Raw genomic sequence first — 288,358 nt, forward strand, 5'->3', positions numbered from 1 at the left:
AGGTCTCTGTAGACTGTGATCAAGTTGCCCCTTAACTTCTTTTTGATAAGTGAAGTAGACTGATCTCTTCAAGTCTCTTATTGTAAGGTGGTGCTCCAGATCTTGAATCATGCGTGTAGCTCTTCTCTGAACCCTTTCCAATTTTTCAGTACAGAAAACTATAGGAACATAGGCTTTATACAAGTTTATTGTGGAAAAAAGATCTGTTAGGTCACCTAGGCCAGGGCCCCTGCCAAAGAAGGATTGTTGCCTACAGTATAGTCTCATGTGTTATGTCCATTCTAGTTTTAAATGTTTCAAATAATGGGGCTTCTGTCATTTCCTTGAGAAATTATTTTGCAGACTAATAGATACCATCTTTGGCAAAATATTCCTGATATTCATCTTAAATTATATCTTAATTTCATCCTGTTACCCCTTGGTTTTAAATTCTTGAACCACCTTAAACATTCTTCATTTTCTTCATGTTGACTGTGATCATATATCCCCATTTACTCATTGCTTAGCCATACCATACACATATAGGGTCCAACCTTTTGCTGGTATAAGAGGGCCTACATCTTTTATCTTTAATGGAGCTCAGATTCTGGCCCTTAATTCTTTTAATCTGTTCTCATAAATCAATCCCCCTAGCCCATCATTTTAGTTACTGTCTTCTAAAAGGTAATATGGTATCTAATAGTTTACACATTTAAAATGTTTTATCTAACCCAGTCCTCTTTGTTTCACTTATAGGAATAAATTAAAAAATAGAAAAGAATAGTCATAGCTTCTGAAGATCATAAATTATGTTAGTACAGTGGCTTACATAATGGAGCCCTGAACTTGATTCAGTATTCCAGGTGTTATCACAAGCATAACAATAAGTAAAAATAAGAATGAATGTATCTTTGTAAACTTGAATTCAGATAGCAAGGAAAGAGTCAAACCTCATGAAGGTTTTGTTGGATATGATATAACGTATCCATTCCTTTGATATCTTAATAATACATTGCTCAAACCATGCAAAAAATCCATGGTGGAGGATCACATTGAAAATTGTCAGGTAGGACTTCCTGTTGGCTTACTGGCAATGTCAATACTGCCATCTGAGAAATCCAGGTTTGATTTGGGTACTGGCTTGTCATGCAACTGGCCAGTAAAGGCTGTGGGTGTTACAAAAATTACAGAAATCTGATTCAGGCAGTGTGTTGATTTGCTCTAATAGAAAATGGCTATTCAGTCTTCCTTGGGCACAATTAGGGTGGGTGTATTGAAATGGGGAGAAATGTGAGACTCTTATGGCATTGCAAGAGATGTGGAAGACCCCAAAGGAGAAGACCCCACTGGCCAAAATGCTAACAAAGGGGAAATTGTACATTTTATACTATAACCAGATATGCTATATAAAGATAATAATACACTAGATTATTAAGCAGAGGCAAAGTTTTGCCTTAATAGATACTAGCTCTAAGTATTATTATTTACTAGTATCACCAAAGATAAAGGGGCTACGAAGTATAGTAAGGCTACAATGGGGCCTTTTGTAAGGCAAAATCATTGTATACTGTAATTTCCCTAATATCTGTTATTTAGTGAGCCTGCTAACTCTGCCACATCTTACTTCGAACTTCTGTTTCATGCTAATGGAGCATTTGTATGACAGGACAGCACTTACCAATCTAAGTTTTAATAGGAGTTCAGCTGCAAAGGCAGTTTTTTGAATCAGTATGGGAATATTATTAACTCCTCATAGGGTTGTGACAAAAGCTAAACAGAGATTTATTCAGTTTAAGATCATGCATTGGGTTTAATGGACACCTGACCAATACAAGTGATTTAGTAGCAAATGAGATCTTCTGCTATTATGAAGCAGAGAATGGGGATTTACTACATTTGTTGTGGACAAATCAGAAAGTCGGCTTTCAGTAATCAGGAATGTACCGTATAGAAAGAGCTTACAGGTTTAGAGAAAATACAACTTTCCTCCGTGTGTAGCTGCTTCTTACACAATAGATAATATTTTTGAAAAATGCTCATACGTGCAAAGTACACAGCTTCATGCTCCTTAAAGTCAGTGGGAGAGTCCACACATGTTGACCAGATTGTGAATACTTTACTCTCCCTGAATGGCTGATCAGTAGTGAGAGTAAGGGGTTCAAAATCTCTCTCTGAGGGTCAGAGGAATATTGGAGTCAAAATCCACCTATGGATTTATGTGGAGAATTTTGTCTGCAGAGGCAAGCACCATTGCGTTGTGGTCCATACCAGGGTATGATGGAAGATTTGGTCCGTCTTCTTTGGTCTACTTACATATGTCAATCTAGCAGCAAAACAAGATGTCACTGACTTCATTGCAGTTGCCTCTGTGACAAAATATTTGCAGTGTTAGATTCACAGACTTTAAGGTCAAAAGGGACCATCATAACCATCTAGTCTGACGTCCTGCACATTGCAGGCCACCCACCCACTCCTGTAATAGAACCCTCAACTCTGGTTGAGTTACTGAAGTCCTAAAATCATGATTTAAAGACCTCAAGTTACAGAGAATTCACCATTTACACTATTTTATTATTATATTATTACAATTTTTATAGTGGGGGTGCTGAGAGCCATTGAACCAAACTGTAAACCCTGTACATAATGAAAATCACTTCAAGTTAGGGGGTGCTGCAGCACCCCCGGCACCCCTAGTTCCAGCACCTATGGTTTAAACCTGAAAGTGACCCATGCCCCATGCAGCAGAGGAAGGCAGAAAACCCTCCGGGGCTCTGCCAATCTGACTCAGGGGAAAATTCCTTCCCTGACCCCAAATATGGTGATCAGTTAGACCTTGAGCATGTGGGCAAGACCCACTAGGCAGACACCTGGGAAAGAATTCTCTGTAGTACCTAGTGCTCCATCTTTGGCCATTGGGGACATTTGCTACTAGCAGTTGCAGATGGGCCACATGCCATTGTAGGCAATTTCATCATACCATCCCCTCCATAAACTTATCATGCTTAGTCTTGAAGCCAGTTAGGTTTTTTACCCCCACTGCTCCACTTCGAAGGCTGTTCCAGAACTTCACTCTTCTGATGGTTAGAAACCTTTGCCTAATTTCAAGCCTAAACTTGTTGATAGCCCGTTTATAGCCATTCATTCTTGTGTCCACATTGGCGCTTAACTTAAATAACTCCTCTCCCTTTCTGAAGTTTATCCCATCTGATGCATTTAGAGAGAGCAATCATATCACCTCTCAGCCTTCTGTTGGTTAGGCTAAACAAGCCAAGTTCTTATCTCATAAGGTGGGTTTTCAATTCCTTGGATCATCCTAATAGCCCTTCTCTGTACCTGTTCCAGTTTGAATTCATCTTTCTTAAACACGGGAGACCAGAATTGCACACAGTATGAGATCCAGATGAGATCTCACCAGCACCTTGTATAATGAAACTAACACTTCCCTGCCTCTACTAGAAATACCTTGCCTGATGCATCCTAGGACTTAGCCTTTTTTCACATTGGTAACGCATAGTCATCCTGTGATCAACCAATACGTACAGGTCTTTCTCCTCCTCAGTCATTTCCAACTGATACGTCCCCATCTTATAGTACACATTTTTGTTGTTAGTCCCTAAATGCATGACCTGGCACTTTGCACTATTAAATGTATCCCTGTGTATATTACTCCAGCTTACAAGGTCATCCAGATCTTCTTGTATGATATTATAAGAACATTCCCACTTTTTGTGCCAAGGTCAGTAACAAAAATGTTAAATAAGGTTGGTACCAAGACCGATCTCTCAGGTACTCCACTAGTAACCTGCTTCTAGCCTGACAGTTCACCTTTCAGTATGACCCATTGTAGTCGCCCCTTTAACCAGTTCCTTGTCCACCTTTCAATTCTCATATTAATCCCATCTTCTCCAATTTAACTAATAATTTCTTATGTGGAACTGTATCAGATGTCTTACTGAAATCCAGGTAGATTAAACCTATTATGTTTCCTTTGTCTAAAAAAACAATTATCTTCTCAAAGGAGATCAGCTTGGTCTGGCATGATCTACTTTTTTAAACCAGTTTCTATTTTATCCCAATTACCATTAACCTCTATGTCCTTAACTACTTTTTCTTTCAAAATTTGTTCCAAGACCTTATATACAAACTAACAGGCCTGTTGTTTCCTGGATCACTTTTTTCTCTTTTCTTAAAAATAGGAACTATATTAGCAATTCTCCAGCCATAGGGTATGACCCCCAAGTTTACAGAGTCATTAAAAATCCTAATGCTAATGGGCTAGATTTTGACCTGAGTTACACTGGTGTATATTCACAGTTACTCCTCTTTAAGTAAATGAAGTTATTCTAAACTTATATCAGCATAACTGAGATCAGAATTTGGTCATGTATTGAAACAAGGTTAGGTTTTCTTGGATCTGGGCTGGAAAAACCTACATATCTTCCACAGCTAAGTCTACAGAAATCTGGCATTTTGCTTGACACGTTCCAAAATCGTTGTCTTGTTTGCCATCAGGCACACAGATACTACAATGATGGACTGAATAGAACTCACTGTATGAATTCTTCCTCTCCACTTGTATGAGAAGGTAGGTATGTCTGCCTTTTGCTTCAGTAGATTTGGTATTATAATCTCTCCTTGATTTGGATTTATGTTCAGGTTAAATGCTTTTGATGTTTGTTGTCTCTTGCTTTTATAATTTAAATGAAGAATGCTAAAAGCATAATCTTTTCAAGTCTAGTTTGCCATTGTATTTATTTTATTTAGTGTTTTAATGTAGCAATATCTATGCCATTAATATTTAACAAATAGCTCAGTGGCATACTTACATATTATATAATCAAAAGATTTTCTATAAAATATGGCGGTTCAAGGTACTGATCTACTTTCCACATTACTCAAGATTTGGCTGTGTAACAAACACCTTCAGCAACTTGGTGACCTTTAAAACAGTGGAAATAATCGTTATAGCATAAAACAAAATTATTTCCTAATATTTATTTGCAAATGTCTAACTTAGGAAAGGTAGGTGACAAGACCCCTGAAAATTAGGGGCAGAGAGTTCCTGGGAATCTTAAGATCTATAGTAGTTAGAAGCTTTGGAAAAGCTACAAAATAATTTCAAAAAATGTTTTTAAGCTTTGGGGTCAATTTCAAAACACTGGAATTCCTTCTCCGCTCATAATTATGGACTTTATACTTTCCTAATCAAAATATTAATTTGTATCTTGTGCTATTAAAAAAGGAAACAAAAACTGGCACAAATCTCAGATTTGGGGTTCCTTATGCATAGAGGTTTCATTTTATTATTTGTTAATAAAATGCTGTAAAATTTAGAAAAAGACTTGTGCTCAGAATCTAGTATAAACAAAGAACTATACAGCTTCCTTAATAGACAGATTCGTTAAATGTCTAATCATCCTATAAATTGTAAAGTAATGAGCTATTAACCCCACAAACCTTTAGCCTCACATTGATTTATTTCCCAGCTGATGTGTTTCATACAATCAGAGGAGGCAAATTAAATTGATTTATGTGTATTATTTTATTAATGATTTAGATGTATTGCAGAGATTACCAGTAGCTGTAAAAATGCAGTCTCCTGGAAGACCATATCAGTAATCTGCAACACAGAGTAAGAGACTTCTGTAGTGTAGATGCACCTTCTTCATGGCACCAATAAACTGGATAAAAGCAAGTAGTGTTAAATGTTTCTACTGAAGGCAAAGATCCTATTTCTATTTAGCTCAATGTCAATTGACTGGATCAGTGTTCCGCAACCTGGGGATGGGCTATTTGGGGGGATTTCAGACTAGTTCATGGGGGGTCATGATGAAGCAGAGGAGGGGGTATCAGTATAGGTAGGGAAAGCTGTGTGGGACACATAGTGAAAAATAAGCTGCCATGTCTGGAGCTAATGGGCCGGGGGCTCGCTTCAAAGCTGCCTGTATTCCTTGCCTGCTCCTGTTGAGGCCCCTAATGTCACTGGTTGTGAGAGCAGCCCACTTATATTAGAGTGCCGGGGAGCAGACTTAGGCAGTGGCCCTGCTTTGCTGCTGCACTCAGCTCAGCCTTGGATGGCACCAGTGGATGCCCAACAGCAGCATTTAGCCTTCTAGTGAGCAAAACAATAGGCCATAGGAGCAATAGGAATAATAGGGAGGAGAGCAGAAAAATAATGTAAAGGAATAAAAATAACAGAAAGAAAAAAGATGAAGAAAAAAACTACACAAAAAAGATGAAAGGCGACCAAAATGGGAAAAAGAAGAGAAGGAGAAAGAGAAGTGAGAGGAAATGGACAGGAAAAAAAGAGGTGCCAGATGTTTCAGGACATGGCACAAGGAAATGTGGGTGCCCCCATCCACCAATCCATCTCTAGGTGGTAAATCAAGCAAAAAAGGATGGGAGCCGAGAGGTGAGATAATGGAGATGGCAATGGTGGTTCTCTTAAAGCTAAAGTGATCATGCAGTTCCTAAATTCTAATGGATTTTTCGGCTTGCAATAGTAAAAGTGGCAGCTCTGAAATGTAGTGTGTTAGGATATAGATATTCAGGCCTGTCTGCAAAGGCCTGTACTTTAAGAATTTAGGTGTATTCTTATCACTTGGTTAGTTCTAGAGGTATAAAAGAAAGAATCAAAATCACTGTCTGCTGGTGTAAGGTCCTTCTCTTACTGTGACAGTCTGAGGCCCTCTGCTTAGGCTAAGGCCTTTGGCTAAGCAGCAGAGGCAGCCATAAGCTAGGAAGCGACCGGTCACATCCTCACATTCCAAACTAGCCACATTGAAAGAAGGTGCTATTGGGCTATTAGGAATACAATCCTGTCCTGATAATGCCTATCACCTCCAGAGAAAGGGAAGTGCCTAGAAAATGTAAAAGGAAACAGCATCCTGTCTGGCAAGAACTCACTTATTAATACTGGGATGTGAAATCCTCACTTCTGTATTGTTTTGTCATTATAGTTCCCACTTTGCTATTGTTTGTCTGTATAATCTCTGTCTGGTTCTGTGATTGTTTCTGTCTGCTGTATAATTAATTTTGTTGGGTGTAAACTAATTAAGGTGGTGGGATATAATTGGGTACATAATCATGTTACAATATGTTCGGATTGGTTAGTTAAATTTCAGGAACATGACTGGTTAAGAAATAGCAAAGCAGAAGTCAAGTTTTACTATATAGTCTGCAGTCAATCAGGAAGTGAGTGGGTGGGCGTGGGGGTGGGCATGGGTGTGGGGAAAATGGGAACAGGGAATGTGGGTAAGGAAATTGGAATCATGTTTTGCTAAAGGGGAAGATGGGAACAGGGAATGGGGGTGCAGAAATTGGAATCATGTTTTGCTAAAGGGGGAAATGGGACCAGGGAATGGGGGTAAGGAAATTGGAATAATGTTTGGCTAAGGGCAGGAATGGGAACAGGGACACAGGTGTAAGGCTCTGTGGTGTCAGAGCTGGGAAGGAGGATACTAAGGAAGGAAACTGGAATCATGCTTGCTGGAAGTTCACCCCAATAAACATCGAATTGTTTGCACCTTTGGACTTCGGGTATTGTTGCTCTCTGTTCATGCGAGAAGGACCAGGGAAGTAAGTGGGTGAAGGAATAAGCCCCCTAACATAGTGGTTCTCTGCCCAGTGTTGTGAAGGTAATAAGCTGTGAGAAACTGAGGGTTGAGAAAGACTTTGAAACACCTTTTTTACAGGCCAAGAGACCTGCTGGGTCATTTACCTTGAGGGGGAAATAAGTGGTTTCTAAAACAGCTTTTCCCCAGTCATCTCGACAAGACACATGGAGTACGGTAGCACTAAGAAAGGTTTTTATGAGGTATTGTATTCTGTCCACCTGGAGGACACGGTGATATTCAGCAGTTAGAACAGAGGGAAATGGAAGTCTGGATGAGGTAAAAAAAGAGCAGGGAGCACTGAGGCATGTATTTTGCACATACTTAGAAGTCTAGGAATTCATACATCATTTAAAAGAGGGGGGTGGGGAAAGAGGAAGCCAGATCAAGCTTTTACTGTTGGGATCTTTGGTATGTTTTTGGCCAATTTCTTTACAGTTTTGTAAATCAGTTTTATTACCATTTAATTAAATTACACAAATCTAAGTGGTAAGTTCCAACATACCATCTTAAAAGGTCTGCTTGACATAGTGCTATATGCTCTTTGAAGGCTAGAAATCAGAAAGTAGCCAGAGTAGAATCTACTTGCCTATCCAGCCTGGGGAGAAGCTATGCTACATTACTTCTTGTAAGCCATGCAGTGTACAGAGATACATTATAATGTTCAGTATAAATGAGTGATTTGGACACAAAAATAAGTTCTTTGAATTGCAATTTGCAAGCATAACAGTTGGTGGCAGCTTTGAAACAATTTTTGCCTTCAAATGTAACTTTGTTGTCTGCAAATCTGTAGACAATTACATTAAAGTATTAAATCACTATTCTATATTGATTTAAATGAATGTAATGATACAAAAACAATCAGTTTTCTTGTGTGTTGTTCAGACACCTCTGTTAAACAGAATTTTATGATCCACATTTATAAAACTGTCAAAAGTACTCAAGAAGAGAAACGAGGAAACCAGTGTCGGAGCAAAATGTCCAGAAAGGAAAATAGTGACAATGACAACCAAGTGAGTCAGTATGAGCTACTTGTGTATACACCATGACAGTATGCTCTAAGCACTAGAGGAGCCAGGCCTGCAGCAGTGGCATGTTTCTGAGGGTAGTCTGCCACAATTTAGTTCATGTTTAAAGGGCTCTTTAAAGTGTAGAAGTTCAAAGTATCTGATATGTTTATAGATTTTTAAAAAATCATCCCAATAGATACATAGATTTTACCAAAGACTTTAATCCCAACACTCCTGTGATGAAGAACAGCAGTGAGATACAGTGATTGTCATTACAATTGCCTTGAGGTATATGGATGAAGCAAATGTTGTGCTTTCCAGGGTGCAGGGACTATGATTGTGACAGGCTCTTTCCAGCCACTCCCTACCACACACCCTCAAAATCCTTCCCAGAGTTCTCCTTAGCATAGGCACCGACTCCGTGGGTGATCTGGGGATAAAGCACCAACGAAAAGTATAGTGGGTGCTCAGCACCCACCGGCGCAGCCCTGCTGATCAGCTCCTCCCCTACCCCATCCAGCACCTCCCACCTGCCAGTGATCAGCTGTTCATCAGTGTGCAGGAGTTGGTGGAGGGAAGAGGCAGGAGCGGGGGCAGGAAAAGGCACGATAGGGGTGGGAAGAAGCGGGGTGAGGGTGGGGCCTTGGGGGAAGGGGTGGAGTGGGGGCGGGGTCTGGGTCAGAGAAGGGGTTGAGCACCCCTAGGGAAATAAGAAAGTCAGTGCCTCTGCTCCTTGGGGTAAGAGATGCCATTCAACTCTTACTTAATGCTGTGTGATAAAGGAACAAGTGTAGCCTTGAATCTTCCTAGTGCCAAGGATAATGTATCCAGCACAAAATGCTCTCAGGTTTCTGTGGCTTTGACATTGTCAGAGATTGACAGACACCAAACATACTTTCACTCATCCATATTCAGGACAAGTTCCAAGAACGTCAGAGAACATTGACAAGGTATTCAAATTCTTGAAAGAGTTTTGCTTATTCTGAGTCACTTGCAAAAAGGTCTAGTGATAAATTTGTTAATTTTGCCTGTGTAAAAATCACTCTTAGGATATGATTTTTGGATTGCAGGGCACAAAGTTTCCAGAACTGGTGATTCCTGTGCAAAAGGATATTGCCTGATTATGTTTTAGTGTATGGGATCAGGCTGTAATTTTCTTAGTGTCATGTGGATTGTTTTCAAGTTTTGGACAAATGTAAAGTCTTCTATTTGGAGGTATCATATTTTATTTAATTTAGGTTGGAGTATGAGTTTCATGGTTCCAGAAGGGGTATGCAATATTTTCTTTCAGTCCTTTGATTCCCACTTCAGGATAACATCCGCTCCTTACTTGCTCAAAGTCAAGCGTCACTTTTCTCGTTTTATATAACTGTGTCCCAGCTTATCCATTTGTAAAACTGCCATATGAGCAATATGAATCCACAGGAATACCAACTGCCATTGTTTTCCTTGTGTGACTGGGAAATTGCTCCCCACTGTAACTCACATAGGAACTTGAAATATCCGTATATGACACTTTCTCTTCTTTATTAACCAGTAGTTTTATCCCTGAAAACATAATGCAATACCAAACAAAGACAGACGCACAGCAGCCTTTCTAACTTAGATTCCGAGTTGACTATCAGCTACCCCATTTGATTTGCTATGTCTACAATAGCTATACGTTTGAAGAAGCCTCAGTCCTGATGGAGACCTTTGGGCACTACTCAAATATAAATAATTATAACAACAATAGTCTCTATAATGTTCAGGGTTCCTAATCACGCTTCCTCTTGAAGTTTTGAGCAAAGGACTTGAAGAACCAGCCGCAGCTGGCTCCTGGTGATCTTTCCAATTTGGCTAAACTACCTACAACACATTGTGTTCAGTCTCTAGTTCCTGTCTGTTAGAAGTGACAGTGTCCATGTCTGCATGGGATAAGCTGTATGAACCCCGCATCAATGATGAAGGGGTTAAAAAGCTGCTATGCGGAAGGCTGGCCCCACCCCTCTAGCCCTGCCAATCATTATCGGGGTGAAATAAGGGCTTAAAAGCAAGAAGTTCCAGACAATTGGTGAGCAGCTCTGTGGGGAGAGCAGATAGTGGTTCTATAGCTCCCAAGACAGACTCCTGGAAGCCTTCAGGGGAACAGCCCTCAGGAAGGCCATTCACTGATCCCCATGCGCCTATAAGGAGACAACAGACTCCAATATACCAGCCAGGTAGGATAGGTTTGGCAATCCCCAATGAGAGCTTTAGGTGGTTGGTACTGCTACCCTCTAACCCTTTTGGTGTTAGAGAATCTGGGACTGTACTAAAGGGACTAGGGGAGTGGGAGCAAGGAGCCCCACCTCCTTCAAAGACAGACTATTTCACCCAATTTTGTATCACAGAGACTCCTGCTTAGGCAATCAGGGGGTGCCCTACAGATTTCTCAGTGCCTAGACAGTAGGAGGTGCCTGTCAGCAGCCCGAGAAGTGTGACATTATAGAGAACACTAAATCTCAAATGGAGACCTGCTGAATTTCTTCTCTTCTTTCTGGGATGAGTTGCAAATATCTCTTGTTCCTCCTGAATGTGCTGTGCTACTCTTGACGGTACTGGACATAGGAGGCTGGTATTCAGCTTCCACAGTGGCAGGTTTTGCAACAGTTAATGGCTCTTTATGTTGGTTTCATGACAAAACTCTCAACTGACTGTAGTTGCTAGAATGTTTTTCACAGCCTCTGGTTACCAAATAGACACATTGGCTTGTACATTTAGAGACATGGCCTTGCATAAGGATAGTTTGCTGTATTTATGAGGAGATGAGTATTCTATTTTCATACAGTAACTTTCTACTTGATACTCGAGGGCTACTTTTATCTAGAAAAAATGTTTGGAGAATTCCAATATAATTAAGCCACCTACTTAAAATGCTGTCTGGCATTCCAGATTTTTAATATTGTGCCTTCTGATTTGGTGTAAATGAGATTTGAATGTTGGTTTTAAGTTTTCTGGTTTACATGAGCTTCAGTTTCCTTAGGCTTTTGCAATTTTCTTGCAACAGCAACTTTAAAAAGGTGTCTTGACAGTGCATTAGCACCTACCAAGCTCCTTGACAGGCTACAATGTCTTTCAAAATGTTTCAGACTTTTTGCATACCCATACTGCATTAAAGCACTCCTCTTCAATTTGAATGTTTTGTTTGTTACTAAAACACCAATGTCCAGAGATGGATTGTAGATGCCTTCAGATTACCATTGTGACTTGGCAGTGTTCCTTTAATCAAATAACTGGCACCTATACTTACAGCAACTGGTTTACTGGCATTGAAGACAAGCACAGGAGTAGTCTGTTGGATGCCTGTTCTTGTTATGTGATCCAACGCCACATACTTTCTTTATTTTTTAAGATATTCAGGCAAAGGATGTAATACGTCTGACAGTTTAAGCATATAGCTGTCTAGATAGCAAATCACTTCATAATACAAAGATACTTTTCACTTCTGGAATGGATACAAGAGAATGAATTTCTTGCATGGCTTTTACCTACTCTGGATTCAGGCTTATGAACTGCTCTTTTATATGGTGCTTCAGTAAATCTAGTAGTTTTTGGCACAGCGAGCACTTGACTCTTTATTCAGCTTTATTGTTTCCACCATGCTAGACAAATTTATTTTGACCATATTCTCTTTCCATATAGTGCCATCATTCACACCAAAGACTTCCCCGTCCCCCACATCGTGCAGCAGACAGGTCCTCCAGCAATACTATAGGATGTCTGTGGAAGTAGAATCATCTAAACAAAGTTATTGAAAGTAGGAAACTTGGCATCATCTTGGGTGAAAAGGAATCTGCCAATAAGCACTTGCAGCATCTAAAAGGGAACATACTTGGTGTGCCTACTGGTACTCATTTTGGAAGAAAGTCATCCATTTTAGGTAGGGTGTCTTCCTCTGTCTGGACTACTGTCTTCGTCTGGTTTTGGTTCAGCACATATATGAATTGTTCCATTGTTCTCAGACACTGTAATCATATGTGCAAGATACTCAATGGACTCTGCAATTTCTTTTATAAACCCACTTAACCATCTGCTTAAATTCCTTTTTTACATTACAGAGCATTGTAATTAAAATCCCCCTTTTTTGAGGGGTGTTAGCATTTTAAATCTCAGAACTACACAGGGATTGGAAAGTAGTGCTGAACCACTAATGGCTAAAGGGTGGTTCCAGGTCAAGTAAAGTGTTTGCATAAGTCTTATGCAGGCAGACTCTCACAGAATCATAGACATGTAGGGCTGGAAGGGACCTGGTGAGGTCATCTAGTCCAGGCCCTTGTGCTGAGGTGGGACCAGGTTAACCTAGACCATCCCTGACAGGTTGTGGCCAACCTGTCCTTAAAAACCTCCAATGATGGGGATTCCATAACCTCCCATGGAAGCCTATTCCAGTGCTTAACTACCTGTACATTTAGAAAGCTTTTCCTAATATCTAACCTAAGTTTTCCTTGCTGCAGATTAAGTCCATTACTTCTTGTCCTATATTCAGTCCACATGGAGAATACTTGATCACTGTCCATTTTAACACAGCTCATAACATATTTGAAGACCCTTATCAGGTCCTGCCTCAATCTTCTTTTCTCAAGACTAAACATGCCCGGGTTTCTTTTTTAACCTTTCCTCATAGGTCAGCTTTTCTAAACCTTTTATAATTTTTATTGCTCTTCTCTGGACACTCTCCAATTAATCACATCTTTCCTAAAATGTGGCACCCAGAACTGGACACAATACTCCAGCTGAGGCCTCCCCAGTGCCATTTACAGAGGGACAGTTGTCTTCTGTGTCTGACATAAGACACTTCTGTTAAACCGAGAAAAGGCAATAGCCTTCTTCACAACTGCATCATATTGTTGACTCATATTCAGGTTGTGATCCACTATAACCCCCAGATCTTTTCAGTAGTACTACCACCTACCGAATTATTTGTCATTTTGTAGTTGTGCATTTGATTTGTCCTTCCAAAGTGTAGTCCCTTTGCACTTGGCTTTATTGAATTTCATTTTGTCGATTTCTGACCAATTCACTAATTTGTCAAAGTTGCTTTGAATTCTAATCCTGTCTTCCAAAGTAGCTTGGTGGCATCTGCACATTTTATAAGAATACTGTCCACTGTATTATCCAAGTCATTACAGAAATTACTAGAAATAGCCTGCTTTTCTGTCAGAACTTTCAGAATCACACTATCATCAGGTGAGTGCTTATTGTCACATTTGATCAGTCCAACAAGGAAAGGATATTGCTTTCATTTCTATGCCCTCGGTGCAAGCATATTTTCCTGACAGTGAGCTGCATGGTGACTAGATATGTTAATTGATTGTGGAGAATGTTTTAGAGATGAGTGGAATATTTTCAGAGATGGGTGGAAACCTGCTATTACCCCACTGCAAGATGAGGTGCTGATGCTGTGTTTTAAGTGCAAGTTGATTATGCAAGGGTGCAAAGGAAGGTTGGGCTACGGGTCATTATTTAGCAGCTAGCTCAGTTCTAGTATAGTGTTCTGCCATTTGGGAGATTTAGGTTTGGAAATTACTTCAGGAATTTAGCTCTATGTGCTCATGAGGAGGGGGCAAAAAAGTGAAAATGAGCTCTCAGTGGGTAGTGAAATGTTTATATCGGTCTTTTTCTGAGTCGTGACATGTTCAAGGAGTGGCACTGAAGAAACTGTCTTTCCCTTCCTTCTGGGTGGACTGATACAGTATATTAGTTTGCTGAAAGGGTTATTTCAAAAGAGATAAAGGAGTTAGGAAAGAAGATTAAGGAATAAAGCCTTAGGGCTCTACTGTACCTGGAAGAGAGGCATTGCAGAGTTTTCTTAAGATTTCTGGTAGGTGATTATTTTTTGGTTCAGGGTTGAGTATGTATGGATGTCAAACATCCAGGGATCCACCACCAAAAACTGAAAAGAATTAAAGGCATATGTTTTGTCCCTGTGATGTGGTGAACCCCTCAACCTATGCATTGGCACAGGACAGGAAAAGTTTAGTTATCTGTCCTGGAGGCAGGAGCTGAAATTAGCCCTTCCTAAGAACACCATGAGCAATGTCAACCCTGGAAGAAATAAAAAGGGCTTCCAAGCTGGGTGACCCTGACAAGAGGATCTTGGATCTAAGGCAGAGAAGATGGAGCAGGTGGGCTGAGCGCCCCTGAGGCAAGAGCCATAGGAGCTATCAGAGCTGAGTAGAAGACCTGGCCTGAACTTTGTTCTGTCCCATTGTTCGTTTCTTTATCAAAAAAGGTTAAACTGGAGGAAGCTGGTGAGTTTGGAGCATATGCAGGACATGTGAACTGAAGCAAAAGTCACCTGCTCACAGGCCTTCATTCACTTTAATGGTGACCAAGACACTTCAAGCAATAACTTACATTTTCTAATATTTGAGAGTAGTGACACAGCTAGCCATCAGAAAGATGTGAAGAAAGCCAGTTTGATTGCTAACGGATTTTATACCACAGCTCCATAGTTAAGGTTAAAATTAGCTTCCCCGTGTAAGACAAGTTTTCAATCCACACATCCCTGAGGTATCCAAGAAGAAACTAACCTTCTGGAGCTTTCTTATGCCACATATCATCCAGGGTAATGTTTTTCTGGGAAATTTTGGTAAAAATCAGAAGAGGAATTTTAAAAGTTTTCCATATTTACCTGAAATTCACTAATTTGTGAAGGTTTGGGGGCTCATACTACCTCCAAAATGCCTTGGCCAAAAAACTCATTTGTTTTGTTGTGTTGGCCTTGTTGAGGAGAATTGCTTTGTATGGTTTGTATGGTTTTCTGGTGGTGGTAGGGAGATCTGGAAAGGTCACAAAGATATAATAATAAAAACAGCTTTTAGTAATCTGACCTAAGGTAGGTAAGGAAAGATTTAACTGGATGTTTTCTTAATAATAATGATGAATGCTCCGTGTCTGTCGCAGAGGTCACAGAAGTCACAGATTCCATGACTTTCTGTGACTTCTACAGCGGCTGGTGTGGCTGGCTCTGGGGACCAGTAGCACCGGCTGCTGCTGGGGCAGTTTGGGTGTGGGAGAGGGCTCAGGGCTGGGGGTTGGGGTCTGGGGCGGCGCTTACCTCAGGGGGGGCTCCCCAAAAGCAGCTGGCATATCCCTCTAGCTCCTAGGTGGAGGGGCCAGGGGGCTCTGCGCGCTGCCCCTGCCTGAAGGCACTGCTCCTGCAGCTCCCATTGGCTGTGGTTCCCGGCCCATGAGAGCTGTGCAGCCAATGGGAGCTGCACAGCTGGAGCTCGTGGCGGGGGCGCAGGTCCCCCTGCCCTTCTCTCCCCCAGGAGCTGCAGGGACACATGGAGCCAGATAGGGAGCCTGCTAGCCCTGCCAACCCTCTCCCCCAAGCAGGGGTCCCGGGCCATCCCCTCTCCCCCCACAGCACCTGCAGTGCTCCCGGACCACCCCCCTAGAGCAACCCTGGCCCAAGTTTTAGTCAGAAGTATAGTACAAGTCATGGACAGGTCACGGGCTGTGAAATTTTGTTTACTGCCTGTGACCTGTCCATGACTTTTACTAAAAATACCTATGACTGAAACGTAGTCTTAATAATAATAATATGTAACTCTGTGTAAGAGCTTTTCATCTTTAGATTTCAAAGTGCTTTACAAAGGAGGTCGGTATCATTAGCCCCATTTTACAGATTGGGAAACTGAGGCACTGTGAGGCGCAGTGACTGGCCCAAATTTCAATCAGCAAACCAGTGGCAGAGATGTAAATTGGACACAGAACTTCTGAGGCCTAGTTCATTGCCATGTCCACTAGGCCAAACTGCCTCCACTACAGTGTGGTTATAAATGTGTTAATTATATAAACACATTTTCTATGTAAGGGATCAATTTTTAATAATCTTCTAATCATTTCCTATTTTCATCTTTGTGTATATTTGCGAATTTTATGGGGAAATATTAGGTTTGGGTGGACACAGTAAATTGCGATGGATTATATGGTAATGGTTTGATTTGTTTATTTCCAGGAATGGTAATGTTTTTGTTCATTCGTTTATTTGTTTTGGGGGTTTTTTTGGTTTAAAATGTTTTTAAAACAGTACAATACTTAGCTGGTCGGTATTAGCTGAACTCCAGTGAAACATGTTTCAACCAGTTAAAGTGTTTTCTTTGCTAATTCTTACCAAGTAATTAAGGATAATCAAGTGCAAGGAAAGTTTAACTGGGGGAGGGGGGAAGGGAACTATTGACTGAAAGCAAAGATGGAAATAGCTTACTACGTATATTGCATAAAATTGTTTGCAGCCTAAATTAAGGTCAGCGACAGCTACAGTAACAATGGGAGGCAAAACATTTATTCAGAAAGGGGCTAGTTGTTTTATGAAGATGGACAGTAAAATTGTTGGCCTTATTAGATAAAGAAGTTTACAGAATGCTGAAATGTGTAAATTAAACCTAAAAAAAATAATTGAAATGTCATATCTTTGCAACTTGTTAATGAACAAATATTCGTTATACATCATGACTTTCTGTGCCAGTGTCGCTAATCCTAGGGAGCAAAGGGAAAATAGAAATATCTCTTTTTGGGTACTTAGTATCCTTGGGACATTGAAAAGTAGATTATCCCATAAAGAAGGGTTCTCACATTCTGTGAACTCCTTCAGGGAACGTTGGGAACTCTTTTGCTACAGTACTACCCAGTGTTTTGTAGTCATTCAGAGGATTATTGACTGAGATTGCTAGTAAGACTGAATAATAGAGGAATAACTAACAACTTAGAATTAAATAAAATAGTTTAAATTAAACTATATAAAGGTTTTTAGCAGAATATGTTACAGATGCAAGTCTGACAGTATAGCAAACTGATTTACAAGGTGACATATTTTTTTATATATTGTGGGAGGCAACATTGTTCAAGTTAACAGAAAGAGCCAATTATGCAAATAATTAATCGCTGTAGTGTGCTACCCATATACAAAAATGAGAAAGATTTGTTTGGAAACATAAAAGTAAATGTAAGATGTTCAAATGATCAGATATTCAAACTGACCTAAACATAGCCTCAGTAAATGTATTCATAGATTTGATTCCATAAACTCTGAACTGCATACTTGCCCTACACAGGCAACTAGTGTTCCTGAAGTTGGAGGCTACTTGCATGAGATCCTTATCTGTAGAATTAGTTGCATAGTCAGATTTCTATTACCTGATTTTCATGAAAAAAATGCAATTTGCATGCTATACGCATCTTTAAAAAAAATGGACAAAACATTTTACAGGCAGCTGTTAAAATTCAGGTCAAAATGTTAGCGAAAAGAAAATTAGCATCTACAGTTTTTGAATATGCACAGTTTTGTGCAGCTTCTGTATTCCAAGTGTCTCCATAGGGTAGGTAGTCATTCAAAAATGGGATCGATGATTTTCATCAATAAATACCCTGCGCAAAATTCTAAGAGGTGAAATCTCCTTGTCTACTAGCTTTCAATTAATTTGCAAACGGTACTGAGCAGCGCCCAGAGCCTCCAGTCAGGACTGAAAGACTCTTGTGCTTTACAAACATAAAACAGAGCCCTAAGGAACTGACCGTCTAAATAGAGACAATACATGATTGGTGGGCATAGAATACGTCATGGGGGAGAAGGATAGGTGACAGTAATAGTAAGGTGCTGTTCTGGAATTATGTTTGAGTTACTGTTATCTAATCATGAGGAATGACCCCGAAGGGCCAGCTGATCAGAAGAGCTCAACTCCCAGTTAGGCATCTAAATAACTGGCCAAATTTTCAGAAGAGCTCATGTTGGGTGCTGAGATCTTTTTGAAAATATGGCCATAAGTGTCACGGGGGGAGCCGTTGGGTACACAGGACTCCTGAAAATCTGGCTCTTATTTAGGTGCCTAAATGGGAGTTAAGGTCTCTGGAAGAGCTAGCTTAAATGTGTCATTAGCAATAATATTGCGAGGCAGTGGAACATTCAATCGCCACATCTGTATACCTAGATGATACCAGGCATATTGTGTTCCAGATGAGGCAATTACTTACATTATCAAAGACAAGGCGGGTGAGGTAATATCTTTTACTGGGCCAACTTCTGTTGGTGAAACTGGAAGGTACAAGCTTTTGAGTTGCACAGAGCTCTTCTTCTGGTCTGGGAAAGGAAGCACAGTATCTGAGCTAAATACAAATTGGAACAGATTGTTAAGCAGAAGGGGTAATGCAGATTGGAGGTGGTCACTTGAAATGAATTGGGCAAGTGAGGGTTAGATTGTCGTCCACAAAGTGAAGTGAGCAATTAAGAGTAGCAGGCAATGTGGTATGTTACAAATTGTTGTAATGAGCCATAAAACCAATATTCTGATTAAGGTGACAGATCTGAGGAACTGTCGCAGATTGAGGTGTCATTAGAGGAGGTTTTGGAACAAAGTGATAAACTAAACAGTAATAAGTCACCAGGACCAGATGGTATTCACCCAAGAGTTCTGAAGGAACTCCAATATGAAATTGTAGAACGACTAAGTATGGTATGTAATCTATCACTTAAATCAGCCTCTGTACCAGACACCACAATAGAGGCTCAATTTAAATGTATACCCCAAATTAAAAAACGTAGTAAGAGAACCAAAAATGTGCCATTGTGGCTAAATAACAAAGTAAAAGAAGCAGTGAGAGACAAAAAGGCATCCTTTAAAAAGTGGAAGTTAAATCCTAGTGTGGAACATAGAAAGGAGCATAAACCCTGGCAAATGAAGTGTAAAAATATAATTAGGAAGGCCAAAAAAGAATTTGAAGAACAGTTCGCCAAAGACTCAAAAAGTAACAGGATTTTTTTTTAAGTACATCAGAAGCAGAAAGCTTGCTAAACAACCAGTGGGGCCACTGGACGGTCGAGATGCTAAAGAAGCACTAAAGGACAATAAGGCCATTGTAGAGAGACTAAATGAATTATTTGCATTGGTCTTCACAGCTGAGTATGGGAGGGAGATTCCCAAATCTGAGCCATTCTTTTTAGGTGACAAATCTGAGGAACTGTTGCAGATTGAGGTGTCATTAGAGGAGGTTTTGGAACAAAGTGATAAACTAAAGAGTAATAAATCTCCAGGACCAGATGGTATTCACTCAAGTGTTCTGAATGAACTCAAATGTGAAATTGCAGAACTACTAACTGTGGCATGTCATTTAAATCGGCTTCTGTACCAGATGATTGGAGAATAGCTAATATGAAGCCAATTTTTAAAAAGGGCTCCAGAGGTGATCCAGGCAGTTGCAGGCCAGTAAGCCCAACTTCAGTACCAGACAAATTGGTTGAAACTATAGCAAAGAAGAGAATTATCAGACACATAGATGAACACGATTTGTTGGGGAAAAGTCAACACAGCTTTTGTCAAGGGAAGTCACGCCTCACCAATCTATTAGAATTCTTCAAGCTGGTCAACAAACATGTAGTTAAAAGACAGGAAACAACAGGTAGGCAGAAATGGCCAGTTTTCAGAATAGAGAAAGGTAAATAGTGGTGTCTCGCAGGAATCTGTACTGGGACCAGTGCTGTTCAACATATTCATAAATGATCTGGGAAAAGGGGTAAATAGTGAGGTGGTGAAATTTGCAGACAATACAAAATTACTCAAGATAGTTGAGTCAAAAGCAGACTGTGAAGAGCTACAAAAGGATCTCACAAAACTGGGCAACAAAGTAGCAGATGAAATTCAATGTTGATAAATGCAAATTAATGCACATTGGAAAACAGAATCCCAACTATACATACAGAATGATGGGGTCCCAATTAGTTATTACCACTCAAGAAAGAGATCTTGGAGTAATCCTGGATAGCTGTTCTAAAACATCCGCTCAATGTGCAGTAGCAATCAAAAAAATAGCTAGCAGAATGTTAGGAACAATTAGGAAAGGGATAGATAATAAGACAGGAAATATCATAATGTCACTATATAAATCCATGGTGTACCCACACCTTAAATACTGTGTCCATTTCTGCTCACCCCATCTCAGAAAATATATATTAGAATTGGAAAAGGCAATAAAAATGATAAGGGATATGAAACTGCTTCCATATGAGGAGAGATTACAAAAACTGGGACTTATCAGCTTGGAAAAGAGGCGAGTAAGGGGAGATCTGAAAGAAATCCATAAAATGGTGAATGGTACAGAGAAAGTGAATAAGGAAGTGTTATTTACTCCTTCTCATACCACAAGAACGAGGGATCACGCAATGAAATTAATAGGAAGCAAGTTTAAAACAAACGTAAGAAAGTACTTCTTCACACAACACACAGACAACCTGTGGAATTCATTGCCAGGGGATGTTGTGAAGCAAAAAGTGTCACTGGGTTCAAAATAATTAGGTAAGTTCATGGAGGATAGGTCAATCAGTGGCTGTGAGCCAATATGATCAGAGCTGCAACCCCATGCCCTGGGTATCCATAGTTTCTGACTGCCAGGAGATGGGAGTGGATGACAGGGGATGGATTATTCCATGATTGCCTGTTCTGTTCATGCCTGCTGAAGCACCTGGCATTGCCCACTGTCGGAAGACAGGATATGGGGCTAGATGGATTATTGATCTGATCTACTATGACTAGAGCCCTACGAAATTCACAGACGTGAAAAACGCATCATGGACCATGAAATCTGGTCTCCCCCATGAAATCTGGTCTTTTGCGTACTTTCACCATATACTATACAGATTTCACCAGAGTTTCTCAAACTGACCCAAAAGAGGATTATGGGGGGTTTTAAGGGTGGCAACAGCAAACCATTCCACACTTACTTCTGCACTGCCGCCTACAGATCTGGGCAGCCAGAGAGTGGTGTCTGCTTGCTGAGGACCCAGCTCTGAAGGCAGCAGTGCAGAAATAAGGGTGGCAATACCATACTAGGCTATCCTTACTTCTGCGCTGCTGCTGGCGGTGGTGCTGCCTTCAGAGCTGTGCTCCGGCCAGCGGCCACCACACTTTGGTCACCCAGCTCTGAAGGCAGTGCCGCCACCAGCAGTAGAGCTGGCGTAAGGGTGGCAATACTATGACCCCCCCCCAATAACCTTGTGACCCCCCCACAGGACCCCTGTAGTTACAACACCATGAAATTTCAGATTTAAATATCTGAAATCATGAAATTTACAATTTTTTAAATCCTATGACTGTGGAATGGACTGGACTATGAATTTGGTAAAAAGAAAAGGAGTACTTGTGGCACCTTAGAGACTTAAGCTTATGCTCAAATAAATTGGTTAGTCTCTAAGGTGCCACAAGTACTCCTTTTCTTTTTGTCTTTTATCATTTTTCTATGTGAGTTCATTCAAGAGCATAATAATTGTGTGGTTTCACCCACATAATTATTATTGGGGCATTTGACGCACTGGATGAGGTACACCATATGTTGTGTTAAGCATGTGTAGGACCCATGAATCTTGAAAGATGTGTTGTGTAGACCATTTATCATCACAGCAGTGAAGAACTGTCTGCCAGTTTTGCATCTGTTGTTCTGGCAGGCTCTGGTGCCATTTTGAATTGGTGTGTGCTGGTCTGTGTGCAGAGGTGATGTGTGTGTGGGGGGGGGCAGGCAGTGTCACGTGCTCCGCCCCCCCCCAGATTTCTGCCAGGGTTTGCTGGCCCCTCTTGGTCACATGTTGTGACCGTACCCTCTCCCTGCACAGCAGCTGCCAGAGCCGGTGAGCTGTGAGCTGCGCCCTGAGGGGAGAGGAAAGAGCAACAGCTGGGAGCTACAGGGAGGAGCCACTGCTTTCCGAGAGGAGAGACTGAGGGTAAGGGCGGGACCTGTATGGAGGGCACCATGACTCAAGCTGTTCCAGGGGAAGAGAAATCTTTAAATTATGCCCTTCTAATATCAGTCTGTCTGTGGGGAGCTTGCTTCTGACGACAAGCCTGGCAATCTTGGGGTGTTATTTTTAGCTCAGGTACTGTGCTTCTTTCCCCAGACCAGAAGAAGAGCTCTGTGAAGCTCAACAACATGTCCCTTCCACCAAGAGAAGTTGGTCCAATAAAATATATCACCTCACACACCTTGTCTTTCTCACATCCTGGGACCAAAACAGCTACAACAATGCTGCAAACATATATTGTCAAAAGTAAATATCTGAGCTCGTCAGTTTATTTATAGATCTCCCATGACCTCCTGTTTGCTGACGTTCCTGAGGTTGGCCAGCTTTTTATTTTGGTAATGCCAAGGGTGCTGATTTGTTTTATAGTGCTACCTCAGGATCCTAATCACTGAAGCACTTTACAAACATGAAGTAAAAGATGGCCCTGCCCTGAAGAGTTAAAGTATTGTGTTAAACTTGACCTGAACAAGTGGGTTTGCATGGGATGCAATCAAATTCTGGATATATGTTCCTGGAAACTCTGATATCAGATTGCAAGGTGCACCACCAAACTGATTACCATCATACAAACCTGTTCTTGGGAAGAAAAAAATTATTTTCTTTTAAAAATTAAAAGAGGATCATAATGGGGAATGGATTTCAGGAGGAGGGAAGTCAGAGCCCAAAAGCAAACATCAAGTCTTAAATATTTTTTTAATAATTAAAACTCTTTAAATACATCATAAGTGGGCTGGTGACAACAGTGATATCTGTTGTAGTCCTTTAATTTCTGATTTAATTTCTCATGTCTCTATAAGCAAACACTGCTGTCAGTGAGACCAACATGAGAATAACATCAGGAGGAATCTAAAATAATACAGTCCCTTTCATCGACTGCAATGAAATGTTTATTATATGTCTCAACCAATGTGTGTAACTGCTTCCATCCGTCTGTCACTGGGGAAATGGATTCACAATTAGACAGTTCGGTGAAAATACTACTTCAACGTCTAGGTGACAGTGTTTCTCAGTAAATTATTCTTCTCTAAATTTGGAAAACTTGTGCACATAGTGTGACAGTAACCTGGATTCAGATATAGGATTAACAGATTTATATTATAAGTTTATGAAACTGTCTGATATTAAAATATATCTGGTATATCTTATCCATGCCCAGCTCCCTAGCAAGCACGCAAAAACTTTAATGGTTTCTTTCCATGTTAAACTACCATAGTCTTTTCTGGCCACAAAAGGCTGTGGTATATAATGGATCAGTGGGTGGATTTTTTTTTATTTATTTTTTTTGGCCCATTTTTAGTTTCAGTCCTGGATCCAAAAAAGTTGAAATCATTGGCTTAGGGTCCACAATGTAACCCAAGTTAAGTGATATCTTTGAAATGCCCGTAGGTGGTCTTGCAGATAAATATCTCTGTTTGCAGGTATTGTAGTTATGCAAGGGTCAGTCTTGTAAGGACTGACCCTTGCATAACAAATCCATCAGACCCCTACAGTAACAAATCCATCAGAACCTCACTGCAGTTTCAAGTCATAACAATATCCCAGATGAAATTATGGGCTGAACTGTAGTTTGTTAAAATGAATCAAATAGTTTAAAGTTAAAAATAATAAAAGTATGAGGTGGAAAAGAGAGAACAATTTGGAAACATAATAAAGTGTCAGTTCTTGTGCAACTTTTTCAATGAGTTGGTAAGTATAGTAATGCCCAGTTAAGGTCACCCAAATAACCTTAACTCTGCTCATGTTGTACTGCAGTGAGAACAATGAGAAACTTTGAGATGAGTTAATCCATTTATGGCGTACAAGTTCCATATCAGCAGCAACTCCAAGAAAAAATAATCTTGTCTACACAGAACTAGATAGTGATACCCTTACTCACACTGCTATACCTTGATTCTTGAATACACCCACTAAAATCAGTGAGACTATATGAGGAGAAAGGTATTACTCAGTGTAGTATCATAGTCTGGCCCATTGTGGTTGTGAAGACACCAACCTTCTTGATGTTCATACATTCCACAGAAGATGACATACTTTGCTAGTTCATTACTCGAAAAAAATCACAACTAAAAAATCATTCCTCATTTTTCACGTGCTGCCACTGACAAAGATAATTATTAGACATGAAGGTGGTAAGTTCAGAGATACAAACCTCCTAAGCTAAAATCATAGGATTTTGCAATTGACATAGAAGGAGAAATGTAGTAGTGAGTGTAGTGACTAAGTATCATATTTGTTATATGAGACGTGCATTTAAACTAGGTTTAAATCTAATGCCATGTGGTTCATATTTTGGATACTGCACCTTCAAAGTCTAGGAGTCCAAGGTTTTCTCTAACATGTAAGTTGCTTACAGCATTATACTTCATGAAGACCTTAGAAAAGGCCCTTGATCTCAAAATAAATGTAAGAAAATTGGCCCAGATCCATTCTTTAGTATGAACTCAGATAACTGGCTGGGGATGCGTGCTCCCACAGACTGCATAACAGTGTAGGAGCTAATCTGCAGCTTTGACTGCAAGCATTAGGCTGGGATAGTCCTGAAGCCCTAATGCATCCCCTCCATGAAAGGAGAAAGAGGAAAATCTGTATATTCTGACCCCACCTTGTCGTGATAGCTCCAGGCCACCTCCACCCTGCCCAAATATATTTTTGTCTGGCATAGGACCACCAATAAGAATTTTGAAGTGGACTGATGTTTTTACAGACAGAGAGATGGGGTAGGAGTAAAAATCAGGCTTAGAACCAAAAGCAAAGTATGAACTTGAGGAAACTGCTGTGTTTTAGTAATGGCAAAAGACAATATTGGCATGGAGATTGGTGACTTGTGTGGGTATAGGGGTTCAAACCAATCTGTCAGATCTTACTTATCTTTTATAAACTTTACATCTCACCTCCGTGTTAATAACAGATCTGAAATGCCTTCAACATGCCCACAGGGCATTTTGAAACTGCTGTTTTGGCAATATTCAACTTCCAAAAGGTGACCTGTGCCTGCAAGATACAAAAAGGCTGCTGCAGTTCCATAATCCATTAAAAATGCAGAATGTCACCTGTTCAATAATGCAGAACAGATCGTTTATTAAACATTTAAATCTGTAATTATTAATAAAATACGTGGCAGTCTTTTTTAACCAATAGGGGAAGTAGTGCACCTTACCTAAACAGTCTCAGCAGTTCATTGGAATTTACTTCTGAAGTTTCACACAGTTCATGTGTTACAAAGCAAAACAGAAGTGATAAAAGATAGTTTGAGGATGTTTTTGTGGTTCTTTGTTGGTAACACTAGGGGGGTAAATGGGGTCCTCTGGGAAGGGTCCTCTGGGAAGGACACATTCCTGATTGGGATCTAACAAGGTAATATGGCTGGAGTCGACCTTGGCTCACTAAATGGAAATGGCCTCAATACTCCAGTTAAGACACAACAGGTTAGATTGTCTACTGTAGTCCAGCCTGTTTGTACCATTTGGGCAGCATAAAGGGTCCAGAAAGGACATAGATCTCATTATCTGAATATTCTCCCAATGGTGGGTAGTTTGTTCTGGTTTATGGCTAACACACCACAACCACTGCCTAGGGGGAGGCTGTGTGTGTCTGGAGCATTACTGCATTCCAGCTACTCTTGGCTAATATAATGACCTCTGGAGGGGGTAGGGCCCTGAGGGCGTTCTAAACTATGGCCAGGGCCAGTGTAGTACAAAGCCCCAAAATCAGAGAGCCACAACTAGCTTCTCAGTAGCCATTCCCTTTAGCTGAGTTAGTAGATTCTGGGTGTAGCTAGTATCTAACCCAAGATTTTTAGATTAGCTCAAAAAGAGAAGAAAAGGGATAGCCTGTTTTCAAGAAACCCTCAGAACAGTGGAGGAACTTTACAAACTTTTGAAAGATTGGAGCAAAATGAAAGCATTTGTGATCTTAATTCATAAAAATACATCCTGATTCTCTTCCTGAGTTCCCTAGTCTAAGAGAGCCATCAGTGAACCTCTTAGGTAGTGTGAAAATGTGGAATATGTCCGTCCTGTGATTTGGGCACCACAGAGTTTCCAGGGAGGGTGCCTGGTTGGAGAGAGAGTAGCTGCTGCCTGTAGTATCCTTCACTGTAATAGCGGTGGTTAGCCTACCTACAAGCAGGGCTCGGGTTGGCAGGCTTGGGTGGGCAAGAACAGTAGAACTCTTAAAGGAGCTATGATATCAGTGAGGATCGGAGCCAACTCCTCATTCGTCTCCCCCCACCTCTAGTCCCTCCTCTTAAGAGATGCTTATAAGGAAAACACTGTGAGATGAACCTCATCGATGATTCCTGGCCACTTGTCTGCCTCACTCAGAAGGGTATGATTTGGCTCTTAGACTAATTGTAAGCAGTGTTTTGAAAGATAAAGATGGCTGGGGCAGTGCATTCTGCTACAGAACTGTACAATAGGAACTGGAAGCTATCCATTCTGCATAGTGTGATATAGCATGGCCAGAAGGCAGCAGGAGAGTGATCCTATTGGGATCCGGGAAGTGCTGCTAAAGGATCCCCCCACAGCCTAAGAGGGGGATCCACAGGACCTGGACACCAAATAAATCCAGGGGACAACTAATGAAATAACAGGGACACGAGTGTGGTCAAAGGGTCAAACGAAGGGAACTGGACTGCAGGAGAGTGATATAGGAGAGATATGCAAGTCCCAAGGAGAGGAGAAGCCTTATTCCCCGTAGAGGGAAGAAAGGTTTCTGTAGATTAATTAAAAGCACCTGAAGCTAGTCACCTGATAAAAAAACCCTGCTTCAATCAGCCAGGGAAAGGAGTTGGAGCAGAGTGGTTTGGAGTTGGAGCAGAGAGCAGTTTGGAGGAGTTGAAGTACAAGAGAGTTTGGAGAAGTGCCGTGGCTGGCTAGAAGACCAAGACTTAGGTAAAGAGACACTGGCTTGTGCAGAGAGGGGGGGGGGCGCGGGAAGTCCCACAAGCTGAAGAGCAGGAGAGGGAAGTAGCCCAGATGAAGGAAGCACTCGTTCAAGTGGTTTACCACTATCCCTAGGGCCCCTGGGCTGGGACCCGGAGTAGAGGGTGGGCCTGGGTCCCTCCCTCTCCACTACCCTTCTCTGGGTTACTAGTGGGACAGTAAATACCCTAGTTCTGGGGCAGGAAACTGTGCTCTGAACCCCCCTGCCCCAAGAAGAGGATGCGTGGGACCCATCATAATCGTACTGGCAATTTGCCACAGTAGATAATACTGCATGTGCCCCAGATGAGCAACCCTCCACTTTCAATAGCTGGGCATTTTGTTTTATTGTTGGTGACTTTAGCCATACCCTCTTACCAAAGATATATCCAGCAGCATCTTGCAAGCTGGAAGGCTGTGCCCTGAGGGCCATTAAAAAGGTATGAAAAATTCAAGCTTGTGCATTTGGCAGAAATACAGTGGAAACAGCAGGGAATCCATTTTTCCTCCCCCAGGCATAATTCATATTCACATATTGATTGTCTTCTAATACAGAGCTCTGCACTGGAGAATGTACTCCTATTCTAATTATAGTGCTCTGTATACAGTACACCCATTAAAGGCAGTGCAAACAATGTAATGTGAATAGAGTGTGTTCCTTTCCCCTTGTCCCATAGCAATACAAACAGACTAATCTCCTTTTCCAACCCCTTTCAGTCTTCGCCCCTGGGTGGTATAGAGAGGTTAGTTTCCAAACAACTACCTCTCTATCTGATCTGCCAGATAATATAAGAAAGATCCTCATTAATAATGGATCTTGCAGAGTTTTCACTCTGTGAGAAGTCCCCACCCCCGCCAAAAACAATCTGACACTATCTTATTTATTTTCTTAAAAAACATGAGGGACTTAATTCTGATTCTACACCAATGTAAATCAAAAGTAACTTCCTCAAAATCAATGGAGTTATATCAGTTTAAATTGTGTGAGATGAGATTCAAGTCATGTGCTGGTTTGGAACAAGAAGCATCTAATAGCCACAATTTGATCTGGCAGACTAATTTATATAGATGGCGTTTACTTGGCTGAGCCAGCTAATGAAAAGCGGGGAGGTAGCCTAGTTCTAAAATTCTTCAGTTTGTTCAGGTTTCTAAAATCATGTCAGGTACAATTCTGTGGAAACTAGTGGAAGGTCCCAGCTTTTTAATAGGGTGTCTACTCTAGAACAGTTAAACGTGAACTACATATACAAGACCAAGGTACATTGGTGTACATGTGCATAACAGAAGAGGGTTAGCCACCATTTCCAAATTGTATGCTATGCTGGAGATTCAGAGCACAAGTGACAGCAAATGCCAACGTATTTTCCCCAGAAGTTGTGCAACACCTCAGGGATGACCGTATTTATCCCACCTTGCCTTTGCCATACCAGCTTACTGTGCTCTGCAACATTAAAGTAGAATGTAGTATAGTATTTGGTTTAACTTATAGATGTCTGGAGAAGGTCAGGATGTTGAAGTAGCTAACAATTCTGAAGTACAATAGTGCAGAGAAGGCTAGGAAGTCTGAAGTTTGAGAGGAAAAGATCAGTAAAATTTCTAATTTTGATATGTTCATTTTTATTAATCAGCGTTCATGCACTGCATTCTTTCTTCAAAGCACATTTTATATTATGAAAGAACAGAAGCTAAAGCTACAGGAAAGTCATTTCTTTTGAATTTGCACCAATCTCTGGATTTCCTCCCACTAAATTCTTTCAATATTTTTCAGTTCTGTTCTCCATTTCCTTAATTGTATTTCACTCACTCAGTTCTACTTGGTTTCATATAATCTTGTATAACTGCATATAATTAACTGCAGTCTGATTTTTCACTTCTTCATCACTCCTTTGATTTCTGTTTTTTTTTTTTTAAATGTCTAATTTTTAATCGCTAGGCTTCTTGTTCTTTGATCCACTAACTGGATCCTTTCTGCTTTCCCAGTTTACAAGCTAACCTTTTTATAAGCACTTAACTCTGAAAGTGCTTATGCTTGTTGCCTTGTTCCCTGCTTTTTTTCCATTGCTTTCTGTATTGGCTATGCATTTATTCTCTTTCATATAATCTCTTTTTTTTTACCAATCATGTTTGTCATATGTCTACTTTTAGATAATAAGCATTAGTAAATTAAACCCTCATTAAGCACTGTACCCTAGCGAAATAAGCTTGGGACAGGGAGTCAGGACCTGACTCTGTGGGTAGCTATAGGCAAGCCACTTAACCTCTCTGTGCCTCAGATTTTATCATCTATAATACAAAGAGAGTAATATTTAATATCCCTATATCACAGAGACAGTGGGTGAAATAGTTGATGAGTCAAATTCCCTGTTGCCAAAAGCCAGTGGAATTATGCCAACAGAGAATTTTGGCCAGTGTTGGTACAACACTTCAAGGATGTGAATCACTGTCATTATAACTTACTATTAATTATTTTCCAAGAGTGATGTACACATAGCAATGCAATTCCAGGCTGTAATTCTAACAAGGGTTCTTAGGGAATTTAAATACAGAAAGCAGATTTTGCTTGGCTTGTCACTAGAACCTTCAGATTTAAACAGTTTTCCTCTCTGGCCCTGCCCACATTACACTTAGGAGAAAAACTGAATTCAAGACTATTCAGTTACTAACTTACCCTTTCAAGCAATAATGTCAAGTGAAAAGCAGGCAGGGCTAAACTTTTCTGAAACCTGCTGCCATCAGAAGAATGCAGGTGGATTGGGATAGGTTGAAGAAATGGACAGGTAGGTAAAAGATGACGTCTCTGTTTAGAACATCATAGTAATGAATCAGTGGAGATCCAACTAGAAAGCAAAAACCTCATTAAATAGATTGGAATAGAGCTAGATGGGGATTTAAAGCGCAGAGTGATTGGCATCCTGCTATGCCAATCCACTCCTTTTGTGTACTCTCTCATATTTTAGGTTTCAGAGTAGCAGCCGTGTTAGGAATGCATCCGATGAAGTGAGCTGTAGCTCACGAAAGCTTATGCTCAAATAAATTTGTTAGTCTCTAAGGTGCCACTAGTACTCCTTTTCTTTTTGTCATATTTTAGTTTACCAAATTTTTTTTCTATTTTTCTTTCCCCCTGTCAGTTCCACAAGACAGAACAGCTAAGAGAAAGGGAGCTGGATTCTGGTGCTTCTTGTTTATCATTAGCAAAATACTCCTGGGGAAATTCTGTGCCACTGCATGTGTGCAGAATTCATGTCCCCCCACACATTTCTTTGCTTCCCTGCAAAAAAACCCACTTTCTGACAGGGAAGCAAAGGGAAGCCGCAAGAAGCAGTCTGACAGGGAAGCAAAGGGAAGCAGTCGCGCTCCCCTCCCCAGCAGTGTGGGCACATTTTTTGGGCATCTGGAGCAACCAGTGGAGAGATAAATTACTGCGGCAGTGTGAGGCTGGGGACACCCCACCTGTGCCAGGCTCAGCTGCAAGTCCTGGCTGGGCTGGGGCACGGGAGGAAGAGACTTCTTCCCCTGCAAGGAGCAGCTGGGGCTGGGACCAAGGCTGAAGCCGGGTCAGACCCACTGCCCAGAAATCTCCCCTAGCTGCAGGAAGCTCCACACACATCCCTCACTTCCTGCTGCCATTGCTCCTCAGCTGGAGGGGGAGGGTTCACTGTACGGGGAGTTGCTCCCCTGTCTGCCCAACCCCTGTTCATGCAGATCCACCCATACCCCTGCCAAACCTCACCCCTTACATCCGGAGACTCCCTGCACCTAGACCACCCTAAAGAGCCCCCTTCAGCTCTATCCCACTGAGCCTCAACCAGCTGCACCCAGACCCCCACCCCTCCAAGGCCCATTCCCCCAGCATCTGTACCCCCATGCTGAGCTGCATCCCCCCACACCCAGACCCCCCTGCTGAGCCCCAACCACCTTCACCTAGACCCCCTTGCAGAGTCCCTTTGGTCCTACACCTGGAACCCCCGCAATGAGTGCCTGTGCATCCAGATCCTTCATGCACCCACACCCCCCACCGAACCACCAACACGCAGATTGCCCCACACAGAACCTTCTCACCCCACACCTGGATTCCCCCACACTTGGATCCTGCTGGACTGAGCCTGCTGTGGGGGAAAGTATTGTTGACCTGACTGTATCCCACTTTGTGACAAGACCTATGCACTGTATGCAGCATAGGCAAGAGCAGTAACGCAAGAGACCTACAGGCCTGCATCCTGTAAGACTTAGCTTAAGCTAAGAACATATGCTGGGTCGTGGTATTTTGACCCAAATAATGACCTAGGCCAACCTTTCACCAGCTCAAGTCCCTAGCTGTCTATTATGTACAACCCCCCCAGAAACCTGCAAAAGCCCCTAGACAAAACGCTGCCACAAGCAAACCGCAGATCTTGATAATAACAAAGTGTGTCTGCACAATGCTAATTATAAAACTGTTCACCTTGGCTCCTTATAAGGCTTTATTAACAATGCGTGAGCGATTAAAAAAAAATTAAGGAAATGTATCCTTTACTGAAATGTAAAAAACGATATAAGACTGGTATTATAGGGGCAGGACAGAGGGAGACCAGCGTGGCACCTGTGTGTGACCATCTCTCTCTCCTTCTCCCTGCATGCTTGTATTCAAAATAAAAGGACCTCAGACTGTTTGGACCAAACAGCTGGTGTGACTCGTTTTCCACAACACTGCCTGTGCATACCTGGTATGCTTGCTGCCAAGGGCCCTCGGGGTGTTTCTGGGGCAGGCTTTGTCCTTGAGCTGTGTCAGGCTTGGGTGCAACATCACTGCCACATCCTTGTCCTGGAAGGGGGAGGAGCTGCAGGGTGATCTTCCCACCTCCATGCAGCCAGCGGACTGTGCTCCTCACTGCCATGCTGGAGTCTCCACATTTATATATTGACAAATAAAATTTGCAGAATTTTAAAATATTGTGTGCAGAATTTTTAATTTTTTGGCACAGAATTCCTTCTGGAGTAAGTTGATGCAGAGACTGCAAACCAGTATTTGTGTTGCCTCCTAAAATAGAGCCAAGTAGTCATCTGAAAGAAACGTTGTTCCTTCTAATACATCTTTTACTTACTGCAAAGGAGTGATGCACAAATAAATTCATGAACATTTGTAAAGAGCTTTCACTTCAGATGGAAATGCAAAGCTATGCTAATGCTATGGAAATGCAAAGCTTTCTTATTAGAGCTTTGCATTCACTTTTTGTACTCTTCTAGGTTACCCTTTATTTCAGATTGCTGCTGCTTCCTTTCACTTTTCAACATCAGATGTAATTAAGGGATCCACAACAGGTGCTTTGTGACATTCTCCTCACTCTCTGCTCTACACATTTTAACCAGCTTTGTACAGCACAGAGTTAGATCAAGGTCACTTTCAACAGTGAGATCTCTTTGGCAGCTGTCCTAGGGTTTTTCAACATATTATAATAAACAGGTATGTTCCAAGTTTGAAAAGTCACTCAAATTACTATTTTAAACATGTAGTCAGCATCACAAACATGGACACAGTAATGTTTTCTAGATTTGCCTGTGGTAGCAATCTTAGTATGTTTTTCCAGTGCTTCTCCATACTGAATGAAACAAAAAGATGAGGTAGTCATCCAGGATGCTGAAATAATAATAATACAAATCCCTTAGCCTTACATTGTAGCACTCTGGGGGGGGGGGGGGTGGAAATCTAGTAAAAGGATGTCTGCAGAAAGGCTGAAGGGAGCTGTAATTATAGTCTTCACATTTCACCCAGCAGTGCAAAACACAGGTGAAGTTCTTCTGTTCGTCAAGCTCCTGGTGATACTCAAGCAGAAGCAGTGACTCTCCTTTCCTTTCCTCCACTTCCTCCTCACTTCCTGAAGAGTAAGTGTAACCCATGTGCCCAATTGGGAGATATCTCGGAGATCTATTGGGGGGTGGGTAGGAAGGAGTTGTGTCTGGATCACTGTTGCTAGGCAGATGCACAATGAACTCTCCACACTCAGAAGTTTCTGGATTTAGGTGTGGTAGTTTGGGGTAAGCTCAATAGATTCCCTGTTGCTGGATTCATTCCAAGAGGGCAAGGGCTCAGGGCAGCTGCTTTACAAAAGGAAAGGCCATGTGCCCTGGGTGGGTTGGGAGAAGCTGAGCCCAGGAGCAGAAAACAGGCTGTTTTCCCTAACTCTGAAGCATTTTGTAGCAGATTAGTGATATTGTTTCCCTTCAACAGGGAAGCCCTGGCAGTGTTAATTGTAGAAAGGAGAAATTGGGAGGGGGAACAATTTTATTTTAATTGTATAATTTCAATGTTGTGTAATTTTAGCGAAACTGTTTTAGTTGTCTCAACTAATATGATTCACCAACTTTTCTCTTATTTAAATGTGATGATGGGCGGGGGGAGGGGAAGTCATGAGTGTGGGTGTCTGACACTAGAGGGGCAAAGTTTTCCCCCAGGATGTGCCCGGCTAGCATATGTGATACACTCAGACTGAGGAGCCCAACAAAAGCAAAACAGAGAAACAGGAACTGGGTTGTCATAGAGGTTTCTTTAACTCTTTACTCCTGGGGGAATCTTTTAGTTGTCTGTATTCTTACAGACATGCTTGCTGACAGGTATTTTGAAATAAATTACCAAAATATTTTAAACTGGTGTGATTATATTGTGGTGTTCTGATAAATAAATATGCAGAATTTTAAAATATTGTGTGCAGATTTTTAACTTTTTGGTGCAGAATTCCCCCAGGAGTAACAGAAGAGTTCACTAAATACCAGTCAGTTACAGCTGTGGTTTTGTGCAAAAGAGTTGAATACAATGAGTTACACATGTCAGTAAGGCATAGACAAAAGATAACAGGATTGCGGAGATGGAAGTTACAATAGAATGTGGCCTACAGGGCATTTATTATTGGTGCTAATACACAAGAAGGAAAGAACCCAGTTTGACTTTTTTGGCTCACACTGTCTTTGCAACATTGCCAAGATGACATTTTTGCAACATCACTGTAAGCTTGTGAGCAGAAATAGACAACTAAAAGCAATGCCCTAAACAGCCCAATGCTAGTACAAGTTTTCTAGGTCTGAGTGGCTGATTAAGATTGTGTGCTGTGCCTGGAACAAACATTATTGTTGTTTTTTTCCCAAGCAGCGAGGTTGCAAGTGAAAGTCAACACCAGAGATGGAAGCTGCATTTTCTACTTTGTACTATGCTTTTCTTTTCCCTTTTTGTGTGTTTGTCTTTTGTTTTTAAAGTCTAAAAACAAGTATCAATAACAGCGCCAGCCCTTCATTGATAGCTTTGTCTCCTTTCCCCAGAAAGAACAGTTATTACCATCTTTAATACCATCTAAAAGACTGTTAAACAAAGATATTTCTAAAAACATATTTCCAACTAAATGGAAAAGGGATATTGCTGAAATGAAAGCCTATTTAATAGCTTACATTTCAAACCCTTTAACTGTTTTTCCCTCTTTTCCTCTGTCTTTAAGGGTATGTTTGCCATAGAACCCTAGAAAGGTGGTGCTGGACAAGACATCAAAGTTAAGTCCAGTCCCCTGCACTGTGCAGGAGGACCAAGTAAACCTAGGTCATCCCTCACATGTGTGTGTCCAATTTGTTTTTAAAAGCTTCCAACGATGGGGACTCCATGCCGCCCTTGGAAGTCTATTTTAGAGCTTAACTACCCTAATATTTAGAAAGTTTTTCCTAATATGTAATCTAAATCTCCCTTGCTGCAGATTAAGCCCATTACTTTTTCTCCTACCTTTAGTGGACAAGGAGGACAATGATCACTGTCCTCTTTATCACAGCCCTTTTGTCAAGGTTCCTTCCCCGCTCTGAACTCTAGGGTACAGATGTGGGGACCTGCATGAAAACCTCCTAAGCTTACTTTTACCATCTTAGGTTAAAACTTCCCCAAGGTACAAACTGTTTTACCCTTTGCCCTTGGACTTCCACTGCCACCACCAAACTTTATCTGGGTTTCCTTTTATTAGGAAAGCGTTGTTTGGAAATGTCTTCCCCCCCCCCAAATCCTCCCAACCCTTGCACCCCACTTCCTGGGGAAGGTTTGGTAAAAATCCTCACCAAATTTGCATAGGTGACCACAGACCCAAACCCTTGGATCTTAAGAATAATGAAAAAGCATTCAGTTTCTGAAAAGAAGGATTTTAATAGAAGTAAAAAAGAATCACCTCTGTAAAATCAGGATGATAAAATACCTTATAGGGTAATTAGATTCAAAACATAGAGAATCCCTCTAGGCAAAACCTTAATTTACAAAAAGACACACAGACAGGAATATCCATTCTATTCAGCACAGCTTAATTTCTCAGCTATTTAAAGAAATCATAATCTATCGCATATCTAGCTAGATTACTTACTAAGTTCTAAGACTCCATTCCTGTTCTGTCCCCAGCAAAAGCATCACACAGACCCTTTGTTTTTTCTCCCTCCTCCCAGCTTTTGAAAGTATCTTGTCTCCTCATTGGTCATTTTGGTTAGGTGCCAGCAAGGTTATCCTAGCTTCTTAACCCTTTACAGGTGAAAGGATTTTTCCTCTGGCCAGGAGGGATTTTAAAGGTGTTTACCCTTCCCTTTATATTTATGACACCTTTACATATCTGAAGACTGTTATCAGGTTGCTTCTCAGTCATCTTTTCTCAAGACTAACCATGCCCTTTCCCCGCCCCAACCTTTCCTCATAGGTCAGGTTTTCTAAACCTTTTATCATTTTTGTTGCTCTCCTCTGGACTCTTTCCAATTTGTCCAATCCTTCCTAAATTGTGGACACAGTACTCTAGCTGGAGCCTGAATTACCTCTTGCGTCCTACATACAACAGTCCTGTTAACACACCCTGCAATCATATTAGACTTTTAGACAACTGCATCACATTGACAACTCACATTCAGTTCCTTTTCAGCAGTACTACCCCCTCGAGAGTTATTCCCCAGCTTGTAGTTGTGCATTTGATGTTTTCCTTCCTAAATGAAGTACTTTGCACTTGTCTTTATTGAATTTCATCTTGTTGAATTCAGACCAATTCTCCAATTTGTCAAGGACATTTTGGATTTTAAACCTGTCATCCAAAGTGCTTACAACCCCTCCAACTGTAGTGTCATCTGCAGATTTTATAAGCATACTCTCTATTCCATTATCCAAGTCCACTAATGAAAATATTGAAGAGTACCAAACCTAGGACTAACCCCTGCAGGACCCCACTAGATACATCCTCTGAATTTGTCAGAATACCATTGATAACTACTTTTTGGGCTTTCAATCAGTTGTGTACCCACCTTTATAGTAAATTCTTCTATACCATTTTTCCCTAGTTTGCTTATGAAAATGGCATGCAGAACTGTGTCAAACGCCTTACTAAAAATCAAGGTATATCAAATCTACTGCTTCCCCGCCATCCGTTAGCTCAGTAATCCCATCAAAGAAGGAAATTAAGTTGTGTGACAAAGTTCCTCCTCTACCTTGGTGGGTCTTGCACTTATTGGCAGATTTGCTCGCTTCGGAGATTCACGGCAGCCCTCAGTTTGGCCGGTTTCATGAACCCACAGTCCAGGTTGACTCCTCCTGTGTCTGACCAGGAGCTGGGAGGTTTGGGGGGGAAACCGGGCCTGCCCTCTACTCCAGGTTCCAGCCCAGGGCCCTGTGGAATGCAACTGTCTAGAGTGCCTCCTGGAACAGCTGTGCGACAGCTACAACTCCCTGGGCTACTTCCCCATGGCCTCCTCCCAACACCTTCTTTATCCTCACCATAGGACCTTCCTCCTGGTGTCTGATAATGCTTGTACTCCTCAGTTCTCCAGCAGTACGCCTTCTCACTCTCAGCTCCTAGTGCCTCTTGCTCCCAGCTCCTCACACGTGCACCACAAACTGAAGTGAGCTCCTTTTAAACCCAGGTGCCCTGATTAGCCTGCCTTTGCATTTCCATAGCATTAGCATAGCTTTGCATTTCCTCCTCTGACCGGGCCAGATGCTTTTTCTTCGTTTTGTGTTTTTTTTTTTTTTGCTGTTTTTCTTTGCTGCCGTTCGAGTGCTGGTCAGCTGCCAGCTTGCCTGCCAGCCCCCCCCACGCCTGCCCTCGGACGCTGCTATTGCTTCAACTGAAACCCCCGGAGGAGGGGGGGAGGACTGCCGACCCGCTCCCCGGAGGAGGGAAGTGGAAGACCCCAGACCCAGCCGTTTGCTGTTCGTTTGTGGACCTGTAATTAATCGACAAGTTATTTTTTTTCTTCTTATCTACTTGGCATTTTTGGAATGCTCCACAAAGCCCGGGAGAGAAGACAGCCGACAAAGACATCGCCCAGGGAAGCTACAAATCATCATGGAGGGGGCCGTAAGACTGAGTAACTTTTGAACTGTACTCTCGTGTGGGGGGAGTTTGACTGTGTCTTAACTGCGTTTGTAGGGGCACAGGGGGTGTGGCACGGAGCTGCCCCCCGATCCATTGGTGCCCCCCCAACACTACTACAGCCGTCACGGCCCCCCCTGTGGCAACTTGCCATCTGCCTTTGGATTCAGCTGCTTGCTCTGAATTCCACTGTCCGGACCGGAAACGACAGCCGACCAAACGAGACTCTTTGGACAAACGCGCATGGGTCCACGTTTCCACCCCCCACAGACTGCCCACCCCACAGTTTGCCCCTACTACATGACCCCAACTCCTGTCTCCTCCCCCTGTCCAGTCCGACCCGCCTGCAGCCCAACAGGGAGAAGTGGTTAATCTGCTTCTCACTCCCCCCTCCTCCTTCTGGTGTCTCCCCGTCTCTCTCCCTGCTCACGATGGCGGGAAATGAGAGGGGTGAGGCCCCTCTAACAACCTCAGCTGCCCCTCCCCCACCTACCCCCCTCCCCAACCCCCAAGCTTCCCCCCCACCACTGCTGCCAAAACACCTGCCACCGCCCCTGCTGGGACATTGGCAGCAGGAGGCACCGGGGCGACTAGTGCCACTGCTATGCCTACCGCCCCCCCAAATTCTAGGAGAGCCCCCCCAAGTTAGCAGGAAAGACCAGGGTGCGAAGAAGGGAAAGGGCCCCGCTACAACCACCAGGCCCTCCATGGCAGGGGCTACCCCCACTGCTGTGGCCTCATCATCGACCATGGCGTCTCTCCCCGCTGTTGCCTCCACCAGCTCTGCGAGCATCCCTCCTCCAGCCCCCAGGGCGTATGCCCGGGTGGTAGCAGCCCCCCCACTGCCTCATCATCTCGCCCGCCTCCACTACCATCAACAGCGGCCAGGGCCCCTTCCCCACCATGACCAGGAAGCACGGTGTCCGTTGCCTCCTGGTGCCTGCCTCACCCCACGTGGAGACATACGTGCAGGCGTTAGCGAGGGTGGTAGGACCCACGGCTATTGTGGCGGCCTCCAAAATGTATGGGAAGGTCGTCTTTTTTCTTAGCATCGGAGGCTACCGCCCAGGAGGCGGTGGAGAAGGGCCTGGAGGTGGGGGGGGTGTTCGTTTCCCTGGAACCGCTAGAGGACCTGGGCGTCCGCCTAGTCCTGACCTCCGTCCCTCCTTTTTTACCCAATGCCGCCCTGTTACCCGCTCTCTCCACCCTGGGGAAACCCGTTTCTGTCATCAGCCCTCTCCCATTGGGCTGCAAGGACCCCACCCTCCGTCACGTCCTTTCGTTCCGCTGGCAAGTACAGCTTCTACCACCGGCGGGGGCGCGTGACGGAGAGGCGCTCGAGGGGTCCTTCCTAGTCCCCTACCAGGGAGCCTGCTATTGGGTCTTTTACTCCACGGGAGAGGCCCGGTGCTACCTCTGCCGATCAGTGGGGCGTGTCCGTAGAGACTGCCCCTTGGCCCGGCGGGGAGGGGCACCCGAGATCCCCGAGACCCGGCAGGACATCGGCTCCATCGTTGCTGACGCCCCTGGCTGCCCGGCACCTGAAACCACCTCTCCTCCTGCTCAATCCACCGCTGCTCCCATCCGAGCCCAAGAGACGCCTCCCCTACAACACCCAGACGAGCGAGGGAGTCCCACCCTTGCTGTTAACAATCCGGCAGAGCCTATGGAGGAGGGTGCAGCAAAGATATTACTGGGCATAGAAGAGGGTCCGCCCCAAGGAGAACCCCCCCCCCATGCTGCCTCACTGTTACCCCCCCGAACCTCTGAACCATCGCCTCTGCCCCCCGACACGACCCCTGCTAACCAACCCCCAGACGATGCTATGGAGGGCTGGACCCTAGTCCAGGGGAAGCGAGGCAAGCGGAAGGCTCGAGCTCCACTGCACCCATCCGATGCGGAGGCCCCCAGGAAGACCAGGAAGGGAGGCACTGATACTGAGCCTTCCGCTAGGCCCACGAGTGAGATCCATCTGCCGGTGTTGGGAGGGGAAGACAAAATAGCATTGGAAGGTAGGATCTCCCCTCCACGGGAGACCCTCCCCTCCGAGACCCCTGAGGAAGCCCTTTCTGCCCGAATATCACCCGAACCCCCCACGAATCCCGAAGCGACTGTCGAGGCGGGTGCCAGAGGAGAGACCCCCGGGGTGGCGGAAGGCGACCTCTCCTCCATGTATGAGGAGATCGAGGCCCTAGGTTTGACCCCGGTCACCCAGGGGGAGGATGACCTACTGCCGGCTGGCCTCAATCTGGGCAACCTCACCACAGTTCCCCTTTCCCCATGCTCCCTCCCCTTAACCACCTTCCCGGGCGGGCACCCTACAGAAGGTTGTCCACCACCTGATGCTATGGCTGCCAAATCAACCACAGAGCCTGCGCCTAGCATCACTGGGAGCCCCCTCCACCCCCCTTAACCCTCGAATCTGCTCAGGAGGCGCCACCTTTCAGCTACTTGTCTCCCGAAGCCCAGAGCCTCACCTCTGCCCCCACCCCTGTCCCTGCCCAATCCACCTCTTCCTGCAATGCTATTGCCGCCCCTGGGGTTATTTCTTTCCCGTTTTTTGCAGATTTCCCCCCAAGGAGCAGCCTTTGCATTTTCCTGCCGCGAACCATTAGGAGCTGCAATTTTTCCTCTGCCATCCCCTTCTACCCCAAGGCTTGAGACGGACCTAATAACTTTAGCCTGTCAGACGCCCCGTCGGTGGTCTGCACCCTGCCTGGCCGCCTCAGCGGACCACGAGGCTGCACCAAGAGCCCCAGTAGGGAATAACCAGGAAATCGCAACCCCCCCCCCCCCCATGAGCTGCGAAAAGCATTGCGGGAGTTTTTAGAAGACATCTGTGGCTCCCGCAACAGGGTACAGCTGGCTCTCCAGCTATGGAGGGACTTTGATCAACTCCTCCAGGCCACAAGGGCCCTTATAAAGGAGGGTAGAGGGAAAGGAAGGCACGGTGCTGCGGCCTACGGGCGGGCCCGCAGCTTCCGTGATGATTTACTCACTTACGGGATGGGTCACGGATTGTTGCGTGACCCGCCAGGGGCCGCGAACACCCCCGCCAACAAGGAACTCCCCCCCCCAGCCCTCCGCATGACACCTCTCATTATTGCAACTTTGAACACCAGGGGCTGTAGGATGGCTCTCCGCAGGTCCCAGGTGCTCTCTTACCTTCGGGAAGGGTTCTGTGGTTTTCCTGCAGGAGACCCATACGGATCCGACCGCCGAGGACAGCTGGCGGCTGGAGTGGGGGGACGAGGTCTACTTTAGCCGCTTCGCTATTCGACAAGCTGGAGTGGCTACCCTGTTCTCCCCCAACCTACAGCCCGAGGTGCTAGGGGTCATGGAGGCCGTGCCGGGCCACCTGCTGCATCTCCGAGTCCGTATGGAGGGGCTCGTGGTCAACCTCGTTAACATCTATGCCCCGACAACGAGCCCGAAGCGGCTGCAATTCTATCAGCGGGTGTCCGACTTCCTCGGCACCCTAGATTCTCACGAGTGCCTAGTCCTGGGAGGGGACTTTAACACCACCCTCAAGGAGCAGGACCAAGCTGAGCCCGGCTGCCGCGAACATTCTCCGAGAAATAGTCGAACATCACTCCCTAGTGGACGTCTGGTGTGACCACCACCCAGATGACACTTCCACGTTCACCTTTGTCCAGGTGGAGGCCCATTGGTCACACCACTCTCGGTTGGACCGTATTTATCCCGTTTCCATCTTTCACAAGCCCAATCCTCCAACATTCGGCTGGCCCCATTTTCCAACCATCATCTAGCCACCATAACAGCCTCCCTCCGTGCAGAGAGGCCGGGGCCGGCCTATTGGCATTTTAACAACAGCCTGTTGGAGGATGAGGGCTTCGTGACGTCCTTCCGGGAGTTTTGGCTGGCCTGGCGAGAGCAGCGGCGAGCCTTTCCCTCGGCGCAGCGATGGTGGGATCTAGGGAAGGTGCGCGCCAAGCTCTTCTGCCGTGACTACACCCGGGGCACCAGCCGACGGAGAAATGCAGCGATAGAGCAGTTGGAACGGGAGGTCTTAGAGATGGAGAGGCGTCTGGTCGCCAGCCCCGAGGACCCGTTCCTCTGCGGAGCGTGCCGGGAGAAGCGGGAGGAGCTCTGGGCCCTCGAGGACCATTGGGCCCGAGGTGTCTTTTTTCGATCCCTCATCCACCTCCTTCGGGAGATGGATCGCGGCTCCTGTTTCTTCTACGCTCTGGAGAAAACGAGGGGGGCCAAGAAACATGTCACCTGCCTTCTAGCAGAAGACGGCACCCCCCCTCACTGATCCAGTGGAGATGTGTGGGAGGGCCCGTGACTTCTACACAAGCCTTTTCTCCCCGGATCCAACCGATCCTGGCGCTTGCAGGGTGCTTTGGGAGGAACTCCTCACAGTCAGCGTGGGCGACCGAGACCGACTAGAGCTGCCTCTCACCCTGGCCGAGTTCTCGGAAGCCCTCCGTCACATGCCCACCAATAAATCTCCGGGCATGGACGGGCTGACCGTGGAGTTCTACCGCGCGTTCTGGGACATCCTTGGCTCAGACCTAGCCACTGTCTGGGCCGAGTCTTTGCAGGGCGGGGTCCTCCCTCTTTCGTGCAGGCGAGCGGTGCTTGCCTTGTTGCCGAAGAAGGGGGACCTCCGCGATTTACGAAACTGGCTTCCCGTCTCGCTCCTTAGACGGACTACAAAATCGTAGCGAAAGCAATCTCGCTGCGGCTAGGGTCCATGATGGCGGACGTGATCCATCCAGACCAGACCTACACTGTCCCGGGCCGCAGCATTTTTGACAACCTATTTCTAGTTTGAGACCTTTTGGAACTCGGGCGTAGAGACGGTCTGTCATTTGCCCTCCTGTCTCTTGATCAGGAGAAGGCGTTCAATAGAGTGGACCATGGGTACCTCCTGAGCACTCTGCAGGCGTTTGGATTCGGACCTCAGTTTGTGAGTTTTCTCCAGGTGCCGTACGCTTCCGCGGAGTGTCTGGTTAGGCTCAACTGGACCCTGACCGAACCGGTCAGCTTCGGGCGAGGAGTACGGCAGGGGTACCCCCTCTCGGGCCAGCTGTATGCTCTGGCGATAGAGCCCTTCCTCTGTCTCCTCCGCAGGAGGTTGACAGGGTTGGTGCTGCGGGAGCTGGAGCTGCGGCTGGTCCTGTCAGCGTACGCCAATGACGTGCTCCTCGTGGTCCAGGACCCGGGCGACTTGGCACAGGTGGAGGCTTGCCAGGACATCTATTCGGCAGCCTCCTCTGCCCGAGTCAACTGGGTCAAGAGCTCTGGCTTGGCGGTGGGGGACTGGCGGCAGGTGAGCTCCCTCTCACCCGCGCTTCAGACCATCCGGTGGAGCGCGGGTCCACTGCTCTACCTAGGCGTTTACCTTTCTGCCACGCACCCTTCTCCACTGGAGAACTGGCAAAATTTAGAAGATGGGGTGATAGAGCGGCTTCGGAAATGGACGAGGCTACTCTGATGTCTCTCCCTCTGAGGGAGAACGCTGGTGCTTAACCAACTAGTCCTGTCCACGCTCTGGTACCGGCTCAACACCCTGGTCCCGGTCCCAGGTTTCCTGACCAACCTCCGGACATCGATTCTAGAGTTCTTTTGGTCAGGAATGCACTGGGCCCCTGTTGAGGTTCTTCATCTACCCCTGAAGGAAGGAGGGCAGGGCCTGAAGTGTCTGCACACTCAGGTCCGTGTCTTCCACCTCCAGGCCCTGCAGAGGCTCCTTTATAGTGCAGGTAGTTCGACGTGGAGCATACTGGTGCACACCTTCCTGCGCCGTTTCCAAGGATTCCGATACGACCGGCAGCTCTTTTATCTTTGTCCAAGAGGTTTTCCGCGAGACCTCTCCGGGCTGCCGGTCTTCTACCAGGAACCTCCTCCAGACCTGGAAACTGTTTTCAATGACCAGGTCTGTGGCGGCCACCGAGGGGGCAAATCTCCTCGTGGAGCCCCTGCTACACAACCCCCAGCTCCGTGTGCAGGTGGCGGAGTCCTGCTCAGTGCACCAGAATTTGGTCCTGGCAGAAGTCACGAGAGTTGGAGACCTCCTGGACTACGACCGGGGAGACTTGCTGGATCTCCTGATGCTCGCTCAGCGCATGGGGCTCTCCAGACCTCGTACCCCCCCCGGTGCGTACTTCAGGAGGTGAAGGCCGCCTTGACGCCCGCTGCTCGGGCTTATCTCAACCGAGCCCTGCGCGAGGGCACACCCCGCCCACCCTCTACCCCAGGCCCGCCGGACCTTTCAATTGGGCCCCTACCCCGTAGATCCCAACAAACTCCTCACCCTTTCACTGCGAGCCGGCTGCACGAACTGCAGCCGGTCAGCTTCCAAACCGCGCCAAGGAAACATCTATATACACTCACCCTTCACGCCCACACCCTGGTGTCCCGCCCCGATACAAAGTGGTGGGACCTCCTGCCACCTTTGGAGGGTGAGCAGCGCCGGTGGCCAGCCTGTATTCCACCTTGGTCCCGTCGGGGACATTAGTTGGCGGCTCCTTCACGGAGCTGTGAGCACGGGTGTGTTTTTGACACAGTTCACCCCCATCCCGGATACTTGCCCTTTTTGCAACATGAGGGAAACCCTGGCACATGTATATTTAGAGTGTGCCAGGCTGCAGCCCCTTTTCCGGCTCCTCACGAATATTTTATTACGCTTTTGGCTACACTTTTCCCCTCACCTTTTTATTTACACAGTCCCCATCCGTGGCCCCCCAAAGTCACGGGATCTCCTGGTTAACCTCCTCCTAGCCCTAGCTAAAACAGCCATTTATAAAACCAGAGAGGGGAGGCTGGCCAATGAAGCGTCCTGCGACTGTAGGGCCGTTTTCCGATCCTCAGTGCATTCACGTATCCGGGCGGAGTTCCTCTGGGCGGCGTCCACCGACTCCCTGGACACCTTCGAGGAGCGGTGGGCTCTGTCTGGTGTTCTCTGCTCGGTGACCCCGTCCGGTTCCCTCCGTCTGACCCTTTGATTGAGGGGAAGAGCGAGAGACCCCAGCCCCAGCCGTTGCCGCTGTGGATACCATCATCACTGTCACCTAGGAGGGGTCCTATCACACGTGGGTGTACGTCCCCCCCACCCCGAAACCGCCCACCCCGCAGCCGTGCCCATCTTGTCGGGCACTCTCAGGAGAGGAATAATCGGTGACACTGGGCGTGGCACTAGGTAACTCGAGGGGGTAGAAGACCATGGGTGTCGAGGAAGCCCCCCCGCACTAGACCACCAGGTAACTCAGGAGGGTGGAAGACCACGAGTGTGGAGGAAGCCGCCCCGCTCTGGGCCCAGGCTAGCCTGAACACTTCTCCCTCCTGAAGGCTGCTGTGTTATACCTGCGTTTGCTTTTGTTTTCTTGCATAGTTTTGCTTGATCCTTTTTGGTGATTTCTTTGTAAGTGTTACACAAATAAAATTCTTTTCTGCTTCAAAAAAAAAAACACTCTCCTGTAGCCATCTGGCCCGACGCTGTCACAGTTGGTACTAAGTAGGTTAAGGTCTCTGTAAACTAAACCCCAACCTTGTTTAAAATTGTTTAATGCAGGACCGTGATTGCATTATGTTAAGACCTTTGGCCCATATATTCCATCTAAATGAATTCAGCACTAGCTAGTTGGATTACTAAATAATATGTCAACAGGCCAATAACTTCAATTTTATAAAGTCACATCAATACTATGACATTTTTGGTTGACTAGATCTTGGTATAAACTTGGGAGGTAAAGGAATTGATACCTATTAGCTGATGTACTTTCTAAGTGGGATTGTACTGTACCCCTATTGTAGTACCATTGCTTAGAATGTTCAAGCCTCGTACCTTTATGGATCTCTGAATACCAGCATGGGGATGTGTGAGCATTTGTGTCCGCACGTGTGCGCGCGCACACACTGCTGTCTCTTAAATCTCTCTCAAATATTTAAGCAATAGTTGTATGATGCGACTGGATTCCATTTTTAATCAGAAATACACGAATGCTCCCATTATAAAAATCCTTCCAATTAAGATATTTAAAAATTCAGATTTCACTGCACAATATTAAATTATAGCTATATAGTTTGTGATAAATTTTTAGAACTGAGTGAGATCTTCACAAGGCATCATTTGACCATAAAGGGAACTAGCTGCATAGCCAGTACCACAAACTGTCCTGAAAATGTATGTTCTAAGGTAACAAACTTGGGTTTGATATGGAAGATTATTTTAATGGGATATGGGAGGGTAACTTTACTTGCTACAATATTAGCAAAGTCCATATTGTCTGTTTATTTTTTACTACTAAAATACATGGTCTGCAATCTGTTAAATATTGGTATGATCTGACATCATTTGTTACAATATTGACATTGTTCTTGACTTTCATTGTCTTACAGTGGACAGTCTGGATAATTATAATTAGAAAGTCTCTTGCCTCTTGACTGATTGATGTGATTATATGACTCATGTTCAGTTACAAACATATCTAAAATTAAGTCCTTGAGCTTGACTAATCTCAATTCGGCATTGCTGACAATTCACCTCTTTCCCAGTTGTATCTTGGCAGTTTATTCCTATCCATCAATTAAAATAGTTGGAATGCACTTTACTCAGATTGCTAGAAAAGTATTATCACTAAAGTAAAACTCATTTAGAACACATCACATTGCTTTAGGTTTCATGTGTCTGTAACCCCTTGGGGTTTAGAGAGCATGGCCCCTTTAAATATTTTTCCTATTGGGGTGGGGGAGCAGTGAGAGAAAGAAGGGAAACTTGGGGGTGTGGCTCTGGAGCCCCTGGGAGAGAAGGGCTGCAGCTGGGAGGCCCTGGACAAAGGGAAGGAGAGAGAACCTGCCTGAAGCCTGGGAAGGACAGGGCGGCCGATCGGGGACACCCCAGGACGGGAGCCAGGAGGAGCACGGTGCCAGGGAGGAATTGCCCGAGAAGGACAGGCCGGAGCTGGACCCAGTATCACTGCTGCCCAGGGCTGCATGGGGCTGCGAGTACTGGGGCTTGGGACTCTGCCCTGGGAATAAGGAGGGAGGCTGCTAGTTAGTTAAGTGGGGAGTTTGTTGCTCTGTGTGGCTTTGCAGAGAGCGGCAGAAGAGGGCACCAGAGGGGTGGTTGGGGGGGAAAGTTCACTGCCGCCAAAGCCAACCAGGAGCACCCAAGACTCAGCACTGGACTGGAACTTTGCTCAGGCCTCCTGAACTCTGTGTGCAGACACATTGCTCAGTGTCTGCCCTTTCAGACTGTGCTACCACTGGGCCCGTGGGGCCTTGGTTTGGATGCAACCCTGTTCTACTGCTCCCCCTACATTTCCCCGTGTTGTTTTTCTCCTCTCATCCCTCTGTAAATAAATATCTCCCTTTGTTATATCCATTGTACTTTTCCTGTGGATGTGCGTGTTCACTCTGCGGAGGGGCGGGGGGCGGTTTGGAACAGGTGCCCCTGGGGTGGAGGGAATTTTTCCTGCTGCGTTCCTGCGTGCGCTGTCTCTTGGCCAGAGCTGCCTGCAGAGCAGACTCCATCTTGGCTGTGAGGGCGCTAAAGTTACATGTCTATAACTTGGATAATTTATTATTTCAAAAATCTAGGGCATAGGTGCACAGGTGAAGCCCCTGGAGATCAATGGAAAGTTTACCATTGACTTCGGGGGCTTTGAATCAGGCCCATTGGAACACCGTTAATGTTATTTAAACAACAATCGGGATTGATTACTGAAATCAGTGTCTGGACATTTATTTTTTAGGAAATAGGATTCCTTAGCTTTGAGTCCCTTGTATTGATAAAAAGAGTAATTTTGATTTAAAATATTTAGATTGCTTTTCTTTATCTGTACAAGCTCATCTGTTTTGGTTAGCCACTTCTTCTTCTTTCCAAGGATATAATACAGAAGCAACATTTTATCGTCTTTCCATCTCTCAAAATAAAAATTACTTTTTTTCCATCAGGCCCATCTAATCTTCACCCCAGTTTTGCATCACAGTCGCCTGCAAAACTCCACTTCTCAGAATGCCTCATGCTGCTATTTCCACAAGTAGCTGGCAGAAGTCTCATTCCTGACTGTTTCATGGTTGGAAGTTTCTTTTAACAGGTTATGCCACTCTGGAAACAATTGGAATATTTTCCTTAAAAGTGGTTTTGAACGCTCAGTTTCTCTTTGCTGTTTTCCCAGACTTTCTTCAAAGGTTTCGTGCCTTTCTCATTAAATGTGCCTGTTCTGGAGGTCAAACGTACTGGCAAGCACAGCTACAGAGTAGTTCCTCGTTCCTTTCTTCTGCACTCTTTATTCTCCCTTTTGTCATTCTCCTGATTATGTTTACCTGCTCCTCAAATGCCATTGCCAGTTGCTTAGCACTCTCCAGCCGAGGTTTGCCATTGTGTTTTATTTCAGTCCATTTTTCCCAACTATTCCCTTAGATAGGAAATGGTCCCACAGTTTGTTCATCTTATTTTCTTAAACAAACATTACAATTTCCTTGTTTATTCTTCAAACAAACTCCTCTCATCACAACACAAGTAATCTCATTTGATTTCAGTAGGGTTTATGAGGAAGGCTACGATTTTTGTCATGGATTTTTTTTTTTTTTTTAAAGTCACAGACAGGTCAGGGGCAATAAAGAAAACTTCATGGAAGCCGTGACTTGTCCCTGACTTTTACTAAAAATATCTGTGACAAAATGGGGATCTGTGGGTGCCCACACCGCCTGCAGTGGGGCAGCTGCGCAGTGGCTAGGAGCTGCGGGGGGCCCCCACCATGGGTTGGGTTTTGGAACTCCTCCCCTCGGCACCCACAGCTCCAGGAGTGCCTGCCGCAGCCAGAAGCTCAGGGGCTGCCGCACCACTTTTGGGGGCTGGGAGCATGGGGCCAGGGGTGAATGTAAGTTAGAGGACTTACCGGTATGCTGGAGTCCTGAGCAGGGGGCGTGGCCTCAACCGGAAGAGGCAGGGCCTTAAATCCCCGGGCCCTTTAAATCTTGATTTAAAGGGCCAGGGCTCCAGCTGCGGTAGTGGCAGCTGGGAGCCTGGGGCCCTTTAAATCACCCCCGAGCTACCAGCTGCAGAGGTGGCTGGGAGCCCCAGGGCTCGGGGGCGATTTAAAGAGCCCAGGGCTCCAGGTGCCGCTACCACAGCGGAGCCCCAGGCCCTTTAAATCACTGAGGAGCCCTGGGGGCTCCCGGCTGCCATCGCTACCCTGGGGCTCTGGGCTCCGGCAGAGCTTTAAAGGGCCTGGGGCTCCACTGTGGTAGCAGCTGCCGGAGCTCCGAGCCCTTTAAATCCCCGCCTGAGCCCTGCTGCCCGAGCCCTGAGGTAGTGGTGGCCGGGCTCAATCGGGGATTTAAAGGGCGCCGGGGCTCCAGCCGCCACTACCGCCCTGGCCCTTTAAATGCCCGCCGGAGCCCCACCGCCGCTACCCCAGGGCTTTGGCAGCAGGGCTCCAGCGGAGATTTAAAGGGCCAGGGCAGTAGGGGTGGCTGGAACTCCGGGGCTCTTTAAATCCCCGCCAGAGGCCCCCCCCACCCCTACCCCAGGGCTCGGGCAGCAGGGCTCAGGTGGGGATTTAAAGGGCTTGGGGCTCCACCCGCTGCTACTGCCCTGGGGCCCTTTAAATCCCCTCCGGAGCCCCACCGCCGCTACCCCAGGGCTCAGGCAGCAGGGCTCAGGCCGGGATTTAAAGGGCCCCGGGGGAGGGGTAGCAGCAGCTGGAGCTCCGGGGCCCTTTAAATCCCCACCGCAGCCCCGCCGTCGCTACCCCAGGGCTTTAAATTGCCCTCTCTGAAAGTCAGTCCTGGTACCAGCTCTTACCGGTACGCCGTACCAGGGCGCACCGGCTTACTTTCACCTCTGCATGGGGTGGTCCCCTGTGGGGGCCAGGTTCTGCGGGGTTCCCCCACCGCCTGCAGTGGCTTGGAGCTCGGGGGGCCGCCAGAGGCAGCAGGGATACACTGCAGCTCCCTGCTCCCACAGGTGCGGGGGGGACCCTGCAGCTCCCCACCACTGTAGGCTGAAGTCACGGAGGTCATGGAAGTCACGGAGTCAGTGACTTCCATGACTAAATTGTAGCGTATTTATGAGTAAGGAAAGCAGGGTGTGGCATGAGGTGTCATCTTCAAAGCCTGTTTGGGAGCATTTAAATACTAATGTGTATCTATCTCCCCTTGCCCTCAAGGTTTCCTTTTTTTAAAAAAATGGCAGGGTAGATGCTGGGCATTAAAAGCCAAAATATATATTCATGTGATGTTAAGGTTACATATTTAGACACAAGATAGAGAAAGTAAATGTTAACATTTTCATAGTGGCTTTAACACCCGTATCTCATATAGGTATGTATACATTTGATTACTAGCTATGCTATTAAATGTTCAATATATCTAAATATTTAAACACAGTGTGGATGAGTGAATGACTGTCAGAACCTTTAAATTTACACCTACTGTATTTTTGTTTAAGTAACATTGTTGTAATACCATAGGTTCTTGTATTTACATTTAGAAACATTCCTGAACTGGCTGTGTGTTCTGTTTTTCTTCCCTTGTTTTCATTGAAGGGACATTTGAATGATGATCAATTTCATTTGCTCCTGCTTATTCCCTACCTGTTTGGTTTTCCTTCTATGTGTGATATTAAAATCATCTCCCCAGCAACCAGTTTTGATGTCTGAGTGCCATGACTTCAGCTACATCTACCCTTGCTTGCTGGGTGCTTGTGTAACCCACGTGTCTCCTGGGTGTGGTGCTCGTCCCCCGCTAGAGGCACCGAGACCACTTAGCGAACGCTGTAGCAGACTCATTAACCTCTAAGAGGCATGTGGCTTTTAGCTCATGCAGTAGAGGCTCTCATGCATTTAACTCCGAAGGTCCCAGGTTCGATCCTGCCCGCGGACGACCGGTGTCTGTCGGTGTTACACTTGTCCCTGTACTGCTAGTTCACATACCCCACTGAGTGTCCATGTTAGAGAGCTTATTCCTTCACTCTCCCACTTCCCTGGTCCTTCTCGCATGAACAGAGAGCAACAATACCCGAAGTCCGAAGGTGCAAACAATTCGATGTTTATTGGGGTGAACTTCCAGCAAGCTTAAATACAAGTTCCTTTTTCCTTATTTTCGAATCCCCACTTACTTCCTGTTTGCCCCTAATTTATATAGTAATATTCTTAGCTATACCTTAACCAATCATTCTACTGAAATTTAACTAACCAATCCTAACATATTGTAACATGATTAGCTAACCAATTATATCCCACCACCTTAATTAGATTACACCCAGCAAAATTAATTATACAGCAGACAGAAACAATCACAGAACCAGACGGAGATTATACAGACAAATAATAGCAAAGTGGGAACTATAATGACAAAACAATACAGAAGTGAGGATTTCACATCCCAGCTATTGATAAGTGAGTTCTTGCCAGACAGGATGCTATCAAACTAAGATTCCTTTTACATTTTCTAGGCACTTCCCTTTCTCTGGAGGTGATAGGCATTATCAGGACAGGATTGTATTCAGGACAGGATTGTATTCCTAACAGCCCAATAGCACCTTCTTTCAATGTGACTAGTTTGGAATGTGAGGATGTGACTGTTCACTTCCTGGCTTATGGCTGCCTCTGCTGCTTAGCCAAAGGCCTTAGCCTAAGAACAGGGCCTCAAACAGTCACAGTAAGAGAGGGCCCTTACACCAGCAGACAGTGATTTTGATTCTTTCTTTTATACCTCTAGAACTAGCCAAGTGATAAGAATACCCCTAAATTCTTAAAGTACAGGCTTTTGCAGACAGGCCTGAATATCTATATCCTAACACTCCACCCCTTTTTTTTCTTTTTCTTTTGGGATCCTCCTGCCCAGGTATCCCTGGAAAAGCATAGGACATATGGCGACACATTTCCTGATAGGGCCAGGCATCAAGGTGGAAGGTGTCGATGCTCCATCTGTCCCACTGCCCCTTGTGTAGTACCATGCCCTGCACCTTCTCTCGTACGGGCATACTACACCTATTCCAATTAGTGTTCCAGACTTCCCAGTATAGTGGGCCCGAGAAGGTTGGGTCCGGGTTGTCTAGTACACTTGGGGGGGCTTACTACATTACTTATAGGTTATAATTAGTGGCTGTTCTCTAGGGGGTTGTGCCCCCCTTGATCGTTTCCATATGCAATGTAACACACATATAGTTAACAATACACCAGCTGCTATGATAATCCACAGCAACACCGAGAGTCCTGACCACTGCAGTATGGTCCAACATCCTGGCCACCACCAAAAACACTGCTTCTCCTCCTTTGATAAGGTTAAAATTTTGTCATCGCCATCCTGTAGTGTGGATTGTAAGTGTGTCCAACTGTTGGCGCTTGCAGCAAGTTGCTCTTGTAATCTTTGTGTACTTTTGTCCATATTGTGTGTCCATTGAATATCCACAGTGAAATTTGGTATTGTCCAAACCAATTCAACTACTTGGTACGGTATGGGGTAGTAGGTGCTGGTTCGATTGTTTACAACAATTAAGTCCACTGATCCATTGGTGCACCATAGTCCAGGTGGCAGTGTATAGAAGCTCATAATTTTGTCATACACTGGAAGGATTTTGCCTCCTAGTGTTATATTGCAGGATTGGATACATTCCCAACAGAATACACCGTACCCCATATACATTACCCCTAAATGCCCCCCCTTTGCAATAGGCCATTGATCCTGCTCCTCCATAGTCATAGGAGAGGGGCACATCCATATTCCTCCTCTGGATATACAACTGCTTAATGTGATGACAGTCCAGTTTACCCCATTCCATCCCCCCCACCTATTCCCTAGTGGCTCCCAACGTGCTCCCCCTTCCCTACTTACTCCCATAGGGTTCAAGGGAACCACCTTATTTGCATTTCCTTCCCATGGTATCATAGTAACAATTACACAAGAACTGTCCCCACAGGTCGGGGATGTTATTTTCCAGGTAGATGGGTATGTTTTTGCAATTGTGGATAGATATGGGCTAGCCTCCCGATTTAATACTGAAGGCCATTGTTCTGACCAAGCATCTCTCATAATATCCATTAACATTATTAACTGAGCATTTTGAATACCTACGCACGCTTCTCCCCATGTTAGTCTTCTGAAGCCATCCTCTACCCATGTCACCAGGTCCCCTGCCCAATGAGTTAACTGCAAGTTTACCTCTACTGCTGTCCTCCACCCTGTGGCAACTGCTGATAGATGCTGTGCCATTAATTCATTAATTTGTTGTTGAAATTTCACATTTTGGCTTACTAATTGTTTGGTTACCCACTCGTCCCCCAGATTCCATGTACCCAGCATAGTGTTCCCAGCTGCCCACAATCCCCTTTTCCGATGACGATTCCAGGTGTGTCCCCTCACCCATGCATTGAATTGTTGTTTCAATCCTCTTATGTACATACTACAATTAGGATGGATTTGGTCCACCCACCATTCCTTGGGGCGTACCACCCATGTAATAGAGTGAAAGGACACGTTAAAAAGTGCTGGCTGCACCTGCTCCCACAATGGCTCCCATACATTTGCTCTTCGGGGAATATTCTTGGCTCCAGGCTGTGGCCACTTTAAATTTGGATTCTTCCAACTTGGCATCCATATCACCTGTAGGGTTACATTCTGTAAAATGGTTAACTCATCGTACACCCAGCGTCCCAAAGGGGATTTTATGCCTAATGTAATATGTACATAACAATCACACCCTCGGGGATTATCTTCCATGGAAGTACCATTGTGGTTACATATGGTAACATCACACCTTAAATGTGGGGCCCTATTTTCCCAAGAGGGTTCATTTGCTCCAGGGGACCAGAGGGTTATATTCTTTGGACCCTCTGTAACAAACCACATAGCTGGGTAACTGTGTTTTCCACTATCGTTAATCATGGCAGCACCCAGGGAGTACCATGCGATATTTCCTGATAAATTTGATATTCTCCACTTGGTTGGGATTCCCCCATCTAATCCATAAACCATATACCGACACTGCCAAATTCCTGTTGGAGTATTAGTGGTACAGCTTTCTATGGGGAGATTCTCATAGTCTTCATTAGCTTTATTACCACAGGTTGCATGTGTAGCCGTCCATGTGTTTCCTCCTTTTGACACTTCACATCGTGGGATCTGAATAGAATTTGTAAATGTGACAATTGTGATTAGCACTAGTAATTGTTCCATCCAGGGCCAGGGAATTTTCATCCTTTTCTCCTTTTTGAATTAACCTGTAATACACACATAACAAAATTTACACGTCCCCTTTCCCAATCCCCTGTTTGTACCTTTTTATTTGCGTGCAGTGAACCCACTCCCGTCCTCCATTCTCTGTACCCAGTAATAGCAGACTGGGCCCTAATTGGTCAAGGACAAGATAGGGGCCCTTCCATTTAGGAGCTGGGAATGGATGGTGTTGACCTGGAATCTTGTACATCACTAGATCTCCCACCATGGGTAGATAACGCTCCCCAGGCAGGTCATACCATGCTTTGACTCTTGCTGCTCCTTGCTCATCTCGCCAGGCCACCGCCTGCTGTACCTGTTTTACATGTTCGATTAAAGTTAAAATCCATTCTTGTGTTAAGCCGTGTGTAGTGACTTCCCCAGGTACTGGGGTAAGTAGATTTTCCCACCGTTCCATAGGCCTTCCCATGAGAGCTTCATATGGAGAAAATCCTGTGCCCTTTGATTCTCGGGCCCTTATTCTCATTAAGACAAAGGGCAGTAACTGTGACCAGTTTTTTCCTCCGATTTCCACTCCCTTTCTTAGCTCACTTTTAATGGTGCGGTTCATGCGTTCCACCTGCCCCGCAGCCTGGGGGTGATAAGCAATATGGAACAACTGTGTGATTCCAGTGAGGGCTGATAGCTCCCCTAACAGATCTGACCGAAAAGCAGCTCCTTGGTCTGAGTCAATCACCTTTGGGACCCCCCAGCGAGTGAATACCTCATTTACCAGTATTGCAGCAGTTACCCGGGCAGTTTGATACTTTGTGGGGAAAGCTTCCACCCACCGGCTGAAAGCATACACTACCACCAACATGAATCGGTTTTTCCTGTGATCTGGTGGTAAGGGTCCTGTGTAATCAATCTGTATTTTTTCCCATGGTCCCCTTGGGGTTTGTCTCATTAATTCTCCCCTTAGCACCTTGTGAGGTGGGCTGTGCCTGGCACAGTCCAAACAACGTTCCAGATGTGATTTTAAATCAGCTGCCATTCCTGGCCACCAGCACAACCTTTTTAAAGTTCCCAGTGCCTCCTCAAACCCGGGGTGTCCCCCTGCCAAGCTTCCATGCACCCAGCTTAAGAAAGCCGTCCGACTTCCCTGAGGGCACAACATTACCGGTCCCTCAATTGTTAAGACACACCAAATCCCTTCCATTAGTTCCACCTTTGGCACATGCCTGTCCCCAAGTTTCATGATGCCTTCCAGTCCTGGGTCAGATTCCTGCAACTCTCGAATTCGCCCTCCCCGATCTGTATCCACCCCGCTTCTTGTTATCACTGCTACAGGCACTCTCTCTTCTGGCTCCCAGGGCCATGGGGGTGCCTCTGTTGCAGCCCGCCTGGCCTCTACATCAGCCAGATTATTTCCTTTGCTTAGGGGTCCTGTTTTCTTGTGTGCCTTTACCTTTACCACATTGATCCGTGTAAAACAGTGACTCAGCTCCTCCACTCGCTTCCACCAGGTAGCATGCTTGATTGTGGAGCCGTCTGTTGCCCTGAAATGATTATCTGCCCACCATCTCAGCATTAATGTGGCACCACGAAATACATAATCTGAATCTACCACCACCCAACATTCTGGCTCAAATTTGGGATCCACTTCATTTAAAGCTGTTAGCAAGGCTGCCAGTTCTGCCTCCTGAGCTGACCTTGCTTCTAGTGAGAAACCAATGGTGCTGACTGTCTCATTTCCTCTGATTCCCACAACAGCTAAGCCTGCAGTTTTCCGTCCCCCTTGATACCTACAACTTCCATCCAAAAACCATACCAGTGTCCCCTCTTTTACCTGATTGGGCTTAGCTGCCCGAAACACCTGACGTTGGGTTTTACCTGGGCTGGCTTCACATTGGTGTGGGGTGCCAGCCAGATGTAATCCAGCTACCCAGACTGTGGGTTCCTTTAACACCTCTGCTTTAATGTTTTCTGCCTGTAGAGCCAGCAACCATTTAGCAATACGCTGCCCACTCACTTGTCCCTGTAAGATAGTGTGCATGTTTAACAGCCGCAGGGGGTCATGATGAGATCGGATTATTACTTTCTGCATTCCCGTAAGGTATTTAAATTTCCCTACCCCCCAGTAGGTGCACAAAAGCACCTTTTCACACCATCCATACTTCAATTCCACAGCACTCAAAAGTCGAGAGGCAAAGGCCACAGGTCGGTCCTTTGCTCCATACTCCTGTGTTAATGCACAACCAATGGTAGTGTCCGATACCAAAGGATACAGATAAAAGAATTTCTCCCCATCCGGGGAGGCCAGCACTGGAGCACTGGCCAGGTTTTCCTTTAGCACTCTCACTGCCTCAGTACACTCTTCTGACCATTCCCAAGTTGAGGCTCGGGTTAGGTCAAATAGAGGCTGGGCTATTTCTGCATAATTGGCCACAAAATCCCTGCAAAATCCAGTTAGACCCAGAAAACTTTGCAAGCTTTTAACATCCGTAGGCAGTGGCAGGGACTGGATCAGTTGCACCCGTCCCTTATCGATTTCCCTTCCCATCTGAGACACTTCCACTCCTAAGTAGGTCACTCTTGTCTGTCCCATCTGAGCCTTTTTCCCATTGACCTTCAATCCTGCTCTTGCCAAAGCTTGCAGGACCTGCTCAGTTACTTCCCTGTCTTCTTCCTCTGTCCCTGACATTAGCAACAGGTCGTCTACATATTGTATGCACCTTGCTAAATCCACCCCCTCCAGAGCCTGTCTCATGTATCTGTGAAAAATTGCAGGGGAGTCCCTATATCCCTGGGGTAGGACTGTCCAGCAGAATTGTCTGCCCTCCCATGTGAATGCAGTTTTATACTGACACGAGGTAGCTAGTGGCAGAGACCAAAACCCATTAGCTATGTCCAAAACAGTGAAAATTCGGAATTGGGGTCCAATACGGGCCAACATTTCAGGGTATGCTGCCACCACTGAGGCTGGCGAATTGGCCAGAGCATTTAGTGCCCTGTAATCCACAGTGAGGCGCCAGGTACCATTTGGCTTCCTCACGGGCCACACAGCAGCATTACAAGGGGATGCAACTGCCCGAATCAGTCCCCTCTGTTCCAACTCCCCAATAGTTGCCCCCACCTCTGCCAATGCCTCCCGAGGAATAGGGTACTGTTTCTGTGGGGGAGGGTCCCCTCCCTCCATCAGTACCTCCATGCTGCCCCTACCACAATCCAGGTTATCCTTCGCCCACACAGGGATGTGTTCCCACCCAGCCGGGGGTGGTGGGAGGGCATGTGCCGCTTTAATGGTCATAGTGGCTATCCCCATGGGAATGGTATAGCCCTGACCGTCCTGCGTTTGCCCCAGTAAACACACCCAATTGGCTAAATCCAGTACAAGTCCCAGTTTGTGTAAATCTCCTGCCCCCAACAGATTAAGCATCTCATTACAACCCCACATAATCTCCCCTTCCCCCCAGATTCCTTTGATTTGTCCCCGCCTCAGGGTTAACTGTGTCTCCCCTCCTGTTGCCCCTACAATTGTCACAGTCCCTTCTGAGGGTCTCCCCTGCCCCCATGTGGTTAAACTGATGGCTGCTCCAGTGTCTATCAAAAAATCCCTCATGGGACTCCCTTCGATTGCCCCCTGGAGCGTGGGGCGACCAGATGCATCCCGTCCTAAACTGAGAACATGGACAGGACGCCTCCCAGGGCACCCCTAAGTTGCAGCACCCACCTCTGTCCCTCCCACTGGTTCATGGGGGGACCGGGGGTCCTGGCACCAAACACATTCCTGTCTCCATGCAAAATTGTGTGTCTGGCATTTCAGGCAGTCCCAGTCCCTTGGCCTCCGGGACCACTTTCCCCCTGATCTGGTAAGATCGTGGGTAGTCAGTTTAGCCTGCAGTCTCTGGATCTGTTGCTCTATAGCTGCCCGCTCGTCCCTGACTACCCTCCCAAAGCCACGAACTCTCCCTCTACCTCCTCCTCTCCAGGCTGACCCACTCCTTTCCACCTTGTATTGATCCCCCGCAGTAATAGCATGGACTGGATCTTCCCCCTGATGCATCTGCCTCCACACGTCTGCCTGTTCCAGAAACTGGGGTAGCTGATTGGGAGCAAGTTCAGGGTGCTGCAACCTTAAATGCCCCACGAACTGCGGATTGCTCAGCTCCAACCATTTCTCCAGCAATTCCACACCCCTACCCTGCTCCACACCCCCACCAGGTCCTGGTGCCCCTGCCTGTGGCAACACCCATGGACCATCCAGGGGATTCACCCAGCACCGTGCCCATGCCTGTATGCGATTAAGTGTATCCCGCCCTGTTTCCCCAGGGATTCGCTTCATCCTATTCATCCCCGCAGTACGAGAGTACACCCCAAACAAGTGTTTTGCCACCTGTCCGGGGATTAGAAATGGGTGTGCCACTCCTGCCACATCGACTCCCAAGGTACCTCGTCCCAAAACACTACGCCATAAGATCACCTGGTCCTCACGAGTTAGAGCCTCCATCTCCCTGCCCACCTCCACTAGCCACAGCACAAACTGATCCCAATCATCGCGGGGTACCTTTCCCAAACGGCCCAGTACTGCCTCCCGGTCCTTCAGGGACAAGGGGCGAATTTCTGCCTGTTCTACTACTTGTGGGGCCTGGTCCCCCCACCCCGCAACCGGGGCCACTATTCCTGCCTCCTGCAGTTCCTCCCGGGTAGCCTCTCTCGCAGGGGCTGTAACTGTGGATCGCCGGCTTACAACGTCCACTGGCAGTGGTGGGTACAGTGTTTTTTCAGGGTAGGGTGGTGGAGGTGTCTCCTTCAGTTCCATTAGTGGGGCGGATGGTTTGGGGTCCCCAAGTCCATTGCCCCCATGTTTACAATGATACAATTCCTCCTCTAAGTCTCCTACTCTCCCCAGCAGTTCGTCCCTCTCTCTCCGGATTGCCTCACAAGACTCCTCTGTCCGTGCAGCATCCCGTGCCTTCAAATCTGCTACCTCTACTGCTAACACAGATTTTTCTGTTAAAATGCGTTGCTGATCCACAATCCCCTCCAAATCCTTAATGTGTTGGAGGAGATCAGCTTCCCTTTTTACCCAGTATGCCATCCCAGCACACAAACCTTGTAATACCATTCCCTTTTTCCTACACTCCTTTCCCTTGGGGTCTCCCAAAACCTCTCCCATCTCCTTCTCAATCTCATCCCAGGTGAACCCCTGCACCTGGTATGGGCCCTGATTCTTCCTTATCCATTTGTTCAAAAAATCCGTTACCCCAGCTTGCCAGAACCCGCAACTACCATCACGAGAGTTCGCCATACCCCCTCCAAGCAGCTGCGCGGACTGTTGGGGAGGGGGACTTACAGGCTGCCACTCACCTATCCAATGCGATGTATCCAAGTCCCGGCACCGAGATGTTAGAGAGCTTATTCCTTCACTCTCCCACTTCCCTGGTCCTTCTCGCACGAACAGAGAGCAACAATACCCGAAGTCCAAAGGTGCAAACAATTCGATGTTTATTGGGGTGAACTTCCAGCAAGCTTAAATACAAGTTCCTTTTTCCTTATTTTCGAATCCCCACTTACTTCCTGTTTGCCCCTAATTTATATAGTAATATTCTTAGCTATACCTTAACCAATCATTCTACTGAAATTTAACTAACCAATCCTAACATATTGTAACATGATTAGCTAACCAATTATATCCCACCACCTTAATTAGATTACACCCAGCAAAATTAATTATACAGCAGACAGAAACAATCACAGAACCAGACGGAGATTATACAGACAAATAATAGCAAAGTGGGAACTATAATGACAAAACAATACAGAAGTGAGGATTTCACATCCCAGCTATTGATAAGTGAGTTCTTGCCAGACAGGATGCTATCAAACTAAGAATCCTTTTACATTTTCTAGGCACTTCCCTTTCTCTGGAGGTGATAGGAATTATCAGGACAGGATTGTATTCAGGACAGGATTGTATTCCTAACAGCCCAATAGCACCTTCTTTCAATGTGACTAGTTTGGAATGTGAGGATGTGACTGTTCACTTCCTGGCTTATGGCTGCCTCTGCTGCTTAGCCAAAGGCCTTAGCCTAAGAACAGGGCCTCAAACAGTCACAGTAAGAGAGGGCCCTTACACCAGCAGACAGTGATTTTGATTCTTTCTTTTATACCTCTAGAACTAGCCAAGCGATAAGAATACCCCTAAATTCTTAAAGTACAGGCTTTTGCAGACAGGCCTGAATATCTATATCCTAACAGTCCACATATGCTGTGTTGGGCATGGGTATTCACTGTGCACAGGCATGTACCTATGTCCACATTGCCCCTCTTCAGTATGCAACAGTAGCACAACCATTTCTGGGACAGATCCTGGAGTCCTTTCCATCACAGGAAACATGCTAGGAAACGCCTTGCTGTATATTGCTGGTACTGCACACTTCCATCACACACTTGGCGACGGCAGCTCGCTGCCATCTCTCTTCTGCCAAACTGCACTGAAGATATGGAGCAAGTCCATGGTGATGGGGGTCTGTTCCTGCTACTGCTCACAGGACAAATGTCTGTGCAGTCCAGTACTGCATACTGGACGGAATGGGTTCACAATAACTTGAGACACCTAAGAAGGCTGACTCAGACTGCAAATGAAAATCCATTGGGTCCCATGGAATAAATGTGTTGAATACCGGGATTACAATTATATGCCTATGGGTGGATCACTGCTTCCGGTCCCGGAGAACCAATATGGTACGGTGGGACCATATCATTTTAGAAACCTGAGATGACGACTAGTGGCTGGAGAACTTCTGAATGAGGCAGCAGACCTTCAAGGAGTTGTGTGAGCAGCTTGCGCCAACCTTCCATTGCTAGACCACTTGTTTTTGGAAACCCATTGCAGTGCAGAAGTGGGTGGCTATTGCCCTTTGGAATTTGGCAACACCTGACATTTACTGGTCAGTTGCAAATCAGTCCAGGGTTGGGAAGTCAACTGCCAGGGTGGTGGTTGTACAGATTTGCCAGTATTGTAATATACCCAAAGGTGGCTGCCATTACACAACTCCGTGATGTCACGGTGTCTGGAGTGGCTCATGAGCAAGAATACCAACCCCAGGGCAGACTGTTAAGAAGCAGGGCACAAACCCCAGACTGGCTGTGAGTTCTATACTTAGATTTCACCAACCAAGGAACAAGTATAAACTCTTCAGCACTATACAGTCTTACCTTGGAGTCACAGACAGTCCCTTTGGGCATTCTGATCTGTCTACGCAGGCAAGCTTGACTCTGTGATTGGTGTAAAGTGACCATCTAAGACGGCAAAATATTCAGGTTACTCCAGTCCCAAAGGACCACTCATTTACCCCAGGTAGGTTTGCACCTTAGATCTCACACCAAAGACAACACTTGTAGTCAATCCTGAAACAAACTAACAAATGTTTTATTAACTGGGGGAAAATGAGTTATTTACAAGGTTAAAGCAGGTAAGCATACATGCACAATTGAGATACAATCTTAAATTCAAAAGGTGATAGAAGCTTCTACAATAACTAAGCTTTTATGTCCTTTGTGGCTAACGCAAGCCAAGCAGCTTGAGATCTCTTGTTTATGTTTAGGAATCTTTGCCACTCAGAGTCCAGACAGTATGGAGAGGCCCAATTCCTTCTGGTCAGGGATTTTTATCCCCACCTCCCTAGAGTCCAAGCTGATGGGATAAGTGCTTCAGCATGTAACCTCTTTTTTTGGCTGGATGGAGAGAGCAATCAAGAAAGTCTTTGTTCCACAATGACCCATTTGGATTTAACAGTCCTGTCTGATGGGCAGGAGATAACAACTCCTTTTGTAGGAATCCAGCACTGTGCATTAGGTGAAGCTTTATTTTTCCTTTTTGAGTTACATAGCTTCAGAACAAGCATTTTACAGTTATAGATCAAAAAAGTAAGTATTACTGTATCGCATGGGATGCAAATATTATAAGTAGAATTAACATATGCAGCATCCTATAAGCATTCCATAAAGTCTAAACACCAAACATATTCTTATTACACTAGTAACTATTTAACTATACTAACTCACAGGTAAGCCAGACTGGTCTCCATCCATGCATTTGTCAGTGTCAGTGTTCTGTGAAGACCTGGGCCTTGGCATGAGTTGGCACCTGGTCGGCCAGCCTCACACCTGAAATTATTGTGGGAATTCAGAGGTGCGGTTTCTGAGCTGTGCAGGGGCCATCGACAGAACACACATCCCCAAATTTTTCCCACTGAGGGGGTCAGTGAATATGTGAACTGAAAAGGGACTGGGTAGCTGCAGAATGGTGGTGTAGTGCACCTTTGGGTGTCTGAAAGATCATTGGTGATGCCTGCAGACCTGTCCAGACACCAGCTTAGCTAACACGGTTCACATTATCATGGCATTGTACTTTGCACAACATATGGGAAGTTTAAAGGGGAATACTTGCAGAGCAAGCAGGTAGATGACAGAGCTGGTTTTCAAAGCCTGTACAGGTAGCCACATCCCACCCCTGTGCACACTGTTCCTAGTTCCTGAGGGGCAAAGGAAATTTGTGATGCTATTTGTTAATCAGTATGGAGCCAGAAGTGACTTGGGACTGTGCCGAGGGACACTATTGTGACACTATGGTACAGCTGGAAAAGCGCAATAGAGCATTGACACATATTTGTGTTGTGACATAGCTGGGTGGGTTTCAATCCCCTGCAGCCAACATTAATGTACTAACTGAAAGCAGCCAATTGGGTGTCAAGAACCCACCACCTTTGGCTGTGGTTTTGTGCTTGGATACTTTTAAGCCACTTTAATGGCTTTTTAAAATATATACGTTAACACTCTGCTTCAGGGTGCTTTATGGGGAGCATTTAAGCACTGTTAAAGTAATTTTTTTAATGGTCCTGTAAAGTTTTAGGAAGGGATTAACACATTCTTCTTCACAGTGTTTTCTGACACCATTGCTCACCTCACTTATTTGGCTCTATGCATGAGTATTGCCATGGTTGCAAGTGGGTGACTGATTGGTGGCGGTGGATGAGGAGGGTTTGTAAAAGCACCGCTCAGTGTCAAATATCTTCACTGTTAATTTATTTTTATTTCCTTCATCTGTATTCGAGAGACAAGGTGGGTGAGGTAATTTCGTTTATTGGATCAACTTCTGTTGGTGAGAGAGACAAGCTTTCGAGCTACACAGAGCTCTTCTTCAGGTCTGGGGAAGGTACTAAGAATGTCGCAGCTAAACACAAGATCAAGCAGATAGAATAACTACGTATGCTGAACTAAGGGACCATTCAAAGTGAAGTGGCTCATTAATACCCCTCCTAGCCATAGGACAAAAAGGGGGCTTAGTGGGTTACAGATTGTTGTAATAAGCCATAAATCCAGTGTCCATATTAAGACCATGATTTTTAATGTCTAGCAAAGTTATGAATTTAAGCTCCCAGGCTCATCGTTTGAAAGTGTTAGTTTTCTTTGGAGGATGACTAGTAGCTCAGACATAGAGTGATCACTTTGTGAGAAGTGTTCACCCACGGGCATAGATAGAATCATAGAAAATTAGGGTTGGAAGAGACCTCAGGAGGTCATCTAATCCAACCCCCTGCTCACAGCAGGACCAACACCAACTAAATCATCCCAGCCAGGGATTTGTCAAGCTGGGCCTTTAAAACCGCGAAGGATGGAGATTCCACTACATCCCTAGCTAACCAGTTCCAGTGCTTCACCACCCTCCTAGTGAAATAGCTTTTCCTAATATCCATCCTAGACCTACCTCACTGCAACTTGATACCATTGCTTCTTGTTCTATCATCTGCCATCACTGAGAACAGCTTAGTTCCATCCTCTTTGGAATCCCTCTTCAGGTAGTTGAAGGCTGCTATCAAATCCCCCCTCCCTCTTCTCCTCTGCAGACTAAATAACCCCAGTTCCCTCAGCCTCTCCTCGTAAGGCATGTGCCCCAGCCCCCTAATAATTTTCGTTGCCCTCTGCTGGACTCTTTCCAATTTGTCCACATCCTTTCTGTAGTGGGGGGGCCCAAAACTGGATGCAGTACTCCAGATGTGGCCTCACCAGTGCTGAATAGAGGGGAACAATCACTTCCCTTGATCTGCTGGCAATGCTCCTACAGCCCAATATGCCATTAGCCTTCTTGGCTACAAGGGCACACTGTTCACTCATATCCAGCTTCTCATCAACTGTGACCCCTAGGTCCTTTTCTGAAGAACTGCTGATTAGCCAGTCTGTCCCTAGCCTGTAGCAATGCATGGGATTCTTCTCTCCTAAGTGCAGGACTCTGTACTTGTCCTTCTTGAACCTCATCAGATTTCTTTTGGCCCAATCCTCCAATTAGTCTAGGTCACTCTGGACCCTATCCCTACCCTCCAGCATATCTACCTCTCCCCCCAGCTTAGTGTCATCCATGAACTTGCTGAGGTTGCAATCCATCCCATCATCCAGATCTTCAATGAAGATATTGAACAAAATGGGCCCCAGGACCGACCCCTGGGGCACTCCACTTGATACCAGCTCCTAACTAGACATGGTGCCATTGATCACTACCTGTTGAGCCCGATGATTTAGCCGGCTTTCTATCCACCTTATAGTCCATTCATCCAATCTATACTTTAACTTGCGGACAAAAATACTGTGGGAGCCCATTTCAAAAGCTTTGCTAAAGTCAAGATATATCATGTCCACTGCATTCCCCATATCCACAGAGCCAGTTATCTCATCAGAGAAGGCAGGCATGACTAGGTCAGGCATGACTTGCCCTTGGTGAATCCATGTTGACTGTTCCTGATCACCTTCATCTCCTCCAGATGCTTCAAAATGGAATCCTTGAGGACCTGTTCCATGATTTTTCCAGGGACTGAGGTGAGGCTGACCAGTCTGTAGTTCCCCGGATACTCCTTCTTCCCTTTTCTAAAGATGGGCACTATATTTGCCTTTGTCCAATCATCCAGGATCTGCCCCAATCGCCACGAGTTTTCGAAGATAATGGCCAATGGCTCTGCAAACGTATCAGCCTACTCCCTCAGCACCCTCGGCTGCATTGCATCTGGCCCCATGGACTTGTGCATGTCCAGCTTTTCTAAATAGTCCTTAACCTGTTCTTTCACCAGTGAGGGCTGCTCACCTCCTCCCCATACTGTGCTGCCCAGTGCAGCAGTCTGGGAGCTGACCTCGTCTGTGAAGACTGAGGCAAAAAAAGCATTGAGTACTTCAGCTTTTTCCAAATCATCTGTCACTAGGTTGCCTCCCCCACACTTTTCCTGACCCTTTTCTTGTTGCTAACATACCTGTAGAAATCCTTCTTGTTACCCTTCACATACCTTGCTAACTGCAACTCCAGTTGTGCATTATACCCTGATTATACCCCTGATTATACCTGATTATACCCCTGCATGCTCCTCCCTAGTCATCTGTCCATATTTCCACTTCTTGCAAGCTTCCTTTTTGTGTTTAAGCTACCGAAGATTTCTCCGTTAAGCCAAGCTGGTTGCCTGCCATATTTGCTGTTCTTTCTGCACATCAGGATGATTTGTTCCTGCGCCCTCAATAATATTTCTTTAAAATACAGCCAGCTCTCCTAGACTCCTTTCCCCCCTCATATTAGCCTCGCAGGGGATCCTGCCCATCAGTTTCCTGAAGGAGTCAAAGTCTGCTTCTCTGAAGTTCAGGTCCAGGGTCTGCTGGCAGTGGGGGGCACAACCCCGGAACAGCTTCAGTCACTCCGCCCTACTCTTCCAGAAAACAGCCCCCCCTTCTGGGAAAGCAGCAGCCCTCCTGTGCAGCTCCCAGATGTTCGTCGGCTCCTGCCTCTGCCTCTCCCTGAATAATTTCTGAATTCTCCCAGAATAATTTCTCTGGAGTTCTCAGCTCACTGTGACTGCTGGCAACAGGGAGTCAGGGACCTTTATACCTTTTGTGTAAGGGTCAGGTAGCAAAGGGATATATGTATTGTTGGAATGACCCTGGAGGATTATCAATATCTGTGACCTGATACACACCCTTTGCCCTCTTCCACACTGCACTGTAGAATAGGTATGGGGCCATTTGACAGTAGAGGCATGTACATTCCCATACCCCTCATGCCTGTTGGGTTTTGCACTGTGCACTCTTCTTCAGGAACACGCTTCAGGGCTTTGAATGTGGACAATACTGGGGTTATGGCTCAACAACAAACATGTAAAGCATGTACAATCACAAGTGTAGACATAGCCTTTGGGAAAAGGAATAAGTAGTAGGAGTTGAACACTTCAAAAATGATCATTATGTTTTATACAAATATCCCTGTGAATAAAAAAGGGAATAAAAATAATGGAAATTCTAGTTAGGCAGAATTTTCTCTCATCTAAACAGAGTGAGTTCACATTTTTCTATTAGACGATAGCTCTGTTTCAGTGCTGAATAAATTAGTGATTACAACAAAGCATTGCAATAGGAAGAGGATACTATTATTGTCTCAATTGTTTATTAGAAATGATATTTTAATTAAATATTTTAATTAATTACAGAGTACAGTAAGTTTTAAATTATGTATTTTTGCTAAAAACATTGTGGTTTTACACTGGAATATTTGTATCTCCACCACTTTTTAAAAACAGAATTGTTCATTAAAAGCCCGGAAAACAGCATTTCTTGCAAATAGGCTCCAAATGGCTTTCCAGAGACACTATCGAACCATAACAGCATCTTAACAGGATTCAGAATTTAAATAGTTCTGTGCCTGCGGAACTCCCTCGAAATCACAAAGAGGAAAAGTAGTTCACATGGGTGGTATGTAGGAGAGCCTGAGATGATGTGTATAGCAGAAATAAGGGGGAAAAGAAAGTTCTGGATAGCTGATCCTATTCTTGCATGCATAGCATTACTGCTAATGTAGGCCATAACACTTTAGAAATATGGACCAAATTCAGCCCTATAAGCAGGTGTGATACAGGTGAAGTCAGTTAAGCGGCATCTGTGTACAGCAAGGCTGAAATTATGTTACATCATATACATTAAGATAAACTAACACTGTGTATTAATGTTTGTCTAATATTTCCTCAGATAAATGTTTTGCTTTTGAAGCTGTTAACTGATATTTTGTCACTCCATTAAATTGAATGTTTGTAGTTAGGTTTAGATTACATCTTTGTTACAACCATAAGGAACTTGTAGGCCTAAATCTTCTACTTCCCACAAACAGAAGATGAGCAAGAAAGTTCCATGATCTTTTTTCGTCATTATTTTGACACACCATAATCTCAGGAAGGCAAGATTGGCAACAATGCCAATTAGGTATTAGGACTGTTGCTTGTAAATACATTCAAGGCAGAGCATTAAAAAGACCAAATCCATGGCTCTCAGAATAGCCTGAATCAAGACTCTCACACAACTGCACAATTTTCTGACAGTGAAAAGGAGAGTATGCTGTCTCCCGCTTAGGGGGACTTCATAGACAAGCATCCCAGAACTCCCTCTTGAACCTCAAAATTCTCCACAAAATGGAATTCCCACTCTCCATCCAGCTCTACCTATGGCTTTTCATTACTCTTCTTAACATGCAGCTTGCGCTGAGGTCAGTAGGAGGGCTGGATAAAAACAGAATTTAGAATACACCTCTGTGATAATATCTGATTGCTGTTCTCTATGATTGTAATCATGTCTGTATCATTCTTCACATTTAGAGAGACAGGATGGGTGAGCTAATATATTTTATTGGACCAGCTTCTGTTGGTGAGAGAGAGAAAAGCTTTTGAGCTACACAGAACTCTTCCTCATGTCCGGCAAAGGTGTCACAGCTAAATACAAAGTCGTAGGGATAGTTTAGCAGCATAAATAGATAGCACATATTCTAAGGGAGCATTCAAGGTGATGTGGACCTTTAACACTCCTGTAGTCTTAAGACACCACACCTACCTTCCTAGACCCAGTAACTACCCCAAACACACCAAGAAATCTGTTATCTACAGCCAGGCATTCGGATACCACGGAATATGCACTGAGGATAAAGTCCAGGATGTACACCTTAACGCACCAAAAACAGCCTTCACCAAACAAGGACACTCCACCAGAGAAATGGATCACGTCGAGGAACAGGCCACCCAACTACCCTGAGAGAACCTTCTTCAATACATATCAACCCACACTGGAAAGTATATGGATATCATCAAACAACTACAACTCACACTCAATGGGAAATCTATCCTGAAATAAATTTTTCCTGAACCCCCCTTCTGGTCTTCAAACTACCCCCCAACCTCTCCAAGCTCATCATCAGAAGCAAGCTCTCCACAGACCAGGATGCACCAACTCAAAGAAACACCAGACTCTGCCAGAACAATAGATGCAAAACCTGCAGACATATCTCTACTACTACAGTGATCAACACGCCCCACAACACACCTTTCAAGATCCATGGATCCTACACCAGCCTATCACAACATGTGGCGTACCTCATCCAGTGCACTAAATGCCCCTATAACAACCAAGTGGGTGAAACCAGATAAACGCTACACTGTTGAATGAACTCACACAGGAAAATGATGAAAGACAAAAACACCACATTACCTGTGGGTGAACACTTTTCACAAACAATTGCTCTATCATCCCCATCCTCCAAGGAAACCTACACAACACTTTCAAAAGTTGAGTTTGGGAGCTTAAATTCATAACTTTGCTAGCTCCCACAAATCATGGTCTTAATAAAGACAGTGGATTTATGGCTTATTACAACAATCTGTAACGCACTAACTCCCTCTTTTTGTGCTATGGCTGCAGGGCGGTTAACAGGCCACTTCACCTTGAATGGTCCCTTAGAATATGTGCCAACTACTTATGCTAAACTATCTGTTCAAACTTGTATTTAGCTATAACAATCTGAGTACCTTTCCCAGACCTAAAGATGGGACAAATGACCAGGGATGAGTATAAAAATATTGCTCGAGCATGCAGGAGTGAAATCAGGAAGGCCAAATCACACCTGGAGTTGCAGCTAGCAAGAGATGTTAAGAGTAACTAGAAGGGTTTCTTCAGGTATGTTAGCAACAAGAAGAAAGTCAAGGATAGTGTGGGCCCCTTACTGAATGAGGGAGGCAACCTAGTGACAGAAGATGTGGAAAAAGCTAATGTACTCAATGCTTTTTTTGCCTCTGTCTTCACGAACAAGGTCAACTCCCAGACTACTGCACTGGGCAGCACAGCATGGGGAGGAGGTGACCAGCCCTCTGTGGAGAAAGAAGTGGTTCGGGACTATTTAGAAAAGCTGGACGAGCACAAGTCCATGGGGCCGGATGCATTGCATTGCTAAAGGAGTTGGCGGATGTGATTGCAGAGCCATTGGCCATTATCTTTGAAAACTCATGGCGATTGGGGGAAGTCCCTGATGACTGGAAAAAGGCTAATGTAGTGCCCATCTTTCAAAAAGGGAAGAAGGAGGATCCTGGGAACTACAGACCAGTCAGCCTCACCTCAGTCCCTGGAAAAATCATGGAGCAGGTCCTCAAGGAATCAATTCTGAAGCACTTAGAGGAGAGGAAAGTGATCAGGAACAGTTAGCATGGATTCACCAAGGGCAAGTCATGCCTGACTAATCTAATTGCCTTCTATGACGAGATAACTGGTTCTGTGGATGAAGGGAAAGCAGTGGACGTGTTGTTCCTTGACTTTAGCAAAGCTTTTGACACAGTCTCCCACAGTATTCTTGCCAGCAAGTTAAAGAAGTATGGGCTGGATGGACTACAAGGTGGATAGAAAGCTGGCTAGATTGTCGGGCTCAACGGGTAGTGATCAAAGGCTCCATGTCTAGTTGGCAGCCGGTATCAAGTGGAGTGCCCCAAGGGTCGGTCCTCGGGCCGGTTTTGTTCAATATCTTCATAAATGATCTGGAGGATGGTGTGGATTGCACCCTCAGCAAGTTTGCAGGTGACACTAAACTGGGAGGAGAAGCAGATACGCTGGAGGGTAGGTATAGGACACAGAGGGACCAAGACAAATTGAAGGATTGGGCCAAAAGAAATCTGATGAGGTTCAAGAAGGACAAGTGCAGAGTCCTGCACTTAGGATGGAAGAATCCAATGCTCCGCTACAGACTAGGGACCGAATGGCTCGGCAGCAGTTCTGCAGAAAAGGATCTAGGGGTTACAGTGGACAAGAAGCTGGATATGAGTCAACAGTGTGCCCTTGTTGCCAAGAAGACCAATGGCATTTTGGGATTTATAAGTAGGGGCATTGCCAGGAGATGGAGGGACGTGATCATTCCCCTCTATTCGACACTGGTGAGGCCTCATCTGGAGTACTGTGTCCAGTTTTGGGCCGCACACTACAAGAAGGATGTGGAAAAATTGGAAAGAGTCCAGCGGAGGGCAACAAAAATGATTAGGGGACTGGAACACATGACTTATGAGGAGAGGCTGAGGGAACTGGGGATGTTTAGTCTACGAAAGAGAAGAATGAGGGGGGATTTGATAGCTGCTTTCAACTACCTGAAAGGGGGTTCCAAAGAGGATGGCTCTAGACTGTTCTCAGTGGTAGCAGATGACAGAACAAGGAGTAATGGTCTCAAGTTGCAGTGGGGGAGATTTAGGTTGGATATTAGGAAAAACTTTTTCACTAGGAGGGTGGTGAAACACTGGAATGCGTTACCTAAGGAGGTGGTGGAATCTCCTTCCTTAAAAGTTTTTAAGGTCAGGCTTGACAAAGCCCTGGCTGGGATGATTTAGTTGGGGATTGGTCCTGCTGTGAGCAGGGGGTTGGACTGGATGACCTCCTGAGGTCCCTTCCACCCCTGATATTCTATGATTCTATGATAAAGAAGAGCTTGGTGTAGTTTGAAAGCTTGTCTCTCTCACCAAGAATGATTGGCTCAATAAAAGATATTACCTCACCTACCTTTTCTCTCTAATATCCTGGGACTGACATGGCTACAACAACACGTTCTTCAAATTTAACACTTCTATACTTTTAAGTTATTGGAGGGACATAACAAAAGCTAAAAGACTTAATCAAAAATGAATAGAAAAACCATAGTACTGCAGGTACTAACAGAATAATACTTTCAACGTTATGGCCATACTGTGTCACCATCCACACTGCTTCGTTTGTTGTTCTGTAGTTGAGAGAAAAGACTCTTACTTGGAACTATTTTAAAAATTCCAAAGATGCAAACAGCTCACCTGTTCTTGGCAAACATAGGTACAAAGTTTGATTGCAGTTTAGATTACTACTGAATAATTTAGACACACAATATTTGCTGATGGAGAGTTCAGGTAAGGGCCAAATTCTGCCCTGTGTAGTACTGTTGAAGTCAGTTGGGTTCCAGGGGTGCAAATTAGGGGATATTTTTATCTCCTTTAGGAGGAAGGTGTGCTTTTGATAAATGCAAAGGTTATGATACTTGTGTAGATGAGTGATATGTGAATTCCAAATCCCAGGATTCACCCCTTTCCCAGCTCTTTCTGCAGACTTGTTCTCCTGAATCTAAACTTTAATTTTTAAAAAGTTGTTTCTAGCCTTCATGTTTGTGAAGAGAGACACCTTAAGAACATGAACCAAGTGAAAACCAATCCAGCATTGTCTTCCTGAGTCTAGAGAGTCTTAAATGATAGTTCGAAGTCATGCAGACTCTTCCTTTCATCAGTTGGGGTGTTGACTCTGAACCTTTAGGATGATATTGTAAATATTCACTCTTAACTATTGTAATGCTGATCATTTTAGCAGAAACATTCAGCAAATGTGCTTCCCTCACAATTGCCACCTTAGGTACCAAAAGTCCCAGCTGTCCCATATCCAGCTGCCTACTCATCAAGTTTCTTCCCTGGCAGCTTCTACGAGGAAGTAGTGGTCAGGAGGGCCAAATCGCACCTGGAGCTGCAGCTAGCAAGAGATGTCAAGAGTAACAAGAAGGGTTTCTTCAGGTATGTTGGCAACAAGAAGAAAGCCAAGGAAAGTGTGGGCCCCTTACTGAATGAGGGAGGCAACCTAGTGACAGAGGATGTGGAAAAAGCTAATGTACTCAATGCTTTTTTTGCCTCTGTTTTCACTAACAAGGTCAGCTCCCAGACTGCTGCGCTGGGCATCACAGAATGGGGAAGAGATGGCCAGCCCTCTGTGGAGATAGAGGTGGTTAGGGACTATTTAGAAAAGCTGGACGTGCACAAGTCCATGGGGCCGGACGAGTTACATCCGAGAGTGCTGAAGGAATTGGCGGCTGTGATTGCAGAGCCCTTGGCCATTATCTTTGAAAACTCGTGGCGAACGGGGGAAGTCCCGGATGACTGGAAAAAGGCTAATGTAGTGCCAATCTTTAAAAAAGGGAAGAAGGAGGATCCTGGGAACTACAGGCCAGTCAGCCTCACCTCAGTCCCTGGAAAAATCATGGAGCAGGTCCTCAAAGAATCAATCCTGAAGCACTTACATGAGAGGAAAGTGATCAGGAACAGTCAGCATGGATTCACCAAGGGAAGGTCATGCCTGACTAATCTAATCGCCTTTTATGATGAGATTACTGGTTCTGTGGATGAAGGGAAAGCAGTGGATGTATTGTTTCTTGACTTTAGCAAAGCTTTTGACACGGTCTCCCACAGTATTCTTGTCAGCAAGTTAAGGAAGTATGGGCTGGATGAATGCACTATAAGGTGGGTAGAAAGCTGGCTAGATTGTCGGGCTCAACGGGTAGTGATCAATGGCTCCATGTCTAGTTGGCAGCCGGTGTCAAGTGGAGTGCCCCAGGGGTCGGTCCTGGGGCCGGTTTTGTTCAATATCTTCATAAATGATCTGGAGGATGGTGTGGATTGCACTCTCAGCAAATTTGCAGATGATACTAAACTGGGAGGAGTGGTAGATACGCTGGAGGGGAGGGATAGGATACAGAAGGACCTAGACAAATTGGAGGATTGGGCCAAAAGAAATCTGATGAGGTTCAATAAGGATAAGTGCAGGGTCCTGCACTTAGGATGGAAGAATCCAATGCACCGCTACAGACTAGGGACCGAATGGCTAGGCAGCAGTTCTGCGGAAAAGGACCTGGGGTGACAGTGGACGAGAAGCTGGATATGAGTCAACAGTGTGCCCTTGTTGCCAAGAAGGCCAATGGCATTTTGGGATGTATAAGTAGGGGCATAGTGAGCAGATCGAGGGACGTGATCGTTCCCCTCTATTCGACACTGGTGAGGCCTCATCTGGAGTACTGTGTCCAGTTTTGGGCCCCACACTACAAGAAGGATGTGGATAAATTGGAGAGAGTCCAGCGAAGGGCAACAAAAATGATTAGGGGTCTAGAGCACATGACTTATGAAGAGAGGCTGAGGGAGCTGGGATTGTTTAGCCTGCAGAAGAGAAGAATGAGGGGGGATTTGATAGCTGCTTTCAACTACCTGAAAGGGGGTTCCAAAGAGGATGGCTCTAGACTGTTCTCAATGGTAGCAGATGACAGAACGAGGAGTAATGGTCTCAAGTTGCAATGGGGGAGGTTTAGATTGGATATTAGGAAAAACTTTTTCACTAAGAGGGTGGTGAAACACTGGAATGCGTTACCTAGGGAGGTGGTAGAATCTCCTTCCTTAGAGGTTTTTAAGGTCAGGCTTGACAAAGCCCTGGCTGGGATGATTTAACTGGGAATTGGTCCTGCTTCAAGCAGGGGGTTGGACTAGATGACCTTCTGGGGTCCCTTCCAACCCTGATATTCTATGATTCTATGATTCTATGATCAATACAAAAATTCCGTGGTATACTGGAATCTGAAAATGTGGACACAGCATGAAATAAATTAAATTTAAAAAGAAAAATAAGTAACACTGGGATTGCGATTGTTCTTTTTATATTGAGGTAGTGCTCAGTGAGTCCCCATCACTAGGTGCTATTCAAACACAGAGGAAGACTTTTTTTCTTTCAGTCTAATTTGAGCGAAGACATAGTAAAGAAGTATGCCAAACACAAGAGAGAAAGGGTAGATGGGTGGGACAGATATTAAGGGGAACACCCATAAGATCATGTGCCTACATAAGCAAGCTAAGTATGTGACATGTTGGTTCTGAATCTTTTTTTTTTATTTAAATGTATATTGGGGGTAGCGGTGGGTGAGGTTGAATGGCAGAATGGAGGAGTTAAAAGCAGGAGGAGGAAGGAACAGGGGAATGATGGAGGGAGAGAAGGGGACATGAGCAGAGGAAGGTGGGAAGGATTAAGATTGGTAGGAGGAGGAAGGCTAGCAGCAGAGGCACAGTGGAGGAGGAGTGCAGACCAAACAACCAGTCAGCAGTTAGAAGAGAGTTCAAGTAGAGTTCAGTTTACACAATGTATTCCACCGACATCATTGGTCCGTTGGTGCTGAAGGTGACTCTCCCTGCCCTGCTCATACTGAAGCTGCTCCGGGATGTTTGTTGCTGGGGAGCAGCTGTGTCTGTCATGGACGAGATGGTTGGCATACCAGGGACATTATGAGGCTTTATAACCCAAGGAGAGGCTGTTCTGTCCAAATCTGTGGTGGGCACACAGAGTGATTTGTATTATTCATTTTCATATTTCATTAAAAAACCTTTAAGTTCATTTAAAATGAAGCTGATGCAGAATTTCCAGACTGCCACACTAGTGTACCGCAAAAAATAGGGACTTCACCATAGAATGTAGGTCCAGTGTGCTGCAGAATATACAGGACCTGGTGGATGGTAATACTGCTCTGCTCATATGTGATCTTTTGTTTTGAGTGCAGTGTGAATGGCAGTTTCTCAGCTTGTGTCAGTTTTATGGCTACCCCTGAATCAATCAGCAACTCCATGCTTGTAGCTGCTAATTGCACAGTTGTTTGGGGGCTATCAGTGCTGCCAGCTTGATGGATTGTGTACACAAAAGTTTCTTCCTCCACCTTATGTGATGCATCTTGATCAGACTCAGTCACTATCTACACAGTCACCTTTTAGAAATGGTGGTTACTGTTTGATTTTTGTCTTGTATGAAGTTCCGAAGTCTGTTGATTTGTAATGATATGGGACGAGACCTATGTGAATTACTGATTTTTAAATTTTTTTTAATGCACTGGCTGGACAGAAAAATTAAAACAAACAGCGTTTCGGTCAACCCAAAACATTTTTTTTCAAATTTTTCATGAACTAAAAAAATTCTACACAAATTCATGAAATGTTTTTGTCAACCTGTATCTGCATTTTCAGTGGAAAAAAAGTTTAACCCAAACAAATTTGCCCTGCTCTGGGTGGACTGTCACTTGACTGACTTCATCCTCATGATCTTTTTTTTTTCTCACAAAAGCCACAAGTATTTTTCCTTTTCATAGAGAGCCCCCTTACTTTTAAAGCTATGGTTAGCCACCCATATAGTCAGGATTTTGTCTTTCTAGTAATATTCTCTTTGTTACACATTTGGAGCTTGTTCAGTTCACCCTTTATTTCTAGGGGCTGGTCTACAGTGCACCAAAGTGCGGACTATGGAAGTGTTGCACTGTAACTGCCTCGTGTGGATGCACAAACTAAAAGGTACCTAGTTCATGTCAACATAGTTGTGTTTGAAAGTGGACTATGTTAGCACAAACTAGGTACATTTTAGTTCAAGCCAGCTCTTCATGGGACAGTTACAGGACAACACTTTGATACGCTCTGCAATTCAAACCTCCATAGTCCACACTGAGGCTCAGAGTAGACGTACCCTAGGTGATATAGCTCCATATTCAGTCCTCTGCCAGGTTACAAGAGTTCCATATGAGTGATATCCATCCCTAGATATTGTCTTCATAATTTCATGGATTTTCAGAAAGCTAATCCTCTTTCATTTCATCATCTTGCTCATAAAATTTCAATATTTTGGCTGTGTCCTCCTATAATGTACATACTCATTCACTGATTAGCATTGTGTGGTTTTGTAGATATAAAGGTTTATCTGGTTTATGATAAAACTCCAGGCATGTTAATCTATACCTGATCATTTTGATTCTGTGCAACTAGCCCAGTATCACCTGTGACTGTTTATAGCAGGGCCACTGACATTAAGTTTGTTCTAAAACAATAGCGCAAACTGTTGTTGGGGAAGTTGTTTTGTTTTTTGATCTGTCCAGAGTGATTCAGTCATATATCACATTTCTTTGAATATACATTTCAAAAACACTGACACAGAGACACTTCACTCATTGCCTTTATTGTGGCATTACCATTTGTTCATTTCTATGCCTTACTTATATGATGTTAACTAGCAGCTCTATCATAAAAGAAATTGTTGCTCCTTTCTTCTGACTCATTGAGTAGAACCCTTTGAATATGACTATGTGTGGATTAAGGTACTACTCATCAGGAGTAAAGGTGGGAGAATTAGATCCTAATTGGGCCAGCTATTACTGGCCAAATTTACCAAACTATGATATCCCAGTTCTCGAACCTGGGGAGTTCCCAAACAGCCACCGCATCCACCACCCAGTGTCTACTGAAACCTGGTGGGCCGAGAAGTTACTAGGACTAGAGCCGCAGCCAAGGCACCACTCACGGAAGCCCTGATTGGAGGATTGCCCAGTCTCCACCGATTGGTCCAACCACGTTATTTAAGACTGAAGGAGGCACAGGAAGTTGTCTGAGCAACAAGGTGATTTTCTGTTTTGAATGCTTTGGACCCTGCTTGTGCCCGCTCTGCTTCTGACTCCTGCCTTCTGCCTTACCCCTGCCTTTGCTCCTGTTCCCACTGTGTTCTTGCTCCGTGCTTGATCCTTGCCTCTCCCCCAGTTCTTGCCCTTACCTCACTTCCACCATCAGTTATCAGTCTTGGCTCTGACCCCGACTTGCCCGTTGGCTCTGGCATTTGGTTCTCATCGTAGCTCCGGCCTTCATCTTCGATTCCTGACACTGACTTGACCTTGGCTCTGGTAATTGACAGTTGACTCTGGTACCATCCCTTGGCTTTGTTCCCCAGCCTGGCTGCCTGGTCCACCCACTAGACCTGACTCCTGCTCTGACTACTAGGCCAGTCTATAACACAAACGTGGGTACCTTAATCCATATTTAGGCACTTAATTACTGTAAAAGTGCCCTATTTTTCACAGGCACTGCACATCACTACCATTCTCTTCTTAGTAAATTGCAGATGTTCAGCATCCCTGAAAATTGGGATCCCATAGTATTAGATGCCTGAATATGGATTTAGGTACTGAAATTTAGGCACTCACGTTTGAAAATATTGGCTCTTACTTATACTTGCACTTTAGTCTCATAGGAACAGGTTTGGTCTTATTTCACCTAATATCTTGGCCCCAAAACAGGCACTGCAGGTTACATGGCAGCTCCAGAACCAGAGGAACTCTCAATGGTGATAGTGTAATTCCTTGTGTTTTTCATAAACATGATACCACCCTCAACCCAGTAGCTTAGTGCTCCTGTAGTGAAGTCTGTATGAGAGACATTCTTCTGTTGGGTGCTAGCTCTGGGTGTCAACCTGTGTTTCCCACAGCAGAGTGGTTTGATGTGGACACAAGTAAAATGAGGACAGACACATACATGGAATGAAGCAGCAGGCCACAATTTTTATTAAACTTAAACACAGGGGAGGGGCACTACCTGCCCATCATCCACACTTTCCTATATCAGGCATTTAATCAGTTCCAGTGCAGGGGTTACAGGGCTCCTTACCATATAACCCATAACATGGGGTAGGCTCTCTTCAGCCTCCCCCCCCCAGCCTACTCCCTAGCCTCTCTCTGAGTCCTAGCACCCTCTCCTCCATGAGAAGGATAGAGGGTGCAGCAGGGTGGAGATCTCAGCCAGTGAGGGCCACAAGGTGTGACCTCCACCCATGAGGGCTACAAGGTCTCACCCTATCACATGTGCCCAAGGCCCATGACCAAAATTCCAGGTCTTTTATCTCCTGGAATCATTCATTCTGTTCTCTGAACCTCAATAGAAACCAGCCGCAACTTGCAACGAATGAACAATTCCACTCCAGTACCTCAGTTAGCTCCTAAGTGCATTACTTAACCTACTGTGGCTTGAAGGTGCTGCAAGAAGGGCAAAAAACTCCCTGGTCCTCTGCAGTTGGCTCACGGGGGGAAAAAAATCCTTCCTAACTCCCTAAACAGGAAATCGTTTAGATCTGTGCCATCTGTCAGCTCGGGTTCCAATTCCTAGTCGGGGAGGGTGAGGTGGGCTGCTGAAACAGCTAAAAGAGACTCCACATGGCTCCCGGATGGATTAAATCCTGGGAGTTGGGAAATGCTGGCCAATCAGTTTCCCTCTGGCCAATGGGGGCCAAAGAGTTTCAGTGGGGGAGAAGCTACCTATTGGCCCTTGTCAAGTGTCTTCCTCTCTTGCTGCTGGGGTTCTCCCCCCTTGCACCACCAGCCCCAACAAGTTCCCCAACCTGTTGATGCGGGTAGTGGCATCTATCAAAGCTTTCACCTTCTCCTTTGAATTATTTCCACTTGCATTTAAATTTTCAAAGTCACTCCTTCAGTCCTTCACCGCACTGACAGAGTGCAGGAGCTTGTCTCACATTGTATCCTGTTTGTTAGCAGGATTCTCTTTAAAGTCCTGGCGTAAACAGGAAGGATAGTGATTGATGACTAATTATACCAGCCCTTGATTTTTCTGGTGCATTAAAATTAATCTTCCTATTATTTGCAAGTGTGAACCCAGACTGTGATACCACAACTATTGACCTGTGCTGAAGAGCAGCATGATGAATCATAAAGTACCTGATAATGGACTGTCTCCAGGTAAGTTTCTTTTTCTCTTAAGGAAATAAGGCAATATTCATTATAGGGGAAAGAATAAACTATAATTCCAACCATGTAAAAATATTCAGAGCATTCAACTCGAAAGGATGGCCCATTTTCTGTGTGAACATTTTTTTTCTTTCTTTCTTTCGATTGGTACACTCATTCAATAAATGATTACTGGATTCATTCTTAATGCTCCTTAACTTCATTCAGAAGCTATTTAGTCACTAAGTAATTTTCCAGATTTGTCTAACAGACTTTTATATGTCAGGTGTGCAGTGTAAACACTGGCTCTTTGAGGAAGGAAAAAGAAAAACAGGAAAATCTCTGTCACAGACTTCACTCCTATCCCTTGTCTAGTCAGCACTTTAACTGTTGCCCAATGTTACACCACAGTGGTGCAACATTTCTCAGATTATCTTGAGAAAGTCTTGGGTACTAGGGATAGATTTCAAAGACTGTCCTGTTTGTGCTGGCTAATGAGAAGTTAAAGATCTGCCCATACTAAGGGTATTTTGGTAACTTTCCTTCAAGAGGCCTACTCCATGTTTGTGTGAGATTTTAAGACAATGGATCACGCATGGTCTGGTATTGTTTTCTGCCTCCTTTTGTCTCTTTTACTTTCCCTCTAATTAGGGAGGTACAGTAGAGTCAGATGGCTGCTCTCTTCCAGACTTTCCCGATTAGTAGACTTTCCTGGCTGAAAACTGGAATTTCCGCTAGAAAATTTTGATTTATTATTTTTTTGGTAATTAGAATAAAAAGCCAAAATTTCCTGTAGAATACAAATCCTTAAATATTTAAATTTGGAACGATCAAAATTTTTTGTTTAAATTTTGAAAAGGTAAAAACATTATGTTTTAATAATGTTGATTGATTGTAGCTTTTATATTATATTAACATATAGTATGTGTTTTATATCTTAAATATTATATAAATATAATAGTGTAATTTTACTGTATTATAGAAGTTGTGACGGGGCAAGGCCAGATGGCTATAGAAAAGTAGTGGGAGATAGATATATTAGCTCCAGGCTAAACAAATCCCTGGTACCAGGTTAAGTGAAATGGAAGCTGCTCCAGGTCAATTAAGACACCTGGGGCCAATTAAGAACTTTCCAGAAGGTAGGGAGAATGCTAGGTTGATTGGGACACCTGAAGCCAATCAGGGGCTGGGTGAAACTAGTTAAAAGCCTCCAAATTAGTCAGGTGGGTGTGCATGTCAGGAGCTGTGGGAGGAAGTTGTGCTGTTGGAGAGACTGAGTAGTACACACCATATCAGGCACAAGGAAGGAGGCCCTGAGGTAAGGGTGAAGTGGAGCTTGAGGAAGTGAGGGCTGCTGTGGGGGAAGTAGCCCAGGGAACTGTACATGTCATGTTTCTAAAAGGTCAGCTACCATAGCTGATACTATTAGGGTCCCTGGGCTGGAGCCTGGAGTAGAGGGTGGGCCCGGGCTCCCCCCACACCTTTGCCCCCTGATTAATCACTTAGACTGGGAGACAGCCGAGACTGTGGAAGGAAGGATAACTTCTCCTCACCTCCCTCGCTGGCTTATGATGAAAATGGCTTAGTAGACTGTGACCCTTGTCTCTAGAGAAAGAAGGGTTACGTGGAGGGAGGCTAGCGAAATCCGCCAGGAAACGCAGGACCCATGGAGACAAGGACAGAGCTTTGTCACAAAGTCTAAACAAAATTAATCAAAGTGATAAAGTCAAAGTAAAGCCTTTATCTTGCTGAAATGAAACATTTAGTCATTATTAAAATCAAACAAGAAAGTTGGGGGAAAAAATCAACTTTCTCCCATCAAAAATGTAATCAAATTCACATGTTCCCATGATACATTTTGATTTTGACTAAACTTCATTTTTTGACAGAAAACTGTTTTGTCAAAAAAAATTTCAACCAGTTTTACTGATTAGTTAGTTTAACATCTGCCCTATTTTCACCAAATACAATAGGAAAATTGTCATTTAATTGCAATTTGGGGCTTTTCATTCCCTCTGGGAGCTAAGTTTCCCCTCTATTTGTGGACTATAAACCTAATCTTTCCATATTAAATTTGTGTTTTGAGATAATGAGAGGTCCTGTCATCCCTTCATTTAAGTTTACGTGGCTCATCCCAAATCTTTACTCAGCCCAGACCACTTAGGAACAAAAAGAAAGCTTCCAATTTCACATGGAGTTTCCAATCTCTTAGATCCAGATTCTGACCCCCTGGCACATTTGAGTAGTATCATAGAGGTCTCCTTAAGTAGTCCAATTGTCATTAAAACGAGATATACCAGACAAACAAAATTGCAGTTAAAATAGCAGGAAAAAAACAGAAAATTCAGAACTTTCGCAATCACATTATTTATGCAACATCTGGGTATTTTAATAAATTACTGTCTTTGATTTTTCTTCATTTTCAATTCCTGCTGATGAAAAAAATTCTTAATAAAGTTATTTACACTCTGCCTCTTTAATCTTTCTTGGATCCAAAGTGCTATTTAAGAAGAAGAATAAAAAACCCCTTTCCTCCTGCAGCTTTGCTCAATCAGCTTTTACCTTTTTAATTGATGAAACTTTTCATGTTGTGCAGTTCAGATTTCAACCTAGCAAGGGTCTCTATTTTCTTAATCCTCTTTGCTTCTTTCTCAGCATCCTTAGAGTGGAAAAAAAGTCTTAATATCACTTTCTAGTTAAAATAGATAGGAGAATTTCCTCTCCACTTCTAGCTGCAGGAAGAAAGGTCTTCCCCTGGGTATTCTGACTCTCTTAATTATGCTCCAAAATTTGAGTCGGGTTTTTGCTGCTCAAACTAATTTTGCTTTCCAATAATTAGAGATAGCATGGTATCCAAGAAAGTGTTTGAAAATTGTTCTTGTGGTGTGTAGTCAGGAATGCATAACTGCTGCTGCCTAGTGAGGAAAAATGACAAATGCTCAGAATAGAAGATGAGAGAAGCTTAGCAGCAGCAAGATAAAGAGAGGTAACTGCTTTTGCACTCTAGGACTGACTGATCTGCTTCATTTGCAAATATCATGGAACTGCCAGTCATGCCTACTGGCTATGTGCAGTAAGTGTAGATGTAGTATGTGGCATTTAGTGAAGATGAATTTGCAATAGCAGAGGTTCTCAGTCAAAATTCAGAGTTATTGAAAGATTTTTTTCTCTCTAATCTGACATTTATGATCAGTAAAAGATGTTGATAATGTAATGGTGGATCTTCAGAGCTCCCTTCTTCGAAGTCCACCCTCCTTTTCTCAGCTCATCATCCATGTGAGAGGGTGCACGCATCTGTCAGTGTTCTCTGAGGTCTTCTGCAGCCCATCTCAATGATCTCACCTGAAGGGGCCCAGTGGAGCCAGCCAATGACCAATGAGTTTCCTGTCAGGGTCGAGAGGTAGTACAGGGAGTCACTACTAGCTGAAACCCATTAGGTGTAGGTGAGCCCATTTAGGCTCAGCACCCTGAAGAAAGGAATGCTGTTCTGAACGTGTGCGCTGCCCAGGAAAAGGAGATGTGGGAAAACGTACCCGCTCTCCAGGGTGGTTTGTACTCTTTGAATGTATTGCTTATAAAATTGCATGGAAGCTGGAGACTTTTGTCAAATTATAGTCAATTTTGGTTAACCAGAACTCCTGCCACAAAACCCTACCTGGACAGGGTGAGTTGTGTTCCAGGTCAGTCTTATGAGTCAGAGATCACATGTGTGAGGTGTTCCATGCTCTGAAAGAGACTTGTCTGGATGGAAGCAAGGAATGGCTAAGCCCTATTCTGTACTTGAGAACACTGGCTCTGGGGAGACTGCATGTAGTAGCTGCTGCTTGTGAGCACATTTGTTTAGCACCACTTGCATCTGCCTGATTTACCATTCTATAGGCAGAATCTTTCCAGCAACAGCTGTCCAGATAGTGTGTCTTGATGACCCCCTCCAAGCACTTCCCCAATGTAACAGTGGTTTTAGATCACTTTAATTTTAATAACTATCAGGCCCTCCCAACTCCATCCTCCTTAGGCACAATCCAGCTATTCAGATCTGATTTAGAAAAAAAAATTTAATACAGTAAACCATATTCTGCCCTCAGTTATCCAATTAATTCCATTAAATCTATTTTGATCTTATTTCTGTCAACAGTTCTAACATATTCTGTACCAGGTCAAACCAGCAAGCTAAACTGCAAAACTCAGATCCCTGACCGATAAAATATGCATTGGCTGATCAGCACAGGTCAAAGGTTACAACAGAACTCAGCAGTAGGGAACGATGCAAACAAGGCATGAAGCATTAGAAAGTTACTTTCATTACTAACTAGAGTAAATGTAATTTATGCAATTTGTAACACTTTTATTCCAGTTGACAGTTCTCTAATCTGGGTCTGAAGACTGAGATGGGGATGGGAAGTGCTAAGCCAGAAGCCAGTGCAAAGAAACTTTATTTTAAAATATTTGGGAACTTTAAAATAGAAATGTGAGGAGTGGGGAGAGGTTGGATACTGAGTTGGAATAAGGTAAAAATGTTAAGAATTTGTTTCACTTGACTCTCTTAGAATGATAAACTGAATGAATAATGACTTGAATTTGAATAGCACCTTTAAATTAGAAGGAACACAACGCTCTTCACAAATGTATCTAAGTCTGTTTTCAGGGAAAACACCATTGACTACTAAAATGCCATCTCTTCTGTAATATTATGCAACTGTTTAGGTCAGGAGATTGAAGGACTAACACCCTGAACCTGATTCGTTTATTGGTTGTGACAAGATTATCATCCACAAATCTGGACTCCCTAAACTCATGCAGACTTCCATTGACTTCAGTGGAACTCTGCACAGGCTCAGAGGTCTGCACTAGGGAGACTGTGGATGCAAGATCAAAGCCTAATACTGTATCCACCTGAAACAGCACAGGAAATTTAGGACCAATTCTACACTATCTGTCTGGTCGGGCTGCTGTCCCTGTATGGAGCCCCGTTGATTTCATGAAGTTCAATGAGGGTGCAGCAGTCCACCTAAGCACCTCATGTTGCAAGAATGGGGCTTTAGATCAGCAGAATATAATTTCCCAGATTCACCTTTTGATGAGGAAATTGGGGTGAACACCCCTACTTTTGTAAAAAAGTACCATGGAAACTTCAGCTACCACAGATGTTCCTGAACTTGGTTTCTCCTATCTTACAGATGACGTGTCCAGTAGCACCGAAGGGCATTGGTTCTGTAGAACACCAGAAAGAAGACTGAGAACTTTCTAACTAATCATTGCCACTTCTACTGCACCTAGCTTCTCCAATATGCACTACCATCCAACTACTGACCAGGTCTGAACCTGATTTGTTTATTGGTTGTGATAAGATTACAGCCTAAGGTAACATAGCTAAAATAAATATTTAAAAGTGTTTATATCAAAACAATATCATTCCTGCAGTGCATATATGAATTAATTATTTTTCTTATTTGAAATCTGAGCTACTTAGTACTTTAGAGAACTGTAGTTTTCCAAAGCCACAGTTTAAGATGGTGTTATTTGCCTTTGAGTAGATAATGATTTGGCTGTTTCAGCAGATGGCCCTTCTTTATTTTTAGACAGTTCTCTTTGTAGTTCTGTTTGGGAGGGGAGGGGGATAATTTTCCCCCTAGAAGTGTGTCATTTCAAATTATTGCTCCTTTTACAAATTGCGAGAAGAAACTTGAAAGGACTTAGGAAGATCCACTGAAAACATTTTTTTCCTTCTTCTGGCCTTCTTCAGTGTCTAGACAACACTGAAATTATTGTTTTAAACACATTTTTTTCTCCTTGCTCCAGTCATGAAGGGGGGAAACACATTTATTCCTAAAATGAAATTGCTTTTAGGTAGCTAATCGCTCTCCCACAACCAATCTTCAGCTGAGAGAGACAGACAGTTTTGGAGATCTCTCTAAGGTAAACAGTCCCAATCTCTTCTCTCTTAGAAGATTAGTTTGTCCATGCTCTTAATCTTTCTCATTGCCCATGTTTGAACCCCTTCTAATTCTACTATATCTTTTTTGAGATAGGATGAAGTGAATATGGTATTCCAGGCAAGGAGGACTGATTTTATAAATATGGCATCATATTTTCCATAGTATTCCCCCATCCCATTACTTGTGCATCCTAACATTGTGTGTGTTTGTCACAGCTGCTGCACATTGGGCAGAGGTCTTCATTGAGCAATCCACTATGGTGCCAAGATCTTTTTTTCTGACTTGATACACTTAATTTAGAATCTTGTGTTGCAAAGGTTCAAATTATTCCCTCCACAGTCAACCTGTGGAACTCTTTGCCAGAGGATGTAGTGAAGGCCAAGACTATAACAGGGTTCAGAAAAGAGCTATAAGTTCATTGAGGATAGGTCCATCAATGGCTATTAGGCAGGATGCAAAACCATGCTCTGAAGTGTCCCTACCCTCTGTTTGCCAGAAGCTGGGAATGTGTGATAGAACACTTGATTACCTGTTCTGTTCATTCCCTCTGAAGCACCTGGCATTGGACACTGTCAGAAGACAGGATACTGGGCTAGATGGACCATTGGTCTGACCCAGTATGGCCATTTTTATGTCCAATGTGAAAATTTTTTTAAATTGGAAGCACTGAATTTCATCTGCCTTCATTTTGCCCATTCAGCTAGTTTGGTAAAGTCCCTGTGTAATTCCTCATAGAGTTCCTCACACTTTGAGCTGGAGCTGTAAGTTCCAGCTCAAAGAGACATACCTTTGCTAGCTCTGATTGAACTAGTGCACTAAAAATAGAGTATAGCTGCAGCAGCGGGAAGAGCTAGCTGCCCCAAGTATGTAGGCATCCAAGGTACTAGGCTACATTCTATTTTTAGCACTCTAGCTTGATCAGATATAACACAGGTATGTCCCCTCAATCTGGAATTTACACCTTCAGGGACAGACATACCCATAGCCTTCTCTAGTCTTGGCTGTCCTCAATAATTGTGGTGATCTGTAAATTTTGCCATCTCACTGCTTTTCCCAATAATTGATTAAACAATACTCTTCCCTGTCCAGATCTTTGTGTCACTTCGATCTTCACCTTTTGCCATGATTTAAATTGACCATTTATTCCTATTCTTTGTTTTCTGTCTTTCAGCCAGTTTCTATTCCATCACAGTAAACTGCCTCTTACCCCATGACTACTTAGTTTCTTTAGTAGTCTCTTTTGGGAAACTTTGTCAAAGATGATTTGAAAGTCTAAATAAATTATATCAACGAGTTCTCCTTTCCCTGAGATACGTTTTATTTGTTTTGTTGACAGTTTTAAAGAATTCTGATAGGTTGGTGACACACTATCTTCCTTTGCAAAAGTCTTGCTTGTTAAACTCTATAATATCATGATCTTCTAGACACTGTATAATTTTGTTTTTAATTATCACTTTCACCAATTCACCAGTTCTGATTCTAGAGATAAGAATTATTCTAAAGAAAAGAATGATATTCAGAGGGTATTAAAATGTGTTTGGAAAGGAATAAAGTTTTTGTTTTTTTTTTAAAACAAGTCAATCTTCTGGTTTTGGGGGCAACAAATAATTTTCATATATTGCAGAAGTTTATTGCATTTATATGGTGAACTTCTTCTCTGAGAATAACTCAAGCAACCAAAGTAACTGGAGTCTGGTGGCCTCCATCTCAGAGAATTACAAGGCAGTTATGTGGAGTTCAGTGTCACTAGCACTATTAACTACATGTGTAGAATTCTCCTGACATCCCATCTGGCGGAAAGGTAATAGTGAAGTGACCCCTGATGCTGAGCTGTAGGTCTTTATTTTTATTGCACTCTCTGCATATAATGTATTTCTTTTAAAGTTTGTTAAAGGATTCTAGAAAACCAAGGGTGTCGGAGCCTTTCCAAAAGTGGGGGGAGGGGCCCAGAGGCTCCTGCCCCTGAGGCCCCACCCCAGCCTCCAAGGCCCTGACCCATATTTTTCCCCCAAGGCCCTGCCCCTGGCCAAGCCAGAAGCCAGAGCTGGGGCAGGGAGTCCGCCCCCCCCCCCCGACCTGTGGGGGGCCCTAATAGCAGCCCCCTGCCTGTGTCCCTGACCCCGGGCCCTCCATCCAGGGCAGGTGGAGGGACCTGCTCCCCATAGCTGCCTACACAGCTCTCCCCGACCAGGCTCCAGCAATGGTGGGGGAGCTTGGAGCTGCAGCCTGGCCATAATAAGATGCACGTAAGGCTGGGCAGCTGTGGGGAGCCAAGGCAGATCCTCCATCTGCTGCAGTGCAGGGGGCTCAAGGAGAGCAGCCCCCGGCCTGTGTCCCCACCCCGCGCCCCGGGTAGAAAGAGGGGTCTGCGGTTCCTCATAGCTTACCATGGCCAGGTTGCAGCTCTGAGGGCCGCTCCCCCACTCACCCCAGCCACAGCTGGGTCAGGGAGAGCTGCATGGGCAGCTGTGGGGAGCCAGTGCAGAGTTAAGGACTCTCCACCTCCATCTGCGCTGGGGGATGGGACCTTGGGGGAAAGAGGAGGGAAAGGGGGTGGGGTCCTCCCGGGCAAAAAGTGGACGGGCCTTGGCCCCTCCAGTTCTGGCGCCACTGTAGAAAACAGTTATAAAACCATGCATTATTGTGCTGGTGCTAAAAGACTTTCATATATTTATTTCTTTAGACAAACTATTTCATCAATCAACATAACTGTTGGTTTACTGAGCCTTGAAGGCCAATTTGATTGAAATGTCAAATGACTAATGGAATGGTGTATCTGATGAAATAAATATATGCAAGACTTTTAAAATAACAAACAAAAATTCACTAGATCCCATATTTCACTCCATCTCCTATTCCATAATGTTTGCCATTAAAATCTTTACCATTTTCTCTTTGTAAGTAGATAGTAACTGTGATATTCACAGTATTCCCTAAGTTAATTGGGCTAAACCCTTAGTCCTGCTATGTATTTTTCCAGAGGTTCTCTGCTCCCCTTTTCTCCACCTAACACTCCTCTTCCTGTTTGCAAATATCACAACCTCCACATATTACTAAGAACTCTGCCATTGACTCATTCCCTGGGTTTGTCCAAGAAATAATTCTCCATACCTCTTTTTCCCTTTCTCTTGAATGGGACTGGTAATACTTGCGCAAGATCTGTAAAGCTCTTTGATATCCTTAAATGGACCATAAGAACAACCATACCCGATCAGACCAATGGTCCACCGAGCCCAGTATCCGGTCTTCTGACAGTGCCCAGTGCCAGATGCTTCAAAGGGAATGAACAAAACAAGGCAATTTCAAGTGATCCATCCAGTCCCAGCTTCTGGCATTTGTAGGTTCAGAGACAGCCAGAGCATGACGTTGTATCCCTGACCATCTTGACTAATTCCCATTGATGGATCTATCCTCCAAAAACATATCATATCTTTTTTTGAACCCAGTTATACTTTTGGCCTTCACAACATCCTCTGGCAATGAGTTCCAAAGGTGGACTGTACATTGTGTGATTAAGTATTTCCTTTGGTTTGTTTTATACCTACTACCTATTAATTTCATTGGGTGGCCATTAGTTCTTGAGTTATTTCCTATTCTTGTGAATTTCCCACTCACTTTCTCCACACCATTCATAATTTTATAGACTGCCGTCATATCCCCCTGTAGTTGTCTCTTTTCTAAAATGAACAGCCCCAGTCTTTTTATCTCTCCTCATATGGAAGCTATTCTGAACAATGCTGTTCATTGTGAGTAGTCATTGTCATCATCATTATGATCATCCTCGCATTATGGACAGAGAGAAGCAAAGATGCTTGTCTTACAGCTGCTTTATCCTAAACTTACCTTTTACCATTGCAGCTAGGTTACATAACACTCTTACCAGACTTTCTAAGGATCCACAGTGAGGCATTATGCATTTATTCCCTGTGTAATTTCTGTGTAATTTCACAGCTGTACCTTGAAACAAAATATGCATTTATTTTATCCAATCTGAATTCAATCAAGCTGCTGCACATTGGGACATACTGCCTGTTATCTTTACTGAACACTGCATTATTTGTCTTTTATTTGTACAGAAAAATGGGAATTAATTGTTGAGTACCGGCCTGATAGAGAGAAGATACTGGTTCAGAGAGAGCAATCCCCACACAAATTATTCTGGTGTTGCCTACAAGTAGGCTGGATACTGAAAGAGGCAAAGATGAATAGGGCAAGGATAGGTTAACATTTGACAGAAAACATAGACAACTATAAAGGGTTAAAAGCTATACTTACCTCTTTGAATGGCAAAGGCCCTGATCCTTCATACACTTATGCATATGTTTAAATTTACTCAAGTGAGGAGTCCCATAGACTTCAGTGGAACAACTCACATGAATAAAGTTAACATGTGTTTAGTGTATTGGTATAAATAACAACGCTTTATGATCCTCTTGATAGTCAAAGGATACCAACAACCTATGATCTAGGCAGCGCAAAGTCTGAGTTAAAAATCACAAAAGGGTTAAACCCCTAAAAGCTGTAGACAAAACGCGCATCTAGATATAAGATATAGCTCCCAAGTCCATACTCAGAAACTAATGGGATCCAGATGCATTTTGCTTTTGGCATTATCCAGAAATAGCCACCGATTAATCTTTTGGCTACATACTATGCTGCAGCTTAGTGTATATGATGAGTATTTTAAAATTCAATAGCATGTAGTTCCACCATGCATCGCTTTTAAGCTATTTTTGATAAAAGCAGAAACACAGTTCCGATGTGAATTTAAGGTAGAAAGCGTACAGTATATTTCCCACTTAACTTTGAACTTTCATTAATCTAAAGATTTTTTCATTGATGTTACTGATGGCCTCTTTGCATCAATTTTCGTGTATTCCCCTTTCTTCCTCATAAAAATAATGTTATGGGCATATAAATTTGAACACAAATATTGTTTACATTTAATGTAATCATAAAATCATTTTTCAAGACTGTTTTAATGTAATTACTATATGTATTTGCTACAAAACTTTCAGCAAGTACAAGGATTTAATCTAAAATCAAACAAACTGATGCCTCAAAATAATTCTTCTCAGTAACAGCTTTCATTCGTGCTTGATAGCATTATGGCAAACCTTTCTGATTTAAACAATACAAACCATGAGCTAAAATTCTAAGTTTTTTTATGCATTCTGTCCATATTAATGAATTTAATATGCAGGTTCTGTTTCAAGAAAACACAGTCTGAATAATCTGATTCTATATATCTTTTTTTAAAGAACATATTTTTGTGGGTAAAGATTTAATGTCAGACTCTTGAAGGAAGCCAAATTGCCATGGCAGCAGACCACAGGAGGAAAATCAATTAAAAGAATTACATTACTTTTAGCAACTTACTGCTACCACTCATAATGAAAATGGTAAATTATATTTTCAACATGGGTCACACAAATCCAGTGACATCTTTAAATGCAGCAAGAGCTGCATCTACTGTAATCTGCCCCCAAGTCAGCTACAGTTTTACCCCAAAGAAGAAAACTCAACTGCATGAGTTGCTTTCTGTATTTTCCTTGTTTTTTTTTAAAGTATCAGTTGAGCTGTGTACTGAGCTGATATCAGAGTGTGTCTTTTGACTTTTGATTCAGTATTCATGTGAATATAAATAAATATGACTAATGCTTCTGAAAAGCTGAATATATTACAAGCTGTGCTTTCAGTTTGTTTTCTTCTACATTTCTTCCTTGTCTGTTTTATTTGTTATGTGTAGTGCTGCATCTATGTTTTATAGGAACAAGGTGCATGAGGTAATCTCTTATTGGATCAACTTCTGTTAGTGAGAAAGACGAGCTTTCAAGAAATTGGTCCAATCAAAGATATAACCTCACCCACTTTATATCTCTAATATCCTGGGACCACAGCTACAATAACTTTACTTTTTATGTCCTTTTTCAGGTTTATTTTCCTAGCCACACAACCCTTCCTTTGTAGGACTTTCCACAAAATGGTGAAATGACCATTTCTTTAACGTCTTTTCATTTATATACTGTAAGCCTATTGATTAAAAAAGCCCTCTAGTAATGATACCACAGCCAACAAATATGGCCTCTGTTGATATCCAAGTATGTCTGTCCCCTCTTCCCCCCCCCCCCCCAGAAGCTGGCAGAAGATTTGTCTGTTTATAGGGCAAGATTTTAATGAAGTGAAGACTGAATATATTACACACCTATTTTTATATATGCAAATATCATAATCATATGTGCAAATCTGCATGCAAAAAGGAGCCTAAATGCAGAATTCCTTATGTAATTGTGAGCCTTTTTGTTCATTGAAATACCATAATTTTCCATTCAAATGGAAATTTGTGTGCACAAAAACTCCATTTTATCAAGCAATTATGATCACTATACAGCTAAATATATGCCCAGTTTGGGCCTCTGTCCTGCCGTCACTAATGCACGTGCATAAATGTATACGTATGAGTAGTCCCATTGAAGTAAGGTGTGACTACTACTTTGTGTAAAATTAAGCATGAGCCTAAGTGTTGGCAAGATCAGGTACATTTTCCATATTCTACTTTTAAAGAAATTACCCAAATAGCCTGACCACTCATAGTACAATGCATCCAGATTATTATTTGACTTGTGGATTACCACACCAAATAATGTTTCCTAATAACTTTCTTCTTCACTTTTTCCCTGCAATGTACTTTGTTAGTTCGTTCTACCCTTTTTGTTCTAGTTAATCTGGTTTTACATACTCTGGCGCTCTTCACTCTATTGCCATAGACTAGGCATATCTTGCCTAGTTTTTGGCATTTTCTGTCTTGTGATGTGCCACATCTTACATACTCCCCTGTTCTTTCTGAATGGCATCTCTACAAGTTTTGTTGCAGCACTGATTGCTTTCATGGCCTTTATATTCCTTCAGGAGAATATTTTTGTGTTTGTTTCCCTTTCATTCTTCTAACACTATTTACTTTTTTGTCTGCTCTGTCTTAAACTTCCATGTCTTGGGAAATTTCTTAAACTTGGAGCTATGGGAAAAATTCATCATATAAATTTAGCCTCTTTGTGCTCACAGAATATCCACAAACACAAATGTCTTTGATTTTGTCCTGTATTCATTTGACAAATTGTTCTGTAAATGTTTTTAACTCACAGGATTAATTGCAAATATCCTATTTGAGTTGTGTTGCTTACTTGAGAGATTGGTCAGACAAGCCACATGGTTTTGTTTCTGTTCCCCAGTTAGATGACCAACACTCATGCATGTGCATGTAAGCTTCAGTACCTATGAATATTCATGGTCTAGTGTTGACATTTTGTTTCTGTGAACATTTGTGCCGCTATGCACTAATATTTCATGAAAAGTGAATGCAAGTGCCATGAACATGAGTGAAGGAAATTCAATTAAAATTAAATTGAATTTTCACATAATATTGTTTGTTTTATCCACTGAGTTTTGCATATTTCTTTGCAGCCTTTAAAGCTGAGTCCAGCTCTGAAATACATTTGTGGGGATTTTCATCATTTTTGAATTTTGTGGCCTGACATTAGGAGTCTCTCTTTTATCATGTTCTAAGAACTGTCAAACGAGCCAATTGACACTAGCAACCTTACCAGTGTGACTCACTCATCTACAGTTTATCTTCTCCTGGCACCTTCACAGAAGCTTTTCCTGCACACACCTGAAAAACAACATGACAAAACAAAACATTTCCAAATGCTCGATTATTTTTTTTAGGGTCTGGTTTGTCTGCTTCAGACCTCTCCTCATGTGAGTATCCACAGTTTGACTCAGCCTTCAACTTTTGACCAGCACAACTCAAACAGTGCTTTTGCCCTGCACCTTACCATTTGGAGCCTGCTGAGCCTGTTAATATTAGCTCCTTCCATCAAGCTCAGCTTTCTGCTACATCCCCTGATTCTAAATCCTTATCACTTTGTCAGTCTTCTTTCTTTTAGATGTCCTGCAGAGCAAGCATCCTGTGAGTAATCCTCTGTCACTGCTCTAGTGCTGCATCCCTCATCCGATTCCTTGTCACTCTGGAAGGCTTCCAATTATATAGTATATATTGTTCTTCTACACTGTGAACGTGATGATGCCCTGGTACCAACACTATACAAAAGTTACCTAGTAGCTCTCCTGATTTTTAAATTCAGCTATCTTTATTTTATCTGTCTGTAGCTTTTAAAGACGGAAACCCAATCTCCTTGTTCAACCACTGGAACCATCTTTTAGGACTTGATCCTGTAAGCCTTTATGCAGTATACAACAGGTTGCCTGCATGCAAGTGGAGGTTAGTCCTGGGCACCAAAAAGGTTAGGCACTTGGTGTAATCTTCTGCATTTAAAGAGCTGTAACCCTGGAAGCCTTCGTGCTCGAGGCCAAGTAAGCAGAGCCTACTCAAGGCTGCATATGAGGTTAAGCATTAGCCATATTATTCTGCACTTAAAAAAGATAAAAAGAAAAAAGAAAAGGAGTACTTGAATACAGAGAAGAAAAGGTGATAGAGCTTAATTAGGATCCTCATTATTCCCATAAGATGCTTAGCTATGTATTGTTATGCTGGGGATTGGGTGAAACCCTTTTGAAGATAGTGGGCATAACTGCTGCCCTTCCTTTAGAATAAATGTAAAAAGCAATTAGGCTTCTTTATGGAATAGGAAGTTGAAACAATAGGCCATATGCAAGACTAGAGTGCGAGTTGAGCCTTGAGATTTTAATCCAAATTGAGGCGGGCTGGGTATTGTTTAATGGAGCTCTGTGTTCGTGAGGGAGGGAGAAGTGGCAGAAATACCACAGAAGAAGACAGGGAAGGCAGATAGGAAGCCCCAGAGAAGCGTTTGTAGCATGACCCTGAGAAAACGCTAAGAGAGGGAACTTTTTGGACAGAGTGCTGACTGAAAGGGGTTTGGAGGTGTTAGCAAAGAAACCATTTCCCATTTCATTCCTCCTGTATTCAGGGAAACAGCACTTTGTACGCTATTTGTAAATAAACAGGATTGCATCAGAGATACCTGACTCGATCATCACTTTTTCCCCCTAAAACCAAAACAACCCGCAGGCCCTGAATTTTGGTAACTGCTTGGGTCAAAGGGGATAACATGATTATTACAGCACTGGAATATAGTAGCTGTGCAATTCTTAATACTTTATACGGCTCCATCTTGTCTTGTGGAAATTGGGAATTTGTTGATCTGCGGGGCATGTGGCATGGCTCGTCTATTTTCCTGGTTGTTTAGGCAAGGTTGAGAAACAAGATAATTTCGTCAGGAGAGTTCTTCTTGTATTTGATTGCCTGGTTAGTGGATCAGGTAGTTATGTGGATTGGGGTTGTGATAATCTTAATTTGTATGGTTTATTTGTAAAGTGCGTTGAAGCACCTAGAGGTCTAGAATAGATTCTTTTGGTATCAAAAGCAATAAAATAGTTTATATGAACATCATTTAGCCACTACTGACACCATTTCCTTTGATTTTCATTGATATTTCCTTTGATTTTTCCCTTATTAAGAAAGGGCCAGTTCTGCCTGGATGTAAATGAGCACAACACCATTGAAGTCAATGGAATTGTGTGAAGCTTGAATTTGGCCCAGAAAGCCTGATCTCTTGAGTTCGTTGTCTCAGAACTAAGTATTATGACAAATCATTGTTATGGAAATGGTCGCATTTCCCTTTCATCTACACCAATGCAATCCCACTGAAGTCAGCTGAGAGGAGAATTTAGCCTCTTATTGCCAAGGCAGCAATTTTTTCACTAAGCAATCTCAGTAAGTGTCTTATGACTGAATCCTATTGGAGTACAATTACATGAATAAACTTTCTCTTTTAACATCTTTCTTTACAAAAAATTATTTTGGCTGGAGATTTGCAAAACAAACAAGTCTAGAACTGGCTTTAACTTACATCTGTACTTCTCCTAAAAGTGCAATTTCCTATCTTTGACTGAAAAATAACACACTGGAACTGGCATAATTTAAGGTGCAAAACATTTCAGTGAGTGTGAAGTGCCCTCTAGGCATTCTGTGTTTGATAGAGGCAGTGGTTCTCAAACTGATTTGATCGCACCTCCCTTCTTTGCATCTGTCGCATTCCCCCACGCCCCCAAGAATATATACGTATTGCCACCCTTACTTCTCTGCTGCTTCTGGCCACAGTGCTGAGTTCAGAGATGGCTGCCTGGCCAGCAGCCGCTGCTTTTGCTCTCCACTCTGCCTTCAGAACTTAATGGCCAGACGCCTACTGATCTGTCAGGAGGAATCAGCTTTGCTAGTTATTCGTTGCTGTGAATAAAATGTGTGCAGTATGTTTTTCCCCCTAACGCTTCTCACACACACCCAGAATATATTCCACACCCCCTAGTTTGAGAGCCTCTGGGTTAAGGTATTGTGCTGTTGTTGTATTCCAAGCCTTAAGACGGTAAGATCTTTGAAACAGATGTTTAGAAAATCTCATCTATAATATTACAGCAGGATACACAGTGACAGCACTATTTAAATGATAATAATTGTAGATGCTTACAGCGAGTTTCATCCAAATGCAATATTGTATAAAAAAGAATTTAAGCCTTAAAAATGGGAGTTTAAAACCCTTTAAAACAGCACTGCTATTGTTGCTGCTCTATTGTAATTAATAGGGTATCAGCATTGTCAGTTTTCCAACTTTTAGATTTTTATGGGTTATAGGAATATGTATATGTCAGAATCTATAGCAGCTTTAAAAAGTTTTTATTGAAGATCATTTTAGGCAGGTCGTGTAATGAACTCACTAATGTGCACAGCTGCCTGCTGTTGGAAGAGGTCAGAACTGCTCAATTGTGTACTGCCAGTAGAGTTACTGCTAAACTAGTAGAGTTTCTTCTTTACCCCAAATGGTAAGATTGTGTGCTTTTGGAGGAAGAAAATCTGAGTTCAAAACCTGTTGCCACGAAGTTCCAAGTGTTCATGGTGTGAAGTTTAGTGACAACAATGAAATCTCAGAAAACAACAGATTCGTTATAGTAGATTGGAGATCTGGGCATTTGAGGTTACAAGGATATAACTGAGAGCAGAATTTGGCCTTTTATTTAGGAAATTCTCACTAAAAGAAATACTCTGTGCAGTTAAGATTCTTTTTTTTGGGGCGGGGGGGGAGGGGCAATCATATTACAAAAACATGAAGTTCCTTTTAAGAAGTAATAAATAGAGCTGACTAGAAAAACTGCAACAAACCATTTTCCATTGGAAGATTCAGTTCTGTCAAAATTTTGCAAAAGCATGAATTTTTCAGAAGATTCATGTTGGAGAAAATGAAAAAAGTCTGAATCAAAACATCTCATTCTGACACTTTCAGAACTAAACATTTTGATTTTTCCCTTTGAAGTAACTTTTTGGTTTGTTTGAATTTAGTATTTTATTATATATCATCAAGTAAAAAGGTAAAAAGTAAAACAGAATGATTCACCTTTGTCAGAACAAAACAATCTGAAATTATTTCTTTTCTGACATTTTCATTCACAGAGAATTTCAGAATCTGTGGGTTCTGTTCTAAATCGAAATAAAACAAATTTTGAAATCTCAAATTCCTCCACAAAATGGATTTTTCATTTTCCACACAACTCTAGTCCCAATACGGGACACTGTAATAAAGGACTACCCATATATACTGGGAATGTTCATATCTGCTTTCCTGATTAAAGCCACCAACTGAAATCATGAATATTTCATCAACATCTATAAAATGGAGGCCAATCTAACATTATTGCTAGGTGACATCATTACTGGGTGAGAAAAATACTGTGTCAGGACCTCTGGATATAGAACCCAGGTTTGCAGAGCTTGGGACCCCTGACATTGCCACCAGAAGGGCAGGTAGAACCACATCCAGGGAATACTGTGGAGATTGGGTACTACAGGAAGCACCACCCAAAGGGTTCAAAGTGACAGTACCCTCTGATTGGTCAAGTACATTATTTAACCCTGGAGGGTGCCCCAGGAAGTTGTCTGGGCGATCACACAGACTTCTGGCTTGCTATGACTCCTCACAGTGTCTTGTCTTCTGATTGCCAGTCTCCACCCATGACCTGATTTTGACCCTGACTTTTGCTTATTGAACCAGGCTCTAGCAATTCCTCTGACATCTGCTCACAGACTACCATCGTGTGGCTGTCCTTGATGTGTGGACACAAGCCCAGCAGTGAGCACTAGGCCAGATGACCTACACCCCAGTCCCATACATATTAGTTCAATGTTTCATTTTATTTCTCTTACGTGCACCATGCAACATGTAATTTTATACTATGAGGTTTATATGCACGTATTTTATGAGCTTTATATGTTGTGCTCCTATAATTATTATTTTGCACAAAATTTAGAAAAAGGCACTTAAAAAAGAAAAAAAAGGAAAATTTGGGAAATAGACTATTCCCTAGTATAGATAAAAAAATAAATGACAGGGACTGTAGGAATTGTTAACATGTTCCTGGTGACTTTTTTCCATTACCTTATTGCATTAGAAGAGAATATTTTCTCATTTTATGCTTGTTTTGTTTTTCTTTCAGTAGACACGGTCCTACCCATTAAAATACCGTGGAAGCTCAAAGCTGGAACAGATTTGCCTTCATCTCATTCAGTGAAAATGCTTTTGATGTATTTCGGTCTTTATTTGCCTTTAAAATGTCAAGCAAAGCTGTCAACATCTTTTGCTGCTGTCACTGTGCTTGTCCTGCGCCTCTTTGTTGACCAGCCTGTTCTAACATCCCTCTCTTGTACCTGATGTACATTTTGACCTATATTATCAAAACATAGTATGTGAGCTACATGCATAAAATGTTTCAGATGCTTCATTGTTGCTCATTGAAATTGGAAGCATGTGAAGGACCAATGTCTAAAAAGCGGGTATAACAGATCTGTAAGTTATACTCCAACATATGAAATATGTGCCCGGTAACTCAGAAGGAGGAAATGGGATCTTGTGTTACACCTATTATAGCAATGACTAAAATGCGTAGGTATGGCTCTGCTATTATTATTTGTTTACCATAGCACCTAAAAGGCCTAGTCATGGGCTAGGATCCAGTTGTGCTCAGTGCTGTACAAAACAGAGGACAAAAAAGAGTCCCTGTCCAAAGTGCTTACAAACAAAGTATAAGTCAAGCGACAGCACGTGGACACAGACAGATGGGGAGTGAAGGGAAACAATGAGACTATATTGGTTAGCAGTAATCTTAGCACCCAAGCAGCTAACCCTTGATCAGTTTTTTTTTTTATAGGCATCATGGCAAAGAAAGTTTTGAGGAGGATTTTGAAGGAAGAAAGAGATTTGGAAGAAAATATATTAAACTGGCAATGAAAATGAAGAAAAACTGAGAAGTGAAAAAAAAGCCCTAAAGCTGTAATAGTTAAAGTTTGTTTATTTAATTTCAGATATTTTTGTTAACATATTTTATGTGTTTTTTTTTTAAATATCAGTGTTTGGTGTTGTATGCAGGGTAGTTGTACCTGTGTTGGTCCCAGGATATTAGAGAAACAAGGTGATGAGGTAATGTCTTTTACTGGACCAAAAGCTTATCTCTCCACCAACCTTGTCTCTCTAATGTTTGCCGGACACATCACTGGGGTCAGGACTCATTTGAATTTCACGTATGCGACAATTTAGGGAATTTTGGTTTAAAATTCACCTTGTCTCTCTAGTGTTTGCCGGACAGCCCCACAGCGCAGGAGCGGGAGAGACTGAGGGGAGCTCGCCCCAGCACACCCAAGGCAGCCCCCGGCCCTGGCACCAGCTGGCCTGCCTAGCTCCTGGGGCAGAGGAGGCTGCTGCTGCCAAGGGCCTGGCTCCCCGGCCCTATGTGGTGCCCAATCACATGGTGCCTGATCTCCCTGCCCAGCACAGCCGGTCGCGCTTCTTGGGCCGAGCAGGAAGCAGCATGGAGCTCGGCCGTGGCTGCTGAGTGAGGCAGCATCGGATCGGCCTCTGTGCGCGGGGCCCTGGAGCGGCTGCCCGGATGGCTGTGCAGCGCAGGTACCAGCCGCAGCACGGCCCCTGCCCCGACACAGGATACGGGGCCCCGCAGTCCTTCCATAGCCCCGTGCCCCCCCAGTGGCGCTGCTCCGTGCACCCCCCTCCATGCACCCCCCGAGCCCCTTCTCCAACCAGCGCTGGCTCTAGGATTTTTGCCGCCCCCAAGCAAAAAAAAATTTTGACCGCTCCCGCTTCTTTTCATGCCGGCCCCTTGCTCCATCCCTTCCCAACCCATTCCCCAAATCCCCGGCCCCGCCTCCTCCCCCGGGCGTGCCGCATTCCCCCCCTCCCCATTGCTTCCTAAGGCTTCCCCCCGCAACCTCCTGCCCTAGCTCACCTCCACTCCGCCTGCTCCCCTGAACACTCCACCGCTCCGCTTTTCCCCCTCCTTCTCAGCGAGGGAGAGGTAGCATGTTCAGGGGAGCAGGCTGAGTGGAGGTGAGCGGGGGGGGGAGCGCAGGAAGCAACAGGGGGAGGGTAGAGGAACCACTCCCTGTCCCAGCTCACCTCCGCTCCACTGCCTCCCCCGAGCGCACCGCCGCTTGGCTTCTCCTCCTTCCCTCCCAGGCTTGCCATGCCAAACAGCTGTTTGGCGCACGGCAAGCCTGGGAGGGAGGGGGGTGAAGCGGAGTGGCGGCGGCATACTCAGGGCAGCAGGTGGAGGTGGAGCAGAGGCGAGCTGGGGCACATTTCTAGGGGCGGCATGGCCGGCGCTGGAATGCCGACCCTAGAAACGTGCCGCCTCAAGCACCTGCTTGTTTTGCTGGTGCCTAGACCCGGCCCTGTCTCCAACAGCCCCCTTCTATAACACTGAGCCCTACAGCATGCACCCTCCCTAGCGCCGCGAGTCGGGTCCCCCTTGGCCTGGGGCTGCCCCAGCCGAGCCACAGCCTAGCTGGGACTTTCTGGGGCGGCAACTGCCTACCCAACCCCCCCGTTCCCCGTCCCCTGACCGCCCCCCCAGAACCTCCGCCTCCTCCAACTGCTCCCTGCTCCTTATCTGATCCCTCCTCCCAGCCCCAGCCCGGCCCCCTTACTATGCTGCTCAGGGCAGCATGTATGGATGCCACGCAGCCTGCTGGAGCTCACAGCCCCACCCCCTTACCATGCTGCTCAAAGCGGCAGGCGCTGCAGAGCTGCCCAGGAGTGGTCCAGAGCGCTGGCGCCGGTGGTGCGGCATGCTGAGGCTCTGCGAGATGGGGAGAAGGCCGGGGAGGGGCCGGGGGAGCCTCCCCGGCTGAGAGCTCAGGGAGCCCTAACAACCGGTTCTAAAACTGCTTCTAAATTTAACAACCAGTTCGCGTGAACCGGTACGAACTGGCTCCAGCTCATCACTGGGGTCAGGACTCATTTGAATTTCACGTATGCGACAATTTAGGGAATTTTGGTTTAAAATTCAGTTGAGGTTTGAGTTTGCGGAAAGTAAAATGCTGTTATCTCTGATGGGAGATGACAGGACAAGAGATGGTACACCAAATGTACCTGAAGTCATCCTGGCTGAGACTGCAGTCCAGCACAGCTGGGCAAAGGAGCCTGGACCGGCTAAAAGGAGAGAGGGGAGAAGGGGGAAAAAAAAAGAAAGCTCCTGTCTTCTGCTGGGAGTGTCTCTCTGGTGATAAAAACAACAAGGAGTCCGGTGGCACCTTAAAGACTAACAGATTTATTTGGGCATAAGCTTTTGTGGGTAAAAAACCACTTCTTCAGATGCATGGAGTGAAAATTACAGATGCAGGCATTATATAATGACACATGAAGAGAAGGGAGTTACCTCACAAGTGGAGAACCCAGGGTTGACACGGCCAATTTGATCAGGGTGGATGTAGTCCACTCCCAATAATTGATGAGGAGGTGTCAATGCCAGGAGAGGCAAAGTTGCTTTTGTAGTGAGCCAGCCACTCCCAGTCCCTATTCAAGGTTCAGTTGTAACCCAGCCTGAGATGCTGCAGAAGAGGAGGAGCTGCAAGGCAGGGGAGCTGTAAGGCATTTGTGGCTGGACAAGGACAGAATTCCAGGCAAATCAGCAAATCAGGTGGCTAGTTTACAGGAGCAGAGGAGGTTGGTGATTGCCCATCATGATGATTGCACATCCAATACCTGAGCTATTCAGGGAAGGGATGGTACACCTCTCCAGCTGGGGAGTAGATATGATTCTTGCTGCTATTAGGGAAGGAATGGTTAAAAATCTGGGAATCTAGTGAGGAAGATGAGTCAGCCACACATATTACTGGTGCCTCTTGGTGGCAGGTGCCCAGTGCAGGTAATCATTTAGTAGGGTGTCCGGTCACCTGATAAATTGGAATTCGAAGTGGATTGGGAGAAATCATCTCCTAAAGAAGCTGGGAAACAGCATTGGGGCTCTTAATATCTGGTAGGAGATGAATCCCTCTTGCCCACCCCCTTAACCTCAAATGAAGGGAGGGCAGTGGGATTTCAGCAATGGTGCTGGAACCTGGTTAACAGGCTCGAAAGGGGAGAGTGGATGATGGCAGCCCTTCACCAGATGGAACAGATTACAATAGGAAGGATGGCATGCACCGGATGAGTTATTGACAGATAGTTCCCAGAACTATCTTACTATGTTATTTAATAAAGCTGCAGCCTAGCTAAACCACATTCCTGATGTCTTTTCTTGCCTTCCAGCGGTGTCTGGGACAATGCTTCTTGGACTTAACAGTGCCTCAGTTAACATTACTCTACTTTGAAAATATTATTCTGTAATGCACATGTCAGTTTCCAAGAGTGAGTTCCATTAGCTCTCAGGATGTGTATATCCCTCTACGAATGTCATCCGATACAAACCTGACTGTGAGTTTCTGTTGTCTTTATTTTATTTTCTTCTTCCCAATATTATGATGAAGTTTGAATAAATAGACGTCCGTGTCAAACATTTCCATATTCTGTGCCTTTTCATGTGGTTACTCAGTACTGTTTCCAGAGATGATGATAAAATCTGTACAACTACGGATGCTGAGAGATCATCACTGCAGGGGAAAAAATGATCATCTGACAAAGATTTCACTGTATATGGTCTCATTTTGGATTGCAGCCAACTCTTTGTTGGCAACGTCTACTCATTAAAAGATCGATCCTGCAAAATGTTTAGTGCTCTGGCCCTGATCCAGACAAGCACTTAAGCACGTGCTTGATTTTAAGCAGATGAGTTGGCACATGGAAATCAATCTGTTTAAATACTTTTCAGGTGTTATATTGAGTTTGTTTAAATCATTAATCAACAAGACATCAAGTGGTCAAGCTCAATTGGTTTATTAATTAAAGATTAGACATCTAAAATTAATCAGCACGATACAGAAAGAAAATACACTCACCAATCTGGGGTCCAGCACCTGAAGCCCACGATGATCTGAATTGCTTCACAGTTTTATGGGTATTATAGACCACTTATTTACTTGTTTCTACACTTTGTCATGAATTATGTAACTAACATTGTCCAATCAACAGCAAAATGTGGTTGCTGGGTCTAGTGTGTGGGTGCTGTGGCTGGCCTGTGATATACAGCGGGTCAGACTAGATGATCTGGTGGTCCCTCCTGGCCTTAAATTCTATGACTTTATGACTCCCCTTTCCCCCTCCCCTCGCCCCTGGTTGAATTGATCTGGATGTGCAATACAATCATCAGAAGCTTATGATCTGTAGATGGCAAAAGTGGATTTGTTTTATCAAATCAGCTAGCTGGTAACTAACTGGCATCACCAATGGAGGTCATTATGTCTTCTCACTGGAAGACTGTTTGCTTCATAGAGCTCACCTGAGCACAAGTTTCCTTAGCAAAACCATAAAAAGCTTCCATGTGACTTTTAATAAGTGAGATTTTATGTTATCTCATTCTATTTTCTTCTGTTAATTAATACAAATGGAATTTTATTTTCTCAAGTACAGTGAGCTAAGAAAATTCAACAACAAATACTTTAAAACAGTCTCAATATTGGCATAAAACCAGGATGTGACAGAATAACCACAAATGACAAGAATTGTTAATCAAATAATTTAATATAAGACTAACTAGTTTGTTATAATGCCTTGGGGAAAATGCAAGAAAATGTTTTAAGATTCATACTACACTAGTAGTTGCTGTACAAGTCCGGTGGTTTATAGCTTTGCTTTTTTTATGCCTCTTTGTTTTGTGGTAATTGGCTTATTGTTATTTACTGATGGCAGTTATAGGTTTTATAAATTTCCATTTTCCTATCTTCCTTAATTTACAGAGACTAACAAGACTTGTGTTCACTGAAGATAACACAAATACAAACAAATTAATATTATCCTATTTTAGGGTGGATAAAAATCAATGATTTTTTTTTAAAAAAGGCAAAAAAATCGGTTTTTATTGAAATTAGATTTTTTGATAAAATGCTTTTTGAGGGGAAAAAACCTATCTAAAGATAATTTTAAGATACAATGTAAGATAAGATAAATTATAAGATAGATAGTTATAAAATACATTATATCTCAAAGATACCTCATCATGGAATAGGGATTATAAATTCTAATTCTATAGTATGAGACAATATATTCATGTAATGTTTAAGAAAAGTTTTGTAAATGAGTTCCAATAGTTCATTGATTAGGGACCCAATCTTATGGGGTTCTAGGGGCTTCTGTAGAGATTATTTAGGTTAATCTTTCTATCTATCCAATGGGACTCAGTGCTCAGTCTAGAAGATACCATCAGAGATGCTTACTTTTGCAGTTCTCAAACTGTGGATTTGTGTCTCCAGAGATAACCTGTTTGTTAAAAGCAAAAATGTTTTAACATAAATAATATAGAGAGGTGAGAAATAACAGACGTCAACCCTATTGTCCCTCTGCAAATTTGTGTACATAGAGTCAATCCCTTACCTCTCTCTAAAAGTGCAAAGCTTCAAAAAGTTCAATGAATAGAAGATTGTTGGGGACAGAATAGATCTGGACAAGGAGAAAAAGTCTGGAGATAAATGTGGGAAGGGAGGGACAGGCAGTAGAAACAAAAGTGAAACTGTTTGAGCAGCATATTCCAGAAGTCTTGAGGTCTTTCTGAGTGTAGCCTTCATTGATTTGAGATCTACCATACCATTCTCTCACTAGAAGGGAAAATCTATAATGGCAGCAGGCTGTAAAAGAGACCCAGTTTGGGAATAAGAATTATTCAAGAAATCTATGTTTGCTGATGATGTTTTAAAGAAAGTCACACCAGTGAACTGGTGGAAGTCACTTAAGCACTTGGATTCAGAGACTGTTGAAGTGATAATCTCACTTTAAACAGCAGTAGCTTCTTCTGCCAGTGTAGATAGAATATTTTCTTCTGTTGGACTAATTCATTCCAAATTGAGAAATCGTTTGGGACCTGAAAAAGCAGGAAAAGTTGTTTTTCTTTTCCAGATTATGAACAAAACAGGAAAATGAAGGTGAAGACAACTGAGTTAGCTGCAGAAGTCAGTATTTAAGTTTCTCATGTTGACCTGGCTGACATAGTTGATTTAATTTTTGTTTGTTTGTTTTTTTTTTTTAAATTTCATTTAACTAATTTTAGTTAAATACAATTTTAACAAAACAAATCTGAATTTAAAAAACTTGAATGTTTAACGAAATTCAAAAATTCATATGCTTGTTTTGTTAAAATATTATATATGTTTGCTGTTGAAGAAAAAAATCCAGAATATGTAATGTTGTTGTTTTAGTTAAATAAAACAATTTAAATGTCTGTCTGGTGATGTTCTCCTCCTAATACAGAATGGCAAGAAAATCCTCCAAATATTAATGATTAACCTGTTGAACTGGAGATAGTTCACTTCCCAATGACTTCATAAATATCTGCTTCAATTACATTTGGTAAATGAAATAACCAAACAATCATTCATTTTCTGATATAGCTGTAAAACTAATCTGAAAAGTTTTCAAAATAAATCACTTTAAAAATGTATAGTGTGTACCTTCTAAAAATGAAACCTACATCTATCTGAGTCGTGAAGAATATGTATTAAGGTTATAACAACCAACAAGAATGCACTTTTATGTAGAAATCCATGATTAAATTGAGTCTTCCCAACTAGTGATTTAAATCAAATCCACCCTGTCATATTTAAAATTTAGTGGCAACACAACATTTTAAATACATGAGAGGTACTCTGATACTACAGTGAGAGGGGGCAGATAAGTACCATGATTAGCGAAAACTAGAGAGATTAGATAAATTCATTTATCGTTTAAATTATGATCCCAGTATTTTCTAAATTTTCCATATTTTTCTATTTAGATATTATGCATTTACTGAGTTGAATGATTGCATGGTTTATAAGCAACCTTTGATCACATCTTAAATTGACAGCGCTGCTGATTTTGTAAACGTGGCAACCTCTACATCACCCCATCACATCCCATCAGAGAAACAGAAAGGGAAGAGAAGGGTGATCATACTTGTCCACTCATCAGCACTTCAAAGAATCTATACTGAGCTTATCCTGAAGTTTAGTTGAAGTTTGTTAGCTTAGAATAGCTATTAAAACCTACACAACACACAGAAAATCATCCAGCTAGCTAAATTAAAATCCTTTATAGATGTCAAAATACTGAAAAAACACAACTGATTTAATAATCCCTTACCACCAGCGGGTCCTAGATGCTTGCCATGAAAATGTATTACCTTTGTTGCAGGAAATACCAGCCAGATCCTATTAGTGCTAAGTAAGTGAATTTCCAGGACTTTCAAAACATTTCATATCTATATCTTTGACTTTTTATTTTTTAATAAAAAATATTTTGCAGGCATTGAGAGAATTTCTCTAGAGTGAATTAGAAAAAATATTGGAACATAGGACATAAAAACTGATATGCTAACAAAAAAAAAGTGATAAACTGTTCCATCCCACTAGACATTGATGATTTGCTGCCCTTGTGGGACAAGGTATACAGAGAAGGGGCTTGGTTCACTTCCAGATGGTTTTTGCTGGTGAAACCCAGGGTGTAGGATTCCTGTGGCAGAAACTTTACCTAGAGGTGGGTTGCAGCTGGTCAATCCACCTATAACTCCTGCTTTGCTAGGTGTCCAGAACTGGACTCACTGTTATCTCAAAAAAGCACAGCAAGGATGAGACCAGCACAGTGCTTCTTTGGGCAGCTTCCACTAGCAGGGTTTTTCTGCAACCCTCGTTCAAGTTTAAAGAGACTTTTCACTGGAAGAATCACTCAGACGATGGGAGTGCAAACAAAGTCTGCCCTCTCTGGGGTACTCACTGACGCAAAGGGTGCAATTCAAATCAACATGTGCTAGTAGTGATGACTGTATCTGTGGAGTGGGTAAATTCCAGTTTTTGAGCAGAGGGTTAACTGGAGTCTGGCATTGAAGAGCCTTGCCATTAAGGAATGGGGCTGGGCCCAGCTAGTGAGCTAAGGAATTGTATACAAAGGGAGAAATCTCTTTTGTATTTAGATATTTTGATTGCAAGAAGTATTATTTCTTGGTTTAGTTGGAATTCCTGCTGCAGAAAGCCATTTACTTTGCATTATTCTGTTGACACCTGAATCATTTTCAGTGCTCGTGAGTGATCATTTTAACTGTAGCCAATGGAATCAATAGATAAAGACCCTCTAATATAAATGGAGTATTAACCTTCTGAACACTGACACTGCTCATGTGACTGGAAAGCGATTTCCAGTTTCCTGCCAGCAATCATAGTCTAGCCATTCTCTCTTCTGTCTGCCTATGTGTGGGCCACACTGAAGTCAGCAGGAGCTGCTGGGTGCTCAGCACTTTTGAAAATCAGGCCATTCATTTAGGCACCTAATTATGGACTTGGGACACTAATTTTAGGCAACCATTTTTGACAATCTTGGCAGAAGTGTGTTGACACCAGCACTGTAAAAACAATCTTTCTTATGGCTAACAGCAGTAATCCAAGCAACATTTGTGAAGTAAATAATAATTGGGCAGGGCATGCAACAGTGTCAGTTGGTGGAACAGAAGTTTACTACAAAGTGTAATATGTCTGCTCTGAAGAAATACAAACACATGGGCACAATGGGAATGCAAGATATCAGCAAGGAGAGAGAGGTTTAGCATTTTTAGGGTTTCTCTACACATGAAAGTTAATCTGGAATAAGGTAAACTGTGAATTTAAAACAGATTTACTATTCCCAATTAACTCCATATGCAGATGCTCTTATTCTGGAATAAGAGTGTCTTAATTACAGATGAGTTTAATCCAAGTGAAGGGAAGACTGTCATTTTGTATAGAGGGACTTTGATACCACAGACGGGGAGGACTACAGTGACCTGGCTGGAGGGCTGAGTCACGAGAGAGCACCCTGATTCCCAGAGGAAAAGAGAGATCACAGGGAGAGGAACCGACAGAAGGAGGCATGGAACCTGTGAAGAGCTAATCCCCAGAGAAACCAGAAGGAGGTGCCCTAGTGGTGAGTGGGCCACATGACACAACCTAAAGTCAAGATTGCAAGAGCTCAAAAAAACAAAGAGGAAAAGTCCAGAAAGGACCTGCCTTGACAGAAGGCCTCCTTGGAATTGTAGACATTTAGCTAATTACAGGACCATTTAACTGATTATCTTAAGCTATTTACATTTAATTCATCTGTTTTCTAATTCAAAGACTTCAGTAACAAGAAGTCAATGATACATCAAGTTATGAGAACAATGCATCAAAACTAACCTGCTTTAGCTGATTAAGTACACTGAAAGGAGAGTATCACAGCCTTCAGCATATCAAAAGAGATTGAGTCTTTTTTCATTTTCTCGCCTCTGTAACATTGGGAAAAGAAAAAAGTTGTCAGTTAACAAAACTTCTAACTTTGATAAAACTAGGATTAGAAAGAATATAGAAACATTTTGAAAATTAACATGTTAAGAATACTGTAACAAAGGCAGCCTTAGGTTTCATAGAATATCAGGGTTGGAAGGGACCTCAGGAGGTCTTCTAGTCCAACCCCCTGCTCAAAGCAGGACCAATCCCCAACTAAATCATCCCAGCCAGGGCTTTGTCAAGCCTGACCTTATAAACTTCTAAGGAAGGAGATTCCACCACCTCCCGAGGTAACACATTCCAGTGCTTCACCACCCTCCGAGTGAAAAAGTTTTTCCTAATATCCAACCTAAATCTCCCCCACTGCAACTTGAGACCATTACTCCTTGTTCTGTCATCTGCTACCACTGAGAACAGTCTAGATTCATCCTCTTTGGAACCCCCTTTCAGGTAGTTGAAAGCAGCTATCAAATCCCCCCTCATTCTTCTCTTCTGCAAACTAAACAATCCCAGTTCCCTCAGCCTCTCCTCATAAGTCATGTGTTCCAGTCCCCTAATCATTTTTATTGCCCTCCGCTGGACGTTTTCCAATTTTTCCACATCCTTCTTGTACTGTGGGGCCCAAAACTGGACACAGTACTCCAGATGAGGCCTCACCAATGTCGAATAGAGGGGAACGATCACGTCCCTCCATCTGCTGGCTATGCCCCTACTTATACATCCCAAAATGCCATTGGCCTTCTTGGCAACAAGGGCACACTGTTGACTCATATCCAGCTTCTCTTCCACTGTAATCCCTAGGTCCTTTTCTGCAGAACTGCTGCCTAGCCATTCTGTCCCTAGTCTGTAGCGGTGCATGGGATTCTTCCGTCCTAAGTGCAGGACTCTGCACTTGTCCTTCTTGAACCTCATCAGATTTCTTTTGGCCCAATCCTCTAATTTGTCTAGGGCCCTCTGTATCCTATCCCTACCCTCCAGCATATCTACCTCTCCTCCCAGTTTAGTGTCATCTGCAAATTTGCTGAGGGTGCAACCCACGCCATCCTCCAGATCATTAATGAAGATATAGAACAAAACCAGCCCAAGGACCGACCCTTGGGGCACTCCACTTGATACCGGCTACCAACTAGACATTTAGCCATTGATCACTACCTGTTGAGCCCGACAATCTACCCAGCTTTCTATCCACCTTATAGTCTATTCATCCAATCCATACTTCTTTAAGTTGCTGGCAAAAATACTGTGGGAGACTGTGTCAAAAGCTTTATTTGCTGACTTTATTTGCTAAAGTCAAGGAACAACACGTCCACTGCTTTCTCCTCATCCACAGAGCCAGTTATCTCATCATAGAAGGCAATTAGATTAGTCAGGCATGACTTGCCCTTGGTGAATCAATGCTGACTGTTCCTGATCACTTTCTGCTCGTGTGTTTCAGAATTGATTCCTTGAGGACCTGCTCCATGATTTTTCCGGGGACTGAGGTGAGGCTGACTGGCCTGTAGTTCCCAGGATCCTCCTTCTTCCCTTTTTTAAAGATGGGCACTACATTAGCCTTTTTCCAGTCGTCCGGGACCTCCCCCGATCGCCATGAGTTTTCAAAGATAATGGCCAATGGCTCTGCAATCATATCTGCCAACTCCTTTAGCACTCTCGGATGCAGCGCATCCAGCCCCATGGACTTGTACTCGTTCAGATTTTCTAAATAGTCCCGAACCACTTCTTTCTTCACAGAGGGCTGGTCACCTCCTCCCCATGCTGTGCTGCCCAGTGCAGTAGTCTGGGAGCTGACCTTGTTCGTGAAGACAGAAGCAAAAAAAGCATTGAGTACATTAGCTTTTTCCACATCCTCTGTCACTAGGTTTCATGTTAACATTTCTTTATTTTGATTATCAGTCTGTAATATTAGCAAATGTTGGAGGCTTGAACTACAAAGTAAGCTTCAGTCTAATCAGTCTTACTTAAGGTACCAACATTTGGGAAAAGGGACAAGTACAGGTGTTTGAACATTTCAAAGTCAATGGAAGTGTGTGTGGGGAGAGGAAGGAGGAGGGGATGGTTTTTAGATTTACTGTGAAACAGTTATTCTCCTGTGCATTCTAAATTCCCTCTTTACTAAGGATTAAAGGCATAGGTAAATTCTGTATGTATAGCAGTTGACAGTTCAAATGCTTGGAAGCTACTCTCTCTCTGTGTTTACTTTTCATTCTGTGTGGGGGAAGCCAGCCATATGTGGCGCCTATCTGGAGAGCAAAGAGGGCTCAATCTAGCAGACTAGACCATTCCCCAAATAAAACCACGTTGCATGTCCTCTCCTTCCCTTCCAGGGGACTGCGAGGCAGCCAGCCAAGGAGACCAGGTGGAGTCCACACAGGCATAGTTTACCAACTATACCAGTCTGCCCATGCAATCTTTAAACTCTGGGGGAATTCCTGACACTGAACAGTCCGAAACCTTGTTCTTGAAAGGCAATTTCCCAGACTAACAACAGTCATTAAACAGGACTTAAGGCTGTAAACATTTATCAGTTATTTTGGGTGGGCAAGGGAGCTTCAGCAGAACATAGTGTATCAAATCCTGAAATCTTTGTTCTCTTCTTATTTGGGCAAAATTCTACCTGAAACCAATAGTCCTGTATTTTTGAGCACACTAAGTTCTTTTAAAGTCCCCCACCCCATTTTTTTTTAAATACAGATACCTACCTTAACTCCAATTTAATGAGTTTTTACTTGGAAATTCAGGATATACTTTTCACTGAGACATTAAATGTTATCATTATTTAATGAATTGTATTGTGGTAGCACATAGGAGCCTCAGTCATAGACCAGGATCCCATTGTGCTGGGAGCTGTACAAACACAGAACAAAAGGCAGTCCCTGCCCCAAATAGCTTACAGTCGAAGTCGCACTGTTGAGCCCGATGATAAGGTTGAGCGAGTGCAGCTGAGAGGCAAGTCAGAGCCCAAAGGAAAATATGTATGTCATGATAGTTAAGTTTCTACATTTCCTAGAAAAAGAAAATGGCAACATCTTGCACTGTTAGCCTGCCACCATTGACCTCTAGTTTAGTTTTCATTCCAGACATGTCCCCAAATCTGAACAAATAAAATTGATGTTAAAAAATTCAGTGAGGAACTAAGATGTGTGTGTAATAGTAGTTCCCAAAATCCCACTGGGTGCCTACCTGCAACTTTAAGCATCTAAATACCTTTAGAACTCTGCCCCAGAGAACCTAGTATCCAGACACACTAATCTTTCTGCACTATGGAAAAATAATTTTCAGTGAACTACTGAAAATGGAAGGCTTTTATTAACAGAAATCTGGCAAACCTGAATCTATACCTACATATTGTTTCTGGAACTTAACTGAAGTACTTAACTGTGAGAAATAAAAACTGCTTGTTTGGCCCCCAAATCCTAAAAATATTTAGTATGCAAAAGTTACCATTTTTTTTCTTGTCCTTTATATTTAATGTATCTAGAGAGAGAAATACACATAAGCACTGTGACAGAATTTTGGTAATAATAGCAGCCTAGAGATGGCGATTTTTGTATACATTTAAAAATAAACAGAGCTGTATTAATACCTAGGGGTAAAAATAATAAGTGAACAACTTGTTCCTATCTTGAGCTAGTTAATTATTAGATTTTATATACAGAAAGTTTTACAAAGTGTCCCCACCTTCTTATAAGTGTTTTTTTGGGATCACCCAATAGCCCCACTCAATACAAACAAGTTTTCTTGCAGTGAATGTCATGCAAGCAAAACCCTGCACGTGTGCAGAGCCGCAGTATAGTCAGCTGGACTCCCAAATGGTAGAAGGGTCAGTTTGCTCAGGACCCATTGTGCTATTAGGGCCTAATCTTTCATTTTATACTCCAATTCACTCTGTTCTACAAGGAATGTTGTGTTCTATCAGGCAAATACCAACATAAAAATCATTCCTTTCCTGCACTGCAGAAGGACTCTTAAAGGGCCAGGACTTGAAGGCTGGGATTCTTAGAGGTGCTCAGCATTAGCCTAACTCTGCTCCTACTGAAGTTAATGAGAGTTTAACCACTGACCTCAGTGTGAATGTAGCTAGGCCAACATTGAGCACTTCTGAAAATCACACCTCAAGTTTTTTTTTTTTTCAGTTTATGATTTTGAGTAATTTTCTGACTCACGTCACTATTTTGCAAATTATCAGGAGTGAAAAATAAAGTGAAGGTAATTATTTGTTTAAGGCATACTTGCCTCTAATTACAGCCATCTGATTCCTTGTTGCAGCCAAATTTGCTCTTCTCATCTTTCCAAGAGGAAATAATTTTGCCCTGGTATCTATCAGAATCCTTCTGTTCCCAGCTAAATGCCCTCCCTTCTATCTTTTCATTAGGTCTCCCATCACTGTGGTAACTGACTGCTTACTACTTAATCTACAAGTCAAAAACTCAAACAGAAAAAAAAGAGGCTCGAGAAAAAAAAAACTAGATTCTAATCAAATTAAAATATTAATTTTGGTGAGGTCTCTATTCTAAAAGACAATATGGCAGGAAAGGTCTTAATAGTCTAATAGTTTGAATATAAGCTATAAGTTCACCCTGCAGAAAAAAATGGATTTGTGATTTTTAGAGAATCTAGTGATGTAAAGAAATGTATAGTAGATATTCCTGCCTCTAAAGCTTGTCCGTTTTATGAGTTAAATGTTATTTTTAATAAATTGAAATGTTACTTTTAATAAACATTAGGATAGTGTCACTATCCGAAAGCCATGAGAGATAAATCTGGATGTGCTAAATATGGCCATGATCTTGCACTGGATCTGTTCAGACTAGCCCATGTCTTTAGTGGGCCTCTGTGGAGGTATAAGGGTCTACACATGGTTCCAGTTTAGAGGCTGCTGTTTGGAGGTGTTAGCTGGACTCCATTTAAACACACTTTCAATCTAAATTCTATTTTTAAAAGAAACTGTGGTTTGCAAATATTATACATCTTTAATTTTCCTATTAACCCACTGATGTAAAATAAATTCTTTCATTTTGCATTAATGCACTTCTCCTCAACAAGCCCAACAAAAAACAAAACAATATGAAGTTTGGAAGCCAAGCCATTTTGATAAGCCATTAACAAGAGTATCAAAAAGTCAGTAACAAGTAAATGTTTTTAAAACACTATCATTCAAAGGTGTCTTCTGATTTTCCCCTCAAACTTCACTGAAAATTTCAACCTCGGTTATAATGTATCATGTGGAATTTCAGGAGGATCAGTTTGTTTTGGGAGAATTTAGGGGATCTACTTTGTAAATCCAGCTTGTAATGGGCAGCCAGCTTTGCCTCTAGCTATGAAGTGGTTACTGTAGCTCCATAATATTACTTTAATGCTAGCCAATGTTCAGCAACACCCAGTGCCCATTTGAGTCAATGGGAGTCTTTCCATTTATTTCAATGGGAAGTTGGAAGACTTCTAATGTCTGCTCCAAAGAGCTTAATTCTAAAAGAAGAAACATGTGAAAGACAGGTGACTGCATAAAACATAGAAGCAATCTTTTTTTATACAACTTGTGAAAAAAATACTATGAAAAATAAATTTGTATATGCTTAATAGTTGATACTAAGCCCTGGTCTACACTAGGAGTTGAGGTCAAATTTAGCAGCGTTAAATCGATTTAACCCTGCACCTGTCCAAACGATGAAGCCCTTCTTTCGACTTAAAGGGCTCTTAAAATCGATTTCCTTACTCCACCCCCGACAAGGGGATTAGCGCTGAAATTGGCCTTGCTGGGTCGAATTTGGGGTACTATGGACACAATTAGACGGTATTGGCCTCCGTGAGCTATCCCAGAGTGCTCCATTGTGACCGCTCTGGACAGCACTCTCAACTCAGATGCACTGGCCAGGTAGACAGCAAAAGGCCCGTGAACTTTTGAATTTTAATTTCCTGTTTGGCCAGCGTGGCAAGCTGCAGGTGACCATGCAGAGCTCATCAGCAGAGGTGACCATGCAGAGCTCATCAGCAGAGGGGACCATGATGGAGTCCCAGAATCGCAAAAGAGCTCCAGCATGGACCGAACGGGAGGTACGGGATCTGATCGCTGTATGGGGAGAGGAATCCGTGCTATCAGAACTCCGTTCCAGTTTTCGAAATGCCAAAACATTTGTCAAAATCTCCCAGGGTATGAAGGACAGAGGCCATAACAGGCACCCGAAGCAGTGCCGCATGAAACTTAAGGAGCTGAGGCAAGCCTACCAGAAAACCAGAGAGGTGAATGGCCGCTCTGGGTCAGAGCCCAAAACATGCCGCTTCTATGATGAGCTGCATGCCATTTTAGGGGGTTCAGCCACCACTACCCCAGCCATGTTGTTTGACTCCTTCAATGGAGATGGAGGCAACCCGGAAGCAGGTTTTGGGGACGAGGAAGATGATGATGATGAGGTTCTAGACAGCTCACAGCAAGCAAGTGGAGAAACCGGTTTTCCCGACAGCCAGGAACTGTTTCTCACCCTGGACCTGGAGCCAGTACCCCCCAAACCCACCCAAGGCTGTCTCCCGGACCCGCCAGGCGGAGAAGAGACCTCTGGTAAGTGTACCTTTTAAAATACTTTACATGGTTTAAAAGCAAGCATGTTTAATGATTAATTTGCCCTGGCATTCGCGGCTCTCCTGGATTTACTCCCAAAGCCTTTGCAAAAGGTTTCTGGGGAGGGCAGCCTTATTCCACCCACCATGGTAGGACACTTTACCACTCCAGGCCAGTAGAACGTATTCGGGAATCATTGTAGAACAAAGCATTGCAGTGTATGTTTGCTGGTGTTCAAACAACATCCGTTCTTTATCTCTCTGTGTTATCCTCAGGAGAGTGATATCATTCATGGTCACCTGGTTGAAATAGGGTGCTTTTCTTACGGGGACATTCAGAGGTGCCTGTTCCTGCTGGGCTATTTGCCTGTGGCTGAACAGAAACGTTCCCCGCTGTTAGCCACAGGGAGGGTGGAGGGGCTAGCCACGCGCTGAGGGGAGGCAAAATGCGACCTTGGAATGAAAGCACATGTGCTATGTATGTAATGTTTACAGCAAGGTTTACTGTGAAAGAGTGTACCCATTGTTCTATAAAATGTGTCTTTTAAAATACCACTGTCCCTTTTTTTCCCACCAGCTGCATGTGTTTCAAGGATCACAGGATCTTCTCCTTCCCAGAGGCTAGCAAAGATTAGAAGGCGAAAAAAACGCACTCGCGATGAAATGTTCTCTGAGCTCATGCTGTCCTCCCACACTGACAGAGCACAGACGAATGCGTGGAGGCAGACAATGTCAGAGCGCAGGAAAGCACAAAATGACCGGGAGGAGAGGTGGCGGGCTGAAGAGAGTCAGTGGCGGGCTGAAGAGAGGGCTGAAGCTGAAAGGTGGCAGCAGTGTGATGAGAGGAGGCAGGATTCAATGCTGAGGCTGCTGGAGGATCAAACTAATATGCTCCAGCATATGGTTGAGCTGCAGGAAAGGCAGCAGGAGCACAGACCACCGCTACAGCCCCTGTGTAACCAACTGCCCTCCTCCCCAAGTTCCATAGCCTCCGCAACCAGACGCCCAAGAACGCGGTGTGGGGGCCTCCAGCCACCCAGCTGCTCCACCCCAGAGGATTGCCCAAGCAACAGAAGGCTGGAATTCAATATGTTTTAAAGTTCTAAACTTTTAAAGTGCTGTGTGGCCTTGTCCTTCCCTCCTCCACCGCCCCTCCTGGGCTACCTTGGTACTTATCCCCCTATTTGTGTGATGAATTAATAAAGAATGCATGAATGTGAAGCAACAATTACTTTATTGCCTCTGCAAGTGGTGATCGAAGGGAGGAGGGGAGGGTGGTTAGCTCACAGGGAAGTAGAGTGAACCAAGTGTGTGTGGGGGGGGTTTCATCAAGGAGAAACAAACAGAACTTTCACGCTGTAGCCTGGCCAGTCATGAAACTGGTTTTCAAAGCTTCTCTGATGCGCACCGTGCCCTCCTGTGCTCTTCTAACCACCCTGGTGTCTGGCTGCGTGTAACCAGCGACCAGGCAATTTACCTCAACCTCCCATCCCGCCATAAACGTCTGCCCCTTGCTCTCACAGATGTTGTGGAGTGCACACCAAGCAGTAATAACAGTGGGAATATTGGTTTCACTGAGGTCTAACCGAGTCAGTAAACTGTGCCAGCGCACTTTTAAACATCCAAATGCACATTCTACCACCATTCTGCACTTGCTCAGCCTGTGATCGAACAGCTCCTGACTACTGTCCAGGCTGCCTGTGTATGGCTTCATGAGCCATGGCATTAAGGGGGTAGGCTGGGTCCCCAAGGCTAACTATAGGCATTTCAACATCCCCAATGGTTATTTTCTGGTCTGGGAATAAAGTCCCTTCCTGCAGCTGTTGAAACAGACCAGAGTTCCTGAAGATGCGAGCGTCATGTACCTTTCCCGGCCATCCCACGTTGATGTTGGTGAAATGTCCCTTGTGATCCACCAGTGCTTGCAGCACTATTGAAAAGTACCCCTTGCGGTTTATGTACTCGCCAGCTTGGTGCTCCGGTGCCAAGATAGGGATATGGGTTCCGTCTATGGCCCCACCACAGTTAGGGAATCCCATTGCAGCAAAGCCATCCACTATGACCTGCACATTTCCCAGGGTCACTATCCTTGATATCAGCAGATCTTTGATTGCTTTGGCTACTTGCATCACAGCAGCCCCCACAGTAGATTTGCCCACTCCAAATTGATTCCCGACTGACCGATAGCTGTCTGGCGTTGCAAGCTTCCACAGGGCTATTGCCACTCACTTCTCAACTGTGAAGGCTGCTCTCATCTCGGTATTCTTGCGCCTCAGGGCAGGGGAAAGCAAGTCACAAAGTTCCATGAAAGTGCCCTTATGCATGCGAAAGTTCGCAGCCACTGGGAATCGTCCCAAATCTGCAACACTATGCGGTCCCACCAGTCTGTGCTTGTTTCCCGGGACCAGAATCGGTGTTCCACCGCATGAGCCTACCCCATTAGCACCATGATGCTCACATTGCTAGGGCCTGTGCTTTGAGAGAAGTCTGTGTCCATGTCCTCATCACTCTCGTCACCGCGCTGACGTTGCCTACTCGCCCGGTATCGCTTTGCCAGGTTCTGGTGCTGCATATACTGCTGGATAATGCGTGTGGTGTTTAATGTGCTCCTAATTGCCAAAGTGATCTGAGTGGGCTCCATGCTTGCCATGGTATGGCGTCTGCACAGAAAAAAGGCGTGGAACGATTGTCTGCCGTTGCCTTGACGGAGGAAGGGGCGACTGACGACATGGCTTACAGGGTTGGCTTACAGGGAATTAAAATCAACAAAGGGGGTGGCTTTGAGAGAAACTGAATGGCCCCCTCAAGGACAGAACTCAAAACCTCAAGGATAGAACTCAAAACTGGGTTTAGCAGGCCGTTGATTTCACAGAGGGAGGAGAAAATGAATACAAACCAAATCTGGTCTATTTCTTGTTTTGAGCCACTTCATCTATCTTTATACATCTTGCTGGCAGCAGACTGTGCAGTAAGACTGCTAGCCATCGTCATCTCCTAGGTGCTCGGCGGAGGACGGTGCAGTATGAATACTGGCCATCGTCCTCTGCTAGCTGCAGATTAAAAGACAGTGCACTGCCGGTAGGACTCCATCACCATGAGACGAAACAAGGGAAATGACCTGGCTGAGTCACTCCCATGTTTGCCCAGGCGCCCGGTTAAAAGAGCACCCAGGACTACGTCAACGACGGCTACCAGTCATACTGCACTGTCTCCTGCCAAAAGGCAATAAACTGCTGCTGTGTAGCAATGCAGTACCACGTCTGCCAGCACCCAGGAGACATATGGTGACGGTTAGCTGAGCGGGCTCCATGCTTGCCGTGGTATGGCGTCTGCACAGGTAACTCAAGAAAAAAGGGGCAAAACGATTGTCTGCCCTTGCTTTCACGGAGGGAGGGAAGGAACGGGAGCCTGACGATATGTACCCAGAACCACCCGTGACAATGTTTTAGCCCCATCAGGCACTGGGATTTCTACCCAGAATTCAAATGGGCGGCGGGAACTGTGGGATAGCCACCCACAGTGCAACGCTCCGGAAGTCAACAGTTGCCTAGGTACTGTGGACACACTCCGCCGACTACATGCCCTTAGAGCATTTTTGTGGGGACACACACAATCGACTGTATAAAAATGCTTTCTACAAAACCGACTTCTATAAATTCGACCTAATTTCGTAGTGTAGACATACCCTCAGGAGCCACAATGGTGTGATCTGAGAATGCTGTGAGCAGCTGCTCTCCCTTCCCTGCTACATCTGCTCAGCGGGTCAGCTTCTGGGAGGGAGGAGAGGGAAGTTTTGTTTGCTCTATTGCCTGTCTCTCTGGTGGGCTGCAGGAGCCCCAGGAAGAGCAGGATAAGATCTTGACTGGTTCTGCCTGAGCCGAGGGAAAAAGTTAAAGCATAGATTGTGACTCCTTGACCTTTTTGAAATAGTATGATCAGCCCTCAGCTGGAAAAGTTTGAACACCACTGAATTACAGTATGCTTTGTTTATCTCCTGATGCCAGTTGACAGGTTTGAAATTTGTTGGCCAGGCAACAAAAATGACTTCTAATTCCATGGCTTTTTATGGCAAACTGCTCCACTTCATCTTAAAAATGTTACCCAATCTGTTTAGATTAAATATTGCACTGAGAACACTAGCAGTATTTTATGAGCCTTGCTAGTACTCAGTGAGCATTTCGGAGTTTTTACCTCCTTCTTTGTGTATGCTGGACATAGAGAAACCTTTCCTTCTTTAGACTTTGAGAAGCTAAATTTTTGGCCATCTAATTCAATAACCATGTTTGACACCAGGAAAAACTAACTGATTATCTTAAGCTTAATAAATGTACTGACTTCAATTCCGATATGACAATTTACACCAGCTGAGAGTCTGCCCCACTATTTATAAGGATAAAGCAACAAAGTTTATGTAAGACAGTTCACTTTTTCAGAGTATCAACACTGAGAACTAAACTGGATCAAATGTTCATTCCACAGAAACAGGAATATGTAGCATCCAACTATACATGTGGGGGTAAAGAATGTAAAAACAGCCCCAAAGTGAGACCAGTTCTCTGGCTCTACTGTAAACAATGTGCAAAATCTTTCTTTCACCAGACGTGAATGTGTAACATGGACCTTTTATATCATGGGTTAACTATTTCATGGCTACTATTTCTTCCTTTCTGATTCTGAAATTTGTGTATGACTTTCATAGATTATAAAAAGAAGCTAAGAGCAATGGCAACTACTTTTATATATCCTTCATTTATTTTTATTCTATTTTTTTTTTGCCGGAAGTTAGTTGTTTTGTATGGAGAGAATAAAATAATCCCCAAAAGTGTTTTGATATCTTTAGATTAGTGGTGAAATGTAAATACCATATTGTCCCATCCATTTTTAAGCAAAAGTCCCCACAGAAGTCATCCTGTCATCCTGACCACTTGCTGATATGTTTTTATGCTTTTCTTTCATCCTTACCAGTGTATTCCAGATTGTAAACTTTTAAGGCAGGGACCCTCTTTCTAGTATTAGTACAGTACCTAACATAATGGGGCCTTTTGGAATTATCAAATATAAACAATAATTATTTTATTAGCATAATAAGGATACAGAAGGTGCCAAAATGTAAATAAAGTATGTTTAGATATCTGCCCAGGACAGAGTTTCACAATAACCAGTTGCAAGCTGTTACATATTATGAGGGTGTTTTATTTGTTTCTTTCATATCTCCCAAAATTATGCTTACTTTCCCTGCCTTGCTTCTGAAAGGGAGCTCTTTATTTTTCTGGCATCAGAAGTTGTAGTAGTATATTTCTTTTCTGTTCAGTTTTAGAATTGTATGTTAAGATGGTCTAATACTTAGTTCTGTCTTGAGTTCAGGGAACTAGACTAGAAGACCTCTCCAGGTCCCTTCCAGTCCTACACTTCTATGGTTCTCCGTCTACTGGTGAATAACAATATCTTCTGTGTAAAAGACAACTTATATAAAGAATATCATTTCTGATCAAAGTTATCTTAGCTTCTTACTCCAGTTAGTGACTGAATGTCTTTAAGCTGGTAAGTTTTGATCACAGTTCTTAAAGCAAAGCACACATTTCTTATGCAGAGGTACATAAATGTTTTGAAGTTTTAAAAACAAAGCCATTTTTGAGTTATCCAAACACAAGTGACTGAAAAATTATTTAAGTGAAAAATTCTTGTTAAAAGCTCTTTCTATAATTAATAAATGACTTACGAATGTTTACGCAACCTATAGAGAAAATAATTTGGAATGAGGTCAAGTGTAAAATAGGGTATAAGTTTTGGGGTGAACTTTAGGTTGCTAAAAATAGGAGTGTAGAATGGAGCTATCCCCTTAATTATAGTGTTAATATTATGAAGCTATGACAAAGATACACAATTATACAGCTGCTAATAGTTTATAATTGTGCCAGAATGTGAAACCACTAGTTCACCCCCTGCGGTTCCAGTCACCTCTCTCTTATTAGCATTATCTCTACCCTTTCATCTGTGTATCATGTCTTGCCATCTACATTCCACTGATTGTCCAATTAGTTCAAACAGCTGGTCCCCAGTGTCCATAGGACACTGAAGTCAGGAGAGCTCTGCACCACTGAGCTAAATGCAGGTTTGGTGCCATGACTAGAATCTTCCAATGCCTGTCTGGAGAACTTGGGCATGATTTTTGCTTCCCTGGTACCTCAGAAGGAAAAGAAAATATCTGGGGAAGAGGATGGATGCCACTATGGGTCAGCTCTGGAACTCTAGAGACATTAGTGGTGCTGTAAACTCTGGCTTCAGTAGCAAAGAAACAAAGTTGAGTAATATATTTCTCTTTTAACAGAGGAGTATGGGCCCAAACCTCAAGCTTGAGAGGTTGTTCCTCCCCCAAGCAAATAACTCCTGTGTCTGTATCCTACCAACTCTAGCAGCAGTGAGTTCATACCCTGCAATATTGTTTATTTGTACTACTGGACCAGGACCCCATTGTGCTGGGCACTGTAGAAACAGAACAAAATGATGGTGCCTGTTCCAAAGAGCTTTCAATGTCAGTGTAAGAGAAGGGACAACAGCTGGACAGACAAACTGATGAGGGAGTAGGTACAGCTCAAGTTTAAGCAGGTCATCACTTGGAGAAGTGGGGTAGTCTGGTGTTAGATGCCCATTATAATATCTGTGTCAGCACCAAAATATTCTAAGCAGGGACATTTCACATGACAAATAGGTACCTTGACTCCAGCGAGATAAACTAGATGAGTGGAAATCTGGTAACTGTTCCCCTTCAGAAACAGGTCTGGCCCACCGAAAGAGGTCTAGTTAGCCTATATGAAAATGGAAGAGGGGTTGGTGGGAGGTAAGGGAGGGTCTGGAAAAGAGCAGACCCAGGCACTGGCCATCTGGTATAGTGAGTGGTGTGGCAGCTAGGTCCCTACCAGAGCTGACACCTGGCCAGGGGAGTAGCAGAGCAGGTGCGGGTGGGAGGGTGCTGCAGGTTTGTTGGATGCGGTTTGTAGGGGGGAGACAGACAATGATATCCGGAGCGGCCTTGCCAAGTCCCTCGGGAGGCTTCACCGGTTAAAGGCAGAGCACCGTCAGCAGATCTGCAGGGTGGCCACCTATTCAGCGGGGTAACAGCGGGTTTGCACGGACAATAAGCCTCCAGTAGTGTCCCGCGCAGGGAGCCGACACCGCGGGCAGCACCGGGAGCCACCTCGCCGCCTGTCCGCTTCCCGCGCGAGGGCTGCTCCCGGGTGCCGGCTGGTGGTGCCCTGCAGGGGGCCGCGTGCCCGAGCGAGGCGGGGGAGCGTGAGGGCGGCGGCGGCTCCTCGCCTCGAGGCCTTCGATGGAGCCGGCCGGCAGCGCGGGCGTCCCGGGCTCCTCTGCAGGTGGGTGTCTGCCGGAGGGCGGTACCCGATTGCCGCCCTGAGGGGCGCAGCCCCAGCAGCCGGGCCCCGAGAGGAGCCGGGGCTGATGCCGGGAGGGCCGCGGGCGCCGCTTAGGCCTTGCAGACCAGCCGCCTGGCCTACCGCAGCCGCCGGCCCCGTGCGCTCCCGCCGTGGGCCGCCCGCGGCGCCGCTTCTGGGCTGCCTGGCCCCGGGGGAACCCGAGCACTGCCCAGTGCGGGCTCCCGCCGGCTCTGTCAGGGTCGGCGAGCTGCGCGCATGGCCAGGGTGGGTCCGCCCCTGTGGTGCTGGCAGTCCTGGACTCATGGGGCTGCCCCTTTTCAGAGGGGTTACAACAGAGTTCTCAGCTGTGGTCAGTATCCGTGAAGAACCCATGACATATTTTCATAAGATTAGGGTCTGTATCCTGTGTGTAAATCCCAGGCCTTCTGCTTGTAGAAATTCTCCTTGCCCTTTCAGTTGATAGAGCCCTGCAAATCTGCAGATAGCTGCTTTTTATCCAGGGACCATTTTTGATGGTCGGGTGCAGGTACAAATTTTCTATCCACACAGGGCTGTATCAATTGGGTACAGCATGCATCGCCATGTGTACTGATCTCTTGCTATGGGCTGCTGTTAACTGCCTCTTTTGATCCCAGTAATTGCTCTATTTAGGGTCTAGGTGAAGAAGTTCCTTAAATACCATACAAGTATGTTCAGAGGGCTAATTAATCTCTGTAAATTATTTTCTTGAATGAAATAGCTTATGGCAGTGCAAAGGATTGTAGATAGTAGAGATTCAGACATTTTAGTTCCGGTGTATTCTTGGCTTATTTGCATACTGTAGGTAAATCTGCAGTCAAGGTCTCATTCTCCATCCCCTTGCACCAGTGTTAAACCTGAGCAATTTGCATCTGATCTCAAGACATCACTATTCTATCTGCCACAACATACACATTTCCAAAAATATCTCCAGCACACTCTTCAGTTATCCCTGTTTTGCCATTGCCACATGACATTTTCAGGGCTGATTCTAGCCACTGTACATTAGTCACTGTAACAGATTCCCAGCACCCTTTTTCTCTCTCTTCTACAGTTACTCCCTCATCTCCAAGCCTTCCTGTTTTACAGTTCTGTAGAGTTACACTGATATATAAAATGGGTGTAACAGAGTAGAGAATTATGGCCTTAAATTCTGACAAACTGTTTCTAGTAAGAGGAGACTCATTAACAGATATTAATCTGGTAGATTTGTAATTGGTGCGACATAAGATTCTTGTTAAAATTTAAACTTTTATAAATTAATTATACAATTATATAACACTTGTCAGTGTTCACTTGCATAATTATCTTTACAGCTGCTAATCTAATAATGCATGAATAATGGCAGTGTCCACCAGCTTATTTAAAATGGGAATTAATCCAGCAAAGTTCTGTTCCTTGTAACTTCATTAAAACAAAAAAGTTTCTGAACTGAAAATTGGCATGTGTGTTCTATACATAGGAGTTAATATCTTCATTCTCCTGTGTAAAAATGTAAGCCAACAACTTTGTCATAAATTAGATAAGTACAAAAAAAAACCTGGGGTGGAATTTTTAGTCTTAAACTGGAGCAGTTTTTCTAGAAATGAGACAGTCTTTGAAAGTAATAGGAGTAACAGAGACTAAATGCACTAAATAAAAAATTCTATTTTAATATAGTCAAACACTCTGTCACACATCACAAATCCGATAACATTTATGTTAAAGATAAGTCAGTATATTGACACTGAGTGGGTTTGAATCTTTCTCTATTTATTATAGGCAGGTCTGGCAAGAAACTAATTGTTTCTTAAGATTAAGGTGAAGATCAAGCAAGGCACATGGAAAATTATATCGTGGGAGGGAGAATGGAAAGTGAAGAGACACTTTTTAAAATATTCAGACAGGCATTGCTTGTATTTCGGGAAATAAATCTGGGCAACAGTTTGACACATTTGCTGGTAAGACAGAAGGACAAACTAATATTTGGCATATTTACTGTTTTTATTTATTTCTATTACTGTTGTGTCCACAATATGCTAGGCCTCTCCAGAGATATAGTGAGGCACATCACTCCCCAAAGAGCTCACAACTGAAGAAAACAAGTGAAGGGGTGGATGGGGAAGAGAAGAGACAACATACTATCAATCCTTTTAGTATAAAAAAGGAAGAGACAGTTATCCCCAATTGCCGCTCCAGCTGATTTCTTGTAGGTGTTATGGAGGAAGTGATCGTAGTAGGGAGGGGTTGAAGGAGAAGAGGTTAGGGGCCTGTCTTGCAGACCAGCTCAGGAAGAGCATTCAGTGTGGAACTGTGGCTTAGAAAAAGAGGCTGAAGGACCAATTGATGGCATAATTGATGGGGCAGAAGGGTGGGGACAATGAGAAAAGACACAAAATCAGGTAAGAAAGGAAACACAGATTGTCCAAGTTTCTCATCTTCACCTTCAAACCTTTAACATGATTTGTTGGAAGATGGGGAATCAATGGAGAGATTCAAATAGGGAGGTGACATAGTGAAAATGATAGGTAAGGAAGAGGTTAATGGGGTTTTGGTCAGTGTATTGATTTGGTATTGGAGAAGGAGAAATGCAGTGACTATCAGTTGCAGGTCTGTATCCTTATGTGAATAATCCTGAAGGCTGATCAAAGCACAGAAAGAGGTTAAGGAAGAATCGTAAAGATCTGCTGTAAGTGGAGTAGTTTCTTAAGCATGTGGAGCTTGGTATGTACCACAACATTCTCCTTCTAATATGGCACTATTCAAACAGAAATAGGGGATATTATTTCCCACAGTCCCAAGTGGCTTTTGTAAACTTAGTCTTTCTTTTTTCTTCTTTCAAATTCCACAGTGGCACTTTCTGTTCGTATTTTATTCTCTTCTCTGTTTTACCTTCTCCAGTATTGACTTTCTCCATGTTATTGTGTTTTCCTCCTTTCCCTAGATCTTGACTTTTAGTCATAGTGACTTCTGCTCACTTCTTATTTATCTATCAACAGAAACCTTCTTTGACTTTTAATTTTTGTCAGTCCAGATACATTTGCAAAGTTAATTGTAAAATGAACTAAAAAAGCATGTGTGAAGTTAATCCTAGGATCAATAAGGTCTGTTACAGTCTTATATTTTATTATGGTGGAGTTATAGTTTATCCAAAGGAATATTAGCAGCAGGCATGAAACTAGGCACATGACATAGGGCCTGTGTTATATGAACTGTCTTACAAAGCTATGATAAGAAATGTAATTTCATGTCTCCAAACAGAACCGGTTTTAGGCCATTTCAGTTTAAAAAAAATGTTATGCCTTTAGAGAGAAATTCTAAAGGGTTAGATTAGAAACCTGCATCACTAAGTCATTCTTTAGTTTCTGAATAGTGAACTTTTGGGACAAAGTCCCTGTGTAACTGTATGTGTGTGTAAAAACAACTAGGAGTACTTGTGGCACCTTAGAGACTAACAAATTCATTTGGGCATAAGCTTTCGTGGGCTAAAACCTACTTAATCAGATACATGGAGTGGAAAATACAGTAGGCAGGTATATATACACAGTACATGAAAAGATGGGAGTTGCCTTACCAAGTGGGGGGGGAGTCAGTACTAACGAGACAATTCAATTAAAGTGAAAGTGAGCTATTCTCAACAGTAGAATACCAATCACTTTTGTAGTGGTAATGAGGCCAATGTAATCAGGGTGGCCCATTTCAAACAGTTGACAAGAAGGTATGAGTAACAATAGTGGGAAATTAGTATGGGGAAATTAGTTTTTGTAGTGACCCATCCACTGTGTGTGTACAGGTGGGGCAGGGGAAATCTGTGGTAATGGTGCATGCCAGATTCAGTAGATATCGTTCTAAATGACACAGCAAAGAGAGCTTGTCATGGAAGATAAAAGGAAGAACAGTTTGTATGGAGAATATATACATAATTTTAAATTGATCAGAAATCTCCAGCTTACACTGGATTTTGATATTTGGTCTATTCTAATGGGAATCAAACTGAAAAAAAAAATCCTTTTATCTCTGTACGGCTCCAGTAGTGCACACAGTCTCCCTTGCCTCAGCACTTTTAAAAGTCTTTTCAATTATTGAGGGACTTGAACTCTTGAGTGACTACATATTCTTATATGTAAAATTTGGTATGATGTTTCTCTGGCGTATTGTGTTTAGTGACATGCCCACTAGAGATATGATAGCTAGGAAACCTGTCAGCTGAATCTGATCAAAAAGCACTGGGCCAAACCTGTCCAAACCTGTTGAAACTTCTGGAGTTAATTCAAGATGTATCATAGAGTTGTAGTAACAACATTATTTTTATGGATCTTAAAATAGGGGTTTATAAACTTTCTGATGGGGGAAAAAATCACCTTGAACTAAAATTTTCTCATATAACCTTTCAGTCCAAATGCATGTACCTTGTGCAAGGGGGGCAAACTAAGGTGACCTATGCACTTTTAATTCTGTTTTTTTGGTAACTTTTAAATGCTTGATTTTATAACCTTAACTTTCTTTTTCTTTCTGAGAGGGTTTTTGTGTGTGTGTATGTGTAATGATTCATTTATGGATTTGTATTTTTAGTTATTCAAGGTGTAGGTTAAAATGTTCAAAAGGGTGTGATTTTTGGAGCTCAAGTCTCATTTGCTAAAGGAGTAGCCACATTGCCACCTAAGTCTTATTGAAAGTCAGTGGCTTTAATCACTTTTGAATGTAGAATGTGGGTTCTTATGTTACGTAAGGTATGTCTACACAGCAAGAAAAACCCCATGGCAGTGAATCTCAAAGCCCAGGTCAACTGGGGGCTTGTCTACTCATAAAACACCGCAGTGGCGAAGTTGCAGCGCTTCAGTGTAAACTCTACCTACACCAACCGGATGACTTCTCCCCTCAGCATAGGTAATCCATCTCCTTTAGAGGTGGTAGCTAAGTTGACGGAAGCATTCTTCCATCGACCTAGCGCTGGTCTACACCAGTAGATTAGGCTGGTATAGCTGTGTCTCTTGGGTGTCGATTTTTCACACCCCCTGAGAGATGTTGCTATATCAAAGTAAAGTTCTAGTGTAGACCAGGCCTGAGTCGCACGCACACTGTGTGGCTAAAAATAGCTGTGTGGATGTTTTGGTTCAGGCTGGAGCCTGGGCTCTGAGATCTGGTGAGGAGGGAGGCTCTCAGGCACTTTTGAAAATTGTAGCTTTGGTGAAAGTAGAAAAACTGTTGTTGTTCTTGGGTAACTTAAATGGCTTATTTTTAAAACCTGAAATAACTTTAGAGTTGAAGTGTTTGACAGTATCAATCCAGCTCACCTTTTGATCAAGATTTGACCTAATATTTTAATCTTTATCGTTTGCAAAATAACTGGACACGCTCACTATATAAAAAGATGAGTATGTTGGAGCTTTCATTTTGGGCTCAAGTTAGTAAAACTTAGCAAATATATCCACAATGTATATCTGTAAGTGTTATTTAAAAAGGATATAGTGAAGTATAAATACACTTTTATACACTAGAAGCTGCTTAATTGGAACATAAGGTGGATTTGAGTCCATCCTGATTATGCAGCTGTCCCCTTATTATTATTTATTTATTTTACATAAATAAAACACTAGCATCATGCTAGGTACACCAATTAAACCAACTTTATTTAAATGTTACTTAATGTCATATAACAGACAGCCACAAAAACAGAGAACCCAATAATAATGGGGGATTTCAGCTATCCCCATATTGACTGGGTACGTGTCACCTCAGGATTGGATGCAGAGATAAAATTTGTAGATAGAATTGGTGACTGCTTGGAGCAGCTAGTCTTTGAACCCATAAGGGGAGAGGCAATTCTACAAACTGGTAAGTAACCTATCACTTAGATCAGCCTCTGTAACACATGACTTGGAGGGTAGCTAACTTAAAAAAATTGGTATTACAAAGGCTACAGAGACAACTCTGGCAGTTACGGGATAGTAAGCCTAACGTCAATACCAGGAAAATTGGTTGAAACTATACTACAGAACAGGATTATCAGACACATAGATGAACATGATGTGTTGGGGTAGAGTCAGCATGGCTTTTGTAAAAGGAAATCGTGCTTCATCAATCTGTTAGACTTCTTTGAGGGTATCAACAAGTGTGTTGACAAGGGCGATTCAGTGGATATAATGTACTTGACCTCTCAAACCCTTTGACAAGGTTCTTTACTAATGGCTCTTAAGCAAGCTAAACAGTCTTGGTATAAGAGGAAAGATGCTCTTATGGAGCAGTAAATTGTTAAAAGATAGGAAACAAAGAGTAGGAATAAATGGTCAGTACTGGGACCAGTGCTGTTCAACATATTCATAAATGATCTGGAAAAGGATGTAAACAGTGGGGTGGCAAAACTTGCAGCTGATACAAAATTACTCAAGATAGTTAAGTGCAAAGCTGACTGCCAAGTGTTACAAAGGGATCTCACTAAACTGTGTGATTGGGCAACAAAATGGCAGATGAAATTTGACAAATGTGAAGTAATGCACATTGGAAGAATAATCCCAACTTTATATACAAAATGATGGGGTCTAACTTACCTTTTAACTCCAAGATCTTTCTTTCATGGTATCATGGATAATTCTCTGAAAACATCTGTTCAGTGTGGGGTAGCAGCCAAAAAAAATAATGGATGGAGCACTCAATAATTGCCCTGTTTGATCATTCCCGCTGAAGCATCTGGCACTGGCCACTGTCAGAAGACAGGATACTTTGCTAGATGGGCCATTTGTCTGACCCAGTATGGCTGTTATTATGTTCTAACCACGTGGAAAGTTTTCCCCCTGTTTTGTAGCAGTTAAAGGAGAGTTAGGGTAGGCCAAAGGTGCAGGAGAGGACATGGCTAGAGGTTTTCCTCTTTCTTACCAATTCCTTCTCATTCCTTGCAGGCAGGGGCTGGTTTTGGGTGTGGAGGAAGCTTTCCCAGTTTTCAGGCTCTTATCACTCAAGGCCAGTATGAAACCTGGGGGCTATTAGCAAGGTCCAGGGACAGTCCTTTGTTTGCATTATTCCAGGTACTTAGTGCCTGTCTACTGAGCCCTGGGTGATAGGGGTAGGGACACTGGACTCTGTCAGGGAACCTGGAGGTATTTTCCCAAATTCCCATGCTTACCAAATATTTCCCAACCTTACCAAAGCATGCATTTTATATTAAGGACTTCATATTTTGCCAAGTTTGGTGATTTTAAAATGAAACTGCTTTAAACTATTTATGAGCAGAGAAAGGCTGACCAATTTTTTTATGTTATACTGCATAAAGAGGCTGATGTTCTCTAGAGCTAATTATTGGAAAACTTACACTTCCTTGAGCCTGACACAGATGTGAGCTTACTCTCTCAGCCTCGTTGACTTGTGACTGTCCCTAATTTAGTGGACTAGAGCAATATTTATGGTTCAGAGATTTCAGAAAACATTAAGCATGCCACCCTTATTGTCCCTGACATGTGGGAAGAAAAACAAGGAATGTGGTTTAATTAGGCCACAACTTTATTAACTGAACTCCTCTGGGAACTAGCCCACAGTAACTCATACAATGCAGGTCATGATTCCTTCCTTAATAGTGGAAGGCTGCCACTAGTCTCCTACTTCTCTGCAGCTGGTTCATAGCCTGCTGCGGTGAGTCCTCTGCCCATGCTTTGAATGAGGGTTACGGGGCTGGAAAAAGGGGGTTGTCTCTTTGCTGTACCAGACATAAGGAGCTCCAACTCCATTTCCCAGCTTCTTCAGGAGATGCCTTCCCCTAAGTCCGCTTTCAAGTCCAGTTTATCAGGGAGTTGGACCCTCTGTAGAATGAATACCTGTGCTAGAGATGCCACCAATCAGAGTAGCTGGGCTGCCTCCTTCCCCAGAGGAATTCCAAAATAGTTAACAAAAATATATCCACTTGGTTGGAAAGGTGTACCCATATTTCCTGAATAACACATGTATCAAATATATTTTTGGTGGGTAATTACCATCCTCCCTGTTCATATAACATCTGGCCTTGTCAACCTGTGGAGGCTTGATGGTTCCCCATCTTATCCTCTGCTGCTGCATTTCAGAAAGGTCCCTGATCTGCCCTAAATTTCTGTTTGCCCTAATGACTGGGGCCACTTCTGTACTAGAAAGTTGTATCCGTAGCATTTGTGCTTACAAACAGTGGTTGACATAGCTATTTTTCTAGAGTTCATTTCAACTTTGCTGGTGCATTGCATCCTCCGAGTGACAGGTTGTATCAGCAAAAGATGGGTGGCACTGTGGGTAAGCATCCCAGTACACTGCACCACTATCTGGTTTTGCTAATTTCAGGGAATTTTTTGCAGTGTATCAGTTCTCTCAGGGAATCATGGGAATTTGGAGTCAAGTTCCTGCAGTTCCCTTTGTCCCATCTGACAGTCTTTTTCTCATGCTGAAAAAGAAAATTCCCATAATATGATCTTCCTCATACTAGTTTTCAATCTGTCTGCCATCTCACTGTCAAAAGCACGGATGCTGAACCTGTCAGTGGAGTTCTGTCCATTTTAGAGACACAGTGCCTGATTCTTCTTCTTTGTGGAACTCGAGCTACCAGCACAGCAGCTGGTCATACAGCAATGAATATGAGAAAACTGAGGAAGAATGGATGATGAAGACAGTGAGTGAAAGTGACTAGGTGCAGCTGCACACAGTGGAGCTGTGCTTCTGGTCCTGTGAAACAAGTTTCAAGTGGTGAGATCAGATCACACTGAAAATCTGTGATGACCAGCAGTGGCTACAGTACTTTTGGATGCAGAAGGCCACAATCTTGGAGTTGTGTGCTGAGCTTGCCCCAGGACACCGCTATAGAGATACCAAAATGGGAACTGCTTTGACAGTGGAGAAGTGGGTGGCGATGATGCAATGGAAGATTACAACTCCAGATTGCTGTTGGCGGTAGGCAATCCATTCCATGTTGGAAAGTCTGTAGTCAGAGCAGTTGTCTAGATATGCAAGGCCATTAAAACTGTCATGCTGCACAGGATTATGACTTTGGGCAATGTGCAGGAAATACAAGATGGATACGATGCAATGGGCTTCTCTAACTGTATTGGTGGTGGCATTGCTTCTGAGTACATAAACAGAAAAGGGGTACTTTTCCACAGTGATGTGAGCTTTGGTGCATCACTGAGGATATCTCACTGACATTAACATTGGGTAGCCAGGGGAGATGCATGAAATGTGCATCTTTTGGAGTACAGGACTTTTCAAAAAGCTGATAGCAGGGACATTGGCACTGCAACCCCTTCAACGTGGGGACCCAGCCTACCCTTTTTCTTTGCATCATAAAGCCATACATGGGGACAGGAGCAAGGAAAGATTTAACCTGAGCAGGTGCAGTATGACCATGGAGTATACGTTTGGCACTGGAGATGGTTTTGCACTAGGCTGGATCTCCGTGATCCAAATGTTCCTGTTGTTCTTGATGTGTGTTGCATGTTGTATTTTATATAATATTTGCGAGGCCAAGAAGGAAATGTTACCAGAAGGTTAGAGGGAGGAATTGGAAAGACTGATGATTTTGAGAAGTCTGGCACAAGGGCAGTTATCAAAGCCTCTTGAAGCACATTACGGTACTAATAAGCGATGGTCATATAAAAACCACCCTATACCGGAAACCTACTGACTGCTATTCCTACCTACATGCCTCCAGCTTTCATCCAGACCACACCACACGATCCATTGTCTACAGCCAAGCTCTACGATACAACCGCATTTGCTCCGACCCCTCAGACAGTGACAAACACCTACAAGATCTCTATCAAGCATTCTTACAACTACAATACTCACCTGCTGAGTGAAGAAACAGATGGTCAGAGCCAGAAGAGTACCCAGAAGTTACGTACTAAAGGACAGGCCCAACAAAGAAAATAACAGAATACCACAAGCCGTCACCTTCAGCCCCCAACTAAAACCTCTCCAACGCATCATCAAGGATCTACAGCCTATCCTGAAGGACGACCCATCACTCTCACAGATCTTGGGAGACAGGCCAGTCCTTGCTTACAGACAGCCCACCAACCTGAAGCAAATACTCACTAGCAACCACACACCACACAACAGAACCACTAACCCAGGAACCTATCCTTGCAACAAAGCCCGTTGCCAACTGTGTCCGCATATCTATTCAGGGGACACCATCATAGGGCCTAATCACATCAGCCACACTATCAGAGTCTCGTTCACCTGCACATCTACCAATGGGATATGTGCCAGCAATGCCCCTCTGCCATGTACATTGGCCCAAACTGGACAGTCTCTATGTAAAAGAATAAATGGACACAAATCAGACGTCAAGAATTATAACATTCAAAAACTAGTCGGAGAACACTTCAGTCTCCCTGGTCACTTGATTACAGACCTAAAAGTGGCAATTCTTCAACAAAAAAACTTCAAAAACAGACTCCAATGAGAGACTGCTGAATTGGAATTATTTGCAAACTGGATACAATTAACTTAGGCTTGAATAAAGACTGGAAGTGGATGGGTCATTACACAAAGTAAAACTATTCCCCCATGTTTATTTCCCCCCACACACACACCCCGGCTGTTCCTCAGACGTTCTTGTCAACGACTGGAAATAGCCCACCTTGATTATCACTACAAAAGGTTCGCCACCCACCCCCCACCCCCCACTCTCCTGCTGGTAATAACTCACCTTACCTGATCACTCACCTTACAGTGTATATGGTAACACCCATTGTTTCATGTTCTCTGTGTGTATAAATCTCCCCACTGTATTTTCCACTAAATGCATCCAATGAAGTGAGCTGTAGCTCACGAAAGCTTATGCTTAAATAAATTTGTTAGTCTCTAAGGTGCCACAAGTCCTCCTTTTCTTTTCACTTAGAAAGCGTGTCATAGCCAGCCCGTGTGCTGTTTTTTGTGTTTTGTATTACTTTGTGAATAAACAGTACATGTCCAGATTATGAATGATTATAAACATTTATGAATCTGATGAGGAACTATTGATTTGGAAGGCTGCATCTCTACTGTGAGGCGTGTAGCTGCCCCATAGCACCCCATCTTAGCAGAGTGTGGTTTTGGAGGTGCTCCCTGCCTCAATTTCCCTTCAACAGGCTTTTCAGTCTCAGGGATTCATATGGCTCAGCTCTCTGGCTGGGTCCCTCTCACAGTTCAGTCCCCTTCCAGGGTAACAGAAGTCCAAACTGTCAAAAGTTCTTCTCCTCGTCACTTGTGCTCCTCTTCAGCTTGTGTTCTGCGCTCAGTTCTCAGCTCCTTCCGGGTTACCTTTGTCTTTCCTGCTCTGGGATAGAGCTCTGACTCCCCTGATTTTTCTTGGCCCTGCTTTAGGGCCTGTTCATAGTAACGCAACTTGCCAGCGGCAGTTCCTCTACCAAACTGAGTTCTCTGGCATTTTTTGAGGCCCAGGTGTTTATCATGCTATCATCTGACCCCAGGGAGTCCTTCCCTGCTTAGCCTGAGAGGCAGCAAGTTATGGCACACATGGGCTTATTGAACAGGGCTGACTAGCCCCAGGCCTCCTGGTTCTTGAAGGGCCAGGCCACCCTATTCCAAAAACAAAATAAATCCTGGTTTTCACCACACAGAATTATTGCAAAGTAATAAGCAGACTATTAAAGATTAAAAAACAAAACGCAAGGTGCATTTTGCTTTGAGATGTATCTCAGCTCACTGTAGGTGCAAGTCATAGCAGTTCTCCTTTTTTCCCCCTACTGGGGTTGAGTGGAGGAGATACTGTTGCAGGGAATGCTCGTGCCTTGAGTGGAGAGATGGATGGCTCAGGTCTCATGAAGGGGAAATTGTCCAGGCAATGTAATGGCTGCTGTGGTGTTGGCCTTCAGAGACTTTTCTCAATAATACTTCAGAGCATCTGAGTTTGCTGTCTGAGGATGATGTCTTTGTGCATTTCCTGATACACACCTTGGTCCTTCTGCCTTTCCTTCAGCATGTGCGCCCTCTATTCCCTGGCCTTGTGGGCTCAGAACTCTTGAGCCGGGCTCAGAACATGCCCTCCCTTAGCCATTTCTTTTCCTCCTTATCAAGGTCAGTCTTTCAGCTGGTGGGGTGAGAGTACCTCTCAAAGATGCCTCAGCTGAGGCCACTAATCAATCAGAGAGCCCTTATTAGATTTAAGGGACTAGCAGACCTCAAATGAGAGTCACAACTACCTACACTTTTCCCCATGTATGAACAGGGTCACATTCACTACTGCTTGCTTTCAGGGATGTTCAGAAACATACAACATGGTAAATATATGGGGTTACTTTTCAACACTCTAGCCAGGAGAGGTAGGAGGCTGGATGTAGGGTGTCCCAGGTAAATGTATAAATAGTAGTGTTTACTGAACTAAGCTTATTACAGGCAGTGATGATCCTGGTGGGTATATTGCTTATGAGGGTGCCAAAGGCCCAGAGAAGGTAGGTCCTTGAGATGGCTTGAAATCACTGGAGCCATGTGCTACTGGCCTCTTCACAGCAATGGTGCCGTTGGAGCTGGTGGTAGAATGGTGTGGAGAAACAAGGCCCCTAATCCACTCAGTGTGGTTGTAGTTGCTGGCACCTAGGGCTAAAGCAAAATCCATCAACAAGGTATAAAACTCTCTAATTTCCTAAACTGGTTTCCTCAGTTTAAAATTCATGCATTTTACACAAACAATAAAGATGAGATCATCTATAAAGATTTGCACATTTTCTTTTTATCATATCCATATCTAAACATCACCAAAGTATACTTTGAGATCATCACGTTAATGAACGGATACACCCATTATTACTAGCTGAAAAAAGAGAAACTACAGACACCAAGGCAAACCTACTTTTATCTCTGCAAATTTGGAACTAAAGGGCTTGTTAATATGAGAACAGGACACATAGCAGACAAAGGAGTGAGCAATCTGTACTTGAAACTTTAATTAGAACGAAAACAAGGGACTCAAGATGCATCAGAAGTAAATGTATTCCAAGTTCAGTCCAGGAAGCAAAATGCTCTAATAGCCTCCTCCATCAGGCAAATTTCTGCCTTCAAATATGGTTCTGCTCTGCAAAGTAACTTTGTAAAAATAGATTTTGTGGGAATCCATGCTTATTGTCTCAGTAATTTCCATATGAAATGTATTCAATTTAGAAGACAAGATGTTTTGTTGGTTTTTTTCCTATCTGCCAGCCTTGCAAATTCAGCTTTGGATCGGAAGACCAAGAGTTGCTCTTTCTTTGCGTTACCCTAGTCATAAAGATCCTTACCCTGCAAGGTGCTCTGCACAGACAGACCCCTATGTTGGTCCCCATTGACTTCTAGAGTCCTGTGGAGATCCAGGCAGAACAGTTTTCTGTATCACCGTAGAAGATTTTGCAATTGTAATTCTTGCCATCTGATACACCTGTGCAGCTCTATTGTTTCAGTGCAGTCACACAGATATAAATTAGGTCATAATTTTGAAAGCAGTGGAGTTGCACACACGGCCCTGCAATTGGAAAAAGAAAACTTCTGTTGATGAATGAATCGGGAAGGAATTCAGTTTGTTATCCCAGAACTGTGTTTAATTTTGTAGAACTGACAATAGTAAAATTTATTAAACTTTATTTTTTTTCCACCGAAGTTGTCAGATATAACCGAAAACTTTCAGGGAGCAGATTGGTAAATAAGTTATACAAAAATGACACCTCAAAGTGGAACAATGTTTTACTAAAATAATTCTAAGTATACCATGCATTTTTCAGTGAAGTATTCCACTCCTAAAAACCAGTTATTTTACCGGTCTCTTTAGCCATGGAAGAGAGGTTTCACTGTAAATGACAGTTAAATTCCAGGACAAAAACAAAAAGTGTTAGAACAAAATGAAAAAAATAACTTTTACAGACTTCTTCTCAAACGTACTGTAGTCTTTTCCCTGTCTTTAACCTTTTGGAGTTAAAACAAGCAAATTCATTATTGTTTGGAAAATATAATTCCAGCATATAATGGCTGTACAAAGTTGGTTTTCATTTTGACAGAACTGTCAAGTTTTCCAGAAATGATTGATAAACATATTTATTTGAATCCTTAATATGCAGTAAAATTGCCCTAAATAAGTAGATGATAAATTAGATAACATCATCCATTTTCCACAATGATTAAATTAACCCATTTAAATTAATTCAGTGTGCATTTGTTTGTTTTTACATTGTTAATTTACAATGTTGTTATCTAAAATGTATGGCAAAATTAGGGCTCTCCAATGCAACTTGCAAAATATATATGTACTTTTTTGGGACCTGTACATGATCTTGGCTTTGAATTACCCAATTATGACAAACATAGCTATCAAAAAGAAGGGATTTTCTCAAGAAAGGAATGTCAGTAAATATGCATACCTTTCTATGTGCACATTTTCAATTTGTATCCGACCATCAGTGGTTTCTTTTACCATAGGTCTACAAAATAATCCACACTTCTTGGGGAGTGAGAGTACAGCAGAGTGACACAACTTTCTGACTTCCTTCAGCCTGCTTTGCTAATATTGACATGAAGGATGGTTGTTGGGCAAATTTTAGCTTCAGCATGCAATGTTTTAGCTGCATAACTCCCATTAATGTTAAAAGGAAGCTGTGTAGCTAAAATGTTTCAGTATTTTGAAAGTAAAACTAAGTATTTGTTAGTGCCTGCTCGTTTTCATCTTCAGTTTTTACCTCTGTTTGGATTATTGGCTCCTAAAGTTGTTTTGGCTTTGATTATGTAGCAGTCTCTTGTATGCTATGTATTTGGCGATTTGCAAGGAAACAGATAACTCTGGGTCAGTATCTGCAGTTTGCTGCTGCCGGGCTGCTGTTTTCCTGTGGGTAGATCTAGAGCCGTGGATCTCAACCTATTTACCACTGTGGGCCACATATGCAGTTCTCTGTGTTAGGTGGGCAGCATCCACACGTCTATATACTACATGTATGGCACTGAGGATGTCACATGGATCGCAGCTGTGTGCTGATTGGGCCACAGGTGGCCTTTGGGCTGCGAGTTGAGAACCACTGGTCTAGAGGTTTATTTTCTCAGTATTGGGTAAGCTAATCTTTTGTTGGATTGCTAGGGCAGAATGCATTTTATGCAAGTCCCTTGCCTGTTGCACCTTACTGGTTCATTGCTCAGTCCCGTGAAGTGCTGAACATTGACCCCAATCCAGTAAAGGACTTTAAGAATATACATAAATTACACCAACTTCAGCAAGACTACTCAGGTGTTTAAAGATAAGCATGTGCTCAAGTGCTTTTGCTATATGGAGGCCTGAGTACTCGATACCTCTCAGGATCAAGCTGTTTTATATCCTTGCTTGGTGTTAAAATTGACTGGAATATCTGAACTGAGGTTGTAAATGAAGGAACTGCCTGTCTAATCCCTGGCTTTTTCTGAATTCCTTTTCAGGATCCCCACTTGGTGAAGTATGTATTGTTACCCAAAGTACATTATGGGTGCTATTGCCAATTGGTAGCGCTTAATTATTTAAGTCCTAGATTTTAATCATGATTTAAATCAGCAAGCAAGAAACCTTGATTTAAATCATCAATATTAATCATATTTTGCATTTGTACATTTTAGTTACTTTCCTATAGAATGGTTGATTCTCATTGGTTGTTAACCATTAAAATATGTTGATTTGCAACTAAATATAGTTTATTATACTAAATTTGAAGCTTCTTTTGCTAACCAGGGTGATACACTATTATCTATATACATTTATTTAAATAAATAAATATAGCTTAACTTACATTAATTCAGTCTTTTTACATTTGTGTTATGTTAGAAAGGGCGAATTATGAATTTCTCATTTTACGTGATGATTTTTTTACTTGTGATTTATGTCAAGTTTTATTTGGATGAAAATTCAAATTTAATTAATGTACAAAACCAACTTTTTAAAAATTAAATAAAACTACCTTATGTTAAATATGCTGGATATATAAAAATGTTTATCCAAACATCTTTTGCATTTGAAACTAACATTTTATTAAACAAAGGAAGTGTCTGTAGTTAGTGAATTGAACTGATTGTTTCTGGTCACTGTCTTTCAAGTTTTTAGAAATAGCAGATCTCATCCTCACACCTCGTTTTTATTCATAGACTGGAAGAGGAAACAAGCTTCTCTGCTTTTTCAACTCCCAAATGGTTTCTTAACTATGAATGAACAAGTCCCAGAATAAACTGAAATGAAGAAACTATTCTCTGTGCACCTGCAGAAGAGGCTGCTGCTATCAAAAGCTGGTTTAGCACTTCAACAGACTCTGGTTCCAAGTGTTTAGCCAGTGACTTCCACTGTTGAGGGGTTTGACTTTTTAAACTTGGTAGCACATGTGTACTGCTTAATATTATTTTTTGTATTTAATTTAAATGATTTTAACAGACTGTAATAAGTTTAGGCCTTAACATAGATTTTCAACTTAAAAATGAATTTTAAATAGGTATATTTTAAAAAAAACCTTGTATTTTAATTTAAATTTTAAAAAAGTTAAAAAAAAATCATTTTTATAAAAGAGGAAAAATCTATTTTTATCCACTGCAAAGTTTAGATTTGGTTGACCTTGGAAAGGTCATGTTTATTTCTAATAAATAAAAAAAGAAATTCCTGCCATGATCTAATGTGGAAGTTCCTGAAAAAAAAATCCAGTTGATGTGGTGAGGGCTTGCTAATAGTATTCCATTCAGACCATCGTTATGAAGAGATTAAAGACTGCTTCCCTAACACCTGACCTCAAACTTCTTTGGCAGCTGATTAATCCAGAACAGTTGAGGGCACTCATTTAGGGACCTGTGGCTGCAAAGGCTGTTGAGTTCCCAGTTATATCTGTGTAGAACAAAGATCCCCAATATGTGGGGTGTGCCCCCTACCCCAGGGGGATGTGGAGGAACATCTGGGGGGCACGGAGGGGCCATCCCTAACCGGAGTGGGGAGAGAGCACCTTCCAGCTCCTCCATGCCTCCCACCCCCAGCTGCATTCCCAGCTCCTGGCCCTGTCCCCAGTCTTGGCGTGGCTCTGCTCCTCGCTAGGGGCAGCCCCGGCTGCGGCCCCGCTCCCAGACCCAGACATACCTCCGGCTGAGACCCTAGCTTCTGCCCCCTTACCCCTGTCTGCGTCCCTGCTCCCGGCCCTGGGGGAGAAGGGGGAGTGCGGACAGGGGTAAAGGGGGCATGACCTTCATGTTTGGGGACCTCTGGTGTAGAAGCTTCCATGCTGATGATGCTCATTTTAAAAAAAAGTGTTAATTAAATTTGTTACTGAACTTCTTGGGAGAATTGTATGTGTCCCGCTCTGCCATATATTTCGTATTACAGCAGTCTTGGATGATGACCCAAGAACACTTTCACTGCAGATTTCACAAAATGTAAAGACGGTACTGAGATTTCTAAAAATAGCTACAGCACTGGACCTAAGATTTAAGACTCTGAAGTGCCTTCCAAAATCTGAGAGGGATGGGGTTTGGAGCATGCTTTCAGAAGTCTTAAAAGAGCAACACTCCAATGCAGAAACTACAGAACCTGAACAACCAAAAAAGAAAATCAACCTTCTGTTGGTGGCACCTGACTCCGATGATGAAAATGAATGTGCAGCAGTCCGCACTGCTTTGGATCATTATTGAGCAGAACCCATCATTGGCGTGGAAGCATGTCCTTTGGAATGGTGGCTGAAGAATGAAGGGGCATATGAATGTTTAGCATATTTGGCATGTAAATACCTTTGCAATGCCAGCTACAAAAGTGCCATGTGAATGCCTGTTCTCACTTTCAGATGACACTAAATGAGAAGTGGGTAGTATTTTCTCCCATAAAAGTAAACAGACGTGTTTGTTTTTAGCAATTGGCTGAACAAGAAGTAGGACTGAGTGCACTTTGTTTTATTTTTGAGTGCAGTTACATAAGATTCTACTTTTGTAAATTGCATTTTCATAATAAAGAGATTGCACCACGGTGTTTGTATGATGTGAACTGAAAAATACTATTTTGTTTCTTTTTCACAGTGCAAATATTTGTAATAAAAACAATGATATAAAGTGAGCACTGTACTCTTTGTATTCTGTGTTGTAATTGAAATCCATGTATTTGAAAATGTAGACAATTATTTAAATAAATGATATTCTGTTATTAACAGTGCAATTCAAACTGCAATTAATCACATTTTTTAATCCTCTGATAGTCCTAATTTGGAATGCCCTAAAAATAAGAAAAGTTGAGCTAGCATGACTTGTGTTGTGTGTGGGAGGTTAGTGCAACTCAAAATTGTCTGCATGGAAGGCTGCAATATTACCATCTTGTCAAGTGTTTGAGTCTTCTGAAGCAATGTTATTGCTCAGAAAGGAAACAGTAAGTAAATTGGTGGGTTTTTTATTTTTTTTTAATTTTCAGAGAACTTTAATAACAATAATTGTGACAATACCCCCAATTTGCAGTTTTCTCAAATTGGGGGGGGGAAGTAGTAGGGGCTTATTTGATGTTCATAAAGAGCAACATGCACTATGGGGCTGCATAAGTAATTAGAACAACTTGAGACACGTCAGATTCAGAGGATGTGTTTTGAGGATGCTGAAAGCAGGGATGTAAAAAATTAGGTTGTAACTAACTTTTTGGGTTCAATTTAAAACACAGATCCTGCAAGAGGACCTCTGTGCATGGGTCCTCTTGCAGTATCTGGGCCTAAATTATGGAGTCATTGTCATTGGATCCAAACATATCAAGTGTACAAAAAGACAAGCCAAGGGCATTTTATAAAGATCTTTATAAAATATTCCTTTATTTTTAGCACTTTACAAAATATGTACTGTTTAAAGTATGTACAATCCAATACACATTCTGCAACCATGAGTTTAGAACTTAGTGTTGGGATAAAATGTGCATTAAAATATTTGCTAGAATATTTTTCCTCCTAAGGTAAGCCAGTTTGAGATGCATACTATTCACACTATTACTTTCAAACTACCAAACTGAATTTGATTACTGACATTGCCTGCATGCTACTTTTGCATGTTTCATGTTCATGCTGTATGTGATTGTTTAGATTTGTGTTTCTGTTGATTGATCTAAGGCCACACGAGAAAAAGATAATTAGCCTGACTGTGCAATATAGCCCATCTGTAAAACAGATACATAACATAATTCACTAAACCAAAAAAAAACTTACTGTGACTTTTTCATTATATGATAGGAATAAAAGACAGAAAAGAACACCAAGCATGGTACTTGAAAATATCAAAACTGGCACTGGCTTTGGCAATTATCCACTCAAAGCCTCCAGAAAAAAGCAGCAAAGAATACACAGAGCATCTTGCTAAAATTATATCTGGACAGGATTTTAAATGGAGATCAAAAGTTGAAGCATTAGAAGCTGAAGTCCTTAGATTACGTCAGGAGCTTCTTTTGAACAAGATCTGTCCAAGATTCTGCTTGGAAAATAGTAAGTCTCTGAAGTTGTTTTTGAATAACATCTATATGCACTGCATTAACATTTGAAAGACAAAATATCAGAATGTTTTTGCTTAACAATAGTTTTGTTTTTTTTTTAATGCATGGGTAAAGGTGTCTTAAATGCAGGAATCTTTATTTTTGTTTTTTTCCAAAAAGTGTAGAGTGGTGAGACCCTAGTTTTAGTTATAACAGGAATTAATGTAAAAATTTTGAGATTTACTTAGTGTTAATAAAAAAAATAAAACTTTATTCACAGTAGAAAATAAAATATCATAGGATTTGGCTGTCAATCTTCGGAGTCTGTGTTTGCGGTCTACTGCACATTGGATAATTTCAGAAGGTATCATGACAAGACTTTTTAAATTTTCACACCATAGCCTACTAGTTTTAATTTAATGGGAACATTAATGTACCATATTTAAATTTGGAACTTTATCTTATGAACTTAGTTTTCTATCTCTAACCACATTAAACAGGCTTAAAAATCAGAATTTGGGTCTAATATGTGATATATTGATCTATATGAAAAAAATTGTAGAGGATAATATCCTAATTTTCTAATGTGTATCTAAGTCTAAGAAGTTCTCAGACCAGAAATTGTGACTGGTTGGTGGGGAGGAAGTCTGAGTTGCAAGATGCTGCAGTCTTTAGTGAAATATGCTGGTAGATTTCTGTGCACCTGTCTATGATTTGGCTTACAGGACAGTCTGTTTTAAAAACAAAATGTGGTCAAGTTTTATTTAGTGGCATTATTTTTTTCATACCAGTGTTTTTGTTTAACTTTTGTCTACGGGAGGAGTTTCCTTCCCCTAATTTTTGAAATGAGGAGGAGGGGATGAATTTGATTTTTCAGCTACCAGCCTTAATGGTGAATAGTTATTTGGATGGATTGATGTACAGATATAGACTCCACCATAAAAATAGGCAATTTTATACTGTTCATCTCTCATCTGCATTCAGTGTTATTTTTGGGGTCTCCATTATGACAGTTTCTGGACTTTTGTCCCTTTTTTGGTATATCTCTGCTTTCCTTCCTGTTATATTCCCAGCCTCCTTTCTCCGTACCCCCATCCCGTACACACTACTCTACTTTAAGCAGTATTTCAAGAAGAGGAACTCTCAAGCTCTTCTTGTCACAGATTGCCAGTGATTGACTTAGTATTCTGAAGAGCTGAAAGATATGAATGTGGGAGGCTCATTATCAGGGTAGACTGCTCCTCTATATTGGCTACAAAGGATATTGGAATTGGGGATGTGGGGTCTGCAGAACATGTCAACCAACTGGAAATGAAACCAGTTCACCTGGAACTTCTGCATTTCAAGCTTTATATTTTACAGTCTTGTCCGGAGAGGTGTCTTACCTCCTCAATCAACCAGTGGCGAGGAGTGAAGCTCTGCTTTGAGAGGCACTATTAATTCTGAGGCAGAGAAGAGCAGATGTGTTCTGGGTGATGGAGTCTCTATCAAGAGATATTGAGTCTCTCAGCCCTAGTTTAGTCACTGTGAATGTGGTTCACGTACCTGACCCTGATGATTGTAGCCAAGTTAGCCTTCGTTTCGTCCTTACATGGACTTGTGTCTCTTGCAGAAGAGTAGTCCCTTAATCTCCACAGATCAGGCATCCAACTCCAGGCATCCAACTGGGACATCAATACGGTTTATGAAATCTCACTGACTAGTACAAAAAAGTCTGGAGTTTCCCTTCATTGTGCTGTGCAAATGGGGGCATTTCCCCTTTTCATATGCTACCTATGAATTTTCTCCAGTGCAGCCAGAAAAGAAAAATTATGTCACAGTACCTAAAGCAGGGGTGGACAAACTTTCTGGCCTAAGGGCCACATCTTGGTGGTAAAATTGTAGGGCCATGAGTGTAGGGCTGGTGCAGGAAGGGGTGTGGAGTGCGGGAGGGGGCTCAGGGCAGGGGGTTGGCATGCAGGAGCGGTGCGGCAGGGGGCTCAAGGCAGGGATTCGGGGTGCAGGAGGGGTTTGGGGTGCAGGCTCCGGCCCGATACCACTTACCTCAAGCAGCACCAGGGTGGCAGCAGTGTGCAGCGGGGCTAAGGCAGACTCCCTGCCTGCCCTGGCCCAGCGCCGCTCCCGGAAGTGGCCTTAGCAGAAAGAACAAACCTGTTTTAGAGGTACAGAAAAATTCCTTTTAATACAGAAAGAACTCCAGTGTGCTTATAGCTTGGGGGCAGAACGAGAAAGGAACCAGGTAGGATTAGGGAAAAAACTGACTTCAGGGCAACCAGCCCCTGCTCTCCCACTTCAATTAGGGGAGTGAAGCCAGATGGACAGCGTGTCAGATAGAGAGCTTTTTGCTTTTAAGCTTTACCATACAATTTTAGATGTGTGCTCTGTCCAGAATCATGGTAGCAATAGTTCTGTCTTTAGGGAAGAAGGAAATTCACTTATCTCTTCCTGGACAAACTTTTTGATTTGGCTCTGGTTAGTGAGAGCAAAAGCAAGCACAGAGTGGGATGGTTCCTGGAATATCTTGGATTTAGGACAAACCCAGACACATGATGCCAAGGGAGCCAATCACAGGCCTGGGCTGAGGATGAACACACTATCGCTGACTCTCCTAGTGTGGTGTCTTTCGTTTTTTGTTTTTGTTTTTTTGGTGAGAGATGGGATTTAAGAGGAGACAGGCACTCTTCTTGTGATGATGCAAGAAGCTTCTGCTCCCTCTTGAAGTTCTGCCTTGCAGGAGGAGTCTGTCCCTTCACTTGCAGCGCTCACGGGAGGTGAGAGTGGGGGGAGAGAGCGGAGAGCTCAGCAGCACAGCACAGTGCTGCTCCCCCTCCCCCTCCTTCCTTTCTGTGGGCAAATGGGATGATTCCTCTGCACCTCCTCTCCCCTCACTGCAACACCCACCTTGTGAAGGAGGGATGGGGACAAGCCCCACTGCAGCTCCCCCAGGCTGGTGCAGGGGTGGTGGGTGTGAAGAATCCCAGCAGCTGTAGAAGAAGTATAAGTGGTGGTGGGGGGTGCAAAACTGATTGGGGGGAGGGTGATTGGAGGCCTGGTAGATGTGGGTCTGGGGGTGAGGTAGATGTGGGGGCTGGGTGAGGCATTGGTATGGGTAGTGGGCAGATGTGGGGGCTGGAGGACAGACAGTTGCTGTGACAGGCAATTGTGGGGGTGGAATTGATGTGGGAAGTAGGAGGACGGGATTGATTTGTGGGTTTTGGGGGCAGAATTAATTGCTGGGCAAAGGTGTGCAGATGTGGGGGTGAGAGGTCCTGTGCAGGGGTGAGGGGTGGGACAAAAATTGCCTTATTCAATAAATCTGGGAGAGTGGGCAACACTAACTGTCTCTTGCATGCGCGCACACACACACACTGGGAATGGGCATGGGGAGTTCAAAAATCAAAAGACAGAGCAAAAGCCACAATATAATCTTTTCCTTTTTTTAAAAAAAAGAAAAACCTAAGATTTTTGGGCCCAATTTCATGATTTTTGAGGTCTGACTTTTGATCTCTTGAGGTTGGAAATACTGTGAATACTATCAAGTACAAGGTCTTTAACAGAAGATGAAATGGAAAACATAATGGAAAACAATGGTGTCACAGAAATATAAACCCAGTTCTTATTAAAGCTTGTTGGGAATTCTGATCTCCTACTCAGCCATTGCTCAATAATCCAAAGTGCATATGTCTGTCCATTAATTGCAGAGTACCTATCCAGTAATATCCCCCTACCTCTTCCATTGGCAAAGATCTAGCTCCAATTGTATATTCTCCCCTTCCACAACTGGTGAATGCGGAGAATTAGATGGATGTTTGTTTGTTTGTTTGTTTGGAAGAGATCTTCCTAATTTAGTTCAGGGAAGGAGACAGCATAGGATCTGCCAGCTGAAATGTGATTCATTGAGGTCTCAGACTCTTAGTGCACAGCTCCTTCCATGGATAACAGACCAGTTCTGGTCACAGCACATACTGTTCTGAAAATTAACTTTATCCCTCTGTACTCAAGTGGGGAAAAAAGCAGTGCTCTCAGCCACATGTCTCAAATGGGAGATTCCATCCCTCTTCTCCCCAAACAAGCTTCTGTATAGAGAGTCTACTCAGTCAATGGCTCGACTGGTAGCAACCTCCTTGTTTCACAAGTGGAAAACCATTGAATAGTACTGGTCTATTATGGCTCTGTTATGGCTTTCCAGATATAACTTCCCCATTAAATGTCAAGTTCCTGCTACAAAACGGGTGACCTGAACTACGTGGCTGTTACAATTACAAATAGCATTCATAAAACTAAATGGAATTCATAACTGGACACAGATAAATACCCTATACCATCACACTGTCCACCATGGCTCGTCTGGCAAAGTCAGATTAACCACGGGGCTGCTGCACTCAGAAAGTATCTCACTCATCGTGTACCAATTTGGTGGGCTGATGACTGAACTCTTTGCATCTGAAAATATTAGATAAAGTGCCCTGCAGACTCTGTGTCAGGACCTGGGATGTGTGGTGGTGAGTGACATCTTCCAGAGTTGGGTAAGGACACTGTTGTATATATTTCCTCCCACCTTTCATACTGGTCCCCTGGACGATATATAAGATAGGAACGAGAGCGCAGCAGTAATACTGTTTAGGCCTTTCTGGCTGAAGAGGCTATAGCTCTCAGGCTTGATTTAACCTAGTGTTGGGTATTTGGATGTCTCTGTCTCACAGAGGAGGTCATCTAGTGCAAGACCAATCCTCCATCTGGGACCAGAAAGGTTTAAAATGAATACTTTAAAGTGATTGTTTTCCTAGACCCCAAAAGAGAAGTCAACAAATAGAGCATGTGCTACTGGTTAGTGCAAAGTCAATATTTAATTACTATGTTAAACCAGTAACACATGAACTTGAATTTCTCCAGGAAGGCTTTTGTCTGTTCAAGGGTGTCCAAGCAAAAAGGTTGAATCTTTGTCATATAATGTTCTCTTCATGTTTAAGAAATGTATTTTTTGTACAAATCCCAACATTAAATAGGCATTGACCTTATTCTAACTTTGCAAGGAGAAAGAGCATGGCATTGGAACCTCATTCTGCTCCTCACAGCACTACCGAGATTGGACCTCTTCAGGAAGCATTGTTACGTTTCCTGTCCTGATGACTGTCTCCAATCAGCTGAGGCTTTGCATTTAAAGTTGGGAGCATTCTCTAATGAGATGTTGTATAGTACTTTAAATTCAGACAGATAGCTCTCACAGCTATCATAGCATTCATTCCGTAACTAAATTCAACAAATATCGCTTCTCCAGTTAAGCATCGAATTCCAGTCCTCAGGAGCACTGACAGTCTCAGGGCAGAGTAGTTATGCCTCTTAGATTTAGATCCATTAGCTGTCCATTATTCACCAAATTCTGCACATTGATTATCCAGTCTTACCCAATTGTTATGCTTATAAGAAACACACGGAATCTTTTTCAAGGGTATAAGGCAATACGCCACTTTTATTGAGAGTACAGTTTAAGCATTAAAATCAGCATATGCTTCCATTCTCTTTCTCACATGCGTGTACTTCCCCACCCCCCAAAAAAATTTCTGCCGCTCGATCTTATAGTTACCAATCCGTAGTGTGGCTTGGTCAGTTTCAGTGGCGAGCTGAAACTGGACACAAGGGAGGGGAGGAACTGAAGCTGGCTCTCTGTTGGCCACGTCCGAAGCTCCAATGTTGATGCAGAATGAATCCGAAGTTCCATGGCAATACACCCTACTTTTATAATAATAAGTTCCCATAAAGTCTATGGACCTTGCTGTGTCAAATCGGAGCTGTTAATCATGAGGTAGTCAAGGTTGCTCCCAATCAGCATTATTTTGGGTTATTACTGGGAGTGTCCACAGCAGTTTCTTATCTCGTCCCTCTGGCTCACCTCTTTATCTTATCCTTGGGGCATATGCCTTTTTTTAGGGTCGTAAATCTGCCATCCAGGTGATTCTGATGATAAGGTTAGTTCCTCTCGACTTCTCCACTTCCCTCTCGACCATCCAGCCCATCAGTACTGGCGCCTCCTGTCTCTTCTCTGTTAGCATGCAATACATTCTTCATTCACACACAAAACAGTAAATAATTTCAAAAGCATGAATTACAGTCATAACACTTCTGTCCTTCTAAAAACAATCATTAACATGTAAAGCAAAAAATAAAACCAAAACAATTTCTTCTTAGTAATTCAAAGCTAACAAAATAAGCAAAATGGAGTACAATTTACTCGATAACTTCTCCCCATTAGGCTTTTGGCCTACACAATGCCATTTCCTTTCTTTTGGTAGAACTCTTCTTCATATCTTAATGCCTAGGTTTAAAGGTATATCTGCCTCGTTTCAGATGTTCTGTAAAAGGTGATCCTACTTCTCACACTGAAGGTAAACTGCTATGAAAATCCCACTGTAGCAGACGTGTGGGGCTTAGCATAAAGAAGAATAAGAAAACTTACCTGTTCTTATTACTTGAAAAAGGAATTTTTAGATAAGACCTAGCTCACCCTGCAGATATGTGGATCATCCAGAATAGAGATAGAAATTGACATCCAAATATTTGGGTTGTGCCTTAAATTGGATTTACCATGCTCTGCTGTAGGAGAAATTATTGTGCTCTTTCCTCAAAGTATATTTATCAGAATCTGTCATTTTAGGAAAGTGAATTTGAATTATTCTGACTTTGAGACTTGGGCAAATACCAAACAGTGAGTGTGTGCAGAATCAGAATTAGAATTTGGGAGTTCTGAATGCCTGTTTCATGCTCATTTCTCAGAGTCTATTCTTAAATGGGAAATCCGTAGTACAACCAGTTTTCTTGAATTGCAGTCCCGTGTTTTTTAATCAGAAAAGACCATTCTTTCTTTAATTTTTGTAAAGGTCTGCTGAAGTATATAAGCAAACCTTAGAGTAATTGGTGTAAAAATCTCTCTAAAAAGAATGTGTTGCTTGCTCAATATAGAGAATCTTGTAAGCATTTACCATCTGCAGAACTATTCTGAAATAATACATAGAGGATGTAAATAGGTCCTGGGCAGAATTCATTTTATTGACTCAAAGAAATAAGGTCTACAAAAGCAGACCTTGTTTCCAAGGGACCATAACTGCCATAATCATATTAGTGTGTTAAACTTATAAAACTTCTTGAAGTTGTGAAGGAGGTTTTTTGCAAACCCAGCAACTTAGCTTTTAATGAGTGCAATTGTTACAAAAAAGTAATGTGGTAGAGAAAGGCTTACATAATAAGCCAGTTAAAAAAAAAGCCACAAAAATAAATAGTTGAAAGGGTGGAAAAATGAAGTGAATAAACTTGATTCATCGTTCATGAAAGTCTACTTAGCAATATTTCAGTCGCTGAAGACTTAATGAAAGGTAACAAGGATGCCTCGATGTGAAAAGAGACAGCAATAAAAACAAATACCCCAAACAAGAACGTTCTTTTATGCGGTTCCCCTCCCTTTTCTGAATGTATTGACTAGTGATTTTATGTTTGATTCACCAAGTCAGTATTGACAATTTGGATCTGTTTTTGTTCCTAAGTGTTTTTTATTATTAGTTTTTGTGTTTTTATTAGATCTGATCCTTGCTCGCAACCATTTGATTATCAGGAGAAGTTGAGCTAACTTAGAGGCTCCCAAACTGCGGTTCATGGAGCCCAAGATGGTGGTAACAGTGCTAGCTATCACATGGTGCTGGATCTTCTTCCTCCTCCTTTCCAGCATTATAGACCAAAAATATATTCCTAACAGCTAAGCAACTGTTGTAATTGCCACAGGGATGACATGCCAAACATTGAAATTCAAGTATCTTATGATCCAGGATCCTTCTCTGATCAGCTATGATATTTACAGAACTAAAGCTTTTTACTGCTTACAACAGAGTTCCACCTCATCCCAGCTTTTAAAAAGAAGTAACTTGTAAGAGATGTTGTAAAGCTTAATTTATTGTAACAAACAAACAAAACTCAACTTTATTTCAAAAAATTATTTAATGTTCCTAACTGACAACATTGTATTTACCTATCATACCTTTTACAAAATCCAAGCATTTACAAGCATGGATATGTAATCTAAGTACATAGATATAAAATTATCAAAACCACCTACATTTCATTTTATCAACTAAGGCACTTAGCGTCCTAATGGTCATTGAAGGTCAATGGGATTTAGGCTCATTCTTGATTAAGGTGCTTTTGACAATTTTAGCATAAACAAATTGCCACATAATAAATATAAACACATTTTTATCAAGTAAAAAAGAATGGACATTTCAGCCCAGCCCAGCAATCTTAACTCTGACCCCTGTATTTTTTAAAAAAATATATTTTTTGTTATCTTGATTTTGGTATCAAAATATTTTCAAAGGCTACTGTTTAGTGACAAATGTCAATAGATAAATATATACTATATTTTAAGAGATTGCTAATGAAAGAATAGTATTTATTTTGGGGCAGAGCTAAAGTTTGCACACTTTTCTTTAATTACCAAGGGGGGAAAAATGTGACATGGGTGTTTTTATATTCACACTGTTCATCAGTCTGGAAATGTGGATACTCAACAGCAGCACATCTGTAAGCATTTATGGAGACTGGTCATCATGGGATAGAAGTGTTGGTGCGCAAATGATCAGGAACTGAGTCATGTGCCCAGTACTGTCTCTCAGTGATAAGAGCAGCTCACTGTACATGCTCTGCCTGTTTGTTTGGAGTGAGGAGGGGGATGGCCTCAAACTTGGTTCTGGCAGACCATTCCATATCTCGTCTCCTTTCTTCGCTATCTCTTCTGTTCCTCGCCCACCCACCCCGCTTTTTCCCCCCTCACCACTCTGTTGACCTCAGCAGGGGACTTATTTTGCCTCGGTCTTCATAGACAAGGTCAGCTACCACACTGCTGCACTGGGCAGCACAGTGTGGGGAGGAGGTAAGCAGCCCTCAGTGGTGAAAGAACAGGTTAAGGACTATTTAGAAAAGCTGGACATGCACATGTCCATGGGGCCAGATGCAATGCATCTGAAGGTGCTGAGGGAGTTGGTTGATGTGATTGCAGAGCCATTGGCCATTATCTTTGAAAACTCATGGCAATCCGGGGAGTTCCCGGATGATTGGAAAAAGGCAAACATAGTGCCCATCTTTAAAAAAGGGAAGAAGGAGAATCTGGGGAACTACAGACCGGTCAGCCTTACCTCAGTCCCTAGAAAAATCATGGAGCAGGTCTGCAAGGAATCCATTTTGAAGCACTTGAAGGAGACGAAGGTGATCAGGAACAGTCAACATGGATTCACCAAGGACAAGTCAGGCCTGACCAACCTGATTGCCTTCTATGATGAGATAACTGGCTCTGTGGATATGGGGAATGCGGTGGACATGATATATCTTGACTTTAGCAAAGCTTTTGATATGGTCTCCCACAGTATTCTTGCCAGCTAGCTAAAGTATGGATTAGATGAAAGGACTATGAGGTGGATAGAAAGCTAGCTAGATCGTCTGGCTCAATGGGTAGTGATCAACGGCTCGATGTCTACTTGGCAGCCAATATCAAGCAGAGTGTCCCAGGGCTCTGTCCTGAGGCTGGTTTTGTTCAATATCTTCATTAATGATCTGGACAATGGGATAGATTGTGTCCTCAACAAGTTTGTTGATGACACTAAGCTGGGGGGAAAGGTAGATATGCTGGAAGATAGGGATAGGGTCCAGAGTGACCTAGAGAAATTGGAGGATTGGGCTAAAAGAAATCTAATGAGGTTCATCAAGGACAAATGCAGAGTCCTGCACTTAGGACGGAAGAATCCCATGCACTGCTACAGGCTGGGGACTGACTAGCTAAGTGGCAGTTCTGCAGAAAAGGTCCTGGGGATTATAGTGGATGAGAAGCTGGATATGAGTGAACAGTGTGCCCTTGTTGCCAAGAAAGCTAATGGCATATTGGGCTGCATTAGTCGGAGCATTGCCAGAAGATCGAGGGAAGTGATTATTCCCCTCTATTCAGCACAGTTGAGGCCACATCTGGAGTATTGTGTCCAGTTTTGGGGGGCCCCCACTACAGAAAGGATGTGGACAAATTGGAGACAGTTCAGCAGAGGGCAATAAAAATGATTAGGGGGCTGGGACACATGACTTATGAGGGGAGGCTGAGGGAACTGGGCTTATTTAGTATGCAGAAGAGAAGAGTGAGGGGGGATTTGATAGCAGCCTTCAGTTACCTGAAGGTGGGTTCCAAAGAGGATGGAGCTAGACTGTTATCAGTGGTGGCAGATGACAGAACAAGGCACAATGGTCTCAAGTTGCACTGGGGGAGGTCTAGGTTGGATATTAGGAAAAAACTATTTCACTAGGAGTGTGGTGAAGCACTGCAATGGGTTACCTAGAGAGGTGGTGGACTCTCCATCCTTAGAGGTTTTTAAGGCCAAACTTGACGAAGCCCTGGCTGGGATAATTTAGCTGAGGTCGGTCCTGCTTTGGATTGGACTAGATGACCTCCTGAGGTCTCTGCCAACCCTAATCTTCTATGATTTTATGACTAGGCAAATGCATCTGTGCATCTGGACCCAATGCTCGTTCCTCCTCTGGCTATGGGAGTAACTGCCTCCTTTCCCCTCCTCTCCTGGGTTGACCTTAGATTTTTGTCCCATGAAAGTGAGAACTGAACAAAATAGTTTTTCAGTTATTCTTCTGGGATTAGAGAAGACTTATTTTCCTCAAACAGTGACAAAAACTTATATACAAGGATTTGAGCAGGAACACAAATTGTGGACTGTATGGAAGTAATAGCATGAGAAGTTGTGTGCTTGGGAGGTCCTCCCCGTAAATATTCAGAAAGCAGATTTTAGCTTTCAGATTTTAGCTGCACTAGACATCAGCCATGGAAGGCATCCATGATGTATTTGGTTGCATGCCTTACCCACAGTGCCAGTAATCTCTTTCTTGTCCATCTAATCCTTAATGTCCCAGCCAAATGGCAGTGTCCATGTCATTTAAATGCTTTCCATTGTCCCTAGAAAGCTCCTAGTGTACTGGATGTCCCTATGTGTGAACATTAAGCGTCTGCATCTGAAAAGACTCTGGCAACACCTCAGGTCACATTCTTCCAGGCCCTGCCCATGCAGACTGGCTCAATGACTCCCTGCCACACTTGCCTTGTGAGTATTTCTGACCAAGCTAATGTTGTGCTGAAAAGGCCAGAGGCTAGAGCAGTGCAGGGAAAGATTTAAATTGGTTTGGTGGCAGTGTTCATGAGAGTCAGATAACTACCACTCTCCTCCTCTGATTGATCAATGGGATGCAGCAAACCTGTGGAGAGGCAGCTATGGTATGAATCCTTCTCATTCCTCCTTTCTCCTTGGAGCAGTGCATCTCTTTCCTTTGCCAAACGAACCAACAACATTTTCCAGACCCCATGAGGAAGTGGGGAGGCTTTTTCTGGGCAGTCTCCTCCCTATCCCCACTTCCAGGGACAGTACATTTTACCTGCAGTCTAACAAAATGCCCCTGCCATTGAGACAGGAGCAGGGTTATTTCCTACAAATGAGCTCCATTATTCTCCTATTCAGAAAATGTTGCTTGTCTCTGTAAGGATAAAATATTGTTTTGTACATATTGAATATAATTTGATATATAGAGTTCTTAATAATTGATCTTTGGTGATTCTTTAAAAGTACAATGTTTTGATTAGGTTTTTATCTAAGTCTTGGGAATCTTGCAAATGATGTAATAATTTGTAAAATTATTTTAATAGAATACATTTTCTCAAAAAATGACAGAGGCTTCCTAAAACAGTTGTTTTAACCAGTACAGTAATCTAGTTCTTCGTGTTGAAATAATGTAGGCTTTTGCACCTTCAAATCAGTTTTAGCTTTGCTACAGTTAGATTTGCATTTGAATGGTTTTGGGCAGTGTGCGTGAATAAGCTCTGTACAGGGCAGGGCCGTGAGTATTGTCCTCATTTTCTGTTCTATATAGGTTTATATACTGCGATCATCACTGTAATATTAGAGTGACTTGCAGTAGAGCATTAAGCAACATGACTGCACATCTGTCTCATATCGTTTTTTCTCTCATCCTCTCCCCAGAGGGAGCAGTGTGTGCAGTGGAATGTCTTATGTCTTGTTTGGGTAGTGTGTGTGTGTGTGGGTTTTATTAAAAAATAAATATAGCTGTTGCTGTTGCTATGTGTTTACATTCGAGAAAGTAACATAAAAAAACATACCTTGCACCTGCTGCAGACAATAGTGAGATTTCTGATGATCCTTAGTTCCTGGGAAAGGTCAGATGACATTGGTCAGGGAATGGACAAGTTCACCCAGTGGTTCCATCTAGATGTTCATAGAATCATAGAATCATAGAATATCAGGGTTGGAAGGGACCCCAGAAGGTCATCTAGTCCAACCCCCTGCTCGAAGCAGGACCAATTCCCAGTTAAATCATCCCAGCCAGGGCTTTGTCAAGCCTGACCTTAAAAACCTCTAAGGAAGGAGATTCTACCACCTCCCTAGGTAACGCATTCCAGTGTTTCACCACCCTCTTAGTGAAAAAGTTTTTCCTAATATCCAATCTAAACCTCCCCCATTGCAACTTGAGACCATTACTCCTCGTTCTGTCATCTGCTACCATTGAGAACAGTCTAGAGCCATCCTCTTTGGAACCCCCTTTCAGGTAGTTGAAAGCAGCTATCAAATCCCCCCTCATTCTTCTCTTCTGCAGACTAAACAATCCCAGCTCCCTCAGCCTCTCCTCATAAGTCATGTGCTCTAGACCCCTAATCATTTTTGTTGCCCTTCGCTGGACTCTCTCCAATTTATCCACATCCTTCTTGTAGTGTGGGGCCCAAAACTGGACACAGTACTCCAGATGAGGCCTCACCAGTGTCGAATAGAGGGGAACGATCACATCCCTCGATCTGCTGGCTATGCCCCTACTTATACATCCCAAAATGCCATTGGCCTTCTTGGCAACAAGGGCACACTGTTGACTCATATCCAGCTTCTCGTCCACTGTCACCCCTAGGTCCTTTTCCGCAGAACTGCTGCCTAGCCATTCGGTCCCTAGTCTGTAGCGGTGCATTGGATTCTTCCATCCTAAGTGCAGGACCCTGCACTTATCCTTATTGAACCTCATCAGATTTCTTTTGGCCCAATCCTCCAATTTGTCTAGGTCCTTCTGTATCCTATCCCTCCCCTCCAGCGTATCTACCACTCCTCCCAGTTTAGTATCATCTGCAAATTTGCTGAGAGTGCAATCCACACCATCCTCCAGATCATTTATGAAGATATTGAACAAAACCGGCCCCAGGACCGACCCCTGGGGCACTCCACTTGACACCGGCTGCCAACTAGACATGGAGCCATTTATCACTACCCGTTGAGCCCGACAATCTAGCCAGCTTTCTACCCACCTTATAGTGCATTCATCCAGCCCATACTTCTTTAACTTGCTGACAAGAATACTGTGGGAGACCGTGTCAAAAGCTTTGCTAAAGTCAAGAAACAATACATCCACTGCTTTCCCTTCATCCACAGAACCAGTAATCTCATCATAAAAGGCGATTAGATTAGTCAGGCATGACCTTCCCTTGGTGAATCCATGCTGACTGTTCCTGATCACTTTCCTCTCATGTAAGTGCTTCAGGATTGATTCTTTGAGGACCTGCTCCATGATTTTTCCAGGGACTGAGGTGAGGCTGACCGGCCTGTAGTTCCCAGGATCCTCCTTCTTCCCTTTTTTAAAGATTGGCACTACATTAGCCTTTTTCCAGTCATCCGGGACTTCCCCCGTTCGCCACGAGTTTTCAAAGATAATGGCCAAGGGCTCTGCAATCACAGCCGCCAATTCCTTCAGCACTCTCGGATGTAACTCGTCCGGCCCCATGGACTTGTGCACGTCCAGCTTTTCTAAATAGTCCCTAACCACCTCTATCTCCACAGAGGGCTGGCCATCTCTTCCCCATTCTGTGATGCCCAGCGCAGCAGTCTGGGAGCTGACCTTGTTAGTGAAAACAGAGGCAAAAAAAGCATTGAGTACATTAGCTTTTTCCACATCCTCTGTCACTAGGTTGCCTCCCTCATTCAGTAAGGGGCCCACACTTTCCTTGGCTTTCTTCTTGTTGCCAACATACCTGAAGAAACCCTTCTTGTTACTCTTGACATTGTTGAAAAGGACTGGAAAGAGAACTGATCTTTGTGGAACTCCACAAGTGAGAGGCCTAGTGGTGGAGGTGCAGTTTCCCATCACTACTTATTATGTGCATCCCTCCAGAAAGGACTCAACCCATTTTAGCACATTATCCTGGACCCCTGCCCCTCTCATGTGAGACACATCATGGAGGATAGGTCCATCAGTGTCCATTAGCCAGGATGGGTAGTGATGGTGTCCTTAGCTTCTGTTTGCCAGAAGCTGGGAATGGGCGACAGGGGATGGATCGCTTGATGATTACCTCTTCATTCCCTCCGAGGCACCTGGCATTGGCCACTGTCAGAAGACAAGATACTTTGGTCTGACCCTGTATGGCCATTCTTATGTTCTGGAGACAGTATAATATCATGGTCAACAGTGTCCAGTGTTGCAGAGGGGTCCAGGAGGATGAGGATGGATGTCTGTCTTCTGTCCATTGACAGGAGGAGATCACGCATCAGTGCCACTAAGGTGGTTTCGGTTCTGGGTCCTGGCCTGAAAACAGATTAAGATGGGTCTAGAATGTTCACTTCAGTTAGAAGAGCTTGATGTGGCCATTTGCTAGCTTCTATACTATCTTGCTCAGGAATGGGAGGTTTGGCATTGGGCAGTAGTTGGATAGGACTGATGTACCCGTGGCAGGTTTCTTCAGTGTTGGTTAGTATATTATGTGTTTTTGAAGGAGGAAAGGAAAATTCCTTCTCTGGACGAGGTTGAGGGCTATTTGAGGCCTGGTCTACACTTAAAAATTAGGTAGACATAGCTTTGTTGGTCAGCAGTATGAAAAATCCATACCCCTGACTGACGTAGCTTAGCTGCATCTATACTGGGCGTTCGGTCAGCAATGTTGATGGAAGAATGCTTCCTTCATCATAGCTAGTGTTGCTCAAAAAGGTGGTGTTCCTACCCCAGTGGGAAGAACCATTATATCAGTGTAGGCTGCATTTACTTTATGGGATTATGACAGCATGGCTATGGAGATTTAGCTATGCTGGTATAGTCTCTGTAGTGTAGACATACCCCCAGTCAGGAGGAGTAGCACCAATTGTTTCTGACTCTTGTGCTAGTACATGAGATGGGAAGTACATGGCATCAGAGACTAGTACTGTAGAGTGTTTTTTAAATGCACAAGGTAAAGTGGGGGGGAAAAAAACCCCGAGAAACGTTCTTCTCTAACCATTCCCCCCCCCCCCCAGTTCTCGTATTTAGGTGTTACTTATAACTGTAGATAACCCATTTCAGTCCAAAAATGTTCTTTGACTTTTTTTTCCAAATTGAATGTTTCTCTTTAAGGGTTAATTGTGATCAGGTAACACATTTTTAACCAGTTGAATCTAGATTAGCTTCTAAATTGTTTAAGAACCTATTATTTAAAGCATGTTAACACATTCTAGAATGGTACGGTAATACAAATAAAAAGTAGTAGTAATCCATTTTCCAGGCATAGACAAAACCCAAGATTTTTTTTTCTAACAGCACCCATAATGGATATCTACATAGACTCATACTCATGAGCTGTCCTCCATTGCATAGTGCGGAAGAGAGTGGATGTGTTTTCCCATGCAGAGCATAATTTGATTTGCTTGAATGACAAAGTAAAGAGGTCACTTTCAGGGACATTTGACAAGGAAAAAATTAGAAAGAAATTACTTAGTAGATACAATTGTTAATTAACTTTAAAATTTAGAAAAATACTATTCTTTAAGCGGAAAAAGAGTAGTGAAAAAGGCAGTGGGAGTTGGGGAATGGCATACAGTTCTTTGTTTTGGAACTGATAGGAGTGCAAGTCTTATTGTACAACCAATTAATTTTACTATATGAAGTCTTTGAACCATCAAAATATTTAAAATCAGATTAAAACTGCTACTCCTAAAGTGCTCAAAGGATTTAATCAGAGGTACAGGTTGGGCTACCTATTAAAGGCAGAATCTCAATAAGCATTGTTTTCAGAGATTTCTAACTTTATTAAAATGTGTTTTAAATTCCATTAGTATTAAAATTGCTGACTGGAAAATAACCTATACTGTATTATTCATTTTTTGCACTTAAGATTTATGTTAAAAACATTGGATTAGATATAGTACATTCTTTGTGAAAGTGTCTCAGAAATATAAATATAACTTTCATGTTTGTATTTCAGGAAACCCAGATGCCTTTACTGAAATTCTGCTGGATCAGGAACAAATAAACCCTATAAATTGCTCAAGTCAGCTAGAAGATTCTGGGTGTGATGTATCTAGTGACTGTGTATTTGATACTGTAGACACATCACACAACTTTGGGCACTCCAAGCATAGTTGTAACACTTCATCTTGTACATTTAATTCTGAAATACTTCCCATATTGAATGCCCATTGTACTAGCAAGGAAAATACTCTGGCTGCTCACATGCAGTTCTTGCAACATCTCCTTGAACTAAGAAAACTGACAGAAGCAGGAGGTCTGAAAACAGTCTTTACAAAGCTTGAAAGCGACTGCTCCACAATATCAGATTCTGTCTCTCGATTGCTTGATGGCCTGCTTACTTTTTACAAGAATCCTAAATTTCCTGTCTCAAATTTTCTGACAGAAGCAGTTTCTGTTTTGATCAATTTAATAACTGATGCTAATTTATCTAATCATGTTCTGAAAAAGTGTTTTGAGAAGCTAGAAGAATTTAAGAAAAACCTAGTTCAGATTATTTTAAGCAACAGCAATATCAATAGGGTAAGTGAAATGACTTCCAACCTCACTATCTATGTTAGCATGAAATCGAAATATACAGTTTATGATAAGAGCATTGTTAGTTAGAAATAAAATATTTTGCCTCCATGGAACTTTCAACAGAGACTAAGAAAAAGTAAATATGTAAAAGAGTGGGCATGTTGTAGCACACATGTCTTGTTGTGTTGGCTAAGAATAGGATTTCAATGAGTATCAGCATTTGAAAAAAAATTTATTTGAATGTATGCAAAGTTCTGCTACTCCACCCCCAAATTTAGAGATTATCCTCCCAACTAGCCGATTTATATGCAGATGAAAACAAATTTGTGGAAACCAGAATAAATACTGTTTTTTGCTTTGCTGTGTGAGGCGATTGTGTAGGTTGACACAGGCTACTAAATGTGTCCAATATTTTTTTTTCATTTGCCTGCATTAAAGATGTGGGGTCAGATCTTCAGCCGGTGTAAATCAGCATACTTGCATTGAAGTCTGTGGAATTATACCGACTCACATTATCTGAGGATCCAGTCTCCTGAAGCTTGAAAATAATATTTAAAAATAAAACACAGGAATTAAGAAAGGAACATAGGAATTGAATGCCCACTATTATGAGAGTAAAGAGGAGTGCAAACTTTACCTTTTGTATACCATACATTTTATATTTCTCTATCATGCTATTTCTGATTAGTTGTCTCTGTTACCTCAGAATTTGACATTCTTGCATGTACCCCAGAACTTAACAGTACTGTTGTCAGCCATTTTGTATGTTCAACCACTGCCAGCTAAAAAACAAATATCACATAGCGAAAAATAATCTTAGGCCTTTGTAAGGCAAGGTCAAACAACTGCATACTTTGTTTGCTAATGAAAATATTTTTTTGTAAATTTTGTTTTATTTTTTGTTTAAAAAATAAATAACCTTAATTTTAAATACTCCTAACATATTATTATTATTATTTATTATTTATTATTATAACTAAAATACTAAAACATTTTAAATAATAAATTTATTAAATATAACCCAATAAAAATTACTATACTAAAATCACTGGAAATTATATATTTTTTGTTAAAAGTAACTATAAAAAATTAAATTTGCTTTAAAACAGTCCCAAAAGCATTTCTAAAAACAAAAAGCTAACACGTAAATTCCCCATCAGCTAAACTAAAAAAAAAAGCTATTAAAAGTCTAGCTAATAATCACTCAAAACTATCTCAAACGATAAATAACTATATCTAAAATATCCTAAACCTATTGCATGCCTGTGTGTGTGTGTATAATGCTTAAAATCTAATAAATAATAACTTTAAATAAAAGCACACTTGCTTATACAGTATCACATGTCAAACAAATAAGCTACGCTCCTTATTAATTTATTCCTAACATTCCCTAAAAAACCCCAATTAAATTACCACTGCTTTAAATTCTAAAAAAAAAAAAAAAAAAAAGGTAACAATCTCTTCCAAATTTAATAGTCCCTGTCTTTCTCCATGTGGAAGTTTTTTCCAATGCCTGCCCTTGAACTTTCCATTTCTGCTCTGTTCTCTTGAGTAATGAGAACTGAACACAATATGTAGATTTTATTAAGTATTTTAAGTACATACAAAACCCCACGTAAATATAAATGAAAGGGGAAGGGTCTAACTATTGTACAGTATGTTTTACTGAGGGGAAAAGAGTTAGTGGGATTATTCATGTGCAGAAATCTTTCCATGATCAGAGCCTTAAATGTCTAATTTCAAGACGTTCTCATAATTGGATTTCTTTGTTGTGTTCTATTTAGCTAGTAAATACATGGGATGCTGGCCAGTAGTTTGGAAGGGCTTGAGAATTTCAACTACTCTATACTTGTGACATAAGGAATAGAGCAGCATAAGCCTGACTACACTGGGGCTTTCTTAAAGCAGCTGACTCCTCTTTTCTCTGCTGCTGGTCCCTCCACTCTTGGCTCTTGGTGCAGAGCAAAGTATCAGAACACTGTACCTCCGAGCAGAGGAGCCAACAGCAAAGATAATGAGGGTAGTTTAGAGATGGCAGAAAAGCAGATATTGAGTGGTTTCAAGGGCTTCTTGAGGATCGATTTGCATCCAGAATTTCCCTATTTGGATGTTGGTGGATGAGGAGAATAAGTGGACTTTTACAGGGTGGGAAAAAAAAACTTGAAAAAATGACACATCACAACAGAACACCAAAGAAACAAAAACAATCTGTGGAAACTAGGTGGTGTTTATGAATAGAATCAGGAGGAAGTGGGAGGGAATCCAGGAAGAGGGATTCATTGTTGGTGGGATGGGGAGGAAGAAGAGAGAAGGACCCATGGCTTGGGTGGGAGGTGGGGTTAGCATATTTTACATAGGAAGAAAGCTGGGGGTGGGATTGGAAGTAGTGTTTCCCGTTGGAGAAACCCAGAAAGAAGCCTCATGAGTTGCAAGTCAACTTCATCTCTATTATTTAACTATGTTGAAATAGACAACTTTTTGCCAAATTGCAATGATATAAGCTCTACAGTGTATTAATAGAACTCATTACTGCATTCAAATAGTTTGAGTGAACATCTGTTTAAACCTATATTAATTAACCATGCTGTAGTAATTGCTAAGTTTCTGAAAAACTATTTAAATTGATATAGTTAATATCCGTAATGATGTTTTTAGTGATACTTTAAAAATAAATTGTTTCATTTTTTTTCTACTTAGTTTCAGTTTCAGCCTCAGCTTTGGAAAAAAAATTAAGTATAATGGAGTGTAGAATTTTTAATAGAAGTTGTATGACTAATATGCCTTTTATCTAATATCACCCAGGGACATTTTGCTTAGTTTTTTAATTATTGCTATTTACCCAAACAGTGATTGAAATATGGAGGATATTGGTTTAAAACAAGATATCTAGTAATTACAGTGCTGTCAGCTGTGTAGGTGGGTGGGTGGGGGGAAAACAGGCAGCTGGTGAAAATTCAGATCACTTAAACACCTTCAGAATAAAGTAGGATTAGACATTAAAAAAAAGTTTCTAATGTTCGTGAGGATGACTTTGAAAATGTGAACCCAGTACAAACCAGTGTAGCATTCTCTCTTTGACATTGCAGACAGCTTGAAATAATAGTTGTAAAAGGTGTGAACTTACCATTAATTTCAACAGAGAATAACTGAAACCTAGCGATGAGTGGTGGCAATTTAGAGTAACACTTAGCTATTTCACTGATGATCATGTTAGTAGAAGTATCCAGCCATTCTTCTTCAAGTGCTGGTCCCCATGTGTAATCCACTGTGGGTATGAATGCACTCCATGCGCCCAGAGTGCCACAGAATCCAAAGACCTGCTTCAGAAATTTGGTCCATCTGGCTGTGGATTATATTAATTGTAACTGCTTAGAGCACCAAAGGATCTCAGCAGTTTACAAATAGTGACTTAAATACTTAAAAAATTGCTGAAAGGTGGGGAAGAAATATCCCCATAGTATAGATAGAGAGAAAAAAATGAGGCGGAGACATTTGATGTAACTTACAAGAATCCCATTACTTGAGTTATTCATCACTAGGTTGGAGAAAGCACCAGAAAATATAGTATAGGAACCAATAGACCACTTATTCAAGGTTCCTAATTTTAAATTTGGGACCCTAAAGTTAGGCACTTCAATTAAAAAATTTTGGTCTGAAATTCTAAATTCACATTTAATTTTTTTTTTTTAAAAGAAAAAATTGCTTGCTCTTCAGTATGAGGTAGTTAGAATTAAGGGAAATACTTCTAATTTTAAAACATAAAAACCACTTTGTCTTGTAAAACTTTAAAATACAGTAGCTACTGCCATTTCCTTTTTCTTCGGCAGATAGTTCATAAGTGCATAATTTTCAGAGAGATGCACAGGTTTTTTTGAAGGTATCCTATAGATCAATTCCAGAGTATCTGTGTAACCATAAAGTTGGTAATCTGCAGGGTTACTTTGTCTTCTTCCACCTAAGGTGTTTACAAATTCCTTAAAATCTGTTTGGATTGGCATTAGTCTTCTCTAGGTAAACTTCTTAAGTCTTTGTGTCCTCCCTGACCTTCTCAGTGATTAGAGTCTACAGTGAGTTGTACTTCAAGGGCTTTGCTGGCCTTCTGGTTTGAAGGCAGTTGTGTTGTTTGTTTCATTTTTTTGTTGGTGGTGTTTTTATTTCTTCCATTTTAAGACAAGGGACAATCACGAAAGCTTATGCTTAAATAAGTTGGTTAGTCTCTAAGGTGCCACAAGTACTCCTTTTCTTTTTACAAAACTGTAGGACGCTTTCAAAACTGAATAATTCTGTTCCATGCAATTCATTTTCAGGATTATATACAATAGTTCTGTAGCGGAGCTTTTTTTGCTGTGCCTCTTATCTGGCTGTTGCCAAAACCTATCCCGAAGGACTTTTTTTTTTTTTTTAAACTAGGTCACAATGTAATTGCATGTTACATACAGTACCTGCTTTTTAATTTTTAAGTGTTTATGAAGTTGGAATATGCTTAAAGTTAAGATTCAGTGAAACTATAGTTAAAAATATCAAATTGTCTGTCTGTATAAACTTACATTTAAATGATGTTTTTCTTTGGGGATAGAGAACTACTTCACAGTGGAACTATCTTACAGTATTTATTGTCAAAAATTTGATAACTAGAAAGCAATTTTTGGTGACAATTTCAGCCTACTCAAGTACGGTAGGTTAGCAGCATTTCACTGACATAAAATAGTATATATAGTCAGGTCCATCTCAGAGAAGTCAGTGGGCGGCAAAGGTTTTTTTATTAGTTACATCATCTACTATGCTTTGGTAGTAGTCAATTATAGAATAGTACATAATTACAAAAGGGGCCCTGATCTACTTTCCTTTTATGTCTCCTCATAATTAGAATTGAAAATAGATGTCATTCAAAATCAACAACGAAAGTCCAACATAGTAAAATAATCCTTTTTCGAGTATACACTAGACATAAACTGAGGATTTTACCGTTTAACTATTGGGTGCAATTATAGGCGACAATCCACTTGCTGTAAATGTCTCCACTCTGCCTTTGACAGTTCTGAACCATGAAAATAATTGAACAATCATTTAGCTTACAATGGAACCTACTGTTTCCAAATTATTGTTGAAGGAAGAAACTCACTCCCATGCCACAAGTCTGTCACATCAGTTACTTCAATGATGGCATAAATTATTAATAATTATGGTAATTCCCTGGTGCTTGGAATCTGACTTTTTTCCCACCTGTTTGAAGTCTATCGTCCATAATAGATGTTTCATGTATTGGCAACACTGAATTCAGTAAGCATGATTGATAGGGCATGATTTTTAAATAAGTATGATTGATAGGGCACTTAAAGTAGTACTTAAACAAAGCTAACTGAAAAATCCATTGAGGAATAACAGAAGACACGTGGTGAAGTGTATCACCATTCTGTGATGAATGAATGATTTTTTTATTTTATTTTATTTTATTTTTATTTTTTTTGGAGGCTGATGGTGGCTGCAAGATTGTGGATGGGGGAGACAGTCCAAAGAGGTACCAGGATGCTACTCACTCCCTTCATTGTTCCTGTGAATAGGATTTACAATACCTATTTTCCCTCCCTTGGAATCCATAAGTAAGGTCGAAATAGCCTGGCTCTATTGATCTGCAGGACCTGCTGTAAAATGTATTTATTTATTCCATACATGGCAGGGGAAACTGTTTGACTGTGCCTAAGGTTTTTATGAAAGCAGAGTTTGCGGGAGTCTTGGAGTTGAGCTGTGTAGGTTGTATAGTTAAATATTTATTATTTATCTTGTTTCTATAATTTGTTGAACACAGTCTCAGGTGCCTTCTTAAACTTACTATAAATTCTCTACACATGGCAAAATAATTGGCCTTTTCTCTACATTGTCTAGAGGATTTATTGTTTCATCTGGACGTCCAGAAATTTTGGAAAGATGGAATCTCATGGGTCCCTGCTGTCCTTAGGTTTTTAAATTAGGGATCCTTCTATATTAATGGGTGACTTGGCTTGTAGGTCTAGAGCAGTGTTTCTCAAACTTGGGACGCCGCTTGTTCAGGGAAAGCCCCTGGTGGGATTGAACGGTTTGTTTACCTGCCACATCCGCAGGTTTGGCCGATCGCGGCTGCCATTGGCCATGGTTCGCCGCTCCAGGCCAACGGGGGCCGTGGGAAGTGCTACGTGCTGAGGGATTAACTAGAGTTTATCAGGAACGAATGTCCACAAAATCCAGCATACAGTTTAGTTCTTCATTTTCAGAGTTGCTGTAAATCATGTTTTTGGCTTTAACTTAACCTATCTTCTAGCTTGCTACATTTTTGTTCAAGTTTTTCGTCCCTGCAAAGAAGGAATGTATGAAATGTTTTTTTCCTTATAACACCATTATCCTCTCCAGTGCTTTGTTCCACATCTCTTTGTTAGTTTGAAGAGAGATGACTGTCTCTTTAAAATCAGACAGTGATAGTCCTCTCTTTTAACCCCCTGTTGTTTGAAGAGGAGAATATTTGCTCTCAGGAGCTTTACCTCTTTGTGAGGTGTGTAGACACACACACACACACACACACACACACACACACACACACACACACACACACACACACACTTGCAAGGGAAGGGTGGACAAATATGCTCTTTATGGTTTTGCGAAGTAATTGGGGTTTGGGAAAAATTGGAAACTTTTCAAGTTGGGCATAAGTTTGATCCCAAGCTGCAGAATGGGTTACTAGTTACCTTTTGCCACTGCCCAGCAAAAACTTAAGTATTGTTTCTAAATATATAGTGTTCCATGAGACAACAGGAGTTCAATAAAGATTCGTTTTATGTAAGTGTGAGTCATGAATTTCAATTGTAGGGTGTGTTGCACTTTCAGAAAGTCCAACAGTTGCATAACTTACTGGTAAAAAGCGGAAATATCTCATACATAAACTATATGACACAGCAAGAGAATAATTTCAGGATAAGGTCAAGACTATTATGGATTTTACAGTGAGCCAACTAGTAGAATCTCTCTTTTTCCTAAATTTGCAAAAAGCTTGCTAGAGTGCTATAAAAAAAGGTTAAAACCTATATGTAATTATGTCAGAAAGCATCTCCAAAAAAGATTTGTAGTACTCTATAAAAGCATGAATCGATATTTCAAAATAAGTATGGAGGTAAACCTTTTCAAGAAAATATTATGAAATGTGAGCAAGCAACATAAATGGAACTTAAAAGTGAATTCTGTATTATTCATCACATTTTAATTCTAGATAATGTAAATTAACACCATAGGGAAATGTAATAAAATTATTGTCATAACTATCTTTTCTGCTCAGCTTTAAAGTAGATGGGCTGTATGCAAGATTTTAATACAAGCCAGCATGTGATTGATAATGGGTTTAACAGGAATGCAGATGAAGAATTGCAAGCATGGGATTAATGTCTTTGTCACTAAGGGGCTTGACAACACGGTAGCCTGAATACTTTGGGAAACATCATTATGTTGAAATATAGCATAATGAAAAACACAAAACAGAATTTTGGATAACTCAAGAACAGGCAACTAAATTATGAATTGTGTGTATTTATATATAAAAATACACCTTAAAGTAGTCAAAAACAGTGCCTGAAAGATCATGAATGTGTGTCATATTCAGGTATAATTACATGCATGACCAAGGATTAAGATTTTCAAATAAAGAGAAATCATAGTCTTATATAGATAGCTTTATTTGACACAATAACTAAACTAGCTATAGGTGACACTAAATTGCTGTATACAATTGTAATCTGCTATCTGTGTAGTCAGCAGTCACATTGACATTACCTGACTCCTCAATGTACAAGAGCCTCCCTATTCAGGGACAGATAATATTTAAAAATAGATTAAGGTTATCCTGTTTCTCCAGTTCCTTTCAAGTACAGTAGAACGTTAGAGTTACGAACACCAGGGTTACAAACTGACTGGTCAACCGCACACCTCATTTGGAACAGGAAGTACACAATCAGGCAACAGCAGAGACCAAAAAACCAACCAAACCAACAAAAAAGCCAAATACAGTACAATACTGTGTTAAACATAAATTACTAAAAGATACAGGGAAAGTTTAAAAAAAAAAAAAAGATTTGACAAGGTAAGGAAACTTTCTGTTCAAGTTTCATTTAAATTAAGATGGTTAAAAGCAGCATTTTTCTTCTGCATAGTAAAGTTTCAAAGTTGTATTAAATCAATGTTCAATTGTAAACTTTTGAAAGAACCATAACATTTTGTTCAGAGTTATGAACATTTCAGACTTACAAACCACCTCCATTCCCAAGGTATTTGTAACTCTAAGGTTCTACTGCATACAGATAAAAAGAAAAGGAGTACTTGTGGCACCGTAGAGACTAGCATCCGATGAAGTGAGCTGTAGCTCACGAAAGCTTATGCTCAAATAAATTGGTTAGTCTCTAAGGTGCCACAAGTACTCCTTTTTCTTTTTGCGGCTACAGACTAACACGGCTGCTACTCTGAAACCTGTATACAGACAGTGGGCTTCAGTTCTTCTTTGAGTGATGGTCTCCACTGTGGGGTTATGCATGCGCACCATCCATCTGGTGCTGGAGAATTTGAAAATCGTATGTGTCTGTCAGTCTGTGCATGCACCCTGGCTCACCTCGTGCCACCGATCGGCAGGATAAACAGTGGAGCAGACCGACTACCTCTCCAGTTTCTTCTCACTGTGTGTCTTCATCTCTTAAGATAAGATTTAGCTTTGTAAATAATTTTAGCATTTTATACAGTTTATAGTTCTAGTGTTTTCGTAGTTTTAGTATTAGATTAATCTTTGGGGGAACTCCCTCCCCCATACCCTTTGCGGGTACTGGATGATTCCCTACACTCCAAGCTTCAAACTCTGTGCTTCCTGCCCATGATCCTTCTCGGCAGCGATGCTGCCTCAGAGAAGCTCACATTGTAGTGAGGTGCAGTATCTGCTGCTCATTCCCCAGCTGTACTCAAGAAGGGCTAGCACTCTGTATCCAAAACCACCTCATGGACAAAGCCATGAAACTTTAATTGGACCCAGGCCAAGGAACCCTCCTCCCCTATACATTGGCCTGCCTCAGGAAGGAATGAGCTTCCTGCTACTAAGTCTGACACTGGTGCCAGAGAATCGACTCTCATAGACTCCCTGGTGGGATTTTCTCAGGAAGCACTCGTACACATGAGACTAACTCTTACTTGAAATACACTTTGACACTTTCAGATTAATCTCTGAGCAAGCCCAGTACCTCTGCCCAAGAAGGCTTAGGTTGGTCCTGCTTTGAGCAGGGGGTTGGACTAGATGAGCTCCTGAGGTCTCTTCCAACCCTAATCTTCTATGATAAGTCCCAGTGACCGGAACATGATCCGTTGGTACTGTCATCCTTGGCACCTCCTAAACCTTGGGATTCCATCGGCATTGACAAAAGACTGTTCCCAACCTATCCATGGCACTGCCTTTGACAGCACCCTTTTCCAGCTCCACTGGTCTGGGCACAGACAACCCCTCTCACTCCAGGGGGGAGCTGGGTCTCATGCTTCCCCACAGGATATCTCCTCATTCCTGGATCTGGATTCCTTTCCAGGGATGTCATAACACCACCTGTTGAGTCAACTGCTTGGAGAAGTTTATCGTCCATTCCTTTCTTGAAATACAACTTCCCTCCAATGGCTCTGGCGGTACCACCTCTAGAACAGGAATCCGCTTTCTCCTGACTGGGAGACTGCAATCAAGAGGAGCATAAGTTTTGTACCTTATATATCCTCTGCCACCCAAAAGACTTACATCACTGTGAGACAAACCTCCACATTTAGCTTGGAGCTGCTGGCACCCCATGCCATGTGGGCCTCTGCGTCCCCCTTTGACCCTTCCTACTGGCCATTTTGGGGGCCCTGAAACCAGAGTCAATCAGGTCAGCTAGTGTCACCCCTCCCCTTGAAAGAGGCACTCAGACCCCCTGCTCCCAATCCTTCCAAACAGGAAGAGCAAGATGCACTGGATCCAGTGGCTCTGCCGGAACCAGCAAAACTGCCATCTTCATCTCTGGATGAGGTGGTAACCCCTGTGTCTCCGTCTCCCACGCCATCTTTTCAGGCAGTCCCAGGATCATTTTTGTAGAGTTGCTGGTGAACTTCAGATTCCTCTTGAAGAGGCTCAGGAATCCCAGCACAAACTCTTAGACATCCTCCAGGCAAAATAGTGCTCCCCATTGATGAGGCTATTATGGAGCCAGCTAGGGCAGTGTGGCTGAGATCCGCTACTTGTGCTCCATTATAGCCTCATGTGGACTCCCTGTTAGATTGAGGTGTGATAGAACATGTCCCTCCTCAATACCAAGGGAGGGGATTTTACTTGGCTTACTTCCTTATACCCAAAAAGAAGGATGAATGGAGACCAATTCTCGACCTCAACCACTTCATTTTAAACTCAAGTTTTGTATGGTCATCCTGGCCTCTATAATACTGTTCCTAGAAAAGAACATGGTTTACAGCTCTTGATATGAAGGATGCATACTTCCATGTCGATGTTCATCCTGCTCTCAGATGCTTCCTCAGGTACGTGGTGGGCTCCGACTATTTTCAGTACAGAGCACTCCCTTCTGGGCTAGCAACTGCCTCCAGAGTCTTCACCAAAGTATTAGCGATAGTGTCAGCTCACCCCAGATGCCTTGGTCTCTCTTTTCTTCCCCTGCCTTGACTACTGGCTCCTTGTTGCCATGTTACACCAGGAGGCCCATATGTTAACTCTAAAGATGCTACACCTCCATTTCTTCCCTGAGGATCAGTATAAACGCCGAAAAAACTGTTCTCACACCCACACTGTCTCTGGACTTTATCATGGCCACCCTGGATTCAGTCACTGCAAGAGCTTACTTGCCCACAGACAGGTTTCAGACCATGAGCAACATTATAGCCCAGATCACAAACAATCCTTGAGTACCAGTCAGGACATGCCTATCTCTCCTAGGTCATATGGCCTCATGCACTCATGTCATGCCAGTCACAAGACTCCACCTTCATTACCTTCAAGCGTGGCTTAATAGTGTTGGCAAACACGTTGACCGTCTTCTACATCAACAGGCAGGAGGAATGAAATCTGTTTCCCTGCGTGTGACAGCGGTCAGCTTGTGGAACTAGTGTGAGTTGGTTGCTGACACACCATCAGCAGCCTACCTTCCCAGGAAATGAAAATACACTCATGAAGTCCTTCAGCAGACCTATTGCTCTCGACCATGAGCGATAACTCCATGACTTGGTGCTGCACAACATCTTCAGTCTATGGGGAGCCCCAACCAGAGATCTGTTCACCTCTATCGCGAACTGAAAATGCATCACATACTGCTCCAGAGGAGCTCTAGATCGCCACTCACAAAGTGATGCTGTACTTCTTGGTCAAATAACCTGAACTGTGGATTTCCCTCCATTACTGCTTCTGCCATGAATTCTACACAAAATCTGGCAGGACAGGGCACAGGTTATACCGATCACTCTCCACTGGCCCCAACAATTTTGGTTCCCAAATCTCCTGTGCCTGTCATGCAGAGTACCAATCATCCTCCTGACATTTCCTGAGCTCTTGATACAGCAGAACGGTAAGATAAATCAGCCTGTTCTGCATTTGTCACCTCAGGGCTTGATTTTTGGATGGGTACCGTCTTTAGAGTGCTCATGTTCTGCATACTTTCCAACTGTAGGAAGGATTCCCAAAGGCAATATTCCCTGGCTCAGTGGAAATGTTTTTCTTCTTGGGCACATCAAAAGAACGTTCTTCCAGTATATACAGATATCACTCTCATTTTAGACTGTATCCTTTTCTCTAAAGACGTCAGGCCTATCCATCAGCTCCTTACAAGTCCACCTGGCAGCACTCAGTGCGTACTATCCTCCTTCTCAGGGGCACTCGGTCTTCATTCACCCACTGATCTCAAGATTTTGGAAGGGCCTAATCAGAACTTTCATGCCTATTCACAAGCCTACCCGTCAGTAGGACTTGAACCTTGTTCTCTCTGAACTCACAAGGCCACCCTTTGAACTCCTAGCTTCCTGCTCCATGTCCCTTCTCATCAGAAAGGTCACATTCCATGTAGCCATCATCTCAGCCACAAGGTTGGTGAGCTTGGAGCGATGATGACAGATCCTCCTTACACTGTATTCCTTAAAGATAAGGTTTTATTATGTTTACACCCCAAATTCACCCGCAAGGTTGTTTCAAAAATTTCCTTGAACCGATCCACTTACCTATGTTCTTCCCTAAACAGCATGCTTCCTTACTGGAACAGACTCCATGCCCTTAGTGTCCGGTGAGCCTTGGCATTTTAGTTACACAGAACAAAACCAATCAGGAAGTCACCAAGACTGTTCATCACTATAACAGAAAGAATCAGGGGACAAGCACTCTCCACCCTCTCCACTGAAGATGAAGATCTCCAAATGGTTCTCTGGCTGCACTCTACTTTATCAACTATTGAACCTCCCTCACCCCCATGGAGTAAGAGCTCATTCCGTGAGAGCACAAGGAGCGACTATGGCATTGCTTCGCGAGGTGTATCCCTCCTTGAGATCTGTAAAGCAGCCACATGGGCTCTGTTCACATGTTTATGAGACACTGTGCCCTAGTCTACAACTCCTCTGCTGATGCCTCCTTTGGAATGACTGTCCTTCATTCAGCCCTACTGTCTACGTGCTCACACTCTGCTCCTTCTTAGGTCCTTCTTGTCAGTCACCCACAATGGACTATAATAAGGGCCATCACTCCAATAATAAGAGGAGGTTACTTACCTGTAATTGGAGGTTCTTTGAAATCCATGCTCTCTATCTGTATCCCACTGTCCACTCTCCTTCCCCTCTGCTTCGGATAGTCTCTGATTCACAGTGGAAAAAAGAACTGGAGAGGCATTCGGTCCACCCCACCCTTTATCCCCTCTATTGGATGCTTGAGGTAAGCCAGGGTGCACGCATGGACCAACCGACACTATTTTCAAATTTTCCGGCTCTGAATGTATGGTGCGCATGCATAACTCCACAGATAGGGGCCGCACATCTCAAAGAACCTCCAGTTACAGGTAAGTAAACTTCTCTTTCCTTGAATTAATTGAGACCCAAGTGTATTTACCGTTGAGAAGCAGCACATTTTGACTGGTTTTAGAACATCAGTTATAGGACAGAACAACAGTTAAGTCATAGGAATATTGAGAGGTCTTGCCAGACTTGTGATCTAGTACGAGAGAGGTAATGGCTGAGTCTGCTAACTGTTAAATTCAGTTAAATTTTCTAAGTAATCTGCTCTCCTTTGGAGATAGCTATTCAAGTCAAATAGTAACTGTTTATGAAAAACATGACAGTCTAAAAACACTCACCAAATCCAGTGAGGTGGTCCAGAGGAGATTACCTAAACAGACAAATGGATGGGTTAGAATTTTAAGCACAACCCTTGTCTCATTGCACCTTCTCTTGCCTTCCCTTCCTCTGACTTATATGTCCCATACATTAGGACTAAGGTGATCGTGGAGGGAGGGCATAGAATAGAGCCCTGACTGTTGACCATGGAGCAGCTGCCAATCTCTCCCTCTACAAAGCCTGCAGTGGCCCAGGACTACCCCTTGCCAGCAATGTCAGCCAAGCACTGTCTCCTAGTGCAGCATTGTGTATTTTGCTGCATTTTAGTATGTTTTATTCAAAGTACTGCAGAATAGTAACAAAAGACCACACCAATAAAGCAAAAAGTAACAACAAAACGCATGAACAGGTAGTCCTGGGGGAGAATAAAATATTGTGTTAATAGAAAAGATGTAATGTTTGAGGTCTCTTCTCTTCAAGAAGGAGCTTTAAAAAGGGGGAGGGAGAGAGGTCTTGAGATGAGTGTTAGAGTGTTGAAGAATTTGAGCAAAACGGAGTAAAGTATGCCAAGGAGTTGAAGCTTAGAAGAGAAATAGCATAATCTTTAAAATGACAATAGAAGAATGAGTTAGAAGATGAAGAGAAAATTAATAAAGGAAGCAGATAGCAAGGTGGAGGGTAATAAAAGAATAAAGGTAAGAAAGAACAGTTACAATGAATACCATCCACATAAGAGTGAGAATTTTAAAATGACAACAAAAGTGGATCAAAGTGAGTGAAGTGGAGAAAACAAAAAAAGACGAATAGAAAATTAAGTGTTAAAATTAGTGTTTAGGAATACCAACATAGCTAGTCATTTAGATGCTGCATCTCCAAGGACCCTAGTCCCTTTTGAAAGAAGTGAATCATCAAGGTATTGAAGGTGTATATCAGTCAAACATACAAGTATGCACACAATCCCTTAGTTTTTGATGTAGTGCATTTGTTTTTGGATAACCGTGCAGAGTTGAAACATGAATTGTGCTGGTACTCAGAGAATTTGCCTTTATGAAACTTGCTACTGGTTAATATTTCTGAGTTTCAGATAACCCCTTTTCAGAAAGAGGTGTCTTAATACAGCCTGATCAAGATAATTCTAAAATGAATAATTCATATCTTGGGATTTTTCCAGTGGTAAAGATATATACCAAGAAGTCCAAAGTCCAATAAATTTTTTGCCAGTACATTTAAAAAAACAAAAAAACAGATTCCTAACAGCATAGGTTTTATTGGATACAAACCATTAATCCAGCCCAAGAACGGGCTAAACGGATTCTTGTTTAGTTTTTTTTTTTTTACTCTTACTGTATATTTTTTGTGAGCTCAATATATTTTATATTTTTGTTACTAATAAAAGACATGTAATATTTTGAATTTTACTGTATATCAATTTGAATATTTAAGAACAAATTCATTTTGCCATTATTTCCAGACAAAACTAAAAGATGATCCATGAATAGGCCACTGAGAGATGAAATTGTATTTATGTTCACTGTTTGTAGATAACTTTATTATTAAGACAATGCTGTTGGCATTTGTAGCCGTGTTGGTCCCAGGATATTAGAGACAAAGTGGCTGAGGTAGTATCTTTTTGTGGACCAACTTCTGTTGCTGAAAGCTTGTGTCTCTCTCACCAAAAGAAGTTGGTCCAATAAAAGATATTACTTCACCCCTCTGATCTCTCTTACACTGTCTAAGTAAGGTTAGCCTATATGCAATTAATGATGAAGCTGACTTGTAAATACTAAACATCCTCCTGTACCAGTTCAGGTAAGTGGGTTTACTGCATCTCTGTCAGCTAATAGAGACATTAATAAATATGTAAAATGCTCAATATTTACAATTTGTATCATGCACTTATTCGTAAAACTGAATGTTTTTACTATTGTCTCCAGCAAATGGAGGCAATTCTGTGTTAGGTAGTTAGATTTAAATATAATTCAAGCTTCATGATTAATCCAAGCTTATGCAATTTTATCATAACTGGCACCCTGGGATACAAATTTATTATTTGAGTCTCTTTCAAAGAGGGAAGTTCAGTAGTGTTTCTGACTGTGAATTATACTAGATGTTTCAGAGGATTTTGCAAAAAAACAAACTCAGTCCATAATGAACAGGCAGAATGGTCTGCCTAAAAGAGAAGTTTTTCCCCAAGCAAATAGTGGTTGGATTGTTCCCTAAAGTGATTTCCATAGGTTAACTGTGATGTTAAAAATACATTTTAAAAAATTTCCTTTTCTGTTTTAAATGTGTCTTTTTAAATGTGTTGGATGTCTCCTGGTTATAGTATTGTAAGAGGTGAGAAGAAGTGTCTGATTGACTTTCTCTAGTCCTATACCTCTATCATGTCATCTCTTATTTGTCTGCTTTCGAATTTCAATAGTTCTAACCTTCATATACCTTTCACATATGAAAGTTTTTCCAAACATCTATTTTGCTGTCCTCTAAACCCTTTCTATTTCTAGTAAATGTTTTTTTGAGATGTAGTGACCAAAATTGAATATAGTGTTACCACAATTAACATAGAATTATAGTACCATCAATTTATATAATATTTCCAGTGTTTTTCTATCCCCTTCTTAATACAACAGAACAGTTTGTTTGCTCTCTGATTATTCTGCTGTGTACTGTGCAGATGTTTTCATTGAGCTGTCGAGAGGAACTCAGATTTTTTTCCTCACTGGTTCCAGTTAATTTAAAACCCATTTAGAGGATATACTCACTAGGTTTTAGGAGGGACCTGAACCTGTAAAGCCTTAGTTAATCTTAGGCTTTTTGCAGGCAGGAGCTCAAAGAACAACTCTAGTTTGAAATATTCTCAAAGAAGGTTAGTTTCTTGTTTTGCTGCTCTGTAGTAGAAGCCATGTTCTTTCCCACCCAGAGCCTGAGGTGTCCCAAAGAGACTGTATAGGGAGGTCAAAGAATGGGGGGTTCAAAACTTCCAGTACAGTAACCGTTGAGAAGTGGATGATGGAGAGGACTTCATTGCTGGACTTCTCTGTTGCCCTCTTATTTCATGGCAGTGGAGCATTTACTGTTTGTTTCATTTTGGATCAATTTGAAATAAGGTTTCTGTGTGGTTATAAACTTGGCGTCTGAGACACTTGATTCCTTCGAGGTCCACAGGAAGCTACATAGATCTCTGCATCATGTGACAAAGCCCTTTTGGATGTTGGTAAAGTCCAGCGTTATTAAGTCAGCCAGACCCATCTGAACTATACTAAGATCCACGGCAGCTCATGTGGATGTTAAAAAGTCTGCAGTCAGGAAAATCTGGGACTGGGCACGGGAATCAAGATATGGAACTGAGAGAGTAGGAAAGAAGGATACGCTATCTCAAGGAAGCCAGTTGTGAGTCATGGACCTAAAGGGGCTATAGGATCTGAGAGCTCTACAGTGTTCACCTGGCCCTCAGGAGCTCTTCAGGCATGCTGATCTGAAGGTAGAGGTTAAATCTCTGAGCTTCTAGGATATCGGATTACGGGATCGGAGAGGTCAGTCAGTCTGCTTCTCAGGCTCAGCTAATGTGCTGCTTCTGGTGGCTTTCTTCTCACAAGTAATCTGTATGAATAGTTCTGGAATGTAATGGTGCTCGTACAAGTCACATGGTCCATGGTTCTGTCTTTTTCTTTAGCCCCACTATTTTCTCTTTCACCCATTGATGTGTGTGGTATGTGGTTGCTGGTGAGTATTCGCTTCAGGTTGGGGGGCTGTTTGTAGGCAAGGACTGGCCTGTCTAGGGGTTTTAGTTGGGGGCTGAAGGTGACTGCTAGTGGCGTTCTGTTATTTTCTTCGTTAGGCCTGTCCTGTAGTAGGTGACTTCTGGGAACTCTTCTGGCTCTATCAATCTGTTTCTTCACTTCTGCAGGTGGGTACTGTAGTTGTAAGAATGCTTGATAGAGATCTTGTAGGTGTTTGTCTCTGTCTGAGGGGTTGGAGCAAATGCGGTTGTATCGCAGAGCTTGGCTGTAGACAATGGATCGTGTGGTGTGGTCAGGGTGAAAGCTGGAGGCATGTAGGTAGGAATAGCATGTAAGTAGGACAGCCCCCCAACCTGAAGCGAATACTCACCAGCAACCACATACCACACAACAGAACCACTAACCCAGGAACCTATCCTTGCAACAGTGCCCGTTGCCAACTGTGCCCACATATCTATTCAGGGGACACCATCACAGGGCCTAATCACATCAGCCACACTATCAGAGGCTCGTTCACCTGCACATCTACCAATGTGATATATGCCATCATGTGCCAGCAATGCCCCTCTGCCATGTACATTGGGCAAACTGGACAGTCTCTACGTAAAAGAATAAATGGACACAAATCAGATGTCAAGAATTATAACATTCATAAACCAGTCGGAGAACACTTCAATCTCTCTGGTCACGCGATTACAGACATGAAAGTTGCGATGTTACAACAGAAAAACTTCAAATCCAGACTCCAGCGAGAGACTGCTGAATTGGAATTCATTTGCAAATTGGATACAATTAAGTTAGGCTTGAATAGAGACTGGGAGTGGCTAAGTCATTATGCAAGGTAACCTATTTCCCCTTGTTTTTTCCTACCTCCTCCCCCCCCCCCGACGTTCTTGTTAAACCTTGGATTTGTGCTGGAAATGGCCCACCTTGATTATCATACACACTGTAAGGAGAGTGATCACTTTACATAAGCTATTACCAGCAGGAGAGTGGGGTGGGGGGGAGAGAGAACCTTTTGTAGTGATAATCACCCATTTTTTCATGGTTTGTGTGTATAAAAACATCTTCTGTATTTTCCACAGTGTACATCCGATGAAGTGAGCTGTATTATGATACAGCGATTGCACTACAGCAGAGGTTCTCAAACTGTGGTCCGCGGATAGTTCCTTCTAAGGTGCGTGCCTGGGCAGCTGCACATGAGAGAATGAAGGGCCACCCACCTAATTAGTGGAGCCGTGCAGGCATGGCTCCGCTACTTAGGTGCCTGGACCCTGGAGAAGACGCAGATATAAGGTGAAGTGGTAGCCTTGTGGGGAATAGGAGGCAGGTGGGAAGGGGCAGTCGGGTGAAAAGAGGGTGTGGGGGAAATTTGGGACATGCAGGGCTGCTGCAGCCAGAGAAAGAGGCAACTTTCCCCAGCTCCAGGGCTGCGGCTCCTGGGGAGAGACAGCCCTCCTTCCCAGCCCCAGCTTGGGGGCTGCTGCAGTGGGGGAGAGAGGGCACATCCATTGCATTAGAAAGGTAAGACTACTGATATTAAAATATGAGTTGTGAGCTTTTATTTGTAGAACAAAAAAACATTTATTATTAAGTTATTTTATATAGCGCTTTTATCCAAAGCGCATTACAATAGTTAGCTAATGGTATAAACAACATTTGGAAAGATCATTAAGTGGTCCGCCAAGACCCTCAGCAATTTTCAAGTGGTCCGCGGAAAAAAAAATTTGAGAACCACTGCACTACAGTACTTGTATTAGGTGAATTGAAAAATATTATTTCTTTTGTTTCTTTTTACAGCGCAAATATTTGTAATAAAAATAATGTAAAGTGAGCACTGTACACTTTGTATTCTGTGTTGTAATTGAAATTGATATATTCAAATATATCAATATTTGAAAATGTAGGAAATACATCCACAAATATTTAATACATTTCAATTGATATTCTATTGTTTAACAGTGCAATTAATCGCGATTAATATTTTTAATTTTTTTGAGTTAATCATGTGAGTTAATTGCGATTAATCAACAGCCCTAGAATTTTGCTACATTGGTAACAGGATTCATTGAAGTCTGGGAGCTGTGGGTGTCCAATGCCTTTGGAAATTTTTCAAAACATTTTGTATAGATTTAATATTTTATTTCAGTGGCTTTTATATACTCTGGAAAAAATCTATAAGGTAAAAATAAGAAGGGAGAAAAGTGAGAAAGTGGAAGGGAAAAAAGATATCATTAACGTGTTAATTGTTTTAAAAAATGTGCCTATATATTCTTTGGAGAAAGACAACATCAGAGGTCTAGTCCTATGCTCCTAACATAGGTCAAATGCTCATTGAAATCCTGTTTCTCAACTTTCACTGATTCAGGTGGCCTTTTCATTAAGAGGTATGTGGTATTACCGTAAGTTCATGATGTATGGAATTATTTTGAAGGGTCTGGAATCTGTTCTGTAAGACAACTTTTAATTAGCGTTGTAAACTTTGCTTGTGCTGCTCACATAGTAGAGCCCAATATATTGTAGAATTATCTGGGACAAACGGTAGCAAAATCTGCTTTATTCCAAGTATAGTCCCTTTCCAACTTTCCAAGGGTTTTAAATAAGAACAGTGGAGTGAATTAAACTTTATTTAATATGATCGGACCTGAGGTTTTGGGTAGAATTATTAGTGACCAGTGTCAGGAAAAAAATTAGCAAATAGGTGATGGTCTTTGCTGTTTAATTTAAGCAGTAATTGCAGATTTTTCTCACAGGACATTTGACGCTACTTGCTGAATACAACAGCTACTTGTGCGAACTGCAACAACGTAAAAAGCTATTGTTTATTAATATTATTTTGTTAATAAATTTAAGAAAGTGGGACTTCCTAGACTAGCTACAGATTTGTATGAATTTAGATCTGAATTCTGTATAATGTTTACATTACCTCTGCTTTGACTAACCATATTGAATAGTATATAAGGAAATTATCATATAACTTCATATACAACTTTTCATTGTAACTACAAGTCATGCATTAGTGTGCTGCTCTAAACTCTGCAAGCTGTCAATGGTCCCAGAGATCACAGGGGCTCACTAACTGTTCACTCCATTCCCCAGCCATGAGAGCTGCACCAGGCACAGGAGTTGCTATAGGGGCTCTTCCCTACATTGTGGGGAGTCCTCCTTTGGCCAGTCACTCTGGTTTTGAGTCTGTTTTGTACTGGAACGCTAGCTCAAAGCCAGCTTAATAAATCAGAGGATTATGGTCAAATTTCAGTTGAAACTTCACTTTGAAGGTGGCCACTTTAGTGAGACCTCTAAATACAGCATTGGCAATGACTAATTATTTAAAGCAAAGTGGCTCGAATCCTGTACTAAGGCTAGAAATGAAATGCTGGGTAGTATTTGAGGTGGCTATAGTTGTAGGTAATTTTTTAAAATAAAATTTCTTATATATTTTTTTTCCATCCCAAGAAATATTTGCTAGGCTGATAGAAAATGTTGTATAAATAATACAGAAATTGACTTTTTACAGCCTAAATAAATGACACTGGAAATCATGGTGGTTTGGTATTCCTGACTCCAAAGGCAAGTTAGTTTGCTAACATGCTCAAGGTTATTGTCTAAAAGATGTAGAATTTGTAAAATATGTATCCAGCCTTAATGCATAAAAATGAGAAATGAAGTCAGTAAAGATGACTTGCATTCGTATAATATGAAACATGCTTGTTTGTGGCATTGCCTAAACCTCTGTGTAACAATTTGCAACTTACTTAACCTTATCTAGATCTACAGGGACTATGCAGGCTGTCTAGAAGGCAGAATGATCCACATACAACAAGTGCTGCTCCAGTTATATATTATTAGTGGATACATCAGAAAATCTTTCAAACCTGTAGTTGTCTAAATTATTCCTGCAAAGAGCAACCATAACATTGTGAATGACGTCTTGTACAAATGCCACATATCATTGTGTCCTGGTTTAAGGCCATATAAGATCAACATGCCTGTGATCTCCAATTACAATTACATAGAAAGAAAAGGAGTACTTGTGGCACCTTAGAGACTAACCAATTTATTTGAGCATAAGCTTTCGTGAGCTACAGCTCACTTCATCGGATGCATACTGTGGAAACTGCAGAAGACATTATATACACAGAGACCATGAAACAATACCTCCTCCCATCCCACTCTCCTGCTGGTAATAGCTTATCTAAAGTGATCACTCTCCTTACAATGTGTATGATAATCAAGTTGGGCCATTTCCAGCACAAATCCAGGTTTTCTGACCCTCCACCCCCCCCCCCCCCCGCCCCACACTCAAACTCACTCTCCTGCTGGTAATAGCCCATCCAAAGTGACCACTCTCCTTACAATGTGTATGAAAATCAAGGTGGGCCATTTCCAGCACAAATCCAGGTTCCCCCGCCCCCCAAAAAAACACACACACACAAGCTCACTCTCCTGCTGGTAATAGCTTATCCAAGGTGACCACTCTCCAGGGAGAGTGGTCACCTTGGATAAACTATTACCAGCAGGAGAGTGAGTTTGTGTGTGTGTGGTTTTTGGAAAGGGGGGGTGGGGGGTGAGAGAACCTGGATTTGTGCTGGAAATGGCCCACCTTGATTATCATACACATTGTAAAGAGAGTGGTCACTTTGGATGGGCTATTACCAGCAGGAGAGTGAGTTTGGGTGTGGGGCGGGGGGGGGGGGTGGAGGGTGAGAAAACCTGGATTTGTGCTGGAAATGGCCCAACTTGATTATCATACACATTGTAAGGAGAGTGATCACTTTAGATAAGCTATTACCAGCAGGAGAGTGGGATGGGAGGAGGTATTGTTTCATGGTCTCTGTGTATATAATGTCTTCTGCAGTTTCCACAGTATGCATCCGATGAAGTGAGCTGTAGGTCACGAAAGCTTATGCTGAAATAAATTGGTTAGTCTCTAAGGTGCCACAAGTCCTCCTTTTCTTTTTGCGAATACAGACTAACACGGCTGTTACTCTGAAATTACATAGACTTTATTCAGAGTAGCAGTCATGTTAGTCTGTATTCACAAAAAGAAAAGGAGTACTTGTGGCACCTTAGAGACTAACCAATTTATTTGAGCGTAAGCTTTATTGTTAATGCAAATTGAATAATTTGTCTTGCATGAAGTAGACATACACTAGCTTTCTGGTGTACTCGTACTCTATCTTAGCATGGAGGTACTCTTTTGCTGTTCAACTAGTGATAGTATTGTTTATAGTTTGGGATGTGTGTGGGGTGTTTATTTAAAAGAAATACCTTCCATGTGTATGCCCTGCTTTCGGACAGTCGAGAAAACAATGGATGGTTACTTTAGTAAATGTGTGTGTAAAGTAATATGGTGTGATGGGACATCCTGAAGGAGTCAAGATAGACTTGTCATAAAATGACATCTCCTATAACTCTGAAGACTGCTTGCAGTCAACTCCACACATGCTTTATAAAGCTTTAACATAATATTGTTGCGTTTTATATGATCTATCTCTTAATATTATGATAACGTTCCAAGTAATTTTAATTGTTTGGAGGTTTATTTACCTTTTCCTCACATACATTTCATGTTTATACTGTTTCCGTTTGGTATCTGTGAAAATGTAATCATATTAGAGGACCTTACAGTATATTTCCTACTGTCATGATGATGATGATGATGATGATACATTGCTTGGATTCTAGCGACCGTAGAAGTGACTTTACTGAATGAATCTGTGAATGGGTTTTGCATACAGTAGAACCTCAGAGTTACAAACACCTCAAATATGGAGGTTGTTCATGCCTCTGAAATGTTCATAACTCTGAACAAACTGTTATGGTTCTTTCAAAAGTTTACAACTGAACATTGACTTAATACAGCTTTGAAACTTTACTATGCAAAAGAAAAATGCTGCTTTCCCTTTATTTTTTTTAGTAGTTTACATTTAACACAGTACTGTGCATGCTGCTTTTTGTGTGTGTGTGTGGGGGGGTTGTTCCTTTGCAGCTGCCTGATTGTGTACTACTATTTCCAGATGAAGTGTGTGGTTGACTGGTCCGTTCGTAACTATGGTGCTCATAACTCTGAGATTCTATTGTACTATGACAACCAGGTTTTGTTGGATCTGGAAATACACAGATGAGAATTTGTTGCCTCCCTCCCCTGATTGTCCTCCCTCCATTCCTGTGTTGATCCTTTTAGGTAATCCCCTTCCTTAACAGCCTTTGTCCTATAATTGGTTGAATGTAATAAAATGAAAAATAAACAACCCCCCAAAATAATATGTAAACCAAACAAACAATTAGGTCACTCATATGCTGGTTATGAACCATCACTCTGTTTGTATGTGTATATTTCTTTCCACTTGCTATGTGCCTGTCATGTCTATTTAGGCTGCGAGTGCTTTTTCTTTAAGAAAGGGACTGTCATGTACTGTTTTGCACAATGGGACCCCAATCTTGGTTAGGTGCTCTAGATGCTATTGTTCCTTCACTGGTTTCTGTGAATCTGTTTGGTTTTTTTCAAACTATGCTGGGGTGAACACAATTATAAATGTATGTTCCATTCTCTTCTACTTCCATAAATTTTCTCTTCTATTAAGTAGAGGTTCATTGTTTCCTTCATGACCATCCATTTCTGAAGGTTTTATAAGAAGTCATGTTCCTATATTATGTTGTCTAGCATAAGGCAGTAAGATTAAGGTGATTTAAGTGTGCTTTTGATAGGCACAGAGGGCACATAGCCATTCTGGGTTTAGTGAGGATATGTCCTGCATGGCTTTGTGTTTAAGGAACACGAGGTGAATTGGGAGGGCTGAGTTTTCTTCTTTGCTCTGCCACACTTTCTGGTAGGATCTTCAGCTCTGTGCCTCTTGTTTCATCTTCTATAAAATCTTAAATACTAACTCATGGGGAAGTAAAGGCTAATTTTGTTAATGTTTGTAATGCTGTTTGAGAGCTTGAGATGGAAAGTGTGATTAGAAATGCAAATTACTATTTTCTGCCCACAGTGAACTAATGTATATATGACCTCTTCCTGTCCCCACTCAATATTTTTAGACTGATTTGTCAGCAACTTGTTCTGAGCATTCTGCCATTGATAATTGTTGGTGATAGTGTGCTTTGCACTATATAAGGTACTGAAGACATGACTGTGCTCCAAGGAGCTTACAGTTTCCTAACGGACAGCACACAAATCTGTTGAGACAGCCAGAGGTGAGATACTAAATGTGAGAAACTTGAGTGTATTGGTTGGGTGCTGGGGGCGGGGCTGAGCCTGGGCACACTAGCACCCAACCATTTCCAAAAAACACCAAGATCCTCACATTTAAAACCTGTGTGTGTATATGTGTGTGTTTTAATTGATGTAGTTTTTAGCTGTCAGAAGTAAGGTGTGTTTTTTTTAATGTCTTCATTTTTCCATGTCTTCCTTTTTACATATTTATTTTTTTTAATTTAAAAGTCTCTGTGTATTTGTGTGTGTATATATAAGTAAAGAGTAAAGTAAAGGTTGGGACAGATGTTGAAAAGATAGAACTCACAGCTACTTATATTCAGTTTCAGGTGCAGTATCCCGTGTCCCACACCCTTGTTTTGCTGGGAAGGTGCAACATATTAAGAAAGTCTATAATATCTCTGCTGTTATCTGAAGTAAATCAATTTGCTGATGAGTTGCAGCAAGCCCACCAGGTACTATTCTGTTGAAAATTTTATATTGTCATGAAGCAAAGTAAACCATAATACTTATTTAAATGGTACAGCTTTTTAACACTAGAGCTCTGTTTCAATCTCTTAATTTAAAATAACAAAAAGATCCACAAAAGTTGTTGACTTTCAGATTTAAACTTATCTTCTATCAAGTTTTAGATACTTTTGAAAGTTAAATTTTTCATTCTACAAAAATAGCATGTGATTTCCTTTTAAGTGAAAGATCAGCAAATTGAAGAAATTTCCAAACAAGGACCAGGTCTCAAAATATCTTATATTCAAATACACGCACAATAGACCTCTGATCTGTTTGACATCTGTTTTGTAGAAACTGCACTGGTAGTGGCTGAGGTTGATCTTTTCCTAGTGATTCATGGAGTTTAGGCATTCATGTTTAGATTGATCAGGTATCTTTTATACCATTGAGTACACAATATTATGTGTTTACTGACCCTCATTAGAGCTGACTGGGTTGTTCTTGAGTCGCTTTCTTTCTGGGAGATCCCAAAGGGCAATTTGTTTATCTGAGGCTATTGTTCTTGTATGTTGTCCCACAGATGCCATCTTTTTACCCTTTCTGTTAAATATATGCACAGGGCTTATAGGGGGTTACTGAGGAAGAATGTCTTGAGAAGCCTTCAGAATGTTAACACTGAAATTTATATCTCTTTTTTCTGTCCCTGCTGGTGCAGTGGAGCAGTTTTATAATTGGCTAACAGAAATTATAGACATGGACTGTGAGGAGATGTACTTCGCTGTAGAGCAAGTAGCTAATACAAAACTGAGATGATGCTTACAGGATTTGAGAAGCAACAGAAAGAGATGGTAAACATTGTATTAGCATCCCTGAATGTTGGGGTGTGCAGACATGCAACCTGGGGAGTTTCTTGGATACCCAAGGAGCTATGTGCTTATCATGATGTGCTTACCATGATCTGGCAAAGACAGGGAAGCTACATTCTTTCCTTTCAGAGATTGCTTTTGCCTTGGTTATCTAGCTATAAAAATATTTATACCAGGCAAATTGCCCTTATCCCTTCCCTTGTTACCACTAGATTAGATTATTGCAATGAATGAGGTATGGAGAGCAGAATGGAATAGAGGTTGTGGCTTGGGCAGGGCTCATTTCATAGGAGATTAATTTAAGATTTCTTGTGCTGGCTGTATTTTGAAATAAAATGATTGTATACTTGGGATAAGCATATTTTTTTCAAGTATGAAACAAGTGTTTAAAAAAATTACCTCCAGGGGAAAATATATATACAATTAGTGTCTGCTGAAGAGATGTGAGATCAGGGAAATCTAGTAGATCCCAAGGCATTATTGTAGTTGCATGCAGAAACACAGATGCTCCACTGTACTCCTAGTGACCCCTAAACTACTCTTAGAGTATGGCTCCCTTATACACTGCTCTGGAAAATTCTACAGACAAAACACACATAACAAGAACATCGTATCTGGAGAAAAAGGAAAACCCAAGGTATTGAAAAGAATCTAAATGACTCATTAAAGTCAAGTAGAAAAATATTCTAATAGAGTTCCACATCATTTATTCCTATTACAAACGTATAAACACCTCCCTCTTCAACATTAAATATTCCAAAAAACAATGTTAATTGTGGTGCTTTTTTCATTATGCTCAGTTTGAGATACATTTGCTGAACTACTTGTGTAGTAATTATGATATATGGACCTATGTTTTGGCTACTCAAAAAAAGGTAGGTAATAACCAACATGAGATTACAAAGAAATAGCATTTCCAAACTAAACTCCTGAAATTCTTTAAGGATCTGCAAAATGAGATTTTTCCTGCATTATAGTAAGGCATTTGTGACATGCTGCCATTCTTGATAGTATCTAAGAAACTGAACAAAAACATGTACATTTCATTTAAAAATAGAAATATATAATTTTAAAAATTAAATAACATATTCTGGCATGATTAAATCCCACCTGTGTAAATATCACAAGATTATGCACCAATTATTTCAGCACATTGCTGTCACTAATGCTGACACAGCACATATCAAGTGTGTTGCATCCTCCATTATGCTCCATGTTGATGTAAGGGTTCTGTTGAGTTATTGGGAAGACTGTGCTGAGCTCAAGAATTATGATAGTTCCATTTCATTTTGCCATACAGAATTTTTTGTGTGTTGCTATTCTGTGTTGTATGTAAGACTTAGTTGGAAAGAATCCTATGCTTGATGAAGAGATTGACATGAGTTTATAAACTGTGTATTTTGCAGATGATAAACATATGGCTAAATGAATATGCCATGGCTTTTAACCTTAAATTATACTCTTTAATTGTGTAATGTAGAGGTGGATTTTCCAATGGCAAATACAGTTCTTGGTGTTCTGTAAAGCCATGATGTGCTTTGAGAATATTGCACTACTGAATTCATTTGTAAATGTAGAAGATTTGATACTTTAATCCATAAACAATTTTCTACATAATAGCCAGTACAATAAATTGTAGGATAATTTCTGTGCTTGTCTTATTAAACCAGAATTCTAAATGAAAAGTGACATCAGCTTTGATCTTGTCACATTGAACTAAAATGTCATTCTATTTACTTAGATATGAAAGTTGTTTTCAAAATTAATTTATAAATTGTGTATTTTAATTTTTTTCCATATAATTGTTGATTCTGAAAATTGATCACAAAAATTGCCTCAAATGTGCACAATTAGCAGTGTTTCAATAAAATGTCCCTATGATCACTTATAAACATACGTATATATTTTTTCCTACATGTGATAAGTATTTTGGGAAATTATGCTTAAGAAAAGTATCATAGTTCAGAAAAGGATTAAAATAGTTAATATAAATCCTGTATACTATTCTGCTCAAAGTAAAAATATAAAATGCACAGAATTCATGTTAAAGATCTTCCTCCATCAACATTTAAATTACAGTGTGCAGAAAGATGATACTCTGTACCAAATGTCACTAACTGACAAATGGCCAGATCCTGCTTCCTTTATCAAAACTATCATTGACTTCAGAGGGCATTTTGCTTGATTGCAGGATCAGGCTCCAATAGGCATTTCAGATATCCTGTTTAAACAGAACGAAATTGAGAATCTGAATCTTAATTATGATCCGTTCAGGTTTATAGTGTGTGACAGGTTTTGACATAAGAATTCCAAAAGATCTAAAAAGAATGGAGCTGTGTCAGTTGAGCCTAGACCTATGTCTCTACATCTCACAGCTTTTTCAAAGCTGTATGTTGAACTTGACTTTTACAGACTAAAAAATAGATTCTGTATAGGAGAATCAAATCAAATGAAAGAAGAAAGAAGTAATTGTTACCAGAAATTATTATACTGATATTTTAGAAACCCCCTGAATAGTTAAATCCTGTGGCCTTACAGGCCACAAATGAAAGAGAAATGTATGAATAATGAAGGTTTGCCTAACATTTTATAACACCTCTTCATATTTTAATATAGAAAATAAAAGCAGCTAAGATGCTTATATAGCAATAAACCACTTTTAAAAATTTTACTGACTTTAATCCTCAGAATACCGTCTTTTTCCCAGCTTTTGTTCAGTCATTGCTTATTGGATTATATCTAATTAAAGGGCTCAGTCCTGCAAACTCTGAAGCAAGTGAGTAACTTTACTCACATTGGCCCTTATTCTGTAAAGTTCTTCACCATATGCTTCAAGTTAAGCACAAATTTAAATGCTTTGCTGAATGAGGGTGTAATAGGGTCTTTGATGGGCTGGAAGGTCTATTGGTTAGTGTCCACTCACTTGTGGGGCAGTGGTAGGGGAGCCCGGGCGCACCTGCTCCACCAGGCTCTGACCCAGGGCCTTAGGAAACATAGCAGCATTAGAGTTACCCTCCCGGGGTTACTTCCTACCACTTCTCTCCACTTCCAGTACCAGTTAATAAAAAAGGAAACCAAACAGTCAGCCCCAGCCAGACTCAGCGTACAGTCCTGTTACTTCAGGGAGCCATCACTAGCCTCTTTTGGCAGGTGCCTTCAGGGTAGGTATGTACTCCTCTCCAGCCTTCTGAGCCTTTCAACCCCATCTCCAGTTGGAGCATGCTCTCCAAGATTAGAGGGATGAGGCTAGCTGGGTCCAATACTGTCCTTTAACCCCTTCCGTCCCAGTGTGAGTTTTGTATACCCCATTAGATCGGGCCATTGTTTTCTATTTAGGTACATACATTAACGTAAACAGAATTGGGCCCCTGTGATTGTTACTTCTGTGGCACATGGCATGTTGTCTTTGATTGTAAAGCAACATGCCCACCTATGTTGCTGTATAATTAATAATTGTGATTGATTGTAAGAGCCTTACATCACACCTACCCTGCAGGAACACTATATGCCTTTTCACATATAGAGGAGAATGCAGGTACTTTGATCAGACCCTGGCCAGAGAGGCACGTTGCAGCTGAGATGTTTAAGAATGAAGGCTTGGGTGTCAGTGGACAAGGAAAATTGAGGCAAGGTCTGCTTGCAGGGCGACCCTGAGGCCACAAGAGAGCTTACTGGAGATGACCATCCTATGACAATCCCCTTTAAGAAGGCCTTGAAACTGACCCTAACCATCAGAGATCCTAGTTCTCATTGTTCTAGGAGTCAGGCAGGTTGTCTCCCTTTCCCTTAGATGTCTGACTGGGGAAGGAGCAGTGTAACCAAGTTCATAAGGCCTTTATGACTGAGCCTAGTGTCACAGCAGCCAAACTTACAGTCAGAAAACAGTGTCTAAGGCCCAGGGCAGGCTAGCGTCCTGGGTCCTTCAACCCATAACAGCCAGCATGGCTTCTGTTCCCTTCTCTTTCTTGCTCAGCTTCCTTTTCCTGTTTAGATGCAACCCCAGCCTCAGGGCAAAGCAGGGTTCTTCTTGACTGTGCCCAGGCTGTTTTGGCTGGAGGTTTCAGACTGTACCTTTTAAAGGGATAGTGCACCCCACTACATATTCTCACATCACCCATAGGAGGAGAAGTGTTCTTATCTGAAATTCTGCCCCTCTTCAATCAAAACTTGATACCGGTGACAAGTGCCATAAATGTTGCAGACTGGGGATCTAGTTTTACTGCTAATACCTTTCTGCAATTCCAGATTAGATTGCAAGATGCATACAAAATGTGGCATGCCAGACAAATAAGGAAGTGATAAATGGACCATACAACCGCGCAGTTTGCCCTGACCCTGTCCTGGAATCTAGTAAGGAAAGAGGAATTTAAAGTATTCTTAGGCAGCTGAGAAGTAACATTGCTTTGGCTATACTTAGGTATAGTGCAAAATTGAAGATGACACATAATCAGAAAACTCAGGTGCTTTTTGCGAATAGAAGAAGCCGAGATATCGATTTCATGAAGAGAGAAGGCTTCTCTTTATTACTGTTGACTAGAGAATTATTAGCTGGAAGAGTTCAATGTTGGTGAGTCATCTCGTTCACTAGAGAATAAGTGATGGAGGGGCAGGAAAGCCATCATTGTAAAAATCAGAATGTACTGTATCGTAACAGACAAATCGGTTTGTGTTATTGGAAGCCTTTGTGCTTATATTTTATGTATGATTTGAAAAAGACACACCGTACTATGATTATAAATTACTCTAAATAAGTTTAATTCTTGCAACAGGGAAAAGGAATGAGATTAACATCTAGCTAGATGCTACTTTCTGGCTTTATTTTCATACTGTGTGTTAATTACTTTGGTTTTTTCCCTCTGACTACTGCTTGCTTCATCTCAGTAATTCCTCTGTGTGATGGATAGCTGAATGAAAACAAGACAGAATTCTCTCTCCTGTACATTGATCTTTGCATAGTCTGGTTTGGTGGATGTACGATATGTGCTATCAGTCTCTTGTTGTTTACTATGTCTGTTATGGATAGCTATAATACTCCTTTTAACCTGCTTTGTTCACTGGGCATTCCTGCTTGTTTACAAAAAGAAATGTACTAGAGAAAAATTAAGCACTGCTTCCTTCACACTTTGATTAGATTTTGAAACCCTTACTTGCATTGAGTAGCATTCAAGGAGTCAGTGTAAGTAAGGGTATTACAAAGGGAAATATTGTGCATTTGTGGTAGTTAAAATATTTTAAGTTACGACTGATGTTTTTTTTAAAACATAGCTATCTCTAGATTTGTTTGATATTTCACTTGGAATTAACAAAATTGAAAAAATCTGAGATTTGATTATTTTAATTATATTTTTAAAAGATTGTTAATCTTTTGTTTGTTTAAGACAGCCCTCATTGAAGTATTTTTTAGAAACCAGTATCAATACACAGTCGCTACCTCAAAGACATTGTCATTGAACTGTAGATATGAAACACGATAGCAAATCGTATGGAGGTAGTGGGGGGAGGAAAGACCAGGAATGCATCACACAGCTTTATTAGAAGGGTTTTTCTTAGGTTTTTGTAGCCAAACCAATCTGTGTGGTTACAAATACTTACACATGGGTTTATACTTTTATAAACGTGCTATTTGTTACTTTTTTGATTCTTTAAAATTTATTTCATTAATATAGGGAACAAACTATTTAACTGTTCCCACTTTTATGGGAAAAGGTTGCTGGTATTAATGCATACGTCATAAAATCTGTATCTCTACCATTAATTATGGTTGTTTAGCATAGCTAATTATTAAATTGCCCGTAAATAACAATTTTGTTAAGTATATTAAACTACAAAATATAGAACTAATGAAAGATTAGATTGCCAACCAGATCTTAATTTCATTTTTCATTTTAAAAGTGTTGTTGCTTTTACAGTACAGGATTTCTTATTCATTCTCTCTCTAAATGTTTGGAAAAATGCTGCACATAATAAACAGTACCTGTACCTGCCAAGTGTCCCACATTGGGGACACAATTCCTACTAAAAATTCTGCTGAAGAGAGAACTTTTAAACATGCTGCATTATATTTATTCACCTGTAGAGTTTATGAATAACTTTCACTACTTAGACACCTCAACAGGGTGTTATGAGGAGTAGCTGATGATTGTGCAATGCTTGGAAAAATGTGAATTGTTGTATAACTAAGGCTTGATATTAAACATAACTGGTACAAAACCTGATAACTAAGCACTGTAAAGTATCATCATCATAGTACAGGGCTGAGTGGACTGTTAAATGCACAAGATGACGCTTGTACTCATTTTATTTACAACCACATTATGTGCTTAAATTACTCTTCTGAAAATATTGCCACTTACATGCTCAAATATGCACTGAGAAGGTCACTGTTGAGTTGAAATGCAATTACAGTAGAACCTCAGAATCACAAACACCTCGGAAATGGAGGTTGTTCATAACTCTGAAATGTTCGTATCTCTGAACAAAATGTTATGGTTCTTTCAAAGTTTACAATTGAACACTGACTTAGTACAGCTTTGAAACTTTACTATGAAGAAGAAAAATGCTGTTTTCCCTTTATTTTTTAATAGTTTACATTTACAACAGTACTGTACTGTAGTTGCTATTTTTTGTCTCTGCTGCTGCCTGATTATGTACTTCTGGTTCCAAATGAGTTGTGTGGTTGACTGGTCAGTTCATAACTTTGGTGTTCGTAACTCTGAGGTTCTACTGTAGTTCAAAAATAAATAAATAAAATAGAGTTAAACTAATTCCAGGGAGTACCTGTACATCTGAATCCATATCAGGTGTTCCAATCACATATTTACAATGGGGTTTGTCTCCCTGATACAGTATAAAGAAAAGGAGTACTTGTGGCACCTTAGAGACTAACCAATTTATTTGAGCATAAGCTTTCATGAGCTAGAGCTCTCTTCATCGGATGCATACTGTGGAAAATACAGAAGATGTTTTTATACACACAGACCATGAAAAAATGGGTGTTTATCACTACAAAAGGTTTTCTCTCCCCCTACCCCACTCTCCTGCTGGTAATTACCTTTTGTAGTGATAAACACCCATTTTTTTCATGGTCTGTGTGTATAAAAACATCTTCTGTATTTTCCACAGTATGCATCCGATGAAATGAGCTGTAGCTCACGAAAGCTTATGCTCAAATAAATTGGTTAGTCTCTAAGGTGCCACAAGTACTCCTTTTCTTTTTGCGAATACAGACTAAGACGGCTGTTACTCTGAAACCTGGTACAGTATAGAAAATCCAGACAAACAGGAGAATTGGACTACATACAGAGCACTGTCAAAGGCACAAATTAGAGACAAATATTATTATCCTTTATTTTTCTCCAATTTGTTTAATTTCTTTCATATATAGTAACCTTAGGTGCTACTCTATAAAATAGTATGTAAATGATATTCAGGCAGCCATTTTTTTTCTTTCAAAGTTAAGTATGTCCCTGGTACATGCTTAAAGAGCAATGTTTGAAAATTTAACTTACATGTTTTGTAGTTGTTGGCATCTGCTACCCCCTGAACTGAGTTGGTCAAAAATCCTATTGTATCTCTAGGATTCTTGTTTTGAAACAAGATTTGTTTGGCTCAGTACCTTCCTCAAAATTTAATTCCTTTAATGAAAGTTACTTTTAGTTGATAAAACTAAAAACTTTATCTGGGTTTTCAGAGTAGGTTTTATAACTCAAGTTCCAAATGTAAAGAACCCTTTTTGATTACCAGTTCCCTTATTTATTTACAATTTTGAATTACATATGTTTCCAGTAATTTATCTCAAAGTAACACTAGGAGGTTAATTGCAGAACATTAGATAAAGCTATTTTAGATTTCCTAAAGTGATTTCCAAGATTAACTGGAAATAAGCCCATAGTAAATATATATAAATCGTTAAGATCTGAGCAGAGGGAGAACTTAAGCTCATACTGTTTTATAATAAAAAGGCTTTTGTCCTTAGTTCAGCCTTCACAATTAACCCTCCAAGTCATATCAGGCCAAAAAAATTATTCCTATTTCCCCCCCCACCCCGCCCCCTAGTACAGATACCATTGTATATGTCAGTGAAAAAAAGTTACATTTAACTTTCAGTGGAAGTAAAATGCCGCAAGCTTCTTCAAGAATACTTGATTTAAAGTTTAAAGAAAAGGAACAGGATCTTAGCTGCTGTACTGGTTTTTGAAGACTGTATATGGAAATTAAATATAATTCTTTTTTTTTCTAGAATATTTTGTCACATTAGGTCATCATTTGATGTCCGTGTAGTGTACTTACTATATAAGTAGTAAGTCTCATTACTTTTTTTCCTAAGCTCATCTATTTTCCACGCAGATAATGTTAGGGAATATGCAAAACCGTGTGAGGTGGTTTAATGACGTGGAGTGTTGTCTATCGTTCATTAAAACTCATTTTAGTTTATGGCTAGATTAGACTTGATGTATAGACTCCACTGATATAAGTGAGTGTTTTCAATTTACCAAAAATAGTGACATGTAGTTTACATGTTTTTATTTCTTCACTTTTATGGTCACTCTTCACCCATTTGATATTTTTTTTAAAAAAAACCTGTATGTACAGGAAATACAGCACTTTCCATCATTAATAGGAACCTTGCACATGATTTTCCATATATTCAACTTCTATCAATATATTTCTAAGGAGGAACAAAAAGAGAACCTAGTTGTTCAGTGTTATAATGTTGACTTACCAAACTAACGTCTTTTTATTGTTTTGTAGTATTGTTCTGTGCATACCTAGGAGTTGTACTTGGATGACAGTTGCTGCTTTGTGTATATCAGTCATTAGTAGAGATATTGCGTGAACTTCTGCTCTAAGGGTCTAATCCAAAGCCCATTGAATTCAATGGAAAGGCACCATTAGTATCAGCTAAGGCCCTTGTTGGAGTTATACCTTATACTGATTTCAGTAGAGTTTCAGGGATGTAGCTGTGAGTGGAATTGATTTGATTTATCTCTGAAGTTAACAGAGTACAACAATCCACAAGTGGAACTTTTTAATACTTTGAAATGGTTTTATTAATATTGTTAACTTTATATGGAGCCTTGGATATTAGCTTGGTGAAAGCCAAGGCTTTTTTGTGGTGGGATTGGGGGGGGGGGGGGGCGGCAGGGCTTTGCCTGGTGCTGAACACGGACATAAGGCTAAGTAAGAATGTTTTTATATTGCTATGGTAATGGAGAAGGGCGTAGCAAAAATGTAAGAATTTTTCACATGTAAGTTGGAAAAGGATTGGCAAGCCTGTAAATCGGGTTTTGTGAAACACAGGAGACTCAAACTCCCTTCTCCTTCAAGCAGTTGTGCAGTTCAGCTGTGGAATAGATTGGTGGAGGGGAACACCATAGCTGGGTAATCTTGCTTCTGAATGTCAGTTCTGCTGCAGAGCAAGCATCTCTCAGTTTTCTGGATTTCTGTGATTTGGAGTCCTGTGAATAGTGTGTTCTGAAGCAGCTTCTCTATGTTAATTCAGCCTATACTCAGTTCTCTGTAAGACTTGTCTGTCATATAATTACTGATTTCTGTAACTCTGTACATGTAATATAATATACATACAATAGTATTATATTTTAAACATGTGATAACGTATATCACTGAAAAACTGGCAGAAACGTTAGCTGGCAGCTAGTTGGAGTGTTGATTGTAATGTGGTGTTTACAGTGGTGAAGGCTGTCAATATAAGATACTTTATAAATATCAATTAATAGCAGCTGAGTACAGTTAAGTAGTATTTTAAATTATACTGTGATTTTTGGCTGATCACAGAATTCACCATATTGAAATTCTTCTTTTTTGCTATTTATAGCATACTGTTCATCTTAACTTTAAATATTATGTTCGATCAGAACCATGTCATTCTAAATATACATGAGTGACACAATAAAGAAAATAAATCTTTATGTTCAGTATGTTCTGTTTGAAATATATAGTGTACAACAAAATTTCAGAACGTCTTAATGTGTTTGCATACAGTTTTAAACCTATATTTGAAAGACAAAATAAATAAGGTATCTAATTTATTGATGCTTTCCATTGTTTATAATGATTATTTTCCTCCCAGCTTAATAGCAGCTCACAATGTCTGACTTTCTAGTCCTGATATGTATTTATTTTATTTCTTTCAATTTAGGTAATAGTAAAAAAAAATCCTTTACGAAAGCTCTAGGGTGCCCTGACAGTGACTTAAATATTACAACTGCGTAAGACACCAAGCAACGTTCTTTTTTAAAATGTGAACAGGAACAAATTAATTCTGCCAGCCAGCGAATCAGACACAACAAAGCTTTGTTCGTACTCTTGCTTCATCTCCAGGAATATACCATTACCCTTCTCTAAAAACTCTTTCAAATTACACACCATTTGTTCTTTTGTGGCAAGAATGTGACTTAGCATTCTGCCTATGCATCACTTACAGATTAAAATCTTAAGTTTAACACATGGATTTATTGCTTTGGCAGATGTGGTTCAGTTGAAATGTTAGAAAATGTGGTTTAAAAGGGTGAAAAAAAATCAGTTAAAACAAGTAAAGGTTATGAAGCAGCTTACAAAGCAGCTAAAACTTTATAGAGGAACTTGAGTCAATAAAATTAACACAAGCATGGGGATTATTGTTAAAAGAGCCTTTAGTTTAGAAAAGTTAGCTACTGATAACAGAAATGTTAGTATAATGAGTTCATGAATGTGTGTTCTCGCATATTTTAGGATATTCACAAAGGCACACAGTATAGCCAAAATATGTTAGTTTGCATTTCTGCCATGTTTTATACGCATTCTGTATGCTGCTAAGCTTGTACTAACTCAGAGGTTACACAGCTGGGGCCCTGATTCAAAGCCTGCCATTAATGGAGGGACTCCCACTTATTTCAGTGGGGATTGGATAGAGCCTTTGATTCAATGGTTTGATACGTTTGTGTGAGGGAGCTACATGTAAAATAATAGGTTGATAAGTATTTAAAATGATAGACTCAGGGCTTAGTTACAGAAATATAAATCAGTTTCCTTTTATTAATTCGAGTGTTCACCATATTCACTTTTGAGTTCATATTTTCTTCCCCTTAGTTACACTGTGGCTAAGAAGCATGAGTGTGCTGTGACACTTGTGGAGAACTGGGGAACGTATCATTTATTTTTATGAAAAGTTATGTGACTCAGTTTTCTCTCAAATTGAATTGTTAAAAGAAAAGGAGTACTTGTGGCACCTCAGACTAACAAATTTATTCGACCATAAGCTTTCGTGAGCTACAGCTCACTTCATCGGATGCATGCAGTGGAAAATACAATGGGGAGATTTTATATACACAGAGAACATGAAACAATGGGTGTTACCGTACACACTGTAAGGTGAGTGATCAGGTAAGGTGAGCTATTACCAGCAGGGGGGGGGACACAACCTTTTGTAGTGATAATCAAAGTGGGCCATTTCCAGCAGTTGACAAGAACATGTGAGGAACAGTAGCAGGGGAAAATAAACATGGGGAAATAGTTTTACTTTGTGTAATGACACATCCACTCCCAGTCTTTATTCAAGCCTAATTTAATGGTGTCCAGTTTGCAAATTAATTCCAATTCAGCAGTTTCTCGTTGGAGTCTGTTTTTGAAGTTTTTTGTTGAATTGCCACTTTGAGGTCTGTAATCGAGTGATCAGAGAGATTGAAGTGTTCTCCAACTGGTTTTTGAATGTTTTATAATTCTTGATGTCTGATTTGTGTCCATTTATTCTTTTATGTAGAGACTGTCCGGTTTGGCCAATGTACATGGCAGAGGGGCATTGCTGGCACATGATGGCATATATCACATTGGTAGATGTGCAGGTGAACAAGCCTCTGTTACCTGCTAGCTATAAAGAAGTTAATTTCTTTCTTGAAACAGGACAAGCAATGCAGTGACTGTGGAGAGGTTATGTAAGCATGAATGAGGTATCAGGAACTGTGAACTTGGGAAGTAAGCTATAGAATCATAGGATATTCAAAGACCATTGTATCAACTTTATAAGTATTATATGTATCTATATGGGCTAGGGGGAGTGGCCTGAGTTTCCTGCAGGAACTAAAGTCACTGGGAGGGGAATTAATGCAAATTTCTAGGCTGATGATCAACTCTGGAGGTACCACCTCTGGGAGGGAAATTGCATAGACTTGTTATACCTGATTAAAAAAGCTTGGCAAACAAAGGACTGAAAAGTTTTATGTGACCAACTTGATATAGGAAAATATACAGAAGGTGGTAAGCTAAGAACTACATGTAAGCTGTTTGTTTTCAAAATACATTTTCTCTGCAATACTTTTGTTCTTAATAAACCTTTGCTTTATGAAGATTGACTAGTCACTGTTTAAATCTGTCATTGTCCCTGAGAGAACAGTATTGCAGTTACTAAACTAAATTCAGACCTGGTAAGGTGATCACAGTGAATTGCAGGAAAAATTGCAGCCTAAATCCCCAGCCTAGAGGAAAAGAGTAATGGGATTCTGCCCTCAGAAAGGTGATGGCTAGAGACCTGAAACCTAAGTGGGGTGCCCTGAAAGAGGACTGCAAAGAGCTCAGAGGTACAGTTACCTTGGTAATTGTGACATCCCTATTGATGGCTCACTGACTGCTCAGTTTTATAGCATTTTTTGTGGTTCAGAAAAATCAACTCTTCAGAAACTTCTTACTAAGAACTTTTAGCAACGAAATACTTGTATTCAGCAGGAATTGTCAAGCACTAGGTTACCATTGCTCTTGAGAATAATGTGCACTATTCTAGCCTGTAGTGAAACTTATGCACTGCATTTAAATAGAAGATGTGACATTTATTTAAGGTGACAATTATTTTTATATATATATTCAGAATACATCTAAGAACATAATTTATTTGTGCCCAGAACTGTCTCTTCAGTTTTACTTTTTTAGAGAATCTCTTTTCTCTCTTCCATGTACATAAATAATAATTATTGACCACTGTCAAGGTTCCCTCCTCACTCTGAACTCTAGGGTACAGATGTGGGGGACCTGCATGAAAACCTCCTAAGCTTACTTTTACCAGCTTAGGTTAAAACTTCCCCAAGGTGCAAACTATTTTACGTTTTGCCCTTGGACTTTCGCTCCCACAACCAAACATCTAACCGGGTTTATTATTGGGAAAGAGCTGTTTGGAAACGTCTTTCCCCCCAGAATCCTCACCAAATCCTTGCACCCCACTTCCTGGGGAAGGCTTACCAATTTGCATAGGTGACCACAGACCCAAACCCTTGGATCATAGAACAATGAAAAAGCAATCAGTTTCTTAAAAGAAGAATTTTAATAGAAGTAAAAAGAATCACCTCTGTAAAATCAGGATGGTAAATACCTTACAGGGTAATTAGATTCAAAACATAGAGAATCCCTCTAGGCAAAACCTTAAGTTACAAAAAGATACAAAGACAGGAATATCCATTCTATTCAGCACAGCTTATTTCCTCAGCCATTTAAAAAAATCATAATCTAAGGCATATCTAGCTAGATTACTTACTAAGTTCTAAGACTCCATTCCTGTTCTGTCCCCGGCAAAAGCATCACACAGACAGACAGACCCTTTGTTTTTCCCCCACTCCAGCTTTGAAGGTATCTTGTCTCCTCATTGGTCATTGTGGTCAGGTGCCAGCGAGGTTATCCTAGCTTCTTAACCCTTTACAGGTGAAAGGGTTTTTCCTCTGGCCAGGAGGGATTTTAAAGGTGTTTACCCTTCCCTTTATATTTATGACAACCACATTCCAGAAATCATTCCAGGTCATTACTGTTGGTTGTGGGTTAAAATAAAAAGTTTAGCGAAAACTATTTAAAAGTGTTAAGTATTCTTGTGTCTCATGGTATTGGCTCTGTTCCATCAATGACGGACAACCTTGGTTGTCCATCTGTCTGTTTCATCGGTTAACATCTCCATGCTTTCTTCCCTGTGTCCTCTCATACATGCAATGTTCTCCTTTTAAGCCCCTTTAACATCCTTCACTGTTGTGATTGCTGTAAGAAACTGACTAGCTAATAATGTCTGTGTTGAATGGAAGGTGGGCATATTTGATAGTATTTTTTCTTTTGTATATAAAAACCAAATGATTTGTGTTTGAATAGCTAACCTATGTAACTTTGTGATCATGTTAACATTATCCCTTGTACTCCCTCCCTCTTTCTCTATGGTTTGTTATACATACTGAGTTTTGTTTCCGATTAGAATGTAAGCCCTGCAAAGTGGGGACTGTGTCTTACTACGACTTTTTTTTTCTATTTTGGAAAATAACAAGGAGTCCTTGTGGTACCTTAGAGACTAACAAATTTATTTGGGCATAAGCTTTTGTGGGATATAACCCACTTCATTAGATGCATGGAGTGGAAAATACAGTAAGCAGATATAAATATACAGCACATGAAAAGATGGGAGTTGCCTTACCAAGTGGGGGGTCAGTGCTCACAATGTCACTTCAATAGGGTGGATGTGGCCCATTCCCAGCAGTTGACAAGAAGCTGTGAGTATCAACAGAGGGAAAATTTATTTTTTGTAGTGACTCAGCCACTCCCAGTCTTTATTCAGGCCTAATTTGATGGTGTCCAGTTTGCATATTAATTCCAGTTCTGCAGTTTCTCATTGGAGTCTGGTTTTGAAGTTTTTTTGGTGAAGAATGGCGACTTTTAAGTCTGATATTGAGTGTCCAGGGAGATGGAAGTGTTCTCCGACTGGTTTTTGAATGTTACAATTCTTGATGTCTTATTTGTGTCCATTTATTCTTTTGCTTAGAGACTGTCCGGTTTGGCCAATGTACATGGCAGAGGGGCATTGCTGGCACATGATGGCATATATCCCATTGTTGTGCAGGTGAACAAGCCCTTGATGTTGTGGCTGATGTGGTTGGGTCCTATGATGGAGTCCCTTGAATAGATATGTGGACAGAGTTGGCAATGGGGTTTGTTGCAAGGGTTGGTTCCTGGGTTAGTGTTTCTGTTGTGTGGTGTGTGGTTGCTGGTGAGTATTTGCTTCAGGTTGGATGGCTGTCTGTAAGGGAGGACTGGCCTGTCTCCCAAGGTCTGTGAGAGTGAGGGATCGTCTTTCAGGATAGGTTATAGATCTTTGATGATGCGCTGGAGAGGTTTTAGTTGGGGGGCCTTATGTGACTGCAAGTGGCATTCTGTTATTATCTTTGTTGGACCTGTCCTGTAGTAGGTGACTTCTTGGTACCCTTCTGGCTCTGTCAATCTGTTTCTTCACTTGACCAGGTGGGTATTGTAGTATTCAGTCTACTGCCTGATAGAGATCCTTTAGGTGTTTGTCTCTGTCTGAGGGATTGGAGTAAATGCGGTTGTAGCTGAGGGCTTGGCTGTAGACAATGGGTCATGTGATGTGGTCTGGATGAAAGCTGGAGGCATGTAGGTAAGTATAGCGGACAGTAGGTTTCCAGTATAGGGTGGTGTTTATGTGACCATTGCTTATTTGTACTGTAGTGTCCAGGAAGTGGATCTCTTGTGTGGACTGGTCCAGGCAGAGATTGATGGTGGGGTAGAAATTGATGAAATCCAGGTGGAATTCCTCAAGGGCCTCCTTCCCATGGGTCCAGATGATGAAGATGTCATCAGTGTACCGCAAGTAGAGTAGGGGCACTAGGGGACAAGAGCCGAGGAAGCGTTGTTCTAAGTCAGCCATTGAAATGTTGGCATATTGTGGGGCCATGCGGGTACTCATAGCAGTGCTGCAGACTTGAAGGTATAAATCGTCCCCAAATGTGAAATAGTTACGGGTGAGGACAAAGTCACAAAGCTCAGCCACCAGGTTTGCCGTGACATTATTGGTGATACTATTCCTGATGGCTTGTAGTCTATCTTTTTGTGGAATGTTAGTGTACAGAGCTTCTACATCCATAGTGGCTAGGATGGTGTTTTCTGGAAGATCACCAATGGATTGTAGTTTCCTGAGGAAGTCGGTGGTGTCTCAAAGATAGCTGGGAGTGCTGGTAGCATAGGGCCTGAGGAGAGAGTCCACGTAGCCAAACAGTCCTGCTGTCAGGGTGCCAATGCCTGAGATGATGGGGCGTCCAGGATTCCCAGGTTTATGGATCTTGGGTACCAGATAGAATACCCCTTGTTCCTGTGCTTCTTCAGGTCTACACAAACACACCCCTAGAGCCCTGACCAGTGGTATTCTATCTGCTACCCAAGATCCATCCTGGGAATCCTGGATGCCCCATTTGTCTCAAAATGAATTAAGTTTTTTGCACCCATAACTCCTTTGGGGAGGTGGTTCCGGAACCTCACCCCTCTGATGTTTAGAAACCTTCTGATTTCCAGACTGAATTTGTTCATGGCCAGTTTATATCCATTTGTTGTTGTGCCAACCATTGTTCTTTAGCTTAAATAGCTCTTGGTTCTCTGTGGGGTTTATCTTTGTTCTCTATAAATATATTGGGGTAATCATATCTCCTCTCAGCCTTCATTTTGCTAGACTAAACAAGCCAGGTTCTCCCAGTCTTCTCTCATAAGACAGGCCCTCCATTCCCCTGATCATTCTTGTATTTCTTCTCTGCACCTGTTCCAGTTTTAATTAAACTTTCTTGAACATGGGTGCCCAGAATTGTACATGGTATTCCAAATAAGACCTTACCAGTGCATTGTGCAATGGCATTAATGCTTCTCTATCTCTACTGGAAGTGCCCTGCCTGATACACTCTGTATCGCATTTGCCTTTTTTCCCACGGCTGTATCACATTACCATAGTAATCCTGTTATCGACCCACAGTGCAGGTCTCCCTGCTCCTCCGTTGCTGATAAGCCCCCAGCTTATAACAGAAATTCTTATTATTAGACCATAAGTTCATGATCTTGCTCCTTGCACTATTGAGTTTCCTCCCATTTCTGTCACTCCACTCTTTAAGGTCATCCAGATCTTCCTGCAGAATGTTTTGATCCTCCTCTGAATTGACAGTGCCTCTCAGCTTTGTGTGATCAGCTAATGGCATTAGCACCCTCCTACTTTTTGTGCTAACTTAATTAATAAAAATATTGAATAAGATTGGTCCCAAGACCAATCCTTGTGGAACTCTGCTAGTAACTTCCCTCCCATATGATGATTCACCTTTCAGCACAAATGGCTGCCTTCTCCCATTTGCCCAATTCTTATCCACTACACAGTTCTAGTACTCATCCCCATCATCTCTAATTTAACTAATAATATCCCATGTGGTACCATGCCAAATGTTTTACTGAAGCCCAGCTATATTAGATCTACTACACTTCCTTTATCTAAAAAATCAGTTATTTTCTCAAAGATGGAAATCTGATTAGTCTGGCATAGTCTACCTTTGGTAAACCCATGTTGCATTACAACGAGGGCTGTCAAGTGATTAAAAAAAATTAATCGTGATTCATCGTGCGATTAAAAAAATTAATCGTGTGATTAATCGCACTGTTAAACAATAATAGAATACAATTTAAATATTTTTGGATGTTTTGTACATTTTAAAATATATTGATTTGAATTACAACACAGAGATAAAGTGTACAGTGCTCACTTTATATTTTTGATTACAAATATTTGCACTGTAAAAAAACAAAAGAAATAGTATTTTTCAGTTCACCTAATACAAGTACTGTAGTGCAATTTCTTTATTATAAAAGTTAAACTTACAAATGTAGAATTATGTACAAAAAAACCTGCGTTCAAAAATAAAACAAGGTAATTTTTTTAGAACCTGCAAGTCCACTCAGTCCTACTTCTTGTTCTGCCAATCGCTTAGACAAACATGTTTGTTTACATTTGCAGGAGATAATGCTGCCTGCTTCTTGTTTACAATGTCACCTGAAAATGAGAACAGGCGTTCACATGGCACTGTTGAAGTCAGCATTGCAAGATATTTATGTGCCAGATGCACTAAAGATTCATATATCCCTTCATGCTTCAACCACTGTTCCAGGGAACATGCATCCATGCTGATGATGGGTTCTGCTTGATAACAGTCCAAAGTAGTGTGGACTGATGCATGTTCATTTTCATTATTTAAGTCAGATGCCACCAGCAGAAGGCTGATTTTCTTTTTTGGTGGTTCGGGTTCTGTAGTTTCCGCATCAGTGTGTTACTCTTTTAAGACTTCTGAAAGCATGCTCCACACCTCGTCCCTCTCATATTTTGGAAGGCACTTTAGAGTCTTAAACCTTGGATTGAGTGCTGTAGCTGTGTTTAGAAATCTCACATTTGTACCTTCTTTGCATTTTGTGAAATCTGCAGTGAAAGTGTTCTTAAAATGAACAACATGTGCTGGGTCATCACCTGAGGCTGCTACAACATGAAATATATGGCAGAATGTTGGTAAAACAGAGGAGGAGGCATATAATTCTCCCCCAAGGAATTCAGTCACAAATTTAATTAACGAATTTTTTTAACGAGCGTCGTCAGCATGGAAGCATGTCGTCTGGAATGGTGGCCGAGCATGAAGGGGAATACAAATATTTAGCATAGCTGGCATGTAAATACCTTGCAATGCCAGCTACAAAAGTGCCAGGCAAATGCCTGTTCTGACTTTCTGGTGTCTCTGTAAACAAGAACAGGGCAGTATTATCTCCTGTAAATGTAAACAAACGTGTTTGTCTTAGTGATTGATTAAACAAGAAGTAGGACTGAGTGGACTTTATGCTATAAAGTTTTATATTGTTTTGTTTTTGAGTGCAGCTATGTAACAAAACAAAATGTACATTTGTAAGTTGCACTTTCACAGCAAAGAGATTGCACTGAGGTGAACTGAAAAATACTTTTTTCGTTTATCATTTTTACAGTGCAAATATTTCTAATAAAAATAATATACACTTTGATTTCAATTATAACACTGAATTCAATATACATGAAAATGTAGAAAAACATCCAAAATATTTAATACATTTCAGCTGGTATTCTATTGTTTAACAGTGCGATTAAAATTGCAATTAATTACAATTTTTTAATCGCGATTAATTTTTTTAGTTAATCACGAGTTAACTGCGATTGACGGCCCTAATTACAACCCCTTTACCATTTACCTCGATGAATTAAATTATTTCCTTCACAATTTGTTCTAAAATCTTTCATGCTGCTGAAGTCAGACTAAGAGCTCTGTAATTGCACAGATTGCTTTTTTCCCCCCTTACTTAAATATAGATATGACAGTAGCTATTCTCCAGTCACTGTATTATCCCCAAATAGATAAATTTATTAAAAATCCTTTCTATCAGACTAGCAATCTCATATGCCTGTTCTTTCAGTATTCTGGGATGGAAATTATCCGATCCTGTTGATCAGAGTGCATTAAACTGTTTGTTTTTCTGAGATGGAAGATGTGGTAATTTCCATTTCTAGACACTCATTTTTGTCAGCCGTACTGCCTTCATGCATGTTTCATGTTATCATTCATATTGAAAACCGAGGCAAAACATTCATTTAGTTATGGGCCACACCTAGATTATCTTTAATTTCTTTCCCATCCACATTGCATAGAGGGCCAATAACATCCTTCCTTATCCTATTCATATAACCAAAAAGCCCTCGTATTATTTATTTTAACTTCCTTGGCAAGAGGTAATTTAGCTTAGCTTTTAACAATTCTGACTTTACTCCTACAATTTCTAACCTACACAGTGTAGCTTTCTTTGCTGATCAACCCCTTTTTCCATTCCCTGTGGGCTCTTTGCTTATTCCAGATAACCTTTCTGAGGTGGTTATTCATCCGGCTGGAGCCTTTCCCTACAATTTTCCTCCCCTTTCTTGGAATGCAAATTTCAGATAGTTTGTGTTTGCTAGTCACTAACTTTTAGATGTAGCCAAACTAGGTCAACGCCACCTCTTTGCTAAAGGATATCAGCAAGCACTGAATCAAGCCACATACCTGGAATAAATCACTCCCAAAAAATCCCCTGCACCTTCAGAACAGAACACAAAATATCAGGGTTGGAAGGGACCCCAGGAAGTCATCTAGTCTCACCCCCTGGACCAATCCCCAATTTTTGCCCCAGATCCCTAAATGGTCCCCTCAAGGACTGAACTCACAACCCTGGGTTTAGCGGGCCAATGCTCCAACCACTGAACTATCCCTACTCCCATCTTTCCTCTCTGGCCAAACTCCCACAGAAACTCCTCTGTTAGCTTTTGGCTGGCAGGGTGTTAGCCATTCACTAGAAAGGTGTAAGAAAGCAGGTCCCTCTAGAACTCTACTTTTCTTATTACATCTCCTCGTTTTGCCCTGGGTGTGCACTACAATTTACCTTCGTTGACTAGATGAGCAAGAAAGAGAATAAATCTTAGCTTGCTCTGTAGCAGGGAGCCACAGAGCTTCTCTGTAGAGTAGATGTAAATGAAATTCTTATCCCTCCACCCCTCTGTTTTCCCCTCTTGTGCATCAGGCTAAGCAGAATAAATGTTGTTCTGAGGTTTATTCAGAAAGCTGTGCAATATTTTTTTTGACTGATTTGTGGATCAAAAGTAGCAGATCCAGGTGGACAACCCTACTGAAAGAACATTAAAAGTAGGCCATATATGAAACCCTTAGCTATTGCTGAATTCTTAAATGGGTGACACTTATCTATAATGAACACATCCATTGCTAGATAACCAAGAACTTCAGTAAAGTTTATGCTGAAATATTACTGCATTGCTTTCATGAGTGCTACTTTCATCTAGAAACTTCAATCAAAATGTTTGTTCTGATAAATATATATGGGTATGATGTACATGTTTCGTTTATTTTTCCACACTTCTTATTTACAACTGTATCTCCCGTCAAGGATGATTAAAATAGCTACCATTAAATAGTTTGACCCTCTACAAATGGAAAAGTAAAGTAACTATCTATCTCAGAAGATGTACAAGAAGCTTCAGAATGGATTTAGGACTAAGCTGGGAAACTGCAAACAAGGGTACTGTTTTTGTGTTATACATTACATGGAATTATAGCCTTAATTACAGTGCATTGGATGATGAAAATATATTGCATTCTAATGTGAAAGTACAATGTAATAGCATCTATTCCATTACCAACTTAAAGAGATGCCATTTACAAGCATTGTTCAGTAGACATTCTTCTGGTCACCTTACGATCTATTTTCACTAGATTTCTAAACTAAAAAATAACTATTTATAGAGCCGTATCAAACCTGTGATTGCCTCTCATCCTGTGTTCCTGTTTGATAGCTGCCATCTAAGGCTGAGACGTAGAAAGGATTTTCTAAGTAGGATGAACTCTCACTTGGAGGGAGGTTAATCGGAGTCCCTTATCAATGCCTCTGTGCCATGTGCAAGTATCTGTTATACTTGGCTATTTTTAATCCCTTCCCTACTACCCTTTGCAACCTTCTCTTCTTCTTTTTTAACTGGGAATTGTTAACTGTGTCAACTGATGATGTTGCTTGCTTGAAAGCTGTTATGTTCCCTTATACTAGATCTTTTGGTTTGGTTGTATGTTTGGGCTGATTTGTTCTTCGTCTTGATTTTAAATATTCTGTATTGTTCTTATCAGTAGGTGCCCCATAATTATATATAATATAATAAATAGCAATAATTCTTTATAGAATAAGGCTAAATTACAAATGGCTTTGGGTAGTTAGTTCTGAGGGTGGGGGTGAAACTGGAAATAAGAGGAAGTTCAGTTCAATGTGTGTGGTCATCTTGGCATTTGTGTAAATTTCAGTTGTTTCAAGAGTTTGGGAAAGAACTATTGCTCCTTTTACCTAATTATATTGTATGTGTACCATTTAAATTTATGAAAAAAAGTCATGCCTATACTCATTTGGGGTTAGAATAAACATAAAACAAGAAAAGCTTTGTTGCTGCAGAATGATGCCTGTCATTCAGTCACTACTTTCTCAAAGGAGTGTAATAGAGAGAGGTAGGGGGAGCATTCAGAAAGACTAGATAATTGACTGAGATTCAAAACTGCTTACAGCCAGCATAACAGCAATTGCACTCTGTGTAGCATCTTAATATGCTACTTTACATGAGATAGATCTTTGTTATAAGCTCATTTTTATTGATAAACAATTGTAATTTGTTTTCAGTATGAATCATGACATACATTTGCATTAATAAACTTGTTTCACATACTGTATTGTCTTTTCTTGACATGCTGTTAAGTACATTTCTGAAACAGCTAAAATAAATTGTACTGCAGAGCAACTGTATTAAATTAAAAATCACTGTAAGCATAGTACAATTTTATGCCGTTAGCCTTTCATCAATTAGTGTAGGAAGTTTATGTAAGCTCTCGTAAATTTAAGTCTGAAGATGGTTATTAGTAATTGTAATTGTGGTATGATTATTTTGTTTCATACTTGAACAGGTTGAACTTGTTCCTGAAGATAAATTTAATTTATTGTCATTTAACAAGTACAGAAAACAGATCTTGAGCTAGTTTTATTTAAATGCAAAGCAACTGTATTAAGATATCATTAAGATTATGAGATATACCTATAAAGTAAGAAATTCTGAGTTAGGGAGATTTGGCCTGTTGTGGTGATCTCATCTCAAGGGGAAAAAAGTAGTAGAAATAAGTGGTTTCAGATATGGACAACAAAAATTAGAGGCATCAAAAGGCTTCCTTGTTAGCTAAGATTGAAAAGATTGGGACTGCTCATTTAAAGAGGAGACGGATAAGAGGGTTATTGATGGAAATATACAATCAGTGAATGGTATAGAGAAAGTAAATTGGGCACTCCTATTAACCCTTTTTTGTGATAGAAGACCTAGGGGGTATTCATTGAAATGGAGAGGCAGCAAATTTAATCTGATAAAAGGATATTTTTCTCTAAACAAATCACCTGGCAGATTCTCAGTTTCAGATCACTCACATGAGACTGGTAGAACTCACTAAGGACAATAGTAGCAGGATGGAGCATTTGCCAATTCCCCTACTGGTGGTAGTGCACCAGCTGCTGGACTTAAAAACTGCCTCTGAAACTTCCCAGTAACTCTCTCCTTAATGGCACTCTGTGAAGCTGCTCTGTAAAGGAGCTAATCCTCTGCAGTCGCTGCTTTACTTTTTTGCTTCATCTTTCCTTCCTGGATTGCTCAGATCACATCAGGTATCTTTTCCAGTTCCTCTCCTCCATTTGGGTCCAGGTATGTTTTACATTATCTTAGTGAGGTTTTTTGCCTTGGGCACTTTGGCTGGTTTTCAGATGCTGCACTTTCATGCCTATTTTTCTCTCTGGTTCCCTCGTTCAGGTTTTTGTTAACGCTTCAGTGCCTTGCCTTACCTCAGTGATTCAGGTCCCACTTCATTGCTTTTTGTTAGTAGGAGAGCCTGCTTTGGAACTTCATTGCCTCTATTTACAGTACTTCTGTTGCTGCCTCAGTGCCTATATTTTTGGTGCTTTGATGCCTGCATTAGCACCAGTGGTTTTTGGAGCATATCTCAGCACTCTAGCACCAGTGATGGCAGCAATGTAGTGTTGGCTGCTGTGTTCTGTGGTTCTCCTGCAGCTTTGGAGCCTGTTCTTCATTGAAGCTAGAGCATCTACCCTGAAACTTCAGTATCTGAGGCACTCACACACTTTGCTTCTGTGCTTCAGTGCACCAACTTTGACTCAAAGCCATGCTTTGCTCTTTTTTTTTTTTTTTCTTTTTTCCCCCTTTTGGTGACATTTTCTGTGACTGTTACAACGTCATCAACAGCTAAGCAGGAAGGAAGGCTACTCAGCATCTTCATACAATGTCCTTGAAGTAGGACTGTCTGTCATGGAAAGTTGACCATATACATCGCATCCTTAACTTTGGAGACAGCCACAAAGTCAAGGGATGCTGGATTGGTTTGCATGTTTTGCCCTTCTAAGAAAAATGAGGACTATCTCCAAGCCCTGCTCGAGGACCCCTCACAAGATTTTCATAAATGTATCATGAGGTTGGCTGAACAAGCTTCAAAGGGTAGACTGCAGCAGTGGAATCCGTTGCATGCTTGTGCACTGTCTGCACCCTGCTGTACCATGCTAGAGTTTTTCCATCTGCCATGATGTACACTTGAATTGCACTTCTTTCTGCAGCCAGGGGGACCTTAAACAGCCACAGATACAGGGGCAGAATTTCCCCCTAGTAAAAAATTATCACTTTTGACTTTTTATATTGCTTTTTATGCCATGCACTTCATTTTATTAGCTGTTCTGATTATTATTCCTCATGGGTGTTTAACCTTATTAGAACCAGTAATTTATTAGGTGTCAACTGGAATCTAGCAAGGCAGCTTTGTGTTTCTTAATTTTGATGGGGTTTGACTTTGTTTAATCCCTTTCTGTTTAATGATTTAATTTATGGTGACTTCCTGTCACATGTTTCTTATTATGCTTTCAGCATTCAGCTGAAATCATTCTGAAGACATAGGTGGTCTGTATTTTTAGCTTGATTTGTTAATAAAAACTTTTACACTATTGCAATTTTGCAATACTAATTTATTGAGAATAGAGTGGCTTTAATCCTGCTTAACAATTTAAGAAATTGTGAAATTTATTACATTTGATAGTTCTACAATATCTGTCTAAAATAACAAAGCATAATGCATGAGCAGAGAAGACTGTTCATGTGCACTTAAAAGCATTGTAAAGGAAGCCTTAGTTATTTACACATCTACAACGTTTAACAGTGAAATTACAGATAGCAAATACTTAATTATTGAATAGAATTACCTACTCACAAGCAATGAGCATGGGCAGAATTGAGTAGCATATATTTCTAATTTAGCACATTTGTAATATCTTGGGTCTCTTGTTTTTGTATGGCAAGGTGCAAGGATTTCTTTTAGCTAAGAATGCACTTTAGCAAAAGTAAACCACCTCCTCTTTTATGAGGTTCAGATATTATTTTGGAAGGTTTGTCATTCTCTGCAGTTCTTAAAGATTTTTTTCTAACCTTATCAATACAAAATAATCACAATTTGTATATTCTAAACCTAACTAACACTTCCCATTTCATCCTCACACATTGAAAATCCATTACAAGCTATTACTTTTTAGCCTGTGTCCATCTAATACAGTTTGAAGAAGGTTGCACTGTTGCTTATGCAAAAAGGAACAAATCTTTTGTGAGAAGCCATTCTTCATACCAAACACCTGTAACTCCTCTATTCTCATGCTATGACATTTTATTTATTTTTTACTGTAGTGAGGTGTTGTGGCCTGTCTCCAGACTTGAGAGTGAGGGATAACTATGCTCTCCCTGTGAGCAGAGTCAGACCCACCCCACTCTGCCCCCTTAGCCAGAAGTTCTGGGGTGGGGCAGGAAGTAAAAAGGGAGGGCCCCGCACCTCAGTTGAGCAAGACAGGGAAGGAGGCAGATGTCTCCTGCCTACTGCAGAACTCCAGAGCTGAGCCTGTATTGCACAGTGCCCTCCCCACAGGAGACTGACCCTGGAGAGGAGTTGCAGGGACTGTCATCTGCTGTGTACCCCGAGGGGAGAGAGGATGCAGGAACAACCCCCCCCACCCCCCATCCAGACTGTGGTAGGAAGTAGCCCAGGGAAACCAGACTTCAGTTGTGTGGCCAGAGCACAGGTCAGCATGTTTTGGTAAGATCTTTGCTGACCCGAGGATGGAATCTTTTGACACTGTTGGTACCCTGGACTGGGATCCGGTGGAGTAGGGTGAGCCTGGGGTCCCCCTACAATCTGCTGTCAAGCTCACCCTTGGGGTAGCAGCCTCTGCACCCCAGCCAGAAGGCCTGTTCATTGCTTTTGGTCTGCCCAGCCAGTAGACAGTGAGCCCCAGTCTGCTTGCTTGCAGGCTGCCTTAGCCAGGAGGCTTAGGCAAAAGCTTGCTCCCTGCTCTGCCCCACCCAAAGGCCAGAGTTTCCCTTCTAGACTCTTAAGCACTGTCTGTCCCATCCAGGAGGCCGTGGGGTAAAGACTGCTTCTGCTCTAGTGTCAGAGCCCTGGATTGTTGATTTGGCAGCAGCTCTAACCGGGAGATGCTGTGCTAAAGACTGTGTACTCCTCTGCCCTTCCTAAGGGGGCTAGAACTCCGGACTGTTAATGATAGCCTCCTAGCAGGGACAATGAGCTATAGATTGCTTGCTGCTCGGCCCTGCCAGCGGGGCCCAAATTGAGTGCTGCTGCCTGATGCAAGCACCCTGAGAGTGAGGGACCATTACATTTACATAAAGTTTTGTATGATGTTTTAAAGTTTAACATTATTGGTAGGGATGAACAAAGGAGCTCTAAAGCTGAATATCAGTAATGTTTCCTTACCTAATCTCCACAAAGCTCTGTGTAGTTCTGAAACTGTTTGAATAAGCACCCATGCCCAGTTCCATTTTCAAAACCCACTTTTCACTGCAGCAGCAAGTATCTGTCTGTCTAGATTCTTAAATGGCACTAAGTATGGTGTCTCAGCTCCTCCAAGAGTTATAAAACATAGACATAAAGATAATTCTTTCTTTTGTTTATCTTTTATATTTTGAGATATATTAAAACTGATGGCATTATGGGAAGACTAGATCAAAGAAATAACTTTTGTGTTTTGCTGAGGTTCAGGATTCATAGACTTTAAAGGCAGTAAGGGACCATGATGATCATCTAAATCTGATCACCTACATAACCCAGACCTTACATCTTCACCCAGTAATTCCCTCACTGAGCCCAACAATTTGCAGTTGAATGGCAGCATATCTTTTAGTAACACTCCATATCTTGATATAAAAACTTCAGGTGATGATAAATCTATCACAAATTTCGGAAGCTTTTCCAGTGGTAATTATCCTAATTGATTATGCATTTTAAATCATCTTATTTTCAGTTTGATTAATAGATTCCAAGGCCAGAAGGGACCATTGTGATCATCTAGTCCAGGGCTCGGCAACCTTTCAGAAGTGGTGTGCCAAGTCTTCATTTATTCACTGTAATTTTAAGGTTTCGCGTGCCAGTAATACATTTTAATGTTTTTAGAAGGTCTCTCTATATAAGTCTATATTAGATAACTAAACTATTGTTGTATGTAAAGTAAATAAGGTTTTTAAAATGTTTAAGAAGCTTCATTTAAAATGCAGATCTTATCAGTTTAGTGTGATCCTTGCCCTTGGTTTTCCTTGCTGAGTTTTCCAATGTCTGGCACGTATTTGGATACTTTAAGCTACACACAGGCTTCTGAGTGATCAGTTGTTAACTGGCTCCGAGAGGGACAGGGGACGGATTTCATATGTGAAAATATCTGTTCACACAGATATGTGGATCCAAATGCTGAAAGCATTGCAAATGCATTTTTCTTCAGTTAAATTTCACTGGCAGGGATGTACAGCAGGTCAGAATAGAGTCCCTATGATCTCTCCTGGTAGCTTCAAGTGCACTCCACAGATCTCCAAACTTTGATGCCAACAATTCTGAGCTTTTTAACTGAATGAGCTGCATTTCAAAATCTTCAACACCCATCCACTGAAATACAGACAAGTCCAAGTCACTTTCATTGAACTTTTCAAGTTTAATTAGAAAAGAAAGCATTGGGCCAAATCGCTTGAAATCTGTCAGAAAATTTTGATTCCAGTTCTTTCATGTACATTCCAATCTCATCAACACTGACAGTGCAACATGTCGATAGCTCTTTTATATGTTGGAAGTACCGGAAAGTCGAAGTTCAAATATCCCGAGAAAAAACTGCTAGTTTGGCAACAAATGCCTTCCAGGCTTCATAAAGGTCCAGAACCGTTTGTCATGCACCCTGGAGACAGAGGTTGAGTTCGTTTAGGGGAGTGGTGATGTCAGTTAGAAACATGAGCTTACTCAGCCATTTGTCATCATCCACTTCAGGGTAGCTTTGTCCTTTTTCTGACAAAAAGGCCTTGATTGCATCAAAACAGTTTAAAAAGCCCACCAAAACCTTGCCACAACTTAGTCACTGAATGTTGCTGTGAAGTGGAATGTCATTATAAGCATTGTCCATCTCTTCTAGCAGTGCTTAAAATGGTCTGTGAGTCAAAACAGATCGAGCAACAAGGAAATTCACAGTTCTCACCATTATATTCATCACATTATTAAGCTCTGAATCAGAAATTTTAGCACACAGGGTTTCTTGATGGATGATACAGTGAAATTTGACTGTCAGGCGGCCAGTTTGATCTTCAAGTAACTTTACAAATCCCTTCTGTTTTCCGACCACGGCAGGAGCACCATCTGTTGTCACACAATATTTTTCTGATGTCAGCTCCTCATTCTTCAAAATGGTTTACAAAACTTTCCACAATATCTTCCCCCTTTGTTGTGCCATGCAGGGGTTTTAGGCAACAAAGTTCCTTCTAGATTTCATCGGAAGCATAATATCTTGCAACAACTGCCAAATGTGGAACGTCGTTTATATCCACGCTCTCATCAACTGCAACACAAAACACTGCTGTGTCTTAATGCAGTTGTCTGCTTTTTGTTAATGTTTTCTGCCATTTCGCTTATGCATCTCTCAACTGTTCTGGCAGAGACAGGCAGTTCTTTTATCCTAGATATGATCGTATCTTTATTTGGCAAATCATTGAACAAAACCTCCAAGCTGCTGAGAAACTTTTTATATATTCCCCATCAGTAAACGGTTTTCCTTTTTCTTTTTTTTTCTTTTTTCAATGCACTGTGCAATCTTGTAACTTCCTTCTGTAGCTTGATTTTTACTTACACATAAGCATTTAAAAACATTGCTTTCCTGCTACTGCCTTTTTGATCAATTTCAGTCTTGTCTGCTTTGTCAAGAAAGGTTTTCTCTGCTTCGTTTCAAAATGTTGTCAAACACTTGATGTGCGACAAACAACACTTCCACAACAAAGCATGAACAGCACAGTCCTTCTTTTGAATAAATCCAAATGTCTGTCCGAGAAGGTTGAAGTGAATGGACATCTAACTTTGCTTTCTTAGTAGCTGACATTTTGTCAAATGTAGTCCTCAACTCACAGTGGGGGAAAAAATGGCGACAGAGGGCATGCACAACATCAAACACAGTGCGCTGTTCCATGTGGCCTGATATGAGCAGCAAATCAAGACTTGAAAATATCCCAGTGGTGCTGGAACAATTTTTAAGCTGAGCTGTGCCCCCTCTTGCCCCTGTCTGCACCCCTCATTGCCCCAGGCTGGGGCCAGCTGCGGAGCGCCAGGCCAAGGCTAGGAGCAGAGCCCTGGGCTGGCGGCCGGGACCCCGGGCCGGCAGCGTAGCCCCACGGACCTGTGGCCGGGACAGGCAGTGGGCTGAGCAAGGCCGGCAGCCAGAACCCCAGCTGGCAGGGGGTCAGCGGCCGGTATCCCAGGCTGGCAGCAGGCAGAGCAGGGCCGGCAGCCGGGACCCCGGCTGGCAGGAGGCAGAGTGGGGCCAGAGGCCGGGACCCCAGCTGGCAGCGGCCAGCGGATGGAACCCCAGATCGGCAGCAGAGTGCCACTGAAAATCAGCTTGCGTGCCGCCTTTGGTATGCGTGCCATAGGTTACTGACCCCTGATCTAGTCTTACCTTCTATATAATGCAGGCCGTAGAACTTTCCCAAAGTAATTCCTGGAGCATATCTTTTAGAAAAACATCCAATCTTGGTTTTAAAATTCAGTGATGGGAGAATCCACCACAGCCCTTGGTAATCTGTTCTAATGGTTAATTACCCTCATTGTTAAAAATGTACACCTTATTTCCAATCTGAATTTGTCTAGCTTCAACTCCTACCCATTAGATCATGTTATACCTTTCTCTGCTAGATTGAAGAGACCATTATCATGTACCATGTAGGTACAGTACTGTAATCAAGTCACCCTTTCACCTTCTCTTTGTTAAGTTAGACTCGAGGATCTCCATCTATTTATCACTGTAAGGCATGTTTTCTAAATCTTCAATCATTCTCATGACTCTTCTCTGGGCCCTCTGCAATTCATCAACATCTCTTGAATTTGTGAACATCAGGACTGGAAACAGTACTCCAGCAGCAGTTGCCCCAGTACCAAATATAGAGGTAAAATAACCTCTCTGCTCCTACTCGAGATACCCCTGTTTATCCATCTAAGCATTGCAATAAGACCTGTTGGCAACAGTGTCTCACTGGGAGCTCATGCTCAGTTGATTATCCACCACAATCCGCAAATATTTTTCAGATCTGGGGGTCATGGTGGATTTGAATTTGAAGTTTTATATCTTCAGTTCCAAGCCATTGGGTCTTCCATGTTTTTGTCTGCTAGATTATAGTTGTCTTGTATCAGACACCTTTTCCCTGGGTATAAATTCTTAGAGACTATAGTTAACTTGTTTCTGAACCATCACTTAGATAAAATAAATAGAACTATTTCCACAAGTCTCTCATTTTAAGTGATGTTTTCAGACCTTGAATTATTCTTGTAGCTCTTTTCTGAACCCTTTCAGTTTTTCCTATTTTGTTACAGTCATGCCTAGAGGTCCTAGTGTGCTAGGCACTGTACAAACATATAGTTAGAGACAGTCCATGTGCCAAGGAGATTACAGTTGAAATAGATAAGAGTTGGAGGAGAAACAGAAGCACAGAGAGCTGAATTGATGTACCTTAAGTCGCAGATCCAGGAATTAGAACCCGGGTCTCCCAAGTCCCTCTTGAATACCCTATCTACTAGACCGCATTGTTTCTCGAATGTATGCTTCAGAACTACACCGAGTATTCCAGTAGTAGTCCTACTAATGCAGTATACACTCCCTGCTCATACTTGATATGCCACGGTTTATACATCCAGTTTATCATCCTGATCTCTTATTTGAGTAACTTCCAGATTTGTGGGCCAGCTGCCAAGAAAACTGGATCTCTTGCAGATATGAATTTCATTTTTGAAATTAACAAGTAGCACATATCTGTCATGTAAATTAGTTTATGATCATGTAGGGTGAGACAATCCTTTATGTAGCTTCGGTTCACTCCATGGAAGGCTTTGAAGATAAGTACCAAAACCTTGAGCTTGACCTCCTATTCAGAAAGGGGAGCCTGGGGTGCTAGCTCTCTGTAGTCCGTGTTGCTGAGTAACGGGGATGCTGTGTTCTGAATCAATTGTACCTTTTTTGTATGGTTGGCAGTTGATGTAGAACATGATGGTGGTTTGAATGATAGTCTTAAAATACCAGGTGTCTGAATTTCATTATTGCATTCAGGATCCCCTTTCTCACCAGAATGTTGATGTGCAGTTGTTAATGGACAGACAACATTCCCTGGTTCTGATGTTCTTCTACATGGGATCATCAGTCGAGGTTGGATACAACAGTCCATTGCTACATTCTGAGTTCCAGTGGGGCAGTGGGAAAGGGAGATAAAGAGTAGCAGCCAACAGATATAAAACAGTCAACACAAATTTTATCTTCCTCTGTTAGAATCAGATCACTAACACCAGCATGCTTTTCTTACCACACACAAACCTTGAACCTGTCTGAGCCAGGTCAAAAAAATCAGAGGACCTCAAATTCTACTGGAGTTGCTTCATCACAACCGTCTCAATTAATTTGCCCCAGAGCTGGAGATTTGTCAGAGGTTGATAACCATTTGTAAAAGCTAAGACTGCGTAAGGCTTGCAGAATATGGTCCTTCATTTATTATAATATTTGTTTATACTATTTTAAATTCTTTATTCTGTTACCAATAATATTTAACTTACTAAAAGTGGAGGAATTCTAAATATATAGTTTTGCTACATAGTGCTGTCTAATTTTTGCATTTCTTTCAGCTTGGATACTGAAGAAAGGTTCTAGTTTTAATCCCCGTTCAAGTTAATTTTGCTTTCTCTGGCACTAGCATGATGATGCAGTGTTTACCCATCACTGCAGAAGGATGGTTCCAATAGTAGCTAGCCCTGGCAGAGATTTGCACATTGTTCTCTCCTAAGGAGTGGCAGGGGAGTTGTGCTTCCCAGGAGCTGTGGAATGCCTCCTGGAATTGCAAGAGAGGGGCAGTGTGTGGCTGTGTGCCACTGCCTGTGTGTCAGTGCACATTGTTGTTCAAAAATACTATGAAGCTCAGTTAGCCCTGTCTTTCTACAATACTATGTTGATACGAAAAAATTGAAAACACCTAGAAGTTTCTCTTTGAGATGTAGGAGATCTATAATGAAACGATTAATGGCAAAGTAAAGTTGTAGAAGAAACCCTACTCTATCACAGTCAGACCATTTTAGTTTATAGAAAGTCCAGAAGAAACATTAGAAACAAATCTATTGACTTTTCCATCAATGTCATGTTGTAGTAGGAGTAACTTGCATCCAAAATTAAGCTTTACAGCGTGTTTTAATCTTTCAGATGTACTATTTTATGGTATTCCATGCCTCATAAGCTTTGCAATCAAATATTCTGTTCATATTTTTCATTTTTCACAGATTTGGGCGAAACTGCTAAGTCATTTTAACTGTTGAATACTAATACTCTATTCAGAATTTGATTTTTCACACATGCAGGTTTTTATTCTTCAGAGACTTACACCCTGCATATCTTTTGCATAAACTAAACAAGAAAAGCAGCACAGCTTGATTTTCTTCTCTAATTTACATTAAATTATATATTTGCACCATGCCCCTTTAGATTTCCCACTGAAATCCGGTATTCGGTATTAATGTCAAAAACTTGTTAGAAAATAATGGCTGTTTTGGTGGACTAGTTGAAATAAGTTTAATGGACTTAGTCCAGTGGATAGATGTCCACATCACAAAAACCACCACATTTTGCACCCTTCTTTGCAATCTTAGCTGAGAGACCAAGAACTGAGCTGACGTGGAGAATTAACTGCTGTCTCCATCCTGAATTTGTTCCCCTCAGGTCGGGTTTGAACTATATTGGCTGGGCAGTTTGGGTAAGGTTGTATTTACACTGCCCATATTTTATCTCTTCTGTGGATAAATAGAGGACTTGACTCTCCAGATTGTCAATCCAGCCCTTACAGGAGTGTTTAAATTCATATTAAAAGCTTAGTCATACTTTTAAGGAATTATTTTGCTGTGGAATGGGATATCTGGCCAAAATAGGAAAGAATAAATATAAGTGGATACGCTACAAATAATAATACCCTTCCTAAACTTAGGAAAAAAGATGAAAGCAGCCTTAGTGGTTTGGTTGAGTATGTTGCCCCTTGGTCTGAACAGTTAATCAATATGTGGGGCCTTGCTGGGTTGTTTTCTTTAGGAGGAGAAATTGATTATAATCTTTTGTGCAATTCTGTTTATTTACAAAGAATGTACACAGAGTTCTGTTTCCCTGAAGGCAGCAGGAACAAACAGCAGGCAGTCTCATTGCTCAGAAATCCAAACCTGCCTTTTCAGCCAGTCCTGTGCCAAGGAGCTTTGTCACTGTTTCCTCTGTGGAGGTCAGGACTGCTTCTCTTGCTGTCTGTGGGCTCTTTTGACTTTCTGGTTGTTTTCTTTCAGAGTAGCAGCCGTGTTAGTCTGTATTCGCAAAAAGAAAAGGAGTACTAGTGGCACCTTAGAGACTAACCAATTTATTTGAGCATAAGCTTTCATGAGCTACAGCTCACTTCATCGGATGCATACAGTGGAAAATACAGTGAGGAGATTTATATACACACAGAACATGGAAAAAATGGGTGTTATCATACACATTGTAAGGAGAGTGATCACTTAAGATGAGCTATTACCAGCAGGAGAGCCGGGGGGAGAGGGTCGGGGAGAAAACCTTTTGTAGTGATAATCAAGGTGGGCCATGTCCACACAACAGATCCACTTCCTGGACACTACTGTGCTAATTAGCGATGGTCACATAAACACCACCCTATACCGGAAACCTACTGACCGCTATTCCTACCTACATGCCTCCAGCTTTCACCCTGACCACACCACACGATCCAGCATCTACAGCCAAGCTCTACGATACAACTGCATTTGCTCCAACCCCTCAGACAGAGACAAACACCTACAAGATGTCTATCAAGCATTCTTACAACTACAATACCCACCTGCTGAAGTGAAGAAACAAATTGACAGAGCCAGAAGAGTACCCAGAAGTCACCTACTACAGGACAGGCCCAACAAAGATAATAACAGAACACCACTAGCCATCACCTTCAGCCCCCAACTAAAACCTCTCCAACGCATCATCAAGGATCTACAACCTATCCTGAAGGACGACCCATCACTCTCACAAATCTTGGGAGACAGGCCAGTCCTTGCTTACAGACAGCCCCCTAACCTGAAGCAAATACTCACCAGCAACCACACACCACACAACAGAACCACTAACCCAGGAACCTATCCTTGCAACAAAGCCCGTTGCCAACTGTGTCCACATATCTATTCAGGGGACACCATCATAGGGCCTAATCACATCAGCCACACTATCAGAGGCTCGTTCACCTGCACATCTACCTATGTGATATATGCCATCATGTGCCAGCAATGCCCCTCTGCCATGTACATTGGTCAAACTGGACAGTCTCTACGTAAAAGAGTAAATGGACACAAATCAGATGTCAAGAATTATAACATTCATAAACCAGTCGGAGAACACTTCAATCTCTCTGGTCACTCCATTACAGACCTAAAAGTCGCAATATTACAACAAAAAGACTTCAAAAACAGACTCCAGTGAGAGACTGCTGAATTGGAATTAATTTGCAAACTGGATACAATTAACTTAGGCTTGAATAGAGACTGGGAGTGGATGTGTCATTACACAAAGTAAAACTATTTCCCCATGTTTATTTCCCCCCCACCCCTCACTGCTCCTCAGATGTTCCTGTTAACTGCTGGCAATGGCCCACCTTGATTATCACTACAAAAGGTTTTCTTCCCCCTTCCCCCCCGCTCTCCTGCTGGTAATAGCTCATTTTAAGTCATCACTCTCCTTACAGTGTGTATGATAACACCCATTTTTTCATGTTCTTTGTGTATATAAATCTCCTCACTGTATTTTCCACTGAATGCATCCGATGAAGTGAGCTGTAGCTCACGAAAGCTTATGCTCAAATAAATTGGTTAGTCTCTAAGGTGTCACTAGTACTCCTTTTCTTTTGGTTGTTTTCTGCTCCTCACTTGCACACAGCCACACACACAGCTCCAACCAATCAATACCCCACCCCCTCCATTTGCAATCAGTCTCTAGGGAACCACTCTTATTCTCTCTGTGTGAGTGCTTGCTTAGGTCTTCCTTTGTGGCCCAGTGCCTTGGGTAATGGTTTCTAATGTTTCAGGCTGAATGAAAGGTGGGGTGGCAAGCCTATCAGTTTTAAGGAGGTCTGTGATTTCCTCTAGATGAAAGACGGCCATTAAAACCTTCCAGCATAACAAGCAATTTAGGAGCCTTTTAAGTGGAAAATGTTCAAAAGAAGTGGGGGCACAAATACATTACAGTTAGATAGCACATTCCATGTAAGATAATGCTATCAATGCTTGACCCATAAATGGTTTTGTCCGCTTGGTGTTGAGCAGGGGGGAGGGATATGTGACAGACCCTGACCACTGGGGTACAGGAGGCAAATATACTGGCCACTGGATGAATAGTTTTCTGTTCCCTCAGTGACCAGAGCAGGGGCTGTGCTAGAGCAATCAGGAACCTGCTAGAACCAATTAAGACAGGCAAGCTAATTAAGACACCTGGAGCCAATTAAGAACATACTAGAATCAATTAAGGCAGGCAGACTAATCAGGACACCTGGTTTAAAAAGGACCTCCCATCAGTTAGTGGGGGGCGTGCAAGGAGTGAGAAGGTGTGCTGCTGATGCAGGAGACGTAGACAGCTGCTATCCACAGGGCCCTGGGCTGAAACCCAGTGTAGAGGGCGGATCCGGGTTTCCCCCCATCCCACCAACTCCTGATCGGACACAGGAGGAGTTGACCTGGTCTGTGAGCAACACCAGAAGGGAAGGTCTAATTTGGAAAGGGATCTGGCCTGTCCCCGACCCACTAGGTGTGACAACAGAGACTGCAGAGATTGTTCTCCGTTTCCCCCATGCTGGCCAGTGAGTGAGTGGCAGGTTTGAGCCTCTAGCAGAAGCAGCCAAACTGAGGGCTGCTGTGAACCTCTGAGGCAAGTAAATCTGCCAAAAAGCACAGGATCCACCAAGGCAGAGGAGGAACTCTGTCACAATATCCAACCTCTAAAAATTATGTATGTGCTTACTATGAATCAGGTATCCTAGATGAGAAAGTACAGCACTCAGAATGGTACTCAGCGTATTTGTTAGATGACCTGCCACTAGTGGCAGCTTCACACTAGCTAGAAGTTGGGCCTCAAAAGGGTTAATTCCCTAAGGAAATACTGTTTCCCTACTGTCTGCCAATGAGGATGGAGCAGAACCTGCTTGTGATCCTAAAAGCCTCTTTATGCCAACTGGCAAAGGGTATACACAGCACATTGTTGTCAGAGTATTTAGTCAAACAGTGTCTTGTAAGGTATCATACAACAATTGCTGACACGCTGGTCATAATATCATTGTGTGATGTATGTGCAGTTGTCTATAAAGAGTTATGTATGTGTGCTGGAAATATGTTATGTTTTGGAGGTAGTGAATAAATCAAGCCTGCCTTAGATAAAGGAATGTGGATTTGTCTGCCTACCTGGCTCAATTACAAGCAGAGGACAATGAAAGTATGTTTACTTATAAGGTAAACAAAGCAATCAAGCTAACAAGTGGTGGAGGAAACAGTCTGGTGAGCACACTGGGCGACACTGGAGTCTAACCCCCCCCCCCCATGAGCAGAGGCTCCAATTTTCTATTGTGCCATGGAGTGCTTGACCCCCTGCTCTGTCCCAGGCCTCTCCCCCACTCCACCGCTTCCCTCAAGGCCCCACCCCTTCCCTGCCTCCTCCTGACCCCGCTCCACCCACACCCTGTTCTGCCCCCTCCTCCCGAGTGCATCCTGCTCTTGCTCCTCTGCCTCCCCCCAGCTGCCTCCTGCATGCCATGGAACAGCTGATTGCAGTGGGTGGGAATAACCTACAGAGGGACCAAATGCACCACTCACTAAGTCCCACTACTTCCAAGTAAAGAGTCTGCAGCTGCTTCCTCCAAAGCTCCCATTACTGTCTCTGTTCACAGCAAGATGCAAGAAAAACTTGTTCAAAATAGAGCTCTTGTCAGAAACAACAGCCTCCTATCCTTTCCAGGGACACTTGACCATAAAGGAGAAACAGTAGATGCCCCTGTAGACCTTTCTTCGCTTCCTCAGAGCCAGCAGCTGGGGAGGGGAGGAGAAGAGGGTCACAAAGACTTTTCCCTGTTTACAGGCCTTTCTTCTGTATGAGAAGAGTAAGGATTTCACTCTTAAACTTCATATTAAAAAACCCTGATGTTAAAGCTATTTACATTTTTACTCATTATCTCTGTTAACAAGAGCATGTAGAAACTTACTCAGATGAATTTACTTAAGGAGAGCCACATCTGAATTATCATCAACCCACCCTGTCTTGACCATATGAAAGCTCCTCCACTAAAACTTTGTAGGGTCAGTGACCCACAGGACTTTGAGGAGTGGGATGGAAAAGCACACAGTGGTACCATCCCTTGCTGCCCCAGGTTCTTATGTATCCAGGGGTGCTTTTGAAGTAGCATTAATGTACTCCAAAGGGAACTGTGCTGCTAGGGGGACCAACAGAACTGTCTTGAAGGTCCAGCCTTCTGCAGACCTCCTTTTTCTCTCTCTATGCAGGATTACAGTTTCTGTCCTCTGTGGGCTTCCAGGACTGGGGAGCTGTTCTCCCTGCCCCCCTCCCAAAAACCCACTGTCCAATCTGAGGGCACCCTAATTAAGAATTTCCATGAAATCAACCTTAGAGTTTCCAGGTCCTTTTGCTTCTTTCCCTAAGATCTCCATTGGATTGAATAAACCAGCCCTAAATAAATTAAACCTTTTCAACTAGGAATATTCCTCAGTGATTCCTTCTAGTTTGGAGAGAAAGTATTTTAGCAGCCAGTTTTACACTATTTTCTGTTATAAAATGTATTTCAAGCATCAGCTGTGAAGAATGATATTGATTCTTCTAGGCATACATCATACAAATAACAACATAATGGAATGTCAGATCTGACAGTTGAGGTTTTTGCATCATAAAATAGAGGGAGATTGGTATGTACATTTAGTCCTGTTACCACAGGGACATAAAGGTGGGCTCATACATTCACTTTAAGTATGCTTCTCTCTAAATGAGATTTCTTAGTGACTCATGTTTTAGCTGTCTTTTAAAAGCATAATGCAGATTTGAATTTGTATTGTTAATCTTTTTGTTCCCTGGTCAGGTTGCTTCCAAGGTGATTACTATTATGATTACTATTCCAAAGTGAAAGTGTTAATGTGTTTTTGCTAGTATATGTAATGTCCCACAATATATCCAGGAAATCGTATTAGAAATAAGAGTAATACTGCTTAAGAAGGTTTAAGAATTTCATGGAATTCACAACATTGTTTTATATATTAGATATTAGTAATAGATGACTCTGCTTAATGACCTGGGGGGAATACAATCCACAGATGTGCTCTTCTTATATTTCTGTAGAAAGAGCATCTTTGCTTTTCTTGGGTAGGATTTTAAAAGTGCTTGTTTCCTTTGCTACCAAAAGTGTCTTCCAGTGTTTGTCAGAATATTGTTATTTTATATATGCTATTAGCGCAGTATTCTTACTCTTGGTCCTCAAGCCTCCAAAGTGAGACTGGCTGGAACTTCTGAAATTTTGTTGCCAAAATTTTGCTTAGATTTGTAATTGTGAAACACTCTGCTGCAACAGATTCATGTCTTGTGTGACCTTTTTCCTGGAGTGGACTGAAACTGTCAGATATATTAATTTAGAGCATGATCCAACCATCCTGACACTAAATGAGTTTTACCTGATCCTGCAAGTAGTCCCTGTGAGGAGAAAGTGCTACTCATTGTGAGTAAGGATGGCAGAATCAGGCCCCTAGTGCCCATTGAGTCAGATAAAAATGTTTTACAGGGTTTCTGTACATTTTATAAAAATGAATGCTTGGGGATGTGACATTTGTCTAAACACTGAAATGTAGAATTGATCACTTCAGATTTTCCTGGCAGGTGAATATTAGTATTGTTAATTAGGATTAGTGGCAAAGATGTCAGACCAGACCAGATATAGAAATCTGAATTGAAAAAACAGAAAACAAAAAAAATGCATTCAGTGAGGTTTGCTCTTGAAAGAAATGCTAATTAGTAAAGTAATAAATCCTGAAGCATGATGATTTGTAGGGTAATTACCTTTTAACTGAAGACAATGGCTTTACAGTCAGAACAAGTAGACATTCTGTGTATTCTTTCATGACTGCCTGTCTTGGCTATTTCTGAGGTACTGATCACCATGGTATCTAAGCCCCAGACAACAATTAAGGATAGCAGTAAGCATGCTATAAAGGGTACATTATATTCTCAGTCTCTCCCCACCGGTGCTCCCCCACCCCTGTTTCAAGTATTTTTGTTTGTTTTTGTAAGTTTTAATTATCCAGATAAATATTCACATGCCATTGGAACATTCAGTTTGAAAACATTCCCTGTTGCTTTAAAATAAGACACAAGTTACCTGAACTTCTCTACAGCATTGTAAAAAGTCAATTTGTAGTGTCTTTATAACTGCCACATATTGATGAGGAGACTGAAATAATTTCTGAAATAAAAAACAAAGGTGTTGGGGTGAAAGTCCCCTGGAAGGAAAAAAATATACATTGGCCATATGAATGGTAGAGAAAATTATCACTATCTGAAGAAACAAATGGTCATTCTCAAATCATTTCCAGTATCCTCTGAATTAGAACTGGGGGAAGAGGAGAGAATCTAATATGCCTCCTGGATGTACATTACTGTAGAAGGGAGGGAAAGAATAACTTCCTGACCACTGTGACAATCAGTTTACACTTGAAACATGGTATGTACAAAATGTACTCCTGGGGGCATTCTGCATCAAAAATTTAAAAATTCTCTGCACAATATTTTAAATTCTGTAAAGTTCTGCAAATTTTATTTGTCAAAATAACACTATATAATCACACCAGTTTCAATTATTCTGGTAATTTATTTCAAAATACCAGTCAGCAAGTATGTCTGTAACAATACAGACACACAAATATTCCCCCAGGAGTAGAGAGTTAAAGAAACCACTATGACACCCAGTTCCTGTTTCTCTGCCCTCTTACTCCCACAGAGCCCAGCTGGGGGGCCAGACACCCACAACCCCTCCCCCCGATCCCATCTGGGGCCCCCCCCAGCCCAGCTACAACCCCCCAGCCCAGCAGTCGGGCCCCCGGCCCAGATATCTGCACCCCCTCCCCTCCCAGAGCCCAGCTGCGGGGCTCCCCTTTACCCCTCCTTGCCCAGACACCCATCCCCTTTCCCCTTCCCCCCCTCCCCCGAGCCCAGGGATCCAGAGGGAGAAACAGATGAGATGAAATAAGAAAAAATGAAGATTAAGGAAAGATGTAAGGGTTGATAATCAATTAACTATCTGAAGAAGTAACATTCACTTAAGTCTCTTGCTTAAAATCCAATTTATTAAGTCAGGGAGCAAAAAAGAAATTTCTCTGGCACTGCTCAGATGTGTAGAATCAGAGCTCTAAATAAAGAAAAATAGATAAGAACTTTCAGTTCTAGTAGAGATCCTTTGCTCTTTTATACAGCGTATATTACACTTCAAACAACTCCTCTTGCTTCAGCGAGGCGTTCTTCTCAGTGGTTTTCCTTGTTTCATAGCTTGTTAGTCTCAGTATAGTTGTAGTATATATATTGTAAATAGTACTGGTATAGTTAGAACCCCACCCCTTATCGTTGCGGGGCTCCCTTTGCTCCTGGGACCAGGCATGCCCCAGTCTCCAGGCTTCAAACCTTGTGCCTACTATGCCCTTGAGCGACCCACACTCCACTTCTCTGAAGTGTCTGAGAGAATCTCAAATGAGAGACCACTGTCAAATTTGTCGCACGAAGAAGGTAAAAGAGAACAGACTGAAGGCTATCCTAATGGAAGCCATCCTTAGACTGGCTTCAGAGCCAAGCGATTCAAATTCTGCACAGAGCATTTCAGCCTTGGAGTGAAGTGCTCCTCCAGCATCACATGCATCCTGGCACTTGTCTCCATCTCCAATGCCATGGGAGAAGCATAAAAAGAAGTACACTGACAGAGGGTGCTCACCCATGCCGAAGAAAGGCAAGCAAGGGGAAGACAGTGGACTGCGACCTACGTCGGGTCACTCCTCCACCGCCAGTTCCATGGAAGCACCGTCGACTCCGCCCAGAATGTTGATTCCGGTGCGGTACGCACCGCCAACACTGGGAAGCCATCGTGGCCCCAACGGAATTCCAGTGCCTTCAACCCTGGAGTCCTTTGCAGTGATCAGGGACTTATTGACGCTCCCGGTTCTGCGGACCCCAATGGGACAGCCACCAGCTCTGACAACCATGAGCAGGAAAGAGGCCATCCCCAGTCTGCCACTGGTCATCAGATCCTCTGCACTGAACTGTAAACCCTCTATATAATGGAAAACACTTCAAGCCAGGAGGTGCGGCAGCACCCCTAGTTCCACTATGATTCATCCGCCTCAGAGGCAGTGCTCTTTTTTCCCATCTTACAAAGGCTCCATCTAGCAGCAAGCTGTGTTGTTCAATAATTTGAAAACAAGGTAAATTAATTAGCTGTCGATTGTATATAAATCCTTCCTGCTTCCCTCTTAGCTAAGTCTGCTATTTTACCTGCACCTTCTGAAAAAGTAGTGTTTGCAGTTCCTGGCTGATCATATCTTTCCTCTTCCCAGTACTGCCTTTAGAGGAAAATAATGTTATGCCAAAAGAAACTGTTAAAGATTCCAGACAGTAACTGCACTCAATGAGTCAATAATTGTGTGGAGTTAAAGCAATTTTTTTCCACACACGTGGACTTTTCTGAGGTTCGTTTGTATGCAAAGCAGCGCACAAAAAGTAGGCAAATGCCCAGGTACAACTTTCCAGGATACATGATCTTAATGACCAGCCTTGCCGTTGAGGTTTCCCAGGTACAAAGTGGAAGGGTTTAGGGAGGAAAAGAGGCATGAGGTAAGCAGAGAGATAGGTTCCAGACAGCTGCTTCTGGGACAGGACAGAGATACCTTATCTGAAGTTTCCACAAGAGGGAGTCTCCTGTGTGCCATTTGTTATCACCCTTATTCACAGAAACAGGACGTGTGAACATTTTGTAAATAAACAAAATTCCTGACTCTGTGTCACCGATTTGGGCTCCAAATGAGAAACTTATGTATAAGGTCCGAAATTCTGCTGTCATCATTAACGGGACAACAATAGGAAAATGAGGCAGCTTCCAAGAGAGGACAATGAAGAGAGACAGACAAAAGGTGACCTACTCACACAGACAGTTCTGCAATAATATAAGGAACATTTGGTATACTGTTGCCAAATATTGGCGATACTGGCAAGCTTTGTCTGGCACAGTTCTTGTTCCAGACTATCAGAATTCCTTTCTGTGCTGGTGTGGTTCTGCATGGATTTCTGTTCTCCTGCAGCTGAAATAAGTTGCACTTCAGGAGTCTGTGAACATGACTATGAGAGGCCATAAAACCCCTGAAAATACCCTAAAATAGCATTCTGTACATAGTCTTGACATTTTTTATCTCAGATCCTTACTGGGTTAAAAGTTGGTGCCATAAATTACTGGGAATTTCCCTTTTCCAGTATTATAAAGGTCAAGTTTCTAATCCTATAGGAGCCCAAGATAACACTTTTTGTATTCATAATATTTTAATGTATGGAAAAAGCTATCCTAGGACTCAGTCTTGCATATTATGGTTTCTGCTGGAATATTTTTTTGGGGGGGAGGGGAGAGAACTCCACATTTGGGAGGAAAATGAAATATTCATCTAACAGATAAACATATACATTTTTAAAAGATTCTTTGCTTGAAGTTGCTCACTGAGTCAGAGTATTGGAATGAGTCCCAGGGAAATGGATCAATGGGCTGAGATGGTCAAAAGTGCATGATCAATCTATTGCATGAATCTGCACTGTTTCACATGATTAAAACATCTACGCATGTGCATGTGTATGTATGTATATTACATGTGCATTCTGTATTTGTGTGTATAATGTTGTTTCCCCTTTTGACCCAAGTGGCTAGTTATACAAAGCTCTATGGGTTGTTTCCACTAGGAGGATAAACTGATGATAGAGCCAGGTATTTTCTTTAATGCAGTGCTGTTTATTTACAAAGTTTATACATAAAGTCCTGTTTCCCTGAACACAATAAGAGTCAAATAGCAGGATACAGTTCATGTGCTTGCTCTTCCCAATGTGCCTTTCCAGCCAGCTCCCTGTACCCCAAAAGCTTTCCCTGGGGGCCACATTACCAACGCTTCTGTTACTGTCTGCTTGACTTTCTGGCCAATTCTGTCTCCCTTCTGTCACATATACCCAGACAAAAACAGTTCCAACAATCAAAGCACTAGCCCCTGTGTTTGAAACCCCTTGGGCCACCTGGTTCAGCTTCTACTCAAGCTTTTCCATATGCCGATGTTTTGGGGGCTGCTGCTTTAGTTTCAGCCACTACTTTACAGTTACCCTGAATGAAAGGTGGCAATTGTGCCCAACCCATAACAACAAAGGTAGGACCCAATTTACATATATATATATAATGAAAAACATTTACAGGGATGTTGTAATTAGCCCATACCAAGAATTACATGGGGTAATACTGTGCAATAACCTTACAATTATGATGAAGATATTTTAGCGTGTGTAGTCTCAGGTTAGATGAAACTGAGATTAAGGTTTTTTTCATATTTTTCCTATTATGGTGTCACTACAGGACAGAGATAAGGTAGTTTAGGTGTCTTAACTGTGTATTTCCATACCTTAATATGGTTGAATTTTGTTTACATAAAAGTAGATTAGTTTCAGTTCAGAGGAAGCTAAGCAGTCAGAGGGTGATTGTCATGGTGAGCCAACTCACCCCTGCAGTGCCTCCTGCCGGTTGTCCAGGGAATTAGCATTCCAGCCTTGCTGCTGGCCCCGTGTCCCTCCCGGACCCCAGTGCCCCTTTTACCCAGGGTGCTGTCCCCTGACAGTACCCCACAGATCTGGGTCTCCCCCCCACTCCTCCAGGGAACCCCCACCCTCTATCCCCACCTCGCATCAGTCTTTGGCTACTGCCAGTCACCATCTAGCTCCTGCTCCCTAGGGCGGATTGCAGTATAATTGCCACTCATCATCAGCAAGGAGGTTCTGGACCTGCGGCTTCTGCCTACCCTTAGGCTGCCCTCTGCAACCCCATTACCCTTTTCCTAGGCCTTCATCAAAGCCTGCAGCCTGGGGGTTTCTCAAGCTGGAGCTTCCCAGCTCCTCTGGCCTTTCCCCAGCTCTGCTCTGCTCTGCTCTGCTTTAGGTACCCTGCTCAGCTCCCAGCAGTCAGGCCCCTCCCTCTCAACATCTAGAGAGAGACTCTGTGTGCTCCTGGCCCACCGCCCTCTTATAAGGGCCAGCTGTGCCATGATTAAGCCAGCTGCGGCCTGATTGGGACGTGGCCCCCAGCTGAGGCTGCTTCTCCCAATCAGCCCCGCTTTTCCTTCCGTACCACAGCCCTCTCCCCGGGCTGTTTTAAGCCTTTGAAGGCAGGAGCAGGTGACCATCCTGCTACAGTGACACACACAGGATGGTCCAGAATTAAAAAGTGGTTGGAAGCCAGGAAACAAAGAATTAAGAAGTCAATTTTCATCGTGGTGAAAGGTTAACAACAATATGGCATCCAGTATTTAATATATTTATTAAAGACCTAGAAAAGGAGGTGAGTAGTGAGGTGGCAAAGTTTGCAGATGATACAAAGTTATTAAGGATAGTGAAGACCAAGAAGGATTGTGAGGAACTTCAGAGGGATTTAACCAATCACAGAGAAAGGGCAACTGATTGCATTTATCAAAACTGAACTAAATTGGCTAAGAAATACACATTGTAGAGAAAAAATAATCTTTTTGTGCACCTTACAGGTTCCTGAATTAACCATGGGGCTCATTAAAGGGACCTGAGCAACACTGTATACAGCTCAGTGAAGACCTCAGCTCCATATGCAGCAGCAGCAGTGGAAAAAAAGCAAATGAGATGTTAGTCTGTATAAGGAACGGGATGGAGAATAATGAAAATATACCATTATACAAATCATGGTGCGGCCTCATCTGGAATTCTGGTGTGAAAAACTGGTCACCTCATCTGAAAAATATATTATAGAATTAGAGGGTGTTCAGAGTAGACCATCATGAATGACTTGAAGCCTGAAAAACACTCATATAAAGAGAAATAGGAAACGACTCGGATTGTTTAATTTAGAAGGGAGACAAAAAAGACGGGACACAATAAAACTGTATAAAATAACGAATTTTATAGAGAAGGTAGATTAGGAGCTTCTATTCATTCTGCTCATAACACAGTACATGGGGATATTCAGTGACGTTAGAGTGGCAAATTCAAAATTTTAAAGGTAACATTTTTTCATACAACATGTAGTTGGACTTGTTGGAGTCTTGTCACAGGATGTTATTGAGACCAGGAATGTAGCAAGATTTAGGAAGGGCTTGGATACGTCTATGGATATGATGAATATTCAGAGTTGTTAATAGTTAATCCCATTTTGGAAAAGATATTAAACCTTACGCTTTAGGGTTTAAACCAAGCTCTAATAAATAGGGGTTAGGATGAGACTCATTGCTGGAGGCAGATTATTCCATATCTGCATACTGCAGGGTTTTTACATCTTCTGTCTGAAGCATCTGGCACTGGGCACTGTCCAGAACACTACACTGATCCAGTGCAGTCCTTCCTATGAAGTTCCTGGGCCAAATAATCTATCCAGGAAAACATTTGACACACATCCAGTCTCTGTTATACTACTGAATCATTACTTCCATGCAAATTTCTTGTAGAAAAAAGGTGTTGATTGTTACCTCTTAATGTCTCAATGTCCCTATTGAAAAGTTAGCTGCGTGGTTGAACTGACCCTGTCCATAGCCTGTGTAGTCATTACGTGAATACAGGGTTCCTGTTAGTGTGCATCACAGAGAATGCACAGGAGTCTGACAGAGATTTCCCTGTTTCTAGAATACTGCTAAGCAAACCATGATTACTTGTTCTGAAGCACAGTTTGCTACTACTTGTGCCATGGTACCCGCTCCTTACCCCAGTCCACACTGCTCTGTAGAATGGGTACAGGGCTAAGCCACAGCAGAGGCATGTACATACATACCCACACCCCTTATGCATGCTAACTTTCACACAGAAGACTGTCCTTCAGAAATATGCTTCAGATGTGAACATAGGGAATTCTGGCACAAGAATGCACATGTATCCATGTACAGTTGCAAGTGTAGACACACCCTAAAGGTTTATGTCCCCTCCTTTGTCACCCAGTTACCCAAAACTTTATACAATGTAGACTTGCTAAAATATATTGTCCCAGGTCACTTTGTATCTTCTAGTACAATTTTGGAAAAGGCTTATCTGTGAGCCCTCAAGCACTAGTAATTTGAGTGGGTGGGGGGAATACTTTTTTATCAGAATGAGTGAAAGTGTTTGCTTGGATGTGGAGGAAAATTTAGGGGGGGGGCAATTACTCAGGGATTCCGGGTCAAGAAATTTAATCACCACTGAATGCAGGTGCTAGATTCATTTATACTGGATGTCAGGATTCTGGCTGTCGGATGGAGTATAACTGTACATCAGTGAAATTCTAATTTAATATTTTAGGTATTTTGCCATGCTCTGTGACTTCATTTTATATTACGTAACATTCTAATTTCCTCCTTCAGTGATCTCTTGCTTTTGTAGTATTTAAAAAAAAAGTGATTGAAGTTGTAGTTAACATTTTTTGCCACACTGTATTTATTTCAAAGTGATTTCTTGCATTTTAAACATTCTCCTTTTGCAGTTTCTGAATTCTCGATAGTGTTCTTTGTATGTTTTATGGCTATCGTTTATCATAAAAAGGAATCTGTGGTCTCGGTGCTACAAAGGTTCCTATCAACTGCTATACCAAGAAGACCACAACATTCAGTCACGCCACAGTGATAACTTCTCCCTCGCCCATTTTGCTGTGGGGAGCAATGTGGGGATGTTTGGCCAATTCATCAAGTTTTGAAAAAGCCAGTCAATGAGGTGAGAAATTTAAATTGGAAGAGGATGATTACAATAAGAGGTATATTTTCTGGAAGTGGCCAAATTACATTTTTAATTATGGTTCCTGGATGGGAGCAGCAAGCAAGGTTAGGGCCATAAACCACTGTTTAATTACAGGAGAGCTTGTACTGCCATCAGTAGGAGTTTTCACAAAGAACATGAAAAAACTGTTATCCTCTTTTAGGTCACAGTTTTCATAAAATTGGAACCTAAAGTTATAAGATCCTAAATCCACATATACGCACTTTCCCGGTTTTTCAAAAATGATGAGTGACCAATAGTTCTTCGAGTGCTGTTCCTGTGGGTGCTCCACTACCGGTGACGGTGCGTCCCGGCACCATTGATCGGAGATCTTCGGTAGCAGTGCTTGGTCAGGACGCACGTGCTCAGGTGATGTCTCACGTCATCATTCGGGTCTGCCTGAGCACGCGCGTCCCCAACCCCCCTCAGTTCCTTCTTAACCATCCTCGGCTGAAGACGAGACTTGGGGCAGTGCTTATCTCTTCCCTCGTTATTGTAGGAAATAAGTAAAGAAAAATAGAAATAGTTAGCTAGCCATTTCCCAGGTCTCCCTTTCCTTTAGTTCTGAGGGACAATATAGCATGTATGTTTTACATCAACAGGCAGGGAGGAGCACGATCTCACTCCCTATGCACGATCTCACTCCCTATGTGGATGAAGAAGCCAACTATGGAATTGGTGCATACAACATCACATAGAAATCACCACTTCTGACCTGCCTGGGTGTCACAACACTACCGCTGACACTCAGCAGACACTTCTCCGAGGAACATGAATGGGAATTACATCCGATGATACTTCGACAGCTCTTCTCCCACTGGGGCACTCCATTGATAGACCTGTTTGCCACACCTGAAAACCGTAAATGCCATCTATTTTGCTACAGAGCGGGACTCGGAAACGCATCTCTAGGGGATGTGTTCCTCATTCCTTGGAACAACTCCCTCATGTATGCTTTTCCACCGATTCCACTGATTCACAGGGTTCTACGCAAGATCACAGAGGACAAGGCCCGGGTCATACTTATTGCCCCAGCTTGTCCCAGACAGACAGACATGGTATCCTTACCTGCTATGCATGTCCATCTGTCCTCCCGGACTCTCCCCGACAGACCAGATCTCCTCTCCCAGAATTGCTGTCAGCTTCTTCATCCGCAGCTCCAGAAACTCCATTTGATGGCGTGGTTCCTTCATGGTTTCAATCCCACGAATTAGCTTGCTCGGAACAGGTCCAACATGTCCTCCTGCACAGTAGAAGGGACTCCACTCATAAGACTTACCTGCAAAAGTGGAAACGCTTCTCCATCTGGTGCTTCCACAGACACCTGACACCACAGACTACAACCCTCCCTGACATCTTAGACTATCTTTTCAAACTAAAACAGGACGGGCTTTCACTCAGTTCTATCAGAGTACACCTCATGGCCCTTACCACCTTCCATGATGCTCTGGACGGCTATTGACTTTTCGCCCACCCAACCATGAAACATCCTCACGGGCCTGCAAAATCTCTACCCTGAGATTCATTCACCAGTAGCCTCCTGGAGTCTCAACCTAGTTCTCTGCACTCTTATGAAACCCCCTTTGGAGCCCCTGGCCACCTCATCCCTGCCCAACATGTCCACAAAAGTGACTTTCTTGGTTGCCATAACGTCAACGAGAAGGGTTGGTGAAATAAGCGCCCTGATGGCCTACCCTCCCTACACCATTTTCTCGAAAGACAAGGTTACTATGCGACCCCACCCCAAATTCCTCCCCAAGGTGGTGTCTACCTTCAACCTTTAACCAGCCAATACATTTACGTGTATTCCATCCCAAGCCTCACTCAACTCCACAGGAAATGGCATTACATACCCTCGACGTCCAATGGGCTCTTGCATTCTATCTTGACAGAACTAAACCATTTCGTAAATTCCCTAGATTATTTGTTTCTTGAAGTTAAGCACCCACAGGGACAGCACTCAAAGAAGACGAGAAAGTTACTCACCTTGCAGTAACTGAGGTTCTTCGAGATGTGTCCCCCTGTGGGTGCTCCACTACCCACCCTCCTCTCCTCTACTTTGGAGTACTAATCAGACAACTCTATGGTAGAGAAGGAACTGAGGGGGGTGCGGGATGCGCGTGCTCAGGCAGACCCTAACGACGCCATGAGACAGCAGCTGAGCACGTGCATCCCAACCAGACACTGCTACCAAAGATCTCCGATCAACGGCGCTGGGACACACCATTACTGGGAGTGGAGCACCCACAGGGGGACACATCTCGAAGAACCTCAGTTACTGCAAGGTGAGTAACTTTCTCTTCTCATTGAAGTATTATTTCACACTATTTTATTGCTGCATGATCTGTGCCATAATGAAATTTGGTGCTGACATTTTTGGTGCTATAGCCCAAACAGTCAGAAATTAGAGGTTGAGGTCTGCTTGTATGCATATGAACATCTGGATAGCCAGAGATACAAACCATTTTTTTCACCCTTACTAAACATATTTCTATACTTTCTCATGTATAAAGTTAGTTTCCTACTGGCTATTGTTTTAGCTAGAAGAATCAGCTAGCTAGGAACTTCATTCATCTAGCTACCATAATTATGGTCTTTTCAGGACAAGATAGTACTGAAAAAAACAATGGGTTTTGCTACTAAGCAGGACACTGCCTTTTCATTTTCTTTTATAGTTCCTTTTTGTTCCTGACAGCCTAATACCAAATGGAAAGGCAATTCCACATGCTGGTCATAAGAAGGGTTTAAAATTTTACTTTAATAAACCCAGTGCCTAAGGATTTCAGATACTCTAATATATAATGATCCTAAGAAGGCCCTCAATGAATTGAAAACTGCAATTTGCATATAGAGATAATTGTATATCAGATACAGTTGTCATGCTTGTAACAAATCACCACCTTGGTATATGACCTCATTCAACAAAGATGACTTCCCTCGCTATTTAGTAATGGCAAAGAATTTGGATTTTTTCATTTAAGAATTTGCTTTGATTACGAATTTATCTTTCTGCTTTTACTTTCTAGCAGTGTCATCCCAGCTGGTGATTGTCATATAGGAGAGAGGAAATGTTTCTTTCTTGTAATTTTGGTTTCCCATAATAGAGACATCCGCCAGTTTGGATTAAGCAACTGCATAAAAATAAACAATCAAAACCTTTGCTTTATTAATTAAACTAAATAGGAATTATTTTGCAGAAGCTCAATGGCTTGCATTATGGTGGAGGCCAGTCTAGATGATCACAATGGTTCCTTCTGGCCTTAGACTCTACAAATCTGTAAAGAATCCTCATTTTATAGTTGTTAGAAGTTTTAATTGGTTAGGGTTGGGCAGGTTTCTGATTATGTGCCATTAACAGTAATAGTTTACTAAACAAATTTGGACTGTTTCTCCTGAGGGTTTGTAGTGTGCAATAGGGAGAGACTACCCAGCTTACCTGTGTCCTTGGGTGGGCCAAATCTGGTATGATCTCCAGGTTGGTGGCTAACTCTTTTATGAGAAACCACAAAAGTTTTCTCTGTCACTCTTTTAGGTTGTGATCCTTCAATACTTGTCTTGCAACTGACTGCAGTAAGAGCAGGATTGGATTCATCATCCTCAGAAACAGAATTCGATTGTATGATAAACTGCCTATAAATCTGTATATAATTATTCATTTGTATTTAATTAGTGATGGCCTCAGGTTAATATGTTTGCCAACATGATACAATAACAAACATGTAATTGTACAATAAAATTGATATTTCCATTATAGCTCATTAAAATTGTTATATGTTTTGTAATGTAATAGAAAATGCAATTACTAAAACATTACCATATTATGTATATTATGGGCTGAGTTTTCAAAAGTGAAAATTGATTTGTGGAGACTTCATTTTTGGGTGCCCAAGTTGATACACCTAAAAGGAGTCTGATTTTCAAAGCGCATGTACACCCAACATTTTCTGATAATTGGGTCCATTTAAGATGGACACTCAAATAGAGCCACCTAAAGTTATTAGTCACTCTTGAAAATTGTACAAAATATCTCAAGAATATCAGTGTTTTCTGCTCTAGAATTTCAGTACATTTACAAATGAACATATTTTTACAATATATTGTTAAGGATGTTTTTGGAAACACCTCCAGGATTAAAACATGAATGGAAACTATCTGACCACATGTGATGAATATGAATAGCAGGTACCTGTTCTCTTTTCCACAGCAGAGGAAAATAGTTGTAAATAATATTCGGAGTGAAGAAAACCTTACTATGAGAGTGGTCCCTCAAGAAAGATAGCATTCTGTGGTTATAGGTCACAAGATTTTACATACTGCACTTCATGTCTATATTGTCATGCTCTTTTACACAAGCATCTTGTATAAAATTCAAGGAAATGGCGTCTTGAAGAGACTTGATTCCATATATGTTTGTTGTATTGCATACAACCTAGATCATGCTAAAGAAAGAAATACAAAAACTCCTTTAAAATAGATTGAATCACATTCCATTTTGTTACATCTGTGAACCCCTCTACTCCAGTATTCTGTTTAGGTGGTTAGATGAGTTCCATCATCATAGTATCTGAGTGCCCCACAAACATTAATGAATTTATCCTGAGAACACCCCTATGACAATGGGAAGTATTCTCTCCATTTTACCAATGGGGAACTGTGGCATTGAGACATTAAGGGTAGGATTTTCTAAAAACTCAAAGGTTTCAGAGTGGGTAGCTGTGTTAGTCTGTATCAGCAAAAACAACGAGGAGTCCTTGTGGCACCTTAGAGACTAACAAAGTTATTTGGTTGTAAGCTTTCATGGGCTAAAACCCACTTCATCAGATGCATGGAGTGGAAAATACAGTAGGCAAGTATAAATACACAGCACATGAAAAGATGGGAGTTGCCTTACCAAGTGGAGGGTCAGTGCTAAAGAGCCCATTCAATTAAGGTGGAAGTGGGCTATTCTCAACAGTTGACAAGAAGGGGTGAATACCAAGGGAGGGGGGAAAATCACTTTTGTAGTGCTAATGAGGCCAATGTAATCAACCTGGCTCATTTCAAACAGTTGACAAAAGGGTGTGAGTTTCAGCAGGAGGAAATTTAATTTTGTAGTGACCCAGCCACTCCCAGTCTTTATTCAGGCCTAATTTGATGGTGTTCAGTTTGCAAATTAATTCCAGTTCTGTAGTTTCTAGTTGGAGTCTGTCTTTGAAGTTTTTTTGTTGAAGAATTGCCACTTTTAAGTCTGTTATTGAGTGTCCGGGGAGATTGAGGTGCTCTCCTACTGGTTTTTGAATGTTCTAATTCTTGATATCTGATTTGTGTCCATTTATTCATTTGTGTAGAGACTGTCCAGTTTGGCCAATGTACATGGCAGAGGGGCATTGCTGCCACATGATAGCATATATCACATTGATAGATGTGCAGGTGAATGAGCCGCTGATGGTGTGGCTGATGTGGTTGGGTCCTATGATGGTGTCCCTTGAATAGATATGCGGATAGAGTTGGCAACGGGGTTTGTTGCAAGGATTTGTTCCTGGGTTAGTGTTTTTGTTGTGTGGTGTGTAGTTGCTGGTGAGTATTTGCTTCAAGTTGCGGGGCTCTCTGTAAGGGAGGACTGGCCTGTCTCCCAAGGTCTGTGAGAGTGAGGGATCGTCTTTCAGGATAGGTTGTAGATCCTTGATGATGCGCTGGACAGGTTTTAGTTGGGGCTGGAAGTGATGACTAGTGGCGTTCTGTTACTTTCTTTGTTGGGCCTGTTCTGTAGTAGGTGACTTCTGGGTACCCTTCTGGTTCTGTCAATCTGTTTCTTCACTTCACCAGGTGGGTATTGTAGTTTTAAGAATGCTATTAGAGATCTTGTAGGTGTTTGTCTCTGTCTGAGGGATTGGCTGTAGACCATGGATCATGTGATGTGGTCTGGAGGAAAGTTGGAGGCATGTAGGTAAGTATAGCAGTCAGTAGGTTTCCAGTATAGGGCGGTGTTTATGTGACCATCGCTTACTTGCACTGTAGTGTCCAGGAAGTGGATCTCTTGTGTGGACTCGTCCAGGCTGAGATTGATGGTGGGGTGGAAATTGTTGAAATCCTGGTGGAATTCCTCAAGGGCCTCCTTCCCATGGGTCCAGATGATGAAGATGTCATCAATGTAGCATAAGTAGAGTAAGGGCGTGTAACAGTGGTGAGACTCACCCCTGTGGCGCCTCCTGCTGGGCGTCTCAGGAATTAGCTCTCCGGCTCTGGATCGTCCTCTGCAGGCCGATGTCTCACTACTGCTGGGACCCCGTGTCCCTCCTGGACCCCAGTGCCCTTTTCCACTGGGTTTCTGCCCCTTGCAGTACCCCTGCAGTCTTGGTGGGTCTCCCCTCCCCGGGGAACCCCACTGCCCCCCATCCCCACCTTGCCTCAGTCTTGGCTACTGCCAGTCATCTAGCCCCTGTTCACTGGTGCGGACTGCAGTATAATTGCCACTCATCACCGGCAAGGAGGGCTTGGACCTGCTGCCTCTGCCTACCCTTGGGCTGCCCCCTGCAACCCCAGCACCTGTTTGGCCTAATGCTAGGTCTTCAGCCTGCGGGGTTCCAGGCCAGAGCTCCCCAGCTCCTCTGGCCTTCCCCCAGCCGTGCTCCACCTCAGATACCTTGGTACGCTCCCCAGCAGCCAGGTCCCTCCCTCTCCAAAGGCTAGAGAGAGAGTGTCTGTCTGCTCCTAGCCCACTGCCCTCTTACAAGGGCCAGCTGGGCCCTGATTGGGGCGTGGCCACAGCTGAAGCTGCTTCCTCAATCAGCCTGGGAGCTGCTTGCCGCCAGCCACAACGCTCTCCTGTTAGGAGACAAGAGCTGAGGAAGCGTTGTTCTAAGTCAGCCATAAAAATGTTGGTATACTGTGGGGTAATGCAGGTACCCATAGCAGTCCCACTGACTTGAAGGTATAAATTGTCAAAGTGATTCTGGAGTACCAATCCAATTGAAAGCAATGGTACTGGTGCCCCTTACTCACTTAGATGCTTTTGAAAATTCCATCCTAAGTAACTTGGCTAAGGTCACACAGAAAATATTTGGAATAACTGGAGTTGAACACAGACCTCCAAAGTACCTTAACTACACATTCATTTTTCTTAGTTCATCATTCTGTAACATTTCTTTTCATTTGTCTTGGGGTGGGGGGAGGGGATGACCACACTTGTAATAAATCACAGGTCATTTTTTTAAAATTATACAACCAATTAAATCTGTGTCCCCATTCCCCTCACTAAATCAATGACTGCGATATCCCAAATCCACAGTAGGAAAACTCCATGAGTTCACGCTTGTGGAGTTTCCAAGGTATCAGCAAACAGAGAAGGTCAAAGTTTTTCTCACCAATCCTGCAGATGTCCCATGGAGAGCTTTGGTACTAGAAGAAAAACAGTGAACAATATATTCAAGATATAGTCCTGACTATGCAACTCCCAGGACAATAACTGGGAGTTATGGTTGAGAATGTATTATCCTTTTATAACACTAATATAATGTTATATGAGAGTGGGGTGGGAGGGAGAAACTAAATGCGAGAAACTGAGGGAATTTGAACTTAAGATTCCTGCACAAACTTGGATAAGGTTCCAACACAAACCTTGACTGTAACTCCATGTACCCACCTATCCTTTGTGCCTCAGGTTTATCTCGTATAGTTTCACATTCTGTGATGTTTCAATCCTTTTATTTTCCCCTTTATGCCCTTGGCTTTTTAATCTTGCCGGGTCTGAAGAAGCAGTGTTGAGCTTCGTAGATTCCAAGGGCCAGAAAGGATCATAGAGATCATATAGTATGATCTCCTTTATAACACCAGCCATAGAACTGCCCCAAAATAATTCCTAGAACATATCTCTTAAACAAATATAAAATCTTAATTTAAAAAGTGTCTGTGATGGAGAATCCACCACAACCCTTGGTAAGTTGTTCTAATGGTTAATTACACTTCCTGTTAAAAATTTGTGCCTTATTTCCAATCTGAATGTGTCTATCTTCAACTTCCAGCCAAAGGATCATGTTATACTTTTCTTTGATAAACTGAAGAGCCCATTGTTCAATATTTGTTCCCCATATAGGTACCTGTAGCCTGTAATAATGTCACCCTTTAGTCTTTCTTTTGTTAAGCTATTTTAATTAAAGATGACACTACCACTGCATACTCCATGAAAAGTGTGTATGTAGATGTTGAATAATAAGTGAGAGAAAGTCAAAGGCTTTTGGAGGAGGATGGACAGTTGGTATAACAAATTTCAGGGTTCAGTCTGAGAGAAACCATTGTATTTAAGGCCATTTCCGCCCGCAAGATAGATTCTGAATAGTTTAGTGATCAGTGGTATCAAATGCCAGCTAGAGGTCCAGGAGAACGAGTGTTAATGTCTCAATGGACATCAAGAAATAATCCATCATAACAACTGGTGGTGTCTTTCCATGTCCAATCTTGTAGCCTGAGAGAGATTCAGTAGCCTTCAAGACTGGTTTTTCCATGGAAAAACCAATTGTGCATTATTATGTCTAATTCCTTGGTGCTAAATTACCTCATTTCTCATGTAAAACTAGGAGTGCTTAACACTATGTTGTTTGGTATTTGAGGGTTTAAGGAAAGATTTATTCAGTTTATAATGTATTTGTTTTAAAAAGCTGATCTGAAGGTACCACTGCATTGATTTTGATTGGTACATCCATGTATCATAGTATGTCATGGTCTTTCTGTGGCTAAGTGGAAAAATAAGCTTTCTTAAACTGTTTACCATGGAAAATGGTAAGCTTTGGATTTTAAAATATATTTAATTGCTTGGAGGGTGGCATGTATAATGAAAAGGCTATTTTTTGTGGGGAAATGTAACTAATTGTAGGTTTATCCTCAATTATATCAAAATAAACATTGCTAAGAATTTTAACAACATTCTCTGGAGTATCTTCTGTGTTGATGGACTGTAAAAGCATTTTCAGTTTATGCTTATGCACTTCTTTCTTTATTTCTAGATCGAGGCCAAGTATAATATTACCCAATATGAGAATATTTTTTCTCTCTGCATGATTTTGGAACAGCTTCTTCAGAAGGGGACAGGAGAAGGTAACATTTCAAGCTCAGACTATGATGGAGAAGAAAAAAGCAAATTTCTGCAGAACCTTGATCAAATTATTCTCCATCTTGCTGATGAATTCCCATTGTTTTCTGTTTATATGTGGAGACTGGGTGCTCTTTTGAACTCATCTCAAATGCAAATTGTTTAAAACAGCCAGGCTTCTTTTTAGCAGTATATTCATTACAGCTGTGGAAAAACCAGAGCATGAAAATGGTCACTATTGAAAGACTTTCAGTGATTATACTAAACAACAATATCTAAGAAAATGTGGTTGTTTTTCCATTCTTCATATAGAAAAGAGTGATATCTTGAATGCCCCTGTGTGTAGTAACTGTGGGTAAATGTTGGGTTTTATTATGGAAACTCCTGTGTATTACATTGTCTACATGAATGGAATTTGAGCAGCAAAGTCATTTTATGTGATATTTAGAATAAGTAAGTAAAATGAACTTTTAGATTAAGTCCAAGATTTAAAAAAATTTAATGCTCCAGTTAGGCTCATGAATCCATATTTAGGCACATAAATAAGTGGCATGACTTTCAAAAGCGCTGCTCATCCAGCAGTTTCTGTATGTTTCAGTAGGAGCTATTGAATACTCAGCACTTTTGACAATCAGATCATTTATTTAGGTGCCTAAATATGGACTCACAAGCCTAACTGTAGGCATCCATGTTTTTATTTTATTACTGTTTTAAATCTTGGCCAATATGTTAAGGTTAAATTGTGTATAGCGAAGATTTCAATGCTGTGGTGCAAATACAGATATATATTCATATGCAGAAGCCTTGTTATTTTCAGAAAAAATAATTTTAGCTAAGTACCGCTATACTATACATGATGCCTACTACCATTCTCTTAGGTCAGTTGTAGTCTCCGACTTAACCAAAATATTTCTTTTATGTCTGATTTAACCAATGTTTGATTTATGTCTATTTTTATCCTTTTCTCATTTTCACCAAACATTGCATATACACTAATAGTACATGCATAAACACTGAGCCAAATTACCTCTGAAGTAACTCAACTGACGTTAGCAGAGTTGCACCTGTATTAATTTAGCTCATTTTGTAATTGCTTGAACCTAAAAATCCTAAGGTAAGACAGATAAAATTCCATTTAAATGTTCATACATTATATCTAATTTTTGGATTTTCATTTCTTTATACAGGATTTACATAACTATTTACCTACTTTAATAGGAATCTTCTTAAACATGAAAACTTTAAAATATGGGCCCAATAGTTATTCCAGTGATCCAGAATTTTTGATATATTTGGAGGGTAATTACTAAAATGTATTACAATTTTCTCAGGGAGATCAAACAATATTAATATCATTGTGAGTTCTATTAGCGAGATTCAATTATAAATTACATATTTTAAATATTTGTACAGTTTCTTCCCATCACAAAGTTTGCTTCATATCGATTTTAATCTGTTTTTATCTGTTACTAAAATTCAGTAAAACACATCTTCAGTAACATTGGAAAGATGTTTGTATTAAATGGTAATACATATTATTTTAATGATCATAACTGTATTTTCTATATTGCTAAAATATATTAGTATTATGTTGCAACAGAACAACACTGCTGTTATATAGGCATAACTGGTCCATTAAGGAAATTGTCTTGTAATTTCTGTTTTACCACTCTCTAATATTATGTTCGAGTTATTAAACTTGGGTTTTGGTTATAGCATGGGGTACCATTTTTTTCATGTTTTATATTAATAAATTTCAACAAAACTCCATTTGATGTATAAATCAGATGAACTACTATTCCTGAATAGCCACATCAGAAAATCAGCTAATTCCACCCATACTGACAAGTTACAGATATAAAATTTAGTAGATATTTACTTAAGCTTGTCAACCACTTGTCCACTAGCATGGTAACTTTTTGGGGGGTTGCTTTTGAATTGTTGTTTTTTTTCTTTTCTTGGTCAACGCTTCTACTTACTGTGTTGGAGGAGAAAGGTAAAAGTGACATTGACACACAGGGTGGTGGAAAAAGAGGCGAGATACACAAAGTGAACAAAACTAAGAACATAAGAACAGCCATACTGGGTCAGACCAAAGATCCATCTAGCCCAGTATCCTGTCTTCCAACAGTGGCCAATGCCAGGTGCCCCAGAGGGAATGAACAGAACAGGTAATCATCAAGTGATCCATCCCCTGTCGCTCATTCCCAGTTTCTGGCAAACAGAGGCTAGGGACATCATCTGTGCCCATCCTAGCTAATAGCCATTGATGGACCTATCCTCCATGAATTTGTCTAGTTCTTTTTTGATCCCTGTTATAGTCTTGGCCTTCACAACATCCTCTGGCAAGGAGTTCCACAGGTTGATTGTGTGTTATATGAAAAAAATACTTCCTTTTTGTTCGTTTTAAACCCACTGCCTATTAATTTAATTTGGTGACCCTTAGTTCTCATGTTATGAGAAGGAGTAGATAACACTTCCTTATTTGCTTTCTCCACACTAGTCATGATTTTATAGACCCCTATCATATCCCCCTTAATCGTCTCTTTTCCAAGCTGAAAAGTCCCAGTCTTATTAATCTCTCCTCATATGGCAGCAATTCCATACCCCTAATAATTTTTGTTGCCCTTTTCTAAACCTTTTCCAATTCCAATATATCTTTTTGAGATGGGGCAACCACATCTGCACACAGTATTCAAGATGTGGGCATAACATAGGTTTATATAGAGGCAATATGATATTTTCTGTCCTATTATCTATCCCTTTCTTAATGATTCCCAACATTCTGTTTGCTTTTTTGACTGCCGCTGCACATTTAGTGGATGTTTTCAGAAAACTATCCACAATGACTCTAAGATCTCTTTCTTGAGTGGTAGCAGCTAATTTAGACCCCATCATTTGACATGTATAGTTTGACATGTATAGTTTTCTAATGTGCATTATTTTGCATTTATCAACACTGAATTTCATCTGTCATTTTGTTGCCCAGTCACCCAGTTTTGTGAGATCCTTGTGTAGCTCTTCGCAGTCTGCTTGAGATTCAACAAAGCAAAAAGGGAGTTGGTATAAACTTTTTAAAGATCTCCACTCCCCCCATGAGCAGAAAAGAAAGAATAAATTGCTAAAAAATCACACCCAATAATTGATCAGTTTTCTCAAGAAATAGTATTTTCCTCAAAATGCTTTTGCTTCAGTGAAAAAAGGGGGACAATTGAAGAAAATTAGAGTTTGAAAGATGGCAAAATGCAAGTCATCTCAGTACTTCAAGCTGTAATTGAGAGAGAGTGTGCAGATTCAGCAGTTGGTCAACTACCAGTTCAAGATGCTACCTTTCACTCCACTTACTGAGTGTTTTTAAAAAATGCCATTAGCTGCATCTTGTCTCACAAAGGACAGGATACATATTATCTCCTTCCAGTCACATATAAGACAGAGGAGATGGAAGCAATTTTCTATTGCTGCCCTGTGTAGTCACTGACCTGTTCTATCTGCTGTTGCATGCCCACCGAGCCAAGAGACTAAAGAGGTTGTACTGGGAAGAAGCTTTGATCCCTGTTTTCCTTTCCATCATTAGGGAATAATCCCATACACCTGCCATGATACAACCTTTTCTTCCCCTCCTCCCCCCCTGCACATTAGGGGAGTTCACCAGCCAGGTCTGACCTACCCAGCTCAAGAACCAAAGGGCACTCATTCCCCAAACAGCACTGTCTCCCTGACAATCCACCCCCCAGCCAGAGCCTGGATGGCAAAATTTTGAAGTTGATGGGTTATGAATAGGTTGAGTGTGAAGTTGTTTTCTGGGGAGTGGGAATTACTATGGAATTGATGCATTTTTGCAGCAGTAGGAGTGTTGAGTTGATGGATGTTTGGGAGTGGGGAAGGTATTTCACCTAGGGTCTGTCACATATGTCACCACTCGAGGCAGAACTTTATTTTTTGTTGTTAGGGAGTCCTTTGTTAAAAACTTGTGGTAGCACATCACTGATCTCTAGCTATATCTTCACTATTAGGGTTACTAGCTGTCGCCTTTGCCAGGAGAAGGGGCATTTCTTCTTGCCTGATAATTTTTCTTCTATAAAAAAAGCACATGGGTGCCTGTGATGGGGCATAAATCCCACATTGGTGCTGAGTTACCAGGAGCCTTAGAGGACAATTAACCCACCTCCTGGTACCTAGAGGGGTATTAAGCCAGTCAGTTAGCAGGTCAATCTGGAAAGGAGTCAGGTTTCCTTAAAAGAACTGAAACAGCTCACTTAGGGAGAGAGGAGATTGGGAGTTCCTGACTGCTAAGAGTGGGCCTGATAGAAAAAGGTAGTTCACTTCTGTGGTGGGTCTCAAAATAGGAGTAAGACTCCAGGGAGGCAGCCCTAAAATGTCATCATTCCGCTGAGGATCAGAGTATTAGGGAAGACTTGTGAAGAACTAAAGTTCAAGTCTGGGATAGATGGAAGTGGTTTAAGTTGGTACTTTTCATTTGGGATTTCTTGGATAACTCCAGTGGGGAATCCTGTGAGCCACTGCCCTGAAGGAAGGAGGGACCTTGAGATATCAGGGAGCCTGAGAGGAACTCAGGTATGCAATGAGCCCAGGAAGAGGCTAGAGGGAAAAGGCCTGTAGACAGGCTGAGGTAGAAAAAAGCCCCGGAAGGAAGCAGTGGGCCTGAATAGACAGACCTTGCCTGCTTCTTACAAGGTCCCTGGGTGCTGGACCCAGAGAGGAGAGTCTGGGTTTCCTTACTGGCCACTGGAAAAGGTAGTCTGAAGATCCCAGAGACCAGTCATGGAAGGGCTATTGTGTTGGGACTTGGGCCAAAGACTCTGACTGAGGCTACAGAACTATTGTTTGTTGGACTTTGTTGCCTCAGAAAGGTCAGACTTTAAAGTGAGGTGTCTGGAGGGCTGAGACATGAGAAGAGGCGGACCACAGCAGGTTTGGAGCAGCCATCAACAGAGGTGATAGATGAGGAGAACCTGCTATGCTGCGCACAGCCATGGAGGGGTGTGCCAGTGGTGAGTCCACTCCTCTACTATGCCAATCTGCCCTTCCTTATGTATGGGAAGATTTTATTATAAATACTGTAATTTGCAGCTTGGTAAACTGTATTTCTAAAAGTTCAATATATTCAGAGTTATTTTATAGCACGGAGTTAGCGGTAACATAAAAGCCTAATAGTTTAATATACAGCTGTTTAGAGGTTTGAAATTGTGGTTCTCCAGAATTCATGGACACTGTGATCCATCCAATAGCCACCTAGTTGGCTGACAGTTTTGTGTATCTCTCCATCTGGCAAGGAAGGAGACACTCCAGTATTAGAATTAATGGCTGTGTCCTGTTTTACAGGAGAGAAATTATTACTTAAGAAAAAACTCCCTTTTCACTGTTGCTGAAATGGCATCTGCTTCTTCTCCAAAGACTATTTCATTGACCAGAAAGTTTTACCTACAATGCCAGTTATGGTCATTGGTGTTATCTTGTTGTTTACAGTCTTGTCAGTGTTGTGGTTTAGTATATTTTCATATTTTTCACATGATCTACATGATTTGTTTTTCTTGAACTGCAGTTATGGCTAACACTCCAATCTATTGTATGTCCTGGCATACAATACAAGGGGAAATTCTACCTTACCAATTAATTGCTTAGTAAACTTTCTCTCTCCCTTTCAGTAGATAATGGATTACTACTCATTATCAAAATGAAAATAATGCTTTATAATTTACTATCGTACAGTACCAGAAGCCAGGAATAGATAGATCACTCCATAATTGCCCTGTTCTGTATGCTCCCTCTGAAGCTGTGGTACAGGTCACTGTCTGAGACAGAATACTGGGCAAGATTGACCATGGTATGATCCAGTAGGGCAGCTCTTAATCATGTTCTCATGAGGAGACTAGGTCCTTAAATATCACTTGCTTAAAAGACATCAGTGAAAGATCATGATCTAGGCTATTTGGCAACTTACCAGTAATGAACTGATTCAGGTTTCTTCACTGTTCCAAAGTAACTAGGTTTGCAAAATCAGTATTAATATCAGATATCTGTAAAAAGATTATTTAATCCAAAATCCAATTTGCTTTAGCTAGTTTTAAAAAGCCACAGTATCTGAAGTGGCTAATTCATTTTTCGTATCTTATTGATGTAGACAGGAAAGTATAAATAAATAAAGCTTTAAAATTCTTTTATCTGGTTTGGGAACTGTGGACTAATGGATGATTTTACTTCTGCTTTATAAGGAAAAATATTAACTGCTCTTATTTACTCATATTTATCAGTTCATTCAAGACCTTATTCAATTATTCTGAACTCAGTAAGCAGCCAACTTGGGACATAAATATCTAAGACAGGAATTACAGTAGGGTAAATAATTAATTAAAGGACTGATTTAACATCAGAAATCTTATCTTGGTTGAAACTATTTTAAATCAACTGTAAGAGTTTGACAATATTTTCAATTCATATTTTTTAAAAGAGGCTTGTGATACACTATTTAAAAAGAGAGAAGAATCAACAATCTTTATATCTGTGTTCTTTAAAATTACCCTGATCTTGGTTTTAACTCTACTCCAAGGGGTTTGTTCTCCTCCTATACATGCACAGGGGACTTGCTGAACATAACCTTAGTTAGCATTAATGGTTAATTCTACTGTAAATCCTTCATTAAAATAATGAGAAAAAAATCATCCTTAATAGGGTGTATGGTGAATTCCTATAAAAGATTATAGTCTAGGGTAAGGCTGAGCAAGCTGTTATGACAAATTTAGTTGAACTTGTTAACTTTAAAAAAAAATCTTCATCTGAAAATGTTGCTCTTGAGATTAAAATATCCTGAAATTACCTATTTAAAAGACAGATTATACAGTTAAAGTACTGAGCTGTACTGGATACAGTGCAAAGCTTCCCTTATCTCAGGATCTCTCTTGAGGTTTCAAGGGTTACCTTCACAACTTTAAGAACTCAGAAAAAATTAAAGAATGCTTTCATCCTGTAGAATCTGCCTCTCTGGCCCCTAGCATAGTGTCTGAGTGCTTTAACAATAAAAATAATCTGAATCTGAATGTTGGGTGCCACAGAAAAACATCAAATAGCCAGGCCCAGTGTGCAAACTGAAAGTTTGACCCCCTCATCTAAAGATTTCTAATGTGACTCTCAGCGCAACATCTACCTGCCTTGTGCACAAATTGAGGAATATTAATTCTGTCAAAATTCTATTCCCTTTATTCAGGTAGCAGATGTCTGAATAAATCCCAGAAGGTGGTCATCCAAGCAGTCATGTTATGCAAGTTACTATGTTAATTTGGTCTAAAATACCTATCTCCATATGATGATCCTATACTCACAGAGTTGATTATGTTTTGCAGTCCTGGAGCAACATTTTTAACATGAAGCACTTATATTTTCCCTGGCTATGGCACCAACAATTTTTACTTCAGCTCTGCAAAACTATTTGCTCACACACCCCAGCCAAGTAATTATGTTTATTGTTAATGAGTGAAATAACTTAGCTTTTCATTATCAATCATAACAAAGGAGATGTGAGTAGATTTTGTGCGTGGTTTGGTAAATTTTCATGACAATTATATATTATATATTTGCATGCACTTTATGTGCAGTTCAGGGATATACCATAAAAGACAGAAATTTGGCCAGGTGTTACTGCAGGATCTTTTTGCAAGAGGGATATCAATGAGTGATACTCATGCCTTAAAAAGTATACTGGTATATTAGCTAATAGAAGCAGAAGAAAATTCCTGCATGGTATGAATATTATCTGATTCCAAATTCTTATGTAGTTTAAACTAAGGTACAGTTATAAGCATTTTCACATATATTGTATATTTTTGTGCAGAATACTCTATTTCACATTTTTCCCAAGTAGCTATATAAAATAAAATTGACATCCTAAGCTGCAAGCAGTGAATTGACTCCATTATAAACTTGAGGATTGTGTTTGACATTTCTAATTCTTACCTCAAAATGAGAAGGAAAATCTGTTTAAGCAAATTTGTACCATAGCATGAGAATCACTTTAGGCAATAATTCAAGCAAGCAGTATAAAGAAGTACATGTCAGTCATGTATATCACTGTAAATGTTTTTGACACTTCTTGTTTACTCATTCATTAGTTTCCAATAATGCTGGAAAGGATAGCAAGAACCACACGTCACTGCTAAGCTAATGATCCTGTTTCATTCAAAGTGCCCTGATGGTTTTTAACAGGAAAGAAAGTTAGCATTTCTTGGGTTTTGGTGAGCTCTGTGACAAGACCAAATACAAATGCCTCATCCAGCACCTATCACCAGCATTAACTTCTTCTGCTACTTGTGCAGCTGTATTCATATTAGATCATTCAGTGAGTTTGATTGTACCTGTTTAACATGTAAACATTCACCTATACACTGATTGGCAATTGTAGAACTAGGGAGAAACACTGTGAATGCATGATCAGCTTAAAGTGAACCATCCAAAAGTCCACCCTATCTGCTTCAGTTTTTCATGATGGTTCACCTTTATACAAGCTGCCATTGTGTGTGCTCCCTCCCCCCCCTCCATAATTAAGGGACATATCCTGCACTCCTTACTCAGGCTAACTTAATGAGAGTTGTGCCTCGTAGGTAATGCAGGATTCAGAAGGAAGATGGATATTGAGGGCCCCACAGGAGCAAATATGACAGAAACCAAGAGAAGAGCATCTGCAAGAACTCCACTAAAGATTTGAACTCTGGTGAACAAGCTCCTATAAGTGCTTTCACCTCTATTTTGCTTCTGAGTTTACTTTGCTTCTTCACCTCAGTTGATCTGGTTGCATTGACTGTTGACAGTTGGAAGGAACAAAGAGGCAGCAAGGAGACCTACTACCCTTCTCAGCTATGTGTCTTTATTCTCAGCTTCTCATGAAATTGTTGCCAAAACCTGTTGTCTTTTGAAGGACCATTTTGTAAAAAACAACATTTGGAAGCACATCTGTGGCTGCCAAATCACTGAAGCTGCCGTTAGGCTCAGGGACAAAAAAAATCCGGAGACAATTGGAAGCACTTTAATGAAGATTAGAATTTAGAAAGCATTTCTTAATCATTTTGCAACTAATGAATAGCACATTGTTACTACATATTTTCAAGATGTACAGATGATATTCTAATCCATTCAAAAGCCCTGATAAATAGGAGTACATGCCCATTATTATTTTATGTCCCTTCTCACATCTTACATTTTTTACTTTATTAGCCGTTTGAATTTTTCCATGAAAGTCAGCCACCCATTAATTTTTGCTGCTTTTCTATGCACCGATTTGTTAATATATTTCTGGTAAAGTGGTGCTTAAAACTGAATGCAACATTCCAGCTCTGGGAGCACTTGCACTGCACTGTGTTTAGTGATGCCTTTCTTCTCCACATCATGATGCTTTGCATATGCAGCCCAAAATTGTGCAAACAGCCCTATTACATTGCAAACTCTGATTTGCTGTCCACTATCACCAATAGGTCTCTTTTTGCATTACAGGTTCCCTGGGTTCTCCGTCCCATTGATTGTTTGAGGTTGTCCCCCCTCCCTGATGTATTTTTGAAGAAGGTGGGAGATGTCTGTATTTTTATGAATATTTTGTCGCTGTTTGCTTATTATCCTGCTGTCTGCTACATGGGTGCAAGGAGTTAACTTGATCCTGAGGGGTTGCAGGAAGGCAGAGAATGCTTACAGATAGCCCAATCACTGATACTTAACCAAAGAGTACATGTGTCAAGAGCTGCTGTTGTTTTGTCAATCCCAAGAAGGGCACAACCACATTCATCATAGGATGGATCCAGGGGCCCAGTTGCGCAGTGAAGACTAGTGCCCCAAAACTATTGACTTGCTAATGACTCTTGTCTACTGTAACAAACACAGAGGATTGGTGAATGGAAAAACCTGCGGGGAAGGATGGGAAGAGACAAAGTTGTTAGAAACTGCTGTTAAAAGGGAGGGTCTCTCTAGCAAGGAGAAACTGGACCAGAACCAGAAGACAAGACTGGGCAGGAGGAGAGGCTGGTGCAGAAAGGTCCTGGAGGACACTGACTAAGACCCTAAAAGCTCTCAGGAGGGGTGAGAAAACCGAAAGCAGGGTCTTGTATGCAGCTGTTGGTTGTTGTTTTCCATAGATCTGTATATCTCTTGTGCTTTGTCTGAGGAGAGAGTATCTGGTTTATAAATTCCTTTGCAAAGTCTGTGTCCCTTGCTTTAACTGTGACATAGTTCTCAAAGAGTTAAATGGCAAACTAAGGCTCCTCAAAGGGTGGAGCTCTTCAGGGGTCATGCATGCATGACTTGGAAGTCGAGATGTGTAGGGCAGCTGGGCTCCACGTACCAAGAGGAGGTACCAGCACAGGAGTGGAAAATGCCTGAAAGACCAAATATAGAGTCAGAGTCTAGAACTGCTCAGATCTAGTAAGCTTAAAAAGGCTGTGTCCCATGTAGCATCCTGGTGACCATCGAAATAGGGAAGCTTAGCCAGAGCTATAACAGCAAGTATGTTTGAGATTATTTTCTTCCCAGATGGATTAAGTTTAATTTTCTCAGTGACTGAATATCTTTGTGTTCTATGGCTCCAGTCACTCTGTCCCTGTTGGTATAGCTGTGCACTTACTTGTGTCTGTAACTCCTCCCAGGATATTATCATCGGTGTCACTAATACGCTCTTTACTCCCACTACATAAGACCAGTCCTAGCAGCCTCTTCAGACCACAAGATAGCTGCCCAGTCAATCCATTGCCATTTGTCACTACCCTTTATTTATGCTCCTTTAGACAATTTTCAGTCCACATGGAGTACATACATGGAGTATTGCATGTATCAGGCAGCGGACACCTTCAGAGTGCATGCAGTTTGAATGGAGCAGTCAGCCTAAGGCCTGGAGGAGAGTGAGCCAGACCCGTGGGATGGGATCATCAAAGATGGAGTGCCAGTTATACGTATATATTCAAGTTCCATCTTCAGCACCTGTTTAAATCTTTAATAAGTACCAATGATCAGATCTTTTATCAACTCTGATGTTTATCATCTGTCCTAAATGAAATAGTTACTACGGTAAGTGGGAACAACTGAAAGTAAAATAGTTAAAACCTTTGGGAAAGTGCAATAGCTCAGAAAAATAAGACTCTTGTAGCTTTGCCCCTTTGTAGAGGACACTTTTTTAGTTGGAACTGGGCCTCAAAGCAGATTTTGTAAAAGCAGACTTTTATAAAACCTGAGGTAGTTTTAAGTTACAGTGGAAACAGCTGTTTTTAAACAGTCATTCTCCTGAAGTGTTTCCAGCCGAAACATTGCAGCACAGAGAGCCTGCAAGTAAAGTGGAGTGAGTTCATTGATTTCCTTAGATCAATCTGAGAGGCAAACAAACATAATAAATAATGACCAGTAAAATCAATTTTTATTTTTCCTAGCCTTAGTATATGGGAGGGTCGTGTTAGTGGCATAGGTAAAGAATGTGTTTGTTTCTAATCGGTGACTATGTTGACACTGCAACTAACGTTATTACTTTTTACCATTTACAACACTCTAAGACTATGTAATTTTTATAGGACATGGTCCCAATAATGGAGTTTGAACAGGAAATGAAGCATATTTATTTACAATTCTTAGATGATGGTTAATAACACAAGTGTTGTGCTGCTGTGTAGTTTTTTTTTTAAAGCTACATGTTATTTTTTCTGTCAAATTCCATCATCTCTGATTAAAAAGGCTGCATCAGAACCATCGGTGATGCGGTATTCATCCCACACCAACCCTAAAAGGATTAAAGAAGTTCAGAAAGGGCCAGTTAGTGTGCTTGGCTCCACATGAGGAAATAGGCTGAAGGCACAACCTCTGACTGGAAGACAAAGCTCACCTGAACAAGTATGGGCTGGGCTAATGTAAAGCCAGGAAGCTGGCAACAGAAAGGGTGGCAGTGAGGAAATCTGAAGCCACCTTCTGTGTATTAGAGAGGGAGGGAGGTAACCCAGGAAAAGAGTAGGACCCTAAGAGCCTGGCCTGAGGAAAGGGCATACCCCGAAGGGGAAACCATATAGTAACCTGGCCAGAGGGCCAAGTCATGAAGAGGAAGCTGTACCTTCTGGAGTGAAAAAGAGGACAACAGGTGGCGAGACCACACGGGAAGGCATTGGTCCTGGAAGAGAGCTAATCCTCCTGAGCAGCCAGGAGGAGGTGGCACTTGTGGTGAGTGAGAACCCCATGACATGACTATTTTAATTTTCACTTCTAAGAACTAAAAGCTATTTTTAAAAGGAATTATTTGCCTTGTTAAATGGAAGAGCTCTACTATTATCCCAGAGACAAGAGTAGGCCATAAACTTCATAACTAGATTTTTTTTAACACCTAGAAATTCAGCGGTGTTCGGGTGTGGTTCAGCCCATTATAAGAACAAGAGGTATTTGTATGCTGGATCAACTTTCCCACACCCAAGGTTTGGGGTTGTTTAGAGCCAAGATTTAGGGTCAAGCCATTTTCTAGCATATACAGTATATGTATGTTGAATTACAAAATGTATTGAAATGTCTGTGAGTCATTCCAAGTAGAACATCCACAGAATGAGCCAATTTTCTTTTAGTGATGAGAGAACTTCAAGAGACTGAAAGATTCTTTGTGGTTCAGAAAAATCACTGCAATTACAGTTTAACGAAATCGCTGTAATCTGAAACTCAGGAATATAAAAATGGCATTTTTTTTAAACACAGATCTTGGCTCTTCATTGTGCATAGTGAGAATCCTTTATGTAGTAACAAAAACGATATTTGGGTGTTTTGTTTCTAATTTCCCTCTCTGCCTATTAGCACTGCAGAGTCACCACAAGTATGGGACAGTATACTGAATTCTGTCCTTTCTTGGGTTATATATCTCTGGCACCCTGCTGAGGAGAGGCCAGGTATCGCTCTTGTGTCAGAGTCTGGAGGATTGTGCTGTTCAGGTTGTCTGCTCCCCTTATAGGGGGAGGAGTAAAACAGTCCAAATGAAAAAAGTCAGAATGCTTCCGCAACCCACAAAAGCCCTTTGGAAAACCAAGGAGAAAATAAAATGAGAAAAGAAATGGACCCTCTTCTTTCATGAGGCACCTGGTCAGCCAATGCTCTCAAGAGGTTTCCCCAGTCAGAAATTCCAGGTTTCTGGAGCTGGGGATCTCTGAGTTCCAGTCTTGTTCCTTCATAGTGGCACCCCACACTCAGCAGGGACCTGCCATTTAAGGACCCACCCATCTCCAGGCTTGACAAGCCTCACCAGTATGTTGGGTTGTGGCTGATTGTGCCCAGAGGAGGATCCCTTCCTGGCTGGCATGGGGTTCACCACATGCACCTACAAAATTGTGACCTTCAGTTCTAGTTCTGCAATTTACAAGATGCACAGAGCTCCACTGCCTTCCCTGGGGTTCTGTGTGGTCCGGGGGACCATCTGCACATTGGAGACTGCAAACTTTCAGAGCCTACATTATTTTAAAGTCATTCAGTTAAAGCTTTGCCATCTCTCTGAAACCAAAGAGGTGTCATAGGTGCAACCAAATGCAGAATCTTCTTCTACAGAATCTTTATTACCGGTAGTGATGTGAAGAAAAGACATTAACTGCATTTTCAGATCCCAGGGGGAGTTTGCAAGATTGGCAGTCTATTCTTTAAAAAACTCTGATGTATAAACTAAGCAAGAATGGGGGGAACCACTCTTTAAGGGCTGGTCTACACACAAACTTGCACCAAAATAAGTAACTCAGATTTAATTCAGATCATTGGCTATTCTGGTGCAAATTTGAATGTGGACACTTACTTTGAAATAAGCCTTCTACTTCAGTTTTGCTTATGTATCCCCCAGTTTTGCTTATGTAACCCATATCCTCAAGAAGGGAGGAATAAGGAGTCCTACCACCCTGAAAGATCAGATTGGCCTCAGGAGTTGGGAACATTTGGTTGGTCTGTTTGTCAGATGGACTCCTGGTTTTGCCCCCCACAGAGGGACTTGGCAGGCAGTCTCTTATTCAGTTCCCCCGGCCTCTGTGTCGCTGTCTGTGGGAACTGCTAAGAACTGCTCTTCTCACACCCTCAAGCAGGGCGGGGGGAAGCTACACTAAACCAGCAGAGTTGCTGAAACAATTTGTATAGTGGTGGTGCTGAGAGCCATTGAAACAAACTGTAAACCCTGTATATGATGGAAACCACTTCAAGCCAAGGGGTGCAGCAGCACCCCTAGCAATCCTAGTTCCAGCACCTATGTAAGACGACAAAAATTTATTTATGTTGGTAAAAATTTGAGATAATATTTTCTCTTCAGATAGCCTATACTAGTTTTCTAGATTTGTAATACACAGGAAAAGTTACTCGTGCAGTTATTTTGATAGTATTTCTGTTAATTGCCAAAAGCAGGAAGCAGAGAAGCATGCAAAGTGAGGTAAGGAATTATTAACAGACATTTTCCAAATTTGATTTCCATGTGGGCTCAGGGACCTTGTTTATCTGAACCAGTTCTCATCCATAGTACTCATCTAGTTGTTTCAGAAAGCCTTCAGGAGTGAATTTAAAAGACACAGATGGCAGTCAAGCACCTAACTCCCTGACTTAATGGAAGTTAGGTGCCTAACTATCATTTGTGCCTTTGAAAATTTCCTTATTTTCCACAGAGGATTTGGCATGTTATATCAGGTTAAGGTTTATCCCTGATAAAAACCCTGATTCAGCAAGTCCTTTTAATGGGACCACTCATTTCCTTAAATTTAGGCCTGTGCATGCTACCTTGCAGAATCAGGGCCACTCTGTCTCGAGAAGAGGCCAATATCTCACTATTCAGAAAGTTAAAAAATGTAAAAAGGAAAAAAAAATTCACATCTAATAATACCTAGCTCTCCATCAGTAAGTCTCAAATTGTTTTACAAAGGAGGTGAACTTCATTGTCCCCATTTTACAGACTGAGAAACTGAGTCACAGAAAGAAAGTGACTTGCCAGAAGGACGAGAAGCTGGATATGAGTCAACAGTGAGCCTTCTTGGCAACAAGGGCAAACGGCATTTTTGGGCTGTATAAGTAGGAGCATTGCCAGCAGATTGGGGGACGTGATCATTCCTTTCAATTCAGCAATGGTGAAGCCTCATCTGGAGTACTGTGTCCAGTTTTGGGCCCCACATTACAAGAAGGATGTGGATAAATTGGAAAGAGTCCAGCGGAGGGCAACAAAAATGATTAGGGGGCTGGAGCACATGACTTATGAGGAGAGGCTGAGGGGACTGGGATTATTTAGTCTGCAGAAGAGAAGAATGAGGGGGAATTTGATAGCTACTTTCAACTACCTGAAAGGGGGTTCCAAAGAGGATGGATCTAGACTGTTCTCAGTGGTACCAGATGACAGAACAAGGAGTAATGGTCTCAAGTTGCAGTGGGGGAGGTTTAGGTTGGATATTAGGAAAAACTTTTTCATGAGGAGGGTGGTGAAGCACTGGAATGGGTTACTTAGGGAGGTGGTGGAATCTCCTTCCTTAGAGGTTTTTAAGGTCAGGCTTGACAAAGCCCTGGCTGGGATGATTTAGTTGGGGATTGGTCCTGCTTTGAGCAGCGGGTTGGACTAGATGACCTCCTGAGGTCCCTTCCAACCCTGATATTCTATGAAGTCAACCAGCGGGCCAGTGGCAGAGCTGGGAATTGAACGCAGGTCTCTCAAGACCCAATCCAATATTCTGTTCACTAAGCCCCACTGCATCCTTTATCAGCCATCTTTTATTATTTCACACACAAAACATTGCCATATAAGAATGAAGGTAGTTGTAGAGAGGCAGGCACTGAAGAAGCAGCTGTTCACAGCCATGTCCTGATTACTTTGTACCAAAATTTCCCTTTTGTGTTCTAGAGGAGAACCCGATACAAAACCATCCTTTAACTTCTCTGCTGTTTTATCACTCTTTTCTGTTTCTGTTTTCCCCTTGCTGGTGTAATAGGAGGAAGCCATCCATGTTGTTTTGATAGGTTGAGAGATAATATTTACCTTGATTGCTGAGGATACCTATATTTATTGTCTCTCATTTACTTCAATTTCCAGTTTGAACCTTAGCTGCACTGTTTGCATTCCAGTCTATTAATGTCGTTCAGAACCTAGCTATACATACCTTATATCTCACAAACACTCAATCTACTATAAAGCAAGACTGTTTCAATACTTTATATTCAAAAAAGCCCTAGCCTGAGAATGTCTCAGTGGAGTAATAGTATTAAATATTTCATTCAGCATATCAGATTCCATTATCTGCAGCTCCTAGTTGTTTAGACAAATGTCAGCAATGAGCTCTGTTGAAACAAATTCTACTCAGTAATGAGCTGGAACCCATTAATATACAAATCTTTGTAGGAATAAGCAAGTGGTACATTTTTAGCAGGAAATATCATAGTGTCCGTACAGCCTAGTTTGGCATGCAGTAAAAGTCAGCATAATCCTCTGATGGGGCAGTGAAAAAGCTTTCCTAATGCCTCACTGGTTCCCATTTCCCACTCAATAAATTATGATTTCCCAGTGACCCTAGTGCTTGATTAGGCAGGAGCAGTTGCCACACTTTAAAAAAACTTAATCTGCTTTTTTGTTGCATATTTCTATTTGCCTTTAAGGGAGTTTATTTTAAAATAATGCCATTGGGAATAGAAGTTGCCACTCCATTTACGGTTGTACAATGCAGAAGTGATGAGGGGCAAGGAAATTACTATAATTATGCACCTACATAAGCATTTACTGATTGCCTTTTGCAGCTGCCCAAAGATTGTTTAAAGATAGGGCTGGCCAGAAGACAAGTATTCCATGTCATGAAAAATGTTGAGGTTTTGAAATTTGTCACCATTCTGATGTGGAACGAGACAGAGAATGAACACACCCCAGAACAGCCAGTAGTTCAGTGGCTAGAGCATATACCTGGGTGGTGGGAGACCCAGATTCGAATCCCTTTTCTGCCAGAGTCCAAGAAGGTAGTCGAATCTGAGTCTCCTGCCTCCTAGATGAGTGGTCTGACCACCCCACTATTGGCTACTCAGGGGCAAGGTTCTCCCTAGTTTGACTAGAAATTCCCCCATGGACCCGAGAAACATTCCTAACAAAAGTTTTCTCACAGCCTAAGTAAGAGCTCTTACCACTGGGTTCTATAGTCTGTCTTTGTGGTATAATTACTATTTAAGTATTTATGCAAAGTGGAAAGAATCCAATGGGTGTAGGGGAGGGAAAAGGAAAGAGAAAGAGAGAGAGACCATAGCCACATTGTTAGGAGACTCTCATTCAAGTTCTGGATCTGAGTCGGGCAGAACAGAGGTTTGAATCTTTGTCTCCTACAACCCAGGAGCGTGCTCTAATCACTGAGCTATAGGCTTTTTTGGAGTGGTCTCACTCTGCAACAGAAATTCCATCCTGGGCCTGAGAAAAGTTTCTTGACAAATTTCATCAAAATCAACCCTTTCCTGAAAAAAGCTTCAGTTTTGATAAATCAGCATTTTCCAACAGGAAGAACTTTAACAAAAAGTTCCCAACCAGATCTATTTAATGACCTAACAGACACTAGGGTGCAAAGTCTGAAGGTAATTTCCAAAGGGGACAAAGCTGTTTGATACCACATGTTGTGTAGCATTCAAAGAGCATTTGTGGCACAATTAAAATAGCTAGTAAGAGTTTATGCTTTGTAATGACATTTCTTCTTTCAGAACATCATTAGGAGGAAACATTGTAAATAAGGCTTGATTAAACTTGAAGGGGTCAGAAAAACATGGCGTACGAGAGCTAAGAAAAAGATGAAATACACAAGCAATTCTTTATTAATGCCCTCTTCATGCTCATTTTGAGTTTCTCAAGCCTTCTACAGAATCAGAATGCAAAGCCCCACAATCCTATTGGAAGTTATATTCCTACTAGTTACAAATATAAAATTTTAATTAGCAATAATTTCAGAAATAGCACATTGCATTTAAATAAGAAGGGAAACATTAAACATAAAGATTGGTTTTAAAATGATAATGGTATGACATTCACCTGTTTCTTTATATTTTCAGCTGCCTCCAAAATGTGCCCATATGCCCATCTTGTATATGCAACTGGTTTATAGTAGATTACTGCCTATTTTCTGTATGTGAAAATTCAAATATTTGCAGGTGTATCTGGGCTCTGATTCAGGAACATACTTAAGCACATAGCTAATTTTAAGCATATGAGTATTTACATTGATTTCATAGAATCATAGAATATCAGGGTTGGAAGGGACCTCAGGAGGTCATCTAGTCCAACCCGCTGCTCAAAGCAGGACCAATCCCCAACTAAATCATCCCAGCCAGGGCTTTGTCAAGCCTGACCTTAAAAACTTCTAAGGAAGGAGATTCTACCACCTCCCTAGGTAATACATTCCAGTGTTTCACCACCCTCTTGGTGAAAAAGTTTTTCCTAATATCCAACCTAAACCTCCCCCACTGCAACTTGAGACCATTACTCCTTGTCCTGTCCTCTTCTACCACTGAGAATAGTCTAGAACCATCCTCTCTGGAACCACCTCTCAGGTAGTTGAAAGTAGCTATCAAATCCCCCCTCATTCTTCTCTTCTGCAGACTAAACAATCCCAGTTCCCTCAGCCTCTCCTCATAAGTCATGTGTTCCAGACCCCTAATCATTTTTGTTGCCCTTCGCTGGACTCTCTCCAATTTATCCACATCCTTCTTGTAGGGTGGGGCCCAAAACTGGACACAGTACTCCAGATGAGGCCTCACCAATGTCGAATAGAGGGGAACGATCACGTCCCTCGATCTGCTGGCTATGCCCCTACTTATACATCCCAAAATGCCATTGGCCTTCTTGGCAACAAGGGCACACTGCTGACTCATATCCAGCTTCTCGTCCACTGTAACCCCTAGGTCCTTTTCTGCAGAACTGCTGCCTAGCCATTCGGTCCCTAGTCTGTAGCGGTGCATTGGGTTCTTCCGTCCTAAGTGCAGGACCCTGCACTTATCCTTATTGAACCTCATCAGATTTCTTTTGGCCCAATCCTCCAATTTGTCTAGGTCCCTCTGTATCCTATCCCTGCCCTCCAGCGTATTTACCACTCCTCCTAGATTAGTATCATCCGCAAATTTGCTGAGGGTGCAATCCACACCGTCCTCCAGATCATTTATGAAGATATTGAACAAAACCAGCCCCAGGACCGACCCCTGGGGCACTCCACTTGACACCGGCTACCAACTAGACATGGAGCCATTGATCACTACCCGTTGAGCCCGACAATCTAGCCAACTTTCTACCCACCTTATAGTGCATTCATCCAGCCCATACTTCTTTAACTTGCTGACAACAATACTGTGGGAGACCGTGTCAAAAGCTTTGCTAAAGTCAAGAAACAATACATCCACTGCTTTCCCTTCATCCACAGAACCAGTAATCTCATCATAGAAGGCGATTAGATTAGTCAGGCATGACCTTCCCTTGGTGAATCCATGCTGACTGTTCCTGATCACTTTCCTCTCATGTAAGTGCTTCAGGATTGATTCTTTGAGGACCTGCTCCATGATTTTTCCGGGGACTGAGGTGAGGCTGACTGGCCTGTAGTTCCCAGGATCCTCCTCCTTCCCTTTTTTAAAGATTGGCACTACATTAGCCTTTTTCCAGTCATCCGGGACTTCCCCCGTTCACCACGAGTTTTCAAAGATAATGGCCAATGGCTCTGCAATCACAGCCGCCAATTCCTTTAGCACTCTCGGATGCAACTCGTCCGGCCCCATGGACTTGTGCACGTCCAGCTTTTCTAAATAGTCCCTAACCACCTCTTTCTCCACTGAGGGCTGGCCATCTACTCCCCATGCTGTGATGCTCAGTGCAGCAGTATGGGAGCTGAGCTTGTTCGTGAAGACAGAGGCAAAAAAAGCATTGAGTACATTAGCTTTTTCCACATCCTCTGTCACTAGGTTGCCTCCCTCATTCAGTAAGGGGCCCACACTTTCCTTGGCTTTCTTCTTGTTGCCAACATACCTGAAGAAACCCTTCTTGTTACTCTTGACATCTCTTGCTAGCTGCAGCTCCAGGTGCGATTTGCCCCTCCTGATTTCATTCCTACATGCCCGAGCAATATTTTTATACTCATCCCTGGTCATATGTCCAACCTTCCACTTCTTGTAAGCTTCTTTTTTATGTTTAAGATCCGCTAGGATTTCACCGTTAAGCCAAGCTGGTCACCTGCCATATTTACTATTCTTTCGACTCATTGGGATGGTTTGTCCCTGTAACCTCAACAGGGATTCCTTGAAATACAGCCAGCTCTCCTGGACTTCTTTCCCCTTCATGTTAGTCCCCCAGGGGATCCTACCCATCCGTTCCCTGAGGGAGTCGAAGTCTGCTTTCCTGAAGTCCAGGGTCCGTATCCTGCTGCTTACCTTTCTTCCCTGCATCAGGATCCTGAACTCAACCAACTCATGGTCACTGCCCCCCAGATTCCCATCCACTTTTGCTTCCCCCACTAATTCTTCCCAGTTTGTGAGCAGCAGGTCAAGAAAAGCTCCCCCCCTAGTTGGCTCCTCTAGCACTTGCACCAGGAAATTGTCCCCTACGCTTTCCAAAAACTTCCTGGATTGTCTATGCACCGCTGTATTGCTCTCCCAGCAGATACCAGGAAAATTAAAGTCACCCATGAGAACCAGGGCGTGCAATCTAGTAGCTTCTGCGAGTTGCCGGAAGAAAGCCTCATCCACCTCATCCCCCTGGTCTGGTGGTCTGTAGCAGACTCCCACCACTACATCACTCTTGTTGCTCACACTTCTAAACTTAATCCATAGACACTCAGGTTTTTCTGCAGTTTCGTACCGGAGCTCTGAGCATTCATACTGCTCCCTTACATACAGTGCTACTCCCCCACCTTTTCTGCCCTGCCTGTCCTTCCTGAACAGTTTATAACCATCCATGACAGTACTCCAGTCATGTGAGTTATCCCACCAAGTCTCTGTTATTCCAATCACATCATAATTCCTTGACATCACCAGGACCTCCAGTTCTCCCTGCTTGTTTCCAAGGCTTTGGAAAAAAGGACTTTTTCCAAAGGACTTCTGATAAACTTAAAGTCAGACTCCTGCTTCTGTGTTTTCTGAATCAGGATTTTGAGGAGAATAGTGTAAAATTTTGGATCCAATTCTGCAACCCTCGCTAATATGAATAATCTTCCAAAATCAGTGGGGCTGCTCACCTCAGTAAGGGCTACTTGTATTAGCATTGCAGAAGTGAGCTGTTGAACTCAGCGTCTTCACGTTGAGCCACCTCTCAAACACCCATTTTCTCCGCATCTCCAGACAAGGCAGTTATGCCTCCACCACCTTCCATGGCTGACAGTTTTCATCAATTTCAAGACCCTATAAAGAGGGTAGCTGACGCTCTTCAGATTCCAATAAAGAGGTCAAGGATTCACAGCACAAGCTGTTGGATCTTCTGCAGTCAGCAACGCCCTCCATGCATTACCCATCAATGAGGCATTCCTGGATCCAGCTAAGACTGTTTGACAAACACCTGCTACTATTCCACCAACATGTAAAACGGTGGATAAAAAGTATTACATTCCCCTGATTTCGTGTTCTCCCAATCTCCACTTAACTCCCTAGTCGTGGATGGGGTAAATGAGTGGGGCAGGCAACACTTTTCCACATCTACTCCACATGACAAGGACCAAAAGTACTGGATTGGTTTGGACAGAAGTCCTATGTGCCAGCAACCCTGCAGTTCAGGACCACGAACTGTTAGGTGGTCATGGCCAAATACAATTTCACAGTTGACGGCCTTTATTGAACACCTGCCACAATAATATAGGGAGCAATTCCAGTCCATCATTTGAGTGCCAATTATTGGCCAGGACTGCTCTGCAAGCATCCCTGGATGCTGGAGACACTGCTGCCAAGTCCATCTTCACAGTGATAGTCATATGTTGGATCATATTAAAGAAGTTCTGTATTAAAATCACAAATGAGTTTGATTCCCCATAGTTTAAATTCCAGGGTATTACTAATTAAGAGGTCTCTTGGTTTTTGGTACTGTTTCTCTCCCTCTGTATGTGAAACTTGCAAGCTGCTAATTGCGTTAGTACATTCTAAGACAGAGTCTGTTCTCAAAGCAATTCACAGAGAGAGACTCAAAGCAATACTCTAACAACAGACACAGCACCCAGAGACTCCCCGCCCTTTTGTTGTATTAACAACTGTGATTAAAATAGAGATAGAGGATGGATGTGGATGGATGCTTGGTGTGGATAAGAACTGAATGATCAGGGAGGTGCCAGCCTAAGAATCCAGTGTCCATCGGCTGAAGAAGGCGTCAAGTGGAAATAACCAGAGGACCCCGGAGGGCAGACTGGAATCCACCCAACAGCCTCAAGAATGGGAGAACCAAAGAACAAGATAACATCTAGCAGCACGGAGCCGTCAGGAATGTGCTATCTGCTGATTGATTCAGCAACAGCATGATGAAGCAATTCCCATAGACTGGCATAGGAAGAAATTCCTATAAAAATAGACTCTAAAAAAGTGAGAACTTTGGGGTCTGATTCTGCAAACCAACTTCCAGGAGCATCAGATGAGCATCTGACAAGGCCCTGCTCCCTCCTCATGTCCAGGCCACCTGGCCAGTGGCTTGGCATGAGCAACTCTAAGGCTGGTAACTATGATAACAACCTTACAGAACCTGTGTGTGTGTGTGTGTGTGTATATGAATGAATGTGTGAAGAAATATGAGATTGAATGGAATGTTATAGCTATAACTAACTGCTTACTATGATTCTTTCTGTATTCACAATAAATGTGGTATTTTGCCTTTTTCCCTTTAATAAGATCCTGCTGGTTTTTAATTTATTGGTATAACACATATACAGGACATCATGGCTTCAGCTCTTCATCTATGAAGATGGCCTTTTTAGTAGCCATCACGTCATCCCATAGAGTTGGGGAGACTGGTGCCTTGATGGCAGATCACCCTTTACAGTATTCTTCAAGGATAAAGTTTCTTTATGCCCACATCCTAAATGCTTACCTAAGATTCTTTTGGAGTTCCACCGTGACCAATCTATTCACCTACCAGTTTTTTTCCCAGTGCCACATAACTCTCTGCAGGAGTCATGTTTTCATACCCTAAATGATAGAAGGGCTCTGACCTTCTACTTGGATAGGACCAAGCAATTTCGAAGGTTGCCCAAGTTCATCTCCTTTGCGGATAGATTCATGGGATCCATGAGCTGTGCTCAGAGATTATCAAGATGGATATCTGGAAGGATTGTGACTTGTTAGGAAACTGCAGGCGTTCCTCCTCCTCAAAGGGTGCTAGCACATTCCAGCAGGTTACAAGCAATATGCACAGCATTGCTTAAGAACATACCAGTGTCTGAGAGATGTAGGGCCACTACATGGGCTTTGGTACATATATTTTCAAAGCACTACACTTTAATCCATGTCATCAGATCTGATGCAGCTCTGGGCACTGCAGTACTACCTTCTGTTCTGGACTCAGTTCTGAAGCACCCTCCTCCCTCTAGGGAAACTGCTTGGAAGTCACCTGATGTGGAGCACCAATGGGGACACTACTGGAGTAAGAAGAGGTTACTCACCTTATACAGTAATTGCAGTTCTTGGAGATGTATGTCCCTTTGGGTGTTCTACTACCTGCACTTCCTCACGCTTTGCTCCAGTGTGTTCTCAGTGGAGACATTTGAAGGAACTGAGGGCCGTTCACCTGTGCATCCCTATATAGCCTCAGTGTCCAGCATGAGAAGGCATAGGGCATATGTGTGGGGTGAACAGGCACAGCTAGTGGAAAAATCAAGGGCTCAAGAGGTGCGTCACCTGAAGTGGAGCACCCATAGTGGGACTCATCTTGAAGAACTGCAGTTACTCCACAGGATGAGTAAACTCTTCTTTTTAAAAAAAGGAAATAAAACCACATTAATTTTGAGTTACTACGGGAACAAACTTCAGGGTAAATCTGGGTAATTGGCTGGACATGATACCAGGCGCTGAAACAAAATAACTTTGTGGTGGTGTTCTTCAGACATACTATTCCTAGCATGATATACAATATAGCTGAAGGTACAAAAATGCAGTGAAATTAAATTGGATTTTCATGAAATTATCCATGCAAGGAAATCTTGGTATGAACGAGAGAGCACAATTTGAACTTTAGTTTTAATACATGCTTTGATCCTTTATTTTTGTATTCAGTGTACAGTCATTTTCAAAAGTTTCATGTTCAATATTTTACTCATGCTCAGTTGTTTTGATACAAAAATATAGAAGCCTTATGGTGTCTAAAATACCACAAATTTATGTAGTTATTTGCTCAGCAGGGGCCCAATTCTGTAGTAAATGGGACATTCTGGTTTTAGTAGGAGCAAGGGGAAAAAGTATTTATATTTCAAGTTTATCACATAAATGAGACCTAGATAAGGCCTTCTTTTATGTTGTGACTTCAAGTCCTGAACAGGGACTGCTTTCTGCTGGTGCTGTTGAGCTCTGGCACTCAAAGTGGAATAAGGAAGAGGGTACATGACTATGCATTTTCTCTCCATCAGTCAGTGGAGCTCTACCTACTAGAAGGGAAACACACATTGCAATTCTGAGGGAGTCATACAACCGCTGTGCTCCCTAGAAGCACCATGAGGCATTGTGCACCAGTTTCAATGGAACCCAGTGCCATAGAGGCATGGTCTAGTCCAGGGGTGGGCAAACTTTTTTTGGCCTGAGGGCCACATGGGGGTTCCAAAACTGTATGGAGGGCAGGGTAGGGAAGGCTGTGCCTCCCCTAACCCTACCCACCCCCTCCCACTTCCCGCCTCCTGACTGCCCCCCTCAGAATCCCCGACCCATCCAACCCCCCCTACTCCTTGTCCCCTGACCACCCTCCACCAGACCCCCTATCCAACCCCCCCGACTGCCCCGACCCCTATCCACACCCCCACCCCCTGACAGGCCCCCCCAAGATCCCACCCCCTATCCAACCGCCCCCCCAAAGCCCCTTTCAGAGTGCGGCCCTGCGAACAAGGGCGGAGGACTCAGGAGGAGCAGGGGCAGCTGCGCAGCCAGAGAATCATAGAATATCAGGGTTGGAAGGGACCTCAGGAGGTCATCTAGTCCAACCCCCTGCTCAAAGCAGGACCAATCCCCAATTAAATCATCCCAGCCAGGACTTTGTCAAGCCTGACCTTAAAAACTTCTAAGGAAGGAGATTCCACCACCTCCCTAGGTAACGCATTCCAGTGTTTCACCACCCTCCTCGTGAAAAAGTTTTTCCTAATATCCAACCTAAATCTCCCCCACTGCAACTTGAGACCATTACTCCTTGTCCTGTCATCCGCTATCACTGAGAAGAGTCTAGAGAGAAGCGGCGGTTTCCCCTTCAAAGCGCCGCTTCTCTCCGGCTGGCTGCATGGCCACCCGGTGCTCCTCCTGGGTCCTCCGCCCACGTTCGCTGCTCTCCCGCCACCCTCACCGCCCGCCTGCTCCCCTGAGGCTGCAGGTGAGCCTCCCTTCCTGCTCTCCCCTGCCCCCTCCCGTGCTGGCTGCACGGTGCGCTGAGGCTACTGTCTGACTAAGTGTGCATCTAGTACATTCCTAATGGTCAAGACTTGCCATTTGCTTCTTGAGATGCCACTTAAATGGTCTGAATGAAGATTGGGGTGGTGGAATTTTTTCTTTAAAGACAAGATCTAGATAGTGTATGTCTGCAATCTATTTCTATGGCTTGTTTATATTCTAGCAGTATACTATCAACAAAACTTATCCACCTATTTTACTATTTCTCATTAAATTAAAGATACTGAAGCTAAATTAATTTAATATGCTTTCTTTGCTCATAGTTGGAAACTTGTTTTTATAGTAAAATATGATCAGGGACTTATGTATCAAATTTGTAGCAATTAAACACCACAAACAAACCTCTGTTTCATACAGTATAGAATATGATTCTTTAACAACTAATATTTACTAGAGTCCTACTTTGGTATAGTCTGTTTCCTAATACAAGATAGACCAGACATCTCTAGCTCTTAAAGATTTTTGACAGTCAAGCAGTTCAGGTCTGTTATGCCAGTACCACTAACACATTTTGTTTCTGCTCCTTTCTGAAGGTGTTAGCTAAGGACCTCTCATCCTTATGTCTGTCAGGAGTGCGGCCAGGGACATAACTTTAGAGGAAACCATATGTTCCTGTAGCAGGGCGACGACTCACTGGTGCGGCCTCTCCTGCTGGTCGTCCTGGACCCCAGTGTCCCTCTACATCAGGGTTCTACCCCGAGCAGTAATCCACAGTCTGGGTCTCCCCACCCAGGGGAACCCCCAACACTCTATACCCACCTTGCCTCAGTGGCTACTGCCAGTCACCATCTAGCCCTCACTCACTGGGGCAGACTGCAGTGTGTAAACCACTCACCATCGGCAAGGGGGGTTTGGACCAGCTGCTTCTACCTATTCCCAGGCTACACCTCTGTAGCCCCAGTACCTTTCCTGGCCTTTAGCAAGACCTTCAGCCTGGGGGTTTTCCAGGCTGGAGCTCCCCAGCTTCTCTGGCCTTCTCCCAGCCCTGCTCCACTCCAGGTACCCTCCCTCCCTCCCTCTGTGCCCCCTCAAAAGCTAGAGAGAGCATCTCTCTTTGAGTTCCTGGCTCACAGCCCTTTTATAGGGCCAGCTGTGGCCTGATTGCGGCATGGCCCCAGTTGTGGCTGCATTCCCAATCAGTCTAGCCTTTTCTCTCAGCCCCAGCCCTCTCCAGGGGCTTGGTTTAACCCTTTCTGAGCTGGAGTGGGGTAACCACCCCACTACAGTTCCCCACAACTTTCAGCTCCTTGTACAAGGTCAAGAAGAGAGAAATTTGGGGAGGGAAAACAGGAGTCCAGCAGCTGAGCCTACTTACTCTCTGTGGCTTCCAGCTGACCCACCAATCAGCTGATGTTAAATAGAGAGGTTGAGCTCCTGGTCAACAGTATAGAAAAAAAGCTGCACCACAAGCGACCAACAGGGTCAGTGATAGCTGCTTCCCCCCTTCTAGTCAGGCCCCAACACAATTTGAAGGGAGACAGGAGAAGAGAGACACTGCCCTCCCAAGAACATTGAGAAAAGGTACTACTGCCTGGGGTGGAGACAGAGGGAATCTGGGGAGAAGGTTGTGTGGGGAACAGAATATGAGGAGCCAGACATGGGAGAACAGAGGGAGTCTGGCCAAGAGGGGAAAGCAGAAGGCAATTAGGGATGGGGAGTGCAGTGGCAGAAAAGGAATCTTATGGGAAGTAGGGAAATGAGGGAGATGAGAGGAGTTTTGTGGTGGGAGGAGAAGGGATTGGAGCCATAAAACTGATGGGACAAAGGGAACTTTGGAAGGGAAAATCAAAGTGATGAGAGTGGGGAGCAGAGGGTGAGAAACTGGGGGCACATGGTTGGAATGAGGACATCATCTGAGTGGTGGATGGAGGAAAAGGGAACCTCAGGTAAAGAAGACACAAGAAGGAACTTAGGATAAATAAGTTGAAAGTGTAAAGTTGGTAGGAGCAGGTAAATGAAGGAGTTATGCCACATACTAATACCCTGAGATGGAAGCAAATCTGCCATCTCTTTCTGAAAACACCTACCATCCACCCCAGCAAATTTCCACAGGGAAAAGCAGATCATTAGGGCTAGCTCCCATCCCTTAAGAAGGGAATAATAGGTCAAATAAGAGTCGTTCGCTGAAGGTGGAGGGAGACCTATGGGTTGTGTAAAGGGGTCAGGTCTTGGTGAAGCCTCCAGGGTATCTAATTCTTCATCCTCCTGCACTGTCAAGTGCACGGGTGTCCATCACTTCTTCTTCGAGTAGACGTGCATTCCGCTTAATTGTGTGTGCGCCCAATGCACGGGAGCTGGAGACTTTTGCCTTGCAGTATCCACAGAGCGGTGGCACTCACGCCTCATGGCTGTGGCACCTCCCCTGGCTATATGAGGCAGTGCCACCCCAACCCCCCTCAGTTCCTTCTCACTGTGCGTGGCTGAAGTTGGAGCTCTGTGTGGATGTAGTCTCACAAGTTCGCATTTAGCCTTAGCCTAGTTTATTGTATATAATTAATTAGTAGTTAAATAGTGTTAGTAGACAGCTAGTGTTCCCCGGTGATGTCCTCACTGGGATTTAAACACTGTCCTTCATGTTGCTCCCCAACAACAACCCCCACATGTGGTGCCTGCTTTGCCTCAGTGAGACCTACCTCAAAAAACACTGTTTGATCTGTAAATAGTTTAAGAAGCAGACTCAGGTGGCACGGGACCTTCACTTTAAGCAGCACCTGCTTGAACAGGCCATGCATCCTGATCCACTAGCAAGGTCCTCCTCGAGTCAAAGATCGCCCTCAGGCTCAGAGAACACTGCCATCTCTTGTTCCGGAGCAGGCACCTTGCCAAAGAGACGGAGGAGCCGTTCTCCAGCATTGGCGCTGAAGAAGAAATGTCATTAGACCAATCAGGACTACTCCAGGTCACGGGGCAACTCCTCTGCCTCCTCCAGGTAAAGCACAGACCAGCACAAGAAATGGCATGGGTACCTCTGACCCTTCCCCGATACCAAGTGAGTCCAGTACTACCAAGGGAGATGCTGGAACTGACTGGGTCCATGTTGTTGCTGGACCTCCTCTGCCTCTCACTCCCAATCTCTCAGTTGATCCAGGATTTTTCCAGGGCTGCACCAGCTATAGCTATTCCGATGAACTGAGCCACTGAATCTATATGTCTGTTGGCACTGCAACCAGATGCTCTTCTTGTGATGGAGATGGAGAGGGTACCAGGATCGGTATAGGGCATCTCAGCACTGGAACTCTCTTTGGCCCCATCACATTTTACGCCGCAAGTACTCCCTTGGTGGCTCTCACCACTATCAACAACTACACTTTTGGGTGCACCGGTACCAATGTTTGTGCTAAGAACTACGCTACCTGTGGCACTGCCTTCATTGGGGGTGCCGATTTCTGCCTCGTTCTGGGTAATGGATGAATCAGACCACCTGTTGACTCCCTTGGGCATCATTCTTCCCGCATCGTTGAGATTCCGGGGCTCTGATTCTCAGTCAGTCATCATCCTCCCACTCCTCATCACCCAATGAACTCAAAGGACCGCTAATGGGCCAGTTTGGCTCCCAGGGTTGGAATGTGCCCCATGGCCAGGATGGAGGTCCTTGGCCCAGCCCCTACTGACCACCAATGCCTTACCCATATCATCGGCCTTGGACTCAGTGGGATGCTCCTTGTTCACGGAGATTCCTCTCGGCATCCTATTCGAAGCCAAAGTCACCCATGGCATGATTTTCCCAGGCACTGAGAGTAACATGGATTCCTTGCAGTTTACTGCAGTTAGTAAGGGGTGTGTGTGTGTGTGTGTGTTTTTATTAGGAGGCCTCTTTTCCACTCCAGGAAAGTCTGGAGGTCTATTTTGTCACTTGCTTTAAGCATCTCTCCAGTAATATCCTCTCCAGCTGCTTTCCAAATTGTAAGTTTACTGATGGCTTTTCTAACTTCTCCCATTGTAATATATCCTAAATCAATATCAAGCTCCATTGGTAGAGCTGCATCACATATTTCTAGTAGTTCGCTTGGCTTGGTCTATTTAAAGCAGACTGAAAATGTTCTATCCATTGTTTCCTTTGTTCTTCTGTACTAAGAGTCTTTCCATTTGCAGCTTTACTAGGGTCTCCAGTACCACTATTAGCTGTTTGATTGTCTACAAGGTTGTAAGGTCACTTCTTTGGCAAGCATCTTCAGCCTCTCGACATTTTCTGTCAATATATGCCTTTACATCTCTGCTAGCACTTCTTTTTGTATCTCTATCTAGAGCTCTGCATTCTTCTTGCCACTTGTTTTTCATTCATGAGTTTTTGCTTTATGCTTCTCTTTCCCACTGCTACCTGAGTAGCGTTACTAATCCATTCTTCTCTTTAGATTTTGTTTTTATTAGGACTAACTTTCTAGATAGCAGTCTCTGATGTTTTTCCACAGAGTATCAACGTCTTGGTTTTCTTCAGCTGACTTCATTAGAACACTGAACTTGTTCTTCAGTTCAAGCTGAAAAACACTTTTTGTGACTGGGTCTTTTAATTACGCACTGTTGATGCATCTTCTTTTAATCTTCTTCATCTTCTTTAACTGGATTTTTAGTTCAGCAATACAAAGGTCTTTGACCATGTCTGCTCCCCTGTACACACATACATCTGCCAACTACAAAACTTTCAATATGTGCAGATGTGATCGATCTGGTTCTTTGTAGTATCATTTTGGGAGTTCTGTGTCACTTTATGGATTTCTTTAAGAGGGAATATTGTTCCACCTATCACTAGGCTGTTCTCACTACAAATGTCTACTAATCATTCACCATTTTGATTCATGTCCAGACCCCTGCCGTACTTGCCCATAACTTTGTCCAAACCATCAGTGTTACTTCCAACCTTTGTGTTAAAATCACCCAGTCACTATGATATAATGTGTTGGGACCTTCGTTAACACATTCTGTAACAAATCAAAAAAGGTATTTTGTTCCTCAGCTGACTTTTTGTTGCTTGGTGGATAGGTGTATGACTGTTAGTTTGAAGAATCTAATTTGAAAGCAAGCTCTAATAACTCTTTCATTTACTGACTCACACTCAGTCTGTGTCTTCTCGGCTTCACTCAACATTAGAATTGTTATATGAGTTTAATGTCTATCATCCACATTCCTGGAGTACATGATGGTCTTATTTGTTTCCCTGAACTGTAGTTTATTTGAACCTGTTCTGATTCCAAGGACATCAAGATGGTATCTGTACATTTCTTGAATTATCTGAGCAGTTTTTGTAGTTTCATACATTGTTCTCACATTCCAAAATCTGATTTTCCTTACTGATCTGGCCTTAAGCAAGTGACTTTTCAAAACATGGGCTTCCTTATGGGTTTGACCAATGGCTGTTATATTCTTCACATGAAGTTGATCTCTTGTTTAAGACTGCTGAACACCACAATGGATCCTGGTGTTCATTTCCATAGTAAGTTTGTTTTACATGATGCCGTTAATAGCCCCATGTACATTCTTAGGGCCACAGTTTCCTATTCATTATTTGGAGCTGTCCACATATGGTAAAGGGAAGAGGGGACGGGCAAGGATGAACCTGGCGGTTAAGTAAGAGGGGGAGGGGTGTGACAGGCTGCTGGATACAGCCCTCTGGCATGCCAGCTCCAAATAAGGGAGGTAGATTGGAGCTGCCTAGAGAAACCTGTGCCTGATTGGCAAAGGGGAAAACAGCTGCCAGCCTAATTAGCCTGGGACCGCACAAAAGCCTCAGAGGAAGGAAGCTAGGGTGGGTAGAAAAGGGGAAGCCAGAGAGTGGAAGGAGAGGGGTTGCTCTTCCCTCCTGGCTGCAGAGATGGAGAAGCCCTTAGGGATGAAACCCCCAAGTTGTAGATGGTGAGAAGGTGGTGGGATTGCATGCTGTAAATAAACTGCACTAGTGATTGCTGAACCTGAGGGTCTCTGAGTGGTTTCTGGAGCAGAGCAGAGGCAGGACCAAGGAGGGCCCTGTTATGCCCCGTTACACTCTGACAGTAGATATATAGTTTGAGATATTCTGTGGACATGGGTAAAGACCTTTTGTATTGCTAAACTGAAAATCAAGTTAAAGAATATGAAGGTTAAAAGACCATGTAATTGTCTTTTATACTTAGACCTTGATGGACTCTCTGCTTCCTGTTTATCAGGAAACCAAACCCGAATGTTCCAGAAAGAGGATTCAAAGCCTGCAGTCCAGAGTGTCATTCAGGGCCGTCCCTAGCTATTCTGGGGCCCTACACAGCCTCCGCCCCATGGAGGGGGGGCAGGCCTCTATGGGGGGGGGCTGGCTTGGGGGGGCAAGGGTGAACCGCCCCTCAGCACTCACCGGCGGCGTGGCTGGGGCCGGATTGCTGCACTTGCCACCACCAGTGAGTGCAGGCCCGGCCCTACTGTAGTCCTCAGGGGCAGGAAGAGGCAGGGCTGGGGCGGAGCAGGGTGGGGGCTTTGGGGAAGGGGCAGTGGCTTTGGGGAAGGGGTGGAGTGGGGGCGGGGCTGGGGCAGAGCAGAGGCCCTCGGGAAGAGGCGGGGCAGGGGCTGGAGCAGCACGCAGCTGCACAGGGCACCAGGAAATTTGATGCCCCAAATTTCCTGGTGCCCTACGCAGCTGCGTACTTTGTGTATGGGTAGGGACAGCCCTGGTGTCATTTAGCTATAGAGCGGGGGGGGGGCAATTGGTTTGTGCTCCCAGATATTTCATAGATTTATATACTCCATTATGTCTTCCACTCCCTCCCACCCATCCCAGATTTTGCAGGATATAATAAAAATCACATAAAACGTTCTATATGGACACAATACCCTGAATTTTTCTGAAATGATGCTCCTGCTGCCAATTGATGTCAGAAGGGAGCTGCATTACCACTGTCTCAATGAGCCCAATGTTTTTGAGAGCTCATGGTGGTCTGTGTCTTTGTGTCACATTAGGGAGCTGAGACCCAAAAAGTAGGAATCCAGTCAAAGAATATCTTCAGAGAAGCAGAACTACAGGTGAACAATTACCCCTTAGAATACCTTTTTGGTGGGGAAATAATGCTGCGCCTTCACCTACAAAAGCGAGTCCTAAACAAATAAAACTGTTGCTATAATCTGCATGCCCTTTAAGGGTATGTGTGTTTTCACATTTCAAAAATGGATAGGTTTCCTGCCAGATTTTAAATTATTTTAAAACTTAATTTCCTGGGAAAAACATTTTCTCTGAATTTATTCTGGTGGCATGAGTATAAAAGTAAATAATTGTATAAATGATGCATATTTAATATTCTGAGTCATCATAAGCCATCATTTCATAAGAGAAATTTTACTCCGTGTGGGAATGAATACTCTGAGATTTGATCATTAACATGCTGTGCAACTTGGAAGATAATACCATGGAAAGTACACACAAACTCTCCAGATTAATTTTAGAACTCAGACCTCAGCATCAGATTTTTAGGTAGAGAACCAGCTGTGCCATAAAAGACCTGACCTTGCATTTATTGTATACCCAAAATTTCCACTGAAGCCACTGGGAATGGATCAAGGAGTACAGGATTAGGCCTAGAGTAACTAAATAATAGTTGTGAAATAAATTGAAATTCATTTTACAATGCTGTTATGTATTCCTACATAATATACCCTAGAATTTTAATTAACACCCCCATAAAGGAGGAACAGTATGCATTTCTGTCTAAATTAAATGCAGCTGTTGAGAAACACAGTTCAGCTAGTCCAGGCACATTGTACCTGTTAATTGATACTCCAGTGTTACAGATAATTCATACAGCTCTGACTGGTGAGTTGTGTCATTTCTTCTGATGTGGTGAGATATAGTAGTGATTTGTAATAGCAAATGACCCCGGGATTTACTATCCCCCATTATCCCTTTCAAGAAAGCCAACGAGAATAAAAGAATGAGAGGAAATAACCTGACTAATAACACAAAAAGAGGCACGACAACAAACTGTATGTTTCCCATCCATAATAAAAGGTGATACAATACAAGTCCATCTAGTTTTATCTAGTGCCCTTTGTGTAGAATACAATACAGGAAGAGGTGCATTAGGGAGTTGATGCATCACTGAGCTGTGAACAGCAAGTCTTACATCAGCAGAGAAGTCAAACCAATTCATGGAAATGGCAAGGACTTAAAGGAAAGAAGACTGAAATTTAAAAGCTGCAACGATGCAAATAATTGAAATTTCTGGAACCTAACTAGTCTGAGGAGAATTCAAGAATGTAGTAATGAGAGAGAAAGAAAGAAAGTGGATCCTGATTTAGTAGGAAAGGACCAGATCCAACTTAGGGACCTAAGACCCATTTTTAGGCACCACAGTGATCCACAGAACCCCTCTTCGACTTCCACCTCAACCTCGAGGTGCCTAAATTCACTCAGCACATAGATTTTCTGCAGTAAAAGTCACCTCGGTGCCTATGTTTCTGCCTTTCAGCATGTGCACTGCTGCCTAACTCTAGGTGCCTGGACACCTATCTCCTGCCCCAGAGCAATTCTCAAGCAAGGCGCTTGTCTGCCTAACTTGATGTGTGGGGTCTGACTGGGTAGGAATACTCAGAGGCTGCCTCACTCCACCCAATCATCTGAGGAGGGGGGAGTGGAACAAGGCAGGCAAGGACATTCCCCTTATATCAAGGCTTGGCAGGATTCAACTGAAATCAATAACTGTCATTTGATATTGATTTCAGCTGACACAGTGAAATAAATGACAAAAATACTGGTCAGTAACAGTCAGCGGGAGTGCAGCCTCCCCTCCATGCCTGTCCAGCAGAGCCGTACCTAGGGTATGGCAAATCGGGGCGACCCCCCAGGCAGTGCGCTTTGGGGGACCCTCAAGAGGCAAGTGGGGTGAGGAGGCGAACAGGGAGGCGAGTGGCTGGCAGGCAGGTGGGGGGGGGGCGAGGAGGAGCCCCTCTACCAGAACCTCCCCCAGTGCCTCCTGCCCACCAGCGGGCCCCACCAATCAGCGCCTCTCACGGTAGGCACTGGCAGGGAGTGGATCAGATGTTTCACCCATGGCATCGGGAGGCGCTGGGGGGGAGGGGAGAGGAGTGAGGGCACAGCATGCTCAGGGGAGGGGGCGGAACTGGGGAGGGAAGAGGTGGGGCAGTAAGAATCAGGGTGGGGCCCTGGAGGAAGGGGTGGAGTGGGAGAGGGACCTACACAGAGCCGGGGGGAGCACTCCCATCAGATTAGAAACTCAGTGCCTGTGTCCCAGGCCCCACACACATCTACGGACAGCCCTGCATCCAAGGATTGGGTACAATAAGCCCTGCAGCATCATAGAGAGCCCTCTCACTGTCAGGGCTATAGAGAGCTCCCAGCATGACCACAGGGCCGGTGACATCCAGTCACCCAGCTTAGACAGCTCCCTGCATAGTGTGCTAGCTTCATGGATCACATTTTCAGGCACCTATCTCTCCCCCATTCATTGTATCAGGATCCTCATTGCCTAACATGGGCTTTGTGGATCAGTGTTGTTCCTGTGATTTTTCTAGACATCTAAAAGTCATAATGCCTAAGTTCTTTTGTGGATCCGGGCCTAAGGCTAAAGTGAAAAGGACAATTTTAAGACAATCTGGTGGCTCAGCTAGTAGGAAAATCTTCCAGCTATATAGAGTAGCACCAATAAAAGACCATCGGAGAAGACAAAGAGGAGGACAAGAACAGAAGCACAGAGTAAGTAGGTTGGGAAGGTCAGAGAATCCACTGAGAACTTTGAAAAGTAGGAGGAAAACTTGATTTGGAAATGGCTAAAATGCCAAGGAGGTGTAAGGAAAGTGGATGATAAGGTCCAGGCCCTTGAGCAGTGTCCGTAGACACCAGTATTTTGGAGCCCTTGACATGTAGAGTGTACGAACTTATGAAGACCTTAGCAGAGGATGACTAATAGTCAAAATGAGAAGTGCTTGAGGCATGAAAATGGATAAGCATTTTAGCAGACACAGGGGCAGTGCAAGAATAAATTCTAGAAAGGTTTCAAAGATGGTGACAGAAAATGAGGATGTGTGAGGAAAGTATGTTCAGACTTAAGGAGGAATCTAGGGTCATCCTAATAATAGGTGAGCTTGGGAGCACAGTTAATGTCTGAGATAATGCACCTGAGATATTTTGTTTCTCTATATCAATAAATAAAACATGCTGAGATGAAATACTATGGGCTGAATGGTTACATCGACTCTGGGGTACAGAGAGTCACAAAAATATGCTAATTTTGTAATGTGAGCCTGAAAGTAGTGAAAAAGGAGAGTAGAACCTATAGAGAGCCAGACAGGCACTGAAAAGCATTGAGGTTTGGTGTGGGGAATCATTGGGCTGGAGAAAGAGAGAGAGAGAGATTGATTCTTTATAGCCCAGTGGCTAGGACACCTCAGATGTGGATGACCCAGGTTCCAGTCCCCTTCCTCCAACAAATATTTAATTATTTCTACCCAGTGAAACAACTTCAACAGGAGAAATTGAGTGAAAGCTGCTCCAGAATACCCCAATACTCAGTGATTAGGGCACTCTCCTAGATGGTGAGACCCAAATTCAAATATCTGCTCCCTATCAAGCAGCCTCGGGGAAGTGAACCTGAGTGTCCCACATGCTGGTCAAGTGCTCTACACTGGGCTAAAGGTTATAAGGGGGCACTGCCTCCTTTTTTTCCTTGAAAAATGACTGATTTGGTTTATGTGTCTTACTCCTGGAGAAGGATCATGGCTATAGAGGTTGGCATCTAACTCCCTTTGACAGGCAGGGCCTAGGGCACACACCTCTCCTTGACATTTCCTACTGGCTGGTGTAGGGGCTTCCCACTCAACTTTCTGACTTCTGTGAATCCCATTTGTAGGTGACTAACTAACCCCAGGCATTGTGTGCAGATCCTGGGCACCTAACTCAGGGTTGTGCATTCCACTAATGTATAGAGTGTTAAAAAGTTAGGCTCAGCAATACAGCACATAAGTCCCCCTTGTGAATGCCCAGACCTCTTTCACTACCACTCACCCACTACTCTGACAAATGGTTAAGATATTCTTCAGTGTTACTTTTTCCCCTTCCATGTAGAATGGGAGGAATACCAGCAAGAACAGCTGCGGGATGTGTGCATTGAAGAGACAACACTAAAAACACAGGATGAGGGAACATCAGAAACTGTGGAGAATCTGTGGGAGAATGGAGGTACAGCAAAGTTCTATATGAAATAATTGTGTTCAGTAGGTTCCAGATACTGGCTGGTATTGATTGCAATTCAATGTAAGTTGTAGCACAATTTAATGGATTGATAAAAGTAAAGGTATGGTGTATTTTTTGTTCAGGACCATTTCTGCAAAAGTAGGATGAGCTAACAGGAGAGTGATGAGTTATCCAGACACAAAAGGTATAGATGTTAGTGAAAACAAAAGACTGATCAATTAGTCTGATGAAACAGGGATGAGCCTGTTGTACATATTGACATAAATGTTACCTAGTAACAACTACAAATATAAAAGGTTGAGACACTTCAATAGGTGTAAATATACTTGCAATTTGTCTGGCACTTCCTTGGTTAACCTTTATCAAAACCTTCTCAAGAGGCGTGGTGACCAAGTCCACCTATAAGCAATTCAGCATTCCTCTGCAGAACTGTTTAATACAAGACAGTAATGGTATCAGGGTTAATGATCTTTAAAAATTAGAGTGACCCTTTTACTATGAATTAACTACAGGTGTTTAGATAGAAATGGTGAAGGTTTGTGCCACAGAGCTACAGCCTGTTCTTACAGACTAAATCTTACTTTCATGTAGCCTAGTATGTGCAAGATCCAGAGCACAGAATAAATAAATACAGTATGATCAGTGTATTTTTAAGCTAAAATGTCAATCTTTGCTTTAGATGTGAACAGAAATTTTAAGTTTGAAAAAACGCACTACTCATACATCATATAATAGACAGATTCTAATTTCTGGTAGTATTAGCAGCAACATCAAGGCTTCCTTTCATGCGAAGCTTGTGTAGGTTATAAGGGATGTATTAACCATGGGCACACAAACACTGTCTAACGAGACATTAAAAGTTTTGATTTGCATTAGTATTTAGTGTTGTGGAGGGAATTATCTTTTTCTAAAGGTGCTCCATTAATTTGCCAGGTGAAAGAGGACCTAAATGACCTTATGGAGATTTTTTTCAGATTGTCAGATCTTTCTGTGATATTGCAAGATGTCAACATTGGTGCTATTAAGAAGATGCATCTGCCACAAACAGATATTATCATACGGTAAATAAGGAGATTGATGCATCTTTGTTAAGTAGAAGAATGGGTGACATTAATCACCAGATATTAAAATACAGCTGGTATCACTAGTCATACTGCCTGCATGGCGTATAATTAAATTGCAAATGTCATGATGTCTTCCTAGAAAACTTCTGGGATTTTTTAATTATTATTATATTTTATAATTTCACTTTCTGATTTGTGTTTAAGAATTTTATAAAAGCTCTCCATTCTTGTGCTCTTGCAGTGGAGGGAGAAGCGAAATCACTGTATTAAATCTGCTCTATCCTATAACTTTAGTTTCCCATTATCTTTTTTAGTGAACCAGATTTCCTTACAATTACTCTCTCTTGCTAGATTTATCCCTAAATGATACAGTGCTTGTTCATGACACTAGTCTTACTAGGTTAGGTCCAGCATAATCTCTGATCATGAGCAGTAGATGGTGTAAGTTGCCAGGGTGTGGGTGTCCTACCTAATGGGTGGAACAGGACTTTGACTGGTGGTTGTGGTGGCAGTTTGGAGCACTGGTGAGCATAGGTCCGAGAGTCAGGTACCAGTCCAAGGATGAAGCTGGAGTCAGGATCTAAGAGCCATGCCATAAGGTTAGAACCAGAGTCAGGATTCAGAACATGCTGTTAGCCCCCTGCAGCCCCACTGTCAGCACTGCTCTAACCCTAACCCCAACCTTATCCCCTCCTTAATTTCCCGCAACTGTAAAAATAAAAGCAGTTAAAAGTAATTACAAAATTTTAAAAATAAAAATCTATATTAATCGTTGAAATTGCAAATAAAAAAGAGAGAGAAAAAAAGAAAAGAATTGGCCCAGTTCCAGTCCCTCCTCTCTGCCTGATGAGTAAGGATTTGAATAGAGATCTGCCACCAGAAGTTCCTTGTCCAAGTTTTGCTTCACTGGAGTCAGTTTCTGGGAGAAAAAGTAACTGGGTGAGACCTGCAAGCTGGTAAAGGACTGAGCCTGCTGAAACGTCTGAAGCATCAGTTTCAATGATGAAGGCCTGAGTGTGTCTGAGTGGACTAGGATCGGGGGCAGATGTGAAGGTTCTTTTCAGGTCATTGAATGCAGCCTGCACACTGGCAGACCAGGCAAATCTGACCCCCTTCTTGAGGAGGGACTTTAAGGGGCAACCAGGCTGGAAAAGTCTTCAAGAATCACTTGTAAACATTTGCAGAGCACAGGAATTGCCGTACCCCATGCATATCTGAGAGCGCCTTCCATGCTATGATTGCCACTACCTTACAGGGGCCCATGGTGAGCCCTGCTGGGGAAGTGATGTAACTCAGGAACTCCACTGTGTCCGTGTCAAAGTCTCACTTTTTGGGCTAGACAAAGTTGATCCTAGCAAAACCGATCTAGAATAATAGGTATGTGGTGGTCATGGAGCTCTGGTTCTCAGAGAAGATGAGAATGTTGTCTAGATAGATGACCACTAACTGATCAAGAATATCCCTGAAGATGCCGTTCATAAAGTGTTGGAAGGTAGTGGCTCTGGAACAATTTGTATAGTGACCTTTAGTCTTTAAAGGTTTTGGTCTAGAGAAATAAACACAAATACTTTTGTTACTCAGGACATCTGACTCAGGACATCTGTCTTTGGGGAAATATCTAATTCACTAAGGAAATTTAAGTGGGTTCCTACAAACATAAGAAGTCTGCAGATAATATTACAAATATTGAAGATACTGTAATTAAAATAAACCATCTCTATATGAAAACAATAGGTGGAGAACTTTCAGAAAGACAAGCACTTTAGTGTGGAGAAGAATTAAACGATCTGTAGATATGAAGTGATGCAAGTTAGAAGGATAACTAGGAGCAAATATGACAGGTTTCAGAATAACAGCCGTGTTAGTCTGTATTCACAAAAAGAAAAGGAGTAGAGTAGGGGTGTTAGGGGACGAGAGCTGAGGAAGCGTTGTTCTAAGTCAGCCATAAAGATGTTGGCATACTGTGGGGCCATGCAGGTACCCACAGCAGTGCCACTGATTTGAAGGTATACATTGTGCTGGAAATGGCCCATCTTGATTATCATACACATTGTAAGGAGAGTGATCACCTTAGATAAGCTATTACCAGCAGGAGAGTGGGGTGGGGGGAGAGAAAACCTTTTGTAGTGATAAACACCCATTTTTTCATGGTCTGTGTGTATAAAAGCATCTTCTGTATTTTCCACAATATGCATCTGATGAAGTGAGCTGTAGCTCACGAAAGCTTATGCTCAAATAAATTGGTTAGTCTCTGAGGTGCCACAAGTACTCCTTTTCTTTTTAGGAGCAAATATATACATATTTACTGTTTAAACTACAAAAAATACCCTAAATAACAATAAAAGTTTAGTCAAAAAGACTGAAGTGATGATAAGGAAAATTGGTGCACTAAAAAGATAATGGGAGAACTGGAGTCCTAGGACAAGGATATCGCTGATTTAGTAAACTGATTTTGCTTCTCCCACCATTGTAAAGGCATAAGAATAGAATAAGTTTTGGGGAACAATTTTGGTAGGATTGAACACTTCAAAGGGCATAACTCATTAGGCAAGGAAGATTTCACAGAAGGAAACCTCACGTAATCTTTACAGTGCTAATCCCAAGCCCTCTAAGCTGAGGGCCTAATGGGGGCTAAACTAGTTTCCACAATATCTTTCATATCCCCTTCCCCCCAGCAGGAGCCTCTAACTCTTCCTTCCTGCTTGCTCCCTCCTGGAGTAAAATAATCCCTCTCCCTTAACCCTGCTGTCTGTGACAGCTTGTGCTGACTCCAATCCCTTCTTTTTGTGGCTCATGTTTCCTCTATTCCTCAAATCCTTTGTCTGCCAACCTCATCTTATTCTTCTCACATGCTCTTCTCCCAAGAATCTTGACCTGCTTGCCTCCCAAGAGCCAGAAATCTTCCTGGCGTATGACCCATACTCTACAAAAATGGTCAATATGTGAAGATCAGCCAGTTTCCTGTGAGTTCGTTAGTTAGTGAGAGTTCTTTAGAGATGTTACATGATATATCCAATAGGATATATCCTATTCGATGATCTGGATGAGTATGTCAAATATAAGATATACTGTTAGAGTCAACTGAGATGTAATACACAGTGATGCTACCAGATTCAGAGAGACTTGAATCTTTTAGGAGATGGGGATTAATAAATTTTTGCTTTTACTGTGGACACATGTAAATAACCACCTGCATGCTACTGAAAGTATCTGGTGCATGGGGAGTGTTGGGGAAAAACCCTTTTATCTGTTTGAAATATATTACCTTTCATTTTATTAGCAGTCATCTTGCTGTTGTATTATGAGTGGGCATAATTCCCCGTGCTGAACTGACTTTCTCTGAGTGTTTTATATAGCTGTATCCTGTTCCCTCTTATTTGTTTCCTTTTAGGGCTGTCAAGCGATTTTAAAAAAAATTAATCGTGATTAATCGCGCTGTTAAACAACAATAGAATACCATTTATTTTAAATATTTTTGGATGTTTACTACATTTTCAAATACATTAATTTTCAATTACGGTGCAGAATACAAAGTGTACAGTGATCACTTTATATTTATCTTTGATTACAAATATTTGCACTGTAAAAAACAAAAACATTGTATTTTTCAGTTCACCTCATACAAGTACTGTAGTGCAATCTCTTTATCATGAAAGTCGAACTTACAAATGTAGAATTATGTACAAAAAAAACCTGCACTCAAAAATAAAACAGTGTAAAACTTCAGAGCCTACAAGTCCACTCAGTCCTACTTCTTGGTCAGCCAATCACTCAGACAAGCAAGGATAGTTACAATTTGCAGGAGATAATGCTTCCTGCTTCTTGTTTACAATGTCACCTGAAAGTGAGAACAGGCTTTTGAATGGCACTGTTGTAGCTGTTGCAAGATATTTAGGTGCCAGATGCGCTAAAGATTCATATGTCCCTTCATGCTTCAACCACCATGCAAGAGGACATGCTTACATGCAAATGATGGGTTCTGCTTGATAATAATCCAGAGCAGTGCGGAACGACGCATGTTCATTTTCATCATCTGAGTCAGATGCCACCAGCAGAAGGTTGATTTTCTTTTTTGGTGGTTTGAGTTCTGTAGTTTCTGCCTCCGAGTGTTGCTCTTTTAAGATTTCTAAGGGTATGTCTACACTACGGAATAAGGTCGAATTTATAGAAGTCGGTTTTTTAGAAATCGGTTTTATATATTCGAGTGTGTGTGTCCCCACAGAAGTGCATTAAGTGCATTAACTCGGCGGAGTGCTTCCACAGTACCGAGGCTAGAGTTGACTTCTGGAGCGTTGCACTGTGGGTAGCTATCCCACAGTTCCCGCAGTCTCCGCTGCCCATTGGAATTCTGGGTTGAGATCCCAATGCCTGATGGGGCTGAAACATTGTCGCGGGTGGTTCTGGGTACATATCGTCAGTCCCCCCCTTCCCTCCCTCCCTCCGTGAAAGCAAGGGCAGACAATTGTTTCGCGCCTTTTTTCCTGAGTTACCTGTGCGGACGCCATACCACCGCAAGCATGGAGCCCGCTCAGGTAACCGTCACCGTATGTCTCCTGGGTGCTGGCAGACGTGGCACGGCATTGCTACACAGTAGCAGCAACCCATTGCCTTGTGGCAGCAGACGGTACAATACGACTGGTAGCCGTCCTCGTCATGTCCGAGGTACTCCTGGTCGCCTGTGTGATCAGGAGCGCCTGGGCAGACATGGGCGCAGGGACTAAATTTTTAGTGACTTGACCAGGTCATTTTTTTTAGTCCGGCAGTCAGTCCTATTGAACTGTCTTATGGTGAGCAGGCAGGCAATATGTCCTTCTGCACCGTCTGCTGCCAGCCAAAGATGTAAAAGATAGATGGAGTGGATCAAAACAAGAAATAGACCAGATTTGTTTGTACTCATTTGCCTCCTCCCCTGTCTAGGGGAATCATTCCTCTAGGTCACACTGCAGTCACTCACAGAGAAGGTGCAGCGAGGTAGATCTAGCCATGTATCAATCAGAGGCCAGGCTAACCTCCTTGTTCCAATAAGAACAATAACTTAGGTGCACCATTTCTTATTGGAACCCTCCGTGAAGTCAACCCTGTAAGCCGTGTCCTCAGTCGCCCCTCCCTGCGTCAGAGCAATGGCAAACAATCGTGCATCTGAGTTGAGAGTGCTGTCCAGAGCAGTCACAATGGAGCACTCTGATTGGGCTAAAACATTGTCGCGGGTGGTTCTGGGTACATATTGTCCGGCCCCCGTTCCCTCCCTCCCTCCGTGAAGGCAAGGGCAGACAATTGTTTCGCGCCTTTTTTCCTGAGTTACCTGTGCGGACGCCATACCACCGCAAGCATGGAGCCTGCTCAGGTAACCGTCACCATATGTCTCCTGGGTGCTGGCAGACGCGGTACGGCATTGCTACACAGTAGCAGCAACCCATTGCCTTCTGGCAGCAGACGGTACAGTACGACTGGTAGCCGTCCTCGTCATGTCCGAGGTGTTCCTGGTCGCCTGTGTGAGGTCGATCAGGAGCGCCTGGGCAGACATGGGCGCAGGGACTAAATTTTTAGTGACTTGACCAGGTCATTTTTTTTAGTCCGGCAGTCAGTCCTATTGAACCGTCTTATGGTGAGCAGGCAGGCAATATGGATTGCTAGCAGTCCTATTGCACCGTCTTCTGCCGAGCAGCCATGAGATGTGGATGGCATGCAGTCCTTCTGCACCGTCTGCTGCTAGCCAAAGATGTAAAAGATAGATGGAGTGGATCAAAACAAGAAATAGACCAGATTTGTTTTGTACTCATTTGCCTTCTCCCCTGTCTAGGGGACTCATTCCTCTAGGTCACACTGCAGTCACGCACAGAGAAGGTGCAGCAAGGTAGATCTAGCCATGTATCAATCAGAGGCCAGGCTAACCTCCTTGTTCCAATAAGAACAATAACTTAGGTGCACCATTTCTTATTGGAACCCTCCGTGAACTCTACCCTTGTAAGCCGTGTCCTCAGTCGCCCCTCCCTGCGTCAGAGCAACGGCAAACAATCGTGCATCTGAGTTGAGAGTGCTGTCCAGAGCAGCCCAATGGAGCACTCTGATTGGGCTAAAACATTGTCGCGGGTGGTTCTGGGTACATATTGTCCGGCCCCCGTTCCCTCCCTCCCTCCGTGAAGGCAAGGGCAGACAATTGTTTCGCGCCTTTTTTCCTGAGTTACCTGTGCGGACGCCATACCACCGCAAGCATGGAGCCCGCTCAGGTAACCGTCACCGTATGTCTCCTGGGTGCTGGCAGACGCGGTACGGCATTGCTACACAGTAGCAGCAACCCATTGCCTTCTGGCAGCAGACGGTGCAGTATGACTGGTAGCCGTCCTCGTCATGTCCGTGGTGCTCCTGGCCACGTCGGCTGGGAGCGCCTGGGCAGACATGGGCGCAGGGACTAAATTTTTGGTGACTTGACCAGGTCATTCTCTTTAGTCCTGCAGTCAGTCGTATTGAACCGTCTAATGGTGAGCAGGCAGGCAATACGGATTGCTAGCAGTCGTATTGTACCATCTTCTGCCGGGCAGGCAAGAGATGATGATGGCTAGCAATCGTATTGTACCATCTTCTGCCGGGCAGGCAAGAGATGACGATGGCTAGCAATCGTATTGTACCATCTTCTGCCGGGCAGGCAAGAGATGACGATGGCTAGCAATCGTACTGTGCCATCTTCTGCCAGGCAGGCAAGAGATGAGGATGGCTAGCAGTCGTACTGTGCCATCTTCTGCCAAGCAGCCATGAGATGTGGATGGCTTGCAGTCCTTCTGCACCGTCTGCTGCCAGCCAAAGATGTAAAAGATAGATGGAGTGGATCAAAACAAGAAATAGACCAGATTTGTTTTGTACTCATTTGCCTCCTGCCCTGTCTAGGGGACTCATTCCTCTAGGTCACACTGCAGTCACTCACAGAGAAGGTGCTGCGAGGTAGATCTAGCCATGTATCAATCAGAGGCCAGGCTAACCTCCTTGTTCCAATAAGAACAATAACTTAGGTGCACCATTTCTTATTGGAACCCTCCGTGAAGTCCTGCCTGAACTACTCCTTGATGTAAAGCCACCCCCTTTGTGGATTTTAGCCTCCTGAAGCCAACCCTGTAAGCCGTGTCGTCAGTCGCCCCTCCCTCCGTCAGAGCAACGGCAGACAATCATTCCGCGCCTTTTTTCTGTGCGGACGCCATACCAAGGCAAGCATGGAGTCCGCTCAGCTCACTTTGGCAATTAGGAGCACATTAAACACCACACGCATTATCCAGCAGTATATGCAGCACCAGAACCTGGCAAAGCGCTACCGGGCGAGGAGGCGACGTCAGCGCGGTCACGTGAGTGATCAGGACATGGACACAGATTTCTCTGAAAGCATGGGCCCTGCCAATGCATGCATAATGGTGCTAATGGGGCAGGTTCATGCTGTGGAACGCCGATTCTGGGCTCGGGAAACAAGCACAGACTGGTGGGACCGCATAGTGTTGCAGGTCTGGGACGTTTCCCAGTGGCTGCGAAACTTTCGCATGCATAAGGGCACTTTCATGGAACTTTGTGACTTGCTTTCCCCTGCCCTGAAGCGCATGAATACCAAGATGAGAGCAGCCCTCACAGTTGAGAAACGAGTGGCGATAGCCCTGTGGAAGCTTGCAACGCCAGACAGCTACCGGTCAGTTGGGAATCAATTTGGAGTGGGCAAATCTACTGTGGGGGCTGCTGTGATGCAAGTAGCCCACGCAATCAAAGATCTGCTGATATCAAGGGTAGTGACCTTGGGAAATGTGCAGGTCATAGTGGATGGCTTTGCTGCAATGGGATTCCCTAACTGTGGTGGGGCCATAGACGGAACCCATATCCCTATCTTGGCACCGGAGCACCAAGCCGGCGAGTACATAAACCGCAAGGGGTACTTTTCAATAGTGCTGCAAGCTCTGGTGGATCACAAGGGACGTTTCACCAACATCAACGTGGGATGGCCGGGAAAGGTACATGACGCTCGCATCTTCAGGAACTCTGGTCTGTTTCAAAAGCTGCAGGAAGGGACTTTATTCCCAGACCAGAAAATAACTGTTGGTGATGTTGAAATGCCTATATGTATCCTTGGGGACCCAGCCTACCCCTTAATGCCATGGCTCATGAAGCCGTATACAGGCAGCCTGGACAGCAGTCAGGAGCTGTTCAACTACAGGCTGAGCAAGTGCAGAATGGTGGTAGAATGTGCATTTGGACGTTTAAAGGCGCGCTGGCGCAGTTTACTGACTCGGTTAGACCTCAGCGAAACCAATATTCCCACTGTTATTACTGCTTGCTGTGTGCTCCACAATATCTGTGAGAGTAAGGGGGAGACGTTTATGGCGGGGTGGGAGGTTGAGGCAAATCGCCTGGCTGCTGGTTATGCGCACCAGTATTGACACCGGAGGCCAATACCGTCGAATTGTGTCCACAGTACCCCAAATTCGACCCGGCAAGGCCGATTTAAGCGCTAATCCGCTTGTCAGGGGTGGAGTAAGGAAATCGATTTTAAGAGCCCTTTAAGTCGAAATAAAGGGCTTCATCGTGTGGACGGGTGCAGGTTTACATCGATTTAATGCTGCTAAATTCGACCTAAAGTCCTAGTGTAGACCAGGGCTAAAAGAATGCTCCACACCTCGTCCCTCTCAGATTTTGGACGGCACTTCAGATTCTTAAACCTTGGGTCGAGTGCTGTAGCTATTTTTAGAAATCTTACATTGGTACCTTCTTTGTTGTGAAAGTGTTCTTAAAACGAACATGTGCTGGGTCATCATCCAAGACTTCTATAACATAAAATATATGCAGAATGCGGGTAAAACAGAGCAGGAGACATACAATTCTCCCCCCAAGGAGTACAGTCACAAATTTAATTGATGCATTATTTTTTTAACGAGCATGATCAGCATGGAAGCATGTCCTCTGGAATGGTGGCTGAAGCATGAAGGGACATACGAATGTTTAGCATATCTGGCATGTAAATACCTTGCAACGTCAGCTACAAAAGTGCCATGCAAATGCCTGTTCTCACTTTCAGGTGACATTGTAAAAAAAAAAAACAGGCAGCAGTATCTCCTGTCAATGTAAAGAAACTTGTTTGTCTTAGCGATTGGCAGAATAAGAAGTAGGACTGAGTGGACTTGTAGGCTCTAAAGTTTTACACTGTTTTGTTTTTGAGTGCAGTTATATAACAAACAAAAAATCTGCACTTGTAAGTTACACTTTCATGATAAAGAGATTGCACTATAATACTTGTATGAGGTAAATTGAAAAATAGTATTTATTTTGTTTATCATTTTTACAGTGCATATATTTGTAATAAAAAATAATATAAAGTGAGCACTGTGCACTTTGTATTCTGTGTTGTAATTGAAATCAATATTGAAAATGTAGAAAAGCATCCAAAAATATATAATACATTTTAATTGGTATTCTATTGTTATAAGTGTGATTAATGGCAATTATTTTTTTTTAGTTAATCGCATGAGTTAACTGCGATTAATTGACAGCCCTATTTCTTTCATAAACTAAACAGTCTCTATTTTTGTGGTATCTTCTCACATGGAAGTCTTTCCTTGCCTCTAATCATTTTTATTGCACATTTCTAGGAAGAATGAAGTACATTTACATGAGAAAAAGTACCCTGTCCTTTACTATATGGAGCTATTCCTTCCAGAAAATTACCATCTGCTGAAATAGCAAAAGCAAAATTGGATTTTTCCCTACTACACTTTTTAGAAGCCACTTCAAGTTCAAACCCATATATTTAAGTCGATTCATTTCAGCATCCTTTGGTAGCAACTTTAATCTATTACCTCCATTCACTATAAGTAAGTGATTACCTTTGCATAATAAAACCATAAATCATGCAGATGAAATTCCTTAGTAATAAGGGGAATCTATAATAGGTTTTAGGAAGTAATTTAATCTCTTTGGTAATTGATAAATGCCTTAGATGGCAGCAACTACTTTGATGAACTGTCTTATATTTTAAGAATGGAAAAATATGTAGAACACAAGAACAGCCATACTGAGTCAGACCAATGGTCTATCTAGCCCAATATCATGTCTTCCAACTGTGGCTGTGCCAGATGCTTCAGAGGGAGTGAACAGAACTGAGCAATTTCCAGTGATCCGTTCCCTGTCTCCCCGTCTCAGTATCTGGCAGTCAGAAGTTTAGGGTTTATGTCGAAACCATTTTCTCACTTTACCCAGCTGAAATAATTTGTCAAGACTACAGAGCTCTAAATATACCCATACTATGCAGTAACTGTCAAGTTTAAACAGCCAGACTTTCATCTAAAGTCAATATTGTTGCACCTGTGTAAGTCAGGTGAGAATTTGAATAACAGAGAGTATTCACTGTGTTAAATTCTACCTTCTGGTGCATCTGTGCATTGAAGTCAGTCGGTTTGCATGAGTAGAACCAAGAGCAGAGAGTTTTGAGGTGTTTGGTGTGGTGGTTTTTTGGTTCTCTCTTTGCCACCCCTGAATCTCCAAGAAACAGTAGGCAATGATTTCCTTACACTGGAGACTGTCTCCTGAAATTGTATGGGATTGTGTACTTGATTTTCTGTTTTGGCTACCAATCTTAAAGCAAAGATGTGTTAGATGTTTTTTGTAATTTGTACAATGTAACAGTCCAATAGTCTTATCTCCCAAAATGGCTTCCAGTTTTCAGCCTCAAAGCACTGAACTTCAACTGACTTTAGGAAACAGTGAGTCAGTGGAGTTCTTTTTGTGCTTCTCCTGTGTTGGCATCAGTGCCTAGCACACATGCCAGTTAAAGAACTGGAAGCTCTTAGGCCTGGTTCCCCAAAGATACTTAAGTGCCCAAGTCCTTTTGACACCACTGTAACAAAACTTCTGCTCTGCTCCCACCTAACCCTGTACGTGCCTAAACTTACTTGACATCTAAGTTTTTGCAGTAAAAGTTCCGTATGTGCCTATGTTCCTGACTCTGAGCATGAGCATTGCTGCCTCACTCTAGGTGCCTGGGTGCGTCTCTCCCACCTAAGCCCCAAAGTGATCCACAAACCAGGGAAAGATAGGCGCTCCTCTGCCTAATTCAGATGCAGGGCCTAATCTGGTAGGCTCAGAAGCCCCATAATTCCACACAAAACACAGGGGGGTGGCGGAGAAAGCCCTCCCGTTTATTACCTTTACCCAGTGTTTAGAGTACTCATCTGGGATGTGGGAGACCCCTTGGTTCAAGTCCCCATCTTTTCCTGGTGAGGAGAAGAGATTTGAATGGGGATCTGCCACCTCTCAGGTATGTGCTCTAACCACTGTGTTGTAGAGTGAATTTCACTCTCTTGGCCCAATTAATATTTAATTATTCAATTATTTATTTCAAGTGGAACAACTTCCACAGTACAGAACGAGGGAGATGCATATCAGAATATCTCACAGCTCAGTGGTGATAGCACTCATCATAGAGGTGGCAGATCCCTGTTCAAATCCCTTCTCCTCAGGCAGAGGGAGGAATTGAACAGGTAAGTACCCTAACCACTGAGCTAACGGTAATAAGGGGAA

General features: G+C 42.3%; 1 protein-coding gene and 1 long non-coding RNA gene across 2 annotated transcripts; both read left to right on the top strand.

Moving 5' to 3' along the window:
* The first annotated feature begins 81,382 nt into the window (after positions 1 to 81,382).
* Positions 81,383 to 97,737, top strand: LOC141983869 (uncharacterized). The gene is made up of 3 exons (XR_012638545.1): positions 81,383 to 81,455; positions 83,647 to 83,783; positions 97,639 to 97,737. It is a non-coding gene; the product is annotated as an uncharacterized LOC141983869 (long non-coding RNA).
* A 23,275-nt stretch (positions 97,738 to 121,012) lies between these two features.
* On the top strand, positions 121,013 to 239,213 carry MEI4 (meiotic double-stranded break formation protein 4). The gene is made up of 5 exons (XM_074946856.1): positions 121,013 to 121,059; positions 140,223 to 140,471; positions 156,756 to 157,321; positions 181,927 to 182,058; positions 238,962 to 239,213. The coding sequence occupies exons 1-5, from the start codon at positions 121,017 to 121,019 to the stop codon at positions 239,211 to 239,213; spliced, it is 1,242 nt and encodes a 413-aa protein (XP_074802957.1). The 5' UTR covers positions 121,013 to 121,016.
* Positions 239,214 to 288,358: the final 49,145 nt, after the last annotated feature.

This window comes from Natator depressus, chromosome 3 (genome assembly GCF_965152275.1).
Source record: "Natator depressus isolate rNatDep1 chromosome 3, rNatDep2.hap1, whole genome shotgun sequence".
Lineage (NCBI taxonomy): Eukaryota > Metazoa > Chordata > Testudines > Cheloniidae > Natator > Natator depressus.

Bases quoted from the DNA above. Each gene is read 5' to 3' on its own strand.
- MEI4 (XM_074946856.1), top strand. From the start codon at position 121,017: ATGGAGCCGGCCGGCAGCGCGGGCGTCCCGGGCTCCTCTGCAG. The intron at 121,060-140,222 runs GTGGGTGTCTGC...ATTATATGATAG, and splicing joins CGTCCCGGGCTCCTCTGCAG to GAATAAAAGACAGAAAAGAA. The intron at 140,472-156,755 runs GTAAGTCTCTGA...TTTGTATTTCAG, and splicing joins AAGATTCTGCTTGGAAAATA to GAAACCCAGATGCCTTTACT.